This window comes from Macaca fascicularis, chromosome 7, assembly GCF_037993035.2.
Source record: "Macaca fascicularis isolate 582-1 chromosome 7, T2T-MFA8v1.1".
NCBI lineage: Eukaryota > Metazoa > Chordata > Mammalia > Primates > Cercopithecidae > Macaca > Macaca fascicularis.
The window spans coordinates 40,684,413-40,917,896 of record NC_088381.1 but is presented as its reverse complement, the minus strand read 5'-3'; the positions used below and the strand labels follow the sequence as shown (position 1 = coordinate 40,917,896).

Below are 233,484 nucleotides of genomic sequence, written 5' to 3'. Positions count from 1 at the left end.
TCTGTTTTGTTTTGTTTTGTTTTCCTTTTCCCGAGGCGCAGTCTCAAGAAGTCCTGAGAACATGTGCCCTACTCTCTGTTTTAAGGATTAAAGTAAGTGTCGAGTTACATTGAATCTTTTTTGCCTCTTCCATTTGGCTAGGTTAATTCCAGACCTTACACAAACACGTGCAGCTCTTACAAAATATAGGTGAAGACAAACATTTTTCTAACCATTCGTCTTCATGGGCTGTCACAGGAGAACTAAGTGCATGAAAAAGCTTTCACAACATTGAAGGAAATTAAAAAAATCTGGTTGAAACACAATTAAAAATCCACAAGAGGGAGATGCTTGCTAAACCGTTAGAAAACAATTCCCTTGAGGCACCTGAGAGAGGAGCCTTACGTACAGCCACTGGGTCAGCCACGGGATTGAGGGTGGGAGGGAGCAGGAGTATATAGAGATGGGGGGCTTGGTGGAGGAGTACAGTTGAAGGGAAAAGCGGGATGGGTTTCGTGCCTCTGGCAGCGAAGCGTGTACTCGGTCTAAGATCTTGGGCAGAAGGTAAGAGCGTGTTGCCAAAGGAGAGCTGAGTGCTCCCGATATATCTGGTAGTCCCAGAAGAAATGGGGGTGGGTTTCTTTGAAGGCACTTCCGCTTAGCAACCCCACGCGGTTGCTAAGGAGGGGGCAGCCGTGGGGATAACCCGGAAGTGATGGTGTCAGTTTATCGCTGCCTGCGCAAGGATTCTCCTATTAGGCGCGCCAGGGTACTCTGCGGCTCCGGGACGAGGGCGGGGCCACGCTAGTGGTTCCGGTTCGGCTCCAGCCGCCCCTCGGCTCCTAGCCTTCCCCCTCCCCTCCGCCTTCTCCCCTCCCTCCCGCTCCTGGGAAAGAGAGAAACCACCGCTGCGGGTGGGTAGAGAAGCCCTCCGCGCCTCGGGGAGGGGACCGGGCCCGCCTCATTTGCGCCTTGCAGCACTGCTGGATCAGGTACCTGCGCCGACTTCGACGGGGTTCTGTAGGCTGAAGTCTGAGCGTGTGTGTGTGTGTCTGAGGGGATTGGTGGGGGGCCCTTTCCTGGGTGTGGGTGGGGGACGCCGGGATCCCGGGTGGGGCGCAGTCTGGCGTTTGTGTCTGTGGAGGGTTGCGGGGGCGGAATGGAGGGGCTGAGGGACACGGCGGGTGGAGAGTTTCGGTTAGCGGGGTAGAGGTAGGCGGAGGAGGCGCCCCTTCCGAGAAAGCCGACTTCGGCCGTTGTGGACCGGGAGTTTGCCACCTGGAGGGCTTACTCTGAAAGGGGGAGCATCCTCCGGGAGCCAAAAGGAGGGCACAGATCTCGTCAGGGTGGCTGGGGCAATCCCGTGGTTCCATTGCCCTCTTTCCCTACCCACTCCGCTGGGACAGAGCTGGACTTCCAGGGTTGTGGGGGTTCTGAGTCGGCTGGGCACCGCGGGGAGCCGCCCTTGCGGAGCTAGGGCACAAGAGTGGGTAATGAGACCTCCCTCTACCCAACTTCCGTGCGCTTCCCCCACTTCTTCCTTTACTGTTCCCTCGCCCCCACGTCCTACAGGAGCAGTGTCCCCCAAGTGGGCAGGCATCACATTGTAAAAGAGAGTGAAACTGGGTTTGTTGCCCCTAAATTATACTTAAGATGTTTGGAAAGTGCCTGAATGACATATTCAACCAAGTCTCCCAGCTCGATATTAATTCCGGTGTAAATTACCTTAGAAAAGTTGAATTCTGAAAAGCATTTAACAATAGGCTAGTCCAGGTGTAACCTTGTGTAGTAGTTGTACGTGTTTATTTTTTAAAAAGGGACTGAGGAAACCATATAGATGTATTAGAGGTCTAGGCAAGACATGTTGAGGCAAGGCTTTTCCAACCTCTTTCTTACCTGCCAGTAAACCTGCCCTAATTTAAATGAAGTAGAAAGATCCTCTTCATTTTTGTTTCAATCAATGACTGAATGCTAGGTGCTGTGTAGTGATGTCTCAGAATAGATATGTGAATTTTCAGAGAGAAAATGAATATTCTGCTGTTGAGCCTGTGTCTTAATCTTTTAAGGAGATAATTGTGGTCAAGTGGAAGTATTGGCTTTCAGGCAGATAAATCTTGGGTTGAACCTAGACTATGCCAGTTGCTAGTTACTGATCTTGGGCAAGTCATGGAACGAACCTACCAGAGCTTCCGTTTCCTCATAAGTAATATGAGTTAAAATTCTTACCTGTGTTATAAGTAACCACCCATTTTAAACGGAACCACCTTTGAATTACAAGATAAATTATCATCATTAACCATACACAGTCAAGGCAGCCCAGTTTTGTCAAACGAGGTTTGAGATAGGAAGGCAACTGGATAATACTTCAAAAAAACGTATACAATAGGACTTTCAGTGTCTTCTCGAAATTGATCATAAGTAGCATGAAATTCAATTATCAGTAGTTTCTTAAAATTCAAAATAATAAAGTAGAATGTGACACATTTATTGAAACGAGCAAAATATATTTTATAGGTTTTTCTCAGCTACACCATATTGGTGTTTATAGTATAGATTAACACAGAATACATGAAAAAGTAATATATGCAAATCTTAACATCACATGTCTCTTTAAAGAGAATTAAGACTGGGGTGTAAAATAGAAAGTACTTTTTTTGTTTGTTTGTTTGAGAAGCAGTCTTGCTCTGTCACCCAGGCTGGAGTGCAGTGGCGCGATCTCGGCTCACTGCAACCTCAGCCTCCAGGATTCAAGCGATTCTCCTGCCTCAGCTTCCTGAGTAGCTGGGATTACAGGCGCCTGCCACTATGCCGAGCTAATTTTTTTGTATTTTTAGTAGAGACAGGGTTTCACCGTGTTGGTTGATCTTGAACTCCTGACCTTGTAATCCACCCGACTCAGCCTCCTGAAGTGCTGGGATTACAGGTGTGAGCCACTGTGCCCGGCCTACTTGTAATTTTAAGGTGAAAATCATCATCATCATCTTAGGCAGCAGCAGCAGCAGCATCTCTCATTTCAATTAGATTTACACTACTAGAAAAACTTATATAATATTCAGAAAATAAATGAAAATTGAATGAATTTCTGCCTTTAAATCGTTCCTTATTACAATATGGAAATAAATCCAAGAAACATGAAGTCTGTTTTTTATTTATTTTTAGTGACAAGGTCTTTCTCTGTCACTTAGGCCAGAATGAGTACACTGGGGCAATTATACTCACTGCAACCTCAAACCCCTGGGCTCAAGTAATCCTCCTGTGTCACCCTTCCAAAGTGTTAAGATTACAGGTGTGAACCACCTCACCCAGCCCATGAAGTCTTTTTCTTTTTTTTTTTGGAACGGAGTCTCACTCTCACCCAGGCTGGAGTGCAGGGGCATGATTTCGGCTCACTGAAACCTCTACCCCCCGGGTTTAAGCGATTCTTCTGCCTCAACCTCCGGAGTAGCTGGGATTACAGGCACATGCCACCACACCCGGCTAATTTTTTTGTATTTTTAGTAGAGATGGGGTGTTACCGTGTTAGCCAGGATGGTATCGATCTCCTGATCTCATGATCCACCTGCCTCGGCCTCCCAAAGTGCTGGGATTACAGGCATGAGCCACCGTGCCTGGCCGAAGTCTTTATACTCATTTGTTTTGTGGATTTAAAATAATATAGTTATGTGTCATCTATTATATGTCAGATTTTCAGCTAATGTAGTTTGCTTTTTGAGGTGACTTATAGTTAGTAATTTTCAAATGTAATTTATACTCAGAGGACAAAAATCAAATAACTTGCTGTAATAATAGATGTTTGTGAGAATACAAAGTTTGTAATTCAGTATGACCTTTTTTGAGAAGTTCATAGGTTTTGTGTACATTTGTGAGAAATTTTCTTTTCTTTTCTTTTAGGCAGAGTCTTACTCTGTTGCCCAGTCTGGAGTGCAGTGCCCAGGCTGGAGTGCAGTGGCGCAATCCTGCTCACTGCAGCCTCCGCCTGCTAGGTTCAAGCAGTTCTCCCACCTCAGCCTTCCAAGTAGCTGGGACTACAGGTGTGCGCCACCATGTCCAGCTAATTTTTGTGTTTTTAGTAGAGAAGGGGTTTCACCATGTTGGCCAGGCAGGTCTCGGACTCCTAACCTCAAGTGATCCGCCAGCTTTGGCTTCCCAAAGTGCTGGGATTACAGGCATGAACCAACACACACAGCCCTGAGGAATTTTCAAGTATATTTCTTCCCCGTATCTCTTTTATAAAGAGTTGAAATTAGGCCGGGCCCGGTGGCTCATGCCTGTAATCCCAGCACCTTGGGAGGCCGAGGCGGGCGGATCACCTGAGGTCAGGAGTTCGAGACCAGCCTGAGCAACATGGAGAAATCCCATCTCTACTAAAAATACAAAATTAGTCAGGCGTGATGGCGCATGCCTGTAATCCCAGCTACTCGGGAGGCTGAGGCAAGAGAATCACTTGAACCCGGGAGGCGGAGGTTGCGGTGAGCCGAGATTGCGCCGTTCACTCCATCCTAGGCAAGAGCAAAACTCCATCTCAAAAAAAAAGAAAAAAGAAGAGTTGAAATTATGTTTTGTGATAGTTACAGAGTTTTGGTAAGGTTATTCAGCTTTCTTTTTTTTTTTTTTTTTTTTTTTTTGAGACGGAGTCTCGCTCTGTAGCCCAGGCTGGAGTGCAGTGGCCGGATCTCAGCTCACTGCAAGCTCCGCCTCCCGGGTTCACGCCATTCTCCGGCCTCAGCCTCCCGAGTAGCTGGGACTACAGGCGCTGCCACCTCGCCCGGCTATTTTTTGTATTTCTTAGTAGAGACGGGGTTTCACCGTGTTAGCCAGGATGGTCTCGATCTCCTGACCTCGTGATCCGCCCATCTCGGCCTCCCAAACTGCTGGGATTACAGGCTTGAGCCACCACGCCCGGCCGGTTATTCAGCTTTCTAACTGGCTCTTCTGAGAGTGTAAGATCTGTATATATCTAAGTTTTTTGCTGTGTTTTATTTTTTATTTTTATTTTTTATTTTTTTTGAGATGGAGTCTTGCTCTGTCACCCATGCTGGAGTGCAGTGGCACTATCTTGGCTTACTGCAACCTCCACCTCCTGGGTTTAAGCAATTCTACTGCCTCAGCCTCCTGAGTAAGCTGGAACTACAGGCATGTGCCACCACGCTGGCTAATTTTTGTACTTTTAGTAGAGATGGTGTTCACCATGTTGGCCTTGCTGCTCTCGAACTCGTGACCTCAGGTGATCCACCCACCTCGGCCTCCCAAGGTGCTGGGATTACAGGTGTGAACTACTGTGCCCGGCCTGCTGTGTTTTCTTGTATCATTTTTTATCATCCTTTAAATCTTTTTTTTTTTTTTTTTTGAGGCGGAGTCTTCACTCTGTCGCCCAGGCTGGAGTGCAGTGGCACCATCTCGGCTCACTGCAAGCTCTGCCTCCCGGGTTCGCGCCATTCTCCTGCCTCAGCCTCCCGAGTAGCTGGGACTACAGGCGCCCGCCACCGCGCCCGGCTAATTTTTTGTATTTTAGTAGAGACGGGGTTTCACCGTGTTAGCCAGGATGGTCTCGATCTCCTGACCTCGTGATCCACCCACCTCGGCCTCCCAAAGTGCAGGGATTACAGGCGTGAGCCACCGCGCCCGGCCCATCCTTTAAATCTTGAAGTTGAGATCGTATGCTTTGGTAAAGCTCTCAGAAACTCTCACTTTTTCCCCTGTCGTCTTCTCAAACTTTAATACTGTATTAATATTTTTAAAAATCTTTTTTGTATTTGAGATGGAGTCTCTGTTGCCCAGGCTGGAGTGCAGTGGTGTGATCTTAGCTTAGTGCAGCCTCTGCCCCCCAGGTTCAAGCACCCCTCCTGCCTCAGTCTCCTGATTTACTGGGATTACAGGTGTGCGCCACCATACCCAGCTAATTTTTGTATTTTTAGTGGAGATGGGGTTTTGCCATTTTGACTACGCTGGTCTCGAACTCCTGGCCTCAAGTGATCGACCCGCCTCGGCCTCCCAAAGTGCTGGGACTACAGGCATGAGCCACTGTGCCTGGCCCAATAATCTATTAATTTTGATATAAGAGATAGGGTACTAGCTGCTAGAGTAAAAAATTCTATTTTAATTGTGTGCAATGAATAGAGACGGTTAGAGATTTCTCAATGACCACTTCCTCTCAAAGTCTGTGGCCATTCCAAGGATCTTTGCAGTTAGTTTTCAGTTAGGGAATTTGCTTGTCAGGAAATCTGAAAATGACTAAACCTTTGTTTATTATCTCTCTCTTGGATGACCTCAGAAAGTTTTAGGAAAGATTAGAAAGGTTTATATATGTACCATATACTAGAATTAGATAATGAACAAAATGCAGCTAAATTTATTGGTGCTATAAAATCAGGAGTGAATTACTGTGAAAATGTTATTAAAAAGTCCAGGCAGTGCTTTCTTTTTACTCAAACCAAATGAGTATTCTTCCAGAGCTTATTTTTATTTTAAAGCACATTTCTTTTATGGAGCTGTGATTTAGTCTCTAATAAGGATAAATAATCATTGTAAGGAAAAAAAGGCTGGTGTCATAGATTTTAATACTACATATTGATAGAAACTGCTTCAGTGGTTTTAGGTAAGTGTATTTTCCTGAAAGAACTTTTGAATTTGTGGAATGATAGTTTTTCTCTTTTTAACAGCTAACTCGTCTTTACTCATTTCTGCCCAATATAGAAGCTCTGAGAAGCTGGGAGGAAAAAAAAAAAAAAAAAAAAAGAATGAATTTACTTCAGAATTACCATTTTAAGTTTTGGAGATTACTTATTTGGAGAGCAAAATTGGATTTTGACATTATTGGGATTGTGTTCAAGATGGACTCAGGAAAAAAAACTTAGATGCCATCTGTTTCAGATTCCTTCTCTTCCAACCCCTTTTATGTTTTATGGCTTTGTGTTCATCAGATTATTTTGTAAAAATAAAAATCCTCAGTAGATTTAGGTTATATAATATCAGCTCTATCAGTGAACATGTAACCAAAGATCTTGCATTTTTATATTGAGTTATACAGGATGATGACAGATATTGTTTAAAGTTAATTGTTATTTCAAACTATATGAATGGTAGCTTCATGCATCTTTAATTCTCACTGTTCACTTGATAAACCATTTTTGTAAGTAGTGTTTAACATAGTCCACTTGTTGATGGAAATTGCTTAAAAAATTGATAAAAAGATATTTTAGATTAAAGCTTTATTCACTTGATGTCTTAAAACCAGAAGAGAAGCTTCTTCTGAGGATTTTTAACTTAAAATAAGCTTACTTAAATTTACTCTCTCAGTAGTGGATTTTATCTTACCTCTGTGCCAGTTGCTTAGTTTTCTTTTTTTTTTTTTTTTTGAGACGGAGTCTTGCTCTGTCACCCAGGCTGGAGTGCAGTGGCCGGATCTCAGCTCACTGCAAGCTCCGCCTCCCTGGTTCACGCCATTCTCCTGCCTCAGCCTCCCGAGTAGCTGGGACTACAGGCGCCTGCCACCTCGCCCGGCTAAGTTTTTTTTTTTGTATTTTTAGTAGAGGCGGGGTTTCACTGTGTTAGCCAGGATGGTCTTGATCTCCTGACCTCGTGATCCGCCCGTCTCGGCCTCCCAAAGTGCTGGGATTACAGGCTTGAGCCACCGTGCCCGGCCGCTTAGTTTTCATCTAAATGTGTGCACATAGTTGGCACTTTTCATTTGGGATTTTTTTAATTTTTAAATTTTTTTTTTTTTTTTTTTTTTTTTTTTTAATTTTTAGGGACGAGGGTCTCAGTGTGTTGCTCAGGCTGGCCTTGGAACTCCTGAGCTCAAGTGATCCTTCCACCTCAGTCACCTGAGTAGCTGGGATTACAGGTGCTAACCACCATGCTAGGTTCATTTTGGATCTTAATTCTGAGGACAGGCTTTTGGGTTACCAAGCTGTAAAAGACCAAACTTGCTGAAGTTATAACCTTAACTTAGCAGACCAGAAAGACTCAATCATCTCTGAGAAACTGTGAAATAGCACTAGTGTGGTATCCCAGAAATGGCCTAAAGAGAGAGCCATCTGGATAGAAGAGAAGCCATGCTTTGTCTGCAGCAGGAATGTTCTGATGAGGCAGAAAGACAGATGGACTGTCCCCACACTATAATGTAGTCTGTCCCTCACCTGGAAGCTCCAAGTGGGGAGTGTAGTTATAGTGGGGGTTGGGGTGCTAGGGGTGGCAATTATTCCTTAATAATCTCTCACCCATCACATTAGAAGTGTGGAAATACTGAGAAGAGGGATATTCTCTTAGTTTTTGCCTTTCCCAAAGATGTCAGATGAACAGGTAGCCATTGCCCTTGCCACCAAAGGGGAGAAGCCTGGGTACTGGGTAAGTCTGTCAGAGAGCTGCAGTTTGATGTCTCCATCAAAATGCTACATAAATTTGCCAGGGAACAGTAGCATTGGATCCCAGTGGATTTCTGCTGCTTATACATTCTAACTCCTTAGCCTAGAAAAAGGGGCATTTAGGACTTTCTGAATGAAAGTTATACATTTACTTCTCTCTTGATACTTTTTTTTTTTTTTGAGGTGGAGTTTCGCTCTTGTTGCCCAGGCAGGAGTGCAGTGGTGTGATCTCGGCTCACTGCAACCTCCACATCCCGAGTTCAGGCAATCCTCCCGCCTCAGCCTCCTGAGTAGCTGGGATTACAGGTGCCCACCACCACACCTATCTAATTTTTTGTATTTTTAGTAGAGACGGGGTTTCACCACGTTGGCCAGGCTGGTCTCGAACTCCTGACCTCAGGTGATCCACCCGCCTCGGCCTCCCAAAGTGCTGGGATTACAGGTGTGAGCCACTGTGCCTGGCCAATAAATTTTAAAATACACTTTAATTTCTCTGTTGGCCATAATGAATGATGTGAATTTTTTTCCTTTTTTTTTTTTTTTTTTTCTTTTTGGTGTTTGAGTGTCCATGATAATCACCGGATCTCATTTTAGCTTCAGGATAAATTGCTAACCACAACTGTGATCAAGCACTTCCCAGCTGGAGTTCTTTTCTATTTCCTAGAGGTCACTCTCTGATGTGGGTGCTGGTGAGCAGAGAGAAATGACCAATACCAGGAAAAGGCAAGGAGATTAAAATCTCTTAATTTCGTTTTCACTTTGCTAGAATTTTTGTAGTCTACAGTGGCAGTATTTACTATTTGAGATCGTGTCTGCCTTATTGTGTTTTTATCATTAATTTTTTTTAGAATACTTTTAGATTTCTGGAATAATAGAGCAGATAGTACATAGAGTTCACTGTGCTTCTCTCCTCCATCCCCCAGTTTCCCCTATTATTAACATCTTGCATTAGTGTGGTTCATTTGTTTCAATTAATGAAATAATGTTGATACGTTATTATTAACTATAGCATCTGGTTTACAGTAAGGTTCACTCTTTGCATTGTACATTTTGTGGGTTTTGACAAATGCATAATGACATGTATCCACCGTCACAGTTTCCTACACATAGTTTCATCACCCTAAAAATCCTCTGTGCTTTACATCCCTCCTCTCCTCCCTGAATTACTGGCAGACACTGACCATTTTACTGTCTCTGTAGTATTGCCTTTTCCAAAATGTCATACAGTTAGAATCATATAACATAGAGCTTTTTAAGACTTTTTTTTTCCCCCACTTAGCAATATGCATTGAATGTCCTTCATGTCTTTTTTTTTTTTTTTTTTTTTTTTCTGACATGGAGTCTTGCTCTGTCACCAGGCTGGAGTACAGTAGAACGATCTCAGCTCACTGCAACCTCTGCCTCCCAGGTTCAAGCGATTCCTCTGCCTCAGCTTCCCAAGTAGCTGGGATTACAGGCACTCGCCACCACTCCTGACTAATTTTTTGTATTTTAGTAGAGACGGGGTTTCACGACGTTGGCCAAGATGGTCTCGATCTCCTGACCTCGTGATCTGCCTGCCTCGGCCTCCTAAAGTGCTGCGATTACAGGCATGAGCCACTGTGCCCAGCCTCTTCTTGCTTTTTGTGGCTTCATAGCTCATTTCTTTTTTTTTTTTTTTTTTTTTTTGAGATGGAGTCTCACGCTGTTGCCCAGGCTGGAGTGCAGTGGCGCGATCTCGGCTCACTGCAAGCTCCGCCTCCTGGGTTCACGCCATTCTCCTGCCTCAGCCTCCTGAGTAGCTAGGACTACAGGCGCCCACCACTGCGCCCGGCTAATTTTTTGTATTTTTAGTAGAGACGGGGTTTCACTGTGGTCTCGATCTCCTGACCTTGTGATCCGCCCGCCTCGGCCTCCCAAAGTGCTGGGATTACAGGCTTGAGCCACCGCACCTGGCCTGCTCATTTCTTTTTATTGCAGGATAATTTTTCTTTTCTTTTCTTTCTCCTTTCTTCCTTCCTTCCTTCCTTCCTTCCTTCCTTCCTTCCTTCCTTCCTTCCTTCCTTCCTTCCCTCCTTCCTTCCTTCCTTCCTTTCTCTCTCTCTCTCTCTCTCTCTCTCTCTCTCTCTCTGTCTTCTCTTTCTCTCTCTCTTCTTTCTTTCTTTCTTTTTTTTTTTTTTGACGGGGTGTTGCTATTTTGACCAGGCTGGCCTTGAATTCTTAGGCTCGAGCGATCCTCCTGCTTCAGCCTCCCGAGTACCTTGGACTACAGGTGCACGCCACCATGCCTAGTTGGTATTGCTGAATAATTTTCTGTTATATAGATATACCACAATTTGTTGATCCCTTCACCGTTCGAAGGACATCTTGGTTACTTCTAGTTTTTGATAATGATGAATAAAGCTGGTATAAACATACATGTGTAGGTTTTTCTATCATTAAAAGTTTTCAGTTCTTTTGAGTAAATACCCAGGAGTGTGGTTGTTGGATCGTATAAGACTATTTAATTTGGTAAGAAATTGTCAAACTGTTTTCCAAAGTGGTATACCATTTTGCATTCCCACCAGTAATGAATCATGAGAGTTCCTGTTGTTTCACATCCTCACTAGCATTTGATATTGTCATTTTTTTCTTTTTTTGGATTTTACTCATTATCTCATATATATATAGTAGTATCTCGTTTTAATTTGCAGTTCTCTAAGATGTTGGGCATCTTTTCATATGTTTATTTGACATTTCTATATCTTTTTGGATGAGGTATCTGTTCAGGTCTTTTGCCCATTTTAAAATAAGGTTGTTTGCTTCTTGTTGAGTTTTTTTTTTTTTTTTGGAGACGGAGTCTCGCTCTGCCGCCCAGGCTGGAGTGCAGTGGCCGGATCTCAGCTCACTGCAAGCTCCGCTTCCCGGGTTTACGCCATTCTCCTGCCTCAGCCTCCCCAGTAGCTGGGACTACAGGCGCCCGCCACCTCGCCCGGCTAGTTTTTTGTATTTTTTAGTAGAGACGGGGTTTCACCATGTTAGCCAGGATGGTCTCGATCTCCCGACCTCGTGATCCGCCCGTCTCGGCCTCCCAAAGTGCTGGGATTACAGGCTTGAGCCACCGCGCCCGGCCTTCTTGTTGAGTTTTAAGTGGTCATTGTATATTGTGGATACAAATCCCTTATCAGATATATTTTTTGCAAATATTTTTTCCAGTCTATGGCTTGTCTTTTTATTCTCTTAATAGTACCTTTCATAGTGCAAAAGTTTTTAATTTTAATAAGGTCCAAGTTAACATCTTCTCTTTCATCGTTAGTGCTTTTAGTGTTATATCTAAAAACTCATTTGCAGCCAGGTGTGGTGGCTCACGCCTGTAATCTCAGCACTTTAGGGGGCCAGGGCAGGCCGATCACCTGAGGTCAGGGGTTCAAGACCAGCATGGCCAACATGGTGAATCCCCATCTCTACTAAAAATACAAAAATTTGCCGAGTGTGGTGGTGTGCGCCTGTACTCCCAGCTACTCAGGAGCCTGAGGCAGGAGAATCACTTGAACCTGGGAGGCAGAATTTGCAGTGAGCCGAGATCGCACCATTGTACTCCAGTTTGGGCAAAAAGAGCCAACCTATGTCCCAAAATAAACAAATAAATAAAATAAAAACTCATTTCCAAACCCAGGGTCACTTAGGTTTTCTCCTATTTATCTTCAAGAATTTTTTTTATAGTTTTGTATTTTACATTTAGTTTTAAGGTTTTTTTTTTTTTTTGAAAGGCGTAAGGAATATGTGTATATGCATGCACATGGGTGACCAATTATTTTTTTTTAATTTATTTTTTAGTTAGAAAAAAAAAAAAAAAACAACAGAGATGAGGTCTCACTATATTGCCCAGGCTGGTCTTGAATTCCTGGGCTCAAGTGATCTGCCCACCTTGGCCTCCAAAAGTGCTGGGATTGTAAGTGTGAGCCACTGCATCCAGTCATGACCAATTGGTTTATACAGATTTTTTTCTGCTGGGTGCTGTGGCTCACGCCTGTAATCCCAGCACTTTGGGAGGCCTAGGCGGGTGGATCACAAAGTCAGGAGATCAAGACCGTCCTGGCCAACAAGGTGAAACCCTGTCTCTACTAAAAATACAAAAATTAGCTGGGCGTCGTGGCGTGTGCCTGTAGTCCTAGCTACTCGGGAGGCTGAGGCAGGAGAATCGCTTAACCAGGGAGTAGGAGGTTGCTGTGAGCCGAGATCGCACCACTGCACTCCAACCTAGCAACAGAGCGAGACTCCATTTAAAAAAAAAAAAAAAGTTTTTTTTCTATTCTACAAGGGTTAATAAGGATGTTCTATTTATTTATTTATTTATTTATTTATTTGAGACGGAATCTTCCTCTGTCACCCAGGCTCGAGTGCAGTGGCGCGATCTCGGCTCACTGCAAGCTCCACCTCCCAGGTTCACTCCATTCTTCTGCCTCAGCCTCCCGGCTAGCTGGGACTACAGGCGCCCGCCACCGCGCCTGGCTAATTTTTTGTATTTTTGGTAGAGACGGGGTTTCATCGTGTTAGCCAGGATGGTCTTGATCTCCTGACCTCATGATCCGCCCACCTCGGCCTCCCAAAGTGCTAGGATTACAGGGGTGAGCCACCGTGCCCCACCAGGATGTTCTTAAATAAACTAAACCAAATGAAATAATTTGTGGGAGTTGTTTTTAAATGAGAGTTTCCTAACGTTCTCGAATGTAATTAGAAGCATCGTTCAGAGTGTGGTTTTCCCTTTCAAGAAGATTGATTTTAGGTCATTAGGTCTTAATTGACAAGTGCTTAATTATTTCATACATGTATTAGAGTATTAGGAAGTATGAGCTAAATGTGGCACAGTCATGTGACAGTTTCAGGTTGTAAAGGGGCTTGATAGGAGATTTAAATGCAGAAATTTTCTTTTTTTTTTTTTTGAGACAGAGTCTCTCTCTGTGGCCCAGGCTGGAGTGCAGTGGCACGATCTTGGCTCACTGCAGGCTCCGCCTCCCGGGATCACGCCGTTCTCCTGCCTCAGCCTCCCGAGTAGCTGGGACTACTGGCGCCTGCCACCACGCCCGGCTAATTTTTTGTACGTTTTTAGTAGAGACGGGGTTTCACCGTGTTAGCCAGGATGGTCTTGATCTCCTGACTTCGTGATCCGCCCGCCTCGGCCTCGCAAAGTGCTGGGATTACAGGCGTGAGCCACCGCACCCGGCCTAAATGCAGAATTTTCAGGCTCTCACTAAGGATAAGAGCCTTTGCCACTTGGGTTTTATTGTAGTGAAGGATTTCAACTATACAGATTTTTGATCACCCTCTCTAGTGTTTGCTGCTGCTTATTACACTTGTTGAAAACTATCCAGAAGCTTGAGCTGGCAAAAACTGAGTAGGAAGCGCTTCCATGGGTACTGCTGTACTTTCCTGAATATTTTCAATTCTGACTCAGGCTGAGAATCTTGATTCTAAAAGCAATAGAATGCTGTCCTGAGACATTTTATTCTGATGTAGCCTAAGTACGAATTGTTAGCTAGAATCTTCTTTCACTTGGTTTTATAACTGTCCTGTCCTGTATTTCTAGAACAGCTTCTATTTTCTAAAACATTTTAACCTTAATTGGTATCATGACATCTAAATATTCTGGTCATCTAGGGTATGATGCAAGAAATGTTTAATAACTCTTTGGTGAGTTTTGTTTGCTTTTTCACCTAGTTAAATAAGTCAACTCAAGGAACTGTCTGTGTGAAAGCACTTAGATTCTCCAGAGATACATTATCTCCAAATCAATCACTATGAAAGCTCACTTTGTCTTTAATGGGATCCATCTGGTTAATGCTGTGTTTCTTGAGTTTCATAGATTATGAAATCATAAAGCTAAAAGAAAATATGGAGATGGTCTAGTTAGACCCTTTCATTTTACAGCTGAGACTACTTAAGTGCAGAGAGGCTAAGTGACTTGCTCAAGATTGTACAGCTAATTAATGAGTCACACTGGAATTCAGGCCTCCTGACTCCCAGTGTAGTCTTATTTCTGATATAACTGTGCTAATTTTTTCATTGCAGTTAGTGAACAAATTATGGATTTGTAAGAAGTAAATTTTCCAGGAGGTTTAAGTGGACTTAAATTAAGTGTTTCTTACAATTTAAATGTGTGTGTTTCTTTCAGGTACCAGGTGTCACTGGATTTTTATGAGTAAATTTGTTATGTTTCACATTCCAGGTAGAAATCAGCCAATTTAAAAATAATGGTGAAGTTATTATAGCCTATATTTAATGAGCACACATTTGGCTGCATTAAAATGAATCTTAATGTATGCTTTGCACAGTGGAGATAATCTGTTAATATTTAATGCCGTAAAGTAACAATAGAATTCTACTTTCATGTGGTGTATTTATAAAACTAGAGTAGAGTGTTATGTAAAAACTAAAAGTACAGATTAATTTAATATGCATCTGGTGAATTCAGGGCTTGAAGGATGCACATCTGTTGAGAAAACAAATCATAGAACTATTCAGAGTTTCAGCATCTTTAAATATATGTACTTTGATTCTGTTTTAACTGTTTTGAAACAGTCTTTAATGGATTTAGAAAAGGCCATTTGCTCTAAGGAAGCAACTGTGAAGCCACTTACAATGCTATTATTAATTTTATTATTTTTTAAAGCATTTTTATACATTACTATTTTTCTTTCCAGTTTATTTATTGGGGAAGGAGGGGGCTAAATGACTCACCTAACAAAATGAGTTTGTTGCAGAACCATATTTAAAAAGAAAAATATAATTTGCTGAATTCAATAGATTAGAAATATTTTCAGGCTTTGTTAAAATAATACGCCAAAAAATATTTTAAGGCTCTGAATTCTAATTTAAACTCACAATCAGTGAAGAAATAATCAGTTTCTACTGTGTATTCATCACCATGCTAGAGCTGTAGTAATATAGAAATTGAAGATATAGACTAATGTATAGAAGATATATAGTCTATATCTTCAGTTTCAAGTTGAAAGAAACAAGACTTACAATGAAAGGTAGAGAATAACACAGATATGTAATGAAGCAAAAACTTGATCTAATCTGTCAACATTACAGTAATTTACAGGGGAGAAAATCCAGTGAGTATTCACAATTCTGAGAGGAAGGAGATTAAAGTTTAAGTAGTGGATCTCAACTCTGACTGCTCATTAGAATCACTTGGGAAAACTTAATCAAAAATCAGATGAATCAGAATCTTGGGTGAGGTGCACCTGCAGTTTTTAAAAGCTTTCCCAGATGTTTGTAATGTGCAGGCAGTGTTAAGAATTACAGGCTTAAAGGCTGGGTTTGATTTGGAAAAGCAAGAAAGTGTGCTAGGCCAGTGCAGGGTGGGAGAATTGGCCACGGTCTATGAAAAGATTGATCCGGTCAAAGCAGTGTGTGCTAGGTGGGGAGGAAGGAGAAATAAGCCTACAGAGGCAGAATGGGGTCTATTTTAGAAGAGTACTTTTCTTTCTGTCTTTTTTTTGTGTGTGTGAGACGAAGTTTCGCTCTTGTTGCCCAGGCTGGAGTGCAATGGCACAATCTCAGCTCACCACAACCTCCGCCTCCCAGGTTCAAGCGATTCTCCTGCCTTGGCCTCCCAAGTAGCTGGGATTACAGGCATGCGCCACTACGCCCGGCTAATTTTGTATTTTTAGTAGGAATGGGGTTTCTTCATGTTGGTCAGGCTGGTCACGATAGAAGAGTGCTTTTCAAAATGTGGTTTCTTGACTAGCAGCAGCAGCAACTGCGTCTCCTGGAAATTTATTATAAATGCAGATTTTAAGGCCCTGCTCCCATACCTACTGAACTGGGAACTCTGGACAGCAATCTGTATTTTAACAAGCATGCCAGATGATTCTGATGTACACTGAAAGTTTGGAAACTGCTGTTAAGAGAGGATAATGAAAGTTAGACAGAGTAAATTAGATTTGATGTGCTAGTAAGCAGGGATCCATAGAAGATTTTTAATTTTTATTTTTTAATCATTTACTTATTTTCCATGTATCCAAGGCACGAACCAGCCATGGGCACAGACCAAGAGCCAAGCTGGGATAAACAAGGGTTGCTTTGTCCCTGGATGACATGAGATGGTCATCACCACATTAAAGGTTCTTAAGCTAGAGAGTAACAGGAGGTATTTGTATGTATTCAAGGTATATCTGATGGTGATCTGCACAATACTTTGGATTACTAAAAGACATGAATGGAGTGGGCTGGTTGAGGAAATGCAGACATAATCTAGTGGACGTAATCTAGCAGCAGTAAAGGCCTGTTCTAGGAAAGTAGTAGTGAGAAAACATAATAATAGCGATAGCAATTTATTTCGAGTTTACATAACAAGTGGCATGTTAAATGCATTTTATTCTCACAGCGAGCCACTGAAGTGTGGCTATGAATACAGTTTTGCAGATCAGCAAATGATGCAGAGAAAGGAAGGTTACTTCTGAAGTTCACACTGCTGGTATATGGTGGAGCCAGGATGTGAAGCTTAAGAATCTCTGCCTCTAAAGCCTCTTGAAGAAACAGCTAATAATATCTGGAGAGCCATGAGAAAAAGGAAAAGACTTGAGTCTGAAAAGTTTTAATCCTACTTGACAGAGAGCAAGGGGATGTCACTGTCGGAAGGGAAATAGTGCATACAGTGGGTAACGAGGGAAGTCATTTAGCTGGTTGGGAACAAACCATCTTGTAAAAGTGACCATGAGGAATAACCAATGGAAATTTTTGTATAGTACTTTTTCAGTATAAAGTTCGAAGTAACTTTCAATAGTTGAGTTTATAGGTTTTGTTTGTTCTTGCTCATGCTGACTAAATTAGAAGAGTCACCTCATCCCGCTTTTAAAAAGTGTCTTTTAGATTTTGGAGTAAATAGTCTGTGAGTAAATCATGCCCAAGAAGCTTACTGTAATACCACTTTTTCCTCTCTAAGTCTTAAGACAGTTTAAGCCGAGTGTGGTGGCTTATGGAGGATCACTTGAGGCCAGGAGTTCAAGACCAGCTTGGGCAACATAGCAAGACTCTGTCTCTATAAAAAATTAAAAAAATTAGCTGGGTGTCATGGCACAAGCTGGTAGTCTCAGCTACTCAAGAGACTGAGGCAAGAGGATTGCTTGAGCCCAGGACTTTGAGGCTGCAGTGAGATCTGATCATGCCACTGCACTCCATCCTGAGTGACAGGGCAAAACCCTGTCTCTGAAACCAACCAACAAACCAACCAACAAAATAAATAAATGACAGTTTAATAAATATTTCAGGCCAAGCACTATAGCTCACGCCTGTAATCCCAGCACTTTGGGAGACCGAAGCTGGTGGATCACGAGATCAGGAGATCGAAAGCATCCTGGCCAACATGGTGAAACCCCGGCTCTACTAAAAATATAAAAATCAGCTGGACGTGGTGGTGTATGCCTGTAATCCCAGGTACTCAGGAGGCTGAGGCAGGAGAATCGCTTGAACTGGGGAGTCAGAGGTTGCAGTGAGCCGGGATTGCGCCACTGCACTCCAGCCTGGCGACAGAGACTCCGTCTCAAAAAGAAAAAAAAAAATTCAGTGTATTTTGTTTTAATTGGGAGGTGATAAGTGGTAAAATACTTCATGTTTGGGTAATTGCTTTTGTAAGATGCTATCAGAGCATCCTCTTATTTACTGAGGTAAAATTTATATAACAGAAAATTAACCATTGTAAAGTGCACGATTTAGTGGCATTTGGTACATTTTCAATGTTGTACAACCATAAACTCTCTCCAAAATACTTTCATCATCCCAAAGGAAACTTTATTTATTTATTTATTTATTTATTTATTTATTTTCAGTGGCACGATCTCAGCTCACTGCATCTTCTGCCTCCCAGGTTCAAACAATTTTCCTGCCTCAGCCTCCCAAGTTGCCGGGATTACAGGTGCCCGCCACCTAACCTGGCTAAGTTTTGTGTTTTTAGTAGAGGCGAGGTTTCACCATGTTGGCCAGGCTGGTCTTGAACTCCTGACCTCAGGTGATCTGCCCACCTTGGCCTCCCAAAGTGTTGGGATTACAAGTGTGAGTCACCGCACTTGGCCAAAACTTCATACCTATTAAGCAGTTACTCTCTGCTCCTCCCTCCCTGAAACTCCTGCAAAACACTAATCTGATTTCTTTCTGTGTGGGTTTACTCATTCTTTGTATTTCACAGAAGTGGAGTCATATAATATGTGACTTTTTGTGTATATTTCTTTAATTTAGCTTTATGTTTTCTGGGTTCATCCATGTTGTAGCATGTGTAAGTACTTCATTTTAAAAATATATCCTCTGGGATAAGTAATCTCAAAAGTACTTTTTTTTTTTTTTTTTTTGAGACGGAGTCTTGCATTGTTGCTCTGGCTGGAGGGCAATGGCTCCATCTCGGCTCATTGCAACCTCTGCCTCCCGGGTTCAAGCGATTCTCCTGCCTCAGCCTCCTGAATAGCTGGGATTACAGGTGCCTGCCACAACACCCGGCTAGTTTTTTGTATTTTTATTAGAGACGGGGTTTCACTATGCTGGCCAGGCTGGTCTCGAACTCCTAACCTTGTGGTCCACCCGCCTTGGCCTCCCAAAGTGCTGGGATTATAGGTGTGAGCCACTACGCCCAGCCAGTACTTCATTTTTTTAATGGCTGAATAATATTTCATTGTGTAGCTATACTATATTTACCTATTCTTAGACATTTTGGTTTTTCCATCTTTTGGCATTGTGAATAGTGCTGCTATGAACACTGATGTACAAGTTTTTGTTTGAATACCTTTTTTCAGTTGTTTTGGATATGTACCTGGGTTGTGCAGTATTTCTTTTACCTTTTATTTTTAAAGGAACTGCCAAATTGTTTTCAACCCTGGGTGTACCAAATTACACTCCCACCAGCAGTGTAGAGGGTTCTAATTTCATCCTTTTTTTTTTTTCTGAGACAGAGTCATGCTCTGTTGCCCTGGAGTGCAGTGGTGTGATCTCAGCTCACTACAACCTCCACCTTCCAGCTTCGAGTGATTCTTGTGCCTCAGCTTCCTGAGTAGCTGAGATAACAGGCGCATGCCACCATGCCTGGCCTTTTTTTTTTTTTTTTGAGACGGAGTCTCACTCTGTAGCCCAGACTGGAGTGCATGGCGTGGTCTTGGTTCCCTTCAATCTCCGCCTCCTGGGTTTAAGCAGCTCCCCTGCCTCAGCCTCCTGAGTAGCTAGGACTACAGGTACGTGCCACCATGCCTGGCTAATTTTTGTATTTTTAGTAGAGATGGGGTTTCAGTATGTTGGCCAGGCTAGTCTCGAACTCCTGACCTTGTGATCTGCCTGCCTTGGCCTCTCAAAGTGCTGGGATTACAGATGTGAGTGAGCACACCCAGCTGCCTGGCTAATTCTTTGTATTTTTAGTAGAGGTGGGGTTTCATCATGTTGATCAGGCTAGTCTCGAACTTCTGACCTCAAATTATCCACCTGCCTCAGCCTCTCGAAGTGCAGGCCACTGCGCCTGGCCTAATTTCTCCATGCCCTCAGCAACATTTGTTATTTATTTATTTATTTGTTTGTTTATTTATTGAGATGGAGTTTTGCTCTTATTGCCCAGGCTGGAGTGCAATGGCGTGATCTTGGCTCACTGCAACCTTTGCCTCCCGGGTTCAAGCAGTTCTCCTGCCTCAGCCTCTCAAGTAGCTGGGATTACAGGCGCATGCCACCACACCCGACCGATTTTTTGTATTTTTAATAGAGACGGGGTTTCACCATGTTGGCCAGGCTGGTCTTGAACTCTTGACCTCAGGTGATCCACTCACCTTGACCTCCTCCAGTGCTGGGATTACAGGCATGAGTCACTGCGCCCAACCTTATTTATTTATTTGAGACAAGGTCTCACTCTGTAGCCTAGGCTGGAGTTCAGTGGTGTGATCTCGGCTCACTGCAGCCTCTGCCTCCCAGGCTCAAGCTATTCTCCCACCTTAGCCTCCTGAGTAGCTGGGACTACAGACATATGCTACCACACCTGGCTGATTTTTTGTGTTTTTGGCGGTGATGGGGTTTCACCGTGTTGCCTAGGGTGGTCTCGAACTCCTTGGCTCAAGTGATCTGTCCTCAGCCTCCTAAAGTGCTGGGATCACAGGTGAGCCACTACACCCAGACTTATTTTTATTTTTAGTTATAGCCAACCTAATGGGTGTGAAGTGGTCTCTCATTGTAATTTTTTTTTTTTTTTTTTTTTTTTGAGACGAGTCTCGCTCTGCCGCCCAGGCTGGAGTGCAGTGGCCCGATCTCAGCTCACTGCAAGCTCCGCCTCCCGGGTTCACGCCATTCTCCTGCCTCAGCCTCCCGAGTAGCTGGGACTACAGGCGCCCACCACCTCGTCCAGCTAGTTTGTTTGTATTTTTTAGTAGAGACGGGGTTTCACCGTATTAGCCAGGATGGTCTCGATCTCCTGACCTCGTGATCCGCCCGTCTCGGCCTCCCAAAGTGCTGGGATTACAGGCTTGAGCCACCGCACCCGGCCTCTCATTGTAATTTTTTTTTTTTTTTTTTTTTTTTTTTTGAGACGGAGTCTCGCTGTGTCTCCCAGGCTGGAGTGCAGTGGCGTGATCTCGGCTCACTGCAAGCTCCGCCTCCCGGGTTCACGCCATTCTCCCGCCTCAGCCTCCCAAGTAGCTGAGACTACAGGCGCCCGCCACCACGCCCGGCTAGTTTTTTGTATTTTTAGTAGAGACGGGGTTTCACCATGTTAGCCAGGATAGTCTCGATCTCCTGACCTCGTGATCCACCCGCCTCGGCCTCCCAAAGTGCTGGGATTACAGGCTTGAGCCACCGCGCCCGGCCTCTCATTGTAATTTTGATTTACATTTCCCTAATTACTATATGGGCGCAGTGGCTCACGCTTGTAATCCCAGCACTTTGGGAGGCCAAGGTAGGCAGATCACGATGTCAGGAGTTTGAGACTAGCCTGGCCAATATGGTGAAACCTGGTCTGTACTAAAAATACAAAAAATTAGCTGGGCGTGGTGGCGCGTGCCTGTAGTCTCAGCTACTCAGGAGGCTGAGGCAGGAGAATTGCTTGAACCCGAGAGATGGAGATTGCAGTTAGCCGAGATTGTGCCACTGCACTCAGGCCTGGGTGATGAAAAACAAAAAAAAAAAAGTTAGTATCGTTTCTTGTGCTTATTAGCCACATACATATATACACATATATATTTGGTGAAAAATCTATTCAAGTTTTTTGCTCATTTTTTATAGCAAGTTTTTAGTTTGTTTATAACTTATCAGATTTCACATTTTAAGTAGATATTTATTTATTTATTTTGAGATGGAGTCTCGCCGTGTCTCCCAGGCTGGAGTGCAATGGCACCATCTTGGCTCACTGCAACCTCCACCTCCTGGGTTCAAGCGACTCTCCTACCTCAGCCTCCCAAGTAGCTGGGATTACAGGTGCACGCCACCACACCCAGCTAAATTTTTGTATCTTTAGTAGAGATTCGGTTTCACCATGTTGGCCAGGCTGGTCTTGCACTCCCGAGCTCATGATCTGCCCACCTCAGCCTCCCAAGGTGCTGGAATTACAGGCGTGAGCCACCGTGCCTGGCCGAAGTAGACATTTATTAAATGTAACTCTCTGCCTTTAATTTCCATATTTTCTAAATGATTACTGCATAGATTCACAGAACAATTCCTTTTCTTTCTGTGCTTGCTTTAAAAAAATTATGGTAACCTGGGCGGGTGCAGTGGCTCATGCCTGTAATCCCAGCACTTCGGGAGGCCGAGGTGGGAGGATCATGAGGTCAGGAGATTGAGACCACCCTGGTTAACAAGGTGAAACCCTGTCACTACTAAAAATACAAAAAATTAACCAGGCATGGTGGCATGCGCCTGTGTTCCCAGCTACTTGGGAGGCTGAGGCAGGAGAATCGCTTGAACCCGGGAGGCGGAGGTTGCAGTGAGCCGAGATTGCACCACTGCACTCCAGCCTGGGCGACAGAGCGAGACTGTCTCAAAAAAAACAAACCAAAAACCAAAAAACAACAAAAAAATTACGGTAAGCTATAAATAACATAAAATGTACCATTTTAACAGTTTTTAATACCACAGAACTGTACGATTAAGTACATTCACATTGTGCGGCTATCACTACCATTTATCTCCAGAACGTATTCGTCTCCCCCAACTGCAACTCTGTTGAACGTGAGTGTAGAAATAACTTTTTGAGCCCCTGCTTTCATTTCTTTTGAGTATATACCCAGAAGTGGAATTGATGGATCATATGGCAAATTTATGTTTAATTTTTTGAGTAATCATCATACCATTTCTTGTTTTATAAGCGTTTATTCCATTATGTTTACCTAATGTATTGTTCTTTTTCTTTTTCTTTTTTTTTTTTTGAGACAGAGTCTTCCTCTGTCGCCCAAGCTGGAGTGCAGTGGTACGATCTCCCTCCCAGTTCAAGTGATCCTCGCACCTCAACCCCCACAAGTAGTTGGGACTACAGGCATGCGCAACCACACCCAGCTAAATTTTTTTGTATTTTTAGTAAAGACAGGGTTTCACCATCTTGGTCAGGCTGGTCTTGCACTCCTGACCTCAAATGGTCTGTCCGTTTCGGCCTCACATATTGCCGTGATTACAGGTGTGAGCCACCGCACCCGGCTGTATTATTTTTCTGTAGTTTACTTATGTTATTTACATTATTTATACAAACTGTGATATTAGAGAACGCTAGATTTAAAGTTATTTCCCTGTTAACTGTTTTTATAGACTGTGAATACTAGGTGTTTACTTAGGTAAGAACTTTAAGATTAAATTTTTTTTTTTTTTTTTTTGGCTCACAACTCAGGATTTAGCTGTTTTCATTAAATCGAGAATATTACATGCCTTAGTTATCAAAAATTACACAAACAGCCAGGTGCAGTTGCTCACGTCTGTAATCCCAGCACTTTGGGAAATGAAAGCAGGAGATTGCTTGGGCCCAGTAGTTTGGGGCCAGTCTGGGTAACATAGTGAGACCCCACCTTTACAAAAAATTTTAAAAATTAGGCCGGGTGCAGTGGCTAACGCCTGTAATCCCAACCCTTTGGGAGTCTGAGGCAGGTGGGTCACATGAGACCAGCGTGAGTAATATGGCAAAACCTCATCTCTACCAAAAATACAAAAATTAGCCAGGCGTGGTGATGCACGTCTGTAATCCCAGCTACTTGGGAGATTGAGGCATGAGAATCGCTTCAACCTGGGAGATAGAGATCGCAGTGAGCTGAGATCACACACTACACTCCAGCCTGGGCAACAGATCAAGACTCTGTTTCAAAAAAAAGAAAAAATAAATAAAATATTAGCTTGGCATGGTGGCACATGCCTGTAGTCCCAGCTATTCAAGGAGGCTGAGGTGAGAGGATTGCTTGAGCCCAGGAGGTCAAGCCTGCAGTGAGCCGTGATCATGCCACTGCACTCCAGCTTGAGTGACAGAGTGAGATCCTGTCTCAAAAGCAAAATAACAATAATACTGGGACAGGCCTGTAATCCCAGTAGTTTGGGAGGCTGAGGTGGGCGGATCACGAGGTCAAGAGTTCAAGACCAGCCTGGCCAACATGGTGAAACCCCATCTCTACGAAGAATACAAAGATTAGCCAGGCGTGGTGACACGTGCCTGTAATCCTAGCTACTCAGGAAGCTGAGGCAGGAGAATCGCTCGAACCTGGGAGGTGGAGGCTGCAGTGAGCTGAGAGAGCGCCACTGTACTCCAGCCTGGGCAGCAGAACAAGACTCTGTCTCGAGAAAAAAAGAAATAATGATACTACACAAAGATTACTCAGTTTTGAGTTGGGTTTATGGTTTTATAATGTTCATGCCAAACCTCATCATCATAAAATACCTAGCAGAGATAAATATGAAACTGTTTGATCAGTAAATTTAGACAAAAGTGTTTGCTGACAATTCTGAAGACATTTGAAATTTTATTTAACCAATAATTTTAAAGCCAGTGTTTTTATTAAAAACTTATGTCTTGTGAACTTGAAAATCATTTGAGCTTATATACTTAATTTACAAGTACTCCTTTACTGGTAAGACAGTTTGGTACCTTGTGACCAAAACACATAACAACATACATGTATATATACGTACATACATACATATACACAAAGATACTATAGCTGTTGCTTCAGAACTCTATCCCTGAGATATAAATACAAACTTACGAGCTTACAAAAAAAAAAGTTGGATCCAAACAGTGGTTTTTATCTCAGCATCAGCAGAAAAATAACAGCAGATCTAAAGCAGGCAGTAAAGAAAATAGAAAAATATGCTGGGTGGCTCATGCCTGTAATCACAGCACTTTGGGAGGCTAAGGTGGGTGGATCCCTTGAGCCCAGGAGTTTGAGACCAGCCTTGGCAACATGGTGAAACCCCGTCACTACAAAAAAAACACAAAAATTAGCCATGTGTGGTGATGCATGCCTGTAGTCCCATCTACTCAGGAAGCTGAGTGAGAGGGTCCCCAGATCCTGGGTAGTGGAAGTTGTGGTGAGCCAAGATGGCACCACTGCACCCCAGCCTGGGTGACAGATTGATACCCTGTTTCAAAAAAAGAAAAAGACAACTTAGGAGCTCTGTAGTTGCAGGTTGACCTTTGGACTCTGAGTTTTCTTTTCTTTTTCTCTCTCTCTCTTTTTTTTTTTTTTTTGAGTTGGAGTCTCACTGTGACTTAACTTTTGTATGCAGTGAAGATAAAGGTCCAAGGCCGGTGTGGTGGCTCATGCCTGTAATCCTAGTACTTTGGTAGGCCAAGGCGGGCAGATCACTTGAGGTCAGGAGGTTGAGACCAGCATAACAATATGGCGAAACTCCGTCCCTACTAAAAACACAAAACTTAGTTGGGCATGGTTGCATTCACCTGTAATCCTAGCTACTCGGGAGGTTGAGGAACGAAAGTCACTTGAACCAGAGGTGGAGGTTGTAGTGAGCCAAGACTGCACCACTGCACTCCAGCCTAGGCAACAGAGTAAGACTGTCTCAAAAAAAAAGATAGAAGTCAATTTTTTTTTTCATGTGGGTTTCCATTTGTTGAAGAGACCATTCTTTCCCTGATGAATGCTCTTGACACCCTTGTTGAAAATCATTTGATCATAGATGTATGGGTTTCCTTCTGGACACTCAGTTCTGTTTCATTGATCTGTATGTCTGTCCTTTTGCCAGCACCAGACAATTGCAATTATTATAGCTTTGTAGTAATTTTGAAATCAGGAAGTGAATCTTCCAATTTTATTTTTCTTTTTGAAGATTGTTTTGGCTGATAAAATTTTATACTTATTGCCCTGTTGTTTGCAGTATTCATTGACAAGGAATTTATTTACATTTTCAAATGACATTGTACTTTATGGGTTTGTGTGGGTACCCTTTAACTGGATACCCAGTTTCTTCCTCCCGTCCGTTATGATGTTTTTGTGATTCATTTCGCTTACCTACAACCTGTAATCATCCAATACATTGCTATTATTTTGAAGAAATTGTTACCTAAACAATTTAGACTAAGAAAAGTAAGATTTGATTGTACCTTCATTTCTTCCTTCTCTTTTTTTTTTTTTTTTTTTTTTGAGACGGAGTTTTGCTCTGTCGCCCAGGCTGGAGTGCAGTGGCCGGATCTCAGCTCACTGCAAGCTCCGCCTCCTGGGTTTACGCCATTCTCCTGCCTCAGCCTCCTGAGTAGCTGGGACTACAGGCGCCCATCACCTTGCCCGGCTAGTTTTTTGTATTTTTTAGTAGAGACAGGGTTTCACCGTGTTAGCCAGGATGGTCTCGATCTCCTGACCTCGTGATCCGCCCGTCTCAGCCTCCCAAAGTGCTGGGATTACAGTTTGAGCCACCGTGCCCGGCCCAAATTTTTTATCTATACTTTCTTCCTCTCTGAAGAACTTCCTTTGACATTTCTTGTAAGGCAGGTCTACTGGCAACAAATTCTCACAGTTCTTGTTTATCTGAGAAGGTCTTTATTTCTTCTTCACTTTTGAAGGATAATGCTATCGGATACCAAATTCTAGTTTGGTGGGTTTTTTTCTTTCTTTCAACACTTTATTTGTTTTATTTTTTTTGAGACAGAGTCTCACTCTGTCCCCGGAGGCATGAGTGCAGTGGCGTGACCTTAGCACACTGCAACTTCTACCTCCCGAGTTCAAGCGATTTTCCTGCCTCAGCCTCTCGAGTAGCTGGGATTACAGCCACCCACCACCATGCCTGGCTAATTTTTGTATTTTTAGTGGAGATGGAGTTTCTCCATGTTGACCCGGCTGGTCTCGAACTCCTGGACTCAAGTGACCCACCTATCTAGGCCTCCCAAAGTGCTGGGATTACAAGCATGAGCCGCCGTGCCTGGCCATCTTTCATCAGTTTAAATAGTTAATTCCACTGTCTTCTTGCTTGTAGGTTTTGTGAAAAAAAATAAGGTCTCTAGCAGTAGGCTTTTACTCCTGGGCTTTTTTTTTTCCTGGAAAGCTTTGATTCTTTGTATCTGCTTCTCTCTCCAGCTTATAGGGCAGTGGCTTGCCCTGTGACCTAAGTTCTCTGATGGACCTGAGAGGGTTCTTGTTTTTCAGATTTTTCATTTTTGTTTGTTTATTTTCCTTGTGAGGATGGTATTGACAGCTTCTAAGCCCTTTACATCTTGGAGGAGAAGTCTCCATATGAATTTTAGGAACAGCTTTTCCATTTCTGCAACAAAGACCATTGAGATTTTGAAAGGGATTGCACTGAATCTGTGGACCAGTTTGTGTAATATTGCTGTCATAACAATACTGTTTCCCCGAATCCATGAACATAGGGCGTCTTTTTTTCTTTTTTTTTTTTTTGAGACGGAGTCTCGCTCTGTAGCCCAGGCTGGAGTGCAGTGGCCGGATCTCAGCTCACTGCAAGCTCCGCCTCTCGGGTTCACGCCATTCTCCGGCCTCAGCCTCCCGAGTAGCTGGAACTACAGGCACTGCCACCTCGCCCGGCTATTTTTTGTATTTCTTAGTAGAGACGGGGTTTCACCGTGTTAGCCAGGATGGTCTCGATCTCCTGACCTCGTGATCCGCCCATCTCGGCCTCCCAAAGTGCTGGGATTACAGGCTTGAGCCACCGCGCCCGGCCGGGCGTCTTTTTATCATGTAATTTCTTTCACCAATGTTTGCTAGTTTTCAGTGTACAACTCTTATCCCTCCTTGGATAAATTTATTTCTAAGTATGTGGGCAGGATGTGGTGCTTTATACGTGTAATGTTATTCTTTTTGATGCTATTGTAAATGGAATTGTTTTGGTTTCATTTTCAGATTGTACATTACTAGTATATATGAAGATACACACAGACATAAAATTGATTCTGTACTGAATTTATATATTAGCTCTAATAGCTCGTGTGTGCGTATTTAGGTTTTCCATATATAGGATGTAGTCATCTGCAAATAGAGAATTTTAGTGTTTCCTTTCCAATATGGATGGCTGTTAAATCTTTTTCTTCCCTAATTGCTCTGACTAGAACTTGCATTACAGTGTGGAATAGAAATGGCAAAAGAAGGCATCTTGTTTTGTTCCTGATCTTAAGAGGAAAGCTTTCAGTCTTTCAGGATTAAATATAATGTTAACAGTGTGTTTTTTATGAAATCTTTTTGTCATGTTGAAGAAGTTCCTTTCTATATATAGTTTGAGTGATTTTATCAGGAAAGGGTATTGGATTTCGTCAAATGCTTTTTTCTTTTTGCATCAATTGAGATGGCCATATGATTATGATTTTTCTCCTTCATTCAATTAGTGTAGTGGGCCAGGTGCAGTGGCTCACACTTGTAAGGCCAAGGCAGGAGGATCACTCGAGCCCAGGAGTTTGAGACCAGCTTGGGCAGCAAGGGGAGACCCCATCTCATTAAAAAACAAAAACAAAAAAACCCAGTATTACTTGATTTTCATAAAGTGAGCCACCCTGGCATCCCTGGGATAATTCCCAGTTTGTTGTAATATATAATCCTCTTAATATACGGCTGGATTAGATTTGCTAGTAGTTTGTTTAGGATCTTTTACATCTGTGTTTGTAAGGCATATTCTGTCTATAATTTTCTTGTGATATTTTTGCCTGATAGTAAGGTATCCTGCCTTCATAGAGTGAGTTAGTATTCTCGCCTCTCTTTTTTTTTTTTTTTTAAATACTTTAAGTTCTAGGGTACATGTGCACAATGTGCAGGTTTGATACATAGGTATACATGTGCCATGTTGGTTTGCTGCACCCATCAATTTGTCAGTTACATTAGATATTTCTCCTAATGCTATCCCTCCCCCGACAGGCCCTGGTGTATGATGTTCCCCACCCTGTGTCCAAGTGATCTCATTGTTCAATTCCCACCTATGAGTGAGAACATGTCTCGACTGAGGAGGATTGGTGTTAATTATTCTTTAAATGTTTAGTAAGGCCGAGTGTGGTGGCTCACTTCTGTAATCCCAACACATAGGCAGAGGCAGGAGGATCATTTGGGGCCATGAGTTTTGAGGCTAGCCAGTGCAACATAGAGAGACCTTATCTCTACTAAGAAAATTAAATATAAAAATAGTTAGCTGGGCCTGGCAGCAGCATCTGTAGTTCCAACTACTTGGGAGGCTGAGGTGGGAGGATTGCTTGAGCCAGGGGTTCAAGGTTGCGGTGATCTGTAATGGTGCCACTGAACCCTAGCCTGGGTTACAGAGTGAAACCTTGTCTTAAAATAAAAAGAAAAATGTTTGGTAGAACCTGTAAAGCCTTGTGCTCTTGGGCTTTTCTATTTTTTTTCTTTTAATTAAAAAAAATGTGGAACGCTTCACAAGTTTATGTGTCATCCTTGCACAGAGGCCATGCTAATCTCTGTTGCAGTTTTAATATATATGTTGCCGAAGTGAGCTTGGGCTTTTCTTTTTGAGGAGGTTTTTGACTATTTATTCAATCTAAGATTTGTTTAGATTTTCTGTCTTCTTGAATCAGTTTTGCTACTTTGTGTATTTCTAGGACTCTGTCTATATCACCTAGATTATCTAATCTGTTGGTGTACAAATTATTAATAGTATTCTGATTCTTTTCATTTTTAAGGTATGCAGAATTGTCTCTACTTTCTGAAGTTAGTAATTTGAGTGCTTTTTTAAAATCTTGGTCAGTCTAGCTAAATGTTTATCAATTTTGTTGATCTTTTCAAAAAAAACAGCCACTGCACGCCAGCCTGGGTGACAGAGTGAGACTCTGTCTCAAAAAAAAGGAAAGAAGGAAAGAAAAGTCTGTCCACATCTCTGCCACCCATGTGGACAATCTGTGGTTGCTTGTCATCACCATCATTCCTGACTCTGAATTTATATGCTACCAATAAGCATTCATTTTTGCCCAGGTAGTCCTGTAGCATTTCCCTAATGTTTTCATCTGTAGTTTCATAGTTTTGGGTCTTACACTTACATTTAAGCCTTTAATCCATTTTGAGTTGACTTTTGCCTGTGGCGAAAAACAGGAATATGGTTTCATTCTTCTGCATATGGATATCCAGTTTTCCCAGCACCATTTATTTTATATTGATTGATTGATTTGTTTTTTGAGATGGGGTCTCACTCTGTTGTCCAAGCTGGAGTGAGTGGCGTGATCATAGCTCGCGGCAGCCTCGACCTCCTAGGCTCAAGTGATCCTCCGGCCTTAGATAAAGTGCTGGGATTACAGATGTGAGCCACCACGCCTGGTCTGTGTTTATTTATTTATTGAGATGGAGTCTTGCTCTGTCACCATGCTGGAGTGCAGTGGTGTGATCTTGGCTCACTGCAGCCTCTGCCTCCCAGATTCAAGCAATTCTCCTGCCTCAGCCTCCCAAGTAGCTGGGACTACAAGTGCGTGCCACCACACCCAGCTAATTTTTGTATTTTTAGTAGAGACGGCATTTTACCATGTTAGCCAGGATGGTCTTGATCTCCTGACCTCGTGATCCGTCCGCCTCAGCCTCCCAAGGTACTGGGATTACAGGCGTGAGCTACCACACCTGTCTGTTTTTGTTACATTTACCCTTTTGAAGTCTGAGAGTTTTTCCCAATTTTTTATCTAGGGTTTTTCTAGTTTCATGTCTTAAATTTAGGTCTTTAAACCATCTTGAGTTTTGTATCTGGTGAGAGGTATGAGTCCAGTTTATTTTTACGCGTTTAGCTACCTGATTTTCCCAGTACTATTTATTGAATAGGGTGTTCTTTTCCCAGTGTGTATTTTTGTTGACTTTGTTGAAGATCAGTTGGATCTAGGTAGGTGGCTTTATTTCTAGATTCTCTATTCCATTTCTTTGAACTACATGCTTATTTTTATGCCAGTACCACGCTGTTTTGGTTACTATTGCCTTGAAGTATAATTTGAAGTCAGGTAGTGTGATGTGTCCCAGCTTTGTTCTTTTTGCTTAGGATTGCTTTAGTTATTTGGGCTCTGTTTTAGTTTCATATGAATTTTAGGATATTTTTTCTAATTCTGTAAAAAATGATGGTAATTTGATAGGGATTGTGTTGAATCTGGTTAATTGCTTTGGGAAGTATGGTCATTTTAATGATATGATTCTTCCGGTCTGTGAGCATGGGATGTATTTCCATTTGTTTGTGTCATCTGTGATTTCTTTCATCAGTGTTTTCTAGTTGTCCTTATAGACGTCTTTCACGTCCTTGGTTAAATGTATTCCTATGTATTTTATTGTTTTTTTAGCTATTATAAATGGGATTGCCTTCTCGATTTTTGTCCTCCACTAGATTGTTATTAGTGTATAGAAATGCTACTGATTTCTGCATGTTAAATTTGTATCCTGAAACTTTACCAAATTCATTTATCAATTATAAAAGTGTTTTTTCTGGAGTCTTTAGAGTTTTCTGGATATAAGATTATATCAGCGAACAGGGAGAGCTTAACTTCCTGTTTTCCAATTTCGATGCTTTTTTTTTTCTTGCCTGATTTCTTACTATGGTGAATAGAAGTGAAAATGGGCATCCTTGTCTTGTTTCAGTTCATAGAGGAATTGCTTTCAGCTTTTCCCCATTAAATATAATGTTGACTGTGGGTTTGTCATATATGGCCTTTATTATGTTGAGGTATTTTTTTTTTGTGCCAAGTTTGTTGACTTTTATCATGAAGTGATGCTTAATTTTATCAAATGATTTTCTGTATCCCTTGAGATGATCAGATAGGTTTTGTCTTTCATTCTGTTTATGTGATATATCACATTTTATTGATGCATCCTTCTAGCACCCTTTAAAAAAAAAAAAAAAAGATGGGTTGTCACTTTGTTGCCCAGGCTGAAATGCAGTGGCATGATCATAGCTCACTACAGCCTCTGAACGCCTAGGCTCAAGGGATCCTCTTTCTTCAAACTCCCAAGTAGCCAAGATTACAGGGAATAGTCATATTAACCATGCTAGCTAATTTTTTTTGTTTGTTTGTTTTGTTTTTTTTTTTTTTTGAGACGGAGTCTCGCTCTGTCGCCCAGGCTGGAGTGCAGTGGCCCAATCTCAGCTCACTGCAAGCTCCGCCTCCCGGGTTCCCGCCATTCTCCTGCCTCAGCCTCCCGAGTAGCTGGGACTACAGGCGCCCACCACCTCGCCCGGTTAGTTTTTTGTATTTTTTAGTAGAGACGGGGTTTCACCGTGTTAGCCAGGATGGTCTCGATCCCCTGACCTTGTGATCCGCCCGTCTCGGCCTCCCAAAGTGCTGAGATTACAGGCTTGAGCCACCGCGCCCGGCCCATGCTAGCTAATTTAAAAAACTTTTTATACAGATGAGGGTCTCACTGTGTTACTCAGGCTGTTCTCAAACTCTTTCGTTTTTTTTTTTTTTTGAGACAGTCTCACTCTTACCGAGGATGGAGCGCGGTGGTGCAATCTTGGCTCACTACAACCTCCACCTCCTGGGTTCAAGCAATTCTCCTGCCTCAGCCTCCTGAGTACCTGGGACTATAGGCACGTGCCACCATGCCTGGCTAATTTTTGTATTTTCAGTAGAGACAGAGTTTCACTATGCTGGCCAGGCTGGTCTTGAATTCCTTACCTCATGATCCACTCACCTCGCTTCCCAAAGTGCTACGATTACAGGCGTGAGCCACCATTCTGGCTCGAACTCTTGACCTCAAGCAGTCCTCCTTGGCCTTCCAAAGTGTTGATATTACAGGTGTGAGCCACTGCACCCGGACCTGGCCTTTTTTTTTTTTTTTTGAGATGGAGTTTCGCTCTGTCACCCAGGTTGGAGTATAGTGGTACAATCTCTGCTCACTGCAACTTCCACCCCCCAGGGAGAATTCAAGCCATCTCGTGCCTCAGCCTCCCAAGTAGCTGAGATTACAGGCGTGTGCCACCAGGTACGGCTAATTTTTTAATTTTTTGTAGAGACGGAGTTTCGCCATGCTGATCAGGCTGGTCTCAAACTCCTGGCCTCAAGTGATCTGCCCGCCTCTGCCTCCCAAAGTGCTAGGATTACAGGCATGAGCCACTGCACCCAACCCCTGGCATCATTTGTTAAAAATACTATCCTTTCCGGAACGTATGTTCTTCTTGGTGCCTTTGTCAAAAATGACTTGGCTGTAAATACGTGGATTTATTTCTGGATTCTCTGTTTTGTTCCATTAGTCTATGTGTCTGTTTTTGTTTTATAAAATTTTTACATATGGCTGGGCACCGTGACTCATGCCTGTAATCCCAGCACTTTGGGAGGCCAAGGTGGGTGGATCATGAGGTCAAAAGATCAAGACCATCCTGGCCAACATGGTGAAACCCCGTCTCTACTAAAAATATAAAATATAAAAATATAAAAATTAGCTGCGCGTCGTGGCACATTCCTGTAGTCCTAGCTACTCAGGAGGCTGAGGCAGGAGAATCGCGTGAACCCGGGAGGCGGAGAGATTGCGCCACTGCACTCCAGCCTGGTGACAGAGTGAGACGCCGTCTCAAAAAAAAAAAAAAAATTTTTTTGTTAACATATTTATTTATTTTGAGACTGGCCAAGTTTTGTATTTTTGGTAGACAAAGGATTTTGCCATGTTGCCCATTCTGGTTTCGAACTCCTGGACTCAAGTGATCCACCCACTTGGGCTTCTCAAAGTGCTGGGAATTCAGGCATGAGCCACTGTGCCCAGCCTATGTGTCGGTTTTTATGCCAGTACCATGCTGTTTTGATTGCTATAGCTTTGTAGTATAATTTGAAATCAGGTAGTGATAATGCCTCCAGCTTTGATCTTTTTTCTTTTTTTGTTCCTTTTTTTGTTGTTGTTGTTCCTTTTTTTGAGACAGAGTTTTACTCTTGTTGCCCAGGCTGGAGTGCAATGGTGTGATCTTGGCTGACCGCAACCTGCACCTCCCGGGTTCAAGCGATTCTCCTGCCTCAGCCTCCCAAATAGCTGGGATTACAGACATGCACCACCACACCCAGCTAATTTTGCATTTTTAGTAGCGATGGGGTTTCTCCATCTTGGTCAGGCTGATCTTGAACTTCCGACCTCGGGTGATCCACCCACCTTGGCCTCCCAAAGTGTTGGGATCACAGGCGTGAGCCACCATGACCGACTTTTTGTTCTTTTTTCTTATAATTGCTTTAGCTATCAGGTCTATTGTAGTTCCGTATGAATTTTGGATTGTTTTTCTATTTCTGTGAAGAATGTCATTGGTATTTTGATATGGATTGCATTGAATCTGTAGATTGCTTTGAGTAGTATAGATATTTAACAATATTAAGTCTTCTAATCCAGGATAATAATATCGTTCCATTTTTTGTGTCCTCTTCAGTTTCTTTTATCAGGGTTTTATAGTGTGTTTTTGTAGAGATCTTTCACTTCTTTGGTTAAATTTATTTCTAGGTATTTTATTTTTTGTTCTGTAGCTCTTTTAATTGAGATTGTTTTCTTGATTTCTTTTTCAGATCATTATGGTGTATAGAAATGCTACTTTTTTTTTTTTTTCCTGTTGTTGGGGAGACAGATTCTTGCCCTGTCACCCAGGCCGGAGTGCAGTGGCCTGATCTTGGCTCACTGCAACCTCTGCTTCCCAGGCTCAAGCAAACCTTGTGCCACAGCCTTCCCAGTAGCTGGGATTACAAGTGTGCGCCACCATAGCTGGCTAATTTTTGTATTTTTAGTAGAGACAGGGTTTCGCCATGTTGCCCAGGCTGATCTCGAACTCCTGGCCTCAAGTGATTCAGCCACCTCAGCCTCCTGAAGTATGGGGATTACAGGCGTGAGCCACTGTGTCCAGCCGCTACTGGTTTTGATATATTATTTTTATCGTGGTTTTAGTATGTTGACTTTACTCAATTTATTTATTAGGTTTATTTTTTGTTTTTATTTATTTATTTTTTTGAGACGAAGTCTCGTTCTGTTGCCCAGGCTGGAGTGCAGTGGCGTGATCTCGGCTCACTGCAACCTCCGCCTCCTGGGTTTACGCCATTCTCCTGCCTCAGCCTCCCGAGTAACTGGGACTACAGGCACCGGCTACCATGCCTGGCTAATTTTTTGTGTTTTTAGTAGAGACGGGATTTCACCATGTTAGCTAGGATGGTCTCAATCTCTTGACCTCATCTCCCAAGGTGATGGGATTACAGGCGTGAGCCACCGCACCCACCTTATTTATTAGTTATAATGGTTTTGTTTGTGTGGAGTCTTTAGGTTTTTCTAAATATAAGATCATGTTGTCTGCAAACAAGGATAATTTGGCTGCTTCTATTCCAGATTGGTTGTCCTTTATTTCTTTCTCTTATCTAATTCCTCTGGCTCAGAATTCTAGAGTGTTGAATAAAGGTGGCAAAACTGAGCATCTTTGTTGTTTTCTATATCTTGGATCTTTTATTTTTCCCTGTTTCATCTGATAATAGCTCTGAGTTTGTCTATATAGCCTTTATTGTGTTGAAGTATTTCATTTCTTTTATTTTTTTTTGAGACAGGGTCTCGCTCTGTCACCCAGGCTGGAGTGCAGTGGCATGATCTCTGCTCACGGCAACCTCCACCTCCTAGGTTGAAGCGGTTCTCCTGCCTTCGCCTCCCAAGTAGCTGGGATTACAGGCATGCACCACCATTCTCAGCTAATTCTTGTGTTTTTGGTAGAGATGGGGTTTCACCATGTTGGCCAGGCTGATCTTGAACTCCTGACCTCAAATGATCTGCCCTCCTTGTCTTCCCAAAGTGCCAGCATTACAGGCATGAGCCACTGTGCCCGGCCGAAGTATTTCGTTTCTATACCGAATTTGTTGAGAGTTTTTATCGTGAAGAAATGTTCTGAATTTTATTGAACACATTTTCAGCATCTGTTAAAATGATTATATGGTTTCTGTCCTTTATTCTGCTCATGTGATGTATCACATTTATTGATTTGCATATGTTGAATCCTCCTTGAATTTTTAATTTAGTTAATTAATTTATTTATTTTGAGACGGAGTCTCATTCTGTTGCCAGGCTGGAGTACAATGGCATGATCTCGGCTCACTACAACCTCCGCCTCCTGGGTTCAAGTGATTCCCCTGCTTCAGCCTCCTGAGTAGCTGGAACTATAAGCGTGCACCACCACAGCTGGCTAATTTTTTTTTTTTTTTAGTATTTTAGTAGAGATGGGTTTTCACCATGTTGGCTGGGATGGTCTCGATCTCCTGACTTTGTGATCCACCTGCCTCAGCCTCCCAAAGTCCTGGGATTACAGGCGTGAGCCACCCTACCTGGCCTATTTATTTATTTTTTGAAATAGGTTCTCACTCTGTTTCTCAGGCTGGAGTACAGTGGCATGATCTTGGCTCGCTATTGCCTCGACATCCAGGGCTCAAGCAGTCCTTCTACTTCAGCCTCTTGAGTAGCTGGCCAGGAGAGAGAGAGAGAGAGAGATATATATATATATATATATTTTTTGTAGACGTGGGATTTCATCATGTTGCTGAGGCTGGTCTCGAACTCCTGAGCTCAAGCAATCCACCCGCCTCAGCCTCCCAAAGTGTTGGGATTACAAGCATGAGCCACCATGCCCAGCTTATGATGATCTTTTTAATGTGTTGTTGAATTAAGTTTTCTGGTATCTTATTTTTTATTTATTTTTAGAGACAGGATCTCACTGTGTTGTGCAGGTTGGAGTGCAGTGGTGCCATAGCTGACTGCATTTTCGAAGTCCTATGCTCAGGCTATCCTCCCATGTAAGCCTCCTGAGTAGCTATGACTACAGGCACATGCTACCATGCTCAGTTAATTTTTTAAGTTTTTTGTGGATATGGGGTTGTGATGTGTTGCCCAGGCTGGTCTCAAACTTCTGGCCTCAAGAAGCCCTCCCACCTTGGCTTCTCAAATTGATAGGATTATAGGTTGAGCCACTGCTCCTGGCCTGCATCTTTTCAAAGCATTCAGCCTAATTTTTACAGTATTTTTCAAGAACTACAGCATACAGATAAAGAGTTCCATGTAGTCTTAAGATCAAAAGTGAACACTGTGTACCCGTCTTTCAGAGAAGTGGAACATGACCAGTGTCTGAGAAGGCTCTATGTCTGCCTACCTTTTTTCTGGCCTACTAACAGGCTCTACTCTACTTTATTTTGTGATAGCTAGATACGCATACAAGTAGGAAAATTTCACCCAGAAAAATCTGGTTCGTTAGAAGAAAATCAGTCAACAGAAACAGCTGTAAAAATGTTGAGATTAGGCCTGGTGCGGTAGTTCATGCCAGTAATCTCTGCACTTTGGGATGCCGAGGTAGGCGGATCACTTGAACTCATGAGTTTGAGACCAGCCTGGGCAACACGGTGAAACCCTGTCTCTAGAAAAAATACAAAAATTAGCCAGGCGTGGTAATGTGCACCTGTACTCCCAGCTACTCAGGAGGCTGAGGTGGGAGGATGGCTTGAGCCTGGGAGGTGGAGATGGCAGTGAGCCGAGATTGTACCACTGCATTCCAGCCTGGGTGATAGAGTCAGACATCTCAAAAAAAAAAAAAAAAAAAAAAGTTGAGATGATGGAATTAGTACACAAGGAGATGAAAACAAGAAAAGTAAGTTTAAGAATTTTTTTTTTTTGAGACGGAGTCTCACTCTATTGCAGAGGTTGGTTGCAGTGGCGCAATCTCGGCTCATTGCAACCTCTGCCTTCTGGGTTCAAGTAATTCTCTTGCCTCAGTCTCTCGGATAGCTGAGATTACAGGTGTGTGTCACCATGCCCAGCTAATTTTTCTGTTTTTTGTGGAGATGGAGTTTCACCATATTAGCCAGGCTGGTCTCAAACTCCTGACCTCAAGTGATCTGCCTGCTTTGGCCTCCCAGTGTGCTGGGATTACAGGCGTGAGCCACCGCACCAAGCAGTAAGTTTAAGAATTTAAAGCAAATATGAAAATACTGGAGAGAGAAATGGAAGATATAAGAACCAACTAAAACTTGTAGTGCTGAAGAATACCTGAATTGTTGCTTTTAATTAAGCAATTTTCAATTTTTGCTTTTTTGTTTGAGACGGACTCTTGCTCTGTTGCCCAGGCTGGAGTCCAGTGGCATGATCTCAGCTCACTGCAACCTCTGCCTCCAGGGTTCAAGTGATTCTCCTGCCTCAGCCTCCTGAGTAGCTGGGACTACAAGCGCATGCCACAATGCTCGGCTTAATTTTGTATTTTTAGTAGAGATGGGGTTTCACCGTGCTGGCCAGGCAGGTCTCAAACTCCTGACCTTGTGATCTGCCAGCCTCCCCCTCCCAAAGTGCTGGGATTATAGGTGTGAATCACCACGCCCAGCCGCAGATTTCAACTTTTAGTTGACAGTGTATTTTGGTAATTGGCCATATTTCCAGAAATGAAAGCATAGATGCATTTTTTTCCTCTAATTGTGTGGGGTTTTTTTGTTTTGTTTTGTTTTGTTTTTTGGTATAGTAAATCCCAAAGAGCCTTGCTCTTTTCCAGTTTCATTATTTTATTTTTCATGTTAGTAACTTTCACCCAATGTGGTAGTTTTTGAAAGTTGGAGATACAATTTCAATTTAGCTTTAAGTTGTCAAATGAAGAATGTCAGTAATATTGCTTTGGTCAGATAATAAAAGATAAAAATTCTATGATTCAAAAACAGGTAACCAAGGTGTGTAATGAGTGAATGAAATAAGGACTAATATCATTAAAGTAGGAGCTGAGTATTTACTATAGGAATGTTGGAGAATGATTAAACATAAATTGTGTTTCCTTGGCCTCCCAATGTGCTGGCATTACAGCACATTACAGCACATTGAGAGAGTCTGTCTCAAACAAACAAAAATTGAAAATTGCTTAATTAAAAACATTTTAATTCATCATGATGAACATCCACTTTTTAACTATATTTTTATATAATTAATCATTATCTTTTGATCTTGAAGTATATACCTAATCATTTCATAGGCAAGACTGTGCTACATCCTTAAAATTTACCATCCTGTTGTTAGGACAGTACTGAACCTCTTTATGCACTCAGCTGTGATTAAATTAAGGTTACATCCTTGGTATAAACATACCAACTCCCAGTTACTAAACATATTGAAAGCTTTTTAAGTTGCCACACTTATCAGTACTGAGTTCAGGACCATTGGGATTTATCTATGCATGGACCAGGTTAGGATGATGAATTTTTTTTAATTAAGATTTTTAAGTTTTAATTCATTTTTTTCAAATATTATAGCTTATATTTGAATATTCATACCAGTTTCTGGTTGAGAAAGTTAAGAGATACTGACTTGGGTTACTGTCTTATCTATGTTTAGAATTCAGAATTTTTTTAGGCTTTTGTTTAGTTTTTACATTCAGTTCCTCTATTTGGGGCATTTTTTTCTGTTCACCTTTCGGTTTCTTGTGTTGGTTTTCTTTTGATACCACGATATATTAAGATGTTTAGTTGTTTATTCAGAATCATCAAGTACTTCTTATTTGAAAGGAGCTAAACATTGACTCCACTTAATCATTAAGAGTAAAATTATTTTGATTCTCCAGGATGACCAATTACTAAGGAGAATTTAATTTTGTCTTTGACAAGAGTGACAAGAGGAGAGTTTAAACCTCTGACTTGAGAATAGTCTCTGGCATGCTCAGTTAAGAAGTAACATGTTATGTACAGAAGTTTTGGTTTTAAATTAATAAAGCACTTCTCCTAGAAGCATGCTACTATGAAACTTAATTTTTCTTTTCTTTTTTTTTTTTGAGACAGAGTCTCGCATTGTCGCCCAGGCTGGAGTGCAGTGGCGTGATCTCAGCTCACTACAAGCTCCGCCTCCCGGGTTCATGCCATTCTCCTGCCTCAGCCTCCCCAGTGGCTGGGACTACACTGTGCCCGCCTAATTTTGTTCCTGTATTTTTAGTAGAGACGGGGTTTCACGGTGTTAGCCAGGATGGTCTCGATCTCCTGATCTTGTGATCCGCCCGCCTTGACCTCCCAAAGTGCTGAGATTATAGGTGTGAGCCACAGCTCCTGGCCGAAACTTAATTTTTCAAGGAGTGTAGCATGTATAACCATAGCATACGTGATTGTTTTATAATATTCTGAATCTAGTGTGATTTAATTGCAATATCCTAATAAGGCATAAAAGATAAAGTAGTATTAACTTTGGCATAATGCATACTTCAGACCAGTAACTACTTGGTGTTTTGGTGGCAGTTTTTGTTAAACTTTGGGCTGATGTTTCCCTGCCAATGTCATTTTTAATTTAAACATTATTAGTGGGCCGGGCGAGGTGGCTCAAGCCTGTAATCCCAGCACTTTGGGAGGCCGAGACGGGCGGATCACGAGGTCAGGAGATCGAGACCATCCTGGCTAACACGGTGAAACCCCGTCTCTACTAAAAAATACAAAAAAACTAGCCGGGCGAGGTGGCGGGCGCCTGTAGTCCCAGCTACTCGGGAGGCCGAGGCAGGAGAATGGCGTAAACCCAGGAGGCAGAGCTTGCAGTGAGCTGAGATCCGGCCACTGCACTCCAGCCTGGGCGACAGAGCAAGACTCCGTCTCAAAAAAAAAAAAAAAAAAAACATTATTAGTAAGAGTTTTCACCATTGAGAGCTGCTTACAGAGGTAAAACATTCCTTATAAAAAGTTCAAATGTTTTATACATTTGTAACGAAGTATAAATGCTTGCAGTTTTACCTCCATTGAGAAATTCACCAGTTTGGTGTGTATTCCTTTAAATTCTGTTTCATTATATTTATTATTTTCTTGTTTAAAAAATCTTTTTCTTGGTTGGGCGCCATGGCTCACGCCTGTAATCCCAGGACTTCGGGAGGCCAAGGCAGGCGGATTATGAGGTCAGGAGTTGCCTGGCCAGGGTGGTGAAACCCCGTCTCTACTAAAAATACAAAAAATTAGCCAAGCATGGTGGTGCATGCTTGTAGTCCCAGCTACGCAGGAGGCTGAGGTAGGAGAATCTCTTGAACCCAGCAGGTGGAGGTTGCAGTGAGCCCAGATCTCACCACTGCACTCCAGCCTGGGTGACAAAGTGAGACTCCATCTCAAAAAAAAACAAAAAAACTTTTTCTTAGCAATGCCTCAGTTGTTTTGAGGATACAGACAAGACATTTGGTTTGATTTTTTAAAAAATAGTTTATGTAATTATTTAATATGTGATCGTTGTAAAAATTTGGACAAAATATAAAAGTGATAAAAAACAAAGAAAACCATGTGAAATGCCTCCAAAAGAGTAATTATTATTAGCAGTGAAATTTTCTTTCCAGTTTGTCTTATGATTATATGTATAAATATTTTCAATGAAATTTGGATTATAGAGTTTTCCATTACATCGAATAGTTATTTAATGATGTATTACACATAAATTATTTAGCTACAACTCAATTGTTGATTTTTAGGTTATTTTCAGATTTTTGCTCTTATAAGTTCCTGATACAAGCGTCATATTTTATGTTAATTTTTGATTATTTCCTTGGGAAACTCATTTCCTTAGACTTACTAGGTGAACATTATTATTTATTCCTTAGTGTTCAGTCAATGAGCATTTTGTCAGATAGTCTTCCAAAGAGGTATGGTCCCCTCAGCAAGGCATGAGAGTGAGTGTATTTCTCTGGATTCTGGCAACTTTCAGTGTCATGATTTTCTGTCACATTTGCAAATTTTATTTTGTTTTGTTTTCTTTTCTTTTCTCCCTCCCTGTCACATTTGCCAATTTTATAGATGAAAAACATTATCTTCTCTCTGTGTCACATCTTTTTTTTTTTTTTTTGGAGACGGAGTCTCTCTCGTGCCCCAGGCTGGAGTGCGATGGTGTGATCTCGGCTCACTGCAAACTCTGCCTCCTGGGTTCAAGCGAATCTCCTGCCTTGGCCCCCCCGAGTAGCTGGGATTATGGGCACCTGCCACCAGGCCTGGCTAATTTTTGTATTTTTAGTTGAGACAGGGTTTCACCATGTTGGCCAGACTGGTCTCGAACTCCTGAGCTCAGGTGATCCACCCGCCTTGGCCTCCCAAAGTACTGGGATTACAGGCGTGAGCCACTGCGCCCGGCCTTTTTGTGTTCCATCTTTGGTGTGTACTTCATATATTTTATTTTATTTTGTTTGATTGTTTGAGACAGAGTCTTGCTCTGTTGCCCAGGCTGGAGTGCAGTGGTCTGTTCTCAGCTCACTGCAACCTCCGCCTCCTGGGTTCAAGTGATTCTTGAGCCTCAGTCTCCCCAGTAGCTGGGACTACAGGCACCCACCACCAAGCTCAGCTAATTTTTTGTCTTTTTGGTAGAGACAGGGTTTCACACATTGCCCAGGCTGGTCTCGAACTCCTGACCTCAAATGATTCACCCACATCAGCCTCCCAAAGTGCTGGGATTACAGGCGTGAGCCACCGCACAGGCTACATGTCATATATATATATATATATATATATATATATATATATATATATATATATATATATATGTAAATGAGACAGAGTCTTGCTTTGTCGCCCAGGCTGGAGTGCGCTGGCATGGTCTCAGCTCACTGCAACCTCTGCCTCCCAGGTTCAAATGATTCTCCTGCCTCAGCCTCTTGAGTAGCTGGGATTACAGGCTGGTACCACCACACCTTGAACTCTTGGGCTCCAGTGATCCTCTTGCCTCAGCCTCCCAAGTAACTAGGACTACAGGTGTGCACCACCACACCTGACTAATTTTTTTTTTTTTTTTTTGAGACAGAGTCTCACTCTTGTCGCTCAGGCTGGTGTGCATGGCGCAATCTTGGCTCTCTTCAGCCTCTGCCTCCTGGGTTCTAGCGATTCTTCTGGCTCAGCCTCCCTAGTAACTGGGACTACAGGCACGTGCCACCACGCCTGGCTAATTTTTGTATTTTTAGTAGAGACAGGGTTTCGCCATGTTGGCCAGACTGGTTTCAAACTCCTTACCTCTGGTGATCTGCCCACCTCAGGCTCCCAAAGTGGTGGGATTATGGGCATGAGCCACTGCGCCTGGCCCACACCTGATTAATGTTTAAATTTGTTGTAGAGATGGGGTATCACTATGAAGACCAGGCTGGTCTCAAACTCTTGGCCACAAGCGATCCTCCTGCCTCAGTCTACCAAAGTGCCAAGATTGCAGGTGTAAGCCACTGTTCTTGGCCTCGAGGGTGTACTTCTGCAACTTCCAGGAGCATTGTCACTTGACCTTTACAAAACTTTACTGATAGATTTGGTTATAGCATATAGTAAGTTAAAGGAGAGAGAATCCAAAACAGGAAAGGAAGGTGTACTAGAACCAAACATATCAACAACAGCAAAAGGTGACTTTTGATACAAAGGAAAGGGAAAAAGTATCATTTTAAAATTCAGTAGCAGTCGGCACGCCTGTAATCCCAGCACTTTGGGAGGCTGATGCAGGCAGATTGCTTGAGGCTAGGAGGTCGAGACCAGCCTGGCCAATATGGTGAAACCCTGTCTCTACTAAAAATATAAAAATTAGCTGGACATGGTGGCACATGTCTGTAATGTCAGACACTCGGGAGGCTGAGGCACAAAAATCACTTGAACCTGGGAGGCGGAGGTTGCATTGAGCCAAGATCACACTCATGCACTCCAGCCTGGGCGACAGAGTGAGACGCTGTCTGAAAAAAAAGATAAAACAAAAAACTCAGTAGCAGAGGATTTTAGTATAGTAGCATTTGGCCTTACACACTTCATTAAGGCAAAAGGACATCATTGTTTTTTTCTTTTTAAACAGAAGAAGACAGTGGTTTTCATCCCTTATCTAAAAAAGTTAAGTTTACATATCATATGTTTGACTGCCTAGGAGTTCATGTGTGAAGAAAACGACCTAAAATTCTTTTTTGATGGAGTCTCGCTCTTGTCACCCAGGCTGGAGTGCAGTGGCACGGTCTTGGCTTACTGCAAACTCTGCCTCCTGGGTTCACGCCATTCTCCTGCTTCAGCCTCCCAAGTAGCTGGGACTACAGGCGCCCACCACCATGCCCGTATAATTTTTTTTTTTTTGTATTTTTTTGTAGAGACGGGGTTTCACTGTGTTAGCCAAGATGGTCTGAATCTCCTGACCTCGTTATCCACCTGCCTTGGCCTCCCAAAGTGCTGGGATTACAGGCGTGAGCCGCCACACCTGGCCAAAACGACCTAAAATTCTTATCTCTTCCTTTCCAGTATTTGTTTATCTCATTTCTTTTTCTTATTTGATCGAATTGGCTTGGACTGTTGGTTAAATTATTTTATGGTGGCTGTCATTAAGTATAAAGTGTACTATATCTTAAACTTAGTTTTAGGGTTTACAGACTTATGCGTTGTAGTCACAACACTTCGGGAGGCTGAGGTGGACAAATCACTTGAGCTCAGCCACACAGGCTGGCAACATGGCAAAACCCTGTCTCTACCCAAAATACAAAAATTAGCCAGGTGTGGTGGCACACACCTGTAGTCCCAGCTACTCGGGAGGCCGAGGTGGGTTGCTTGGGCTCAGGAAACGGAGGTTACAGTGAGCTGAGATCATGCCACTGTACTCCAGCCTGGGTGAAAGGTGAGACCCTGTCTCAAAAAACAAACAAACAAACAAAAAAGCCAAAAAAAAAAAAAAGACTTCAATCTTCTAGTACGTTCATTGATTTAAGACATAATTTTGTAATGATTAGACTAATGAGGGATTATTACACTTAAAGATATTTATGCACAAAGTTTGGCATGCATGTCTACGTATATATGTGTACATATATGTATGCTTACGTGTGTGTGTGTGTGTGTGTATATATATATATATATATATATTTTTTTTTTTTTTTTTTTTTTGAGGCAGAGTGTAACTCTGTCGCCCGGGCTGGAGTGCAATAGCATGATCCCAGCTTACTGCAACCTCTGCCTCCCAGGTTCAAGCGATTCTCCTGCCTCAGCTTCCTGAGTAGCTGGAATTACAGGCATCTGCCACCACTCCTGGCTACTTTTTGTATTTTTAGTAGAGACGGGGTTTCACCATGTTGACCAGGCTGATCTCAAACTCCTGACCTCGAGTGATCCTCCCACTTCAGCCTCCCAAAGTACTAGTGTTACAGATGTGAGCCACTGTGCGTAGCCTACATATATAGTTTTAAAAAGTATTTCGTTATATGAATTGTGATTGGTAAAGGCATGAGCAGTTTAGAAGGTGGGACAAGATAAAAGTGAATTATAGCCTGGTGCGTGTGTGTAATCCCAGCACTTTGGGAGGTTGAGGTGGGCAGATCAGTTGAGCCCAGGAGTTTGAGACCAGCGTGGGCAGCATGATGAAACCCTCTACAAAAAAATATAAAAATATAAAAATTAACGGGGCATTGTGGCATGCCACTGGAGTCCCAGCCAGTCGGGGCTGAGGTGGGAGGATCACTTGAGCCCAGGAGGCGGAGGTTGCAGTGAACTGGGTTCATGCCACTGCATTCCAGCCTGGGTGATGAGAATGAGACTCTGTCTCAAAAAGAAAGCTAATTATAGAAGAGTAGATGTTGGGGAAGAGAAAACAAGATTTGTCTGAAAATCAGTATGCTATCAATATGCTAATACTTTAAATTTTGGTAATAGTTGTTAAAAGGGAGCTTTGCATTTTCTATTTTGATTATGTCCCATGTATCCTAGCCATTTTATATATGAGACATTGTCCTTTCATCTTTAAAGTGGAGATTTTATGTAGTTGGTGATTAAAATTATTTATTTATTTTATTATATAATTTTTTGAGATAGAGTCTTACTTTGTCGCCCAGGCTAGAATGCGGTGGCACAATTTTGGCTCACTACAAACTGCAACCTCCATCTCCTGGTTTCAAATGCTTCTTGTGTCTCAGCCCCCTGAGTAGCTGAGATTACAGGTGCATACCACCATCCCTGGCTAATTTTTGTATTTTTAGTAGAAACAGAGTTTTGCCATGTTGGCCACGCTAGTCTTGAACGCCTGACCTCAGGTGATCCACCTGCCTCAGCCTTCTAGTGTGTTGGGATTACAGAAGTGAGCCACTGCGCCTGGCATAAAATTATTTATTATTATTATCAAGGGTATAAAAGGAAAAGGGGTAAGTGAAACCCAGTTATCTCTTGAGTAACAGCGTTTTTCCTATTCTAGAATTATAAAGCATTGATTCAGATGTGGACTTTTATGCAGCCAAATTACAAAATTATGTGAATTTCACTACATTGCCTTTATCATTGAAGTTGGCCCAGGCTCATGGGAATCCTGTGGGTGTGTTAGGTGTTTTTGTGTCCGTATTTTTGGCTTCTGAGCAGGCTACTAGAGGAGAGTTGGTTTTAATTAATGCTTCACAAAGCAATGCTGAAATATGAGTTTTGGGCTTTATTTTATTTTATTTTTTTACGGTGGGCTTTGTTGTGGTGGACCAACCAGTTATTTCCTTTTTCATTGTGCCTTTTTTGGCTTTAAAGAAGAAACACGTTTTTACTCATTGCTTTTAATATTTTAAAATGAAACTGATACTTAAGTCACATTTTTGTCAACTGGTATTGAATACAGAGTTAGTGGTACTTTTCCCACGTTGAAGCCGTGGGGGAGGCTATAGCTTCCTACTTCTCTCAAACATAATCTTTTTAGTTGTTCACTAGGTTTCAGTAGAGGGGCTATTTTCCAGTCAGAGTCTTTTCATCTAGTGATCCTGGCAGTCTGGTTCGGCAGCTAACAGCAGGTAATTTTTGTTTTTTGAACTTATTTGGAATGTTTGCCAGTTTACCTTTCTTTACTATCGTCGTACATAGACCCAGAAGACTTAATAAGTTCTTGTGAATTCAGTATGGAGTCACAGAAAGGAAAGGGGAAATTTCTGGGTCTGTTTGCAATGGTATACCTAAATAATGGTAAACTGGCAAACAAGCCAGAGAAATTCAAGTTCACATTCAAACAAATTCTTTTCAGGATTCTCTTGGTTTGTGGAGGCACAAAAACAACAGTAGAAACTTTTTGGCCCTCTGTGTGAATATGAGGAGAGGTCCTTTTACAAAGGTTGTGGGTGGCTTGTCTAACTAGTTCACTTACCTACTTACCTCTAACTTCCTATATGCTGCTTTGAAGCTGTTTATAGGAAGAAGAGGGATGAAAGGAAGAGGCACTCTTTATGGGTAGCTCCACATTTCTGATCAGATTTTTTCTTTATGTGTGGTGGTCATTCTTATTTTACCAATGAAGAAATTGAGACATAGTCAAAGATTACTATTTCCTTGCATTCTCTGCCCATTGCTTTATTTTTTCAACCTTTCTATTAAATTAGTATATTTTCCCCATCCTTAACCTTGTGAAACCATTCTAACTTCCTTCTGTACAGAGAAGGTGAATTGAAATAGTCATTCACCTGTTAGTGATTTCAGCCCAATTCCCTTCATTGGCAGATTGCAATATTGGGACTGCATTGGTTCTGATCATAAAATAAACTTCTGGTGGATTTCTGACACCCACAAAAAGTAGGGTGTCTTTCTATACCTTTGAAATAAAAAGGCAAGAGTAGATTAGAAGTCTGTAAACAGACTTTACAGTTACTGTTTCTTAAGTTTGGCTGCCCATAGAAATTTACCAACACCCTGAAACAGTTACTTGAGAGAATTGCTGATAGGGGGATAGAGTTAGGTAGCATATTTGTATGAATATTTTTTCAACCAAGGATAGAAAGGGAAAGGTAGTGTTTTCACAGTTTAAAACAGTAGTGACACTCATTTTATTGCTTAAGTAATATAATGAAAATAATTACAAATTAAAGGAAAAAATGAATTTCATCACCCTAACATGTACATTATTTTTATTTTCCATTCTTACTTCACTTTTGTTTGTCTATAAGTATACCTAATGTTTGTTATTTGGTAATCATAAATACATTTTTATAATCTAAAGCTGTATTTTAAGAATTAGGGATATTGAGAAAGTTTAGGGATTTTGGAAATCAATGGCAAAGACTAGAAAATAATCGTTCCTTAAAGTTTTTTTGTAGAGGAAACGCTTTTTTTCTTTTTTCTTTTTTTTTTGGAAATGGAGTTTCACTCTTGTTGCCCAAGCTGGAGTCTAATGGCGCAATCTTGGCTCACTGCAACCTCTGCCTCCCGGGTTCAAGCGATTCTCCAGCCTCAGCCACCCAAGTAGTTGGGATTACAGGCATGCACCACCAAACCCGGCTAAATTTTTGGTTTCGCCATGTTAGCCAGACTGGTCTTGAACTCCTGACTTCAGGTGATCTGCCCACTTTGGCCTCTCAAATTGCTGGGATTACAGGCATGAGCCGCGGTGCCCGGCCTGGTAGAGGAAACTCTTTAGGATATTTGAAGGTATGAAGGAAGAAAAGAGTAAGGAAATGAAATGTGCAGGTAAAGTATAATTCAGAACCACTGGCATAACATAATGTTACATTTATTATCAGTTAAGGATAGGTACAATTTATTTCCTATGTTATGGGAAGCTATTCTTAGAAGAATGTCTTCCTACTATTAAACACCTAAATTTTGTTGCAGCCACAAGAGAAGACTAATACAACATGTAATCAGAGTCCCACATACAAACTAATGAGAGAAGGATAAGAGACATTGACTAACTTTAAACTTTAAGTTAAATGTACATTTTAAAATTTCTAGAGTAGCCCCTGAAAGAATAATAGTTGGAGTAGAAAGCAAACGGAACGGGAGAGGGAGACCTCAAATATGGGGGAAAAAAAAAAAGGAGAGAGAAAAAAGGGTAGGACAAAGATATGGTAGAAATAATATGGTAGAAATAAGGGCAAATATATCATTGGTCATAATGAATATAAACGGATTAAATGCTGTAGTTAAAAGATAAAATTGGCAGGGCACAGTGGCTCACGCCTGTAATCCCAGTACTTTGGGAGGCTGAGGCAGGCAGATCACGAGGTCAAGAGATCGAGACCATGTGGCCAACATGGTGAAACCCCATCTCTACTAAAAATAAAAATATTAGCTGGGCGTGGTGGCGCGTGCCTGTAGTCCCAGCTACTCTAGAAGCTGAGGCAGGAGAATAGCTTGAACCCGCGAGGCGGAGGTTGCAGTGAGCCGAGATCACCCCATTGCACTCCATCCTGGTGACAGAGCAAGACTCTGTCTCAAAAAACAAAAACAAACAAAAGATAAAATTGTTGACTGGGCGCGGTGGCTCACACCTGTTATCCCAGCACTTTGGGAGGCTGAGGCAGGCAGATCACCTGAGGTCAGGAGTTCGAGACCAGCCTGACCAACATGGAGAAACCCTGTCTCTACTAAAGATACAAAATTAGCCGGGCGTGGTGGCACATGCCTGTAATCCCGGGTATTTGGGAGGCTGAGGCAGGAGAATCGTTTGAACCCAGGAGGTGGAGGTTGTGGTGAGCCAAGGTTATGCCACTGCACTCCAGCCTAGGCAACAAGAGCGAAACTCCGTCTCAAAAAAGAAAAGATAAAATTGTCAGACTGTATGTAAAAATACAAGACAACTATATGTGGTTTTTAGGAGATTAAAATATTAGCACAGAGACAAGTTGAAAGTAAAAGAATAGAAAATTATATATCTGGCAAAATGTCAACCAAAAGAAATTAGTATCATTATGTAATAAAAAATAAATAGACTGTAGGGTATGGAGCATTACTAGTAACAGTATCAGTGTTTCAGATGGGAATTGCTTTTTGTTGCTGGGTAGAGATGGAAGTAACAGTGGCTTAAAGACAGATATTTATTTTTATCCCACATAAGGGATTCTAAAGTTTGGCAGTTTAGTGCTGATAATGAATATTTCATTTTCTTATCAAGGTTCTAGTATACCTCTTTGTTTCTGTGCCACCATCTTTAACATGTGGTTAATGTTGTGGTCCAGGATGTTTGGAATACCAGCTCTCACAGATTGCTTGCTGGGCAGGTGGAGCACATACAGGCTATCAGTTCATTTCTTAAAGTTGTTTCTTTCTTTTTCTTTTTTTTTTTTTTGTTTGTGTGTGTGTGTGTGTATGTTTTTTTGTTTGTTTGTTTGTTTTGAGACAGTGCCTCACTCTGTTGCCCAGGCTGGAGTGCCGTGGTGTGATCATGGCTCACTGCAGCACCAACTACCCAGGCTTTAAGTGATCCTCCCACCTCAGCCTCCTGAGTAACTGGAACCACAGGCACACACCACCATGCCTGACTAATTTTTAAAAAACGATCTATAGAGACAGGATTTCGCCATATTACCCAGTCTGATCTTGAGCTCCTGGGCTCAAGTGATCCTCTGACCTCGGCCCGCCAAAGTGCTGGGATTACAGGCATGAACCAACATACATAGCCTTAAAGTGGTTTCACAGAAGTTCCACCTAGCAACTTCATTAGCCCTTTGCTGCAAGGTAGTTAGGCTGCCCAGAATAAAACTGGGCTTTACTGAGGGAGTGGTGATTCTGCGAAAGCCACCTGCAGTCTCTACCACATCATATAACAATAAAAGGTTTAGTTTACCAGGAAGATACTGGAATTCTGTTATTTATACCAGATAATACAGGTTCAACATACATAAACCTACATAACAACTACAAGGAGAAATTTATAAATTCACCATTATATTAGAATAGATGTTTTTAACATTAAAACAACACTTCCTGCCAGCAGAGATGTGCTAAAGGAAAAAAAAAATCATTAAAACAACACAACAAGACAGAGCTATTGGGTGAATATAGAACATTGTACTCAAGTTTTAAAGAATTAGTTTCATACAATTACTACTATTTGCAGATATAGTTACTTTGTGGAATCCAAAATTTCTGATAATGCAAGAGGTAACAACCTTAAAAGTAGACCTGAAAATCTCAACAAATTCAAAGAATATGTATTGTATGGACCAAACCTTCGATGACAGTGCAAGCTAAATTAGGACTCAGTTTTTTTTAAAAGGTGACCTTTAAAAATGTTTGGAAATTTAAAAGAACACATCTAAATAACTCTTGAGGTTACAAAAGAAATAATGATAGAGGTTTACCAACACGTAATATTGAATGTTAATTAAAAAAAACATCAAAATTTATGGATACAGCTTAGTGGTTCTTGGGCATAGCGTATAGTCAAGTTTCATAAATATTCTGTGAGAGTTTGAAAAGACCATTCTCTAGTTGAGGGCAGTGGTATTAATAATAGAGGAAAACAGCTTCAGAAATTGAGAACTGTCAGTCGCTCCTCCTGATTTAATATTAGCATTCAAGGCCTTGTGCAATTTGTCCTCTGACTGTTGTCAGTGGGCACTATTGCTCCTCCTATTTCTTTTGTTTTAACCTTAATTACATAATTACAGTTCCCTCATTAGAGACTAGTGGTTCTAAAATGTTAGCATGTATTGGAATTTTCTGGAGGGCTTGTTAAAACACAAATTGCTGGCTGGGCGCTGTGGCTCATGTCTGTAATCCCAGCACTTTGGGAGGCCAAGGTGGGTGGATCACCTGATGTCAGGAGTTTTGAGACCAGCCTGGCCAACATGGTGAATCCCTGTCTCTACTAAAAATACAGAAATTAGCTGGGCATGGTGGTGGGTGCCTATAATCCCAGCTACTTGGGAGGCTGAGGCAGGAGAATGGCTTGAAACTGGGAGGCGGAGGCTGCAGCGAGCTGAGATCGTGCCACTATACTCCAGCCCCGGTGAGAGAGTGAGACTCCACCTCAAAACAACAACAACAGTAAAAAACAAAAAAACACAGATTTCTGGGCCTCACCCCCTGAATTTCTGATTCAACTCATCTGGGGTAGGGCCCCCAAATTTCCATTTTCAGCAGATTTGCAGATGATGTTCATGCTGGTGACCTAGAGACAATGCTTTGAGAATCACTGTACTAGAGATTACATTCTCTTGACTGTACCCCTTGTAACAGCTAGTTCTTTTCCTACAGCCCCTTTTCTCTCCTCCTTAACTTTTTCCCCTCAGAATCCCACACTTTAACTCTCTCCTTTTCTTGGAAGTATTTTTTTTTGAGATGGAGTTTCTCCCTTGTTGCCCAGGCTGGAGTGCACTGGTGTGATCTTGGCTCACTGCTACCTCCACCTCCCGGGTTCAAGTCATTCTCCTGCCTCAGCCTCCCAAGTAGCTGTGATTACAGGTGTGCACCACCATGCCCGGCTAATTTTGTATTTTTAGTAGAAACGGGGGTTTTATCGGCTGGTCTCGAACTCCCGACCTCAGGTGATCCACCCGCCTCCACCTCCCAAAGTGCTGGGATTACAGGCGTGAGCCACCGCACCTGGCTGGAAGTGTTTTTAACCATCAAGTTGTTAGATGTCCCATGCCTGTGCTTACTTAGAAAATGGTTCTTGCACATCTGTAAAAGTCCTCATCTTACTATCATACTAAATATCACTTCACATCCATTAAGATAGCTATTAAAATACACACACACACACACACACAGAAAGTAAAAAAGTGGTGAGGATGTGGAGAAATTGGAACTCTATTTATTGCTGGTGGGAATATAAAATGCCACAGCCATTGTGGAAAACAGCTTGGCAGTTTGTCAAAAGGTTACACGTAGGACTACCATATAGACCCAGCAGTCCTCTCTTAGGCATATATCTAAAAGAATCAAAAACAGGATGTTAAACAGAAATTTGTACAATACCTTATAGCAGCATTCATGATAGCCAACCAAGTGCCTGTTGACATATGAGTGGATAAACAATATGTACATACAAAGGAAGGAAATTCTGACACATGCTATGACATGGCTGGACTTTGGAAACATGCTTAGTGTAATAAGTCAGACACAGGACAAATATTGCATGATTTCACTTATGAGCTACCTAGGATAGACAAATTCAAAGACAAAGTAGAACAGAGGTTATCAGGGGCTGATGGGGCAGAGAAAAGCGGAGCTTTTGTTTAATGGGTTCAGAATTAATGTTGAGGATAATGAAAATATTTTGGGTATAGATACTGGAGACTGTTACACAATATTGCGAATATGTTTAATGCCACGAATTGTACGTTTACAAAAGGTTAAATTATAAATATTATGTTATATATATTTTATCACAGTAAAAAACAAAACCGGGTGGGTTCACATCTGTAATCCCAGAGCTTTGGGAAACTGAGGTGGGAGGATCACTTGAGGTTAGGAGTTTGAGACCAGCCTAGGCAACATAATGAGACCCATTCTACAAAAAATAAAATAGGCATGGTGGTACCTGTAGTCCTAGCTGTTCGGGAGGCTGAAGTGGTAGAATAGCTTGAACCCAGGAGTTCAAGGCTGCAGTGAGCTCTCATGGTGTGACTGCATTTCAGCCTGGGTGACAGAGCAAGATTTTGTCTCTTAAAACAGACAAACAAAAATGTTAGTATATTACTGGAAAAACTTATTAGAAGTCTTTTTTGGTGATAAAGTTTCACTTTCTTTTTTTGTCATATGTTTCTATGAGTTCCGCTTGCTTTTTGTTTTGTTTTGTTTTGTATTGTTTTGTTTGAGATGGAGTCTTGCTCTGTCGCCCAGGCTGGTGTGTAGTGGTGAGATCTCGGCTCACTGCAACCTCCATCTCCCAGGTTCAAGCAATTCTCCTGCCTCAGCCTCACAAGTAGCTGGGATTACAGGTGCCCGCCACCACACCCAGCTAATTTTTGCATTTTTAGTAGAGATGGGGTTTCACCATGTTGGCCAGGCTGCTCTTGAACTCCTGACCTCAGGTGATCTGCCCATCTTGGCCTCCCAAAGTGCTGGAATTACAGGTGTGAGCCACTGTGCCCGACCAAGTTCTGCTTTTTTCAAAATAACAAGCATATGTTTCTGTAATCAGAAAAAAGCAAATATATGTTAAAAAGATATGTGAATATTTATTAAATATGTTTATGTGAAGGATTTTCTGTAATGTAAATCTCACTAGTTAAAGTTTTTATGTTACTTGAGTAGATGATTTTTCCATAGGATTATGACTAAAACTGAGTTTTCCATAGAACTGTTACTAACCTGTAAACTTCCTCTCTAATAAAAGTTATATTTTCCTTGGTTATAGATGCTTTCTTGTTTGTTATATCTATGTCAGTTATTTTGAACCTCTTACATTTCATATCAAAAATTATTATTATTGTTGTTGTTTTGTTTGAGATAGAGTCTTGCTAAGTTGCCCAGGCTGGTCATGAACTCTTGGACTCAGAGTGATCCTCCCACCTCAGTCTCTTGAGTAGCCGGGATTATAGGCACATATCACAGGACCTGCCAAAATTATTTTTTAAATTTATCAATTAAGCAATTAAGCAATTAATCATATTCAGTGACAAAGGTAAGTATTGAGTGTAGGTAGCATTTATGCTGACTTCAGTAGAATTCCTGGGCTTTGAAACAAATGAGAAAGAAAGGAAGAAAGGAAGTATGTTGAGTGTGGCTTATACACTTTGAGGATATTGTGGTTTTGTTTGGTAATTTTCTTGTGAATAGAATAAGGAGTGAAATGAGAGAGATTTAATCTAGTTAATCAAGATAATTTGTCAAGTAAATGTCAGTTACTTGAAAACAGCTCAATTCAATTTTATATTTGTTTACTCTGTTTTGGGCACAGTGCTTTGAACGGTTTAGGTACATAAGTCAGAGAGCAGTCCCTAGTCCCATAGAGTTCCACAGAATGGTTTGATAGGCAGACAGGTAAAAAAATAGCCACATAAATGGATAGATGGATATATGAATTAAGATTAATATTATTCATTCATGCTCCATAAATTTATTGAGCAACTGTTATGCTATGTGTTAGGACTAGTGTAGGTACTGGGGGTATAGTGACAAACAGGAAATATTTGTGCTTACATTGAAAAAGATTACTGGCATGTTGCAGGTAAATTTTATTTTCTCCTTATTCTTACAATTTTGAAATGAAATAACTAGGACAAGACAGGAACAACAGCAAGAATTTGTTGACTCAACCTTGGAGGAACTCAAGTGAAGATGTAGTTTGTATGACAGTCTAGTATTTTCTTTTTTTTTTTTTTTTATTATACTTTAAGTTCTAGGGTACATGTGCACAATGTGCAGGTTTGTTACATATGTATACGTGTGCCATGTTGGTGTGCTGCACCCATCAACTCGTTAGCACCCATCAACTCGTCATTTACATCAGGTATAACTCCCAGTGCCATCCCTCCCCCCTCCCTCCTCCCCACAATAGGCCCCGGTGTGTGATGTTCCCCTTCCCGTGTCCAAGTGATCTCATTGTTCAGTTCCCACCTATGAGTGAGAACATGTGGTGTTTGGTTTTCTGTTCTTGCGATAGTTTGCTGAGAATGATGGTTTCCAGCTGCATCCATGTCCCTACAAAGGACACGAACTCATCATTTTTTATGGCTGCATGGTATTCCATGGTGTATATATGCCACATTTTCTTAATCCAGTGACAGTCTAGTATTTTCTTGATCAATAGAAAAGGTTGAAATTCTAATTGTTTCCATCAACATTAGGATTCTTTACCACTAAGCTTTGTGATAGGGTTTTTAAAAAAATAATAATTGTTAAAGTTGGTTATTAAAGCTTAAAATTCAAATCGTCAGTCACAAAGTAAATATTCATGAAAGAAACATACTGGTATATTCTTTTTTTTTTTTTTTTTGAGACAGAGTTTCGCTCTTGTTGCCTAGGCAGGAGTGCAATGGCGTGATCTTGGCTCCTTGCAACCTCCACCTCTCGGGTTCAAGCGATTCTCCTGGCTCAGCCTCCCTAGTAGCTGGGATTGCAAGCACCCACCACCATGTCCAGCTAATTTTTTGTATTTTAGTAGAGACGGGGTTTCACTATGTTGGCCAGGCTGGTCTCAAACTCCTGACCTCAGGTGATCCACCTGCCTCAGCCTCCCAAAGTGCTGGAATTACAGGCATGAGTCACCACTCCCGACTCAGAAACATACTGATTCTTGAGGAGGTAGATTGTGATGAGGCAGTTAGTGGAAAAATCAAGTCAGTAATTTCTTCGGACAGTCATCAAGGCTGCCTTTTCGTGTTCTGTAGGCAGTCATGGTAACTGTCTTTGTTACCAAAGTGCAGTTATCAAAGCCCTTATTTTTTAAGGAAAAGTATAATAATTCAAAGAAACATGAGGATCAGGACCTTTGTGACACTTTATTTTTATGCCAGTAAGAAGTGTCTGGCTCCTCAATACTGGTTTCATCTTGATTGTTTTATTATTTATTTTCCTTGAGTAGGGAAGAAAAGCCATCTCTCAGATAAGGTTATTTTTTTTATTGTTTTAGCCTAGCTTTACTTAGAAAAATTTTTAGTGAGGTAGATAAAACTCTTTATCAGGTATTGAAATATGTTTTTCCTAAAAGCATGTATTAGGCTGCCCTTCTCACACGAGATGTGTTCTGAAATGACAGATTTGCAACAGATTCTCATTTTCTTTGTAGACTATGTTAACTGAGCAGTACTTGTAAAATAATTCAGTAATCTGAATCTTTGTAGTACCTCTTCTGGAGTTATTAGGGAAAGCAAAAATGGAAATAATATTGTGGTTTCTAGGCTTACCCTAAATTAGGTAGTTACAGAAGTACACTTTTTGGTGAAGGTAAGTTTAACTGCTGTCATCTGTTAGATAAAACAGGGGTCCTGAAGCTCTGGGCCACAGACCAGTAGTGGTTCATGGCCCATTAGGAACCGGGCTGCACAGCAGGAGGTGAATGGCAGGTGAGCAAGTAAAGCTTCATCTGTGTTTAAAGCCACTCCCCATCGCTTGCATTACTGCCTGAGCTCCACCTCCTGTCAGATCAGTGGCAACATTAGATTCTTGTAGGAGCGTGAATCCTATTGTGAACTGCACGTGAGAAGGATCTAGGTTGTGCGCTCCTTATGAGAATCTAATGCCTGATGATTGGCCAGAGTCTCCCATCACCTGCAGAAGGGACCATCCAGTTGTAGGAAAACAAGCTCAGGGCTCCCACTGATTCTACATTACGGTGAGTTGTATAATTATTTCATTGTATATTACAATGTAATAATAATGGAAATTCAGTGCATAATAAATGTAGTGTCTTGAATCATCCCTAAACCATTCCCCCCACCCCTCCATCCCCAGTTTGTGGAAAAATTGTCTTCTGTAAAACTGGTCCATGTGCCAAAAAGGTTGGGGACTACTGAGATAAAAGACTTTAGGCTGGGCACAGTGGCTCACTCCTGTAATCCCAGCACTTCAGCAGGCTGAGGCAGGCATAACACTTGAGGTCAGGAGTTCGAGGACCAGTCTGGCCAACATAGTGAAACACCATCTCTACTGAAATACAAAAAAATTCACTGGGCGTGGTGGTCAGTGCATGCCTGTAATCCTAGCTACTGGGGAGGCTGAGGTGGGAGGATCGCTTGAACCTGGGAGGCAGAGGTTGCAGTGAGCCGAAATTGCACCACTGCCCTCCAGCCTGGGTGACAGAGCGAGACTCCATCTCAAAAAAAAGAAAAGGTCTTAGTAGCTTTGCTGGCTTCATTGTGATAGTTTTCAATTAAAAGCACCTCTTTCAAGCTCTCTGGATGAAATGCTCTTAGAAAATAGTATTCTTTTGTTTTACTCCTGAGACGTACATGTTAGGATTTCTTTATTCCTTCCCTCCCTAGTAATTTTAGCTTATATTTAAAGCTGAGTACATAACTTATGAAAACAAAGATGAATTTGCTAGCCATATAATACTTGTTTTTTGTTTTTTGTGTTTTGTTTTTTTTGGGAGGGGGGACGGAGTCTTGCTCTGTCACCCAGACTGGAGTGCAGAGGCGCAATCTCGGCTCACTGCAAGCTCCACCTCCTGGGTTCACGCCATTCTCCTGCCACAGCCTCCCGAGTAGCTGGGACTACTGGCGCCCGCCAGCACACCCGGCTAATTTTTTGTATTTTTAGTAGAGACGGGGTTTCACCGTGTTAGCCAGGGTGGTCTCGATCTCCTGACCTCGTGATCCTCCCGCCTCGGCCTCCCAAAGTGCTGGGATTACAGGCGTGAGCCACTGCGCCCGGCCCATATAATACTTTTTATACTAAAATTTTCAATGCCTGTAAATTAGTATAAATTGTATTTATCAGAACAATTGGTATTAGTGTGTTTAAGTTGATGTGTTTATAAGTTGGTAATTTTTATATGTTTATTTTTTTAAATTTCAATAGCTTTTGGGGTAAAAGTGATTTTTGGTTACATGGATGCATTGTATACTGGTGAACTCTGAGATTTTAGTGCACCTGTCACCTGAGTAGTGTACATTGTACTCAGTATGTAGGGTTTTTTTTTTAACCCTCACCACCCCTCCTACCTTCCCTTCTTCTGAGTCTCAACTGTCTGTTATACCACTCTACATGCCTTTGCATACTCATAGCTTAGCTCCTTCTTATAAGTGAGAACATTACGGGTATTTGTTTTCCCACTCCTGAGTTACTTCATTTAGAATAGTGGGCTCCAGCTTCATCCGAGCTGCTGAAAAAGACATTATTTTAGTTTTAAAAAAAAAAGCTGAGTAGTAGTCTGTGGTGTATATATATCACATTTTCTTTATCCACTCATGGGTTGATGGGCACTTAGGTTGGTTCCATATTTTTGCAGTTGTGAGTTGTGCTGTGATAAACATATGTGTGCAGGTGTCTTTTTGATATAATGACTTCTTTTTTGGTGGGTAGATACCTACTAGTGAGACTGCTGAATCAAGTGGTAGATCTGTTTTAGTTTTTTGTTGTGTGTGAGTGTGTGTGTGTGTGTTTTTTTTTTTTTTTGAGACAGTGTCTGTCTCTGGCTCTGTCACCCAGGCTGGAGTGCAGTGGCATGACCTCGGCTCACTGCAACCTCCACCTCCTGGGCTCAAGCCAGCCTCCCACCTCAGCCTCTTGAGTGGGTGGGATTACAGGCACACACCACCACACCCAGCTAATTTTTGTATTTTTTTGTAGAGACGGAGTCTTACTATGTTGCCAAGGCTGGTTTCGAAATCCAGAGCTCAAGTGATCCACCTGCCTTGGCTTCCCAAAGTGTTAGGATTACAGCCATGAGCCACGGTGCCCCGCCTACTTTTTGTTCTTTGAGAAATCTTCATAGTATTTTCCATAGAAGTACTAATTTACATTCCCACAAGCAGTGTATAAGTTTTCCCTTTCACTGTATGTGTGCCAACGTCTTTTTTTTTTTTTTTAAATAGCCGTTCTGCCTGGGATAAGGTGGAATCTCATGGTTGTAATTTGCATTTTTCTGATGACTAGTGATGTTGAGCATTTTTTCATATTTTGGTGGCCGTTTGTGTATCTTCTTTTGAGAAGTATCTATTCATGTCATTTGCCCCCCCCCCCCCCTTTTTTTTTGATACAGAGTCTCACTCCATTGCCCAGGCTAGAGTGCAATGGCGTCATCTTGGCTCACTGCAAGCTCCGCCTCCCGGGTTCATGCCATTCTCCTGCCTCAGCCTCCCGAGTAGCTGGGACTACAGGCGCCCGCCACCATGCCCGGCTAAATTCTTTAGTAGAGACAGGGTTTCACCATGTTAGCCAGGATGGTCTCGATCACCTGACCTCATGATCTGCCCGCCTCGGCCTCCCAAAGTGCTGGGATTACAGGTTTGCCCACTCTTTGATGGGATTTTTTTCCCCTTGCTGATATGTTTGAGTTCCTTGTAGATTCTGGGTATTAGTCCTTCGTTGGATGCAGTTTGCAACTATTTTCTTCCATTCTGTGGATTGTCTGTTTACTCTGATGATTCTTTCTTTCGCTATGTAGAAGCTTTTTCGTTTAATTAGGTTTCATTTATTTTTGTTTTTGTTGCATTTGCTTTTGGGGTCTCAGTTATAAATTCCTTGTCTAGGCCAGTGTCCAAAAGGGTTTTTCCTAGGTTTAGGTTTTCTTCTAGAATTTTTTTTTTTTTTTGAAACGGAGTCTTGGTCTGTCACCAGGCTGTAGTGCAGTGGTGCGATCTCAGCTCACTGCAACCTCTGCCTTCCATGTTAAAGCGATTCTCCTCCCTCAGCCTCCTGAGTAGCTGGGACTATAAGCATGCATCACCACACCGGGGTAATTTTTGTATTTTTATAGAGACGGGGTTTCACCATGTTGGCCAGGATGGTCTCTATCTCTTGACCTCATGATCCACCCGCCTTGGCCTCCCAAAGTGCTCACAGGCGTGAGCCACTGCGCCTGACCTCTTCTAGAATTGTCATGGTTTCAGGTGTTAGACTGAAGTCTTTAATCCATCTTGAGTTGATTTTTATATGTGGTGAGAGACAGGGATCCAGTTTCATCTTTTACATGTGGCTCTCCAGTTTTCCCAGCACCGTATATTGAATAGCATGTCCTTTTCCCATTTTGTTTTTTGTATGCCTTGCTGAGGATTGGTTGGTCCATTGGTCTGTTTATCTATTTTCATACCAGCACCATACTATTTGGTTTACTATAGCCTTGTAATACAATTTGAAGTCAGGTAATGTGATTGCCTCCAGCTTTGTTCTTTTTACTTAGGATTGCTTTGGTTATTTAGGCTCTGTTTTTGGTTCCATATGAATTTTAGGATTGTGTTTTTGAATTCTGTGAAAAACAGTGTTGGTATTTTGATAGTAATTGCATTGAATCTGTAGATTGCTTTGACAGTATGGTCATTTTCACAATATTGATTCTTCCAATCCATGAATATGGGGTGTATTTCCATTTGTTTGTGTTGTCTGTGATTTGTTTCAGCAATGTTTGGTAGTTCTCCTTGTAGAGATCTTTCACCTCTTTGGTTATATATATGCCTAGGTATTTCATTTAAAAAAAATTTTTTTTGTACCTGTTGTAAAAGAGATTGAATTCTTGATTTGATTCTCAGCTTGGTCATTATTAGTTGTATAGCAGTGCCACTTATTCATGTACATTAATTTTGTAACCTGAGACTTTACTGAATTTATCAAATCTAAGAGTCTTTTGGAAGAGTCTTTAGAGTTTTCTAGGTATATAATATCATTGGCAAACAGTTTGATTTCCTCTTTTTCAATTTTGATGCCTTTTATTTCCTCTTGCCTGATTGCTCTGTCTAGGACTTCCAATACTGTGTTGAATAAAAGTAGTGAAGCTGGGCAGTTTTTCTTATTCCAGTTCTTAGGGGGAATGCTTTCACCTTTTCCCATTTAGTATGATGTTGGCTGTGGTTTGTCACATATGGCTTTTATTATTTTAAGGTATGTTCCTTTTGTGCCTAGTTTGTTGAGGTTTTTATCATAAAAGGATGCTGAATTTTATTGAATGCTTTTTCTGTGTCTATTGAGATGATCATATATATATATATATATTTATTTATTTAAGTTCTGTTTATGTGGTGGATCACATACTTACTGACTTGTGTAAGTAGAACCATTTCTTCATCCCTGGGATGAAACACACTTGATCATGGTGAATTATCTTTTTGATGTGCTGTTGGATTCAGTTTGCTGGTATTTTGTTGAGCATTTTTAATTTATGTTCATCAGAGATATTGGTCTCTAGTTTCTTTTTTGTTATACTTTTTCTGTTAGGGAAGCTTCCCTATTTCTCAATCTTTTGGAATACTTTCAGTAGGACTGGTACCTCAGTTCTTCTCAGAGTGTCTGGTACAATTTGGCTGTGAACCTGTCTGGCCCTGGGCTTTTATTTGTTGGCATTTAAAAAATGGCAGAGTCAATCTCATTGCTTATTATTGGTCTGCTCAGGACTTCTGTTTCTTCCTGATTCAAGTGAGGAGGGTTGTATGTTTCCAGGAATGTATCCATTTCATCTAGATTTTCTAGTTTGTGTGCATAGAGGTGTACATAGTAGTCTCACATGATCTGCCATTTCTTAGCTGTGTAGTATTAGGCCAATTACTTATCCTCTCTAATCTTTTCTTTCATGTAAAGTGATAATCATACCTCTTTCATAGGATAGTTGTTAAGATAGTCCAGGTGAAGTGTCTTGTATAGTGACTGGTATGCAGTAGGCACTTAAAAGATGCTTGTCTTATTACTGTAAAAATTTAGAGATGTGATTTAAGGCCTAAAGTTATAATAGTTAAAGGTAGTTATAATTATGGAGCTTTAAAACCTTTATTTAAAGTAGTTGTGAATCTACTTCTCTGCTGTTTTAGTAAATTTGTTGTAGAAATGATTATATAATCTTTTGTGATTCTGGGGCTGTAAGAGTTTCTCTTGGTATGGAGTAAGTAAGCCATTATAATATGAGAATAAGGCAGTACTAACTGTCAGGATATGTGCATTAGTTTTTAGGCAAGCTCACCACATATACCTTCTCCAATTAATAGAATTTGGAGTTATTTTTACTGAAAATAATGAAAGATGAATCTGAAAACTGAGCATATACATTTATAGAATTCAATTGGATGCCTGCTATGCTGCTTATGAGTGAGGTAATGTAACTGAAGCTATATCCCAGTGAAGGTAAAATATCACTAACAACCACTTGAAATTATGTTGCTCAATTCTCCTTAAAATATACTTTTATTACTGTGTAGCTATAGGGGATGATTACAGGAAAAAGTGTCCATTGCCCAGATATCACAAATACTGAAAACAACAAAAGAATTATTTATTAAATCCTGTATTAATCAAGTTCTCATGATTCAGATGCTTTTTACGTGTTCAGTAGTTACCCTGCTAACACATTACAGAGTACCGGACTGTATGGTAATAATTTCACTGTACAATACAAGCTAATTTAGTAGCATTCTATTGATGAAAACTTGAATGTATTTATACATGAAAATGTACTTACTCCCTAAAAGAATAAATTTTCTTGTGATAATATGTGCATTTGTTGCACAGTCAGCAGTGACTGTTTTTTTTTTTTAATTTTTTTTTATTTTTTATTTATTATTATTTTGTTGTTGTTGTTGAGACGGAGTCTCGCTCTGTCGCCCAGGCTGGAGTGCAGTGGCCGGATCTCAGCTCAATGCAAGCTCCGCCTCCCGGGTTTACGCCATTCTCCTGCCTCAGCCTCCCAAGTAGCTGGGACTACAGGCGCCCGCTACCTCGCCCGGCTAGTTCTTTGTATTTTTTTAGTAGAGACGAGGTTTCACTGTGTTAGCCAGGATGGTCTCGATCTCCTGACCTCGTGATCCGCCCGTCTCGGCCTCCCAAAGTGCTGGGATTACAGGCTTGAGCCACCGCGCCCGGCAGCAGTGACTCTTAAGAACCATAAAATAAATTTCATGAAGTTCCTTTATAATTAGGCAACAAGAATATGTGGTCCTAGGGTGTATTAGGTTCTCTAGAAGGACAGAACTAATAGAATATATGTATATATGAAGGGGAGTTCATTAAGCTGAATTGACTCACACAGTCACAAGGTGAAGACTCACCATAGGCCATCTGCAAGCTGAGGAGCAGGGAAGCCAGTCCGAGTCCCAAAACCTCGAAAGTAGGGAAGCGAACAGTGCAGCCTCTAGTCTGTGGCCGAAGGCCTGAGAGCCTCTGGCAAACCACTGGTGTAAGTCCAAGAGACCAAAAGCTGAAGAACTTGGAGTCCGATGTTCTTCGAGGGTAGGAAGCATCCACGGGAGATAGATGAAGACTGGAAGCTCAGCAAGTCTGCTCTTTCTGTCTTCTTCTGCTTGCTTTATTCTACACATTTTGGCAGCTGATTAGATGGTGCCACCCAGATTAAGGGTGGGTCTGCCTCTCCCAGGCCACTGACTCAAATGGTAATCTTCTTTGGCAGTAGCCTCACAGAAACACTCAGGAACATTACTTTGCATCCTTCAGTGCAATCAAGTTGACACTCAGTATTAACCATCACATAGGACAACCATGTGCTTCTGTATTTATAAGTTTGGGTAATCAGTGTAGTGTTTATAAATACATAGTAGAGTAAGTCAGGGGCTTTTGAGTCAGGCTGTCAAGTATTCACTTGACAAAAGTGTCAAAGCCTCTACTGCTTTCTAGTTTTGTTACGCACCTTACTTGGTTTCCTCATCTGTGAAGTGAGAATTACAGTAACAGTATTACTATCCATAAGGTAGCTTCTGGAAGGATTTAATGAATTAATATATTTAAATCATTTAAAGTATACCTGGTGCATAAAGGCCCAATAAGATTTAGATGGTAGAGTTGTTACTGTTCTACACTGTGACAGATGTCTTAAAGTGAACTATTTTTAGAGAACAGTAAAATCAGCTGGGAAAACAGAGGCTTCGTTTTAAGAACACTAGTATTCCTTTTGCATTTCCACATAGCTATAGAGTGAGAAGATAAGGGGATAGTGGCCTTTTGAAGGAAAGAGGGGAGTAAATATAACTTTAAAGATTTTAATTGGATGGGTGAAATTGTTTATATGTTTTAAGTATAGTCAGTAATTAAATATTTTTTTGAGACTGGACAAAAGTTAAATAAAAGAATAGTAATTATATTCAATGTCATAGCAGATCTTAAACCACAGCTTTTTTTTTTTTTTTTTTTTTTTTTTTTTGGAGACGGAGTCTCGCTCTGTCGCCCAGGCTGGAGTGCAGTGGCCGGATCTCGGCTCACTGTAAGCTCCGCCTCCCGGGTTTACGCCATTCTCCTGCCTCAGCCTCCCGAGTAGCTGGGACTACAGGCGCCCGCCACCTCGCCCGGCTAATTTTTTGTATTTTTAGTAGAGACGGGGTTTCACCGTGTTAGCCAGGATAGTCTCGATCTCCTGACCTCGTGATCTGCCCGTCTTGGCCTCCCAAAGTGCTGGGATTACAGGCTTGAGCCACCGCGCCCGGCCTAAACCACAGCTTTTCAAGTTGCCAGTAAATACCACGCAAACGCAAGAGGAGGCTGGTTGTAGTAGCTTACGCTTGTAATCCTAGCACTTTGCGAGGCCAAGGCAGAAGGATTGCTTGAGGCCAGGAGTTCAAGACCAGCCTGGGCAACATACTGAGACTCCATTTTTCAAAAAGGAAAAAGGAAAAATTAGCCCGGCATTGTGGTGTGAGCCTCTAGTCCTAGGTACTCAGGAAGCTGAGACATGAGGATTGCTTGAGTCCAGGAATTTGAGGCTACAGTGAGATGATTGTGCCACTGCACTCCAGCCTGGGCAACAGAGCGAGGGAAAAAAAAAAAAAGAAAAAAAAGAAAAAAAAAACAAAAAACAAGAGGAATGTAAAAGTGCAATGCATTTTACAACGCTATGATTAAAGTGAACTCTATCTTAAATTATATAAAAACTGACTTTGTGGCCGGGCGCGGTGGCTCAAGCCTGTAATCCCAGCACTTTGGGAGGCCGAGACGGGCGGATCACGAGGTCAGGAGATCGAGACCATCCTGGCTAACACCGTGAAACCCCATCTCTACTAAAAATACAAAAAAAAAAAACTAGCCGGGCGAGGTGGCGGGCGCCTGTAGTCCCAGCTACTCCGGAGGCTGAGGCAGGAGAATGGCGTAAACCCGGGAGGCGGAGCTTACAGTGAGCTGAGATCCGGCCACTGCACTCCAGCCCGGGCTACAGAGCAAGACTCCGTCTCAAAAAAAAAAAAAAAAAAAAAAAAAAAAACTGACTTTGTTTTACTTATTTATTTTTTGAGATAGGATCTCCTCTGTCACCCAGGCTGGAATGCAGTGGCACAGTCTCCTGCTCACTCCAGCCTCTGCCTCCTGGGCTTAAGTGATCCTCCCACTTCAGCCTCCTGAGTAGCTAGGACTATAGATGCGCACTACCATGTCTGGCTAATTTTTGTATTGTTTAATTAATTTATTTTTTTGCTAGAGACAGTGTTTTGCCATGTTGCCCAGGCTGGTCTTGAACTACTGGGCTCAAGGGTTCCACCCATCTTGGCCTCCCAAAGTGCCGGGATTACAGGAATGAGCCTCTGTGCCTGGCACGTACCAAATGAGATTAAAAACTTGCTTTGGCCGGGCGCGGTGGCTCAAGCCTGTAATCCCAGCACTTTGGGAGGCCGAGACGGGCGGATCACGAGGTCAGGAGATCGAGACCATCCTGGCTAACACGGTGAAACCCCGTCTCTACTAAAAAATACAAAAAACTAGCCGGGCGAGGTGGCTGGCGCCTGTAGTCCCAGCTACTTGGGAGGCTGAGGCAGGAGAATGGCGTGAACCCGGGAGGCGGAGCTTGCATTGAGCTGAGATCCGGCCACTGCACTCCAGCCTGGGCGACAGAGCGAGACTCCGTCTCAAAAAAAAAAAAAAAAAAAAACTTGCTTTGGGCCAGACATGGCAGCTCGCACTGGTAATACCAGCACTTTGGGAAGTCAAGGTAGGAGGATTGCTTGAGCCCAGGAGTTCGAGACCAGCCTGGGCAATGTAGTAAGACCTTGTCTGTATTAAAAAAGAGAGAGAGAGAGAGAGAGAAAACAAAACTTGTTTTGCATGTACCAATTGAGAGTATAGTATGTGCTTGAAGGGAAAAAGGTTTAGCTGTCGAACAGCTTTGGGAGAAATAACCAAATTGCTTTGTGGGTATTTCATGCACAAAACTAGGAAAGAGAAATGAATATGGGAAGATTCAAGCTATAATAAGACTTTATGTTCCATGAGAGGAGGATATTACATATTATAGAATACTGATTTCAGAAGGCAAAAGATATTTACTACTTAGAGTAATTTAGTTAAGAAAAAAGAAAAAAATACAGTAAAATGTTAGATAAGATCCAATTAGAGGCTACCAGGCACTCTTGTGAGGTTTGTTATTGCCTTCTGTGGTTTATCAGTAGCTTAGTGGGAACTATAGAAAAATAATTCAGGCTTTATGTCCAAAATCATAACTCTAACTCCCTCCATTCTTCTCTACTTTCATTAGGTGGAGGAAAGTCTTGCTCAAGGAAAATTTAACAATATGGCCATTTCATAATTAGAAAACTTTATTAATACTGGTGTTAGTTCTTTGACCAGACACTTTTAAACTTAGCGTGTTCATGGCCTTAATTTAGTACAATATCAGAAGCAGCTGTCTTCATATTAGCGAATAGCCCATAGATTTTTATTAATTTTGTGCATGGTATATTATGGCCATTTCTCTTTATATCATAAAACTATCTGTCATAGAAATGCTTTAATTATGCTGGGTGCAATGGCTTGTGCCTGTAATCCCAGCCCTTTGGGAGGCTGAGGCAGGAGGTTCGCTTGAGCCCAAGAGTTTGAAACCAGCCTGGGCAACATAGCACAACCTAGTCTCTTCCCCCACTAAAAAATAGAAAAATTAACTGGGCATGGTGGTGTGTGACTGTGGTTCCAGCTGCAGGGAAAACTGAGGCGGGAGGATTGCTTGAGCCCAGGAGGTTGAAGCTCTATTGAGCCATGATTGCACTGCTACATTCCAGCCTGGGCAACAGAGCAAGTCCCTGTCTCCAAAAAAAAAAAAAAAAAAAAAAAAGCTTTTATTATTTCAGTGGAGAATAAGCTGTTATTTTCTTATGTGATGTGATGCTCATTTCCTTAAATAATACATTAAATTGTTATTTTTTTGTATATGAAATTGAAAAATTGGAATTTTTCTCTTGAATAAGAAACAGAAATGAATTAAACTTATCTCATTACCAATACTAATCATACTATTCTGAATTTCTCTATAGAGAGCATTATAAATATCTCATACTCTTGCTTTTATATTACAAATTTGTATTGTAGGGTGAACAAGATACTTTTTATCTTTTTTTTTTTTTTTTTTTTTTTTTTTTTTGAGACGGAGTCTTGCTCTGTCGCCCAGGCTGGAGTGCAGTGGCGCGATCTCAGCTCACTGCAAGCTCCACCTCCTGGGTTTACGCCATTTTCCTGCCTCAGCCTCCCGAGTAGCTGGGACTACAGGCGCCTGCCACCTCGCCCGGCTAGTTTTTTATATTTTTTGGTAGAGACGGGGTTTCACTGTGTTAGCCAGGATGGTCTCGATCTCCTGACCTTGTGATCCGCCCATCTCGGCCTCCCAAAGTGCTGGGATTACAGGCTTGAGCCACCGCACCCGGCCCTGATACTTTTTATCTTAAACAGGGTATTTTCCTTTGTGTTTTGTGAATTCCCACCTTTGTTTTTGGCAATGTAGATCACTTACGCTAAAGATTTTAAAAGCCATATTTCACTTTAAGAACTTGAGACCAGAGGTTACAAACTGGTGGTGTGGACAGTGTTTAAAATTTTTAAAAAATTAATTGCCAATATATAAAAACTGGGAGATTTTATTAAAATTTCAGTGTTAAGCAACTTCTGAAAACTCAGAGCTGGCAACATTGCATGGGACCCATGCTCTTTTTGTTTTTTTGAGACAGCCTTGTTCTGTAGCCCAGGCTGGAGTGCACTGACGCAATCTCAGCTCACTGCAACCTCCGCCTCCCAGGCTCAAGCGTTTCTCTTGCCTCAGCCTCCCAAGTAGCTGGGATTACAGGCACTTGCCACCACACCTGGCTAAATTTTGTATTTTTAGTAGAGACAGGATTTCACCATGTTGGCCAGGCTGGTCTTGAACTCCTGACCTCAAGTGATCCGCCTGTCTCGGCCTCCCAAAGTGCTAGGATTACAGGCATGAGCCACCGTGCCTGGCCCCATATTTTTATATGGCAAAATACAATAGGAGCAGAAATAGCTGTGCCTGTTAGGTGGGACACCCACTATTCACTTTGCCACTCTCCACCTTCCCAGTAAAGAATCAATATCTGGTACTTCTGAGCATTGTAACCTCTTCATTAATGCATTTGTTTTTTTGATGTGTGCCTGTTTTGGTAGAATTATCTAGAGAATAAGAAAAAGGGCTGGGTGCAGTGGCTCACTCTGTAATCCCAGCACTTAGGGATGCCAAGCCTGTGGATCGCTTGAGCCCAACCTGAGAAACATAGTGAGACTCTGTCTCTCCAAAAACTAAACAAAAATTAGCCAGATGTCATGGTGCTCACTTGTTTTACCAGCTACTCAGGAGGCTGAGGTGGGAGGATTGCTTGAGCCCAGAAGGCTGAGGCATCACTGCACTCTAGCCTGTGTAGCAGAGTGAGACCCTGTCTCCAAAAAAAAAAAAAAAAAAAAAAAAAGCCCTGGTCTACTTAGACAGTCATTTGTTTTATACAAGCAGTATTTTTCTTTTATGCTTTATTCAAGATAAAGGTATTACATTTTATGTCTGTAACACGCATACAGGGGGTGAACCATGATAGCGGATTGCCTGAGCTCAGGAGTTTAAGACCAGCCTGGGCAACACGGTGAAACCTCATCTCTACTAAAATACAAAAAAAATTAGCCGGGTGTGGCGGCATGGGCCTGTAATCCCAACTACTCGGGAGGCTAAGGCAGGAGAATTGCTTGCACCTGGGAGGCGCAGGTTGCAGTGAACGAGATCGTGCCACTGCACTCCAGTCTGGGCAACAGAGGGAGACTCTGTCTCAAAACAAAACAAAACAAATTCAACTAACTGAAATAAGCTTATAGTAATTTAAAATTCAGGCAAGTATTGCTTCCATAAAGCAATCACCTCAAGAAACCACTTATTCTAAAAGTGCTACTCAAAGCATTTTTGGGAAAAAAAAAAGGTATATTTCCTTTGAATATTCTCAGAATGTCTGTCATCCTTTGAGAGTAGATGCATTTTAATAATAGTAATACATGTAATTTGACAAAAAAATCAAATGGGACAAATTTTATTAAGTAGTGAGAAACCAGCTCAAAGTCTAACATGTGAGACTCTGGATGATACCAGGTTTTATCCAGCATCACAGTAAATTTGAACCTCATTAGAAACATTTGTCCAAAGTAAATAGTTCTCTGGAAAAGATGATATTATAAATGTAAGTTTAGGTCAGGCGCTGTGGCTCACACCTGTAATTCCAACAGTGTGGGAGGCTGAGGCAGGTGGATCACTTTGAGCCCAGGAGTTGGAGACCAGCCTGGGCAACATGGCAAAACCTTGTCTCTTAAAAAAAAAAAGTACAAAATTTAGCCTAGTGTGGTGGTGTGTGCCTGTAGTTCCAGCTACTCAGGAGGCTGAGCCAGAGATCACTTGAGCCTGGGAAGTAGAGGTTGCAGTGAGCCAAGATCATGTTGGCCAGGCACGGTGGCTTATGCCTGTAATCCCAGCACTTTGGGAGGCCAAGATGGGCAGATCACCTGAGGTCAGGAGTTCAAGACCAGCCTGGCCAACATGGTGAAACCTCATCTCTACTAAAAATACAAAAAGTAGCCAGGCGTGGTAGCATGCGCCTGTAATCCCAGCTACTTGGGAGGCTGAGGCAGGAGAATTGCTTTGAACCTGGGAGGTGGAGGTTGCAGTGAGCTGAGATTGCACCACTGCACTCCAGCCTGGGCGACAGGGCGAAACTCTGTCTCAAATAAAAAAAAAAAAGAGCATGCCACTGCACTCCAGTCTGGGCAACAGAGTGAGAGCCTGTCAAGAATGAATGAATGAAAGAAAGAGAAAAAGAAAGAAGGAAAGAAGGAAGGAAAAAGGAAGGAAAGGGACTAGTTTACACCCAGCAGCCCTCCAAACCTACCTCCCTCCCAAAATAATGAGATACAATGAATTAACCAAAAAACAATAATACCAAAGGATCAGTAACAAAACTTCAGAGTGATGAAAACCAGGTGACTGCCCTAATCTCATGCCACAAATTTCTAGAAATGTCTTTCAGAAACAGTATTATTTATACCAGATGGAAAGAAAATCATTTGCAGCTTTTTTTTTTTTTTTTTTTTTTTTAACCATACACTGTTGTTAGAACCACATAAAGTTTAGAAACTCCTACTGATACGTCACGGGAAGAAGAAAGTTAGTTGGGTATGTAATTCAGTTGTGTCTTGAGGCCACAACAACAAAGCCATAAAAAAAATACATGATTAATTTATTTGTAAAAATATTTATATAAATATATATGTCCTTCCTCTTTAATAAAAGCTCTTAAAAGTAAGTCACAGTTGACTTAATTTTACCTGGAAGAACTCCCCACCTAAGTTGGATAAGGTTTAGAAGTGAGGTCATTAGGTGAGAAAATTGGCAGCAGTCTCGAAATCCTTTTCCCAGCTATATAGCAGTTGCTTAAGCCCCTGGCTTCCTGTCCATCTTTGTCAGGTGAAATGAATGAACTAACTAGAGAAACTGATATTATTTACCAGGTAAACTCAAGAAAAAACAATTGCAGTAATTGTAGGCTAAAGATAGACCACGTTTGAAATATCCCAGTTGAAAAATTATTTTGAAAACAGACATGAGGCTGGATGTGGTGGCTCATGCCTATAATCCCAGCACTTCGGGAGACTAAAGTGTGAGGATTGTTTGAAGCCAGGAGTTTGAAACCAGCCTGGGGGACATAGTGAGACCAAGTCTCTGCAAAAGAATTTAAAAATTAGGTGGGTGTGATGGTATGCCCCTGTAGTCCCAGCTATACTTGGGAGGCCAAAGTGGGAGGATCACTTGAGCCCAAGAGTTCAAAGCTGCAGTGAATTTTGATCACACCACTGAACTCCATCGTGGCCAACACAATGAATCCCTGTTGCAAAACAAATCAACAAGTAAAAACAGATGAAATGTAATTCACCACATTAACAAAAATAAAGAGAGAAACCTTATCACTTTGATGGATACAAAAAAAGTCTTTGATAATATTCACTAATAGTTCACAATAGGAAAAGCTTCACAATAGGATTTAAAAGGAACTTAATCTGATAGACTCTACAAAAACTCTGTGGAAAACTTTAGGTTGTACACAGTGGCTCATGCCTGTAATCCCAGCACTTTGGGAGGCTGAGGCTGGTGGATCACCTGAGGTCAGGAGTTTGAGACCAGCCTGGCCAACATGGTGAATGAAACACTGTCTCTACTAAAAATACAAAAATTAGCCGGGCGTAGTGGCGCACACCTGTAATCCCAGCTACATAGGAGGCTGAGGCAGGAGAATTGGTTGAACCTGGGACACGGAGGTTGCAGTGAGCCTAGATCCTGTCACTGCACTCCAGCATGGATGACAGAGTGAGACTCTGTCTCAAAAAAAAAGTTCCATGTCCCTAAAGGCTGTGACATAATAATAACAATAATACGAATTATGATGTAGCAGTACGAGCTGCAGACAAAACCCCTCAGACACCAAAGGGCTTTATTCGGCCAGGAGCATCAGCAGACTTAGGTCTCAAAAAACCGAGCTCTCCGAGTGAGCAATTCCTGTCCCTTTTAAGGGCTTACAACTCTTAAGGGGGTCCGCATGAGAGGGTCATGATCGATTGAGCAAGCAGGGGGTACGTGACTGGGGGCTGCATGCGTGGGTAATTGGAACAGAACAGGACAGGGATTTTCACGATGCTTTTCCTTACAATGTCTGGAATCTGTAGATAACACAAGCAGTTAAGTCAGGGGTTGATTTTTAACTATGAGGCCCAGGGCGCAGCTCTGGGCTGTCTGCCTGTGGATTTCATTTCTGCCTTTTAGTTTTTACTTCTTTTTTCTTTGGAGGCAGAAATTGGGCATAAGACAATATGAGGGATGGTCTCCTCCCTTTATGATAGACAAGCTATATTAACTTTTTTTCTTTTTCTTTTTTTTTTTTTTCAGACAGAGTCTGGCTGTCTCATCCAGGCTGGAGTACAGTGGCATGATCTCAGCTCACTGCACCCTCTGCCTCCTGGGTTCAAGTGATTCTCCTGCCTTAGCCTTCCAAGTAGCTGGGACTACAGGCGTGTGCCACCATGCCTGGCTAATTTTTGTAGTTTTTTTTTTTTTGTTGTTTGTTTTTTTGAGACGAGTCTCGCGCTGTGTCACCCAGGCTGGAGTGCAGTGGCGCGATCTCGGCTCACTGCAAGCTCCGCCTCCCAGGTTCACGCCATTCTCCTGCCTCAGCCTCCGAGTAGCTGGGACTACAGGCGCCCGCCACCACGCCCGGCTAGTTTTTTTTTTCTGTATTTTTAGTAGAGACGGGGTTTCACCATGTTAGCCAGGATGGTCTCGATCTCCTGACCTCGTGATCCACCCGCCTCGGCCTCCCAAAGTGCTGGGATTACAGGCTTGAGCCACCGCGCCCGGCCAATTTTTGTAGTTTTAATAGAGACAGGTTTTGCCCTGTTTTCCAGGCTTGTCCTGAACTCCTGGCCTCAAGTGATGAGCTCACCTTGGCCTCCCAAAGTGTTGGGATTACATGCATGAGCCACTGCGCCCAACCTGCCTTAACTTTTTCTGTTTTTTTTTTTTTGTTTATTTTAAAAAGCAAAGCTGAGTGCCAGTGGCTTATGTTTTTAATCCCAGTGCTTTGAGAGGCTGGGGTTGGAGGATTGCTAAAGGCCAGAAGTTCAAGGCTGCAGTGAGCTCTGATCATGCTCCTGCACTCGGGCGTAGCTAACAGAGCGAGACCCTGTATCTTAAAAAAACAAAAAAAACCCAAATGTGTGCTTTAAATAGATAAATTTTATGGTAGGTGAATTATATCTTAATAAAGCCATTTTTAAAAAATATAGATTTGACCCATGGAGAAATTTTGCCACAGAAAGGGGGCATAAATACAGTATTCAAGTGAGGAAGAGCGTTCAGTGTGTTAGAAGAAATTTTAAGTCACTCAAGGGAAGGAGAATTAGCTCCTTTGAAAATAATTTGTGGACATGTTAAAATCACTGCACAGATTTAAAAAAAGATTGTTTTAGGGAGACAGTTGTGAGGCCAGTGCACTTTTGGCTCAGTTGGAATGAATGGGTAAGTGAGTGGGCAAGCAGGATCATTTGGTTGGTGTGGCAGAAGGGAGGAGGGCTCAGGCTTTGGACTCCTCTGGCTATGTTTGACAGTGTGACCTAGTCAGTGAACATAATTCTCTGAGTCTCAGTGTCCTCTTTGAAAAGGAATAATTGCCTTTACTAAGGCAAGTAATTCCAGTTTGACTCCACTGAATAGGTCACACAGCACCTAGAGTCAATCGTTTAGAAAATGTAAATGCTTTTCGAAAGCTAAATCCCTTTAAGCATAAATGTCAGTTCCCTTCTTAAATGGGTTCTTATTGGAATATCAGCGACCTATAAAATCCTGAACAATGGACTCCTGCTACCTCTTCACTTTGCTCATTGTAATCCCTGCGTTGCTGGTCTTCTTTCACCAAAAGCCTTTCTTAATAGGCTACTGCTCTTCCCTGTCTGGAAACTGTGTTCCCTAGCTCTTGACAAGGTTGGCTCTATCTCTTCCTTGAGGACACTGTTTAAATGTAGCTTCTAATTTATATTTTCACAACAATGTACAAGGATTCCCTTTTCTTCTCATCCAAACCAATACTTGTTATCTTTAGTTTTTTTTTTATAATTGCCATCTGACAGAGTGAGAATGTAAGTTAGTATCTCCTATTATGCAAAACTGTATGGAGGTTTGTCAAAAAACTAAAAATAGAATTACTACATGATGCAGCAATCCTACTTCTGAGTATTTACCCAAAAGATTTGAAATCAATTTGTTGAAGAGATGTCTGCTTTCTTATGTTCATTGTAGCATTATTCACAATAGCCAAGTTACGGAATCAACCTAAGTGTTCAGCACATGAATCAATAAAGAAAATGTACACACACACGCATGCACACACACATATACATATTCAGCCTTAAAGAAGGAATTATGTCATTTGTGGCAACTTGGATGGAATTGGAGAATATTTTATTATGCTAAGTAAAATAAGCCAGGCACTGAAAGACAAACACCGTGTGTTCTCACTTATAGGTGGAATTTAAAACAGTTGAACTCATAGAAGCATACAGAGACTAGAGGGTTGAGGAAGTGGAGAGACCATGGTTAAAGGGTACAAAATCTCAGCTAAGGGATATATATAATATATATATTTTTTAATTCTGTTGTACAGTGTGGTGAAGATAGTTTTTGTACATTTTTAAATTGCTGAGATAATAAATTTCAAATATTCTTACCACAAAAATGTTAAGTATTTAAGGTAATGGATATGTTAACTAGCTTGATTTAATTATACATTATATTCATAAATTATAACATTACTTTGTACCCCTTACATTTATATAATTATAAATTGTCAACATACAATTAAAAACATTTTTTTAAATAAATGTGTCTTCTAATAAAAGGCTTCCCACCCCTCTGTCTAAAACTCTTCCATGCTGTGCATAGTGACACATGCCTGTAATCCCAGTTTCTCAGGAGGCTGAGGTGGGAGAATCTCTTGAACCCATGTGTTCAAGGCTGCATTGCACTGTGATCGCACCTGTGAAGAGCCACTGCACTCCAGCCTGGACTACATAGCAAGAACACATCTCTAAATATGAATAAAATAAAACTTTCCTCTTTGATTTCACCGTAATCCTTAGTTTAGCAGATCTTTGATATGTAGCATGGTCCTGATTTGTGGTTTTTTTATTCATGTGTTGGTGAGGCCCTCTCTACACTAGAAGTTCTGTGAGCAGAGGAGCTATATATGTCAAGTTCACTGTTATATCCTCAGTGGAATAACCCAGTTTTAGTCACAAAGGAGGCACTCACTGAATAGTTATTAAAAAAAAATTTTTTTTTTTGCCATATACCTACAGCCTTCTAACTTTTATTTTTAAGATTAAAACAAAAAATGTTCTTGGTTTTTGAGTTTTTTCTTTTTCTTTTTCTTCTTTTTTTTTTGGCTCCCAGCAGTAAACAACTACTTTGAGATTTTTTTCTTACGTTTTAAAAATTATTATTATTATTATTATTATTATACTTTAAGTTCTGGGGTACATGTGCAAAACATGCAGTTTTGTTACATAGGTATACACGTGCCATGGTAGTTTGCTGCACCCATCAACCCTTCACCTACATTAGGTATTTCTCCTAATGCTATCTCTCCCCTAGCCCCCCACCCCACAGCAGGCCCCAGTGTGTGATGTTCCCCTCCCTGTGTCTATGTGTTCTCGTTGTTCAACTCCCACTTATGAGTGAGAACATGCAGTGTTTGATTTTCTGTTCTTGTGTTAGTTTGCTGAGAATGATGGTTTCCAGCTTCATCCATGTCCCTGCAACGGTCATGAACACATCTTTTTTTTTATGGCCTCATAGTATTCCATGGTGTGTATGTGCCACATTTTCTTCATGCCGTCTATCATTGATGGACATTTGGGTTGGCTCCATGTCTTTGCTATTGTGAATAGTGCCGCAGTAAACATACGTGTGCATGTGTCTTTATAGTAGAATGATTCATAATCCTTTGGGTATATACCCAGTAATGGGATTGCTGGGTCAAATGGTATTTCTAGTTCTAGATCCTTGAGGAATTGCCACATTGTCTTCCACAATGGTTGAACTAATTTACACTCCCACCAACAGTGTAAAAGCATTCCTGTTTCACCACATCCTCTCCAGCATCTGTTTCCTGACTTTTTAATGATCCTCATTCTAACTGGCGTGAGATCGTGTCTCATTGTGATTTTGATTTGCATTTCTCTAATGACCGGTGATGATGAGCATTTTTTCCATATGTTTGTTGGCTGCATAAATGTCTTCTTTTGACAAGTGTCTGTTTATATCCTTTGCCCACTTTTTGATGGGGTTGTTTTTTTCCTTGTAAATTTGTTTAAGTTCTTTGTAGATTCTGGATATTAGCCCTTTGTCAGATGGATAGATTGCAAAATTTTTCTCCCGTTGTGTAGGTTGTCTGTTCACTCTGATGATAGTTTCTTTAGATGTGCAGAAAGAAGCTCTTTAGTTTAATTAGATCCCATTTGTCAATTTTGGCTTTTATTGCCATTGCTTTTGGTTTTTTGGACATGCAGTCTTTGCCCATACCTATGTCCTGAATGGTATTGACTAGGTTTTTATGTAGGATTTTTATGGTTTTAGGTCTTACGTTTAAGTCTTTAATCCATCTTGAGTTAATTCTTGTATAAGGTGTAAGGAAGGGGTCCTGTTTCAGGTTTCTGCATATGGCTAGCCAGTTTTCCCAACACCATTTATTAAATAGGGAATCCTTTCCCTATTGCTTGTTTGTGTCAGCTTTGTCAAAGATCATATGGTTATAGATGTGTGGTGTTACTTCTGAGGCCACGGTTCTGTTCCATTGGTCTATATATTTCTGTTTTGGTCCCAGTGCCATGCTGTTTTGGTAACTGTAGCCTTGTAGTATAGTTTGAAGTCAGGTACCCTGATGCCTCCAGCTTTTTTCTTTTTGCTTAGGATTGTCTTGGCTATGCGGACTCTTTTTTGGTTCTATATGAAGTTTAAAGTAGTTTTTTCCAATTCTGTGAAGAAAATCAGTGGTAGCTTGATGGGGATAGCATTGAATCTATAAATTACTTTGGGCAGTATGGTCATTTTCGCGATATTGATTCTTCCTATCCATGAACATGGAATGTTTTTCCATTTGTTTCTATGCTCTCTTATTTCGTCGAGCAGTGGTTTGTAGTTCTCCTTGAAGAGGTCCTTCACATCCCATATAAGTTGTATTCCTAGGTATTTTATTCTCTTAGTAGCGATTGTGAATGGGAGTTTACTCATGATTTGGCTCTCTTGTTTGTCTGTTACTGGTGTATAGGAATGCTTGTGATTTTTGCACATTGACTTTGTATCCTTAGACTTTGCTGAAGTTGCTTATCAACTTAAGGAGATTTTGAGGCATGGTCTCACTCTGTCGCCCAGACTGCAGTGCAGTGGTGCGATGTCAGCTCATTGCAACCACCACCTCCCAGGTTCAAGCAATTCTCGTGCCTCAGCCACCCGAGTAGCTGGGATTACATGCATGCACCACTGCACCTGACTAATTTTTATAGGCGTGAGTTACCACACCCAGCGACAATTTTTTTTTTTAACTATTTTTTAAGAAGACTGGTTCTCACTATGTTGTCCAGGCTGGAATGTAGTGGCTATTGACAGGCCTGATCATCGTGCTCGTAAACCTCGAATTCGTGGGCTCAAGTGAGCCTCTCACCACAGCCTCCCAAGTATCTGGGAATACATGTGTGTGACACCACACCTGGCTTCACAAAATATTTGTTGATTGAACTAGGAACACTTTGAATAAATGTAGTGGTTTGTATTTTTCCTTTTTGACACCTGGAAATTATCCAAACTCCTTCAGTAATTGCTGTTATTCTTGAAGGTTCATTTATGTAGAAATAGTATTTAAAAATGCGTATGTAAGCTGGGCACGATGGGTCACACCTGTAATCCCAGCACTTTGCAAGGCTGAGGCAGGTGGATCACCTGAGGTCAGGAGTTCGCAACTAACCTGACCAACAAAGTGAAACCCCATCTCTACTAAAAATACCAAAATTAGCTGGGCATGGTGGTGCATGCCTGTAATCCCAGCTACTTGGGAGACTGAGACAGGAGAATCCCGGGAGGTAGAGGTTGCAGTGAGCCGAGATCGTGCCACTGCACTCCAGCCTGGGTAACAGAGCGAGACTGTCTCAAAAAAAAAAAAAGTGAATAAAATAAAATGCATATGTATGTATGTTTTTCTTTTTTCCTTTTTTTTTTTTTTTTTTTGAGATGGAGTCTAGCTCTCTTGCCAGGCTGGAGTGCAGTGGCGCGATCTCGGCTCACTACAACTTCTGCCTCCCTGGCTCAAGTGGTTCTCCTGCCTCAGCCTCCCGAGTAGCTGGGATTACAGGCACGTGCCACCACACCCAGCTAATTTTTGTATTTTTAGTAGAGATGGGGTTTCACCATGTTGGCCAGGATGGTCTCAATCTTCTGACCTTGTGATCTGCCTGCCTCGGCCTCCCAAAGTGCTGGGGATTACAGACGTGAGCCACCGTGCCCAGCCTCTTTTCCTTTTTTTTAGATAGAGTCTTTCTCTGTCACCCAGGCAGTAGCATAGTCATAGCTCACTGCAACCTCGAACTCCTAGTTTGAAGGGATCCTTTCACCTCAGCCTCCCAAGCAGCTGGGGCTACAGGTACACACCACCGTGCCCAGCTAATTTTTTTTTTTTTTTTAGAGAGACACGGTCTCACCACATCACCCAGGTTGGTCTTGAACTGCTGGGCTCAAGCAGTCCTTCTGTCTTGACCTTCCAAAGTGCTGGGATTACAGGTATGAGCCACCACACCCAGTCTTTTTTTTTTTTTTTTTAAACAGTTATTTAAATCTTCTTTTCTTGTACAAGATACAGTACATTTCACATATGGCCCTTTTCCTGTTGGAGAAGGTGAATCAAGTGGAGAGAAGTAAATTGATATTGAGGCTGAGAATAAAATTGCAGATTTCTAGCCTGATTTTTCTACCTCTCACCTACTTTGTGCCTATGTAAATAGGCTGTTTCTTCATCGCCAGGGAAAAGTGAAATAGGAGCTGACTATTGACAATTCCAGAAAGCACCCAGATAAGAATACTTAGAATTGGATCTAAAACAAAACCTACCGACCTCTTTTTTGGGGAGAGACGGGGTCTGTCTGTCTCCCAGGCTGGAGGGTAGTGGTGTGATCACAGCTCACTACAGCCTTGACCTCCTGGGCTCAAGTGATCTTCCTGCTTCAGCTACCCAAGTAGTTGAGACTACAGGCATGTGCCACCTTCCTAATTTAAAAAAAGTGTCTGTTTGTAGAGATGGGGTCTCAGTATGTTGACCAAGCTGGTATTGAACTCTTGGGCTCAAGCGATTCTCTTGTCTTGACCTCCCAGAGTTCTGGGATTATAGGCATGAGCCACCACACCTGGCCAAAATCAGTTTCTTGGCTATAAGTTTTCATCTTTTGATGTTCTCTTATGCCATTTAAAATGGGTGAAAATTTGGGTTATAGTCTTCTAATGACTGTTGCCTTTTCACAGTGATCACAATGGTAACACATGGCACATAATTAGGGCAAGATATACCTTAAATGTCTGTTTCCCGAAACAAGCAATTACAGTGCCCTTCTTATGTACTCCTTTTAGCAACTCGCCATAGCACTAATCACAATGCATTGTAATTGCTTGTTTACTTGTGTAGTAGCTCTAGTAGCTTGGTGAAGGTTGTCACATTCACCATTTTATTTGCAGGGTACTTGTGACAGGTACTGTAGTCATGGTACTTGTGATTATCTTTTTCTTTCTACTGAGAATGATGGCAAGAATTATGATGTCTGGAGTTTGGATTTTTTTAGCCTTATGAGATCTGTTCATTGGTTGAAAACCAAGATTGAGAACTCATTTTCATGTGTAAGTGAGTGTGTGTGTGTGTGTGTGTGTGTGTGTGTGTGTGTGTGTGTGTGTTTTATTCACTAAGTCTTTGGGAACTTACCATGCTAGGCCCTGCAAATAAAATGGTGAATGTGACAACAGTTTTTACCTTCACAGAGCTAATACAAGAGTAAACAAGCAAGAGTAAACAAGCAAAACAAACAAACAGTGCAGTGTGATTACTGTTATGGTGAGTTAACTAAAAGGAGTACATAAGAGGGGCACTGTAATTGCTTGTTTTGGGAAACAGATATTTAAGGTGAAAACTAAATATGAGCATAAGTTAACATAATGAAGAGCAGAGATAAAGGGGGATCTAGGTCCAGGGCCCTTTGGAAGCCTTGAAGTAAGTTTGATGTTCATTAACATAAAATGTAAGGGAACAGTTTAACAGAAATTAAGCGGAAGAGGTAAGCAAGTGCCAGATCTGGAATGACCTTAAGCCATGTAAGGATTTTGTTTTATACTAAAGAAAGTCAGAAGACTGGAAGAGGCTGCTAGAGAGTTGAGGGTCCTCAGAGGTTGATGAAATCATAGAACAAATACAATGAGAGTAAATGAGTGAGAGAGCTGGAAGGCAAATAAAATCAAAGTGCCACTGTATTTTGCTTTGGCTCCCTTACTTTAATAATGAACAGTTCTTCTAAAAATGTGTATGTAACTAGTGGGCATTGTAGCTCATGCCTGTCATCCTAGCACTGTGGGAAGCCAAGGCTGCAGCATCTCTTGAACCCAGGAGTTTGAGACCAACCTGGGCAATATAGTGAGACCTCGTCTCTACCAAAAAAAAAAAAAAAAAAAAAAAGTACAACAGGTAGAACAGACAAATTTATGACATTGAGATTAGTTGTTTTCACTGATAAAAGTAAGGGATCTGAAGATGTAAGCCCAAAGACATAAATTTTATTTATAATTTACTTTTTAGTTATAGGATCCAGTTATTTCCAGAGATCAACATTATAAAGAAATAAGATAAAAATAAGTATTACAGATTAAGTGGGTAGTGTTTTCTGTGCCTTTTTGGCAAGTACAATACAAAGAACATTTTTTCCCCTGACCACGTAAGAGTATGTTGCTGACAGGCTGGGTGCGGTGGCTCACGCCTGTAATCCCAGCACTTTGGGAGGCTGAGGCGGGTGGATCACGAGGTCAGAAGATCAAAACCATCCTGGCTAACACGGTGAAAGCCTGTCTCTACTAAAAATACAAAAAATTAGCCGGGCGTGGTGGCGGACGTTTGTAGTCCCAGCTATTTGGGAGGCTGAGGCAGGAGAATGGTGTGAACCCAAGCGGTGGAGCTTGCAGTGAGCCGAGATCGCACCACTGCACTCCAGCTTGGACGACAGAGTGAGACTCCGTCTCAAAAAAAAAAAAAAAAAAAAGTAAGTCGCTTACAAGATGTTTCATAAATCCTAGTACTTTAGTATACTACTAAAATGTAGTCTGAAGATTAGATATACTGTGGTGTGTGTGTATATATGTATGTATATGAAATATAGTAGTATATACTAAATACAGACAGGGTTTCACCACATTGTCCAGGCTGGTCTTGAACTCCTGGCCTCAAGTGATCCACCTGCCTCAGCCTCCCAAAGTGCTGGGACTACAGGCGTGAGCCACCGCGCCTGGCCAGTATTTTGTAGTTTTGACCATAGATTTTTTTATACAGGTTTTGTAATATAGCTTCCTAAGTTTCTTGTTGCTTTTTTTAGATAGAATTATTATTTTAATTAACAGGCTTTATTTTTAAATTCTTTAGGTACAGTTTTAGGTTTACAGAGAAATGGAGTGGAAAGTACAGAGTTCCTATATATTCCCTAACACTCTTCCACTCCCGTTTTCCCCTATTATTAACGTCTTGCATTACTATGGTATGTTTGTAGTAGTTAATGAACCAATATTGACACATTATTAACTAAAGTCGGTAGTTTACATTAGATAGAATGTATTACACTATTTGTATTATACATTCTAGGGATTTGGACAAATGTATAATGGCATGCATCTACCATTACAGTATCATACAGAATAGTTTTCCTGCTCTAAAAATCCCCTGGGTTCCACCTGTTCACCCGCTCCCCTCCTCACTCAGAATATCTGGCAACTATTGATCTTTTTACCATCTCCATAGTTAGGACTTTTCTAGAATGTCATGAATTTGGAATGTAGTATTTAGCTTTTTCAAATGGATTTCTTTCACTTAGCAATATGCATTTTAGGTTGTTCTATGTCTTTTTGTAGCTTTGAATAATTCATTTCTTTTTATTACTGAACGGTATTCCATTGCATAGCTATACTGCAAATTTGTTTATTCATTCACCTATTGAAGGAAATCTTAGTGTTTTCATTTTTTGACAATTGCAAGTGAAGCTGCTGTAAACATTTAGGTGGTGGTTTTGTGTGGACTTAAGTTTTCATTTGATTTTGGTGGATACCAAGAAATACGATTGCTGGGTCATAGGTAAGAGTATGTTTAGTTACATAAGAAACTGCCAAACTTTCTTCCAAAATAGCCATACCATTTTGCATTCTCACCAGCAGTGAATGAGAGTTCCTGTTGCTCCATATCTTCCTTAGCATTTGATGATGTCAGTGTTTTGGATTTTCACTATTCTAGTAGGTGTATAGTGGTATCATTGTTTTAATTTGCAATTCTCTTGTGACCTATGGTATTGAGCATATTTTCATGTATTTATTTTCCATCTGTATATCTTCTTTGATGAGATGTCTGATTCAAATCTTTTGCTTATATTTTAACTGGGTTGTTTTCTGATTGTTGAGTTTTAAGAGTTTTGTATATTTTAAATAACAGGCCTCTATGAAGTAAGTGTTTTGTAAATATTTTCTCCTAATCAGTGGCTTGTCTTTTCATTCTCTTAGCAGTGTCTTCCCCAGAGCAGAAGTTTTTAATTTTAGTGAAGTTAAACTTAACAATTTCTTCTTTCATTGATCATGTTTTTGTTGGTATGTCTAAGAAGTCATTGTCAAACCCTAAGTCATTTAGATTTTTTCCTATGGTATATTGTAGGAGTTTTATTTTGTGTTTTATATTTAGGTTGTGATCCATTTTGATTTTATTTTTGTGAAAGATGTAAGGTCTATGTCTAGATTATTTTTGTTTGTTTGCAAGTATATATCTAACTGTTGCAGCACCATTTGTTAAAAAGACTATCCTTTCTCCATTGAATTGCCTTTGCTCCTTTGACAAAGATTGGTACGTTTGTGTGAATCTATTTTTGTATGAATAGACTATATTTGTTTGAATCTATTTCTGGACTTTCCATTCTGTTCCATTGATTTGTGTATTTATTTTTATTTTTTTGTCAATACCACACTGTCTTGAGTGCTGTAGCTTTATAGTAGTTGTTTATTTATTTATCTATTTATTTATTTATTTTGGTGACAGGGTCATACTGAAGTGGTGCAGTGGCACTATCATAGCTCACTGCAACCTTGAACTCCTGGGCTCAAACAGTCCTCCCAGTTCTGCCTCCTCAGTAGCTGGTTCCATAGGCATGCACCACCTTGCCTGGCCGATTTTTATTTTTATTTTGTAGAGACAGGATCTCGTTTTGTTGCCCAGGCTGGTCTTGAACTCCTGGGCTCAAGTGATTCTCCCACTGTGGCCTCCCAACGCACTGGGATTACAGATATGAGTTACTGCACCTGGCCTTTTGTTTTGTTTTGTTTTATTTTAGCTTAAATGTATTTCAAGCCTTGTATTGGTACTTAAATTGTCCTACAGTGTCTTTTAATTTGTCCTATAGTTTTTGATAGTTTTATAAACACATATTCATGTGTGCACATGAGCACACAGATACCATTTTTGCTTAATGTTTGCTAAATACTTACCCTGGGTGTGATACTGCTTTTGAAACTTACCCTGTTTTTTAAACATCAGGTTAGGCTTTGATCTCATTCTTTGAAAAGCTTACAATTGGAATAGCAGATATTGGTACAAAAACCATTGGCAACCCAACATAAGGGGAAATTTGTTGGGATGTTTCTTAGAATAATTTTTATCCTTGACCAAAAAAATTTAAAAGAAAAAAGACAAGGAGAAAGACTTTTGTTTTTGTCGTATTATTTCTGTTTTGGACAGTAGCATGGGAAGTGATGCCTGAAGCTGAAACTCATAACCAAGAAACAGCAAGCATGAGGACCAAAAGCAATATGTGGTGGATGAAGAAGTAGTAGATCAGAAAGAGCCTGGTTTGCTTTTGAGTTTCACATACACTTACCATATGATCCAGCAGTCCTATACCTATAAATAAGTTCATCATAATTTGTGTAAGAAGAGAGATTTAGAAGCCTGGCACTCTCTCTTTTGATTATTAACAAAAACCCAGGGTGTTTTGACTTTGAAATTTAAATATTTATGTGCCTCACTTTTGATAAAGCCAATATATGAGAATCTGAAATACACAAACAGTAAATTAGTGAAACTTTTTTTGATGCTTTTATAATACGACTTAATTTTCTTTTAGACTTCATGAAACCTCCCATATACTGTTTTACATGAATTTAAGTAGAGAGTTCAAATGATACGCCAAAGAGTTTGTAATTGAGCAGAGGGTAGTGATAAAGAAATAGGATTCTAAAAAACTTAGTAACTTTAATTTCTTAAATGAGAGATGCCACATAAAGTAGTATTGGATATTATTCATCTTTCTTTCTTTTTTTGAGGCGGAGTTTCGCTCTTTTTGCCCAGGCTGGAGTGCAATGGCGCGATCTCAGCCCACTGCCACCTCCGCCTCCCAGGTGAAGTGGTTCTCCTGCCTCAGCCACGCAAGTAGCTGGGATTATAGGTGCCCACTACGATGTCTGGCTAATATTTTTTTGTATTTTTAGTAGAGACAGGGCATCACCATGTTGGCCAGGCTGGTTTTGAACTCCTGACCTCAGGTGATCTGGCCACCTCGGCCTCCCAAAGTACTGGGATTTTAGGCATGAGCCACTGTGCCCGGCCTCATCTTTCATAATTATAGATTGAGCAATGCTTATGTCCCATGCATAGATTAGAAAATTGACACAGCACCTTTAGTGTCAGTTTTTGTCATGGTTGTGGGAAGTAAAGTGATTGTTCTGTTCTACAAGTAGGTGTTATGAACATTTTTCCCCAGCTGAGTGAGATTTTTGACTATTTTTTTTTTTTTTTGACAGGGTCTTGCTCTGTCATCCATACTGGAGTGCAGTGACACAATCATGGCTCACTGCATCCTTGAACCTCCCAGGCTCAAGCAGTCCTTCAACTTCAGCCTCCCCAAGTCACTGGGACCACAGGTGTGCACCACCATGCCCAGCTATTTTTTTTTTTTAATTCCTTAAGATGGGGTTTTGCTCTTGTCGCCCAGGCTGAAGTGCAATGGCGCGATCTTGGCTCACTGCAACCTCCATCTCCTGGGTCCAAGAAATTCTCCTGCCTCAGCCTCCCGAGTAGCTGGGATTACAGGCCGGCACAACCACGCCTGGCTAATTTTTTTGTTTTTAGTAGAGACGGAGTTTCGCCATGTTGGCCAGGCTGGTCTTGAACTCCTGACCTCCGGTGATCCACCCGCCTTGGCCTCCCAAAGTGCCAGGATTATAGGCATGAGCCACCGTGCCTGGCCCTAATTTTTAAATTTTTTGTAGACATGGGGTCTCCCTATGTTGCCCAGGCTCATTTCAGACTTCTAGGCTCAAGTAATCCTTCTACCTTGGCCTCCCAAAGTGCTGGGATTACATGGACGAGCCACCACGCCCAGACAGTTTTTGGCTTTCTATAGGGTTTTTTTTTTTTAATTTAATTTTTAATATATATTTTTTAAATTTAATTTTTAATTTTTTAATTTTTTATTTTTTAGAGACAGGGTCTTTCTGTGTTGCCCAGGCTGGAGTTCAGTAGCTATTTACTGGCATGATAATAGCACATTCCGGCCTTAAACTCCTGGGCTTGAGCAGTACTCCCATCTCAGCCTCCCAAGTAGCTGGGGACTGTAGGCATATACCATTGCACCTGGCTTCTACAGGTTTTTAGAATTCTAATTCTTCTAATACATACATGTAAGTAAACATGGATAATGAGGGCTATGTGTGATTAGTCCACCTAATGTTATACTAGTCTAAGTGCAATGGAAGAAATTAATGCAAAGTATTATAAAAATAACATCCATTTGTTGGAAGAAACAGAGTGAGCAAAAATGAAAAATGTGAAGAGAAATAGACAATGTAATACAGTTTCCAAATCTTATAAATGAGGCTATCGTAGTGATAATTTTTGAAAATTTGTGAGTTCTTGAATACTTATAAATTCACTGAATTGGACTAAGACACATTCTGCCTCTGTCCTCATATTAATTTATAATGGAAGGAAATATAGTTGGCAGTCTCACACATAGACATACTCCCAGTAATTATGATGTTTTTTTCCCTTTCTAATATCATTTGAGGGATTTGGATTAAAGACGAGGATAATCAGGGGATAGTGGATATAGTTGGAAATAGGAGAAACAATAAGGAAATATGAATTCTTAATGTTGTTCATGTAGGAAGTTCAGTAGTTGCTGACCTCCTTTCGTTGCTTTGATTTTTTTTCCTTTACAGAATATACATTATAAATGGAAATCTATTGTAAAGCAAAACAAACAAAAAATGAAAATAAGCAGTTTATTTAAACTATAATAGAGCAAACAGAAGCCAGGCACGGTGGCTGATGCCTGTAATCCCAGCACTTTGGGAGGCCAAATGGGTGGATCACCTGAGGTCAGGAGTTCGAGACCAGCCTGGCCAACATAGTGAAACCCCATCTTTACTAAAAATACAAAAAATTAGCTGGGTGTGGTGGCAGGCATCTGTAATTCTAGCTACTTCGGAGGCTGAGACAGGAGAATCGCGTGAACTTGGAAGGTGGAGGTTGCAGCGAGCCTAGATCTCGCCATTGCACTCAGCCTTGGCAACAAGAGTGAAACTCCATGTCAAAAGTAAATAAATAAAGCAAACAGATTGTATTATTGGATTATGTGCCCACTTGTACAGTCAGCTGACAGCTTTTGGCCTGTTACTTTAGTAGGGAATTACAGGTATCCTCAGGAAGTTTAGAGTGTAGGCATCTTTGCTCTGTTGTGTAACTAGTGATGATAACCAAACATTTGTTCTAATTCTCTTAAGTTTTCTGTCTTTCTTTTTCCTTCCTTGCTCCCTCCCTCCCTTCCTTCTTTCTTTCCTTTTCTCGGAATGTCACTCTGTCACTCGTGGGAGTAGCACGAGCTTGGCTCACTGCAACCTCCGCCTCCTGGGTTCTAGCTGTTCTCCTGCCTCAGCCTCCCGAGTAGCTGGGATCACAGGTGCCTGCCACCACGTCCAGCTAATTTTTATATTTTTAGTAGAGATAGGGTTTTGCCATGTTGGCCAGGTAGTCTCAAACTCCTGACCTCAGGTGATCTGCCTGCCTTGGCCTCCCAAAGTGCTGGGATTACAGGCGTGAACCACCACACCCAGCCTTCTCTTCCCTTAAGTTTTAAGGAAAACATTTATGAAAGTGAAATGTAAATGTGTGTTTAGTATGTGATTAGTGGTAACAGTATTTTTTTTTTTTGTTAAGAATACTCACATGGATAATCAAATATAGCATCAAAATTATCTCATTGCAAACATTTGTGCTGGGCTCAGTCCTGAATTTGGACACTGCAGAATTCTGGTAGAGATGAATGTTATGTTTAAGATTTTTTGTTTTTGTTTTTGTTTTTTTGCTTTATTTTCACTTTGGGGTTCTGCAAAGGATCTCTTTTTGGCGCTCTGTCATTGCATACTCAGTATACAGCAAAAACCACCAAAAGTTTAGCTTTTCAGAATTTTAGGACTACTTAATACCAATAGAGTTTTGGAAATTCCTTCATAGAGGTTGTCTGTGTTGATTGGTAAATGTAGAATACATAATTCTTGTCGGTACTTGGTAAATGGTGGGGATAGGGGAATGGGGCAGTGAATAGTCTTAATTTCTTATAAGTCTTGGTAAAATTAAAAGGAAGAGCTTAAAGTTAAATCGTCCTCAGTTTCTTTAACTTGGTTTCAGCACTGCTATGTATTTCTGTTAGCCAGTGATGAAAAAAACAACAATTGTCTTTCTTTTTGGTCATATGTACATTACTAGAAGAAAGCATTTTATATTTAAGGCTTGTGTGTTTCCTTAGCTTCTATGGTTTGCAGCCTCCTGAGCTTATGATACCATGTGAATAACTAATCTAGATGTTAAACTGTTGGAGGATAGAAAACCAAAACCCATTTCAGGAAGCTATGCATTTTGCTCACCTTTGGATAGGATTCATTCTAATTAGTAGAGACTTTCTGAATTTGTTTTAAAATTTAATTTTTAACTACGTGTTTTCTTGATTTTTACCTAGGTTACAAGATGTTCAACTAAGCCTGAGACCTAGTGACTACATTTCATACGGGAACAAATCAATGGTTTTTCATCTCCCGGAGATACATTAGAAACAAATATGGTGCTAAAAGAACTCCTTACCTTTCTCTGACTACAATTTATTTGGACATACTTTTGTATTGAAGAGAGGTATACACACTGAAGCTACTTGCTGTACGGAGACTTTGTCCTGTAGGATCATGGACCATCCTAGTAGGGAAAAGGATGAAAGACAACGGACAACTAAACCCATGGCACAAAGGAGTGCACACTGCTCTCGACCATCTGGCTCCTCGTCATCCTCTGGGGTTCTTATGGTGGGACCCAACTTCAGGGTTGGCAAGAAGATAGGGTGTGGGAACTTCGGAGAGCTCAGATTAGGTAAGAACTTGGTTATGTCAGTGACTTCTACTAACAACAATACCTATAATAAGCCTTGGTGTGTTTCAAGACAAGCCATTTGTAGTTTTGCAAGAAAAGTTTCTTAAGGAGAACCTATTGTTATAGGAAATAATTTATGAAGGGGCACTATGGTCATTATCAATTATTTGTTATCCAGGGCTCATCTGTCTTTATGTGTGTGCAATGGGCTTTTAAATTTTCTACCAGTTCTGAGATTTTCTGATGAACATAGAGTTGCATACAGGTATCAGTAAAGTGCAGACTCTGATTTAGGAGGTCTGAGGTGGAGCCCCAGATTCTGCATATTTTTGCAAACTCCAGGTGATGCAGATGCTGTTGGTCCTTTAAGAAGGGCATAAGGCTTCGTTTAATTCAGACTCTGCCTCCCGGGTTCACGCCATTCTCCTGCCTCAGCCTCCCAGGTAGCTGGGACTACAGGCCTCCGCCACCACGTCTGGCTAATTTTTTTTTGTATTTTATTAGAGATGGGGTTAGCCAGGATGGTCTTGATCTCCTGACCTCGTGATCTGCCCGCCTCGGCCTCCCAAAGTGCTGGGATTACAGGAGTGAGCCACTGCGCCCAGCCATTTATATACTTTTTAATGGCTCTCCCTTGATGAGTGAGATAGAGAAAACAGAAGGCCGTATAAATATATGAAGTTAGGCCGGGCGCGGTGGCTCAAGCCTGTAATCCCAGCACTTTGGAAGGCCGAGACAGGGCGGATCACGAGGTCAGGAGATCGAGACCATCCTGGCTAACATGGTGAAACCCCATCTCTACTAAAAGACACAAAAAACTAGCCGGGCGAGGTGGTGGGCACCTGTAGTCCCAGCTACTCCGGAGGCTGAGGCAGGAGAATGGCATAAACCCGGGAGGCGGAGCTTGCAGTGAGCTGAGATCCGGCCACTACACCCCAGCCTGGGCGACAGAGCAAGACTGTCTCAAAAACAAACAAACAAACAAAAAAATATATATGTATATGAAGTTGGAGATTAGCTTGGAGAATGTGGAAGGGTCATCTTTGAGGCTAAAGTATTTTCTTTTTCTTCATAGCTCTTGAGACTGTGGATTAATATGAAGACTCATTTTAAGAAACTTTGGCTCTTGTGGGGAATGGTGGGAGGGTGGGAACATAATGTAATTATGTTTTTACCTCTCTTCCTTTTTTTGTTTTTTGAGATGGAGTGTCGCTCTGTCACCCAGGCTGGAGTGCAGTGATGCCATCTCAGCTCACTGCAACCTCCACCTCCCAGGTTGAAGTGATTCTTTTGCCTTAACCTCCAGAGTAGCTGGGACTACAGGCATGTGCCACCATGCCCAGCTTATTATTATTATTTTTTTTTGTATTTTTATGGAGACGGGCTCTTGCCATGTTGGCCAGGCTGGTATCGAACTCCTGGCCTCAAGTGATCCACCTGCCTCGGCCTCCCAAAGTGCTGGGATTACAGGCATGAGCCACTGCGCCTGACCACTTCTGCTATTTGTGATGGTCCTTCATAGAGAACATGGACAAAATCTTACCTCTGATCCCTCATAGAGAACCTTGGAGAAACATCACCATACTAGTCAGAGACCATTTGAATTTAAGAATGATGAGAATGGATTTATTTTTACTGTTAGAAGGCTGGTAACCTGGAGATTCAGGATTTAATTAGGGTAATGAAAGGGTCTTTATATTCAGAATTGTGTTCAGGTTAGCAAAGCCAGCAGATGCTACTTATAATAGGAGTAAGATGTGTAATTTCATACTGCTTTACTTTCTAGCAATTACAGAGTTGCTTTAATGAATAGTTTTGTGAATATTTCTTCATGTCATAGATTGACTTTAACATCACAGTACTACTTGGATGGATTAAATAATTATGACATAAACATCCACAAAATGATTGCTAAGAGGCAGTTTCTAATGCATCTAAATCTTTGAAATCTCAAAACATCAGACAATTGTTTCATTTCTGTGAAAGTGAAGAAAAACCTTGGTGAATTAAAAGTGGAAATCTGTTTAATCACTTTAGTCTAGATTTGTATTATAAGTTTACATGGGAATGGAAAAATTCATTCAGTTAAAAGCATACATTTATAGCCCATATGTATTTTCAGAGTAGTATTGTGTTTTGTTTCCTCTTTGAATCTGAGATAATTTTGATGTTTCTCATTTGGACTTGCTTGTAGTCAGAAGAACTTGTCTTTCTTTTCAGGTGCTTTTACTCTTCTCTGCTTGTCAAGTTTTCATTAGCCCTGGGACCATACCGTTATGGCCTTGTATCTAGAAAAGATACTTTCAGAATTGTTTGGCCTCTTCCTAACAATAGAGCGGGCTGCATACTGCATTCTGTCATTTTATTGCTCTAATATTACCGAGGAGAAGATTGTAACCTACAAAATTCCAAAGTCAAGGCAGGTGCAGTCAGGCCTCCATCATGGCTACCACCTACAAGGCCCTGCTTCTCTAAACTAATTTCCTTTCTTAGACACACAGTCTCTCAAACAGCCAAGTGCATTTCTTCTTATTGTCTCTTTTTTTTTTTTTTTTGAGACAGGGTCTTGCTCTGTTGCCCGTACTAGAGTGCAGTGGCATGATCATAGCTCACGCAGCCTCCAGCCCCTGGACTCAAGCGATCCTCCTACTTCAGCCTACTTAATAGCTGGTGCATAAGAACACACCCAGCTTATTTTTTTATTTTTAAATGTTTTGTAGAGCTGATGTTTCACAGCCTGGTCTCGAACTCCTGGCCTCAAGCAATTTTCCTGCCTCAGCCTCCCAAAGTGTTGGGATTACAGATGTGAGCCGCCATGCCTGACCAACCATGTGCATTTCTGCTTCAGAGACTTTACACTTGCAATTCCTTCTGCTTGCAGAATTATTTCCCTAAAATTTTGCATAGTGGGTTGTTTCTCATCCTTTAGGCCTCAGCTTATGTCTTACCTTCTCAGAGAAACATTCTATCACTTCTTCCTCATTCCCATTTAAAATAGCACGTTTCTCTGTAGCACATTCTGTCTTGTCAAACTACTTTATTTTATTCATTGCATTCATCACTATCTGAAATGACCATATATATGTATGTTTCCCTATTAATTGCCTCTCCTTACTTGAATATAAGCCCTTTAGAGGGCAGGGGTTCTTTCTGTCTTGTTTACTGTTATTTATGAGATGGAAGGATAAAAAGCTGATGAATAGGAAGAGGGGGGAAATAAAGCATACTTTCCTTTGGGCTCCAGGTTTATGTGGGGGTGGTGGCACATAGTAGACCTATCGATTCCAAACAGCAAAAAAAAAAAAAAAGTAACGATAGTGCATTTTGGTTCTCTGCAAATGTTTCCACCCTATTATACAGCTTTTTTGTTTGTTTGTTTGTTTGTTTTGTTTAGGTGGAGTTTCACTCTTTTTTCCCAGGCTAGAGTGTGTTGGCACAATCTCAGCTTACTGCAACCTCTGCCTCCCAGGTTCAAGTGATAGTTTCCTGTCCCAGCTTCCCAAGTAGCTGGGATTACAGGTGTGTGCCACCATGCCCATCTAATTTTTTATTTTTAGTTGAGGCGGGGTTTCACCATGTTGGCCAGGCTGGTCTTGAACTCCTGACCTCAGGTGATCCACCCACCTCAGCATCCCAAAGTGCTGGGATTACAGATGTGAGCCACTGCACCCAGCCCCCATTATACATTTAACAACTATTTCTTGAATATTTACTGATACTAGACTCTGGGAAGGATAGAAATAACAAGATATAGTTATTGTCCCTACAAATACCACAGTCTAGTGGTAGATAGAAAAAAACAAGTTGCAATACAAAGTGATAATACAGCAGATTGTGGGCTGGGTGTAGTGGCTTATGCCTGTAATCCCAGCACTTTGTGAGACCAAGGCAGGCAGATCACTTGAGCTCAGGATTTCAATACCAGTGTGAGCAACGTGGCAAAACTTCATCTCTATAAAAAATACAAAAATTAGCTGGGTATGGTGATATGCATCTGTAGTCCTAGCTACTTGGGAAGCTGAGATGGGAGGATGGCTTGAGCCTGGGAGCCTGATGCTACCATGAGCCAAGATCACATCACTGCACTCCAGCCTGGGTGACAGAGTGAGACCCTGTCTCAAACAAACAAAAAACCAGATTGTATAGAAACTACGTTGGCAGAGAAGGTTAATAAAGGCTTCAAAGAGGAGGTTTGATTTGATGATAGGACAGGATTTCTGCTGGTAGACATAAGGAAGAAGAACTTGTGCAGGATACACAATCACTAGATATTATGCAAGTGCCCAGCATATCACAGCAGCATTTAGTTATACGTGACTGGGTCATAGGATGTGAAGTGAAAGAAAAGTAATAGAATGAAGGTTTTAGGTAAGTTGGGATGAAATTGTGAAGTGTTTGCATATATTAAAGCATTTGGACTTTATCCTGTAGGCAATGGGGTCGAATCATCAGAGGTCTTACAACACGGTGACATAATCTAGTTTATATTCCAGAAAGAGAATTCAGGTTGTATTGTAAGATTAGATCAAATAGGAAAGTTGACATCTTGTAGGTTTTGCTCTAATTGTAATATTTATCGTGTTGTACTTTATTCTTCCATTTCTCTCTCCCAAGATAGGTGTAATGGTATTACTTTGCTTTATTAGTCCTCATATTCTAATTCCTTTCACTGTGTGTGGTATGTAATGGGTACTCAAGAAAGGCTGAATTGTCTAGGTCAGAAGTAGCAGGGCCTTTGGTCTTATATCTGAAAATGGAAGTGAGATGGAGAGAGGAGAGGACAGGGTAAATTAGAAATTTTAGATGTAGACTATAGGCAGGATTTAGTCACTAATTATATGATGGGAAGGAGTCAAAGATGACTAAATGTGCCAGCTTGAAGAGACCTTATAAATGAGGAAGATGTAAACCCATTTATGCTGGAGGTTGCAAATTTTTTTGTGAAAAATCAGACCTTGATGATGACCTTGAGCAGTAGGATATAACTAACCCCCACCAGCCTAGTGTTCCAGTAGTGGAACACTAGGCATAAAAGAGTTAATTGAGATAGAAAATATAGGACTAGGGAGAGAGTGGTTGGGAAGGCAAGTAAGATAGTTTGTGAATATTTGAGGACTGTGTGACACATATGCAGAAATGTATATCTGAGACTTAGAAAGTTAGGCTTGAGATACGGATTAAGAAATCACCACCAGACCAGGTGCAGTGGCTCATGCCTGTAATCCCACCACTTTGGGAAGCCCAGGCGAGTGGATCACCTGAGGTAAGGAGTTCGAGACCAGCCTGGCCAACATGGCGAAACCCTGTCTCTACTAAATTCACCAGGCGTGGTGGCACACGTTTGTAGTCCCAGCTACTCCGGAGGCTGAGGCAGGAGAATTACTTGAACCCGGGAGGCAGAGGTTGCAGTGAACTGAGATTACACCATTGCACTCCAGCCTGGGCGACAGAGTGAGACTCCGTCTCAAAAATACAAAACAAGCAAAGAAATCATCACCCTATAGGTGTTAATGAACATAGAAAGTCTGAAGAGTGATGCTTTGTGGAGCTTGTATGACTGAGAGAAGGAAAAATGATGGAAAAGGAAGAGTAGAGGGGTTAAGCAGGAGAAGGCTAATTATTCCCTTTGGTCTTTCACTATTGTTTATGTTTTCTAAAATGCTTCCTTTCCCGTCTTCTCCGCCCCCCGCAGCAACCCCCGCTTTTTTTTTTTTCCGAGGCGGAGTCTTGCTCTGTCTCCCAGGCTGGAGGGCAGTGGCGTGATCTTGGCTCACTGCAACCTCCATCTCCCAGGTTCAAGCAATTCTCCTGCCTCAGCCTCCCAAATAGCTGGGATTACAGGCACATACCACCACACACGGCTAATTTTTGTATTCTTAGTAGACAGGGTTTCCCCATGTTGGCCAGGCTGGCCTCGAACTCTTAACCTTGTGATTCACCTGCCTCGGCCTCCCAAAGTGCTGGGATTACAGACGTGAACCATCACGCCTGGCCCCCTCCCCTTTAATTTTACTTTTAATTTTTATTTTTTTTGAGACGGAGTCTCGCTCTGTCACCCAGGCTGGAGTGCAGTGGCACGATCTTGGTTCACTGCAAGCTCCGCCTCCCGGGTTTATGCCATTTTCCTTGCCTCAGTCTCCTGAGTAGCTGGGACTACAGGCGCCTGCCACCACGCCCGGCTAATATTTTAGTAGAGATGGGGTTTCACCATGTTAGCCAGGATGGTCTCGATCTCCTGACCTCGTGATCCGCCTGCCTCGGCCTCTGGAAGTGCTGGGATTACAGGCGTGAGCCACTGCGCCTGGCCCTTCCCTATCTTTTTAAAATGAGCCTGTGTGTTTTGTAATCAGAAAAAGGTAGTAATCAAAGCAAAAAAAAAAAAATCATTATAGCAAATTTTTCTAAAAAGAAAATACGCCGATTGCTTACATTTTTTTAAAAAAATTCACTTAAATGGTCAGGCACGGTGGCTCACACCTGTAATCCCAGAACTTTGGGAGGCCGAGGTGGGCGGATCATGAGGTCAGGACCAGCCTGGCCAACATGGTGAAACCCCGTCTCTACTAAAAATACAAAAATTAGCTGGGCATGGTAGTGGGCGCCTGTAATCCCAGCTACTGGGGAGGCTGAGGCAGGAGGCGGAGGTTGCAGTGAGCTGAGATTGCACCACTGCACTCCAGCCTGGGAGACAGAGTGAGACTCCATCTTAAAAAAAAAAAAAAAAAAAACAAGCCTTTTTTTATTGCTCAATAGAGCATGAACATCTTGTTTCAACTTAAATATATTTTATCAATTTTAAATATTTCTATATTATTGAGTTTAGCCATTATCAATATACACACAAATTATTTTGTATTTTTAATATTATAATTAATACAGTACTCCTGCAGTCCCCAACTTTTTTGGCACCAGAGACCCATTTCATGGAAGACAGTTTTTCCATGTACCAGGGGTGGGGGATGGTTTCAGAATGAAACTTCTCCACCTCAGATCATCAAGTATTAGATGTAGCCTAGATCCCTCACATGCGCAGTAATAGGGTTTGCACGCCTGTGAGAATCCAGTGCTGCCACTGATCTTTCAGGTGACACTCAGGCGGTAATGCTTGCTTACCCAGTGCTCACCTCCTGCACGGGCTGGCACTGGTCTACTCGATATCCTTGTAGTTTAAAGTTGGTTTAATTTCTTAGACTACATCCTGGAAGCATACTTTTTGTGTCAAAGGATATGTACGTTTGCAATTTTTTTACACATTGTCAGTTTATCCTCCAAAAAGATGTTTCAGTTTGTGTGTGTGTGTGTCCTTTGGCTCATTTCCTCCAGTACTTCAGAAATCTTAAACAATATCAAGAATCTTTTCATCTCTGCCAGTCTGATAAGGGAAAATGGTATCCCTTAAATGTGTATGTGTTCATAGGTGAAGTTAAACATATTTACATATATTTGCTTATTTTTTTAAAGAGTTATTTCTATGTGGCCTTTGCCCATTTTCAATGGAAATATTATTTCTGTGGAGTCTTTTGTGTACTGCCTCAATGAAAGGAGAATTATGAAGATTTAAGAGAAGGGAAAATTGATGGATAGTGATTATGTAGGTAGGAGGACATCATGGGATGAAAACAGATTTTACAGATTGATACTAACTGAAAAACATGGCGAATCTTGTGAGAACTTTCTCATTTTTAAAGGTTCGAGCCTTCTGCTGAATCAGGCCTGGAAAGAATCTTGTAAACATCAAAATAAGATTATATTCCTCCAGAGTTAAGAAAATATACATCCTCAATGTACAAATAATTGCTAGTGTTTTTCTTCTTAGTTGCAAGAATAAGTAGATAGGTGATATTTACTTATTTATTTATGAGACAGAGTCTCGCTCTGTCACCAGGCTGGAGTGCAGTGGTGCGATCTTGGCTCACTGCAGCCTCTGGCTCCCGGGTTCAAGCAATTCTTCTGCCTCAGCCTCCCAAGTAGCTGGGATTACAGGCGCCTGCCACCATGCCCAGTTAATTATTATTTGTATTTTTTTTAATAGAGACGGGGTTTCACCATATTGGCCAGGATGGTCTTGATCTCTTAACCTAGTGATCCGCCCGCCTCAGCCTCCCAATATGCTGGGATTACAGACATGGGCCACTGCACCCAGCCGGTGATATTTCTTTCATATCCACATAGGGGTGCACGTATGTTTATGGAGACCTGTTAGACTAGAGAGGCAGGCATATAATTTTAATAATATTCATATTATCCTTTTGAAGTAGGATAGGGTGAGAGGATGTTATTACTTGCATACAGGAAAATGAAGGCACAACAAATTGACCTTTTTGATCTTTTCCATCTTTGGTGTCTGATGAAATATGCAAAAATGCATTAGCACAGGATACTTCTGACAAAGGTAAATAAATTGGCTAATGGTAGCAGCTTGTTTTGTGACACTCCTGCATGGCTTCTAAAGTAAGACACTTATTTCTGTGATTGACATAGGGTTTATATGACAGGCTATTCCTATTGTTCTTTCCTGTTCTGAATTACTGAACTGTCACTTGTGAACTTAAATTGGAACTTTTTTTTTTTTTTTGAGACAGAGTCTCACTTTGTCGCCCAGGCTGGAGTGCAGTGGCTCCAGCTCTGCTCACTGCAAGCTTCGCCTCCCGGGTTCACGCCATTCTCCTGCCTCAGCCTCCCGAGTAGCTGGGACTACAGGTGCCTGCTACCGTGCGAGACTAATTTTGTTGTTTAATATATTTTTAGTAGAGACGGGGTTTCACCGTGTTAGCCAGGATGATCTCCTGACCTTGTGATCTGCCCACTTCAGCCTCCCAAAGTTCTGGGATTACAGGCGTGAGCCACTGTGCCCCGCCTAAATTGGAACTTTTAATTTCTGCTGCTACCCATTGTTTTTTTGGCAGTTGTGAGTATTAACAATTTACAGATGAGTACTATCTAAAGCAGTTCATTTTGTATTATATCCCACAGTCTTAGATCCCCTATTTTCCACTCCAAGTCGATGGGAAAAGAAAAATGAACAGGCAGAACTCTCCATGTTATCTGTTTTATACATTGAGTTTTCAATAAGATTTTATTTGAAACGTATGATTCTGCTGCTTTAAACATTTTTGAAAATCATCTGAGAGAATGCAGGCTTAAGATGAAACATAATTTTATTTTATTTTTGAGTCGCTCTTGTTGCCCAGGCTGGAATGCGGTGGCGCGATCTTGGCTCACTGCAACCTCTGCCTCCCGGGTTCAGGTGATTCTCCTGCGTCAGCCTCCCGAGTAGCTGGGATTACAGGTGCCCGCCACCACAGCCAGCTAATTTTTTGTATTTTCAGTAGAGATGGAGTTTCACCATGTTGGCCAGGCTGGTCTCGAACTCCTGACTTCAAGTGATCTACCTGCTTTGGCCTCCCAAAGTGCTGGGATTACAGGCTGGAGGCACCGCACCCAGCCCAAGATGGAACATAATTTGAAGGTATTTCTTCTGTAGTTCAAAATGAAGGCATTTTAAAATCAAATTTTTGCTTTTAATAGTTTCTTAGAAAATCATGGTATTTTAAACAAATGAAACTGTATCAGCCAAACACCTAATTAACCAGAAACGTCGATATATGTTTGTAACCTTGTTAAAGTTTTCTTATAAATTTACAAATTTTTAGCTTCTGTGGATGGAACAAAAACAAGTTTTAGAAGTCATGTCATTATTCTTCTGCTTAAGTGATTAAAAATAGGACTCTTGGCCGAGCATGGTGGCTCATGCCTGTAATCTCAGCACTTTGGGAGGCCGAAGCGGGCAGATCATCTGAGGTCAGGAGTTCGAGACCAGCCTGGCCAACATGGTGAAACCCCATCTCTACGAAAAATTCAAAAATTAGCCAGACATGGTTGTAGGCGCCTGTAATCCCAGCTACTCGGGAGGCTGAGGTAGGAGAGTTGCTTGAACATAGGAGGCAGAGGTTGCAGTGAGCCAAGATCGTGCCATTGCACTCTAGCCTGGGTTACAAGAACGAGACTCCATCTCAAAAAATAAAATAAAATAAAATAAAATTATAACTTTAAACAAAATGCATTCTATTTTGTTATTGTTGTTGTTGTTATGTGGATATATTCCCTAATGGTGAAGTCTGGATTTTTTGTGTAACTATCTATCACCTGAATAATATGCATTGTATCCATTAAATAATTTCTCATTTCTCACCTCTCTTCCACCCGTTTAAGTCTTCGGTGTCTGTTATTCTACATTCTGTGTCCATGTGTACACATTATATAGCTCCCACTTACAAGTGAGAGCATGCGTTTTTTGATTTTCTGTTTCTGTGTTGTTTCACTTAAGTTAATGGCCTGCAGTTCCATCCATGTTGCTGCAAAAGACGTGAAATTTTATTTTTTTTTTAAGGGCTGAATAGTAGTTCATTGCCTGTCTCTGTGTGTGTGTGTGTTTGTGTGTGTAGAAAATGTGGTGTGTATGTGTATGACTATATATATATATATATATATAAAATCATCCATGAAGGACACTTAACTTGTTTGCATATCTTTAGCGATAAACATAACATGTGCATGTGTCTTTTTGATGTAATAATTTCTTTTCTTTTGGGTAGGTGCCCAGCAGTGAGATTGCAGGATCGAATGGTTGTTTCAGTTTTTTGAGAAACTTCCATACTGTTTTTCATAAAGGGTGCACTCATTTACTTTCCTGCCAACAGTGTATAAGTGTTCTCTCTTCTCCGCACCCTTGCCAACATCTTTTATTTTTTGACTTTTTAATAGCCATCCTTAGAGTGTAAAAGGCTTTTTGGAAAAACCAACCAAACAAAAAATAATAATAGCCATTGTGACTGGTATAAAATTATATCTTACTGTGGTTTTAATTTGCATCTCTCTGCTGATTAGTTCTTTTGAGCGTTTTTTCATATGCTTCTTGGTCATTTGTATGTCTTCATTTGAAAAATGTTCATGTCCTTTGCTCACTTTTAGATGGGGTTATACGGGTTTTTTTGTTGTTGTTTGTTTGAGTTTCTTGTAAATTCTTACAATTAGTATTGTAAATGCTATAATATCCTTGTAATTGGATATTAGTTTCCTGTTAGATGCAGAGTTTGCAAATATTTTCTCCCATTCAGCAGGTTGTCTTTTCACTCTGCTATTTCTTTTGCTGTGCAGATGCTCTTTAGTTTAATTGTCCCATTTGTCTATTTTTGTTTTTGTTGTACATTTTAATTTTCTTGGAACAATATCAGATGTATATGAGATTCTTGTTTGTAGTAGTATCGTAGTTTAAATTTCTTTTGGAATTACACCCTAGTTTAACGTAGGCACAATTTATTAAGGTTAAGCAGTTCTAACAGATCTTGGAGAATTACTATTTCTGTCAATAGCATAATCCATCAAAATAAAGTAGAAGCGAAGAGTTCTAACCACATTAGCTGACACACAATCTACATTGCATTAATATGGTAATTTTCAAAGTGTCACAGATATAATACTTGCAGGATTATGCATTGACATCTTGACTGGTTAACCAGGAGAATGTAATGGTAAAATTTCCAGGCTTGCCAAACAATTCCGGAATTTTTTTTTTTTTTTTTTTCTTTTTTGAGACAGAGTCTCACTCGGTCGCCCAGGCTGGAGTACAGTGTTGTGATCTCGGCTCACTGCAGCCTCCATCTCTTGGGTTCAAGTGATTCTCGTGCCTTGCCTCAGCCTCTGGAGTGGCTGGAGTTACAGGCGTGTGCCACGCCCGGCTAATTTTTGTATTTTTAGTGGAGACAGCGTTTCGCCATGTTGCCAGGCTGGTCTCAAACTCCTGACCTTAGGTGATATGCCCACCTTGGCTTTCCAATTGCTGGGATTACAGGCGTGAGGCACCGTGTCTGGCTAGAAGTTTTTAGGAGGACTATGAAAGTAGGATGGTTATGGGTAATAGAAGTTTTATAGAAAGATGTGTTTATGAGGGTGATTCAGAAGCAGTATTTACATGATGTCATCATGCGTCCTAAGGAAAAAACTGTCTGAACTTACGGCCTACTTTTCCAGAAGAAGGCAAAGCTCTTGTCAAAGAAAGTGGAGCTTACTGTCAGCTGTTGTGGGCTTTCAAAGAGCAGGTGATGCTGGCTTGATTCAAACTTTTTCTTTTTTCTATGTTGAGGTTACTAGGGCAAGAGGAAATGTATATATACACACACACATACACACACACACACACACACATATATATAACTTTATAAAGTATCATGTAATATTTTTTATAATTTATCTTTAATTCCAATAACTAGGTTACATAGATTCTAAAGTCCTGAACCCTATAGGCAAGTGGTTCAATTATTTTATCCGTGTCCTCTAGATACCTCCTTATTTCTAAATATTATTTCTTGATTTTTTTCAATATTAGATATCGTTACTGATTTTCTCACGCTTGCCATACCTAATGACATACATACCTTGCCCACATTCTCCCAATATATTTATGTCATATTTTTTGGTTCAATAATTTTTTTACATTTACAGCTTTCTGGCTGTTGAAGTATTGTTTGCAACCGAGCTATGAGAGCACTGTTATTGTATTTCCTTTTTAGTATGACTCCATCATTCCTTCCCTCAGAATTAAAAATTGCTGATACTTGATTTTTTAAAAAAATTCTTAGTTATCAGCTGGGCGCGGTGGCTCAAGCCTGTAATCCCAGCACTTTGGGAGGCCGAGACGGGCGGATCACGAGGTCAGGAGATCGAGACCATCCTGGCTAACCCGGTGAAACCCCGTCTCTACTAAAAATACAAAAAACTAGCTGGGCGAGATGGCGGGCGCCTGTAGTCCCAGCTACTCGGGAGGCTGAGGCAGGAGAATGGCGTGAACCTGGGAGGCGGAGCTTGCAGTGAGCTGAGATCCGGCCACTGCACTCCAGCCTGGGCGACAGAGTGAGACTCCGTCTCAAAAAAAAGGAAAAAAAAAAAAATTCTTAGTTATCTATATACCTTTCATTAATTTTTTTCCCTCAAGTCCAACAATTAAAAAATTTGTCAGTGATATTAGGTAATTCTGGGTTTAGATTCCTTTTCTGCTGGATGGCTTAGTTTTGCTAAGTCATTTACCATTTGTTTATTCAATTCTCATCTTCCAAAATGTTGACATCTCTAGTCTGCTGTTTCCTCACCTATTCTCTTTGTCCTTTCTTGTTTCCTTTGTCCTTTCAGTGGGGTTTTGGAAATAGATAGAGCTAAATGCCTCAATTTTTTTCTGCCATGTTAGACTAGATGTCTATGTTATACATTTTTATTTCAGCAAGGCATTTATTTGACAGACTTTGTGATATTCTGGTAACATATACAGAAATGTGAGGTGACTGATAAGATAATTAAGTAGATTTGTCATTCCTTTAACCATCTTCATCAAAGAGAATGAGTTAATGGATCATTGCCCTCACTGATGCTAAACAGTAGAGTTCTGTATTTTGGTCTTATCCACTTCAACAGTGAATTGGATTGAACCTTTGAAGGACATACTGATGAAAGCTGTACACAACACAATGCTTTGGGTGGGGCAGCTAATATGTATTGCTGGTTAACAGAATAAAGATTCAGCTTTATCTTAAATAAGCAAAGAGTTGAACAAAAGTCCTGACCATGGTTCATAAACCAGTTCTACTGTACAATTTTGGATTTGACAACTAGATTAGCAACAATTAATATGAAAAAGATGACTGTAAGTTTAGAATGAGACAAGAACGGTCCCAGGCTTCCCAAAAGTTTATGGTAACTTTGAGTAACTTAATATGTGAAGTCCAGATCAACTAAAGTTTTAGACCTATAAGGAACCTTAGCATTGTCTAGTTCAACTGTCATCATTTTAAAGATGAGAGGAATGAAAAATTAAGTGACTTGGTCTCAGGAGAACAACCAGCTTGTCACAGAATTGGAACTACAGCCCAGATCCAAGACATCACAGATAGCTATTTCTATTATATGCCATGTAGTCTTACCAGTTACTGGTTAAGTGTATAGTTGAAATACCACATACTAGAAAAAAATAGTTAAAAAAAGACATCAGAGTAAATGTCTAATTATAATACAAAGATGATAGTCATTTGCATTTAATATAATTACATGTTACCAGAAAAAGAAATATAAATAAAGTATAAAATGATAACTAATGATCTTTTAAGTGACACCATCTAGTTTTTATGATGGATCATCCCCAACATTAATCATTGCGAAGTTTAATACTGTACTATTGCAAAGTAAATTTAGAGCAGAATCGAAGTGGAGGATGTTATAAACACTATGTCTCTTTCAAATAAAAGGCTAGGGGTAGATTTCCATAATTACCTAGCCATTTATTCATTTAACGAATTGTATTGAGCATCTGGTTTTTTGGCAGGCATTTAGCTAGGCCCTGGGGGTACAAACATCATAAATAAGACGTGGACCCTGCTTTTGCCAAGATCGTTATTTGGGGAATCACACTTAGAAATTAGTAGCTATAATGCTATGCAGTAAGTAAAATAATAGAAAATATATACAAGATGTAATGTAGCTTAGAAAGAGTGATATCTCTGCTAGAATTGGCAAATGGCAGAAAACCTGCACAAATAAGACACTCTGAGTTGAACCTTTAAGGCTTGAGTTGGACAGTAAGGTGAAAGGGCTGGGATCACGGGTTGAGAATGTGAAAGAACATTCTCAAAAGAGGAAGCCGCACCATACAAAAGGCATGGAAGTGTGAAACAAGAAAATGTAAAGAACCTCAGCACTACTGGAAAGCATGTGTGGCTAAGATCCACAGGGGTTGTTCAGTGGAATTTGTATTAGGAAGTGAGGCCAGAGATGTGAGCAAAGCCTGTTCTTGACCGTGATAGAGATTTTGTACTTTATTGTATAGGCCATGAAAAAACTCAGGAGGAATTACAAGTCATCGTTTGGTTTTTTCCCCTTCTTGAAGAAGATAAATTAGAGTGATTTCACTCCCTTTTCCTCCAAAATGTAGTTTTTCTGTACTTTTAGAAAACATGGAGCAATCTGTCTTTATCCAGAGGTGTTCGTATCTAAAGAATAGTAAGATTTTTTTCCAGTTTATCAGGGCAAAGAGCTGAAACAGTAAATGTTTTGTGATTTAAGTAATTTTAAATGTTTTTTGATTAAAGGACTATTCCAGGTAGTTTGGGTTAATGTTTGTACTGTGAAACTAGAAGTTAACATGCTAACAATATCTCAGCAGAGTGGGATCCTTTTTGAGGGTTGTAATGCTACTTTTTATACTTGTCAGTCTTCTTTATTTTATAAAGTACTTCAGGGAATAGATTAACCTAAATGATAAACAATTTTTTTGGATTTGAACATGTAGACTACAGACAGGTTTAGGATAATTCTAATTTATGAAGCTTTTTTGTTTTGTTGGTTTGGGCAGTTTTTTTTGGTAGGCAATATTGCAATGTCATCACAAAAATTAGAACAAAGACTTTGTTTAAGTATGTGTGTACTTTGATATAAATGAAGTTGGATATACTTTGGGATTTGGCTTTTTTATTAACTAAATTGCTATGTGGTTTTCATGATTGTAATTTTAATGCCTACATTCTATTTCTTCAAGTGGAACAGTGGAACTGTTAACCATAAAATTGGGCTTCCAGTTAAATCTGGATTTTATTATAAATAACACAAACATTTTCATAAAAATAGAGGTTATTATCAGAAACATATCTTCCTCTGTATCTGCTGGATAAATTTTATTTTGTATAAATTGCACAGAAAATTTATAATTGGTGATACAACTATATTTTTCAATAGTTTTATTCTACTCTAAAATATTTGTATTGAGGAGTCAAGGCTCAATGTAGAATTTTTCACAAAATTTGTATACAGTATAAGTTAACAGTAATATGAATTAGAATTATAAATTATATTTGCTGAAATTTTTAGCTGTGTCTTAGTACAACTTTCATATGGTATCACTTGTGTTAATAAGCTCCAGCTGTCTGGAACAAGGCTGAGGGCTAGGAAACAAACCAAAATAATAATAAAAATTAAAAATATCTTAGCAGCCAAAATAGTTCCCTAGTAGATATTTAAGAGATAATAGTATTATTCTGATTAAAAGACAATATGTTTCTGGGGATGGATCATGAGAGAAGAGGTCTGAATCTAAATCAGTATTACACAAAAGTACATATAAATCAAAATTTTTTAAAAAAATTAAAAATTTCACTTACATTAGCATCAAGAATAAAATACTTAGGAATAAATTTAACAAAATGAGTAGAAAATTTATATTCTGAAAACTATAAAATATTGTCATAGGGAATTTAAGATCTAACTACATGGTAAGACATTCCACATTCATGGATCTCAATAGTTAATATTGTTAAGATGGCAGCACTCCCCAAGTTGATGTACAGATTCAGCACAGTCCTTATCAGAATCTCAGCTGGCTTCTTTATGGAAACTGACAGGCTGATTCTAAAATTCATATGGAATTTCAAGAAACCCAGAAGAGCCAAAACAATCTTGAAAAAAGAAGAACAAAGTTGGATGACTCATACTTTTGATTTCAAAATTTACTACAAAGCAGACAGTGTGGTGTTCCCGTCAGGGTAGACATATAGATCAGTGAAATAGATTTGACATCTACCCATGAATCTCTGGTCAATTACTTTTGACAGGTATGCCAAGAGCATTCAATGGGGAAATAATAATTATTTCGACAAGTGGCATTGGGACAACCGGATAGCCACATTCAAAAGATTCAAGTTGAACCCTTACCTCATACCATAAATAAAAAATTAACTCAAAGTAGATCAAAGGACTAAATGTAAGAGTCAAAACTATAAAACTCTTTAAAAAAAAAAAAACAACAAATATAAGGGTGAATCTTACTGCCCTCATATTTGCCAGTGGATTCTTAGTTATGACACTAAAAGCATAAACAGAAGAAAAAAACAGATAAATTGAATTTCATCAAAATTTAAAACTTGTGTGTTACGAAGAACACCATCAAGTAAGTTAAAAGTTGGCCAGGTGCAGTGGCTCATGACTGTAATCCCAGCACTTTGGGAAGCAGAGGTGGGTGGATCACTTGAGGTCAGGAGTTTGAGACCAGCCTGGCCAACATGGTGAAATTCCATCTCCACTAAAATACAAAAATTAGTTGGGTGTGGTGGTGTGCTCCTGTAATCCCAGCTACACAGGAGGCTGAGGCGAGAGAATTGCATGAACCCAAGAGGCAGAGGTTGCAGTAAGCCAAGATCATACCACCGTAATCCAGCCTGGGTGACAGAGTGAGGCTCCATCTCAAAAAATAAAATAAAAAAAAAGTTAAAAGTCACCCCACATAATGGGAGAAAAATATTTGGAAATTATGTATCTAATAGTGGACTAGTATTCAGAATATATAGAAGACTGTTACAACTCATTCATAAAAAGACAACCCAGTTTAAGAATAGGCAAAGGATTTTTTTAATGGTCACTTTAGATACACTTTTTGTTTGTTTTTGCATAGGTTATTGGGGTACAGATGGTGTTTGGTTACATGAGTAAGTTCTTCAGTGGTGATTTGTGAGATTTTGGTGCACCCATCACCTAAGCAGTGTACACTGCACCCTATCTGTAGTTTTTTATCCCTTGTCCCCCTCCCACCTTTCTGCCCAAGTGCCCAAAGTCCATTGTATCATTCTTACGAGAATAGGCCAAAGATTTGAATAGACTTTTCTCCAGAAACAATGTAAGGATGACCAGTAAGCACGTGATTTGATGCTCAACATTATTAGTCATTGGGGAAATGCATATCAAAACCACAGTTACCATTTCATACCCTCTAGGGTGACTAGAATCAGATAATAACAACTGTTGGCTACAGAGGAAGTGTAGAAATCTGAGTCTTTCTATACTGCTGCTAGGAATGTAAAATGCTATAACCACTTTGGAAAACAGTCTGACAATTTCTTAAAAAGTGGAAACACCCCAAATGTTTATCACCTGATGAAATAAACAAAATGTGATATTATCAGCCCATAAAAATGAATAAAGGTACATGCTACAACATAGATGAATCTTGACATGTTAAATGAACAGATCCAGTAACAAAAAGACCATTTATTTTATGATTCCATTTCATATGAAAAATTCATGGGAGACTGAGGCGGGCGGATCGCTTGAGGTCAGGAGTTTGAGATCAGCCTGGTCAACATGGTGAAACCCTGTCTCTACAAAAATATGCAAAAATTAGCCAGGTATGATGGCACATGCCTGTAATCCCAGCTACTTGGGTGGCTGAGGCACGAATTGCTTGAACCCGGGTGGCTGAGGTTGCAGTGAGCTGAGATCATACCACTATACTCCAGCCTGGGCAACCAACTAAGACCCTGTCTCAAAAAGAAAAAAAAAAAATTAGGCAAATTCTGTAGAGACAAAAAGTAGAGGCCGGGCATGGTGGTTCATGCCTGTAATCCCAGCACTTTGGGAGGCCAAGGCAGGAGGATCACTTGAAGCCAGGCATTTGAGACCAGCCTGGACAACATAGCAAGACCGCATCTCCACAAAAAATGTTAAAAAAAAAAAAAATTAGCCAGGCTTGATGATGTATGCCTGCAATCCCAGTTACTTGAGAGGCTAAAGTGAGAGGATTACTTGAGCTCAGGAGATTGAGTCTGCGCTGAGCCTGGATTGTGCCACTACACTCCAGGCTGGGCAACAGAATAGATACTGTGTTTAAAAAAACAAAAAACAAAAACTCCATGAAATTATAAAATTTGCCATCTCAATCATTTTTAAGTGTACAATTCAGTAGTGGTTAGTATATTCACATTATTGTGAAATAGGTCTCTAGAACTTTTTCTTTTCTTTTCTTTTTTTTTTTTTTTTCTTGGCATAGTCTTGGCTTACTGCAACTTCTGCCTCCCAGGTTCAAGCAATTCTCCTGCCTCCGCCTCCTGAGTAGCTGGGATTACAGGCGCGTGCCACCACACCCAGCTACTTTTTGTATTTTTTAATAGAGATGGGGTTTTGCCATGTAGGCCAGACTGGCCTTGAACTCCTGACCTCAGGTGGTCCACCCGCCTTAACTTCCCAAAGTCCTGGGATTGCAGGCGTGAGCCCCTGTCCCCAGCCTAGAACTTTTTCATCTTGAGAATTGGAAACTCTATGCTCATTAAACAACTCCTTCTTCCCCCTCTTCCCAGGTGACTATGACTCTACTTTCTCTTTTTATTTTTTTTATTTTTGTAGAGGTGGAGTCTCACTGTGTTGCTCAGACTGGTCTGGAACTCCTGGCCTTAAGTGATCTTCCTGCCTTGCCCTTCCAAAGTTTTGGAATTACAGGTGTGAGCTGCTACATCCAGCCCCTACTTTCTGTCTATATGAATTTGACTACTTCAGATATTTAATAAAAGTGGAATCATACAGTAGTTGTCTTTTTGTGGCAAGTTTATTTCACTTAGTATAACATCCTCAAGGTTCATCCCTGTTAATAGTGTGTATCAGAATTTCCTTCCTTTTGTCCGGCATGGTGGCTCATGCCTGTAATCCCAGCACTTTGGGAAGCTGAGGTGGGCAGATCACGAGGTCAGGAGATCAAGACCATCCTGGCTAACATGGTAAAACCACGTCTCTACTAAAAATACAAAAAATTAGCCAGATGTGGTGGCGGGTGCCTGTAGTCCCAGCTACTTGGGAGGCTGAGGCAGGATAATGGTGTGAACCCAGGAGGTAGAACTTGCAGTGAGCCGAGATTGTGCCACTGCACTCCAGCCTGGGCGACAGAGCAAGACTCCGTCTCAAAGAGAAAAAAAAAAAAATTTCCTTCCTTTTTCAAGGTGAATAATCCATTGTATGTATATGTCATATTTTGTTTAGCCATTCATTCATCAGTGGACATTTGGGTTGCCTCTATCTTTGGGCTATTGTAAATGGAACTAAGTTGGCTATTTCTGAATGCTTAGCATAAGACACCAACAGAGTAGTTTTGATCTGGAGGTTGAAGCAGCAGTTCTGAAGATAAAATATGAGAAAAGAGGCCGAGTGCGGTAGCTCACACCTGTAATCCTTAGCACTTTGGGAGGCTGAGCCAGGCAGATCATGAGGTCAGGAGATTGAGACCATCCTGGCTAACACAGTGAAATCCTGTCTCTACTAAAAATACAAAATATAAATTAGCCAGGCGTGGTGGCACATGCCTGTAGTCGCAGCTACTCGGGCGGCTGAGGCAGGAGAATCGCTTGAACCCGGGAAGCAAAGGTTGCAATGAGCTGAGATTGTGCCACTGCACTCCAGCCTGGGCAACAGAGTGAGACTCTGTCTCAAAAAAAAAAAAGAAAAGGTAGGTCTGAGTTGAATGACTACCTATTTTGCCCTGGTTGTCCTGGATGGTTAATGACGACTGTTATATCAGCTCAACTCACAGTTTCCAAAGACTTCTTGAGAAGGCCTGTCTTTTTTCAACATGCTGCTTGGTGGAATGCGAAGTGAATTTGATAAGCTTATTATCCTTATTCAGAAAGAAAGGGCTTGAACAAGCTGAAACCTTTATGTGTGTGTGTGTGCATGCGTATATATGTGTACTTCTTTTTAATTAACAGTATGGCCCTCTAATGTAGGAGGACTTATGCTTTCTTATTTATCATTTTAGTAAAACTAGGTCATGTCCTCATCCATTGTATGGATATACCACATTTTGTTTATGCATTTATCAGTTGATGGGTATTTTATTTGTTTTTTTTGTTTGTTTGTTTGTTTTGTTTTTTTTTTTTGAGATGGAGTCTCGCTCTGTTGCCCAGGCTGGAGTGCAGTGGCACGATCTCGGTGCATCACAACCTCATCCTCCTGGGTTCAAGGAATTCTCCTGCCTCAGCCTCCTGAGTAGCTGGGATTACAGGTACATGCCACCATGCCTGCCTAATTTTTGTATTTTCAGTAGAGACGGGGTTTCACTATGTTAGCCAGGCTTGTCTCAAACTCCTGACCTCATGATCCACCCGCCTCGGCCTCCCAAAGTCCTGGGATTAAAGGCATGCCACCATGCCTGCCTAATTTTTGTATTTTCAGTAGAGACGGGGTTTCACTATGTTAGCCAGGCTTGTCTCAAACTCCTGACCTCATGATCCACCTGCCTCGGCCTCCCAAAGTCCTGGGATTAGAGGCATGAGCCACTATGCCTGGCCTATTTGTTTCTGTGTATGAATATTCTATGTTCCAGAAATTCCACTCTGGATATTCACTTAAGAAAATACATATTTTCTTACAGGCTCGAGCCTGTAATACAGGCTCGAGCCTGTAATCCCAGCACTTTGGGAGGCCGAGATGGGTGGATCACGAGGTCAGCAGATCGAGACCATCCTGGCTAACCCGGTGAAACCCCGTCTCTACTAAAAAATAAAAAAAAAAAAACTAGCCGGGCAAGGTGGCGGGCGCCTGTAGTCCCAGCTACTCGGGAGGCTGAGTCAGGAGAATGGCATAAACCCGGGAGGCGGAGCTTGCAGTGAGCTGAGATCCGGCCACTGCATTCCAGCCTGGGCGACAGAGCGAGACTCCGTCTCAAAAAAACAAAACAAAAAAAAAAAACAAACAAAAAAAGAAAATACATATATATGTGCACCAAGAAATATATTTAATAATATTCATAGCAACATTATTCCTAATGGCCCAAACTGAAAACAGCCCAAATGTCCATCAACAGTAGGACAGATAAATAAATTGTGGTATATTCATACAATGGCATACCATATAGTAATGAAAAAGTATGAACTACTAATGCATGCAACAAAGTACATGAATCTCACCGACATAATCAAGGAAAAGAATGCAGATACACAAGAATGCTTATTAGATAATTCCGTCCATGTGATGTCAAAAATAAGCAAATGTGATTTCCTACAATAGCAGTCAAAATAGATTACCTGGCCGGGCACTGTGGCTCACGCCTGTAATCCCAGCACTTTGGGAGGCTGAGGCGGGCGGATCATGAGGTCAGGAGATCGAGACCATCCTGGCTAACACGGTGAAACCCCGTCTCTACTAAAAATGCAAAAAATTAGCCGGGCGTGGTGGTGGGAGCCTGTAGTCCTAGCTACTTGGGAGGCTGAGGCAGGAGAATGGTGTGAACCCGGGAGGCGGAGCTTGCAGCGAGCTGAGATCGTGCCACCTGCACTCCAGCCTGGGTGACTGAACGAGACTCCATCTCAAAAAAAACCACAAAAAACAGATTACCTTTGGTTGTGATAAGTAGGAGTTAGTCATTGAGAGGAGGTACCAAAAAAGCCTACTGTTATGCTGAAAATGTTCTCTTTCCAAATGGTAGTTACATGGTTGTATGTATGGATATATAAAAATTCACTGAGCTCTACAGTTAATGTTTGTGTGCTTTACTGCATGTAAGTTATACCTCAGTAAAAAAGAAAAAGTAGGTGTAAACAAAATTACAAAAAAAGGTACATCATTTGTGCAAGAAGATTGAAATTTGTTTTTTGATGTTAACAGTGTATGTCAGTGATCTTCACACCACTTAGGTGGAGCTGCTTCACAATCACTGGCTCTAAACAAAGCTGAAAATTATGTGCCAGACTCTTTAGGAAATTGTCCAAATAATTAACAGTAAAGCAAGACTTATAAGAAAGTGAAACACGTAGGTTAACGTTGCTCCTTTTTACATAAATACTTTCATTAGGATTAAAAATTTTTAGATACAGGGTATAGTTGCATCAGTGGGATCTATGAAGTTCTCATTATACTCTGGCTTCTCCTATATTACATTAGTTGAGTGCCTAATTTTACATAAAAATCTACTTTTATGTCTGGGCACAGTAATCCCAGCACTTGGGAGGCCAAGATGGGCAGATCATGAGGTCAGGAGTTCGAGACCAACTTGGCCAACATGGTGAAACCCCGTCTCTAGTAAAAATACAAAAATTAGCTGGGCGTGGTGGTGTGTGCCTGTAGTACCAACTACTTGGAAGGCTAAGGCAGGAGAATCACTTGAACCCAGGAGGCAGAGGTTGCAGTGAGCTGAAATTGTGCCACTGCACTCCAGCCTGGGTGGTAGAGTGAGACTCTGTGTCAAAAAAAAAAAAAAAATATATATATATATATATATGTATATGTATACACACACACACACACACACACACACACACACACACGCATATATACTTTTACCCCTGGACTGGGTATGGTGGCTCACGCCTGCAATCCCAGCACTTTGGGAGGCCAAGGTGGGTGGATTACCTGAGTTCAGGAGTTCGAGACCAGCCTGGCCAACATGGCAAAACCCCCGTCTCTACTAAAAATACAAAAATTAGCCAAGAGTGGTGGTGGTGGGCACCTGTAATCCCAGCTATTCGGGAGGCCGAGGTGGAAGAATTGCTTGAAACCGGGGGGCAGAGGTTGCAGTGAGCTGAGATAGTGCCACTGCACTCCAGTCTGGGCAACAGAGTGAGACTCCATCTCAAAAAAATATATATATATATATTTTTTAGTATATAATAAAATAATATAGTATTATCAAGATATATTAAATATTAATATTAAATATTTCATTATATTAAAATTTTATTTTAATATTAATAATAAACTATTAAAATATTTGTAGTGGGGTAAAAGTGTGTGTATATATATTATTTTATGTATGTACTTATGAATGAATGAATGACAGGGTCTTACTCTGTTGCCCAGGCTGGAGTGCAGTGGTGCAATCACAGCTCACTATAACCTTGAACTCCAGGACTCAAAGAATCCTCCTATTTCAGCCTCCCAAGTAGCTCGGGATGAAGGGTGCACCACCATGCCTGGCTAATTATTTAATTTTTTTGTGGAGGCAGAGTCTCATTTTGTTGCCTAGGCTGATCTCAAACTCCTGGCCTCAAGTGATTCTCTCACCATGACCTCCCAAAGTTTTGGGATTACAGGCTTGTGCCACAGCACCCAGCCTCCAACTTTATTAATAACATCTATATTTCCTCTCGAAACCTGCATCACTGTCTAGAATAGAGGTCTATATTCTTATTGGCAGGAACATATATTTGACTATTTTGTCTAATGATCAAGTTCACGTCACTGACATTGCATGGTTTTAAGTTCTTCTGGAATTGATTGCTTTACCTTGAACTCTGTTCATGATTGTTTTTTCACTTTCAACTCTTTTATTTTTCAAAGGACTGTTGGACCTTTTTTTTTCTACCTGGGTGGCTGAAATGTCTCATTGGTACTTCACTCTTTTTCGTTTTCATGGGTTCCCATTTGATCTTTTAATTTTCCACATTGATATTGTAGAGGTCTTCAAATAATCAATGATCTATCTGTTCTGAAAAAGTACTTCAACTCTATTTCAGACCCATAATGAAATATTTACTGATAGAATGATATAACATCTGATGTTTGTTTCAAAATAATAAAGTTACTGAAATTGGGTAGGTTACATGGGGGAAAATCATATGCCTTTGAAATTATGCATAAAAATTTTAAAAATGCAAAAATACTTCAGTATTTTTCTGCTGCAGAAAATCATACTTTCTAGAATGATTCATTCCAGTTTTTCTGCCTACCACTATAATGTAGAACATTTTACAAATTTGCTTTGTAAAGCATGGGCCCTTGAAAGTACATAGACACGTTCTCAAAAATGGAGTGTGAGTCCTGCTTTGATGCTGTTTATAAATGACTTTCAACCTGTCCCTTTCTTTTGGCCCTTGCTGCCTTTTACCTCGCTCCACGTAGCCTCACTTTAGACTTTTAGTTGTTAGAAGCACTCTCATTTTTCTTACTAACAGATTAATCAGAATATCATGTGTAATACTTTAAGAAAGTTATATAAAAGCTAGTCCAGCCACTGACCTAAGCTTTTCATTGCAAAATGAAATAATTGAAACTACTTTTTAGAGGATTTTTAATGATGGCTTTTACTATTTTTTTTTATCATAACTCACACTAAAAAAATAAATATTGTGATTTAGTTTACACATAGTTAATATCTGTATATGAAAAGTTTCATGAAATATTTATCCTTACTAAGTATAATGTACTCTGATACTTTTTATTTTATATATTTTTTCTTTAAAAAATTTGGTCAAGACATTATTTAATATAAATATTTGAATGTATTTATTTACTTTATATCCCACTAATGGATCATGTTCTACAGTTTAGAAACCTTTGAGCATTGTCTGTCTTGTTAATAATAAACATGCTGTATATACCATCCCAGTGATATTAAACTTTAATAATATTTTCTTTTATTATAATGTACTTACTGTTATTGATAGGTAAGCCCTTTAAAAAACTTGACACAAGAAAAAATTATTCTTGCTATTAACTGCTAATCATTTGGGAAATGTTTCTTCATAGTATACAAATATTTTAATACTATTAAGTTAGTAAAAGTGAAAAAATTATCTGCTTTTTTTCTTTAGAGTTGTATGAGTTGTATTACTATCGTTATCTTCTTACGCCTAATCACACTGCTCACTTAAAGAGATGCTCTTTCGGCCGGGCACAGTGGCTCATGCCTCCCAGCACTTTGGGAGACCCAGGCGGGAGGATCACCTGAGGTCAAGAGTTCGAGACCTGCCTAGCAACAAGGTGAAACCCGTTTCTACTAAAATACAAAAGTTAGCTGGGTGTGGTGGTGTGCACCTGTAATCCCAGTTACTCAGGAGGCAGAGGCAGGAGAATTGCTTGAACCTGGGAGGCAGAGTTTCAGTGAGCCGAGATCGTGCCACTGCACTCCAGCCTGGGCAACATAGCAAGACTCTGTCTCCATAAAAAAAAAAAGAGAGAGATGCTTTTTGGGTGGAGGAGGCAATAGGCCAGCCTGTCCTCTTTGCCTAAATAGACATGGTAATCATCTGAGTTATGTAAAAGTACTTACTTGTTTTAACTACTAATTGCCTCAGTTCATTTGGCTGGATTTTTTACAAGTACTATTTTCACTGAAGGGCAAGAAAATGTGACAGCTGGAGCTCTAATTAAACAGACTGTATGTTCCTTTATCAGTATGGCTCTGAGAACTCCTGGTTCTTTGAAATAATGCAGTGTCTGATGAAGCTTACAGTAAATGTTGTCTCTGTAGGTGACTTACAGAAACAGGAAGTCTTCATGCAGAGGGTTTTATGGACAACATCACATCCAGGACTGCTGCTTTGAAAGGGCTGAGTTTAAATATGAAGCTCCAAAAACTACTGTGTAATGCAGTTTCTTTCCATTAACAATAAAAGAACCCTTAGCCAGGAAGTGAGCTTGGGAAGCATTGTGGATTTTGTGCAACAGATACTAAAAGCTTTCAGTGCTTGGAATTGTGCCAGTTCATCAATGGTACTTTTCTGTCCATTAAACGGCCTGCCTTTCTCGTAGTTATTGGTGTGCTTTTATTTTTATTTTTTTTAGCTGAAGCAGTTATTTATTTTAAGTGAGCAGGGTCTTAACACAATCTTTGCAATTAAATTCATCCGGAGCAAAATTTCTGAGTACTGTATATTATTTAGGATACTGGCTGAGTGATTGTCTAAATTTCTGAAACATGGCTGCATTTTGTGTTGACCTATAAAATTTTAATGATGCATTTGTGCCCTTGCAAAGAAATTCATTTGAGGCAATGCTTAGCTCAGGAGAATTATCAAGTCACTTCCAGTGCCTCTTAAGAAAAAGGATAATAAGAGGGTAACATGTATTTGATTCTTTGGGTGCCTTTAGAGAAATTAAGTAAACGCAAGCTAGCATTTTGTGATATATCAGCCACTATGTTGGGTGTTGTATACGCTTGTCTCATTTATCATTCTTCCGTGATTATACTCTTTTATATACATGTGAAAATAGAAGCTAAGAAGCATTTTATAATTTGTCTATCACTTTTAGGGTTAGTGAGAATTTGGTGGAGTATGTCGTGGTAGCATGGAATGATATTGTTTACTCTCCTAACTCTGTTCTCCACTAATTAAGAACATCATTTAGACCAAGCATGTCCAACCTGTGGCCTGTGGGCCACGTGTGGCCTAGGACAGCTTTGAATGCAGCCCAGCACAAAATTGCAAACTTTCTTGAAACATTATGTGATTTTTTTTTTTTTTTTTTAGCTCATCAGCTTTTGTTGGTGTTCATGTATTTTATGTGTGGCCCAAGACAATTCTCCCAGTGTGGCCCAGAGAAGCCAAAAGATTGGACACCTGTCATTTAGACCCTTCCATTTTCCTTATCCCTCACATTACATGTAATCCAAACTTTGTTAGGTTTTCCTTCAAAATACCTTGCGTGAAGATCCTATTTTAGTCCTCTCAGGAATTGTTACCTCTTCTGTGCTATAATAATAGAAGTAATAAAAATTAGACTTGTCTAGCACCTTGCAGTTTACAAAATATTTGCACATTTTCTATCATCTTCATAACAGCTCTGTGAAGTAGTTATTCTTTAAATGTTCTGTTATAAAAACATCTTACTCATCTTCTTTCTAATTACTCATTCACTTCTGTTTTATACATTGGGGCCAGATTAATAATTTTTATTTTGTTTTTAATTGACACATAATAATTGTACATGCTTATGGGGTACAGTGTGATGTTTCAATACATGTGTATATTATATAATAAAATAAGAATAGTTAGCATATTCATAGCCTCCAATCTTTGTTATTCCTTTGTGATAATAACTTTGAAGATTCTCTTGTCTAACTATCTTGATATATACAGTACAGTAAGTCCTCACTTAACTTCATCAATAGGTTCTTGGACACTGATTTTAAGTGAAACCATGTATGAAGAAACTAGTTTTACAATAGGGTAATTGATAAAAACAAGAGTTAAGGCCAGACACAGTGGCTCATGCCTGTAATTTCAACACTTTGGGAAGCCGAGGTGGGTGGATCTCTTGAGCCCACGAGTTTGAGACCAGCCTGGGCAACATGGCGACACCCTGTCTCTACAAAAATTAGCTGGGTGTGGTGGTGCATTCCAAGATTTCTTGAGCCTAGGAGATTGAGACTACAGTGAGCTGTGATTGCGCCGCTGCACTCCAGCCTGGGTGACAGAGCAAGGCCCCATCCCAAAACAACACCAGACCTACCTTACAAGAGATCTTGAAAGGAGCAATAAATAAAGAAAGGAGAGACCACTGCCAGCTAATACAAAACACACTTAAATATACAGACTCGTGACACTATAAAGCAACCACACAAACAAGCCAGCATAATAACCAGCTAACACACAATGTCAGGGCCAAGCCATACCTATCAATACTAGCCTTGAATGTAAACGGGCTAAATACCCCCATTTAAAAGGCACCGAGTGGCAAGCTGGATAAAAAGCAAGACCCAATAGTATGTTGTCTTCAAGAGATCCGTCTCACATGTAATGATACCCGTAGGCTCAAAATAAAAGGATGGAGGAAAATCTACCAAGCAAATGGAAAACAGAAAAAAGCAGGGATTACAGTTCCAATTTCAGACAAAACAGACTTTAAGCCAACAAAGATCAAAAAAGACAGAAGGACATTACATAGTGGTAAAAGGTTCAATTCAACAAGAAGACCTAACTGTCCTAAGTATATATGCACCCAACACAGGAGCACCCAGATTCATAAAGCAAGTTTTTAGAGACCTACAGAGAGACGTAGACTCCCACACAATAATAGCAGCACTCCACTGACAGTATCGAACAGATCATTGAGGCAGAAAATTAACAAAGATACTCAGGACCTGAACTCAACATTGCACCAAATGGATCTTACAGACCTCTACAGAGCTCTGCACTCCAAAACAACAGAATATACATTCTTCTCATCACCACATGGCACATACTCTAAAATCAACCACATATTTGGACATAAAACAATTCTCAGCAAATTCAGAAGAACCAAAATCGTATCAAACACATTCTTTCTCCACAGTACAATTAAAATGGAAGTCAAGGCTGGGCACCACGGTTAACACCTGTAATCCCAGCACTTTGGGAGGCCAAGGTGGGCTGATTGCCTGAGCTCGGGAATTTAAGACCAGCTAGGGCAACATGGCGAGACCCTGTCTCTACTAAAAATACCAGAAAAAAATGGGTGTGATGATATGCACCTGTGGTCTCAGCTACTTGGAAGACTGAGATGGAGGATTGCTTGAGCCTTGTGGAGGCAGAGGTTGCAATGTGCCGAGATGGGGCCATTGGACTCCAGCCTGGACAGAGTTAGACTCTGTCTCAAAATAAATAAATAAATTGGCCAAGTTCATTGGCTCACACCTGTAATCACAGCAGTTTGGCAGACCGAGACAGATGGATCACTTGAGTTCAGGAGTTCAAGACCAGCCTGGCCAGCATGGTGAAACCCTGTCTCTACTAAAAATACAAAAATTAGCTGGATGTGGTGGTGCATGTCTGTAGTCCCAGCTACTCTACTCAGGAGAGTGAGGCAGGAGAATCGCTTGAACCCAGGAGGCAGGGGTTCCTGTGAGCTGAGATCATGCTGCTACGCTCCAGCCTGGGAGACAAAGCAAGACTCCGTCTCAAAAATAATTAAATTAAAAAAGTACATACATACATACATACTAAAATAAAATATAGATCAAAACTAAGAAAATCACTCAAAACTATGCAATTACATGGAAATTAACCTGCTCCTGAATGACTTTTGGGTAAATAATAAATAAAGACAGAAATCAAGAAGTTCTTTGAAGTTAATGAGAACAAAGATACAACATACCAGAATCTCTGGGACACAGCTCAGGTAGTGTTAACAGGGAAATTCATAGCACTAAATGTCCACATCAAAAAGTTAGAAAGATCTCAAATTAACAACCTAGTATCACAATGAAAAGAATTAGAGAAACAAGAACATCCCCAAAGCTAGCAGAGAAAAAAAAAATGACCAAAATCAGAGATGAACCGAAGGAAATTAAGACACGAAAAGCCATTCAAAAGATCAACAAATCTAGAAGTTGGTTTCTTGAAAAAAAATTAATAGGCCACTAACTAGACTAATAAAGAATAAAAGAGAGAAGATCCAAATAAACACAATTTAAAATGATGAAGGGGATGTTACCACTGACCCCACAGAAATAAAAACAGCCATCAGAAGCCAGGTGTGGTGGCTCATGCCTATAATCCCAGCACTTAGGGAGGCCAAGGTGGGTGGATCACTTGAGGTCAGGAGTTCAAGACCAGCCTAGCCAATATGGCGAAACCCTGTCTCTACTAAAAATACAAAAAAATTAGCCAGGTCTGGTGGTGTGCACCTATAATTTCAGCTGCTGGGGAGGCTGAGGTGGGAGAATCACTTGAGCCTGGGAGGTGGAGTTTGCAGCGAGCTGAGATTGCACCCCTGCACTCCAACGTGGGTGGCAGAGTGAGACTCCATCTCAAAAATAAAAATAGCCATCAGAGGCCAGGCACGGTGGCTCACGCCTGTAATCCCAGCATTTTGGGAGGCTGAGGGGGGAGATCACCTGACGTCAGGAGTTCGAGACCAGTCTGGCCAACATGGCGAAACTCTGTCTCTACTAAAAATACAGAAATTAGCTGGATGTGGTGATGTTCACCTGTAATCCCACCTACTTGGGAGGCTGAGGCAGGAGAATCACTTGAACCCGGGAGGCAGAGGTTGCTGTGAGCTGAGATTGCACCACTGCACTCCAGCCTGGGCCACAGAGCAAGACTCCGTCTCAAAAAAAAAAAAAAAAAATCAGAAACTACTACAAACACCTCTGTGCACACAAGCTAGAACACCTAGAAGAGATGCATAAATTTCTGGACACATACACTTGCGCAAGACTGAAGGAAGAAATTGATTTCTTGAACACACCAAGAATGAGCTCCAAAATCAAATCAGTAATAAATAGGCTACCAACCAAAAAACCAGTACCAGACGGATTCACAGCCTAATTCTACCAGGTGTATAAAGAAGAACTGGTGCCATTTCTGCTGAAACTGTTTCAAAAAGTGGAGGAGTGCTACCTATGGCATACTTCTGGTCACAAAAACATCACCAAGCTTCTAGATAAAGGCCCAAGACACTTGTAATATAAACATTGAAATAAATGTGGGCTATACATACATTTAAGGCAGATAATATAAAAACAAGATAATTACCCATTTTTTTTTTTGGTGAATCAGTGAGTGATGGCAGCACAATGGCGGTGGGTAAAATCAGGGAATAAATGTTTGCAAAGCAAAAATGGTAAGGAGAATATCTTACTACCATGCAGTGCAAAAACAAAGCAGGCTCCTTGAGCACTTTTGTACTGCATTGTTGATTGTCTTGCATATATATGATTACCATAGACTAGAATTTTAATTTTACAATAATTTGTATTTATGCATTTTTCCAACCCACTTCTGCCAGTTCAGGGTCTCAGGTGGCCAGACCCTATCCCAGCAGTTTAGGGCACAAGGTGGGAATCAACCCTGGAGGAATGTCATTCCGTGGCAGGATGCTCACACACATACCCACATTGACTCATCCTGGGATGATTTAAACACCCCAGTTACCTCAAAAACAATTGAAATAAAAAGAATAAAAAATGAAATCCTGTATTTTCCCTAAACAAAAACAAAAACAAAACAAAACACCCCAGTTAACCTCAGGTACACATCTTTGGGATGTGGGAAGAAACTGGAGTACCCAGAGAAAGCCCACACAGACAGGAGGAGAACATGCAAACTCTACACAGATGGTAGTTCTGGCTGGGAATTGATTTTTTTCTCATCCATGTTACAACATGAAATGATGTTATTTGAGGTCCTGTTGTTAGCTATAGTCATTCTACTACTTAATAGAACACTAGAACTTATTCTTAAAATCTCACTGTAACTTTGTACCCAATGACAAACCTTTCCTTATTCCTCTCCCTTCTCCCTCCCCAGCCTCTGATAACCACCATTCTGTTCTCTCCTGTGAGATCAGCTTTCCTAGATTCTACATATAAGTGAGATCATGCAGTATTTGTGTTTCTGTGCCTGGCTTATTTCACTTAACATGTTCTCCATGTTTATTCCTTTGCCACAAATGACAACATTTCCTTTTTATAACTGAATAGTATTCTATTGTATATGTGTACATTTTCTTTTCATCTATTGATATACACTTAGGTTGATGCCATATCTTGGCTATTGTGAATGTTGCTGCAATAAATATGGGAATGCAGATATCTTTTCGGCATACTGGTTTCCTCCCCTCCCCTCCCCAATTTTATTTAAAAAATAAAATTTATTTTATTTAAAAAATAAAATTTATTTTATTTATTTATTTTTTTAGAGATGGGTTTTGCCATGTTGCTCAGGTTGGTCTTAAACTCCTGGGCTCAAGTGATCTTCTCACCTTGGCCTCCCAAAGTGTTGGACCTATAGGCATGAGCCACCATGTCTGGCCGACATACTGGTTTCCATTCCTTTGAATATATACCCAGTAGTGGAATTGTTGGGTCATATGGTAGTTTTGTTTTTAATTTTTTGAGAACTCTTCATATTGTTTTCCATAATGGCTGTACTAATCTACATTCCTACCAACAGAGTGTAAAAAATTTCCCTCTCTTCATTTGTTTTTTTGATAATTGCCATTTTAACTGGAGTGTGGTGGTTTCTCTTTGTGGTTTTGACTTGCATTTCCCTGATGATTTATAATGTTGAGCATTGTCATGTATCTGCTGGCCATTTGAATGTCTTCGTTTGAGAAATGTCCATTTCGGTTTTTTTGCCCATTTTTAAATTGGATTATTTGGGGTTTTTTGTTAGTGAGTTGTTCAAGTTCCTTATATGGTCTGGATGTTAACCCTTTGTCAGATGAATAATTTGCAAATATTTTTTCCCTCTAGGTTGTCTCTTCACTTTGTTGAGAAACTTTTTAATTTGATATAATCCCATTTGCCTGTTTTCACTTTCGTTGCCTGTGCTTTTTTTCTTTTTTTTCTTTTTTCCTTTCTTTTCTTTTTCTGTTTCTTTTCTTTCTTTCTTTTTTTTTTTTTTTTTTTGAGACAAGGTCTTGCTTTGTCGTCCAGGTTGGAGGGCAGTGTCACAGTCTTGGCTCACTGTAACCTCCTCCTCCTCCTGGGTTCAAGTGATTCTTCTGCCTCAGCCTCCCAAGTAACTGGGATTACAGGCATGCACCACCACACCCAGCTAAATTTTTGTATTTTTAGTAGAGATGGGATTTCACCATGTTGGCCAGGCTGTTCTTGAACTCCTGTCCTCAAGTGATCCACCCGTCTTGACCTCCCACAGTGCTAGGATTAGAGGCGTGAGCCTGCCTTGCTTTTGAGATCCCATCCAAAACATCCTTGCCTAGAGAATGTCATGAAGCATTTCCCTTGTGTTTTATTCTAGTAGTTTTATAGTTTTGGGTCTTACTTTTAAGTCTTTAATTCATTTTGAGTTGATTTTTGCATAACGTGAGCGATAAGGGTCTACTTTCCTTCTGTGTGTGAATATCCAGTTTTCCTAGCACCATTTATTGAAAAGACTGTTTTCCTCAGTGTATATTCTTGGCACCTCTGTCGAAAATCAGTTACCTGTAAATGTGTAGATTTATTTTTGAGTTCTCTATTCTGTTTCACTTGTCTGTTTTTATGCCAGTGCCATGCTGCTTTGGTTACTATAGTTTTCTAGGAGATTTTTGCATTGGGTAGAGTGATTCTTTTGCTTTGTTCTTTTTGCTCAAGATTATTTTGGCTATTTGGAATCTTTTGTGGTTCCATATGAATTTTAGGATTTTTTTTTTTCTATTTCTGTATTGAATGTCATTGGTATTTTGATAGAGATTGCATTGAATCTTGTAGATCACTTTGGGTAGAATGGACATTGTAGCAATATTCTTTCAATTTTTTATTTTTATTTTTTTTAAGAGACAAAGTCAGGCGCTGGGTGTGGTGGCTCACGCCTGTAATCCCAGCACTTTGGGAGGCTGAGGCAGGTGTATCATGAGGTCAGGAGATCTAGATCATCCTGGCCAACATAGTGAGACTCTGTCTCTACTAAAAATATAAAAATTAGCTGAGTGTGGTGGCGCATGCATGTAGTCCCAGCTACTTGGGAGGCTGAGACAGGAGAATCACTTGAACCCAGGAGGCAGAAGTTGCATTGAGCCGAGATCGTGCCACTGCACTCCAGCCTGGTGATAGAGTGAGACTCTGTCTCAGAAAAAAGAGACAAGGTCTTGTTTGTCACCTAGGCTGGAGTATAGTGACATGATCATAGCTCACTGTAACTGTGAACTCCTGGACTCAAACATTCTTCCCATCTCAGTCTACCTACTAGCTAGGATTATAGGCACTTGCCCCTACACCTGACTAATTAAAAATTTTTTTTTTGCAGATACAGTGTCTCACTATGTTGCCTAGCTGCTCTCAAACTCCTGGCCTGAAATGATCTTCCTGCCTTGGCCTCCTAAAGTGCTGGCAGTAATAGGCATAAGCCACTGTGACTGGCCAATTTTCTTCCAATGGATATATTTCATTTTTGTGTGTGTGTCTTCTTCAGTTTCTTTTGTTAGTAATTTATAGTTTCCCTTGTAGAGATCATTCACCTCTTTGGTTGAATTTATTCCTAGTTTGTTTGTTTGTTTGTTTGTTTTTTAAGCTATTGTAAATGGGATTGCTTTCTGTATTAGTCTGTTCTCACACTGCTAATAAAGACATACCCAAGACTGGCTAATTTATGAAGGAAAGAGGTTTAACTGATTCACAGTTCCACATAGCTGGGAGGCCTCACAATCATGGCAGAAAGCAAAGGAGCAGCAGAGTCACATCTTACATGGCGGCAGGCAAAGAAAGCATGTGCAAGGGAACTCCCCTTTATAAAACCATCAGATCTCGTGAGACTTATTCACTATCATGAGAACAACATGTGAAAAACCTACCCCATGATTCATTTACCTCCCTTTGGGTCTCTTCCGCTATACATGGGACTTATGGGAGCTATGATTCAAGATGATATTTGGGTGGGGACACAGCCAAACCATATTTCCTCCCTCAAACTGTGTGCTCCGATTATATTCTCAATTTCTTTTTCCACTGGTTTGTTTTTGGCATTAGAAATGCTACTAATTTTTGTATGTTAATTTTCTATCCTGTAACTTTACTGAATTCTAATAGTTCTAATAGTTCTAATAGTTTTTTGGAGGAGTCTTTGGGATTTTCTATATATATGATTATGTCATCTGCAAACAGGAGCAGTTTGATTTCCTCCTTTCCTATTTGGACGCCCTGTCTTTTGCCTCATTGCTTTGGATAGTACTTTGAATACTATGTTGTATAAAATTGGTAAAAGTGAGCATCCTTGTCTTGTTCTAGTCTTTTGAGGAAAAGCTTTTAATTTTTCCCCATTCAGTCTGATATTAGCTGTGAGTTTGTCATATATGGCCTTTATTATGTTGAAATGTGTTCCTTTTATGCCTAAATTTATTGAGAGTTTTTATCATGAAGGGATGTTGAATTTTATCAAATGTGTTCTGTGTCTGTTGAGATGATCATATAGTTTTTGTCTTTCATTCTGTTCATGTGACATATCATGTGTATTGATATGCATATGTTCAAGCATCCTTACGTCCCTGGGATATATCCCACTTGATCATGGTGAATCATCTTTTAGTATGTTGTTGGATTTAGTTTGTTAGTATTTTGTTGAGGATTTGTACCTCTATTTTCATCAGGGATATTGGCCTGTAGTTTTATTTTGTTGTATCCTGGCCTGGTTTTGGTATCAGCATAATGCTGGACTCAGAATAAGTTTAGAAGTATTCATCTCCTCTTCGGTTTTTTGGAATAGTTTGAAAAGAATTTATATTTGTTCTTTCAATGTTGGATAGAATTCAGCAATGAAGCCATCAGGTCCTGGGCTTTTTCTTTGTTGGGGGAGTCTTTATCATTACTTCAATCTTATTACTTGGCTATTGTTCTGTTCAGGTTTTATATTTCTTCTGACTCGATCTTGGTAGGTTGTATGTATGTTTCCAGGAACTTGTCCATTTCTTCAGATTTTTAAACACTTGTTCTCATATAGTTGTCAGATTAATATTCTAGAAATACAACTTTCACCGTTTGCTTTTTCCCTTCATTCACAGCAAGCTGAAGAATGGAGTTAAAACTCCCATATTTGCATTTAGGATTATCCATAATCTTATTCTAAACCTTTCTTTTTTATCACCCAAGAACTTTCTCACAAGAACTTTCTTTCTTTTTTTTTTGAGACGGAGTCTCGCTCTGTCACCCAGGCTGGAGTGCAGTGGCCGGATCTCAGCTCACTGCAAGCTCCGCCTCCCGGGTTTACACCATTCTCCTGCCTCAGCCTCCTGAGTAGCTGGGACTACAGGCGCCCGCCACCTCGCCCGGCTAGTTTTTTGTATTTTTTAGTAGAGACAGGGTTTCACCGTGTTAGTCAGGATGGTCTTGATCTCCTGACCTCGTGATCTGCCCGTCTCGGCCTCCCAAAGTGCTGGGATTACAGGCTTGAGCCACCGCGCCCGGAACTTTCTACGTATATCAAGTCAATTTGTTCACTTTAGCATGTCTTACCTACTGAATGTCAGATACTATGTTTGTTTCTAGGGATAAAAAGATGAATTAAACATTCTTGTCCTCTGGAAATTTACGGCCGAGTGGAAGTAAAAAGATACATGCATAACTAATTATAGGTAGAAGTTTATGAAATTGGGTGTTGGCTTAGTCTTAAGACTAGAAAGTGTATTTAGAAAAAGGCTTTTTTTTTTTTAAACAAAAAGGCATAAAACCACAAGGAACCAAAAAAATGGAAGAGAAGGTGAAAACATATTGAGAAATGTTAACAAATTTTGGAAGCTGAAACACAGATGGTTAGGTGGTAACTCACTTAGCACTCCAGAGAAGGCTTGCCTGAAGGGGCAGGCCAGGTAATACTATAAAATATACCAGATAGACTTAGGAATTGGAGACACTAGGAACTTCACAAAGGTGGGAAGCAGAAGGGGCTAAAAATGGAAAACTTAGTTGAAAGTCAGCTCTACTGTGAAAAGCGGCTACCCAGCTAAATACAGGTAAAATAAGAAAAGGTTGCACACTGAGGCCGGGCGCAGTGGCTCATGCCTGTAATCCCAACACTTTGGGAGGCCGAGGCGGGCGGGTCACAAAGTCAAGAGATCGAGCCCATCCTGGCCAATATGGTGAAACCCTGTCTCTACTAAAGATACAAAAATTAGCTGGGCATGGTGACACATGCCTGTAATCCCAGCCACTCTGGAGGCTGAGGCAGGAGAATCGCTTGAACCATGGAGGCAGAAGTTGCTGAGATCGCACCACTGCACTCCAGCCTGGGCAGGAAAGTGAGACTGTCTCAAAAAAAAAAAGAAAAAGGTTGCACACTGAATGAGACTCATCAAGACTTCTTGTGGAAGAAACAAATATGTAAGTGCCCAGGATTTCTTTGAAACATTTTTTTTTTTTTTTTTTTGAGATGGAGTTTTGCTCTTGTTGCCCAGGCTGGAGTGCAGTGGTACGATCTCGGCTGATTGCAACCTCCGCCTCCCAAGTTCAAGCAATTCTCCTGTCTCAGCCTCCCGATTAGATGGGATTACAGGCATGCATCACCATGCCTGGCTAATTTTGTATTTTTAGTAGAGATGAGGGTTTCTCCATGTTGGTCAGGGTGGTCTCAAACTCCTGACCTCAGGTGATCCGCCCACCTTGGTCTCCCAAAGTGCTGGGATTACAGGTGTGAGCCACCACACCCAGCTGCATTTTTTTCTTCAAAAGAAATCTATGCACAATTTCTATAATATAGTAGGTTTGTTTTTATATAAAAAAAGACTTTCTCCAAATCTTCAAATGAAAATGAGGATCCAAGAAAAGTGTGTATTACTTGTCCTGTAGCTTAGTACACAAGTGCCTTGGCACACTTCTAGGCACCCGCGGGCATACGTACCTCAGAGTGGGGACCTGGCATTCAATATTATTCATAACCTGTGCTTAGCTTAGTGGATCTTTATGGCTTTTCTTCTATTTCTTCCCACACACTATGTGCTCCGATTATATGGGTCTACCCACAGCATATCAAATCCTGTGCATTTTCTATCATTTCTCCATATCATTGTTCAAATTAGTATTTTTTAAAAATAGGAAATCCTTCTGGGCTCACTTCAAGTGCTGCTTCTGCCCAAATTCATTAACCTCCGTATCCAGGCTCTTCTACTGACTTGTTTGTATTTTATTTTTAACACACACCATATCATTTGATTTATTTGACACACTTTTGAGCCACCACATACAAGACCTTGTGTGAGGAGGTAGAATACAGTCTATGAAGGGTGAGAACTGAGGTTGCTCATCTTAGATGTCTGTTATTTGTGTAGATGGACATTAAATAGTCGCGTTTTTCCCTACCTCTGTTCTCTTTTTTTTCTAGTTAATCTTGTACTACCTTACAATGCTCATGCAAAATCCCAGATCTTATCAGGTCACAAAACCTTTCATTTTAAACTTCAAGATAGCATTGATGTTCTGCAATTATACAGGCAGTAGGAACAGGGAAAAATGGTATTAATGGCTTGCTTTTTTAATGGCTTGCTTTTTTTTTTTTTTTTTTGAGAAGCAGTCTTGCTCTGTTGCCCAGGCTGGAGTACAATGGTGCGATTTCGGCTCACTGCAACCTCTGCCTCCCGGGTCAAGCGATTCTCCTGTCTCAGCCTCCCGAGTAGCTGGGATTACAGGCGCATGCCACCACGCCTGCCTAATTTTTGTATTTTTAGTAGAGATGGGATTTCACCCTGTTGGTCAGGCTGGTCTCGAACTCCTGACCTCGTGATCCACCTGCCTCGCCCTCCCCAAGTGCTGGGATTACAGGCGTGAGCTGTAATTAGGTTCTTATGGTTAAGCTTGTGCTAAAATTAGTTTTTTGGGTTTTTTTTTTTTTTTTTTTGGAGACAGAGTTTTGCTCCTGTCTCCCATGCTGGAGTGCAATGGCGTGATCTCAGCTCACTGCAACCTCTGTGTCCCAGGTTCAAGTGATTCTCCTGCATCAGTCTGCCGAGTAGCTGGGATTACAGGTGCCCACCACCCCCCCCAACTAATTATTGTATTTTTAGTAGAGACAGGGTTTCACCATGTTGACCAGGCTGTTCTCGAACTCCTGACCTCAGGTGATCCACCCACCTTGGCCTCCCAAAGTGCTGGGATTACAGGCATGAGCCACTGCACCTGACCCTAAAATTAGTTTTAAGTCACAGTAACAATACTCATTTCATTTCAGGAAGAGCTATCCTGAAAAATCTTTGCGCAGCATCACATCTGGTGTGCAAGAAGTCGTGGGCCAAATTAAAGTTTTAATCTGCCTGGGAGTTGGCTATTTGTTACTGCCTCATCTGTTCCTCTCTTACTTATTACTATCCTTTTTATAATTTCATGAAATATATTTTAAAATGGTTTTGGTGGGAACAGTAATCAGAAACATAAAGTAACCTTTAGAAAGTTAATGCAAACACTATATATATGAGAGAAATGCCTATTTTCTACTTGTGCTCCGCTAAAAAGGAAGTTATTCATCTTATGGTTTCTTAGGTGTTTCTTATGGTTTCTTAGGGCAAACACCTAAGAAACCAACCTGTTAGTCTTCTTTTTATCTTACTTGCAGACAAAAATTATTCCTAAATTAGTGTACTCTTTGACACATAAAAGTACTCACAATCTGATGGCAGTATGAAAAGTTTAATGATGTAGTTATATTGCAGAGGGCCTTAGTTGTCTAGAGGTGTGTAAGTGAAAACTTGTAAGCAGCTTTTTATGTTTCTTTGTTTATTTATTTATTTATGAGACGGCATCTCACTCTGTTGCCCAGGCTGGAGTACAGTGGTGTAATCTTGGCTCACTGTAGCCTACACCTCCCAGGTTCAAGTGATTTTCCCGCCTCAGCTTCACAAGTATCTGAGATTACAAGCGTTCACCACCACGCCCAGCTAATTTTTGTATTTTTAGTAGAGACAGGGTTTCACCATGTTGGCCAGGCTGGTCTTGAACTCCTGACCTCAAGTGATCCACCTGCCTCAGCCTCCCAAAGTGTTGGGATTACACCACACCCAGCTTGTTTTTTTATTTATAAAAACAATGTACATTATATAAAAATCAGAAAATACTAAAAACTTTTATATTACTTTTGTATTATTTTTCACACACATATATTCAGCTGTGTATTATAGGAATATAACATTTACTCGTATATTATTTTAAAAATAGCCGTACTATAGATACAGTACCAATAACTTTTAATCAGTCGAGATTTTGAGTGTCTTATATGTGCTGAACACGGTCTTAAGCACCATAGGGTATTGAGAAAACTTAAAATCCCTGTCCTCAAGATATTTACACTCTAGCTGGATAAGAAGGCAAATGTGTAAGAAGAGATATGAAGTTCAGTGCAGTGGCTAAACTACTAAACTACATGATATGTACTAAGCACTCAGGAGGAATTAAAGTTAAGGTTTCCAAGGATTAGTGACGGTGGGGAGGTGAGAGGAGCTGAGTACCCAGCATATATTACAGGTTCACTAATTGAAAGTTGTTGCTCTGGTCCTCATCATCATTCCAAGTTCTTAGTCTAAACGTCTGGGAATATTGATTACATTTGTAGAAACAGGAAAGTTTAAAGAAAAAAGCGTTATTGCAGGAAGAACTTTGAGATGTGTAAGTGTTGTCTAACTGAAGATCTGTTTCCTGTAAATAGTTAAAAGATATAAAGTTATTGTTCTGGTGAACAGTCAAAACAACTTTGAGAATCATCTGCTTACAAGCAGTAGATGAATTCTCCAAAAGTAGGTTTGGGCAATAATTGGTTTTATTCACACTATCCTTTATGCCATCTAAAGTTGACACGACATACCGTGACAAAATATATAGAATTCTATTTGCCAGTTAGTTCGAAGAATGAAGGTTTGTGTTTATTGTGCCAAGAGCTAAAATCTCTTTGAAATTCTGGAATTTCTTCTTGAAGTGCCTTGTGACTTAATAGATGAGAAATATTAACACACGCGCGCATGCGTGTGTGTGTGTGTGTATGTGTGTGTGTAAGAGAGATATGTTTTCTCTTTTAGGAAGATTCTCAGGTGTAGCTTAAATTTCTAAATTTTCAAGCTGTTCTAGCCTTGCTGGATCTCATTATCTCTGTAGCTTTTCACTTATGAATCAAGTTTCATTTATGTGAGCTGCATTGGGAATATAACCTTTCTCATGACCCTGTAAGCTAATATTTTGCTTTGCCTTTCCCGGAATAAATGTCACTAAAACGTATACATTCTGCTTTCCCCTTAGGTAAAAATCTCTACACCAATGAATATGTAGCAATCAAACTGGTGAGTAGAATCTGTTTGTGGTAATTAATGTTTTGGTGCTCCCATTGCTTATATCTTCTTATAGGAAATAGTTTTAAGCATTCATTCACGAAAATGCTAATGGTTTTTTTTAATATATGATCCCACATTTTTCTTCAATGATAGTGTTACAGTGATGAATCACTGTATACTATATAACACTATATAATTAAATGATACTAACTTTAGTGTTAGCAATGATGACTCAAAAATTAGTTGATTAAAAAAAGCTGGAAGAACTAGTAATTCTGTGAACTTAATCTTTCACAGAGGTATCTTAATTAAAAAGATAAAATCATTTAAAAATTTTACTGTTTTTTTCTCTAAACTGATTTATTTTTTGTACTTAGAAGAAAATCATAACTGATCATCTAATCATGGCCTTAAAAATCTGTCAAGCATGAAAAATATACCATATGGTCAAATTAGAAGCAAAGGAGTCAATTGGTATATTAATACTAACCTTGTGAATAATTAAACTAGTCATTGAAAATGATATCCTATTGAAAAAGAGAAGTAATAATTTTATTATTTGTGAGGAATAATAATTTTAAAAGACAGAATTCTTTGTCTTATATTTAAGGTGGATAACAAAACCATTTTTTCATGTGAAATGTTTCATATGACTAGTTTCACTGAAACTCTGTGTTTGTCCTCATAGTAGGTATCCCAGGATTTACAGGTAGCTTTGTTTTATTAGTTGGAAGCTAGAGGAGTTAATGGTTGAAGGAAATCTATGCAATTCTTTTCTTTTCTTTCTTTTTATTTACTTTTTAGAGACAGGGTCTCACGCTGTTGCCCAGGCTGGAGTGCAGTGATGTGATCTTGGCTCACTGCAACCTCTGCCTCCTGGGCTCAAGCGATCCTTCCACCTCAGTCTGCCTCCTAAGAGGCTGGGACTGCAGGTGTGCACCACCACACCTGGCTAAGTTTTGTATTTTTTGTAGAGACAGTGTTTCATCATGTTGCCCAGTTGGTCTCGAACTCCTGAGCTCAGGTGATCCATCCAGCTTGGCCTCCCAAAGTACTGGGATTACAGGTGTGAGCCACCACGCCTGGCATTGTTATTCTTTTCTAATTAATTGCACTTACCACATCCACACTTGTTCTGTGATTGGTCATTCTTCTCATCCAGCTTGCTTGTGGAGGAGGTAGGGTTGTCTTGTGAGGAACTGACAGTTATCAGATTTGTTTCTCTACAAAGGGGTGGGTGGACAGGGAGCAGGGCTTAGAGCAGCAGGTAACTTCTAGGAAACCAAGTGTTTTCTTTTTGTATTTTGACTTGGAACTCTTGTTGGATAGATGGGAGCAGGAAGAGAGGTAATACATGTTAACAATGCAGGTCAAATATCCTCATAGATTGAATATTAGAGGATTAACCGGCCAGACGCAGTGGCTCATGCCTGTAATCCACTTTAGGAAGCCAAGACAGGCAGATCGCTTGAGCCCAGAAGTTCAGACCAGCCTGGGCAACAAGGCGAAACACTGTCTCTACAAAAAATACAAAAAATTCGTCAGGTATGCTGGCACACACGTGTAGTCCCTGCTACTTTGGAGGCTAATGTGGGAGAACAACCTGAGCCCAGGAAGTTGAGACTGCAGTGAGCCGAGATTGCTTGCACCTGTGCACTCAGCCTGGGTGACAGATACCCTGTCTCAAAAAAATAGGATTAACCACATTTTTTTAATTTATAGGAATTTGGTTATTCTATTAAAGTGTTCTCTAGTACACTGGCTTTTTTTACTTTTTCTGTTCTATTATTCTGATAAGTTGGAATAATCTCTGATTTTTTGGGACTACTAAGAGAACGAAGCACTTCCTAAAACACTTAAAAAATTTGCCGTGTTACTACGTATTTGTTAGGCTTTCTGTTAGGGACACTTCTTTCATCTTGATTTCTTCTGCCAGGTTGTACCAATCAACCTTTATAGATAAGCTTACATAACATATTGTTGACATGATTGATCGTTACATTTCACTTTCCTTTTTAAAAACTTTTATTTTGCTTTGTATGGCCACTATTTAAAGCTAAAAATGGAACTCTTGCAATCTAGTATGGTGTGACTCAGTACTGCATTTCTCTTTCAGATCAGTCTGAAAGGCATTTTAGAGGATAACAATTTTGTCTACAGGCTTTCTCTCTTCCTTTTGGGCTTCTGTTCTTCAAAGGGAAATATGAAGGCAGTAATTGAGCTCTTTGGATTGTAATGGTAAATTTGCCTTAAGCACTATACTCCTATAAGGTAGCTGTCTGCTGTTTGTTTAGGATTTTAGGCAGGCATGTGTTTTCCAGAATAACTGTGGCAAATATTCTGCCAAATGCACAGCCTCTATGGAAATGTAATCAGCATCTGGCACGGAAATGTAATCAGCATCTGGCACAGAAATGCAGGGAAGCTCTGCTGCTGCTGTTTCAGTTGTACTTTGTTTGGATCTTCATTGTGGACTCTTTTTTCTTAGATTTCTAAAAACCTTTAAAAAAAATCATACACAAAGTAAACAAAATAGTGTAATGAGCCCCTCCTTTATCCATCACCCACATTTCTAAGGGTTCTTTTTAACAGAGGTTTTCTAACAATTGGGTTTTTAAAAAATCTCTCTGTGCTGCTAATATTGCTGCCTTCTGCAATCTGTAGACTGAGTTTTGCAGTGCCTTCTACTTATAGTGCTTCCAGAAAAGCACCTTGAAGCCCAATTGGCTGAGCAGGCTATGGCCATGTGCTAAGGAGTTGGCTGAAGTGTGTAATTCTCTCAGTCTTCATAATAAGACCCTCATGTCTGAATATATGATGTGTATGCCTTTCAACCCTTGAACTCTATGGAATTTTGCATTTTTAATTTACTAGCTTAGCTGCTCTATTATGCTTTCCAGCATGAAGATTGAGAGTATAATATTTGAGGAAGGATCTGTGGTTTTTAAAATTCATTGCCTCTGTGGTTTGTCAGAATCCAAAAGTGATTTCTCTGGAAAGAATAGTCGCTTTTCTAGTGTTTTGATCAACTTCTAGTTCCATGTTGATTTGTCATCCCTGTTTCTGTTTGGTTCCTTGTGAATTCTTAGTTACTTTGCTAATGGAAAAATTCTATACCTGGCTGCTTTGATAGTGATTCAGTGGAAGATCTGCAACCAAATTGAGACATAAGAGTGATATGATACCTCTCTATCTGAAGAGAGAAATAGGAGAGGGACTCTACAATATAATTAGTCTTATGTACTTTTCTTTTTCTTTTTTTTTTTCTTTTTTTTGAGATGGAATCTTGCTGAGTCACCAGGCTGGAGTGCAGTGGCACGATCTCGGCTCACTGCAACCTCCAACTCCCCTGGTTCAAGCGATTCTCTTGCCTCAGCCTCCTGAGTAGCTGGGATTACAGGCATGCACCACCATGCCCAGCTAATTTTTGTATTTTTAGTAGAGATGGGGTTTCACCATGTTGGCCAGGATGGTCTCGATCTCCTGACCTCGTGATTCGCCCACCCCAGCATCCCAAAGTGCTGGGATTACAGGCGTGAGCCACCGTGCCCGGCCATGTACTTTTCTTTTGACTAAAAGTCTTGAGACACTTGAAGTCCAACTCTAACGATTGCTGATTTTATACTCAAAGAAGGGTATGAGTTCTTTCTTCAAAGCGCTTCCTACAGATACGAACATTCCAGTCTGGCCTGAATTGATTTAGATAAAATCTTCCTAGAAGCAGAGGGATAGACTAGACAACTTCAGAGAAACTTCTGAATTCTTTGGTTAATGGATTCTATATCTTAAGAAAAATGCAGAAAACTTCAAATGGATTCAGGAAAGAGCCTTCAAAGATGATCAAAGAATTAAAAGCTAGGACCTATGAGGAAAGGTGAAAGGAATTTGAAATTACTTTGCCTGAGGAAAGAAAGTCTAGGAAATCATTGGATTGTTTTGTTATTTGAAGAGAGCTACTTAATAGTATTTGAGGTTATTGAGGAGTTTTTTTTATTTTTTTGCTGAGGACTTAAGAAAAATAGGCTTAAGTTTCAGTAGTGAGATTTGAGTATAATATAAAAGTGTTCCAAACCATGAAACTTGTTCAACATCAGCATGAATTATTGAGAGAAGTTATGGAATCTCCTTCCTTGGAGTCTGTCTTAAACATAAGACAAATAGGCTGGGCACAGGGGCTCACACCTATAATCTCAGCACTTTGGGAGGCTGCAGTGGGTGGATCACGAGGTCGGGAGTTTGAGACCAGCCTGGCCACTATGGTAAAATCTCGTCTCTACTAAAAATACAAAATTAGCCGAGTGTGGTGGCATGCGTCTGTAGTCCCAGCTACTTGGGAGGCTGAGGCAGAAGAATTGCTTGAACCCGGGAGGTGGAGGTTGCAGTGAGCTGAGATTGTGCCATTGCACTCCAGCCTGGGTGACAGAGTAAGACTCCATCTCAAAAGAAAAAAAAAAAAAAAAAGGACAAATAACCACTCAGTGGAGGAAAGGACAGTCTTTTCAACAAATGAGGCTAGAAAAACTGGATACCCACGTAACAGTGAAGTTGGATTCTTACTTTACATTGTATTCAACAATTCAGAGTGGATCAAAGACCTAAATATAAGATTGAAACTATAATATTTTTACCAGAATACATATGAGAAAAGCTTCATGACATTGAATTTGGCAGTGATTTCTTGGATATGACACCAAAATCACAGACAACAAAAAAAGAAGCTAGCTAAGTTGGACTTCAGCAAAATTTAAAACTTTTGCATACTGTCAACAGAATTTTAAAAAGGGCAACCCATGGAAAGGAATAGGAGAAAATAATATTATCTAATAACAGGTAATAACCAGAATTTACCATTATAACAATTTTTTAAAGTTCAGTGGCATTGGCCAGGTGCAGTGGCTTATGCCTGTAATCCCAGCACTTTGGGAGGCTGAGGCGGGTGGATCACCTGAGGTCAGGGGTTTGATACCAGCCTGACCAACATGGAGAAACCCCATCTCCACTAAAAATACAAAAATTAGCCAGGCGTGGTGGCACATGCCTGTAATCCCAGCTACTTGGGAGGCTGAGGCAGGAAAATTGCTGAACCCAGGAGGCGGAGGTTGTGATGAGCCAATATCATGCCATTACAGTCTAGCCTGGGCAACAAGAGTGAAACTCCATCTCAAAAAAAAAAAAAAAAAAAGTTCAGTGGCATTAAGTACATTTATATTGGTGTACAACCATCATCACCATCCATCTCCAGAACTTTTTCATCTTCCCTAACTGAAATTTCCTATCTGTTAAACACTCCCCTCCCCCCAACCCCTTGGCAACCACCATTCTGTCTGTCTCTATGAATTTGACTACACTAGATACTTAATTTTTTTTGTGTTGTTTGCTTTTTTGGAGATGGAGTCTTGCTCTGTCGCCCAGGCTGGAGTGCAGTGGTACGATCTAGGCTAACTGCAACCTCCACCCCCCGGGTTCAAGCAATTCTCCTGCCTCAGCCTGCTGAGTAGCTGGGACTACAGGTGCATGCTGACACTCCTGGCTAATTTTTTGTATTTTAGTAGAGGCGGAGTTTCACTGCGTTGCCTAGGCTGGTCTCAAACTCCTGAGCTCAGGCAGTCCATCCGTCTCAGCCTCCCAAAGTGCTAGGATTACAGGCGTGAGCCACTGCACCTGGCTACTAGGTACTTAATATTAAGTGGACTCATGCAATATTTGTCCTTTATAACTGGCTTATTTCACTGAGCATAATGTCCTCAAGGTTTGCCCATGTTGTAGCATGTGTTGGAATTTCCTTTTTAAGGTTGAATAATACTTCACCATATGTATATACCCAATTTTGTTTATCCGTTCGTCCAATCATACACACTTAGGTTGCTTCCACCTGTTAGTTATTGTGAATAATAATGCTGTGAACATGCATGTAAAAATAAATCTGAATTCCTGCTTCCACTTCTTTGGAGCATCTATCCAGAAAGAGAATTGTGAATCATAATGATTCTGTGTTTAATTTTTTGAAAAATTGCCATACCATTTTCCCGAGCAGTCACTACACCATTTTGCATTCCCATCAGCAGTGCACAAGGATTCCAGTTTCTCCACATCCTCGTCAACACTTGTTATTTTCTGTTTTTGATGATAGCCATCCTAATGGGTGTGCAGATGTTGAACTTTATTTTATTTATCGATTGACTGAGACAAGGTCTCACTCTGTCGCCCAGGCTGGAGTACAGTGGCACAATCACAGCTCCCTGCAGTCTTGATCTGTGGGACTCAAGCAGTCCTCCCACTTCATCTTCCTGAGTAGCTGGGACTACAGGAGTGTACCATCCTACCAGGCTAATTTTTAAATTTTTGGTAGAGACAGGGTCTCCCTATGTTGCCCAGGCTGGTCTCGAACTCCTGGACTCAAGCAGTTCTCCTGCCTCAGCCTCCCAAAGTGCTGGGATCACAGGCATGAGCCACCATGCCTGTCCTATTTTATTTGTTTATTTGTAAAGATGAGGTTTTGCTGTGTTGCCCAGGCTGGTCTCAAACTCCTGGTATTGAGTGATCCTCCTGTCTCAGCCTCTGAAAGTACTGGGATTGCAGACATGAGCCACCATGTCAGCTACTGTTGAGCTTTTAAAGAGAGATTATAATGTGTTTAGGGTAATGTTTGGTTTTCTTGTTAGCCAGTTGCCCAGTACACTCTCAGTTTAGAATAATCAACCAGCCAGTTGCTCAATTGGTATAGAGCAAAGTGTGGTTGTTTGGCTGCTTTATCTCTGAGGTTTTTAGAAAACTCAATTTTTGGAAACTTGAACACCACATTGATTGAAGTTACATATTTTAATTCTATTTACAATCTTTAATTCTCAACAGTTTAAAAAGAAATATATATAAGCATGTTCCTAAAAGCATTGTTCATAATATTGGAAAGTGAAAAGAGTTCACATGTCCAAAAATTATGGGGTGTGTATACATACATACGTAAATACAAAATACATGTGCACATACAGGGCAATACTTAAACCATTAAAAATAATATAAGCCAGGTGCAGTGGCTTATGCCTATAATCCCACAGCACTTTGGGTGGCGGAAGTGGGAGGATTGCTTGAGCCCAGGAATTTGGGACCAGCCTGGGCAACATAGTAAGATCCTATCTCTACAAAAAAATAAAAATTAGCTGTGAGTGATGGCACACACTTGTGGTCCCAGCCGCTCGGGAGGCTGAGATAGGAGGATGACTTGAACCTGGGAGGTTTCGACTGCAGTGCGTGAGACCCTGTCTTTAAAAAAAAAACAAGACATTATGCACGTTTATTTACTGCCATGGGAAAATGTTACTACATTGTTGAATTCAACAGCACATTAATGAACAGCAAATATATTATAATCTCACTTATATAAAATTAAGTTCATCAGTCTATATTATATATAAATACATATATAGATAAATACTTAGAAAGGCATTCACTAAAATGTTAATAGTGCCTCTCTTTAAAGTGGCAGGATCACAGATGATTTTTGCTTTCTAATTTTTGTATATTGGAATTTTCTTCTGAGCATGCATTATTTTTCTAAAAATAATAAAACTGTGAACCTCCCAAAAATTCAGAACAAAACAAGCAGGAAATACATTCTGGTATTTTTTTTGTTTAAAGGTTTGGCATCAAGTTTCCTGGGAAAATACATATCAGGAGAATATTTCATTGCAAGAAAGGTATCCTTGAATGATAGCTCATGCAAAGTCTATTTTTATTTAACTATCCATGGAAGGAGTTGTATGTAATTCACCTTCATCTTCTCTTAACTGTACTGTCTAAGACAAATTGTGGTTAGAAAAGGCTCTCATATATGGATATCATCTCTAAAACATTAGGTGATCTTAACCGTTGTTTACTCCAAAACTTTAAGAATGGAAAAATCCCATTTGTTGAAATCTGATCAGTTTTTCTTTTTGGATTTCAGGAACCAATAAAATCACGTGCTCCACAGCTTCATTTAGAGTACAGATTTTATAAACAGCTTGGCAGTGCAGGTAAGTCAAGTCTTTCTTCTCCACTTACTTAGCATGTAGCTTAGCTGGAAGCCCTAAAATATACAAATTTTTTTGTCTGGTTTACCCTTTTTACCAAACCATCTGTCTCCCCTGCTTGCCAGATAGGTAAATAAACATAGTCAGACACAAAGCTACTTGCTCTCTGGTTCCTGGAGTTGAGTTGACAGGGGAACTGTGTTGCTATGACTGTGCCCACAGACCAACCTGCAGATGCTTTCCACTTGTCAAATACACATAGTGTGAAGGATTTGCTTTTCAGTAGTTCATTCTCTTTTCATTTCTTTACTTATACCAAAAGAAAGGAGGAAATGTTGGTAATTTGCAAAATATACTTTACCGCATTGAGGTGGTTTATCTGTTTTAAAGACATACTAAAATATACATTCTGAAATACTACAGCACTGTCATTTTATCCATTGTTCTCATTAATTTGCAAGAGCTATCCATATGATTGCAATAACCTATGACCTTTGGTAATTTTTAAAAATTAAGTTAATCACTTTAAAAAATGTTTGTTTTTTACCTAAAAGCTCTGATTTCTCAAGTATCTTACTGGCTTCCAGAAAAATATTTTGCTAACGTTTACCGGTAGAGACAAATCTCTCAGAAGATGAAATCTTTCAGAGCTATTTTCACTATTTGACATTAGTAGAATTTCCTCTGCTTTATGCTCCCTTCACTGTGACAGGTTTTCTGTGAATGACTAAAGCTTGGTTTCCTTCCTTCCTTCCTTCCTTCCTTCCTTCCTTCCTTCCTTCCTTCCTTCCTCCCTCCCTCCCTCCCTTCCTCCCTCCCTCCCTCCCTCCCTCCCTCCCTCCCTCCCTCTCTGTTCTCTTCTCTCTTCTCTTCTCGTCTCCTCTCTCCTCCCCTCCCCTCTTCTTTCTTTCTTTCTTTCTTTCTTTCTTTCTTTCTTTCTTTCTTTCTTTCTTTCTTTCTTTCTTTCTTTCTTTCTTTCTTTCTTTCTTTCTTTCTTTCTTTCTTTCATGACAGGGTCTCCTCTTCTCCTTTCCTTTCCTTTTTCCTTTTTCCTTTTTTCATTTTTCCCCTTTCCTTTCCTTTTCCTTTTTCCTTTCCTTTTCTTTTCTTTCTACAGGGTCTCACTCCCATCGCCCAGGCTGGAGTGCAGTGGCAGGATCACAGCTCACTGCAGCCTTGACCTCCTAGGCTCAAGCAGTTCTCCTGCCTCAGCCTCCTGAGTAGGTGGGACTGTAGGCATGCACCACCACACCAGGCTAATTTTCTGTACTTTTAGTAGAGATGGGGTTTTGCCGTGTTGCCCAGGTTGGTCTTGAACTCTTGGACTCAAGTGATCCTCCTGCCTTTAGCCTCCCAAAATGCTGGGATTACAGGCATGAGCCATCATACCGTTGGTTTCTATTTCAAGTAACCCTATTGAAGGTACTACTGAAGGAATTTGAGTTCTACTTCCTAAAATATTTAGAATTATATGAGTCATTGTGTGTTATTCAAGTTTTATTATACCCTGACTATAGCAATAATCAGCTATAGTCATAACCCAGAGAGCCCACAATGGACTTGTCTTCCACTGAACTTAGTATGAGTTCTTGCTCACAGTAGCCTCTCAGTATATATTTGTTAATTGATTGGAGTGTTTTTGGCATAAGATTTAAGACTGGCAACTGAGACCACAGGATGTATACATAACTTGAGGCTTATCTTCCCAGATGCCCCAGAACTACATTTTAATTGTTGTTCCTCTTATATTCCTGGTTTCATAATGTTGTTAAGTTATTCCAGGTTTCATAAATTTTAGGGAAAAGACTGTCACAGCCCACTTATGATAAGCATGTTTGTGTATGTCTCATAAATCTAAGGGTCGGGTAAAAACATGCGGAATCCAGTCCAACTTTGAAGTTTAAGTGGGGAAGTGAACAGGCCAGTTTTCAGGATTTCCTCTGTAAGCCCTTTCAAATAGATCCACCAAATCAGACCAATCTTCCCTTTTCAATATAGAGCCAAAAAATCTAATGAATTTGTTGGGTAGGAATAACATCTGTGCTGCTGGGTTGGTACTCCCCCCAAATACAGAAAATTGCAAGCCCTTGAAGTTTTAGCATTCTCTGTGCACTTAAAACAAGGAATAAATAGGGAGAGCATTAGGGAAAGGTGACTATACAAATTGCCTTTCACTTAAGCAGCAAGGAAAAACTGGAATCTCTGAGACGGATACATCCATCATTGTCATGAGTGGGAATAGGAGGGCTCTGTTGTACTGGTTAGGCCAGCTGTTGACTCATAGTCAGGTAGGCTGGCCGTTGTTAGTCTGTCTCCCTGTACCTTTTCTAACAAACATGTAAAGATCACAAAGCCTTCTAGGTCTTATATGCAGTTCAGTGGTGATTACTGGCCTCTATTCTGCTTCTTGAGATCACCCACTACTCTTAAAAGAGCTGTGGTGGACATCATCTTAATATCCTTGCCTGCAACTAACAAGGTAGCTACAGACTTTTCCAAGATAGGAAGAGCTTTAGTTATCTGTTTCAAATCCCCTTGATACCCCTACCTCCTAGTGTAAGAATTGCTTTCAGGATTGTCTTAATAGTCATCTAAATCTGCTTGACTACTTTCTTCTAGTCATAGAGTTTACCACTCTTCAGGCTAATTTAATGTGGGAAAGTCCAATGTATTTGAAGTCCTTCATATTAGGCCCAAATTTGCCATTTATTTGTTTATTTTATTATTATTATTATTTTTTTTAAATTTAGATGGAGTCTTGCTCTGTCACCAGGCTGGAGTGCAGTGGCACGATCTTGGCTCATTACAACTTCCGCCTTCCAGGTTCAAGTGATTCCCCTGCTTCAGTCTCCCGAGTAGGTGGGGCTATAGGCATGTGCCACCATGCCCGGGTAATTTTTTTTTTTTTTTTTGAGACAGAGTCTCACTCTGTCGATCAGGCTGGAGTGCAGTGGCATGATCTTGGCTCACTGCAAGCCCCGCCTCCCAGGTTCGTGCCATTCTCCTGCCTCAGCCTTCCGAGTAGCTGGGATTACAGGCGCCCGCCACCATGCCCAGCTAGTTTTTTTTTTTTTTTTTGTATTTTTAGTAGAGACAGGTTTTCACTGTGTTAGCCAGGATGGTCTCGATCTCCTGACCTCGTGATCCTCCTGCCTTGGTTGGCCTCCCAAAGTGCTCGGATTACAGGCGTGAGCCACCACTCCTGGCCAATTTTTTGTATTATTTTAATAGAGACGGGTTTTTACCATGTTAGTCAGGATGGTCTTGATCTCCTCACCTCGTGATCCACCCATCTTGGCCTCTCAAATTGCTGGGATTATAGGTATGAGCCACCGCGCCTGGCCAAATTTGCCTTTTTTTTATTTCTATGAAACACCGTTGGGGCTTTTTTTTTTTTTTTTTTTTTCTACCAGCTGAGAGACATTTGTCACAGTTGTTATACATTGTCCTCTCTACCATCCACCTCTAAGTCTTCTTTTAAGCCAGGTATCCACCTTTTTACATAACATGGTTTACACAGATACTTCAGTATCGGTGCTCCACTAGCAAGCATGGGCACATACATATTCAATATGGCTAGTTTTTTGATGCTCCTCTTGAGTGAGCCTCTTAAAATAGCACAAGTAACTGTAGACATGGAGACAGTGGGATTACTATCCTCCTTGATCTGGACACATTTCTTTTAATTACACTTTCTTTTTCTTCCCTCAGCTTTATTCAGGTAGAATTGATAAAAATTGTATATTTTAAGATGTACAGCATGATTTTTGATATACATTATGAAGTGATAACCACATACAGTAGTTTTTTAGCAGCCATTTCACATAGTTGACTTTTGTGCTTTTATGGAATTGTACTCAGCTAAAACCTATAAATCTTTTTTTAAAAACATAACTGCCATCAATCAAGGCTTTCTGAACTTTATAGTTATAGAATTGATTTTGAGCTCCTAAACCTCTGAAATGTCATTTTATTTTATCCCATTATTACCTCACTGGGATGGAGATAGATAGATGTCTATATCTATATACAGGTGTGTGTGTGTGTATGTGTGTGTGTGTGTGTATATATATATATATATTTTTTGAAATAGAATCTCGCTCTGTCGCCAGGCTGGAGTGCAGTGGCGCGATCTCGGCTCACTACAATCTTTGCCTCCCGGGTTCAAGCAATTCTTCTGTCTCAGCCTCCCAAGTAGCTGGGATTATAGGCACACACCACCACACCCAGCTAGTTTTTTTTGTATTTTTAGTAGAGACGGGGTTTCACCATGTTGGCCAGGATGGTCTTGATCTCCTGACCTTGTGATCCACCTGCCTTGGCCTCTCTAAGTGCTGGGATTACAGACGTGAGCCACCGTGCCTGGCCATATTTTTAATTTTATTTTTTCCAGAGTCCAGATGAGGAAGAACATTGGGATATTTTTTAAATCATGATTATATTATCCTATTGATGATTATGCATTGACTTTTTTTTTATTGTAATTGCATATTGGTTCCACTCTCTCCCACTCCCCGCCATAAGATTATAAGCTCCTTGAAAACAAGGCTTGGCCGGGCGTGGTGGCTCAAGCCTGTAATTCCAGCACTTTGGGAGGCCAAGACGGGCGGATCACGAGGTCAGGAGACCGAGACCATCCTGGCTAACATGGTGAAACCCCGTCTCTACTAAAAAATACAAAAAACTAGCCGGGGGAGGTGGTGGGCGCCTGTAGTCCCTGCTACTCCGGAGGCTGAGGCAGGAGAATGGCCTAAACCTGGGAGGCGGAGCTTTCATTGAGCTGAGATCCAGCCACTGCACTCCAGCCTGGGCGACAGAGCGAGACTCTGTCTCAAAAAAAAAAAAAAGAAAAAGAAAAAAAGAAAACAAGGCTTGTGTCTTCTTTACCCTTGTATCTCAAGTGTATCTTAAGGCCCAGTGTGATGTCATTCTGTCACATAGTAAGCAGTCAGTAAGTAGTTCAGTGGCAGAAAGAAGTTAGGAAGATTTAATAAGCTTGCCTTTTTAGATTTTTACCAATGTTATTAATGAAAATATTCATTGTGATGGTCAAAAAAGGAAATTTATTTTGAAAGAAGATCAATTGACAAGAAAATAGACAAGATTTCACCATGTCTCATTGTAAATGTGAGCATGAACACCAGAGGTTGTTTCTCACTTACAGGCACAGCATTCTTCCCCCTATTTTTTTCAGAGTAAGTTCTCAGCTGCAAGTATGACTCATTGGTAGTTAATATTTGAGCAGCCAGCATACATATGCCACTCTTTTCATTACCAAGGTGATGTTGTAGCATTGTAAATAAACAACCTTTTGTGCCAAAGCCACACAAAGACCACAGTAACATAATTAGTATTTTTACTCACTAGTATTTTGTCTGTAATTGTTCATTACTGTCCTATAAATTATAAAATACTTGGATTTCCTGACAAGGAAGACTTAAACAGAAAGCCCTTTGTGACTTAGGTTTGTTCGGTGAATTAATCATTGCTTATAAAATAAATGTATGAAATTATTTGGGAGAAATGATTGATTATGAATTTAAAGAATACCTGTTGCTGTGATATCCAGAGCTTGAGACATTAATTTCCAAAAATAGGCACTTTTTTGTTGTCCTGGGACTATGACCATTTTCTTCAGTGCCCAACTCTTAATCATTATCTTGGCCTTTTGGACCCCAGTTTCACCTTGACCACCTGATCTAGAAATTCATACCAGTTCTCTAATTATGTAGAGGTAGAACAAAAATGACAGCACGGGATAATTGTGAATGTGGTTCTGGTTGGAGGTCTTCCACATTGTCTCTGCTTTTCCTTGTGTGACCGCTAACTCTTTCCCTTCCATTCCACTTTGTTTTCTACTGACTGGTTGCACTTTTCAAGCTTCATTTGTTGATTATCGTTTTACCACCAGTATTTTCAAGACTTAATGCTTAAAAATTGATATCTCCAAGATAATCAAGAAAGTAAAGGGGACCGTGAAAACCTTGAAACTGAGAATAAGCATTTTATCTTCCTGTTAGCTATCATTTTTTCATTTCTTATAGAAACCAAATTGTAAAATCTTATAACTATTTTTCTTATTTTCTTCAATCATTGTTATGTTAATTATATTATAGTCACCGTAGGCAAGTTTTAATTTCATTTTCTTATTATGGGAATTATTTTAGGTTTCAGTATTCCCTTAGGGTCTTTTACTTAGGAAGGTACATACATTGTCAAGTAAAAAATTTCCCAGTCCACAAATCTGTTGTCCAGCATAGCTCTCACTTTTGCTTGTATTCTAGCACACAGGAACAAGATTTGGTGGATGAGAGGTTTGGGGCAGAGATATGAAAGAGCCTGTGGCCGAAACAGATCTGTATTAGGAAGAGTGACAGTATGAGAATGACTCCATAGCTAGGTATGGGCTGACCACATGACAACAGCCTGGTGTATGTTCGGTAGTTGAATAGAAGATGAATAAGCCAGAAGCAAGCATGCAGTTGAAGTGGGAGGAAAAAGAGAGGGAGGGGAATGAGTCAGCAAAGACAGGAGCAAATGAAAGAGGATTGAGGGTTTAGAGGGTAGGTAAATGTCAGGAAAATAGGATTCTTTGCAGTAAATGACAGGAAAATGGGGGTCTCTGACATAGCCTGAAATTTTTAAGTCTGGGCTGCCATATCTGGGCTTTCCAGCAGCTATTGTGATCTAGTGACTCTTCTGCTTTCACTCTCTTATAAAGGAGAAGCTAATCCTCAAATTAAAAAATGACAAGATTCCCTAACCCCCCGCTTTTTTTTTTTTAAGGAAACAGATTTCTTGCTCTGATTCTGAGGCTAGAGTGTGGTGGTGCAATTTTAGCTCGCTGCAGCCTCAAATTCTTGGGCTCTAGTGATCCTCCTACCTCAGCCTCCCAAGTAGCTGGGACTATAGGCGCATGACACCATAACTGGCTGATAGTTTTAGTTTTTTGTAGGGACGGAGTCTCATTATTTTGACCAGGCTGGTCTTGAACTCTTGGCCCCAGGTGATCCTCTCGCCTTGGCTGCCCAAAGTGCTGGGCATGAACCACTCTGTCTAGCCTTAACAAGACCATAATTGAAACTTCACCAATGCAGTAGTCAAAACAAAATTTTATGGGCAGAGAAAGCCGATGAACTTGTTAAATACCTAGAAAGCAGTTCAATTTTTTTTTTTTTTTTTTTTTTTTTTTTTTGAGACAGAGTCTCGCTCTGTCGCTCAGGCTGGAGTGCAGTGTCCGGATCTCAGCTCACTGCAAGCTCCGCCTCCCGGGTTCACGCCATTCTCCTGCCTCAGCCTCCCGTGTAGCTGGGACTACAGGCGCCCGCCACTTCGGCCGGCTAGGTTATTTTTTTGTATTTTTTAGTAGAGACGGGGTTTCACCAGGTTAGCCAGGATGGTCTCGATCTCCTGGCCTCGTGATCCGCCCGTCTCGGCCTCCCAAAGTGCTGTGATTACAGGCTTGAGCCACCGCGCCTGGCCGGCAGTTCATTTTTAAAATTGGTACATAATAACACCTATTTATGGGATGTATGTGATATTTTGATACATGTATACCTATGTGTAATTATCAAGTCAGGGTGGTTAAGATATGCATTACCTCAAACATTTACCATTTCTTTGTGTTGAGAACATTTCAAATTTGCTCTTCTGGCTATTTTGAAATATACAATAAATTATTGTTAACTATAGTCACTCTGCTGTGCTGTCAACACTAGAATTTATTGCTTCTAATTGTATGTTTGTACCCCTTAACCAAACTCTCTTCATCTTCCACACACCCAAACGTTCTCAGCCTCTGGTAACCATCATTCTATATATCAACTTTTTAAGTTTTCACATGAGCAAGAACATGTGATATTTATCTTTCCCTGCCTAGCTTATTTCACTTATCATAAAGGCCACCAGTTCCATCTGTGTTGCTGCAAATGACAGAATTTCATTCTTTTTTTTTTTTTCCTTGTTGTGGAGCACAGGGTCTCGCTATACTGCCCAGTCAGGTCCCAAACTCCTGGGCTCAAACTATCCTCCCGCCTCTGCCTCCCTGAGAGCTGGGATTACAGGCATGAATTTCATTCTTTTTTATGGGTGAACAGTATTTCCTTATGTATATGTACCACATTTTCTTTATCCTTTCATCTGTTAATGGACACTTAGGTTAATTGCATATCTTTGCTATTATGAATAGTGCTGTAATAAACATGGATGTACACATATGTTTTTGATAAACTGATTTGATAATGACTATGAAGATCATTTGCCCATTTTTTTTTTTTTTTTTTTTTTTTTTTGAGACAGAGTCTCGCTCTGTCGCCCAGGCTGGAGTGCAGTGGCGCGATCTCGGCTCACTGCAAGCTCCGCCTCCTGGGTTTACGCCATTCTCCTGCCTCAGCCTCCTGAGTAGCTGGGACTACAGGCGCCCGCCACCGCGCCCGGCTAATTTTTTGTATTTTTAGTAGAGACGGGGTTTCACCGTGGTCTCGATCTCCTGACCTTGTGATCCGCCCGCCTCGGCCTCCCAAAGTGCTGGGATTACAGGCGTGAGCCACCGCGCCCGGCTCATTTGCCCATTTTTAAATCAGATTATTATTGGTACTGTTTTTTGCTATTGAGTTGTTTGAATTGCATATCTATCCTGGCTGTTAATTAATCCCTTATTAGATACATGGTTTGCATATATTATATTTTCTTTTGTTCTACTGGTTGTCTCTTCACTCAGTTGTTTCCTTTGCTGTGCAGAAGCTTCTTAGCTTGATGAAATTCCATTTGTCTATTTTTACTTCTGTTGCCTGTGTTTTTGAGGTCTTACCTGAAAGATTTTTGCCCAGACCAATGTCATGAAGCATTTCCCCAGTGTTTTCTTCTAGTAGTTTCATAGTTTCAGGTCTTACATCTAAGTCTTTAATCCACTTCAATTTGATTTTTTTTTTTTTTTGTATAGTTAGAGATAGGGGTCTAGTTTCATTTTTCTAAACAGACCATCCTTTCCCTACTGAATATTCTTGGCACTTTTGTTGAAAATTAGCTGGTTCTAAATACATGGGTTTATTTCTGAGTTCTCTCCTCTCTTCCCTTGGTCTGTTTGTCTATTTATGCCAGTGACATGCTGTTTGGTTACTGTAGCTTTGTGTAGTATATTTTGACATCAAGTAGTGCGTGATTAGTGGGTGATGCCTCCAGCTGTGTTCTTTCTTTTTTTTTCCTCCCTTGAGACAGAGTCTTACTGTGTTACCCAAGTTGTAGTGCAGTGGTGTGATCACAGCTCACTACAACTTCAGTCTCCCAGGCTGAGGTGATCCTCCCACCTCAGCCTCCCTCACCATGCCCGGCTAATTTTTTTGTAGAGGCAGGGTTTCACCATGTTACACAGGCAGGCATCAAACTCCTGGACTCCAGTGATCCACCTGCCTCAGCCTCCCAAAGTGCTGGGATTACAGGTGTGAGCCATTATGCCTGGCCTTGCTTTGTTCTTTTTGCTTAGGATTGCTTTGGCTATTCAGAGTCTTCTGTGATTTCATAAGAGTTTTAGGATTGTTTTTTCTATTTCTGTGAAGAATGTTATTGGTATTCTGATACGGATTGTGTTGAAGCTATATATTGCTTTTGGTATTATGAATATTTTTACAGTATTCTTCCAATCTATGAATGAGGGATGTCTCCCCCCAGCCCACACTCTTTTTTTTTTTTTTTTAATTTTTCAGTTTCCTTCACCAGTGTTTTATAGTTTTCCCTCGTAGAGATCTTTCATATCATTGGTTGAATTTATTCCTAGGTATTTTTTTTTTTTGTAGCTATTGTAAATGGAATTTTTTCTTGATTTTTTTCCACTAGTTTGTTATTGGTATGTGGAGATGCTACTAATTTATTTATTTTTTATTTTATTTTTATTTTTTGAGACAGAGTCTCACTCTGTCGCCCAGGCTGGAGTGCAGTGGCGCGATTTTGGCTCACTGCAACCTCTGCCTCCCAGGTTCAAGCAATTCTCCTGCCTCAGCCTCCCAAGTAGCTGGCATTACAGGTGCCCACCACCATGCCTGTCTAATTTTTGTATTTTTAGTAGAGACAGGGTTTCACCATGTTGGCCAGGCTGTTTTCAAATTCCTGACCTCAGGTGATCCACCCGCCTAGGCCTCCCAAAGTGCTAGGATTGCAGGCATGAGCCAGTATGCCCGGCCTATTTATTTATTTTTTTGAAACAGGATTTCACTCAGTCACCCAGGCTGGAGTGCAGTGGTGTATGATCTCGGCTTACTGCAACCTCCACTTCTCAGGCTCAAGTGATCCTTCTGCCTCAGCCTTCTGAGTAGCTGGGACTACAGGCACATGGCTAATAATTTTTGTATGTTGCTTTTGTATCTTGCAACTTTACTAAATTTTTTAATTCATTTAAGGAATTTTTTGGTGGCGGTTTTAGGATTTTCCACATATACAATCATGTCATTTTCATATAGGGACAATTTGACTTCCTCCTTTTCAGTTTGGATACCCTTTATGTCTTTTTCTTGCCTGTTTGCTCTGGATAGTACTTCTAGTACTACGTTGAATTAGAGTGGTAAGAGTGGGCATTGTCTTGTTCCAATTTTTTTAGGAGAAATTCAGCTTTTCCGTGTTTGGAATGATGTTAGCTGTATTTGTCCTATATGACCTTTGTGGTATTGAGTTATGTTCCTTCTGTACCTAGTTTGTTGAGGGTTTTTGTTTTGTTTTGTTTTGTTTTGTTTGAGATGGAGTCTTGCTCTGTCTCGCAGGCTAGAGTGCAGTGGCGCAATCTCGGCTCACTGCAACCTCTGCCTCCCTGGTTCAAGCGATTCTCCTGGCTCAGCCTTCCAGGTATCTGGGATTACAGGCACATGCTGCCACACCTAGCTAATTTTTGTATTTTTAGTTGAGATGAGGTTTCACCATGTTGGCCAGGATGGTCTCAATTTCTTGACCTCGTGATCCTCCCTCCTTAGCTTCCCAAAGTGCTGGGATTACAGGCGAGAGCCACCGCGCCCAGCCGAGGATTTTTTTTTTAATCATGAAAGGATGTTGAATTGTATCAAATGCCTTTTCTGTGTCTATTGAGATGATCATATGGTTTTGTCCATTATTCTATTCATGAGATATATCACATGTATTAATTTATGTATGTTGAATCTTTCTCGCATCCCTGGAATAAATCCCACTTGATCATGGTGAATTATCTTTTTTATACATCGTTGGATTTGATTTGCTAGTATTTTGTTAAGGATTTTTGCATCTGTGTTCATGAGGAATATTGCTGTGTAGTTTTATTGTTGTGTCCCGGTCTGGTTTTGGCATCAGGGTAATCCTGGACTCAGAATGAGTTTGGAAGAATTTTCTCCTTTTCACTTCTCTGGAAGTGTTTTAGAAGAATTTATATTAGTTCTTTATATAAATCTGGTAGAATTCAGTAGTGAAGCTGTATTAGGCCATTCTTGCATTGCTATGAGGAAATACCTGAGACTGTATAAATTATAAAGAAAAGAGGTTTAATTGGCTCATGGTTCTGCAGGCTGTACAGGAATGTGGAATCAGGCATCTGCTTGGCTTCTGATGAGGCTTCAGAGAGCTTACAGTCATGGCAGAAGGCAGAGTGGGGACTGGTACATCACAATACAAAAGCAGGAACAAGAGCAACTGGGGTAGGGGGGGAAGTGCCACACCCTTTTAAACGACCAGATCTCATGAGAAGTCACTTATCATGAAGACAGCACTAGCATGATTCAAACACTTCCCACCAGGCCCCACCTTCAGCATTGGAGTTTACAATTCCACATGAAATTTGAGCAGGGGCAAATATTTGAACTATATCAGAAGCCATCAGGTTCTGGCCTTTCCTTTGATGGAAGAAGTTTTATTACTGCTTCAGTCTTATTACTTATAATTAGTTCAGGTTTTCTGTTTCTTCATGGTTCAATTTTGGTTGGTGGTGTATATCCAGGAGTTTATCCATTTCCATTAGATTTTCCAGTTTGTTAGCCTATAGTTGTTCATAATAGTCTCTAATGATTCTTTGTATTTCTGTGGTATCAGTTGTAATGTCTCCTTTTTCGTTTCTGATTTCATTTATTTGGATCTTCTCATTTTTTTCTTGGTTAGTCTAGCTAATGGTTTGTTGGTTTTGTCTGTCTGTTTTTTTAAAAAACCAACTTTTTGTTTCATTGATCTGTTGCAACTTTTGGTCTTAATTTTGTTGATTTCTGCTCATTATTATTTCTTTCCTTCTACTGAATTTGGACTTGTTTTTTTTTTCTTTTCTGGTTTCTTGATATGCATCATTAGGTTGTTTATTTGAAATCTCTACTTTTTTGATGTGTTTATGGCTATACCCCATAGGCTGTAGTATGGTGTTTCTATTTTCAGTTGTTTTAAGAAATTTTAAATTTTTCTTCTTGATTTCTTCATTGACACCATATTTAGGAGCATGTTGTTGAATTTCCATGTGTTTATACAGTTTCTAAAGTTCCTCTTGTTATTGATCTCTAGTTTTATTCCCTTATGGTCAGAAAAGATATTTGATATACCATTTATATTAAACTTGTTGAAACTTGTTTTGAGGCCTAACATGTTGCCTGTCCTGGAGAATATTCCATGTGCTGATGAAAAGAATGTACTCTGAAGCTGTTGGATGAAACGTTTTGTAAATGTCTGTTAGGTCTATTTGGTCTAAAGTCATGTTTAAATCCAGTGCTGCTTTGTTGATTTTCTGTCTAGGTGATCTATCCAGTGCTGAGAATGGGATGTTGAAGCCCCCAACAATTATCGTATTGGAATCTAGCTTTCCCATTAGATCCAATAATATTTTATCTTTCTGAGTGTTCTGATGTTGAGCACACATATATTTACAATTGGTTATATCCTATTGCTGAATTGTTCTCTTTATCATTATATAATTACCTTCTTTGTCCCTTTTTACAGCTTTGACTTAAGATCTTTTGATATATCTACTCCTCCTTGCTTTTGGTTTCCATTTGTGTAGAATATCTTTTTCCATCCCTTCATTTTTAGCCTGTATATAACTTTATAGGTGAAGTGAGTTTCTTGTAAGCAGCATATAGTTGGGTCAAGGTTTTTTATCTGTTCATCCAGTCTGCATCTTGTAAATGGGGGAATATAATCGGTTTATATTCAAGGCTGTTTTTCATAAGTGAGGAATTACTCCTGTCATTTTGTTAATCTTTTTCTGGTTGCTTTATATGTTCTTTGTTCCTCTCTTCTCTTACTGTTAACCATCACAACTTGGTGGTTTTCTGTAGTGATATGATTTGATTCTTTTTCTCCTTTGTGTATCTGCTTTATCAGTGAGTTTTATAGATTTACCTGTTTTTATGATGGTAATTATCATCTTTTGACCTCCAGATGCAGGTTTCTCTTGAGCATTTCTTGTAAGGCCAGTCTAGTGGTGAAAAATTTCCTCAGTTTTTGCTTGTCTGGGAAAGACTTTATTGCTCTCTCATTTCTGAAGGATAGCTTTGCTATATATAGTATTTTTGGCTGACGGTTTTTTTTTTTCCTTTCCATTACTTTGCACATATCATTTCATTCTCTCCTGGCCTGTAAGGTTTCCACTGAGAAATATGCTGTTATTCCCTTATAATTTTCTTGACTCTTTTTTCTTGCTATTTTTAGAGTACTCTCTTTTTTTTTTTTTTGAGACGGAGTCTCGCTGTGTCTCCCAGGCTGGAGTGCAGTGGCGTGATCTCGGCTCACTGCAAGCTCCGCCTCCCAGGTTCACGCCATTCTCCCGCCTCAGCCTCCCAAGTAGCTGAGACTACAGGCGCCCGCCACCACACCCGGCTAGTTTTTTGTATTTTTAGTAGAGACGGGGTTTCACCATGTTAGCCAGGATAGTCTCGATCTCCTGACCTCGTGATCCACCCGCCTCGGCCTCCCAAAGTGCTGGGATTACAGGCTTGAGCCACCGCGCCCGGCCTAGAGTACTCTCTTTGTGTTTGACTTTTCATAATTTAGGACTATAATATAAAGTGGACCTTTCTGGGTTAAATATATTTGGGAACCTTTGAGCTCCCTGGACCTGGATGTTCCTCTCTCTCCTCATATATGAAAAGTTTTCAGTTGTTGTTTCATTAAATAGGTTTTCTATGCCTTTTTTCATCTCTTCTTCTGGAAATCATATAATATGCATATTTGTTCACTTAATGGTGTCCCCATAAGTCTTGCAAGCTTTCTTCACTCTTTTTCATTATTTTTGTGTTGTTTTATTTTGTTTTTGGAGACAAGAGTCTTGCTCTGTCGCCCAGATTGGGGTGCAGTGGCACAATCTCAGCTCACTGCAGTCTCCACCTCCTTCCAGCTATTCTCCTGCCTCAACCTCCCGGGTGGCTGGGATTACAGGCATGCGCCACCATGCCTGGCTAATTTTTGTATTTTTAGTAGAGACAAGGTTTTACCATGTTAACCAGGCTGACCTCTTGAACTCCTGACCTCAAGTGATCCACCTGCCTCAGCCTCCCAGAGTGCTAGGATTACAGGAATGAACCACTGTGCCCAGCCTTATTTTGTTTTGTTCTGTTAACTGAGTAGTTTTAAATGGCCTGTCATCAAGTTCAGAGACTTCCTTCTGCTTAAGTCTGCTGTTGAAACTTTCTGTTGTACTTTTTATTTAATTCATCGAATTCTTCAGCTGTGGGATATCTGTTTGGTTCTTTTTTATATCTGTCTCGTTGTTGAATTTCTTGTTTATATCATGAATTATTTGTCTGGTTTTGTTGACTCACCTGTCTGTATTTTCTGGTATCTTATTAAGCTTCCTTAAGATTATTATTTTAGGCCAGGCATGGGTGACTTACACCTGTTATCCCATCACTTTGGGAGGCCAAGGCAGGTGGATCGCTTGAGCTCAGGAGTTTGAGATCAGCCTAGGGAACATAGCTAGACCCCATCTCTACGAAAAAGACAAAAAAATTAGCCAGGTGTGGTGATATGCACCCTATAGTCCCAGCTACTTGTGGGGCTGAGGCAAGAGGATTGCTTGAGTCCAGGAAGTTGAGGTTGCAGTGAGCCATGTTTGCGCCACTACACTCCAGCCTGAACAATGGAGTGAGATCCTGTCTCAAAGAAAAGCCATACAACAACAACAAAAAAGATCATTGAGTTCCTTTTCCAGCAGTTTTAAAATTTCTTTTTATTAGGGTCTATTACTAAAGAGCTGTTATGTTTCTTTGGTGGTGTCATATTTCTTGCTTTTTCATGTTTCTATACCACTGTGTTGATGTTTGTGCATCTAACGGAACAGTCTAAGTCAGTTAAACTTTCTAGACTGACTTTGATAGACAAAGACTTTCTTAAACTTTCTAGACTGACTTTGATAGACAAAGACTTTCACCTGCAGTTGGGTCTTAGTGTGCCAGTTGGGAAGAGTGTGACGAATCTGTGTGCAGGTAGGTTTAGTGATACAGTCTCTGTGCAACTTCTTTGGCATTAAACATCAGGAATAAGTGTGTATGCCTTAGTGGGCTAGGGTATATAATTTTTTGGTAGTGATGGCAGTAGGTTGTTAATATCCTTGTTGAAAAAGACTTTTGGGTCCTCCTGTTCTCATTTTCCCAACAATGGGGAGACTGTTGGAATCTGACATAGCCTACAAGCAGCTGTGAGACTAGGATCCTAGGCTCAGGGTCTTGAGGTACCTTTAGCAGCCCAGATCCAGGGGGTTGGGTTCCAGCTGTGAATCTCTATCCCTGGGGCACAGAGCACAGCCCTGGCCCAACTCCAGGGAAAAAAAGGGTGCTCCTGGAGGTTTGAATTCAGAATACAGGCCATAGCTGTAATTCAGAAGCCCAAGTCGGTAGGTCTCAGTCTAGTAGGCTCTTTATGTGGTTATTTCTTTTTTTCCCATTTTTGAGCACAGGAACTTTAGTGACTTACTTAGTGTCACACAGTAAGCAAACCTGCACTAGGAATGTGGTTTGTGTGTTTTTTTTTTTTTTTCATACATACATACATAGTTTTTTTTTTTTTTTTTTTTTTTTAAGGGACAGGGTCTTGCTCTGTCACCCAGGCTGGAGTGTAGTAGCACAATCATAGCTTACTGCAGCCTCAAACTCCTGGGCTCAAGGGATCCTCTCACTTCAGCCTCCCAAGTAGAGTAGCTGGGAATACAGGTGCACACTACCATGCCTTCCTAACTTTTTATTTTTTGTAGGGATAGGGTCTTGCTTTGTTGCCCAGTCTCTGTTTTTGTACAGATTTTTTTATGTGCATATATACCGATATACCCAGCCGATTCCTAGAGCCATCCATGCATTATCCCTTACCTAATTTTAAAACAGTGGCAGAAGACAGTCATAAAAGCTTTTAACTGGGGCAAAGATTGGAAATTTCCCCCAGTGAAAGAGCAGGACTTCCTGTTTCACGTTACGCCCCCTAATTTTGTGACTCAGAAGGCTACCTTTGTTACTTCCAAAACCTTTTATGGCCTTGAGCTTTTTAGGTTTTGAAATTTTTTTCCCACAGTAAATCAATCATGTTGAATGCATGTGCCATGTATACAACTGAGAAGCTTAGAGCTCCTGTATTCAAAGTGTTTCACCCACCGAAACCTTTGTGCTGTGAATAAAGTAAGTGTTAATAGAGCTTATCAGAGTTTACAATTTTGAAGTTGCTTGGAGGGAATGGTTTTGTATGCCCTCATAAAAGACAAGCAGTGCTGGTTGGTACCACAAAAGACCTTTGAATCTAGGCAACTGTAAATTAACAGGAGCGTGGTTCCATTTCAACAGAGCAATTAACTATAAATCTGAAGAAGTCATAAGAAAGTGTAATATTGATAAGACCCTTTTATAATGTTGTGAACATCCTTAGAAGTACATTATAAATAAGCTGAGCAACACAGGAAACAGAACACAAGAATTCAAGAGTACAAACTTCTGAAGATATACTGGAAAAAATGGGAATTTTACTTAAAGAGGACTCCTTTAACATAGGTAGTTGTGAACAAGGAACATGCCTCAACTTAGTTGTCCCCTAGAAGTGCTTAAGGAACTTAGAAGAAACCTTTTGATCTTCATTTGGGTAGAAAGTTTACATAACCTGGGAAGAAAGGATGAAATAGTGAACTTGGCAAAAGAGAGTAAAATTTGGATCTTTTCTTGCCATGTATAAATTTTTCAGAGATCTCTTTGCCAGAGGTATTACATATATTCCTAAATTCAGGGAAAAGTTATTTTGTCTTCCTGTTTTATTTGTACAAATTTTGAGGATACATGTGCAATTTTGTTACATGCATATATTGCACAGTGGTCAAGTCAGGGTTTTTAGGGTATTCATCACCCAAATAACATACATTGTGTACCCACCAACCAATTTCTCATCTTCCTTCCGCCTCCCACCCCCTCACCATTCCAAGTTTCCATTCTCTATAATTCCACTCTGAACATCCATGTAAACATATTTACATGGATTTTTTAGCACTCACTTATGAGTGAGATCATACGGTATTTGTCTTTTTGTGCCTGGTTTGTTTTAACTTAGGTTCCATCCTTGTTGCTACAGATGACAGGATCTCACACTTTTTGTGGCTGGATAGTACTCTATTGTATATGTATACCACATTTTCTTTATCCATTCATCCATTGATGGACACTTAGGTTAATTCCGTATCTTTGCTGTTGTGCATAGTGCTGTGAAAAATACATGAGTACAGATATCTTTTTGATATATTGATTTATTTTCCTTTGAGTAGATACCCAGTACTGGGATTGCTAGATCCAATAGTAGTTCTATTTTTAGTTCTTTGGAAAATCTCCATATTGTCTTCCATAGAGACTGTACTAATTTACATTCCCACCAACAGTGTAAAAGAGTTCCCGGCCGGGCACGGTGGCTCAAGCCTGTAATCCCAGCACTTTGGGAGGCCGAGACGGGCAGATCATGAGGTCAGGAGATCGAGACCATCCTGGTGAACACGGTGAAACCCCGTCTTTACTAAAAAATACAAAAAACTAGCCGGGCGAGGTGGCAGGCGCCTGTAGTCCCAGCTACTCGAGAGGCTGAGGCCGGAGAATGGCGTGAACCCGGGAGGCGGAGCTTGCAGTGAGCCGAGATCTGGCCACTGCACTCCAGCCTGGGCGACAGAGCGAGACTCTGTCTCAAAAAAAAAAAAAAAAAGAGTTCGCTTTCTCTGCATCCTTGCTAACATCTGTTATTTTCTTAATTTAATAGTAGCTGTTCTGACTGCAGTAAGATGATATGTCATTGTGGTTTTGATTTGCATTTCTTTAATGAGTACTAATGTTGAACATTTTTAAATAACCTCTTGACCATGTGTGTCTTCTTTTGAAAAATGTCTATTAATGTTCTTTCCCCACTTTTAAATGGGATTATTTGTGGCAGCTTTTGTTGTTTTAGTTCCTTGTATATTCTGGTTATTAGTCCCCTGTCAGATGGATAGTTGCAGTTATTTTCTCCCATTCAACAGGTTATCTCCTCTACCTGTTGATTATTTCTTTTGCTGTGGAAAAGTATGAATGGATAGCCTTGCAATTACATTTTGAGGACTGAAGATTTAGACATTGTCATCTCCAATTCTAGATAGTGTGAATAAGTGGAGATAACCATGAATTGAAGTGAGAAAAAGTTTAGCTCAAGTTTTCCTCACTGTTTTGTTTTCTTTTCTTTTTCTTTTTTTTTTTTTTTTTTTTTTTGAGATGGAGTCTTGCTCCATTGCCCAGGCTGGAGTGTGGTGGCGCGATCTCAGCTCACTGCCATCTCTGCCTCCCAGGTTCAAGCGATTCTCCTGCCTCAGCCTCCCGAGTAGTTGGCATTACAGGCGTGTGCCACCACACCCAGCTAATTTTGTTGACATAACGTATTTCCAGGACCATGTTAGCTGTTTACCTGTTTTCTACCTGTTACTTTCCCTGTGGATAGAGTCTGTACCTTATTTATCTTTTTTCTCTTTCTTCCCTTAACTGTCTAGTGTACATGGTATTTAAGAAATGTTTGATATTTATTAAATACATGGTATTATTAAGAAATGTTTGATATACCATCTTGTACATGGTATTTAAGAAATGTTTGATATACAGAAAATAAATATTATACAATACAAATGAGTTCAATGTTTGAATCTTTCTCAGTCACCTCTCTTGGAGTTGCACAATCATTACCAAATATGTTCTCATTAACACAGTCCTTAAGTTACCGTCTACTCAGGAGTTTAACTTCTACCTTGCAGGGAAGATAATCCAGAACCCCCTTTCCTTTACCCAAAAACTTTTTGTGGCTTTTTAAAATTTTAGACTCTTTCTGCTTCTGCTATATTTCTACAGAAGAGATTTAATCTACATATATTTTGTTGATTTATAAAGCCCAATGAGGCTTTTTTCCTTTTCAGTGTCCTTGGAAATACTGAGGCATCACTCTGGTTTGCCATGATTTCTCAGACACCCACTTTGGGGATGAAATTTCATTTTACTGATACATGTGTTAAATTGCCAAAAACATTTTATCTCACGTTTGGATGCTTTTCAAGTTATCTATTGTGTGAAGCAAGCCAATAAAAAATGTTGGTTTAAGAGGAGGTAGAGCAGTTATATATGTTCTTAGTCAACACTGTTTTGATTGCAAATAACAGCATCTATTTAAATTAGCTTAAACTCAAAAAGAGGATTTACTGGAAGACCAGCAGGATATGTCATGAAACCAAGAAAGGAAATATACAGGCCTATCTAGGGATTAGAACAAAGCACTTGGAGAATCTCTAGGAACCAGGACAACTACTCTTGGTCCCTGGCTTTCTTTTCAACTCTTCCTGTCTCTGACACTTTTTTTGACCCTCCTTCTGCTTAGGGCTGTAAAATCTCTTGCCTCAGCTTGCGTCTACCAGCATCATTTTCTCTACATTACCAGCCTTCTCTGCTTCTTATATTTTGTGGGAAAAGGCCTCCTGCACAGCCCTTCTCCTCAATTTAAGCCCTAGCAGAGATTGAGTAGAGCCCATATGTCACAACTGCAAATTCCTGAGAAAAAGACTGGCTGACCCATCTTGGGTCAGCTTTTCAATCCTGGTCCAGGTAGCTTACTTGTGGGTACAGAACCACTTGGGCCCCACCACTCAAGAGAGAGCAGATTCTCTAAGAATGGGGTTTAAGAGCTGGGAGAAAAATAATTGACAATACAACAAGGAAATGGAGAGCTTATAGACCATGCTTTTCTTTCTCTTCTTGTAACACTTGCTAAATAGCAAGCCATTTTGCCTTGAGATATTTTAACATCTTGAGATTGTCATAGTAGGGAGTAGAAACTGAGAGCTAGTGTGTGGTCCTGGCATAGGGCAATGAGTACTCCCGGAAAGAGAACTACACCTTTCGCAATGTATTGTACTCACCACCTTTTGTGGGAAAATAATCATTTTGGGAGAAAAACCTGCTTTAAGCCTCTGTTAAGAGAGACAGCCCCTCTCATACTTTGAGGGGGTCTGGAATGATGAGTTGAGGTTTAAAGCAATATCTGCCTAACTTTTATGCCCTGAGGACCTGCTCCTCTCTGTGTGAGTGGCCTATTTGAAATAAGTAAATATTAGGGCAACAGCAGCCTAATTTTATTTTATTTTATATTTTATTTTTTATAATATTTTATATTTATTTTAATAGCCTCATGTTAAAAACAAAAAGTTAACAATCCTATTCACTGGGTAAAGGGTGAGGTGGGTGTTTGAAAATATCTGAGCAGCACTAATGTCACAGTTGTTCCTCTTAGGGAGCAGAACTTAAATATAAAAGTGTGCCTGATTTGGTGGGTTAGTAGCAAGAACCTGATCAGTATATGAAAAGCAGCTCTATCTTATGGAACAAATGTCAGATGAGGAAAAGTGTGGTGTGGTTGTCTTTTCCTTTGAGAGAGGAAGCGGGAGGGAGAAAGAGATTTCAAATCTACCTACATTGTCAGGAAATATTTTGAAAGGATATTTAAACGCTTCCATTGATGTTGCATCTTAAGTCTAGTCTGTGGCAAATGCTTAATTTTGTGAAGAAAAAATAGGAAGAGTTGTTTCATTTACTGGGCTTGGAAAGGTATAATTCACATACTCAGTACTAATAATTTCTAGTCTTAAATGGAGCTTAAATAGTGATACTATGAATTTCCATCTCTTCTTCCAAGGGTGAAATATCAGGACCTTAGCCTTTAGCTACACTAGTTTGCAAAAAACAAGAACAAAACCCTGATATTTCTGATGCCCGACTTCTGGACCAGGACAAATTCTCCAGTTGTGTGTCCTTTTTAATTTCCGTAAAGTTTTAGGACATTTCTGATACTATGGCTAACAGTGTACCCTACTGTGTGATGAAATATAAGCAAGAGATATTCATATACAATGCTGTAAGAGACTTGCTTATCTGTTAGAGCCAGACTTCCTGTGGTCCTTCCCTGCCCCTTGAAATTCTCAAATAGCTCTAAATCACCTGAGCTACACAGAGTAATTGCCTTTAATTACATTTACAAAATTTTAGAGAATTTTGCACTGGGGAAGGGAAAATGTAAAAAAAAAAAGGGTGGGGGGGAGAGATTCTGTCCTTTTCCCTCCTGCAAAAGAAAAACACTTCTATTTTACACATTCTGGACCAATAATTTCCTTAATTGCAAATAGACTGTTGTGAGTTTATTATAGAAATTGTTTGACTTCATACATCCCACAGTAACACAAAGTACTGACACCTTTTCAGTGCATCGTTTTGCAAAGTGCAGAACTGCTTGAGGTTATTTGCTTGGTGTGAAGGTAGAATTACCTTCACATTACCTTCACTTTAGCTACTTAGATTTTGTTTTATTTTAAAGGGTTTCATGAAAAATAGAAGGTAAGGTTCTAGAAATACACCCATGTAACTTACATATAAGTGAACTGGACTGAAGAGTTGTGATTAGTTACAGGGAATCGATATAGTGCTTATGCAGGCAGAGGTTTGAAAAAGGTGGATCACTAAAAGCTGTCAGTGGGAGCTTGCTTGGAAATAGACACAGACCCTGAAGGTTCTGGTGCTATTTTCTCCCTTTAATTCTAGGTCGTATTTTGACATTTTTTGGGTCTTTACTCATATCTCTCTTACTGTATACCTGTATGTTTCTCTTCCATCTGTATTCTCACAGCCATTTTTCTGGCATTGAGTAGGGCTTTTAGTGGCTGCCCTTAGAGAATGCTTATTAAGGAGGTCAAAGAAAAGGAAGTCTAAGTCTAAAATAAGGACTAGAAGTAAGCTCGGTGACCCCCAAAGGACTGACCAGAGCCGTTAGTCACTCTTCCTCCTAGCTCATAGTATGTCAAGGTTAATCATTTAGAAGGGAGTTAACATTTAGCATTCCCAAAGCTGTGGAGTACTGTGGAAAGAAGAAGGTGAGTCATTGAAGACAATTATTCCTATGATTATGAGAAGGCAGAAGTATGTATCTACTGTCTTATATTAAAACTTAACTAGTTCCTTTCCAGTATCTGTCAGTGTCATTGGTAAGAAAATCAGATTTCCTTAAGTTCTATTAACAAACTATTTAAAGATAGATAACTCCGTGTGCCTACTATCATAATAGTAATCTAGTTGCTAGCTAAGCCCTTTTATATTTGTAGAATATAAGTAATTTTAAGTGTGCTTGGAACAAAAGCCAATAAAAAGATCAATTTTTAACATTTGTGACCAATTATATTGTCATTTTCTTTCTACAAAAATAATTTATATTCCACCCACTAAAAGAAGAGTTTGTCAGCTCTGCACGATTCTGCATTCTTGTGCTTTCAGCAGTCTAACACACTTTTAACATTTTTCTGCATTGTCCTTTCTTTATACTTCATACTGCCTTAAGGCCAGCCTGTAGGTAATCTCTTCTACATTAGTGATAATGCAAGGAGATGACATTTTCACTAACAAAACACTACACATCACTGTGTTTATAGCTAGCACTATGCTGGGTAATTTGAGGGCCAAAGAATTACGAATAAGATGATCTCTGTCCTTCAGGACAGTAGAGTGTCATTGGATGGAAAATGTAATATTTACTGAGCTTACAGTATGTTCATGGTGGGACAGTAAGGTTAATGGTATTACAATAATGGTAAGTAACTGTAACACAAGCTAAAACAGTAGAACGTTATACATATATTTTAAGATACATATAAAATGAGGAAGTTCTGAAAGAAAAAAATGGTTTCTAATTTTGGGAAAGAGAAAAGGTTTTATAGCGAGAGTGGCATGTATGGGGCTGAGCTTTAAAAAGGGACTATGATTTATTTGGACATATAAAAATGGAAGAGTAAGGAAAGCTTTCCAAGTACAAAAAATAAACCAAGGCCCAGAGGCTGCTATGTCTCTGTTCATGCATTTATTAAAGAGATATTCTTTAGCATCCCACTTGGGTTAAGTACTATTCTAAGCTAAGTCTTAGGGATACAATAGTGAACAAGACAGGCACAGCTCCTTATATGTATTTTATATATATACACACACACACATATACGTGTATATATATATAAAAGAGCAAGACCTCATCTCCAAATACACACACACACACACACACACATATATATCTATTTGGAGATGAGGTCTTGCTCTATCACCTAGGCTGAAGTGCAGTGGTGTCGTCACAGCTCACTGCAGCCTCAACCTCCTGGGCTCAAGAGATTCTCCCACCCCAGCTTCCTGAGTAGCTGGGACTATAGGCATGCATCACATGCCCAACTGATTTTTTATTTTTTGTAAACATGGGGTCTCCCCATGTTGCCCAGGCTAGTCTCAAACTTTTCCCTCAAGCAGTCCTCCTGCCTCAGCCTCCCAAAGTGCTGAGATTACAGGTGTGAGCCACCGTGCCCAGGCTTAATTAATATTCTAAAAGGAGTATTATTTATTTTTTTGAGACGGATTCTCGCTCTGTCACCCAGGCTGGAGTGCAGTGGCGCGATCTCGGCTCTTTGCAAGCTCTACCTCCTAGGTTCACGCCATTCTCCTGCCTCAGCCTCCCAAGTAGTTGGGACTACAGGCACCCACCACCACGCCCTGCTAATTTTTTTGTATGAGACTGGGTTTCACCGTGTTAGCCAGGATGGTCTTGATCTTCTGACCTTGTGATCCACCTGCCTCGGCCTCCCAAAGTGCTGGGATTGCAGGTGTAAGCCACTGTGCCCAGCTGCCATTTTATTTTTAAATACCCCCACAGACCTGAGTACTCAAGTAATGGGGACTGTAGTGCTAAATTTTGAAAATAGGCCCAGGCCTAGAGTCAGAATAGGGACCAAAGAAGATTTAGAACTCTGGCAGTTTGGGGAGGGTGAGGTGGGGAGAACTGCTCGAGCCCAGGAGTTCTAGACCTACCTGGGCAACCTAGTGGGACTCTGTCTCAACAAAAAATTAAAAATTAGCTAGGGTTGGTGTCACACATCTGTAAGTCCCAGCCACTTGGGAGGCTGAGGTGGGAATATTGCTTGAGCCTGGAAAGTCAAGGCTGCTGAGAGCCATGATCTGTGCCACTGCACTCTAGCCTGGGTAATAGAGTGAGACCCTGATTTAAAAAAACAAAAACCCAAACTGGCAATTTGGCACATTATGCTAAAATGTTAACTATGCAAGCATTTGACTCAGCATTTCCTCTTTAAGAAATTAACATTCAAGATATGTTTATGGGGCCAGGCATGGTGGCTCACACCTATAATCCCAGCACTTTGGGAGGCCGAGGAGGGCAGATCACCTGAGGTGAAACATGGTGAAACCCTGTCTCTACTAAAAATACAAAAATTAGCCAGGCATGGTGGCACATGCCTGTAATCCCAGCTACTCCAGAGGCTGAGACGTGAGAATCGCTTGAACCCGGAAGGCGGAAGTTGCAGTGAGCCGAGATCACACCACTGCACTCCAGCCTGGGCCAGAGAGTGAGACTCTGTCTAAAAAAAAAAAAAAAGATACATTTACAAACATGCCCAAAAGTGCAGGCATAAGGATTTTTTTTTTTTTTTTTTTTTGTAGTATTGCATGCCTATTTGTCTAGATGCTTTTATTTGCAAAGAGTAGAATCCCAGTTCAAGCTCACTTGAGAGAGGGAGAGGAGAATTTCTTGGCTCACAGAACTGAGAAGTCAAAAGCATTCTCACTTTAAGCCATCTGGATACAGGACTAATAATGTCCTTGGTCCATAGGTATGTGATACATTTACCTCTCTTTTTTTCTCACCTCTTCTTTCTCTGCATTAGCTTCATTCTCAAATAGGCTTTCTCCATGTGCTGGTCCCTGGCAACTCCAGGCTGAACTGCTTTCAGTTTAGCAATCAGGGAGAGAGACAGAAGGAGAAAGAGTACTCCTCCTTCTCTCTAGTTCCACAGAAGTCCTAGAGTTGACTCTTGTTACATGAGAGACATGGCACTCATTCCTGAGCCAGTTTTCCTAGGCAGGCAGATAGAGTATTCTGATTAACTGAGCTTGTTGCATCCTCGGGATGGCGATGGGAAATGGGTTGGGCCCACTTTAACCACATGAAGTAACACTGGGGAAATGGTGCTTCCCTATTGTAAGAGTAAGGTGGTGTTATCAGAAGGAACAAAAGGATGCAGACCAGGCAAAAGCAATAGCTGTTCACTATAATATATATTTCTAATTAACACATGGAAATAGCATAAATGCCCATCAGTAGGGGGAAAGTTAAAGATATGATACATGGTGGAATACTATTATACTATTATACTGCTATTAATATGTAGCTATTAAAATGAATAAGGTAGGTCCATATGTTGATAAGAAAAAGTATCCACTCTGTAGTATTTTTCTTTTTCTTCTTTTTTTTTGAGACAGAGTCACTCTGTCACCCAGGCTGGCATACAGTGGTGTCATAGCTCACTGCAACCACTGCCTCTGAAGCTCAAGTGATCCTCTCGTCTTAGCCTCCCAAGTAGCTGGGACCACAGACATGCACCACCACACCTGACTAATTTTTTATAGTTGTGGTAGAGACAGGGGTTTCACCATGTTGCCTAGGCTGATGTTGAACTTCTGAGCACAAGCAATCCACCTGCCTTGGCCTCCCAGAGTGTTGGGATTATGGGCATGAGCCACCATGTCTGGCCCACACTATAGTATTAAATTAAAAATGAAGTTTCAGTACACTATTCTTAATCATGTGCCTTTGTGGTTATGAATACTTTTTCTTTTTCTTTTCTTTTTGAGATGGAGTCTTGCTCTGTTGCCAGGCTGGAGTGCAGTGGCACGATCTCAGCTCACTGTAACCTCCGCCTCCTGGGTTAAAGTTATTCCCCTGCCTCAGCCTCCCAAGTAATTGGGAATACAGGCGTGCGCCACCATGCCCAGCTGATTTTTTGTATTTTAGTAAAGACGGGGTTTCACCAGGATGGTGTCGATCTCCTGACCTTGTGATCCACCTTCCTTGGCCTCCCAAAGTGCTGGGATTACAGACGTGAGCCACTGTGCCTGGCTGTGAATACCTTTTCTTTATATGCTTTTTACTGCTTTTGGTTTGCTGTTATGTTTGATTGTCTAAAAATGGGTAATATAGATATCCATGCTATATCTGTCTATTTATCACTTTTATAATTTAAAAAAGTAATGCCCCAGGTGACTCCTGTTCCACACCAGGGATTGGAATTGACAAGGCTTGAGAACCGCAGACAGGTGGACAGGAAAGGTGAAAAGATAGTGTTTGTGGAGCTGATTTTAAAATAATGGGAGAGAGGGCAAGAACATTTCTTAAAAATAAGGGAAGCCAAAGGGATGGGTAGGACAAATCAAGCTGCCTGTGGAGCATAGTGGGGGATTTATATACTGGAAAGGTGATAAAGAACTGCTGGAAAAAAATAAAATGTTAACCAAAAGGGCAGAACATGCGGTTTGGAAGAGTTGGGTTGGGGAGCATGGAGAATAATTTTGGCAACAACATAGATGAAAAAGAACATTAGAGTAAGAGAATGCAGATATCTTAGTGTAGAGAAGAGAATAGTGAATCTGGAATTGAGAGATTTGGTTGTATTATTTGGGAACCTAGGAAAGTTCACACAATATTTCTTGGGGGTTTTATTTCATCTGTAAAATGGGGTCTTTAGTACTTGCCCTGTTTTTCCTCACAGGATGACCGTGAGATTCAAGTGTGGTAGGAAAAGGCTACTTAGGTGAAGAAAAGACTGTGTATTTCCAAGTTAAACAGGACCAAAATAAAGAATTTGTCTACAAATTGAGAGGGAGAAAATAAGGATAGGAAGAAGTTACTGGACTTCCTTTCATATTAGATGATTTAGATGACTAATTTTTTTGGTCATTTAATCTGTTTGGATGGGCAGGTGCTGTTTTGAGAGAGGAGAAGACATTTGTTTGTGTGTAGTTTTCAGTGCTGTTAACTGAAATAAGTAATTCTGCATAGTTGCTTACCTGCATATGGGAACAGCAAGATAAACTGTAGATAACCATTTATAGTCATCATGGAAGATTTAAAATACACGGAAGTCAATGTAGAAATGTTGCAACTCTGAATTTACTTGGAGTATTCATACTTGTGGCTTGTGCAACAGAACTGTCTTTTAAAAGTATTCCCATGAAAGGTAAGCAAGAACTCAGAAAAATCAATTGTGTTAGTATTCCCTGCACATTTTAAATCCAATGAATTTGCTTTGCTCTGTATGTATTGTGTGTATTTCAGCATTTTGAGGAAAGCATTAGGCATTCCAAATGGAAAACTCAAGTGCCATCGCATTGAGTTGTAGTTATTAATTTACTTAGTACTTATTTTAACCATATCTACCATATGCTTGGACCAGTGCTAGGTGCTGACATACAAAAAAATTAACACACAGTAGTTGCTGCTTTCAAATAGCCTACCGTTAGTAGGGAACACAGACACATGGATAAAGAAAGTGTAATGGGAGCGGGACAGGATTGTCAGGAAAGGGATAACTGTACTTTGCGTAACCTTGTTTTTTCCTTTTCATTCCTTTTAGATGCTTGCTGGAACCTTCTTGACTTTTTAGTTGTTAATTGTTCAGGTGTGTTTTAAGAAGAATCAGGTGTCTTTTCTTAAGTTTTGAGGCAGAGTTTGAAATTCAATAGATATTCCATCTTTGTGTTTTAAATGGCAGAACTACAGTACTAAGGAAGGTGAAAAAATGGCAAATACTGGGTTTTTTAATCTCATGAATTTACCGAGTAAAGTTAGTGTGTTAGTAACTCAGCAGAGCTGAGTTCGTTCGTTTGTTCTTTTCTTTTCTTTTCTTTTTTCTTTTCTTTTCTTTTCTTTTCTTCTCTTTTCTTTCCTTCTCTTTTCTTTCTTTCTTTCTTTTTTTTTTTTTTTTTGACAGTCTTGTTCTGTTGCCAGGCTGGAGTGCAATGGTGCGATCTTGGCTCACTGCAGCCTCCACCTCCTGGGTTCAAGCGATTCCCCTGCCTCAGCCTCCCTAGTCTGGGACTACAGGCGTGCACCACCACACCCAGCTAATTTTTTGTATTTTAGTAGAGACGGGGTTTCTCCATGTTGGCCAAGATGGTCTTGATCTCCTGACCTCATGATCCACCCACCTTGGCCTCCCAAAGTGCTGGGATTACAGGCATGAGCCACTGCACCCAGCCGAGTTAGTCTTTTTGGAAAGAGAAAGGACTTTACTCCTTTGCTCCCACCCCACCTCCAATACACAACACACTTTTACCTGTTTTTATCTTGGGCCAGGCACAGTGACTTACGTGCCCAGCACTTTGGGTGGCCAAGGTGTTACCAGATGGAAAGTCTTGACTGTGAGTTGTCAAAGTTCTTGGTGCCTTCAGCAAAGAATTGAACAATGGAAGGCGAAGGCATAGATTTATTGAAGTGAAAGTACACTCCACAGAGTGGGAGTAGGCTTGAGCTTGTGGCTCAAGAGCCCTGGTAGTAATGTTCCTTAAGGTTTTTATTGATTTAAAAGAGTATGGTAGGTCAGGCGCGGTGACTCACGCCTGTAATCCCAGCACTTCAGGAGGCCGAGGCAGGTGGATCACCTGAGGTCAGGAGTTTGAGATCAGCCTGGGCAACATGGTGAAACCCCAACTCTACTAACAATACAAAAATTACCTGGGTGTGGTGTTAGGCACCTGTAATCCCAGCTACTTGGGAGACTGAGGCAGGAGAATCACTTGAACCCAGGAGGCAGAGGTTGCAGTGAGCCAAGATCACACCATTGCACTCCATCCTGGGCAACAAGAGTGAAACTCTGACTCAGCAACAACAAAAGAGCATGGTAACACGCCTAAGTACCTTTAGAGGCTTCTCATAGGTTATGCCCTATGGAAATGAAGGATTTTGCCCCAGACCAGTCAGAAGCAAGATTCTTCCCAGGACCAATCAGAGGCATCTCACCTATGGCATATATGCAGATGAAGGTCCCAGAATGGACCCAAACCAGACATTCCCATTCCTGGCACAGGGGAGGGGAAGTTTGGAGAGGGATGAGCCTTTGGCCCCTTATGACTTGGTTGTGGACAGGTGGGGTTTTTGTCTTAGTCCATTCCAAGAAAGCAGCCATAGGTAGGCCTTAGGTTTACTGTTTTCAGACCCTATTCTCCTGCCTCAGAGGCATGCGGACCACTTGAGGCCAGGAGTTTGAGACCAGACTGGCTAACGTGGTGAAACCCCAGGTCTACTAAAAATGCAAAAATTAGCCAGGCATGGTGGCGCATGCCTGTAATCCCAGCTACTCGGGTGGCTGAGGCAAGAGAATCACTTGAACCCAGGAGGTAGAGGTTGCAGTGACCCAAAATTGCACCACTGTACTCTGGCCTGGGCTACAGAGCAAGATTCTGTCTCCAAAAAATAAAATAAAATAAAAATGTGTGTAGAGGAAATCTGTCCTGTCTTGGGCTTTCTTTTCTGACTCCTTTTGAGTAAATAAAATGTTAAGCCTGCTTTAAGGCTCAAGGCCTTCATAATTATGTGTATGTAATAGAGACACTGTTAAAGCTCAATGTCTGTGGCTCAGACATGTGAAATTATTCCTCTTCTTTTGCCTTTCCTCACTGCCCCTTCCCCTGCCATACAAATTTGAGTTCGTGCTAGCAGCAGCCTATGTTTGGCAGTATTCCAGTTCCCAGGAGGCGTTTAAACAAGATGATTGTAAAACATTTTTCATTATAGGACAAAGTAATCCTGTTTTCTTAATTCTGGGCCTAGCTGTTTTTGTTATTAAACCAGCATTTTGAGTAAATTCATATGTTTAACTGGTTCATGTTGCAAAGAGACATTTTTCAGAGCCAGGGACATGAGAGGGATTGTTCTTTTTTAAAAAAGAAATACTACGTGTTGTCTCCTATCTTTGTAATAATGCATTGTTTTTATGGATTTATTCTCTGAGTTTTAAAGGCTATGCTTCCATTTTTCCCTTTCACTGCTTACAATGGAATATCATCTCGTTTATCTGCCTATTTCTGATTTCTTGCTAAGGGTACATGTTTAAGATTATTTTCTTTAATGATAATTGCCCATGTATTATTATAATAATTGCCTGATCCCTCAGAAACATTACAGAGCATTTAGTAGTTGTGCTAGAAACTATTACCATTGATGGGGCCGAGAAGATAATTAATTTAATTTGGGAAAAAAATTATTCTATTTTCTTTAAACATTAAATAATAAACTATATAAACAAAGCAAAAGAATGGACTTGCCAAGGTCATTGTCCTTCAAAGTTAGGTAATTTAGTTTTTAAAAAAGAATGAAAGACTAATTATTAGGGTAGACTAATAATAGGATCAAATTACCAAAACCTTTGAGGTGGTTCTATTTCAGTTCTCAACCTGATGTGCCTTTTATAATATCTCTACTTAGAGTAGTTACTGTTCATAATGTGTTACGGATTGTTTTCAGATAACAGCTTGGATTATAAAAGAAGCCATTATCCTTGATTTGGTATATTTAACTCAAGTTAAACTTAGTACAGACTGAAAATTAGCTCTGGTGTTCTACATTCATTCCCTATTCTGTGCAGCTTGGTATATGTGTGAGCCATATGTCCGGCAGGGTTTATAACATCATGTTATTGATGATGGAAAGGCTGTTTCATAGTACTGAGGAAAATATACAAGATAACATATGTACTATATATATATAACCTTGCAGTTTTGGTTTATAAGAGATTTAACCTGTAGTTAAAGGAAATATAATGAAATCTATTGGAAATCCTTCAGAAAAGGAAAATTCAGTAGTCACTTCTTTAGTTTCCAGGTTTCTGTGCAGTTTACCAATTTAGGAGGGGGAGACCTCATTAGCGCATTATTCCCAGAGCAGATGAGAGATTATAAAACTATTAATACTTTAGTTTCCAATATACCATTGATCAAAGAATCCAGCACATATCTTGCCCGAGTCTCCCATTTCCTTTCCATTCCCTCATAATTATTTATAGAAAGTATCTTTTTACTGCATGTGTACCTTATGTTGCACTTAAGGATCTGCCCTTCTCCCCAGTCTCATTAAAGGATTTCATAGCATAATGTTGATTAATTAAAAATGTCTTAAGCAGTGGATTAGAGATAGCTCTGCGAAAGAAGAATGAAATATACAGGATTTTTTTTTTTTTTTCATTTAAATGCAGCCCAGCTGATAAACCATTACTGTGTGGTAATCTCTGATCAAAGAGACAGACTTTCCTAGTGTGCCTGTGTTTGTCTTTTACCACCAGCACAGACCACTTTATGGGCAGTCATGCGAAGAAACAGGCTCAGAGTAGAACTTGCATGGGGAGCTTTCTGTACAGATAGTTCTAATAAATTACGGCTACATCTCCCAAAGAAACTTTTATGCTCAAAGGTATATTTTCTGTAAGAAAATAACTAAGAAACTTTAAACAGAGAAATCTTTTTAACTTGCCTTAAAATTCTTTCCTTCGAAAGGATTGAGTCCAGTTGTTTTGATCTGAAATAACTTCTGAAAGAGGCCTGTCACTGTATTCTGAATCCTTATGATATCTTAATCATAAAACAAAGCATACCCTTTATTTCTACTCTCTAGATATAGTGTTTTTCAGCTGAGGTTACACATCAGAATCACTTGTGGAGCAATGTTTGCTTCCACTCCTAGAAATTCTGACTCAGTAGGTAGGAGGTGAAGTCACTGCATCTCATTTTGGGTATTTTTTTTTTTTAAGTTTTAAAGATATTTCTGATGGATACACTTCCATTTGAGTTTCACTACCAGCTTATGTTTGAATTGGTGCCACACGTTATTTCATAAAATATGGAGGTGAGTTTCATTCATAGTAGTTCTGTGGCTTTACAGAGAGGAACCCAGAAGGTAGCTAGAAGGAAATCCTGGCCATAATAAGAATTTGGGTTTTGAAAGGAACCAGTCTAAACCCCCTCTTCTTCTTCTTCTTCTTCTTCTTTTTTTTTTTTGTTGTTGTTTTTCTTTATTTATTCTAAAGAAAAAAAAAAAAACGGGATACATGTGCAGAACGTGCAGGTTTGTTACATAGGTACACGTGTGCCATGGTGGTTTGCTGCACCTATTGACCCATCCTCTAAGTTCCCTCCCCCTTCCCCGCATCCATCAACAGGCCCTGGTATGTGTTGTTCCCCTCTCTGTGTCCACGTGTTCTCAGTGTTCAACTCCCACTTATGAGTGAGAACATGTGGTGTTTGGTTTTCTGTTCCTGTGTTAGTTTGCTGAGGATGATGGCTTCCAGCTTCATCCATGTCCCTGTAAAGGACATGATCTCATTCCTTTTTATGGCTGCATAGTATTCCATGGTATATATGTACCACATTTTCTTTATCCAATCTATCATTGATGCACATTTGGGTTGGTTCCACGTCTTTGATATTGTAAATAGTGCTGCAATAAACATACATGTGCATATCTCTTTATAGTAGAATAATTTATATTCCTTTGGGTATATACTCAGTAATGGGATTGCTGGGTCAAATGGTATTTCTGGTTCTAGATCTTTAAGGAATCACCATACTGTCTTCCACAATGGTTGAACTAATTTACATGCCTACCAACAATGTAAAAGCATTCCTATTTCTCCACAGCCTTGCCAGCATCTGTTGTTTCCTGACTTTTTAATAATCACCATTCTGACTGGCGTTGAGATGGTATCTCATTGTGTAAACCCCTTCTTCTTTACAGATGAATTAGCTAACCTAGAGAGGCTACGGAATGTGCCAGAGTTGAAAGCAGAAGCAAATACTAGATCTAAGACTCTTGAGCTCTTTCTATACTAGTATCTCGGACCTTGATCCTAGACTTGAGCTCTTTCTACACTAGGATTTTGGACCTTGATCCTCCCCTAGAAATGCTTCAAAGCCACTCAGTGGTCTAGAAGTTGCTTTGAGCATCCCAAAGCCTGCCAGTGTGTTGTGAGGTCTCAGGGTACTTAATAAAAGCAATAATGCAGCAAGCAGGAACTCTTAATTCTTCAAAGTTCCTAGGTGGGAGTAATGGGTGACATCATAGTTAGAAATTACAGATATTACTCAGAATCCGTTTGTGACTTTTTTTTTTAGTTTTTGGTAGAGATGAGATTTCACCATGTTGGCCAGGCTGGTCTCCAACTCCTGGCCTCAAGTGATCTGCCCACCTTGGCCTCCCAAAGTGCTGGGATTATAGGCATGAGCCACTGCGCCTGGCCACTGAGTGTATAATTCTAAAAATTCTTTCAAGAGAGATGGCAACTTCTGGCATGGAAACTTCTGGCAAAAGATAATCTAGATTTGATACTAAAGATTATTGAGAACAAGATCAGTTGTCTCATTTAAACTGAACCTTAAGTATTGGCAACAAGTGTAGGAAATTATGCCAATATTATATTTCTAAGCAAGCCTGACTTTTAGCTTTTACTTTAAAAAGAGGATATTATGCCCAGATTTGCAAGTTAGCCAACAAATGGAGTAATGTGTTTATTAATTAGGATTAGAGTTGACTGCTTTTTAAAAATCCAAATACAAGTAGCTCAGTCAAGGTAGAGATTGATTTTTCTTTTTGATAAAAAACATCCAGAGGGAAGAAAAGTCCAACATTGGCATGGTTACTCCACAGCCATCAGGGACTTAGATTCTTCTCTTTTTTGCTCATCTATTCTTGGCACTACTTTACATCCTCAAGATGTCTAGTGAGTCTAGATGGCTTCTGGACCTTTAGAAGGTCACATCTTTCACCTTTCATTCTAGCCATCTCTCTTGAAAGAATTTTTAGAATTATACACTCAGTGGCCAGGCGCAGTGGCTCATGCCTATAATCCCAGCACTTTGGGAGGCCAAGGTGGGTAGATCACTTGAGGCCAGGAGTTGGAGACCAGCCTGGCCAACATGGTGAAATCTCATCTCTACCAAAAACTAAAAAAAAAAAAAAAAGTAGCCCTAGTCCGTAGTCCCAGCTACTCAGAAGACTGAGGCAAGACTAAAACTAAAAAAAAAAAAAAAAAAATTAGCCAAGTCTGTAGTCCCAGCTACTCAGGAGGCTGAGGCAAGAGAATGGCTTGAACCCAGGAGGCGGAGGTTGCAGTAAGCTGAGATCACGCCGCTGCATTCCGGCCTCAGCAAAAGAGCAAGACTCTGTCTCAAAAAAAAAAAAAAGAAGTTACGTTATTTTAAAAGAAGGGGAGGCTGGGCGTGGTGGCTCACACCTGTAATCCCAGCACTTTGGGAGGCCAAGGCAGGCGGATCACGAAGTCAGGAGATGGAGACTATGCTGGCCAACATGGTGAAATCCCATCTCTACTAAAAATACAAAAATTAGCTGGATGTGGTGGCATGTGCCTGTCAATCCCAGCTACTTGGGAGACTGAAGCATGAGAATCACTTGAACTCAGGAGGTGAAGGTTGCATTGAGCCGAGATCGTGCCACTGCAGTCCAGCCTGGCAACCGAGCAAGACTCTTGTCTCAAAAAAAAAAAAAAAAGAAAGAAAAGAAAAAAAGAAGGGGAGAGGCATCCTTGTAATCTCACTTTGGGAGGTCAAAGCAGGAGGATCAGTTGAGCCCAGAGATTCAAGACCAGCCTGAACAACATAGTGGGAGCTCATCTCTGGAAAAAATTTAAAAAAACTAGTCCAATGTGGCAGCATGTGCCTGTACTCCAAGCTGTTTGGGAGTCTGAGGCAGGAGGATTTCTTGTCCCAGGAGGTCGAGGCTGCAGTGAGCCATGGTCACACCACTGCCCTCCAGCCTGGGTGACCCAGTGAGACCCTGTCTCAAAAGAAAAAGGAGAGGGAGAGTGTATATGTGGATACTGGGCATGCAAACAGGCACTGCCACAACCTGCTTTGAAGAATATAATATTTATATTAGGAAAATAACATTTTAGTGCCATCGAATCCTTATATAGGACATAAATTTAAAAGATCCCCAAACTGCATTTACCATGTGTCTGATTAATAAAAGCAGTAAATCTCTAGGACAGAGTGTTCTGCTTTGGATGTCTCAGCAGGAGTCATTGGAAACAACTATTGAGTTTTGTGTATTTTTAAAAAACTGAAAAATGACTTTTTCAGAACAACAGGGAAAAAAAGACTCTTTGGGGCCTGGCGTGGTGACTCACGCCTGTAATACCAGTACTTTGGGAGGCCGAGGTGGGTAGATCACCTGAGGTCAGGAGTTTGAGACCAGCCTGGCCAACATGGGGAAACGCTGTCTCTACTAAAAATACAAAAATTAGCTGGGCGTGGCAGTGTGCGCCTGTAATCCCAGCTACTCAGGAGGCTGAGGCAGGAGAATGGCTTGAACTCGGGAGGCGGAGGTTGCAATGAGTCGAGATGGTACAAGTGCATTCCAGCCTGGGCTACAGAGTGAAACTCCATCTCAAAAGAAAAAAAAAAAAAGACACTTCAAATTAAATCGTTTTCTCTTTTGGAGATAGGAAGAATCAAGACAACCACAAAAACAATTGAACAGGTATTTGTTGAACTAGCAGGAGTAATGTATATTAGAGGATACAAGCTAGGAATAAACATATTTAAAGAAAATGTTCAAGTTGTTTAGGGCTTAGGCCATGCATGGTAGCTCGCGCCTGTAATCCCAGCACTTTGGGAGGCTGAGGCGGACAGATCACTTGAGGTCGGGAATTCAAGACCAGCCTGGCCAACATGGCGAAACCCTGTCTCTCCAAAAGATACAAAAAAAATTGCTGGACACCATGCCTGTAATCTCAGCTACTTGAGAGACTGAGGCGCGAGAATTGCTTGAACCCAGGAGGCGGAGGTTGCAGTGGGCCAAGATTGCGCCACTGCACTCCAGCCTGGGTGACAGAATGAGACTCTGTTTCAAAAAAAAAAAAAGTTGTTTAGGATTTGATGAATCAAGATAGACTAATACAATATATGAAATAGTTATTAATTCCAAATACGTGAGACCTATCCTTGAGAGAAGTATGTGTTAGATGTACATCTGCCTATATCCCACCCATAGAAATAAAAAGGGAATGGGGCCAGGCACAGTAGCTCATGCCTATAATTCCAGCACTTTGGGAGGCAAAGGAGGGAGGATTGCTTGAGCTTGGGAGTTGTTCAGGACCAACCTGGGTAACATAGTGAGACCCCATCTCTATAAAAAATCAAAAACTTAGTCTGGTGTGGTAGAGCAAGCCTACAGTCCCAGCTGCTACTTGGGAGTCTGAGCTGGGAAGATCGCGTTAGTCTGGGAGGCAGAGTTTGCAGTGAGCTGAGATCTCACCACTGCACTCCAGCCTGGGTGACATTGAGACCTTGTCTCAAGTTAAAACACTTAGAGGAAGAAGCAAACAATAATCTACAACATATACAACTGTAGACCACTATATACATAAATGTGTGAGATGGGAATGTTTCTGCTCTATGAAACCAGATAATTTTTTAAGTGTTCTGTAATCTTTTTTTTTTTTTTTTTTTTTTGAGATGGAGTCTCACTCTGTCACCCAGGCTGGAGTGCAGTGGCGCCATCTCAGCTCACTGCAACCTCTGCCTCCCAAGTTCAAACGATTCTCCTTCCTCAGCCTCCTGAGTAGCTGGGATTATAGGTGTGTGCCACCACGCCCAGCTAATTTTTGTATTTTCGGTAGAGACAGGGTTTCACCATGTTGGCCAGGCTGGTCTCAAAACTCCTGACCACCTTGGCCTCCCAAGCCACCGCGCCTGGCCTCTGTAATCTTATTTAATATCTACTATTCTCATGGTACCAGTTATATATTTAGTGAATGCCTCATATTTACGATGTACTTTATAAAGGAAATTTATTCACAATTTGCCACTTAGGTGAAAAAGTCTGGATTTTGGCTTCTTAATAGCTATGAATATCAGATCTGGGGAAAACCCAGCCTTGTGTTTTTTCCCCCTTTTCCTTTCATCAGTACTTATCAGCAACCAAACACTAAGTTTTGGTTAGTTGACTTTTCTCCAGCTGATAGAAAACAAAAAACTATAGAGACTCCCTGTGAAAAGAGGGCCAGTTGTGCTGGCCTGGGGCCAGGCTGCATTCTCTGTGACCTTGCCTTTTCAATCTGAGTTCTCCATAGGGCAACAGTTCCAAATAACCCATGTGGCTATGGCAGTAAGCATAGGGAGTGCTCATGAACCAGCTAATGTAACAAGTTCTGTTAGCTGGCCTTTGAGCTCAGTGAGCCATCCTTTGAGCCTTTTACGATACTGCACTTTCAGGCATCCTTTTGGGAAGATCTAATGGATCAGGGACCATTCTCTATCTTATAGCAGTGGAAATGTTTTTGGCACTGTGGTATTAAATAACTACTCATTTGAACATATTATGCAATGACTTAGCCTTTCCCATCATTATTAGTTCCCATTGAAGCTGTTGTGCTCAATTTAAGTTTCCAATAGGGACTATGAAAGAAAATGGAAATCTCACAAATTGTACCTTTAAAAATATTTTGTTCAGTGCTAATACCGTTATCTCATATTTTGGCTTTTGTGTCTCCCACTATATACCCCCATTTCCCCTCTGCTTTCAGGTGAAGGTCTCCCACAGGTGTATTACTTTGGACCATGTGGGAAATATAATGCCATGGTGCTGGAGCTCCTTGGCCCTAGCTTGGAGGACTTGTTTGATCTCTGTGACCGAACATTTACTTTGAAGACGGTGTTAATGATAGCCATTCAGTTGGTAAGTTGGAATTGCTATTCTGGAAGAGAATAGGCTGGTTCCTCAGCCACATCCTTGTGGGCCTTTGGTGATTTACTAACCATAGCGACACATCAAGAATTAGTACTCACAGGCTTGATGGCATTCTGGGAAGCTGGCTGGGGCAAAAAGGGTAAATTCAGAGAAGTCATATTACATCTGCAATTTGCTCTATTTTAAGACTTTGCACCTTGGAGCAATGCTCTGCCCTTAACTGAAGAGGAAGTATATAATTTAGATTAGGGGAAAAGAGGATGATTAGATAGAGTTGTAAAAATGTGAATAATTTTTTTGATTTTGTTTTGTTTTGTTTTTGGTTTTTGAGACAGGGTCTCTGTCACCCAGGCTAGAGTGCAGTAGCATGATCATAGCTCACTGAAACCTCAAACTCCTAGGCTCAAACGATTCTCCTACCTCAGCCTCTGCAGCAGCTAGAACTGCAGGTGCCATGCCAGCTCATTTTTTAAAAAAATGTTGTGGAGACAGGCTCCCACTATGTTGCCCAGGCTGGTCTAAACTCCTGGTCTCAACTGGTCCTCCCACCTCGGCCTCTCAATGTGCTAGGATTACAGGCATGAACCACTGCACCCAGCCTATTTGTGTGTTTTAAATATAACTGTAAGGTTTTGTCATGTCCTATCTCTCCCTTCAGTGTTGCAACCAAGAAAATATTGACGATATAACCCATTGCACTAACACTCAGATTCACAATTGCGTGACCAGGAATTTGCGGTAGTTCTCTGGCCTCCAGTTCTCTCAGAGACAAATTTCAGCTGAAGAGGCAGCTCTTGTAGCGCCTACCAAACTACACCCCAATACCAGTTTAATAAGCAGTTCCTACAGTTCCTTTGAGAAGTTTGACATAAGCCCTTTGGGGAATGATGCAAATATATCTTCATTTATTTGAAATGGTAATGGTCTCTCCCACTGTCCTATAAAAATTTGGAAATGTGAGATAATTGACTTTGACTTTTGAGCTCCAAATTCAAATATCTGAGCTTCTCTTTCTCTACTAAAAGTTAGTAGAAAAGGGCTGGGCATGGTGGCTCACGCCTGTAATCCCAGCACTTTGGGAGGCCGAGGCGGGCAGATCACGAGGTCAGGAGATTGAGACCATCCTGGCTAACACGATGAAACCCCATCTCTACTAAAATATAAAAAATTAGTCAGGCATGGTGGCGGGCGCCTGTAGTCCCAGCAACTCGGCGGGCTGAGGCAGAAGAATGGTGTGAACCTGAGAGGCGGAGCTTGCAGTGAGCCGAGATCGCGCCACTGCACTCCAGCCTGGGAGACAGAGTGAGACTCCATCTCCAAAAAAAAAAAGTTACTAGAAAAGCTTAGTAGATAGAAATACTTAATAAAATTTGAAATACTCTTATGATTATTATTTTTTATTATATTTAACTTAACATAAAAACTGTAGCCCTGGCCGGCATGGTGGCTCATGTCTATAATCCCAGGACTTTGGGAGGCTGAGGTGGGAGGATCACTTGAGGCCAGGAGTTTGAGACCAGCCTAGGCAACATAGACCCCATCTCTACAAAAATAATCTTCAAATAAATTTAAAACAACAAGAATGAACTGTTTTGGGGAGGCATGGTGGCTCATGCCTGTAATCCTAGCACTTTGGGAGGCTGAGGAGGATGGATCACCCAAGGTCAGGAGTTTGAGACCAGTGTGGCCAACATGGTGAAACCCTGTCTCTACTAAAAATACAAAAATTAGCCAGGCATGGTGGCACGTGCCTGTAATCCCAGCTACCCGGGAGGCTGAGGCACAAGAATTGCTGGAACCCAGGAGGCTGAGGCTGCACTACACCCTGGGTGACAGAGCAAGACTCCATCTCAAAGAATAATAATAATTATAACAACAACAATAATAATAATGAACTGTTTCCCTGTCTCTGCTGTTAATTAGCTATGTGATGTCAGTCCAGTATTAACTTCTCTGGGCCTCACAACATTGAAAGTTGGGTTGGGTAGTCTTGTCCAACTAAGGATAGGAAGATGTGGGCAGAAGGTGAATGTGGCAGTGGCATTTGTCTCAAAGGTCACCAACAGTTTGATATCGTACCTGGGAATACTTCTTTTCTCTCAAGTGCTTAATTTTCTGAAGTAGCATATAAACAACTAATTTCATTCGTCATTTGCAAATTGTGACATTATGAGGTAAAATTGAGCTATCATTTTAGTTGACCTGTACTCTCTCACTTTCTTTTCCTAGTCTTGATATTTGTTATGTACATATTTATAACAAAATATTTTTTTGTTTACAAGTCAGTGAAGTGACTCTGGGTGATGAAAGGAGATAAATTTTATGTTATTTCAGTAATTAAAACCTTGGTCTCATTAAAGAAAATGTTTTGATGTATTTTCCTGATATACTTCTTTAGAGTATTTCCATCATTTATTTCTCTTTTAGCTTTCTCGAATGGAATATGTACACTCAAAGAACCTCATTTACCGAGATGTCAAGCCAGAGAACTTCCTGATTGGTCGACAAGGCAATAAGAAAGAACATGTTATACACATTATAGACTTTGGACTGGCCAAGGAATACATTGACCCCGAAACCAAAAAACACATACCTTATAGGGAACACAAAAGTTTAACTGGAACTGCAAGATATATGTCTATCAACACGCATCTTGGCAAAGGTGTGTTTTTTTCTGTTCCATGAAAGGGGCAAGTCATTAGAACAGTTTATTATTCCTGTAACACTTATATCGTCATTGTGCATTACAACTTGTGGTTTTTATTGCTTCACAAGGTTAAGTGATTTTTATATATGGGAAGTTGAGATGGTAAGTTAATGACTTTTCAAAGAATCCTATAAACTATGCATAGGTTCTTAATTCTTTACACTGTACTTCCAAATGTTTAGTTTCTGAGCAGTGTGAGTACTTGAATTATTGTAAAAAGAGGATAGCATTTTAGTGAGTTTAGTAATGAATTTGGTATTTACTTATGTATGACTCCATTTATGACAGTCCTGAAAAGGACATCAGGCTGGGTCAGCTGTGGGGAAGAGTGCCTCACTAAAAATGGAGTAGACTTCTGTTCACTGCATGTAGTTCTGCACAGAAGTCTTCAAGGAAGAGCTTCTGTCTTATTCAGTGAAAATATGCTTGGTTTCCCATTAGTTTTGCATTTTACTCAGGATAAACAACTTGCACAAATGTTGTTAAATGCTCTAATCAAGGCAGAAGACCTTACCTGTAAGGAACTATTCCAAGGGGGAGAGTATTTGTCAGAGAAGCCTAAGGAACAGTGGGGGAGACCAAGCAGGCAGAGCCCTGAGCTTTTCTGCTTCAAAAAAAGCCTCCCTTTTTTATGTTTCGTATATTGGGCTTCGATGGAAGACTCTATTTGGAGAAAAGACTCCTAGGTGATTGAAAAAAAACGTGTTTGAAAATCAATATTCTAGAGCGTACACAAGCAGAATATTCTCAGATTCCATACTCCTAGACAGAAATAATTATAAAATATTCTTAAATATTAATGAACTACTGCACACTAAGATGTATTTATTTCATTTATTTATTTATTTTTTTTGAGATGGAGTCTCACTCTATCACCCAGGCTGGAGTGCAGTCATGCAATCTCAGCCCACTGCAACCTCTGCCTCCCGGGTTCAAGCAGTTCTCCTCCCTTAGCCTCCCCAGTAGCTGGGATTACAGGCATGCACCACCACGCCTGGCTAATTTTTGTATTTTTAGTAGAGACGGGATTTCACAATGTTAACCAGGATGGTCTTGAACTCCTGACCTCAAGTGATCCATCTGCCTTGACCTCCCAAAGTGCTGGGATTACAGGTGTGAGCCACTGTGCCCAGCATATTTATTTTATTTTTAGAGACAGAATCTCACTCTCACTCAGGCTGCAGTGCAGCAGTGTGATCATAGCTCACTATAACCTCAATCACCTGAGCTGGAGAGATCTTTCTCAGCCTCCTCAGTAGCTAGGGCTATTGGCGCATGCCATCATGTCCAGCTAACTTTTAAATTTTTTTGTAGAGACAGAGTCTCACTGTGTTCCCCAGGCTGGTCTCAAACTTCTGGTTTCAAGAGATCCTGTTGCCTCAGCCTCCCAGCGCACTGGGATTATAGATGTGAGCCACCGTGCCTGGCCTGCACTTTAATAAGTATTTTAAAGACTAATGTAATATCTACTAAGTAGCCTCATTGAGTAAACTACAGAAGTTATTCACCTGAGAAATTCAAGTGATAGTGAAGAGTAAAAAATGGCATTACAAAGTAGTATGATACAATTTGATTTGAAATTATGATGTTATCAGGATTTTTTCAGTAACCACATGGAAATCCTCACTTAAATAAATGTAATACTTTAAAATTAGACTAGAAGTCCTCTGGCTCTTATTATCAGCGTTACTGTGGACAAGTTACTTAATCTCACTGAAACTCCTCTGTAAAATGAGGGTAAAGCTTCACAGGGATATTTTAAAGGTTGAATGGATAATATATGTGAAAGCACCATGTCTGACTTAGGTCTCTTGCATAGTGCTTAGCATTCCCTTCTTCCTTCATAATGACAAGTACTTTTCCATTTTACAAGGAAACAAAAACTGTATCTTAAATAATAAACTTATGATTGTGTGGTTTAACTGACAAACTCTAGAAGTTGTTTTAATGCCCACTTCCTGGGCTCAGCCGTTCGTGTACTAATTTTATTGTTTTTAAGAGGAAAGACAAGAACAGACAAGGGATGGGTGTTCATGTTATGTTTGTATAAGATAAAGAGTAGTGGTTAAGAAAAAGTATGCAAATCCTGGCGCTCTTACTTAATAGCTATGTAATTTTGATCCAATAACCTTCTTCCCTTAGCCTTGGTTATCTCATGTATGAAATGGATATGATATTTATGCCTGTAATATATGGTTCTATGAGATAATGTATGTAAAATGTTTAGCATAATGCCTTATAATAGTAAGATCAGTCCATATTGTAATTATCCTGATTATTATTTATTCAACAAAATCTGTTTTAAGCATCTACTGTGCATCAGACTGTTACGTCTCTTGGTGTACTGCCATTCCTGCCGGAACTTTTGAGTTTACCCCCAGACTTGGCTTACTGAGTACCAGAGTTTTCCAGGTCAAATATAACCTGTCATCATATTTTGTATTCTCCACATTACAGAGAATACATACAGAAAGTTGTCACTGCTTTTTAAACCCTTTCCCATGCCTCAAACAATAGAGGTCTTTGTAGGAACTCTAATGCTGTTGGTTTTTAAATGTGTTGCATTTTTTGTGTTGCAATGAAGAAGGGACTGGGATATGTGTTTTCAAATGGCTTTGGGAAAATCACTTCTTCGTTTTATGGAGGAGGAGAACAAGAGAAGAATCCTCCTAAACCTTACATTAGTTGCCACATCAGAGTAGCCACACTTAGTCCATTTTGTGTTGTTATAAAGGAATACCTCAGGCTGGGTCATTTTATAAAGAAAAGACATTTAAATTTGACTTAGAGTTCTGCAGGCTGTACAAGAAGCATGGCACTGGCATCTGCATCTGGTGAGGGCCTCAGGGGCCTCATGCTGCTTCCACTCATGGTATAAGGGGAAGGGGAGCAGCCAGCATGTGCAGATCACATGGGGAAGGGGGTGCTAGGCTCTTCTCACCAACCTGCTTTCTTGGGAACTCATCCCTAAGGGAGGTCATTAATCAATTAATGAGGGATCTACCCCCATGACCCAGACACATTCCATTTGGCCCAACTTTGAATATTGGGATCAAATTTCAATGTGAGGTTTGTGTGTTGGGGGATCCGGGGGAAGACAGAAATCTATTACCATAGCAGCCACCTTTCCACTGATTAAGCTGTGACTGAGACAGCCCAATTTATATTATTTAATGGTTGAAATTAGGGTGAGAACACTGGGTTGCCTTGCCCCCTGCCTTCAACAAATATATTTAACCTAAAATCAGGGATGTTATGCATGTAAACCAAGCACATCTTTCTGATTGGATGAAAGCACACCGTTCAACCAGTCAGAAGAACTGAAGAATTTTGTGTCCTGCTGGTCTCACTGGTATTGGAAACCTTTCTTCTTTGAAAATGAAAATATTCTGCATGAAGAAATGAGGGCATGTAGAAATAATGAATTGGACAAGTGTGGAGTGTTCAAAGTCGTATGAAAATAAAGCATGGCTGGTGATTTAGGTACCCTTATTTTAGGTACCTTATTTAGATACCCTTACTTAAGTACCCTTCCTGATTTAGGAACCCTTCTTTTTCCTATTGTCTCATATTCTACAGTTCTTTTTCATAGTTCTCAGGATTTGAAAAGTTACTTTATTACTTATTCCAGTGAGTTTAAACAATTTTTTTTTTTTTTTTTTTTTTTAAGACGGAGTCTCGCTCTGTCACCCAGGCTGGAGTGCAGTGGCCGTATCTCAGCTCACTGCAAGCTCCGCCTCCCGGGTTCACGCCATTCTCCTGCCTCAGCCTCCCAAGTAGCTGGGACTATAGGCGCCCGCCACCTCGCCCGGCTAGTTTTTTGTATTTTTTAGTAGAGACGGGGTTTCACCGTGTTAGCCAGGATGGTCTCGATCTCCTGACCTCGTGATCCGCCCGTCTCAGCCTCCCAAAGTGCTGGGATTACAGGCGTGAGCCACCGCGCCCGGCCTAAACAATTTTTTAATCTCATAATTTATTTTGCTGTGAAATCTTTTTTCTGTAGGCCTGATCAATATTGAAAATATGGAGTGTTTTGCCCTCTAGTGCTCAACTATCTAAAATTCAAACATTTGTCCAGTGAATTTTTAATAACCAAGGGGCCTCTTGTTACAGGGAGTGGATATAAAAATGGAGAGGCGATGAGTGGGTGTCATACAGTATGAGAAACTGCAGAGTCGTTTTTCTATCTGCCCTGCTTTGTGGGAGGCCTCCACTCACTCTCCTTGTTCTTTTCTCTTTTTCATTTGTGCATCTTTAGATTCTGTCAACACACTGTTTTTGTATAACTACTTTTTTGTTTTCAATTGTGAATATTTTATTACAAACCAGACAAGTCATGTAGACAAAGGATTCTGATGGTTGTGCTGTTTTATTTCATTCTTTTTAAGATTGTTTCAATTGATGTATACCAACTCGGTTTTATGTTATTTATCTCTGTCAGGGTACCCCTCCTTTCCATTAGTAACCATCTTTTTACAACCTCCATCAAATCACTATTTTAAAAGTTGCCTTTTCTTTCTTCATCTACCCTGTAGACTACTATTCTTTTTCATGCAAATTTCCTATAATTTAAGGCAGTAGTTAAACATATTGTACTTCTGTATTTTGAGTTAGCTGAGTGGCTTTCTCTGGCTCTCTTGGGTTTTACTTTCTATACAAAGAAAGCACAATCAAGTTGAAGGTAGCCTCTTAGTCTTGCTTCTGTCGTTTATTCTGATAAAGCCCTAAACTTGATTCTGAAAAATAAACACATAAAATGTCTGAGATGGGCCAAGTGTGGTGGCTCACACTGTAGTCGCAGCACTTTGGGAGGCCAAGGCTGGATGATTGCTTGATTGGCCCAGGAGTTCCAGACCAGCCTGGGCAACATGGCAAAACCCAGTCTCTATAAAAAATACAAAAAGTAGCCGGGGTGATAGTAGTGGTGGTACATGCCTGTAGTCCCAGCTAGTCAGGAAGCTGAGGTGGGAGGATCACTTGAGCCCAGGAGGGCGAGGCTGCAGTGTCCAAGATCATGCTACTGCACTCTAGCCTAGGCAACAGAGTGAGACCTTGTCTCAAAAAAAAAAAAAAAAAAAAAGTCTGAGACTAAATCATAATTGGCAAATTCAAAATGAATGCATGGGCTGGGTACAGTGGTTCACATGAGTAATCCCACAGTGTGGGAGGCTGATATATTAGGTTTGCTTGAGGCCAGTAGTTTGAGACCAGCCATAACAAGACCCCATCTTCACAAAAAATAAAAATAAATAAATTAGCCGAGTGTCATTCCACACACTTAGATTCCTAGCTACTCAGCTGAGGCAGAAGGGTCCCTTGTGCTCAGGAATTTGAGGCTGCAGTGAGCCATGATCACAACACTGCACTCCAGCCTAGGCAACAGAGCAAGGATTCTGTCTTTAAGAAAGAAGAAAAAAGAAACGAAGATGTGTACTACTTAGATTCTGTCCAACAAAGAATGTGTAGGATGTTTTCTGAGATGAAGCTGCAGTTTTGTGTTAACTATTTTGCAGTTCTTTGTCATCTTCACCTTCCCAATTAAAAGGAGAGAAAAACCCAGCAACTTGTTTTAGATACGCTTCCAGAATGCAGGGACTTTGATTTTTTGTTCTATTTTGTTTTGGGATGAGGTCTTACTATGTTGCCCAGGCTTATCTTGAACTCCTGGGCCGTAGCGATCCTCTCACTTGAGCCTCTTAAGTAGCTGGGACTACAGATGTGTGCAGCCTTACCCATCTAATTTTGAGGGGACCTTAGTAATAAATTTTAAAATGTTTTTGAGGTTATAGGACATGGTACAAATTGAATGGGAGCCAAGAGAGTATGTACTGATGTTCATTGATATGAAACTGAATTTTAAGTGTTAATTTTTATGATGAATTAAAAGCACTTGGCATGTTTGCTAGGCATTTTGCAGCTTGTATCTTTGCAGGCCTAGCCAGAATGGACTGTTTTAACAGTTTGGGTTGCTTAATCTGCTACTCACTCCATGGTGGTAACTAAAGGGTAACTGTAGCCTATATACTGGAAATAACATTTCATTAAAATTTTATCACTTTCAGGAAGGTGACAGCATTGAGTGAGGGGTGGTAATTCACTGTTTAGTGATTTGGGCTTGGTTTTAATTCAGGATTTGCTCTTTTCTCTTGATATTTACTTACTATCAACAGATCTAGACAAAGGAAGTACACATTGGTTTGAGGTTTTGATCTAAAATACTATCCTTGGTTTAAATATACAAGTAATGAGTAAGCAGAGCCTTTCCAGAGCTGAAGGGTTTCTGAAGGGATTACTTGGTTTTGAACCTTTTTCTGCTGTAATAACTGCAAACATAATGTGTGATCTGTCTTCCCTTTTAGAGCAAAGCCGGAGAGATGATTTGGAAGCCCTAGGCCATATGTTCATGTATTTCCTTCGAGGCAGCCTTCCCTGGCAAGGACTCAAGGTATCCTTGAAAGTGTTCAGTGGAGGGCTTTGTTGCTATGCTCAGTTGTTAATGAAGAGGCCTCTGGCTTCATGTTTTTAAGAAATGTGTAGAGGGCTGGCCAGATGTGGTGGCTGATGCCTGTAATCCCAGCACTTTGGGAGGCTGGGGTGGGAGGATTGCTTGAGTCCAGGAGTTTGAGATCAGCAACATAGTGAGACGCCATCTCTATTTAAAGATAAATAAAAATTTTTTAAAACAACACAAAAAGGATTATTGATTATAGAGATAAGAAACAAGGACTAGTTACATTAGTCTACACTATAAATGCTCTCCTGGGCTTTGGAAACTGTTTTGTTCACTGTTTGTCTTCCCTTTCTTAATTTTTCCTTGTTTTTGGATTTTCCATGATCTTCTCTCTCATTTCCTCCCAGCCTTGACAGTGCTGCTTTTCTCTCTGTGTTGGTATTCCTCCTCCACTACCATTATGTAGCAGGAGGAGTGTTCCCAGTATGTAAGGGAATTTCTGGAACAAATTGTTGACAACAGCTGCTACACATTTTACCAGAAAGGCCAGCAGGGTGTGCTCCTCAGGAAAACTTAGAAAATATGTAGGCTAAGAACTCACCTGAACTAAAATGAAAATCCAGGTTTAACATTGCTGTTCAAGTGTATTATTGAGTAAATGCCTATTCAGACAATAGCTATTCACTGTAAAATGTGTAAAGTTTAAATAGCCTTCCTTAGGTAGGTGTCAGTACAGTGGTTACATGTCAGTTTACTATGATGATTATGAGCATTATCATTACTCTGTGCATTTGGCTGTTTGACTAGGAAATGGTAAGCTTCTAAACCCTTGTAAGTCCCATTAGTATTTTGTGAGACTTTTTTTTTTTTGAGACAGAGTTTTGCTCTGTTTCCCAGGCTGGAGTGCAGTGGTGCAATCTTGGCTCACTGCAACCTCCGCCTCCCAAGTTCCAGCAGTTCTCCCACCTTAGCCTCCTGAGTAATTGGGATTACAGGTGCACGCCACCATGCCCAGCTAATTTTTTGGGGTTTTTTTGAGACGGACTCTGGCTTTGTTGCCCAGGCTGGAGTGCAGTGGTGTGATCTCAGCTCACTGCAACCTCCGCCTCCTGGGTTCAAGCAATTCTCCTGCCTCAGCCTCCTGAGTACCTGGGACTACAGGCACATGCCACCACGCCTGGCTAATTTTTATATTTTTATTAGAGACAGGATTTCACCATATTGGCCAGGCTGGTCTCAAGCTCCTGACCTCGTGATCCGCCTGCCTCGGCCTCCCAAAGTGCTGGGATTACAGGCATGAGCCACTGCACCCAGCCAATTTTTTGTATTTTTAGTAGAGACGGGGTTTCACCATGTTGGTCAGGCTGGTCTCAAGCTCCTGACCTCAAGTGATCCGCCCATCTCAGCCTCTCAAAGTGCTGGGATTACAGGCGTGAGCCATCGCGCCTGGCCCAAGACATATTTTTTGGTTGTAATTTATTTCAACATACTAACATGGAAAGAAACTTAATCAGTAGTTTGGGGTACTCCTACATCCCGTCTTCCAGAAAGGCAGGATGGTTCATTTTGCTGTAGGCTTTCTAGAATACTGTCCTAAAACGTAAGACTTCTACCCATTGCCTTTTAGATGTTATTTCTTCACTCTTAAATTCCTCTCCTGTTATATACATCTTCTCATTGATGTTTATAGCTTTCAAATATAGTTTCATGTCAAACTTGGTCATCATACAGCCAAACAATGCATTAGTGTATTATTAATTGCTTGAAACTCTCTCGTCCATAAATCATTTTAGTGATAGTTGTAGACCTAAAATTTCTCCTACTCACTTCAGAACGCTATTGCTTAAGTCTGAGTGCAGCAAGCTAGGTAAAGCCTGACAACAATTCCCTAGGAGCCCACTGTTGGTCCAGGATTCAAAAGCCCTCTGGCTATAGCTCTGACCATGCCAGACTTGGGCTGCTTTTGAGATACTGACATACACCAACTCTGTTAGCCATGGCTGTACCATAGACAACTTTTTTCCCTCTGGAAGCACGTTGTTGAAATACATTTTTCAGTTATTTATTTATTTTTTTTTCTGTTCAAAGTCTCTAGATATATGTAGTAGAATTACTTATCTGTTTCCCCCACCTGGATTAGCAATACTTTTAGAGCTGATCTAAGAGAGAATGCTGAATCACATTGAATTATGGTAGCCATGGGAGATTACTAAGCTTCTGCAATTTTGAAAATATTGCCACATAATATTGTTATTTTCTTATCCTAGCCACTCATCCATTGTATCTGATGGTGTTTATCTGAGACAACTAAATATTTTCGCAAGTAAAATTTTCCAGAACACAGCAGATGTTTGTATATATCTAAATATATAATTTCTACTACATTTCTTATTTGTGTTAGAAAAAAAATCAAGACCAACAAATACTGTGAATTTGAGTGAAACAACCATTGTGTCCAAAAACATATTGAATCTCCCATGCTTAGGACATCTTTTCAAATAACTTTCTCTTTACTCTCTACAGGCTGACACGTTAAAAGAGAGATATCAAAAAATTGGTGACACCAAAAGGAATACTCCCATTGAAGCTCTCTGTGAAAACTTTCCAGGTGGGATGCTAAAAAGACATTCCAGTCAGTGTGACTGAGCTTTGAAATAGGTAGAGTCCATGACTGGGTATCTCTAGATAAGGGTGCTGTTTAGGTAATTAACATTTCCTTTTGTGATACAGACCAAAGTAGGTTTTATCGCTTTTATTTTGTCTGTAAAGAAAGCATCAGTGTTAAATTGTCTGTATAAATAACCCGTTTGTGGCCCAGTGCTTCCCCACAACCACTATGGAAAGCATTCAGCTAATGAGCAGGGCCTTTCATCTCTTTCCTGACAGAGGAGATGGCAACCTACCTTCGATATGTCAGACGATTGGACTTCTTTGAAAAACCTGATTATGAGTATTTACGGACCCTCTTCACAGACCTCTTTGAAAAGAAAGGCTACACCTTTGACTATGCCTATGATTGGGTTGGGAGACCTATTGTAAGTATCTTTTTTTTTTTTTTTACCTCATTACCTCCTTTCTCCAACCAGCACTGCCTCATGCCTTTACTTGTCAGTCTTCCTGCTTGAATCTTTAGTAAAAATATTCCTTTGATCGTAGACTGTATATTTACCAGCCTTGTCTGGGTGTTGCCATAGGTTGCTCTTACTAGTTCAGAAGTAGGAAGGAGTTATGTATTTTTTCCTAGTGATATAGGAAGATAATAACTTGCATGTCCTAAGATAACAGAATTTAAGCCCGGTTTTTAGGAGAAATTTCATTTGAATGATTCAGACATTGTTTTGGTTTTGTTTTGTTTTGTTTTGTTTTTCAGAGAGTCTCTCTGTCGCCCAGGCTGGAGTGCAATGGTGCCAATCTTGGCTCAGTGCAACCTCTGCCTCCTGGGTTCAAGAGATTCTCCTGCCTCAGCCTCTCAAGTAGCTGGGATTGTAGGCATGTACCACCACACCTGGGTAATTTTTATATTTTTAGCAGAGACGGGGTTTTGCCATGTTGGCCAGGTTGATCTCAAACTCCTGACCTGAGGTGATCTGCCCGCCTCGGCCTCCGGAAGTGCTGGGATTACAGGCATGAGCCACCATGCCCGACGCCATGATTCAGAAGTTGATGCCACATACGCTGTTAATGTACTTGACCTTTGTAGGAGTGGAACCCAGCACCATAGGAAGCTTTTGAATTTGTTGTTCTGGTCAGGGGTTCACAGGGCCAAACAGATACCACTGGAGGATTTTTTTTTTTTTTCCCGGAGTTTCACTCTTGTTGCCCAAGCTGGAGTGCAATGGCGTGAACTCGGCTCACCACAACCTCCGCCTCCCGGGTTCAAGTGATTCTCCTGCCTCAGCGTCCCAAGTAGCTGGGATTACAGGCATGTGCTGCCACACCTGACTAATTTTGTATTTTTAGTAGAGATGGGGTGTCTCCACGTTGGTCAGGCTGGTCTCGAACTTCTGACCTCTCAGGTGATTCACTCACCTTGGCCTCCCAAAGTGCTGGGATTACAGGCATGAGCCACCGCACCCAACCCTGGTTTTTTATTTTCGAAGGTAAGCTACTCTCCAATGAACTATTGAGGACCAGGCTGCCTCCCTTTTGCAGATGAGCAAACTGAGAAGACAAGACAACTTGAAAGTGCTCTTGGTAGCTGAAAATAATTACTACTACTCTATTAGAATTAGAATTATTCTGTCGTTTGCATATGCATCAAGTTGGACCTCTTTCCCCCATTTGACTTTTTGTTTCATTTTTCCAGCCTACTCCAGTAGGGTCAGTTCACGTAGATTCTGGTGCATCTGCAATAACTCGAGAAAGCCACACACACAGGGATCGGCCATCACAACAGCAGCCTCTTCGAAATCAGGTATGTGTTAATCCTTCATTATTTCAGACACTCCACTTCTTCATGGCGAATATTAAAACCCAAATTCTTCAGCTTCTCTGCTTTAGTGTATATACTGAAAATAAAGATCAAATGCTTACCGTTTCTTACAGGTGTGGTATAACTCTCAAGCAACCCTCAGAGCATGTATAGTTGCACTGAAATGTGGCCAGGTGCCTTATATGAAGTATCCAGTCTAAAGAGTAGGCCTGGCCAAGTGCGGTGGCTCATGCCTGTAATCCCAGCACTTTGAGAGGCCAAGGCAGGTAGATCACTTGAGCCGGGAGTTCAAGACCAGCCTGGGCAACATGGCAAAACCCTGTCTCTACATAAAATACAAAAAATTAGTTGGGCATGGTGGCACATGCCTATAGTCCCAGCTACTTTGGAGGCTGAGGTGGAAGAATCACCTGAGCCCGGGAAGTCGAGGCAGCAGTGAACCAAGATTGCTTGCGCCTTTGCATTCCAGCCTGGGTGGACCCTGTCTCAGAAAAAAAAAAGAGTGTTGGCCTGTCAGAGTCTGTTGGCTGTAGGGGGAACTAGCTATATGTTAGGATCTGAGGCATCTACCATAGGACCAAAAGACCTGTTGGAGGCTACTCTGGGCACACAGTGCCTGTGGAGTAGCCCTGCTCACCAAGGAACAGTTTAAAAAAAAAAAAAAAAAAGACCTGTTGGACAGACAAGATGTACCAGGTAGCCCACTTTCGGTCTCATCTGTAGTCTAGTCTAGAGCTCTTGCCAGTTCTGGTTTTTCCTTGCTGATTAAGAGAGGTAGATAAGGCCTGGTGCGGTGGCTCACGCCTGTAATCCCAGCACTTTGGGAGGCCAAGGCAGGCGGATCACAAAGTCAGGAGATCGAGACCATCTTGCGTAACACGGTGAAACCCCGTCTCTACTAAAAAATACAAAAAAAAATTATCTGGGCGTGGTGGTGGCCGCCTGTAGTCCCAGCTACTCGGGAGGCTGAGGCAGGAGAACCTGTAGTCCCAGCTATTCAGGAAGCTGAGGCAGGAGAATGGTATGAACCCAGGAGGCGGAGCTTGCAGTGAGCCGAGATCGCGCCACTGCACTCCAGCCTGGGCAACAGAGTGAGACTGTCTCAAAAAAAAAAAAAAAAAAAAAAAGAGTGGTAGGTAATTTGGACTTCCAGCTGACTTGGGCATGAAATGGAACCTCCACACCACCCCTTGTTCTTCTACCCGGGAAAATTATAGAGCTGGTCAAGATTTAAAATGGACCTGCAGTGAAGATTCAGATTAGGTCATATCATCTGTCCTTCAGTGTTCATTGTTTGGAAAACTAGTGGTCTAAATGAGGGACATCTCTCAGCCTAAAGACAGATGAGGCAAACACACCAAAAAATCAACAAATTTAACATTTTAAAAAAGGGCTTATGTATTTGGGAAGTAAATATGACATAGGATTTTATCTTTATATTAAATATATTGCTAAGAGAAAAACAGAGACCACAGTAGGTAAATAAGCAAAGCATAATAAACAGATTATGTATTTTTAAAATAATTATCACACATCAAATTAGCTTATTTCCTCTCCTTATGACCTCACTTTTTTGTATTAACAACATTTTTACGAGAAAATACAAAAACATTTGTTTCATAGATGCACATATGCAAGTATATATATGTTAAGAATAGTATATACAAACACGCACACACACATGTCCAGTGGAGTACACCCACAAATATATTTTCTCACCAGTAAGTATATACTCTTGGCAAAATGTGTGGTTTGGTGGGTAAGAAAAAAGTATGTGAAAGAAGGAAAGCCGTGTACTAGAGAGTAAATATAAAGGAGAAGATAGATAGGTAGGCAAAAAAGAAAAGATTTAGCAAACTCTGGGCACTAATTGGGTCCATAGTCACATCCTTTAATTAAAGTTGTTGTTTAAGACTTATAATTTGACTGACTTCTGGTTTGACAACAAAAGACAATGTTGACTTCTGCAGTTCTCTCCCATCCCTCCCTTTTTAAAAGCTAATAGCTAGTGTGGGTGAGGGCACAGTTAAACTGACATATTGCTGTTGATTTTACAAATTGATACAAATTCTCTAGAAAGCAATTTCTTCTTTTTTTCTTTTTATTTTTACTTCTTTCTTCTTCTTCTTCTTTTTTTTTTTTTTTTTGAGACAGCGTCTTACTCTGTCACCCAGGCTGGAGTGCAGTGGTGCGATCTCAGCTCACTTCCACCTCTGTTTCCCAGATTCAAGTGATTCTCCTGCCTCAGCCTCTTGAGTAGCTGGGATTACAGGCACATACCACCATACCAGGCTAATTTTTGTATTTTTATTAGAGATGGTGTTTCGCCATGTTGGCCAGGCTGGTCTCGAACTCCTGACTTCAGGTGATCCACCTGCCTCGGCCTCCCAAAGTACTGGGATTACAGGTGTGAGCCACTTCACCTGGCCAGAAAGCAATTTGATCAAGTTATTTTCTTCTCTGATGAAATACCTTCTTGAAATCAATCAGTAAAACAACCCAAAGTATAGGTTATGTGCATAAAACTGTTGCATTGTCATTGGTAGCAAAGATACAGAAATGATCTGCCTATCCACTTATAAAGGCGTGGTTATAAATCTACTTCACATCCTTTATTGAATGAACTGGGTTATAGTATACAGTGAGCTGGAGGGGTGGGGAAATAAGCAGGATCAATGGGAGGAGATCAAAATTATTAACAGAAATAGTGTTGGAAGTGTAGTAATATATTCTAAAATATTTTAAATGAAGTTTTATTACTCTATAATGAAAAATGCGGCCAGGCGCAGTGGCTCACGCCTGTAATCCCAGCACTTTGGGAGGCCGAAGCAGGTGGATCACCTGAGGTCAGGAGTTCGAGACCAGCCTGGCCAACATGGTGAAACCCGGTCTCTACTAAAAATATAAAAATTAGCTGGGCGTGGTGGCACATGCCTCAAATCCCAGCTACTGGGAGGCGGAGGTTGCAGTGAGCTGAGATGGTGCCATTACACTCTAGCCTGGGCACCATTGCACTCCAGCCTGGGCAACAAGAGAGAAACTCCATCTTAAAAAAAAAAAAATTGCATTTAAGTAGAAAATGTATGTAAAGAAAAAATAGATAAGTAGTGTAATATCACAGTCAACATATATCCTTGTGTCTTTTTTTTTTTTTTTTTTTTTTGAGACAGTTTCACTCTTATCACCTAGGCTGGAGTATGATCTTGGCTCACTGCAACCTCCACCTCCTGAGTTCAAGTGATTCTTCTGCTCCAGCTTCCTGAGTAGCTGGGATTACAGGTGCTCGCCATCACACCTGGCTAATTTTTGTATTTTTAGTGGAGATGGCGTTTCACCATGTTGGCCAGGCTAGTCTGGAACTCCTGTCCTCAGATGATCCACCTGCCTCAGCCTCACAAAGTGTTGCGATTACAAGCATGAACCACCATGCCCGGCCCCTTGTGCCTATTTTTTAGAATATTTTTTATTTTTTAAAATTCTTTTTCACCTCTATTCTCTCAGAATGTGATAAAATTTTTTAAAAATTTTTATTTATTTATTTATTTTGAGATGGAGTCTTGCTCTGTCGCCCAGAGTGGCATGCAGTGGCGCGATCTTGGCTCACTGTAACCTCCACCTCCCAGGTTCAAGCAATTCTTCCACCTCAGCCTCCCGAGTAGCTGGGACTATAAGCCCATGCCACCACACCCGGCTAATGTTTTGTATTTTAGTAGAGATGGGGTTTCATGATGTTGCCCAGGCTGGTCACGAACTCCAGAGCTCAGGTAATCCGCCCTCCTCGGCCTCCGAAAATGCTGGGATTACAGGCATGAGCCACCGCGCCCATCCTAGAATATCTTTTTTTTTTTTTTTTTTTAAGATGGAGTCTGGCTGTCTCCCAGGCTGGAGTGCAGTGGCTCAATCTCGGCTCACTGCAAGCTCAGCCTCCTCAGCATTCTCCAGCCTCAGTCTCCCGAGTAGCTGGGATTACAGGCACCTGCCACCATGCCCGGCTAATCTTTTGTATTTTTAGTAGAGACGGGGTTTCACCGTATTAGCCAGTAGTGTCTCGATCTCCTGACCTCGTGATCCGCCCGCCTCGGCCTCCTAAAGTGCTGGGATTACAAGCGTGAGCCACTGCGCCTGGCCCAGAATATCTTAAAATATGTGTTTCCTTTACTTTCCTGCTTCAGTGAATTTATAACCAGTGCTGTGGTTTTGCATGGATTTTTAAAGTATGAGGAAAAGAGATGATTGAAAACTTCGGTTGTCAGGGTAAAAACTGACTAGTGAATTTCAGTGTACTTTTAAATGAAAAGTCTCTGGCCACGGTATAGAATTATTTAGGAACATCTCATCTTTATTTAACTAATATGCTTATTTTTGAAAAGTTGAATCTTGAATATCTCTCTTTGATATATATGTTTTTTCTCTTTTTCTTTTTCTTTTTTTTTTGAGAAAGGATTTCACTCTGTTGCCCAGGCTGGAGTACAGTAGCGCAATCATAGCTCACTGCAGCCTCACCTTCCTGGGCTAAAGGGATCCTTCCACCTTAGCCTTGTGAGTAGCTGGGACTACAGGCACACGCCACCACGCCCAGCTAATTTTTTTTTGTTTGTTTGTTTTCTGTAGAGACAGTTTCACTGTGTTTCCCAGGCTGTTCTCAAATTCCTGGGTTCAAGCAATCTGCCCACCTCTGCCTCCCAAAATGCTGGGAGCCACCATGCCTGGCCCAATTTTTTTAATTTTAGAGTTTTTAATATCCTATGACCGCTAAAAGATTGGAATTCCTCCACGTTCATGTAAATGTTATACCTCCTTCCCACCAGGATTCTGAATCCTTGTTGGGTAAAATTCTTTCTGCACTGTGGCTAATGGATTTCTAGTGTCGCTTCAACCTTTACAGCATCTAGGTCTGTGTTAATATTACATTTCTTCCATCTTTAGGGTTGTTTTCTTATGCTCTTTTTTGTTTGTTTGTTTCTAAGAATGTTTGCAGCCAAATCTTTCTTTCTTTTTTTTTTTTTTAAAGACAGAGTCTCGTTCTGTAGCCCAGGCTGGAGTGCAGTGCGTGATCTCGGCTCACTGCAAGCTCTGCCTCCCGTGTTCACGCCATTCTCCTGCCTCAACCTCCGGAGCAGCTGGGACTACAGGTGCCTGCCACCACACCTGGCTTAATTTTTTGTATTTTTAGTAGAGACGGGATTTCACTGTGTTAGCCAGGATGGTCTCAATCTCCTGACCTCGTGATCCACCCACCTCAGCCTCCCAAAGTGCTGGGATTATAGGCGTGAGCCACTGCACCCAGCCTTCAAATCTGTCTCTTTTATTACTCTAAGAATTGAAAACAAGATAATTTTCTAGAATAATTCCTTTCAAGTTTTGAAATTAGCAAAAGAAAAATACAGTTTCTCCTTGAGCAAGATTGACAGGTATTGACTTTAGGAACAGCTAACCTTATATCAGCTACTTTGACTCAGTAAATCTGAGCTGAGGACCTGCTATGTGAAACTGTATCCTGTGGGCCCGGGGCACGTGTGGCATGGTAGCTCACACCTATAATCCCAGCACTTTAGAAGGCTGAGGGGGGTGGATAACTTGAGGTCAGGAAGTCCAGACCAGCCTGGCTACTAAAAATACAAAAATTAGCTGGGTGTGGTGGCGGGTGCCTGTAATCTCAGCTACTTGGGAGGCTGAGGCAGGAGAATCCTTGAACCTGGGAGGGAGAGGTTGCAGTGAGCTGAGATTGTGCCACTGCACTCCAGCCAGGGGGACAGAGACTTTGTTTGGGGAAAAAAAAAAGTATATCCTGTGGATACCAAGGTAAGTAGGGCGTCCTTGTCCTCAAAGAGCTGACAAGTAGATAAGCCAAATGGACAGATAACTATAACACAAGGCAGAACAGATGTGCATCCCAAGTTGCAAATTATTGTCATCTGGGTTTGGAAGAAGAAAAAATTTCATCTAGTCTGAGCAAGACAAATAATTTGATGAGAGAAGCTGCATTTGACATGCTCTTAGCACAATTAAATGAGATGGAAGAGGCATTCCAAGCAGAAGAATATATGATCGGCCGGGCGCAGTGGCTCACGCCTGTAATCCCAGCACTTTAGGAGGCCGAGGCGGGGCGGATCACGAGGTCAGGAGATCGAGACCATCCTGGCTAACACGGTGAAACCCCATCTCTACTAAAAAAAAATACAAAAAATTAGCCAGGCATGGTGGTGGGCGCCTGTAGTCCCAGCTACTCGGGAGGCTGAAGCAGGAGAATGGCATGAATCCGGGAGGTGGAGTTTGCAGTGAGCCGAGATTGCGCCGCTGCACTCCAGCTTGGGCGACAGAGCGAGACTCTCAAAAAAAAAAAAAAAGAATATATGATCAACAACAAATGTTGTATCTAGTTCAGTTTTCTAAAATATATGATGTGAATAAAGGAGTCCTAGGAGACAAGGCTAGGAAAGTAGGTTGAAACCATTTGGTAAAGCTCCTGGAATGCTGGGCTGGCGAGTTGGTGCTTATTTTAAGTAGGAATAGGGACTAAAGATTTTTAAACAAAGGAGTGATATGATTGAAACTCTGCTTTTGAAATATCTTGGCACAAAATGTGGTATTAGCCTGGCAGCAAACGTGGACATCAATAAGCAGGCAGTGAATTCCCTTGAGACGTAGAAGGAGCCTAGATGGGTTATAGTAGGGCAAATGAAACCGAATTGAACAATGCTACAGTGATATAATCTACCAGAGCTGGCAGCCCACATGAATGTCAGGATTAAGGGAGAAGGAAGAGTCAAAGCTGTTGCAGAGATCTTGAGCCTGGACAATTAGGAGGCATGTGGTACTATTACTAGAGATAGGAAAGTTGGGGGAGGAACTTGTTTGGAATTTGAATTTAGACATCTTGAGTTTGAAATACTAGCAATGTATTCCACCTGAAGAGGTCTAGCAGGCAGAGGATGGTTCTCCAGAGACAACTAGAGAGATACTTGGGAGTCAAGGCATAGAGATGATATTGATGATAATGCTAAAGAGTCTCCTTATTCTGGGAAATCTGAGCCTAGAGCTCAACAAATTTGTTTAGTCTCATACTTACAGTAGAAGGAGGAAGAAGAGCTCAGACGTTGGTTTTATCTTATCCCAAAACTTTGGCCATAGGACATTTAACCTATTTAGGGTGTCAGCATTCTCAAATTGGAACGTTGTAAGAGCAGAAGTTTTTGTTGTTTTGTTCACTGCTGTAACCCTAACACCCAAACCAATGTTTAGAATAGTGGGCACTTGATGCATACTTGTTTGAATGAATGAGTGAATGAATGAATCTACCAAATGAAGTAAATGGGTATTTGTTTATAGCATAGATTTTTATTTAACCTTTATTGAAAAACAAATTTTAAGCTTTTCTTCCTACTTGTTTTTGTTTCCACAAAGAGCCATTTTGCTTCTGTTTGGCAGCTAGAGTAGGGCTGGATTGTCTGCTCAAGGGGAGGAGTGTTTTAAAAAAAAAAAAACCACACAGCAGTCTTTTTGCTGCAAAGAAAGTTCAGTTGATTGCTGGGCTCGGTGGCTCCCGCCTGTAATCTCAGCACTTTGGGAGGCCGAGGCGGGCAGATCACCTGAGGTAAAGAGTTCGAGACCAGCCTGACCAACATGGAGAAACCCCATCTCTACTAAAAAATACAAAATTAGCTGAGCATAGTGGTGCCTGTCTGTAATCCCAGCTACTTGGGAGGCTGAGGCAGGAGAATCACTTGAACTCGGGAGGCAGAGTTTGTGGTGAGCCAAGATCATGCCATTGCACTCCAGCCTGGGCAACAAGAGTGAAACTCCGTCTCAAAGAAAAAAAAAAAGTTCAGGTGATCTTATTAGTTGTTTTCTATCACAACAAGAATCCTATTTTCCTTGTATTCTGGGAAAATTTTGCTTTGCTCGTTTAGATTTTAGGCATATTGAATTGAGTACTGTTTGGGTTATCTATATACAATAATAGATCCCAAATATGGTTCCTAAAGGACTACATTTGAACTCACATATATTGGATCTACCTTTTAAAACTATCTTAATACCAGATACTTAAGCACTTTTTTCTTTTTAATAGAAATGGGATCCCAATCCATCTCTCAGGATAGAGTGCAGTGGCATGACGATAGCTCACAGCAACCTTGACCTCCTGGGCCCAAGCAGTCTTCCCACCCCAGCCTCCCAAATAGCTGGGACTACAGGTGTGAGCCACCACACTTGACTAATGTTTATTTGCTTTTTGTAGAGACAGGGCCTCACTGGCCTCAAACTCCTGGGTTCAAGTGATCCTTCTGCCTCAGCCTTCCAAATAACTGGGATTACAAGTGTGAGCTACCACACCTGGCCAAGCACAATTTTTTTTTTAACACAAATTTTACTTAACCAGAGAACTATAATTAAACTATGAATTTAGATAGAATAAATGTTCCTAAAAGCTAGATCCATTCAGAAAGATCCCAGTTGAGTTAGTCTTTCCATCATTTTATACTTCGTGTTTGTCCTTTCCCAGTACCAAAAGTTGTAAATCTTGCCATGGCTCTGATTCCTCTCTAAAGAACTCTGCATTACCATCCAGCAGAAAGGGGATGAAAACCTTAATAGTTCTGCCTGCTTCTACCTGGCAAAACTTCCTTTGCATTATCTGATCAATCAGGAAGCAAGTCCTGCTGGTATCCACAGATCTGATATTAGAGTACAACATATTGCACTGTCATAGGTTTTATTCAGTGTGCTTGTTCAACACACTAAATGTAGACTGTTGCATTGACTACTATGTGCATGCAGCAGCACTCTTCCTGCCCTTTCAGTACTTTAAACCCAAGCTTGTGACAATCTTTACTCATGTAAATGCTACATAAACATTACACCGCAATGGTTCAGGAGTTATGACAGTGTTTCCCTTTTCTCTGGCTGACCTCTTTTATTATGGTGGGTTTTGTTGTGGGCACGTGAAAAAGAAGGGCTACTTAGCCTAGCAGGTTAGAGAGAACAGATCCTATTTTGACATTGGAGAGAGTCATATTGACTATTAAAAGCTTTTAAATGGTAAGAGACATGGTATCCTACCCCAAAATGTCACTTACTCTTTTTTGTGTTTTTGTACGTGTAGCATAGGTGTTTTGTTTTGTTTTCATTCGCCGTGTGAAGAGAGATGCGTAGCATGTGTTTAAGGGAAAGAATTTATTCTTTGTAATCTTGTACCGGGTGAACTGTTCCCTTGCAAATTCTCCAATTTGACTAGGAAAATATGAATCAAAGATCAGTAAAGTAATCTCTCATCCTTCCAAAAGAACTATATTTAAACTAACTCAATACCTTATAATACACAGAAAAATAAACACAGAATTTAAAAGAGTCAAATCATATGGGGTCTGAAGAAGATATGCCTCCTGTAAAAGAGTGGTTTGGATTTGTTTGTATCTAGACTGTAAGGGAATACATTTAAAGGACATAGAGCCTTAGAAAAATATATTGTGGCTGGCCGGGGTCTCACGTCTGCACTTTGGGAAGCTGAGGCAGTGGATCACCTGAGGCCAGCTTGACCAACATGGTGAAACCCTGTCTCTACTAAAAATACAAAATTAGCTGGGCATGGTGGCACACGCCTGTAATCCCAGCTACTTGGGAGGCTGAGGTAGGAGAATCGCTTGAACCCAGGAGTCGGAGGTTGCAGTGAGCCGAGATTGCACCATTGCACTCCAGCCTGGGCAACAAGAGGGAAACTCTGTCTCAAAAAAAGAAAAAAAAGAAAAGAAAAGAAAAAGAGAAATATATTGTGGTTTAGTGCTGTCATGCTTACTGAATAAAGCTTGTTATGAGCATAATTTTTCTAAAGGAAACATTAGGCCAGATTGCTAAATAGCCAAGGTAGTCAGAGATTTTCATAAAATGAATACCTGAAAAAATTTTTAAAAAACTGATTAGTTATCTGTTGCTGTCTTTTTACAGAGCACTATTTAGTTCTGACTAAGGCTCAGGGTTTGCTAGTTGAAGGGGCTGATGTGTTTGCCCAGAGATAATCTGCCTCCTTCTGACATGTGTGCAATTTCCTAACATGCTGCCTGCCATCTAGTAGGAGCACAGACAGAGATTGCATACTCCTCCTGGCCACAGGATGGCCACAGCTCCACAGAGAGCTCAGTGTAGAATAGGACTGCCCCTCCTAATTTCTGGGACTTTTACTCTGAGAGGAGCTTTGAAACAAGCAAGTGCAAAACTGAATTAGCGTCTTCTGTTCTATCACCTAGTCACTGCTGCTCACCTTTTCTCTTAATTCTGTATTCCATAGTGAAAGTTTTTTCTTTCTGTATGCATTCTTTTTTTTTTTTTTTTTTGAGACAGAGTCTCGCTTAGTCGCCCAGGCTGGAGTGCAGTGGCGCGATCTCGGCTCACTGCAAGCTCCGCCTCCCGGGTTCACGCCATTCTCCTGCCTCAGCCTCCCGAGTAGCTGGGACTACAGGCGCCCGCCGCCTCGCCGGGCTAATTTTTTGCATTTTTAGTAGAGACGGGGTTTCACAGTGTTAGCCAGGATGGTCTCGATCTCCTGACCTTGTGATCCGCCCGCCTCGGCCTCCCAAAGTGCTGGGATTACAGGCGTGAGCCACCGCGCCCGGCTCTGTATGCATTCTTAAGTGTTTTGTATTTCAGCAGACACCCTGTGTTCTAACCCAGCTCCTTGTAGGAGGAAACTTGGTGATTCTGAAGTAATCCTACCTAGATAAACCAACATTTCCTAGGCAGGTATCTTACACCATTGTAAGGATAGGGCAGAGTTTGAATAGAGAGTTGCAGACTTCTAGGGTGGTTTCCATGATTTTTCTAAAAGCGTCACAGAATTGATAATCTCGTCTCTAGATAGTATTGAGCCTGGGAATAATCCCCTTTTCAGGTTGTTGTCAGTGATTTTTAAACTTCCCTCATATTTGATAAAGTTTATAGAATACAGGATATCTCTGCACACATGACAGATTACATGCCATAACCCCTGTCTGGCATGGGAAAACTGGTTCTGTTTCATGATCTTAATAGAAGGAAGTTTTTAGTTTTGTTCAAGTATATACTTTTTTTTTTTTTTTTTTTTTAAAGACAGAGTCTCACTCTGTTGCCCAGGCTGGAGTGCAGTGGCGCGATCTCGGCTCACTGCAACCCCTGCCTCCTGGGTTCAGGTGGTTCTCCTGCCTCAGCCTCCTGAGTAGCTGGGACTACAGGTGTGCATCACCACGCCCGGCTACTTTTTTTGTATTTTTAGTAGAGACGGGGTTTCATCATGTTGGCCAGGATGGTCTCAGTCTCCTGACCTCATGATCCATCCACCTCAGCCTCCCAAAATGCTGGGATTACAGGCGTGAGCCACCGCGCCTAGCTCCTGTTCCATTCTTTTCTTCTTCCATCTTACCCCCACCATATCATAAAAGAAAAGAAAGAGAAATTTTAATATTGGAAATGTGATAAAACCAGAATGTAACCCAGTATATTCTCTTTGCTAACCTTTTGGTACTATTCAGTCTCTATTCTTGTTAATTTGTAGTTGAAGACAGTTAATGAGGCTGAGAAGACTTACATGAGAGGCCAAAACGTTTTTTTTATAAATGGCAGCTTTTAAGGTATTTTTTGAGCCATAAAGTGAAATAGATAAAGTTGTTTGTATATATAATCAAAAATAATTTTTTAAAATGAGCTTTTTATGAAGAATAGAATTTGGTGATTTTTTTTTTTTTTTTTTTGAGGCAGATCTCACTCTGTCGTCCAGGGTAGACTGCAGTGGCACAATCTCAGCTCACTGCAACCTCTGCCTCCTAGCCTACTGTGCCTGGCCTGGTGATTTTTTTGCTACAAGAGAAAGGATGTTTGCCTTCCTTTGCTTCAGAATAGTAGCTTTATCCCCACTAAGAATTTGAAATAATTTTTTTTTTCCCCCCAGAGATGGAGTCTTGCTCTGTTGCCAGGCAGGAGTGCAGTGACACAATCTTGGTTCACTGCAACCTCCACCTCCCAGGTTCAAGCTATTCCCCTACCTCAGCCTCCCAAGTAGCCAGGACTATAGGCACGCACCACCGCGCTCAGCTAATTTTTTGTATTTTAGTAGAGACAGAGTTTTACCATATTGGCCAGAATGGTCTCGATCTCCTGACCTCGTGATCCGCCCACCTCGGCCTCCCAAAGTGCTAGGATTACAGGTGTGAGCCACTATGCCCACAGAATTTGAAATAATTTTCAAGCCATAGATGGGGATGATACTTGAGATGTCTTCAGATTGTGTTTTCCTCCCTCCTTGTTAGTGTCACTCTTACTGGCTGCCATCCATTAATTCCTGCCAAATGACTGCTGGGAGAGATTTGTTTCCCCTGCCGTAGGGCATAGCTGGGGGTTTTCACTTTTTCAACAGTCTTCTCTGTTTTCTCAAGTATTTTTGTTACCTTTACCTTTCATGTATGCTATGCTGGATTGCTACTTTGTCGTTTCAAGATTTACCTATTGCGTAGTAAACCAGTCATTTCCACAAAGGTGATGTAATCACAACTGAAAATTTTAAAGCATTCCCCCATGGAGTTACCACTACTTGAGATTTCTGCTCCTGCTTTGGGGGACTTACACACTCCATGTGGAGCTCTGCTTTTCAAGTAATGCAGAGAAATTGACTTTGCTGAATGACTTTTCTACTCATGCACCTCCTGAGTGACATTTAATTAGATGTATATGTATGAGTGGTCTTTAAGAATGAGGGATTTACATGCTGATCTCCTCTGCTGCTTTGCTTAATCTAACTAGCTACTGTGCTGGTGAGGCCTAATCATAACTCCTGTGTACACAGTATTGCCTAGAATACCTTTCTTGGAGAGTTACACTAGCAGACTGCTATAGTTGTCACCTTTCTTTGGTTTCATCTATATCCTAGGCACTCTGTTGCTTTCTAAAACTGCAAATGGCCCTTTCTTTCATCATAGTTTTCCTTCATCATAGTGGAAGCATTTATGAAGCAATCTAGAGTGTTAACATTAGTTTTCTATTTATCTTTAAAAGATAAATAGCATATTGCTTTGAGAATAGAGATGGAATGTGATTTTTAGGCCTTTGAAAAATGTTATTTTCATTTAAACAAAAATCTTAAATCTTTTAACAAATTATTTATTGAACTAGAATGAATATAAAGAACCACATAGCTCTGTGAATCAGACAATAGCCTTAAAACCAGAGTTCTTATGTGTAGTCAGTAAAATTGGAAATAATTGTTGATCAGCTGTCCAGGGTTTTCTTAACTTTAAAAGCCCATGAGCATACATGAGCACACATTTCCAGCCATTTTCTATTTTATCTGCCTTAAAAACAAATGCAGGCCAGGCGCAGGGGCTCACACCTGTAATCTTAGCACTTCGGGAGGCCGAGGCGGGCGGATCACAAGGTCAGGAGATCAAGACCATCCTGGCTAACACGGTGAAACCCTGTCTCTACTAAAAAATACAAAAAAATTAAGGCCGGGCGCGGTGGCTCACGCCTGTAATCCCAGCACTTTGGGAGGCCGAGGCGGGCGGATCACAAGGTCAGGAGATCGAGACCACGGTGAAACCCCATCTCTACTAAAAATACAAAAAATTAGCCGGGCGCGGTGGCGGGCGCCTGTAGTCCCAGCTACTCAGGAGGCTGAGGCAGGAGAATGGCGTAAACCCAGGAGGCGGAGCTTGCAGTGAGCCGAGATCGCGCCACTGCACTCCAGCCTGGGCGACAGAGCGAGACTCCGTCTCAAAAAAAAAAAAAAAAAAAAAATACAAAAAAATTAGCAACCTGGTGGCACGCGCCTGTAGTCCCAGCTACTGGGGAGGCTGAGGCAGGAGAATGGCATGAATCCGGGAGGCTGAGCTTACAGTGAGCTGAGATCGCACCACTGCACTTCAGCCTGGGTGACAGAGCAAGACTCTGTCTCAAAAAAAAAAAACAACAAATGCAAAAACAGAGCATTCATGAGATGTAATTGCATTTAGTATGTATTATAGAACTCAACACTAAATGGCTTATCAATGCCTGAATTTTTTTAAGTACTTAAGTTTCTAGAAACCTGACAGTACAGCTGGGCGCAGTGACTCACGCCTGCTAATCCCAGCACTTTGGGAGGCCGAGGCAGGTGGATCACGAGGTCAGGAGATCAAGACCATCTTGGCTAACACGGTGAAACCCCGTCTCTACTAAAAATACAAAAAATTAGCCGGGCACGGTGGCAGCACCTGTAGTCCCAGCTACTTGGGAGGCTGAGGCAAGAGAATGGCGTGAACCCAGGAAGCAGAGCTTGCAGTGAGCCGAGACCACGCTGCTGCACTCCAGCCTGGGCGCAGAGCCAGACTCCGTCTCAAGAAAAAAAAAAAGAAAGAAACCTGACAGTACTATATAATAGTTTAAGAGTTTAAATGTTATATTTAAATATTACAAAAAAATAAAAAGTTCTAGAGAACTGAAAAAGTCTATCACTAATAGGTTTATAGATATTACTTCTAATATTATAAGAATAGGTTTATTCTTAGATCTCCAGCAGTCAGAATAAATGAGACTAAGTGCTCTGAGGATATAGACAACGTCAATAAGTTTATAAAGTATGGCCGGCATGGTGGCTCACGCCTATAATTCCAGCACTTTGGGAGGCCGAGGCAGTTGGTGGATCACTTGAGGTCGGGAGTTCGAGATCAGTCTGACTAACATGGAGAACCCCGTCTCTACTAAAAATACAAAATTAGCCGGGCATGGTGGCACATGCCTATAATCCCAGCTACTTGGGAGGCTGAGGCAGGAGAATTGCTTGAACCTGGGAGGTGGAGGTTGTGGCAAGCCGAGATTGTGCCGCTGCACTTCAGCCTGGGCATCAAGAGCAAAACTCCATCTCAACCAAAAAATAAAAAATAAAAATAAGCTTATGATTATGTTGTACACCAGTCTTATTTTGGAAAATGAAACCTTTGAACCTCTTTTGGCAGAAATAATTTATTTTGGGTAGCTTTGATTCTCTCTAATATAACTAGCAGCATAAAATAAAACCCTCATTTATAAGATTATAATGCAAGTTCATACAGCTGCCTTATCATAGAATATGTTTATTCTCTGAGGAATAGCAGAGAAAATATGAACAGGATCCTCTTTAGTACTCTTGTCCATATGACTTCGTATTCCATTAATAAAAAGGAGTAAATTGGCCGGGCGTGGTGGCTCACACCTGTAATCCCAGCACTTTGGGAGGCCTAGGCGGGTGGATTATGAGGTCAGGAGATCAAGACCATCCTCACCAACATGGTGAAACCCCGTCTCTACTAAAATACAAAAAGTAGCTGGACGTGGCGGCTCATGCCTGTAATCCCAGCACTTTGGGAGGCCGTGGCGGGTGAATCATGAGGTCAGGAGATTGAGACCATCCTGGCTAACGCGGTGAAACCCCGTCTCTACTAAACATACCAAAAAAATTAGCCGGGCATGGTGGCGCGCGCCTGTAGTCCCAGCTACTCGGCAGGCTGAGGCAGGAGAATGGCGTAAACCTGGGAGGCAGAGCTTGCAGTGAGCTGAGATCACGCACTGCACTCCAGCCTGGGCTACAGAGGGAGACTCTGTCTCAAAAAAAAAAAAAAAAAAAAGAGTAAATCGTAGCTGGTGTACAAAGCTCTGATTTTTATGAGAAATGCCTTTTTGGTGACTTACGGATGAGCCTTAAGCAACTCTTGTCAATGAGATATTGATGGGGAGTGAATATAGACCCTCAAACCATTACTTTCTTGCCCTTCCTTTTTTATAGAATACAACTTTTATAGCCGTGAACATTTGGAAGCTTTATCGTCCTTTCTGGTTTTCATGCAGAGCAGCAATATCACATCCTAACCCCTGTAGCTGTTTATATCAGCAGCAATTAAAATTTGATATACTAATCCCTCATTGCTGACTCTCCCACTACTCATTTTTCATTTTTGTAGAGCCTTAGGACTGTTACAGCTGAGCATTATGATGTTAACAACTCAGCCATCTGGCACAGGGGAAGAGGCACCTAAACAGATTCTTCTGAACAAAAGTCACATATGAGCAAGATCAGAATAGTAGGAGATCTAAAAAGCAGGTAAAGAAGGAAGAGACCTGAATGATACTAACATGAAAGCAGAATCCAAAGAAGTTTTTAGTTGAAGGTTGACCCTCCTTTTGCTTTCCAGAAGAAAATAATTCATAGTATCATATTAATAAGTAAACTTTTTCTGATTCCAGTTTAGAAACTGTTGGAAGAACCATGCAAACAATGTAGCTATTTTTTTTTTGTTATTATTATTATTATTTTTTCGAGATGGAGTCTTGCTCTGTCGAGCAGGCTGGAGTGCAGTGGCATGATCTCAGCTCACTGCAACCTCCGCCTCCCGGGTTTAAGCAATTCTCCTGCCTCAGTCTCCCGAGTAGCTGGGATTACAGGCATGCGCCACCATGCCCAGCTCATTTTTGTATTTTCAATAGAGACAGGGTCTCACCATGTTGGTCAGGCTGGTCTCGAACTCCAGACCTCGTGATCCACCCGCCTTGGCCTCCTAAAGTGCTGAGATTGTAGGCGTGTGCCACCGCCCCCGCCTGTCCAAGTATCTTAACATTCTGAGTTTGATCTGCAGTGGCTACTGAAATTTTACCTCTGTGGAAACTGAAAGATGATCCCAGCTTTGAGTGTGTGTGTTTTTCCCCCCCCCTCCTCTTTTGGTCGTTATTGGTTTTCTGGGTGTGGATAAGAAGGGTGTGCTATAGATTGATGCATTGACTCATTAGGCTAAAATGAATGTAGACAAGCTTCCTTTTCCTCAGTGCTTTCCAGTGGTTGTTAGTTTAAAATTCAAAACCAAAAGAAAAACCTACAGGGACACAAATGTACTTGATTTTGTTATGGCTTGCTGTTGCTTCACCTTTCCTTCCATATCTTGCTCTCATGCTTTCTAATGCCTAAGCAGAATACATCATCAGAGCGCCGAGGAGAATGGGAAATTCAGCCCAGCCGGCAGACCAATACCTCATACCTGACGTCTCACTTGGCTGCAGACCGCCATGGGGGATCAGTGCAGGTATTTACTGCCTTTATTGCCTTTTCCTGGCCTTTCCATCTTGGCTGGTAGAGTGTTGGCTTGCTTCAGAAACTTTGGCGGCTTTAGAAAGGAAGCTTATAGGAAGGGCTAGTTGAGTATCTCTGCAGATTTTTTGTCTAGGTGGACTTGGGTAAGAGTCGCTTGTTACGATGATTACTTCCTGTTGTCATTGACTGAGAAACACCTGAATGATTTCTGATACTGATTTCTGGTTAACCTAGTCCTACCACCTTGATGCATTCATGATAAACCATAAAAATAACATCAAGGTGGAATTGTGTTAGTGTTAAGTCTGTGAATTGTAAAGACCTGAAACTTACAAATATTTTTTGAATACAGGACTAAAGGACTGCATATGTTGCTCATTCCATGATATGTGCCTTAATGCATAAGCTGAGAATGTTAATTTGTATAAGTCATCTTTTTCTGAGTGGTTACCCAAGAAGTTGGGCTGTTTCCATTTTTCTCCCTGGAATCAATGTGATCTTAAGAAAATTATTTCTGATTTTATTTGGGCTATTCTGAAACTCTTGTTTTCTGTTTAGTACTAGAACATCTTGTATCTCTTAACTTGTCTTATATGTGAATTTTTTAATAATCTTAGCCTCAATATTGTTCTCATACTGGTGACACCATCAGTTGGGACACACAGTGACCTCAGAGCTGTCAAACATAAATTCTTATAAAGGTGTAGACAGGTTTGTGCGTATAGAAATGCATCTTGGTAGCCTTGATCATCTAGGATATGCTGTTAAAAGGAGTGATTAATGGAAAGATCTTAATCACAGCTTGAAAGACAGTTTTGGCCCTGTAAAAAACCACATAGGATCATATAGGTTAAAATTATGGATTGAGGCTGGGCATGGTAGCTCCTGTAATCCCAGCACTTTGGGAGGCCGAGGCAGGCAGATCTCTTGAGGTCAGGAGTTCAAGACCAGCCTGGCCAACATGGTGAAACCCCATCTCTACTATAAATACCAAAAAAAAAATTAGCCAGGCCTGGTGGCGCATGGCTGTAATCCTGGCTACTCAGGAGGCTGAGGTGGGAGGATTGCCTGAATCTGGGAGGCAGAAGTTGCAGTGAGCCGAGATCGTGCCACTGCACACTCCAGCCTGGGTGACAGAATGAGACTCCATGTCAAAAAAAAAAAAAAAAAAAAAATGATGGATTGGACAAGACTGAGCAACAAAGGGAGAGCTCGTCTCTATAGAAAGTTAAAAAATTAGCCAGGATGGCCGGGCGTGGTGGCTCATGCCTGTAATCCCAGCACTTTGGGAGGCCAAGGCGGGCGGATCACAAGGTCAAGTGATTAAGACCATCTTGGCCAACATGGTAAACCCTGTCTCTACTAAAAATACAAAAATTAGCTGGGCATGGTGGCGCATACCTATAGTTTCAGCTACTCAGGAGGCTGAGGCAGGAGAATCGCTTGAACCCGGGAGGCAGAGGTTGTAGTGACCCAAGATCCCGCCACTGCACTCCAGCCTGGGTGATGGAGTGAGACTCTGTCTCCAAAAAAAAAAAAACAACAACAAAAAAAACCGTTGCTCTTAGGAGCCAGGCACAGTGGCTTACACTTATAATTCCAGCATTTTGAGAGGCCTAGTCAGGAGGATCACTTGAGCCCAGGAGTTCTTGACCATCCTGGCAATATAGCAAGATCTTGTCTTTACACAAAACAGAAAAATTGGCTAGGTGTGGTGGTGTGTGTCTATAGTTCTAGCGGCTAGGAAGGCTTAGGCGAGAGGATTGCTTGAGTAGTTTGAGGCTGCAGTGAGCCATGATCATACCACAGCATTTCAGCCTGAGTGACAGAGCAAGACCCTGTCTCTTAAAAAACAAAACAAAACAAAAAAACCCTTTCAATTTTATTTCTCAGGCACCCTTTCTTATGAAGCCACAAGAGGATGTGTGTTATCAAAATTAATAGAACAAGAGAGTAGCAGCCGTGTGCAGTGGCTCATGCCTGTAATCCCAGCACTTTGGGAGGCGGAGGCGGGCAGATCACAAGGTCAGGAGTTTAAGACCAGCCTGGCCAACACAGTGAAACCCCGTCTCTACTAAAAAATTTAAAAAAAAAAAAAAATTAGCTGGGCATGGTGGCGGGTACCTGTAGTCCCAGCTACTTAGGAGGCTGAGGCAGGAGAATCACTTGAACTTGGGAGGCAGAGGTTGCAGTGAGCTGAGATTGCGCCCCTGCATTCCAGCCTGGGCGACACATCGAGAGTCTGTCTCAAAAAAATAAAAAGAAAGGAATATCTGGGATCCAGGAAACCAGAGATCCAGCACAGGAAAGAAACAAAGGGAATCCCTAGTATAATAATAAAGTTAGGAGATCCTGGGATCTGTACACCAATAGAAGAGAGCAGCTTGTTCAAAACAGAGCTGCAAGAGCAGCTCTTTGGTGTTTTCCTGTTTAACATTGTGGTTTATCCTTGATTTTTTATAATTACAAAATAAGCATATTTCTTATTTTCATTTTTCTTTTTGTCTTTTCTTTTTCTTTTTTTTTTTTTTTTTGAGATGGAGTCTTGCTCTGTCATCCAGGCTAGAGTGCAGTGGTGCAATCTTGGCTCACTGCAACTGCTGTTTCCCAGGTTCAAGCGATTCTCCTGTCTCAGCCCCCAGAGCAGCTGGGATTACAGGCACCTGCCACTACACCCAGCTAATTTTTGGATATTTAGTAGAGATGGGTTTTTGCCACGTTGCCCAGGCTGGTCTCAAACTCCTGACCTCAAGTGATCCACCCGCCTAGGCCTCACAAATTCTGGGGATTACAGGCGTGAGCCATCGGCTCTTTTGAAATATGCAACTTCCTCTACTCCCTATAAACTAAGCTTTACCAGCTTCCTTGGCACTTAGATAGGGGACAGGCAGTTACACCATTTACCTAATATTATGTTCAGCTCTGCTGCTCCTCATTACATTGGCCTCTTTGGGCTTACACTGTTTTTAGCATACCTTTTGCAAACCAAATTAACAATACTTTCCTAACACAACAGATGTCCACATATTTATGAGTTGTCTCACTTGCTAGAGGTAATGTAGTAAAAACATGTTTGGCCTAACCTGGGTGACTTGCAGACACCATGACCCGGGGAGGAGTGCAGAATGCTAAGATAAGAAAAGTTTGCTCTGATAAGGCACATGGAGACTCCTGTTCCAAGATATTTAATGGGCAGACCCCCATGGTTCTCATTCTTCCAGTATTTCCACAGATCTTATATGTGTAGAAGGCCTAAATGCCAGAAGATAATATATTTTCTCTTTCAAAAAATTCTTCTAAAGTTGTCTAAATTAAAATGTTTAGGGAGTTTTTAGAAATGTTCAGGACCAAGTAAGGACTTAAGACTTAGAATGACACATGAGTTAAAGTACTGTTTCCTTTGGTACACAGCTCTAATTTCTCCTCACAGTGACATTTTGAGAAATGAAACTAATAACCCAAATTATTGAGACTGCTAAAAGGGATATTACCAGGTCTGAATGTCAAAACAGTCCTTCACCTTAGTCTTTCTTGTGAGTAATGCTATAAGATATTAATTGGTCTTGTTTGGTATAGCCAGAGTAATGAGCGATTAAGTGATTAAAGCAAAATAAATGTCTGTTTGAAGTATGCAAATAAAGCTTTTTTTTTTTTTTTTTTTGGAGACAGAGTTTCGCATTGTTGTCTAGGCTGGGGTTCAGTGGCATGATCTTGGCTCACTATAACCTCCGCCTCCCAGGTTCAAGCAATTCTCGTGCCTCAGCCTCCTGAGTAGCTGGGATTACGGGTGCCCGCCATCATGCCCAGTTGGTTTTTTGTATTTTAGTAGAGATGGGGTTTCACCATCTTGTCCAGGCTGGTCTCGAACTCCTGAGCTCAGGCAATCCACCTGTCTTGACCTCCCAAAGTGCTAGGATTACAGGCACAAGCCACCATGCCCAGCCACAAATAAAGCTTTTTATAATGAAGCTTATTTTTTATTATCTTTTATAATGAAGTTATCCTAAAAATTTATTTATTTACTTATTTGTTTATTTATTTATTTTTTGAGACGAAGTCTTGCTGTGTCACCTAGGCTGGAGTGTGGTGGCGTGATCTCTGCTCACTGCAAGCTCTGCCTCCCGGGTTCACACCATTCTCCTGCCTCAGCCTCCTGAGTGGCTGGGACTACAGGCGTGCGCCACCACGCTCAGCTAATTTTTTGTATTTGTAGTAGAGATGGGGTTTCACCATGTTAGTCAGGATGATCTTGATCTCCGGACCTCGTGACCCGCCTGCCTCAGCCTCCCAAAGTGCTGGGATTACAGGCGTGAGCCACCACACCCAGCCATGAAGTTATACTAAAAATTTAATAGAAAAAACATAAGAGGCAGATCACTTGGGGTCAGGAGTTCAAGACCAGCCTGGCCAATATGGTGAAACCCCGTCTCTAGTAAAAAATACAAAAATTAGCCAGACGTGGTGGTGCATGCCTGTAGTCCCAGCTACTCAGGAGCCTGAGGCAGGAGAATCGCTTGAGCTCAGGAGGCAGAGGTTGCAGTGAGCCAAGATCACACCACTGCACTGCAGCCTGGATGACAGAGTGAGATTCCATCTCAAAAAAAGAAAAAAAACCCATAAAGTTAATATTGTTTAAAAGGTCAGTAATTTTTTACATTCATAAGTTTCTTTATAATTATTTAAATTTGTTTTCTAAACATCATTGTATTTAATTCCCTTCATATTTATGAAGTTGATAGGATCATGGTCATTTGCCTTGTCTTATAAAATTAGAAAACAGGGCTCACAGAGGATGTTAATGGTAGAACAAGGCCTAGAATCCAACTCTTCTGTCACTTACATGGTATTTGTTCCACTGCCTGCAGTTCAGTAGTTCGACAAACCAGACCTCCAACCTGAAATAATTAATCGGATGCTGTGAAGGCTCAGATGTGTAGCCTTTAAGTCTTAGGTATGTTTTTGGTACAATTAAGTTTAAAAGTAGAGAATGGAAGCTCTGTTTATGTCTCATTCATTTGAGACCAGATGCTCATTGATACAGACAGGATGTCTAGTCTGTAAAATGAGGATAACCTCTTATTCCTTAGATTGCCCACGGACAGTGCTTATGGCCTAAATGGCAATTTGTAGCGAGGAGAAATTAGGAAGTATAAGCCATGAGAGACGCTGTGAGCAGGCCCCATGACCAAGAGTCACCAGGTAATTCTCAGTGGTGATGCTTACTAATGTTTCCTTCGTGTGAGTAGAAGCCAAGACATTTTATTTAACATCTTGTCTAGTTCCTGAACTGTCCACTAGAAACTTACTGTTTTCTCCTGTAACTCTTGTGCTCACAGAATGAGCTTACCAGCATTATCACTGGTGTGCAACCAGAATATGTCCACAAGAAGCAAATGAAGCACTGAGGAAATTAACAGGATAGCATTAGAGTGAGGAGCTGTGGTTTTCCAATCCATATACCATCTTTCCTCAACTTTTTGGTTTTGCTGGTTTTCTCCCAACTTTTTGTATTGAAAATATCAACTCTACAGAGAAATCGGGAAGGAAATGCAATCAACTCTTGTGTATCTTTAACCTCGCTGAACGAATTATTAAGATTTTGCCATATTTGCTTTAAATCTGTGAGTTAGCCGGGCGTGGTGGCTCATGCCTGTAATCCCAGCACTTTGGGAGGCCGAGGCGGGCGGATCACGAGGTCAGGAGATCGAGACCATCCTGGCTAACACGGTGAAACCCCGTCTCTACTAAAAATACAAAAATTTAGCCGGGCGTGGTGGTGCGTGCCTGTAGTCCCAGCTACTCGGAGGCTGAGGCAGGAGAATGGCGTGAACCCAGGAGGCGGAGCTTGCAGTGAGCCGAGATGGTGCCACTGCACTCCAGCCTGGGTGACAAAGTGAGACTCCATCTCAAAAAAAAAAAAAAAAAAAAAAAAAAAATATATATATATATATATATATATATATATATATAAAAATCTGTGAGTGAAAGTGTGTGTTTTGTGTTGGCTTGCTAAACCATATGAAAGTAAGTTGCAGACATCATTACATCTTATCCCAGAATACTATAGCCTGTGTCTTCTAAGAACAAAGACATTCTAAGAAAGTTTATTTCATAATATCTAAGATACAGTTCATATCACATTCCACCTAATTCCAGTTGTCCCCAGAATTAATATTGTAGTGTCCAGGATTTAATCAAGGTTCATGCCTCGCATTAAGTAATACAATTTGCCTCATCAGTCTTTTACAATGTCTTAGTCTTTTTCAATACACTTTAATCTTTAAGTCTCCCTGTGTTTAAATAAATAAAAGTCTTTTATAAAGATTCAGCTGGAGGCTGGGCACAGTGGCTCATGCCTGTAATCCCAGCACTTCGGGAGGCCGAGGTGGGTGGATAACCTGAGGTCAGGAGTTCGAGACTAGCCTGGCCAACGTCATGAAACCCCATCTCTACTAAAAAAAAATACAAACAATTAGCCAGGCATGGTGGCACATGCCTGTAATCTCAGCTACTTGGGAGACTGAGGCAGGAGAACTGCTTGAATCTGGGAGGCAGAGGTTGCAGTGAGCCAAGATCGTGCCACTGCACTCCAGCCTGGGTGGCACAGCAAGACTCTCTCTCAAAAAAAAAAAAAAAAAAAAAAGTGTTATTAATGAGAACAATAATTATTTCTTGTTTAGAAATAATGGTGGATATAGATTGCTAGTAAGTAATTTTCACCCTATCTGTCCCAAAGGCTACATGTACTAAATATTTCCTCCCACCCTCCTCTTTATGACTATTCAGGAAATTTTTGTGGATTAACTGCTGGTGAGGACCCCTGAGCTAGAGGCAGATAAGAATAAACAGTTACGGAGAGAGAGGAACAGTAAGATGACCACTTATTGAGCTGTTACTATGTGTCATGGCACTGGGCTAAGCACTTGCTGTGGGTTGTCTGCACAGTAAACACCATTAGGTAAGCAGCATTATTCTCCCATTTTACAGATTAGGAATCTTAGGCATAGACTGAGGATCTTGCCCAAGGACCCACAGCAAATAAGTGGTGGAGCTGGGGTTCTAACTTAGGGCTCATGAAGGCAATTTCTACACTATGCTGCTTCCCTTATTTCTACTAGGTATTATACTAGACAGTCTCATACATTTTCTTGTATAATTCTCTCATCAACCTATAAGAAACAATCTCAAATAGATGGAAGTACTTATCCAAGGGCGTATGATATCCAAATTGTTTATCCTATTTTGTGTTCTCTCCCATGTTTCAGCCAAGGTCTTTAACAAGCAGAGTGTTTTGTCCAGCAGTGAGGCCCCTTTTCCCACTTCCCAGCACCCACATAAACAGGAATCATGTGCTGGAAATGCAACCAGGTGGCAGAAGCAGCTACACATGCAAGAGAAGCCTGATCGGGTCCACATTAACCAGATGACAGGAGTGAGAGCCTTCACTTACATTTCGGGGACCATCAGTGAGAAGTGGGATGACAGTGAACCTGAAATAAAGATCGTTGAAATAAGACTGGCTTTCCAAGGGAGAATGTTCTTTTACCATCTTCCCTCTTGCCGGAGAGGATGTGACAGTCTTGTTATTTGTGTAACTTCGAACCAATGCTCAAAGCCATGAGGAAATTTCTGAAGGAAAGTGTGATTGTTTATAGTTTCTGGTACCCACTGTTGACTTCCTTTTTTGAACTTTTTCTTTCAACATCATCACTAAGTCTATATAATTATAGCATCATAAACTGAGAGAAGTAGACTTCACCCATCACATTCAAGGGAGCCAAGTGATTTTACCTTTAGAAGTCAGCCATGCAGTTATTTTTAACTTAGTAAAGTAATGTGTGTGTTTTTGCAATATGAAAGAATCTGTGTGTTTAGAACAAATTTTCCTCACGGAAATTCACCGATATTAACTCTAAACCTTGGTTAAGTCATTTGTTAGTGTTTCCATCTGTCAAAAGACCTATTTCATAAGATTTTTTTAGGATTTAAATTTACACACACACTGTAGCAGAGTGCCAGACACAGAGTAGAGGCACTCAGTATGGAAGTTATTATCATCATTATATGATTACATCATTGATTTTAGTGTTCTCACATGATATGGGCCTGGGAACCTTCCCTAAACTGATCCCTTAACCCAGGAAAACAAACATTCCAGACACTGCCTGTTTAGTGACCCTGTCTGGCGCTGGCAAGAGATTTCTGGTGCCATGTTGCCTGTCACACACTATGTCTTTCTGTTTCAGGTGGTTAGCTCAACCAATGGAGAGCTGAATGTCGATGATCCCACAGGAGCCCACTCCAATGCACCAATCACAGCTCATGCCGAGGTGGAGGTAGTGGAGGAAGCTAAGTACGTACATCTTCCAAGGGGGCTCTTAAGTTATGGGTTGAAAAACCTTTTCTGTCTCTTCCTCTCTGTGTGCTGCTCATCTCAGACTGGATTTCTCATGCTTGTAACCACAGCTTTCTTCCTTAACTGTTTTAATTTTTGCATGGTACTTTAAGGCTGCTACTGCCCTTCTTTAGCTGTGATTTCGGGGAAGACAGTCACATTTTTCTAGTTCACATGAAAAAGACATAGTGAACCGAAAGAATCATGTTATCAGGGCTACAATAGATAGTAGCCATGAGCTTCTTGGGGCTGTGGAGCTTCTTGCTCTGTATGGGATATAGAGAAAAATCTGCTGTTAAACCATGGGCCATGCTGAATAGCATTTGATTTCTGATTGTGGGCTAACAACTGGATGTATAATCATGGAACAAGGAGTTCAGGGCCATTTTGTTCACTTTCAAATGATTCTGGCTTCAGGGAGACTAAGTCAGGCAAGAAAAATATTATAGTCTGCATCTGTGAATGAGAGTGTGGGAAAAGAATGAAGTCATACTCATCTCAGGAGGGTAAGGAGGTTGCCCCACGCCCTTTTCTGCTTCTCTTGCATGTGTGTGTCTTGCCCCACCCATACCACCAGCCCCTTGGTGCGCTGCATGGTCTGTGTTTAAACTCTTAAAATCTGAGGTGGAAGGTGAGATAACTGTCAATTCTGCTGCAAAAGCAGCATTTCTACCACTTTTTCCCCTTTTTTCCCCATCCCAAATTTAGATCCAGATTTAGACTTCAAGAAGATACCAGGTAGGGAGAGATAGAGACACCATGAGTCAGTAACTGCTGCTGTCCCTGATATGGAGGACCTTTCTTGTGAGCCCTCTGAGAACCTGCAGGATATCCCAGTGTCTTGTTTTCTGAAGCAGACAATGTATTTATAGTGATATTGTACCTAAGAAGTCTCATGAGCCCCCAAGTAGCTTAATACAAGCCAGAACACTCTTATACCTCTAAATGTAAGTTAGTGAGATGCCACTAAGACCTAAATTCTTCCACCTTCCAGATGCACTGTGTATTGTTGTCTTTCCTGCCTATTCCCCTGGTCCCCTGCCCATCTTTTTTATTTATTTGTTTTTTGAGACAGGGTCTCTCTCTATTGCCAAAGCTGGAGTGTACTGGCATGATCATGGCTCACTGCAGCCTCTATTCCCCAAGCTCAAATGATCCTCCTGCCTCAGTCTCCCAAAGTCCTGAAATTACAGGTATGAACCACCGTGCCCAGCCCTGACAATCTATTTGATAAACTCACTTTACTTTCAAGAAGTCCTTTCCAACCAGGTGTGGTGATTCATGCCTGTAATCTTAGCACTTTGGGAGGCTGAGGCAGGAGGATCACTTGAGTCTAGGGGTTTGAGACCAGCCTGGGCAACATAATGAGACCCCATTTCTATAAAAAAATTGGAAATTAGCTGGGCATAGTGGCATGCACCTGTAGTTCCAGGTACTTGGAAGGTTGAGGCTGCAGTGAGCTATGGTCATGTTATTGTACTCCAACCTGGGTGACAGGTGAGACCCTGTCACACACACACACACACACACACACACGTTTTTGGCCAGGTGCGGTGGCTCACGTGTGTAATCCCAGCACTTTGGGAGGCTGAGGCAGGAGGATCATGAGGTCAAGAGATTGAGACCATGCTGGCCAACATGGTGAAACCCCATCTCTACTAAAAATACAAAAATTACCTGGGTGTGGTGGCACGCACCTGTAGTCCCAGCTACTCGGGAGGCTGAGGCAGGAGAATCACTTGAACCTGGGAGGCAGAGGTTGTGGTGAGCTGAGATTGCGCCACTGCACTCCAGCCTGGCAACAGAGCGAGACACCGTCTCAAAAAAAAAAAAAAAGTTTTTGCTTGGAAAACCAGGACTTAAGGATTCCTACCCAATATATCAAAAGTAAATGAGGATGATTTGACTGTCTCTTGTTGAACCCCTGCTAACTATAGGCAGCTTCAGAGCTCTTCTCCCAGCTTGCGTAAGGCACTGATACGTAAGGGGGTGAGGGTTATGCTGGTTATGCCAGGAAAAGACCATTTTAGTAAGGAAACATGCTCTCTATTCTCAGAGACTTTGGAGATATTAATGGTACTTACATTTTTTCGATTTCCATACAAAGCTACATTCTCTTAAATAAACAATATGTTACTCCCAACCTCTTGGCTCTCAACTGGCTGCACTTTGGAGTCATCTGGGGCGTGTTAGAAAATACAAATGTCTGAGTCTGGCCTCAGGCATTCTGATTTAATTGATTGAAATGTGGCCTGAGCATCAATAATTTTAAAAGTTCAGGTCATTCTAACTTGTAGCCAATGTTCAGAACCACTGTACTAAGCATGGTCTGATCCAAACATTGTCAGAGCTTGAAGGATGGCCGTACCTTTTCTCAGCTCCCACCCCATTCTCAATTCACCTTTGTGGCTGTTACTTTGAAGGCTAGAAGTTTAACTTTGGATTTAATAGTATACTTTGAATGCAGTAATCAAATGGGCTTTAGTTTTATGTTATGCCCTATATAGGTTTATCTTTTGAACCCATTCATCTCATCTCATTTTGGTAAATGTGTATACTAATTGTGTATGTGAGTGTGGTATTTGTGTTCTGTGTGTAAGATATGGGCTCATTCACACAGAGATTTCAATCTGGTGTATTCCGTATTGGTATAATTTAACATCTAGAATGTAAGGAGAATTTAAAGTCTTGTCATTTAGCGAAAAGGACAAGTGTGCCTCTTTGCCACCAGCTTCAGGTTTGGATCTTCTAAAAGATGTAGAAAGCATAGAGGAGCAATTATATTTGACCAGATGTCATCCCAAAGCTCCTGGCTTAGGGCATTTAGTGATTTCATGGGCTACCAATCCATCTTGCCCAGAGAACTGTCAGGGCCCAGCCATGTGTTGTTTTTCTTGGCCTTTGTGTGTGGAGGCAAGGAAATAGCCCTATGTCCACCTGGTTGATCATTTTCATGGGAAGAAGTCACAGCTAGAGAAGCACGAGGTGTTCCAAACAGCCCCGCATTGCACGCAGCTGTGATGCCATTTGTTCATGCAGCCTGCTTGTGGGGTAGAGGGGGCTGATGCTTATATTGAGACGCACCTCAGTACTGGGGAGACTGTGTGAAACCTTCACTTTCAGGCTTTTGATTTTGGGTTCCTCACCCAGCTTGTTTAGTGTAAAGGTCGAAAGAAATAACGGTCTTAGGTTTTGTTCTATGTACAAAATGAACATGTGAATTCCCTTTTTCTCTAGCTCCAGGACTTATGTCCTTGTTTATGGTTTAAAGGGTGGATGAGGACAGGCAGCTTTTTGGTTGATTTTTGTTACAGTAAGAATACAGGAATTTTTGGTTTTCCAGACTTTAGCTATAATTTAACAAATGTGAACCTCATTTCTCCGGAGCATTAACAAGAGTAGAATTTAGGTCCTTCTCTGGTAGTTATACCTTAATACAGAGCAGTGACCCTCCTCCCTCTGATTCATCTTCTAATAAGATAAAGTAAGTGTCACTTAAACCTTTTCTCCCTCTCTAGAGGAAGAGCTAACTGCTAGCTGCTTTGATCAGGCATGTTGGACTTGTACAAAGGCTAGGGACTTTATTTTTCCCTCAGAATATTTGGGAGGCTAGCTTAATATTGCACAGTGAGACTTCATGTGGGAACCAAAATGGTCCACCCCTGGTGCTTGATTGAGTTCTTACCGGCAGGGTCATTTGCTCTTTCCCCTGCTGCCTTCCTGGAAGTTACCCAGGAAAGCCCACCCTGGAGCTCCCACCAACTCTTTCTGTTTTGCCTTACCCCTGAGATCCAAATCCCACCTTGATGCTTCTGTCAGGCTCCTGTCCGAACCTCCACTTTAACGTGGGGACCAAGTGGCCTGGGCCTACTCACCCTACCTTGACAGAAGAAGAAACTAAACACAGACACATACTGCATGTTTGCATGGCTCACAGGGAGTCGCTTCCATTTCACCTCTGTGGACTAATATCTCTCTCTTTCTCTCTCTTCCTTTCTGTGTTTTTCTCTTTATATACTCTGTAGCTGCCTGAAAATGCTCAACCTGTGGTGAGTCCCTCTCTCCAGTCCATTGCAAGGGGAGTGGACCAGACTAGGCTGGGATTGGCAAAGCCAAACAAAATGTCTTAGGAACATTAAATAACTTCCATAGGACTCCTTGTGCCATAACCACCCTGACTGGGGATCTAGATCCATAAGGTGGGGATGGGGCAGGCCTGTACCCAGGAATTAATCTATTCCTTCTTTCAAACCCACCTGATCGCTGTCTCCTCCTGCCATAACAGTATCCCACATATCCAAAATTATCTGTTTTTAGCTGAGTGAATTTTCTCCCAAATTAATACAACCAGATATGGAGAGGGACAGAGGTAAAAGGGCAAGATTACTGTATCAGTTTTTACTTAGCAGTTGTGTTTGCTCCCAGCCACAAGGATAGTGAGCTGTTGCTGGATAATCTCACATTCTGCAGTGTGGTCTCTAACCTGGAAATTGGCTGCTTTGGGAAAATCTGACTTTTTTTGATTCAGCTGGCTCTTCCATCTGTAGAGTAGGAACCTCAAAAAAGGGGGAGCTCCTTCAGGGAGAGGTGGATTTTTTTTGTTGTTTTGAGAGTTGTTTTGTTTTCGTTTATTGTCTTTTTCTTTATTCCTATGTGAGAGTTTAGTAGGCCAAGGGCTGACTCAGCTAATTGATATATTGGAGCCTGTCTGTTCCATTCCTGGAAAAGGTTCCTGGAATGTATTTTTAGGAATAACATGGAGTTTATGGAAGGAGAAGCCCTCAAGAATCCATGTGTGGTGAGGAACATTCTTGCTACAAGACATAGCCCCTTCCCCTGCTCTCTAGCCTATGACCTTCCAGGTACTCCTGAACTTGTTGGTCTGTTGCAGTCTGGAATTGTAACTCTCCCGCATTGTCCGCATGCATAAAGTCATGTTCTACATGGAGGTAACAGCCTGCTAGTTTCATGACTGCCATGTTTGTGTGTCTTCAGTGACTGGGTTGGGCACTGGTTTCTGAACCCTAACTGTCTAAGCCAGATTGCCTACAGGGGCTTCCTTAGAGACAGGAATATATTAAAGAAAACAACTGGGTTTTGTGGAGGTCAGATTTATAGTCTTAGGGGATCAAAGAATACCTTTGGCTATTTGTTTTGCAAGTATGTGTCTGTGTAATCTGACATTGTGGTGGTCTATTTTTTCCTGTGAGGTGTCAGTCACATGATCCTTACTGCAGATACTTGAGGGCCTCCTATATGCTTATCTAACCCTGTGCTTGGAACTCTAGCGGGGTGGCGGGGCGGGTTGCAAAATTTGCCCCAAAGAGCTTGGGTACCATCTAGCTGAAGAGATCAGAATTACACATGAAAGGACAAGGAGTTTTCCAGGACATTTAGATTATTGCCCTTGAGAGACTGAGGGGCCAGGAAGTCACCATGGACAGGATAGTCAAATAAGTCCTTGTAAACACTGTAGGACTTGAGTCAAGTATTAGAAGAAAGGAAGAATATACACGTATGGCAGAGAAAAGGAACATAGCAAGGGAATAGCTGAAGAGAGAGGGCCATGACATAGTAAGAATGCTGTATGGAAAAGGTAGTGGGTCACAGGCCTGGGGTAAGAGCACTACATGGCTTGAGAGTAGGGAGATTTGGATCGATTTTGACTCCAGCATGTTGAGAACTTCTAGTCATCTAAACAGTCAATCAACTGGAAGAAAACCTAAGCCATGAGGGGTCCATCACCTGCCTTCATTCTCTTCTGAGAGGAACACATCTGAAAGTCAGTCAGTGGACTTGGTCTAGAGTCAGACCCAGTTTAATAGATCCTGTTGCCAGTAGTCACCACAGACACCAAAGAGCTGAAGAGCAGATTGTGAGGCTTGCTTTTTTGTAGGTAGAATCATTAAAAGCCTTTGCCACTGCTGAAGCTTTAACTACAATAACTAGCAAAGATAAATCCAGGGTTCTAAATTTGAAATATTCCAACTCCTTTGAACCATAGCTCACACTCCCTTTTAGTCAGGTGGGTTCAGCATTCCACATCCAGTTATGATACGCTTGTAAGCAGACATCAATTCTTATGGCTTGCCTTGGAGGAGGTAAAAGAGAAGTCATTGTACAGTTTGAAATGGACCTAAACAGTATTTTGAACTTTTTTTATTGCTTTCTTAAAAACACAAAATCATCATCTTTGCATCCTCCAAAAAGATTAAGAATAGAGGTTGACTTAAAAGTTAGTAATGCCTCTGAAAATCATGGTTCAGAAGAAAAGAGGTAAGTCTATTGAAATAGAGATTTAATTTGCCTCTTTTATTATTAATTTCAGGACATTCAACTTGGAAAATGTCCATTTCTAAAGCATACATATAGAAAAATGCCATTTGGGCCAGGCATAGTGGCTTACACCTGTAATCCCAGCACTTTGGGAGGCCGAGGCAGGTGGATCATTTGAGGTCAGGAGTTCGAGACCAGCCCGGCCAACATGGTGAAACCCTGTCTCCATTAAAAATACAAAAATTAGCCGGGCGTGCTGTGGGCACCTGTAATCCCAGCAATTCGGGAGGCTGAGGCAGGAGAATCACTTGAGCCCGGTAGGTGGAGGTTGCAGTGAGCACCACTGTATTCCAGCCTGGGCAACAGAGTGAAACTCAGTCTCAAAAAAAAAAAAAAAAAAAAAAAAAAAAAAGGCCAGGCGCGGTGACTCAAGCCTGTAATCCCAGCACTTTGGGAGGCCGAGACGGGCGGATCACGAGGTCAGGAGATGGAGACCATCCTGGCTAACACGGTGAAACCCCGTCTCTACTAAAAATACAAAAAATTAGCTGGGCATAGTGGCAACACCTGTAGTCCCAGCTGCTCGGGAGGCTGAGGCGGTAGAATGGCGTAAACCTGGGAGGCGGAACTTGCAGTGAGCTGAGATCCAGCCACTGCACTCCAGCCTGGGCGACAGAGCGAGACTCCGTCTCAAAAAAAAAAAAAAAAAGAAAAGAAAAAAAAAAACCATTTGTTCTTGAATTCTTATCCAGGGTTTCCATTGAGGATTTTTTTTTTTTTTTTTTTTTTGAGACGGAGTCTCGCTCTGTCGCCCAGGCTGGAGTGCAGTGGCCGGATCTCAGCTCACTGCAAGCTCCGCCTCCCGGGTTCACGCCATTCTCCTGCCTCAGCCTCCCGAGTAGCTGGGACTACAGGCGCCCGCCACCTCGCCCGGCTAGTTTTTTGTATTTCTTAATAGAGACGGGGTTTCACCGTGTTAGCCAGGATGGTCTCGATCTCCTGACCTCGTGATCCGCCCGTCTCGGCCTCCCAAAGTGCTGGGATTACAGGCTTGAGCCACCGCGCCCGGCCGAGGATTATTTTTAACAATCAAAAATGTTGGTCACTTTTATTTAAAAGAATTTAGTTTCCAAATACATATTACACTTTGCTTAGTGATTATATTTGCACCCATTAATAGTACCTCACAAATGTCATTGATACTTTCAGAGAAAATCTTTCCAAAGACCCTCTTAAGAATCTCCTATTTCAGGCCGGGCGTGATGGCTCATGCCTGTAATCCCAGCACTTTGGGAGGCCGAGGTGGGCGGATCACGAGGTCAGGAGATCAAGACCATCCTGGCTAACACGGTGAAACCCCGTCTCTACTAAAAGTACAAAAACTTAGCCCGGCGTGGTGGCGGGCGCCTGTAGTCCCAGCTACTCGGGAGGCTGAGGCAGAAGAATGGTGTGAACCCAGGAGGTGGAGCTTGCAGTGAGCCGAGATCGTGCCACTGCACTCTAGCCTGGGCAACAGTGCAAGACTCTGTCTCAAAAAAAAAAAAAAAAAAAAAATCTCCTATTTCTAAAATGTTCATGTTTGATTCATTCAGATATGATTACAGCCCATCATGGTCTGTGTAAATGTTTGTTTCTGCATTCTTAGAAACTTTCTCCAGTTTTTAATAACATTGGATGTAGGAATACCAAGGAGTCTAACTAAAAAGAGGGGATCTTGGCTACAGTGAAATGCCTAGGGGTATGGGAAGTAAGTAACAGCCTTTATTTCCATATGAAAAATGCTGGCATTACACCTGCAATGATTAGGCAAGAGACTCAAAGATAGTTTTCTCAGAAAAGCTTTTCTTTCAAGGGTCTAGCAAGTCTGAGCTATGCTTCCAACTTTACTGCCCTCCATCATCCTGCATCTTTGACTCATCCACCACCTTCTGTCCCTTTCATTCTCATTCCCCATGTGTCAGCTCCCTGGAAAGGACATATCTTGTGCACCTTGCCACAGTACTCATTACCCGCTTCTGGACTGCCTGAGCAAGAGTGATACTTCCTGTTCTAAAGACAGGAGTGAGGAGGGGGGATACTCAGACTTAGGGATGTGCCAGAACTGTGGCTAGTCCCCAGGGAGCAGAACTTGGAGGACTCATAAAGGAGCCAACCCCACCTCCATCTCAGACAGGGCCAGTTCATAAACCCCATCTGGCACAGCAGCAATCTCAGGAAGCTAAACTGGGGAGTGCCCTGTATCTCACTCCCTAAATTGGGGAGTGAGAGCATCCCGATGGTCAGCTCCTGGGCTGTGCCAGTGGTCCCCTCCAGATGAAAAGGGGGAGCTGTACTGATGTCAGTCAGGAGATGTGGCTCACAGTCATTATTAGAGTCAGGGCCTCTCCTGCCTACTTCAGGTACTTGGGTGAGGGCAGAGAGAGGGATAGAGAGAATCCTTAATCCTTCATTGGTAACATCCTGAGATCCTCCTAGAGTTCCAGACATCATACTTATCACGGGATTTGTTTGCCTTAATTTAGCCTCCCTGCCCTCTGGCCAGTGAGTTGCATTAAATAATTGTGCCCTCAGTATCAAGGAGTAGACAATGTAGACTATTTTTATGCAGCCCTGAGGATCCCCAGTCTTGGCTCTTGATAAGGTGAGGCATCTGGGTTGGGTGCTAAAGTATGAACCTTCTTCATCCTCCTTCCAGTAATGCCTATTTCAGCCCTGCCTAGCCTGCACCATCTTATAATTAGGTAGGATGACTGCAGATTGAAATCAAGCAGCTATTTCCTTTGGCTTTTCTGGCAGACACTGCCCACTGCCTCCAGTGCGTGCACTGTAGATGGTGGGCGGTCCCTATGGGTGGGTGCCAGGGGGAAAATTCCACCCCCTTCAGTAAGCAGAAGCAGGCAGAAGTCTGCTGGAAGCTGCAGGCCTCCCGCACTGACTTGCAATGTTCCTTGTGCTCCAGGTGCTGCTGTTTCTTTAAGAGGAAAAGGAAGAAGACTGCTCAGCGCCACAAGTGACCAGTGCCTCCCAGGAGTCCTCAGGCCCTGGGGACTCTGACTCAATTGTACCTGCAGCTCCTGCCATTTCTCATTGGAAGGGACTCCTCTTTGGGGGAGGGTGGATATCCAAACCAAAAAGAAGAAAACAGATGCCCCCAGAAGGAGCCAGTGTGGGCAGCCAGGGCCTAGTGGGTCATTGGCCATCCCCGCCTGCCTAAGGCTCTGAGCAGGTCCCAGAGCTGCTGTTCCTCCACTGCTTGCCCATAGGGCTGCCTGGTTGACTCTCCTTCCCATTGTTTACAGTGAAGGTGTCATTCACAAAAACTCAAGGACTACTATTCTCCTTCCTCCCCTTAGTTTACTCCTGGTTTTTACCCCACCCTCAACCCTCTCCAGCATAAAACCTAGTGAGCTAAAGACTTTATTTGCAGAAGGAGATCAAGAGGCTGGGGGTAAGGCCAAGAAGGTAGGAGGAAAATGGAGACCTGGGCTGGAGAAGAACCTTCTCCGTGTCCCAGGTGTGCCTGGCAGTATGGTTTCCTCTTCCTCTGTGCCTGTGCAGCATTCATCCCAGCTGGCCATGGGGTTCAGGTTCCTTCTTCCCTCCCTCCTGTGAAGTTACACTGTAGGACACAAGCTGTGAGCAATCTGCAGTCTACTGTCCCTGTGTGTTGGCGTTCTTAGCTTTTTTGACAAACTCTTTTTTCCAGGCGGTAGTAGGACAATGAAAATTGTTCTGAGCAAAGGAAAGAAAACTGACTTTGTTGCACTTTTAGTTTTTTTTTAAAAAAACAAAAACAAAAACATGGCAGATGCATATTGTGTCTGGTTATATTGGGGGTTTCACTTTTACCTGTTTTGAGGGGGATGGGGCCAGCCAAGCCATTCAGAGAGAACATGGGTCCAGAGGACATTCTCAGTGGAAAGAGTTTGATCTGCACCACCCAGAAGAGAAGCCAAACTCGGTGTCATTCTGAGTGAACACTCAGGTTGGCAAGAAAACATACTTGAATTTTCATTTATCTTCTCAGCAGCTGAAGAATGTCCCTACCAGAGCATCTTGACCTAATCAGCTTACAGTTTGAAAACCTAGCTCTCCAGCACATGAGATGAGCCAGCCGAACCAGACTGTGACCAAGAAACAGCTCATTCCAGAGAAGGAGATGCTTAACAAAAAAAATAATAATAATAATGAAATTGTTTCTTCTGCTGCCAGGGACTTCCAACTAGATAGCCATGTGATTTCCTGGTGACTTGGGGGACAAATTAGTGATGAAACAGCCACCACCATATTGCCATTAGTGGAAAAAAAGAGGAGGACAGTGAACCTACCTTCCACCTGCCAGAGGGACCTCGGGGTGTGGCATTATAGGGCCAGGAAAAGAAAATCAGTGTATCCTATCTCCCCCAATAGCTGAGCTGTAGCATTTGGGCTGGCCTGCCTTATCAGAAACCAAGCTTATGAATATCTCCCAGCAGGTCCATAGCAGTAAGCTTAGGATGCAGTATATGGGGCTGCATTTAAAAGGAGGGAAAGATTGATTGGTGCTGGAATATTCCAGGGAAAAGGAAACTGGAGTGAAAGGTCTGAAATTATCTTCTCAACTGGACATAGACTCCTTCCAGAAAGGTGGCCATGCCTCTAAGCATGTTTTCCCCAGTATGCCCTCGGCCTCCCCCCGTGGGGTTTTCATAGGAGGTACTACTGTGAAGGATCTTGGTTCCTCATTCACTGTTTGACAAGTCTTTCATGTGGGAAGTTACTCTTCTCATACCCAATTTTCATTTGAGTTTAGTAGCTTAACCAAACAATGACTGCCCATTCCAGAGGTGACAGAAGAGAAAGGGTCATTTACATCAGGAAAGAGGTCTTGTATCTGGGAGTAGAGAGCCAACCATGGAGCACAGTGGCTGGTGGGTGACTTAGTCTGATGGTTTGTGGAGCATAGAAGTCTTCGCCTCTAGCTTGAGGTGTAGGGCTATCTTTTGGACTGGAGGGTGTGGGGATATTTTCTGGTAGTTGCCATTTCTTGAAAAATTCCCTTGATGTACCTTGCACAGAGCAGAAATAGCATTAACAGTATCAGAGGTACTGGGCTTCATCTGTTCCGTTGGATCTTGGCTAGGGAATATTATTTCACTTGCATCAAACCTGCTTAGCTTATGGAAAGATGGTAATATGTCATTTCTATAAATGTTTCTATATATGGAACATAGAGTGGCAGGGAGATGCAATATCACACCCCTTCCCCACAAGGACTGTGAATATTGGGATTTATGTCCTTGCCATTACCTAGTGGTTACAGCCATGTCACTAAGATTTACATCATTTCTCAGTTGGGATTTCGGCAATGCTAACTTACTGTATAGAAAGTTTAACTTTTCCTCACCCCTGTATAGAAAATGCCTTGCCTCTCAAGAGAGGGCAGAAGGGGGCCAGGCGCAGTGGCTCATGCCTGTAATCCCAGCGCTTTGGGAGGCCGAGGTGAGTGGATCACATAAGGTCAGGAGTTCGAGACCAGCCTGGCCAACGTGGTGAAACCCCATCTCTACAAAAAATACAAAAATTAGTCGGGCGTGGTGGCATGCACCCGTAGTCCCAGCTACTCGGGAGGCTGAGGGAGGAGAATCACTTGAGCCTGGGAGGCAGAAGTTGCAGTGAGCCAAGATTGCGCCACTGCACTCCAGCCTGGGCAACAGAGTGAGACTCTGTCTTAAAAAAAAAAAGAAAAAAGAAAAGGGCAGAGGGAAATGTTGGCAATGCCTGGAGCATCCTGGCACTCTATACCCTACTGAGTGCCTCCCTTCAGCCCCTCACCCTGCTTCCACACACACAAAAGCAAAGGCAGTGACCAGCTTGGCTTAAGGCAAGCTTCCTTGCAGCTGGATTTGCGACTTTTTTTTTTTTTGTCTTAAAATTTTTACTGGATCAGTTGTAGGGGAGTGTCTTTCCTAATATACTGTTCTCACCTTCCAACCTCCACAAATCTCTTACTAGATACTTGGTTTTCATAGCAAAGGTAAAGAATCCCAGGTCCCTTTAGCATGCAGGGTAATGGTGATCCCTCTAGGGCCATTGGCACTTCAAAGTGGTCCCAGACCTGGGAGATTCTGATGTGATCTTCCTTAAAATTAAGCAAAAAACCTGAGTACCCTAGACGCAATTGGCCATCGCTTCAGCCCTCAACACATCAGGGCTCCCTCCTCGGCCCTATTGCTACAGTTGCTTAGCTGTATGCCTCAGCGAGATCCTTGGGGTTAGGGCATGCACTCGCTGACTGTCCCCACCCATCCACTTGCTCTGTAGTTTCTGAGCTTTTTCCATTTCACAACTATGGTGCCTCAGGATCTTTTTATTTGGGATTGATGCAATTGTTTTTCCTGAAAACTAACTCAGCATCTGTTCATAAAAACCCTTAATATTATACATTAGGAGTTTTCCCAAGCTCTACAGTCCCTCAGACATTGCATCCTAAACAGATTGAGGCACACAGGCCAAGACTCCACCAAGGCATAAATGGTCTCCCCTACTCCCTTTTGACCAGGGTATCACTTGTGTCTTTGCAGTAAGAGTTGGTCAAGTTGCTCTATGCACCTTGGCGCTTTCCCCAGATCTCACTCCAGACTGCCCCCAAGGGTGGAGAGAGCATCCTGACAGCCAGTTTGCACTCATGACTGCCTTAACATTCTTCTGCTATTATGGGGCCTGTCTGGCAATAAACAGGGTCTAGGAAGGTACAAGGTTAGCTTCCAGTTAAAATCCCATTTTACATTGGAATGCATGAGCTACAGATGACAGCAGAAATCCTGAGGTTTCTAGAAGTGTTGATTGTTTCTTTTTTCTAAATGAACTCCAAGTACTTAGAAAACAATCCCTGCCTATTAGCCAGTAAAGGTGACCATCACCCCTAAAGTAATTTCCAAACTTAGTGCAGTGGAAAGATATGCTGGTAGTGCATATTCAGTGTTGATTTTCAGTGCTAGTAACCACTTTCAGTGCCAGAAATATGTAACAATGATAATGTAATGTCAAAGTGGTTACTAAAGATTATAGCCTTGGCCGGGCGCGGTGGCTCATGCCTGTAATCCCAGCACTTTGGGAGGCTGAGGCGGACAGATCACGAGGTCAGGAGATCGAGATCATCTTGGCTAACACATTGAAACCCCAAAACCCTGCCTCTACTAAAAATACAAAAAAAAAAAATAGCTGGGCGTGGTGGCAGGCGCCTGTAGTCCCAGCTACTCAGGAGGCTGAGGCAGGAGAATGGTGTGAACCCGGGAGGCGGAGCTTGCAGTGAGCTGAGATCTCGCCACTGCACTCTAGCCTGGGTGACAGAGCAAGACTCCGTCTCAAAAAAAAAAAAAAAAAAAAAAAAAAAAAAAAAAAAAAGATTATAGCCTTAACTTTTTTATGTAAAAGATAAAATCCATTCCTCCTCCCAGTGAGCAAGCATGGCTTGCATTTCTCAAAAATGAGAACTTCCATGGCAGCCAAGAAAACGTCTTCTCAGAGGAGCTTTTGTTTGATGCATCTCCCAAGCCCACATGCCTCCTGTGTCCCAGCCACCTCTTCCATTTTCACATTTAAACCAGCTCTCCATTCCCATTGAGTTGCCCTAACAACATTGTCTCCAGTGTCAGAACCGCATTAGGGTTCGTTTCTCAGATTGGGAGCCTGCAACACCATACAGCCAACATTGCCTTTGCCACGCCACTGCCACCATCCCCAGTATTGCCCTATCGTGGGCAGATGAATTCTAGAAACCCTCAGGGAGCCAGGGCAATTAGGCACCCCATCTGAATTGACCACGTGAGTGACAGGCACTTCTCTCTCGGGTTCTTGCTTTTGCAGACTGCAGGGAAGTCCTATCTAGAGGTCGATGGCAGAGACTCCTAGTCTTTCCCATGAGGGGTTGACAGGAATCAAATAGGGATTCCTTTGGCTTGGGGTTTTGGTGTTTTTTGTTTTTTTCAATTTGTTTTTTGGTGTATGGGGAGTGATTTTGTTTCTGAATAAGAAAAAGAAGAGGCAACCATGGCCCTTAACGTGGGTTTATAAAGTTTTGAGCAGTGTTTTAGCCACAAGTAAGGAATCTTGAAAGTCTTTTATACAGCAAGCAGTCTTAAAAATGTTTTTCCTAACTGCTTTTGCAGGTGACTAAGTACAAAAAAAAAAAAATAGGTTTCTCATTGTATTCGAAATAGTGAGTAGGTTCCCTGGATAATACACAATGGTAGTTGACATGTTCTCAAAACACAACCAGAAAACCCACTTCCAGTATTTGTAAATCACCTTTCAAAGGAAGAAGTGAACATGTATTCCATGTATTTCTAGTTTGATTACCAAACTTGATGTTACAAAGAAACCTCAGTTCTGTAGACAGAATTTCTTTTATTTTTCTTCTTTTACTCCTCACAATCACTTTCCCGGTGCCATCACCACCTTTAAGGTCTCACAGCAGAGCATTATTCACGATAATAAGTGGGGGTGCGGTGCAGCCATTCCAGTAACACCCACAAGAGGACAGCTGTTCTGAATGTCCCCACCCACCCTCCTTTCAGTACAGGTGAAACATTTTCAGTTCATGAGCTCCAGACCAAATCCCAGGCCGGCCCTTGCACCAAAAGCCTTTTTTAGAAGGCTTATCAGTCTATTAGGAATGTCTCAGGAAAGATGAGCCATTTCTTTGGGGAGAAATATATTTACAGATGGAAGTGTGTGATTGCGTGTCTGTGTGTGTGTGGTGTGTGTGCGCACGTTGAGTGCGTGCGTTCATCTATGTGCATTTCACTTCCATAAAGATCCAGCCCAAGCTGCTCGGAACCATGTGTTCCTGAGTATTCTCAGAGGTAAACAAGTGACAAGTGAGCTTCTGAAATTAGTGTCTCAGCAAGCTGGCTTTAGGAATGAGCCCTATTTATCAAGCAGAGAAAAATAACAGCAGAAAAGATAAAGATAAACCAAAAATATATACCCCCAATGGAAAATAATGTTGATTCAGCAATTCCCATCGGATGTATTACATGCTCTAATTTATTATATTATTATTTGTCTGTCTTTGATCTTTGCCCATTGTACTCTTAAAAAGATGTTGGGATGTTGATTGCGATTTTTAAACAACTTGATAATGTATAAATCAGCTGTGGAAATCAGTTTTAATGTGTGGATGTGTCTGATTATTGTTAAATGCCTCTTTTTTTACTTTTTTTTTTTTTAGATGTATAATGTTTCATAAACCCTGGCACTGGTCACAAAGCTCAGCTGTGAAAATGAAATTTGTAGTATTTTTAAACATGAATGTCAATTTCAAGTGTATTTGAAATGGTTCCTGCAGGAGAGATACTTGTGCACCATTAGGAAAATCTTCTCTGCAGAGGAAGTAGCCTTTGGAGAAAATGGAAAATGGGTTCTGATATGTTATCTCAGAGTAGCCCATTTCCTAGGGCACCATGGAAAACACAAATGTGATATTTAAGTATACCTCTTCCCCAACTTGGGGAGGAAAGGACTCAGTTTGCACCCTTTTTGTATGTAAAATAAAATGTCTTACCTTTCTTGGCTACTTCTGCTTGTTTGGTTGGTTGATTGGTTTGTCTGGTTTGTTTTGTTTTGTTTTTTGAGACAGAGTCTCGCTCGGCTCACTGCAAGCTCCATCTCCTGGGTTCATGCCATTCTCCTGCCTCAGCCTCCCAAGTAGCTGGGACTACAGGCGCCCGCTGCCACGCCCGGCTAATTTTTTGCATTTTTAGTAGAGAAGGGGTTTCACCGTGTTAGCCAGGATGGTCTTGATCTCCTGATCTCATGATCCGCCCATCTCAGCCTCCCAAAGTGCTGGGATTACAGGCGTGAGCCACCGCGCCCGGCCTGGTTTGTCTGTTTTTAATCTCCCTCGGCTCATTTGTAATTAACAATCTAGCTAGGACTCACTTTGATGCGATTCAAGTCTCCTGTGAACAAAAATAAATGCCTGATAATTTGGCTTCTTGTTTCATTCCTTGGACTAAACATTGTCTTCTCCCTTGAGTCACTTCAAAAATAAATATTGCTGTATCCTGAAGAAGAAAATTATTTTTTAATTAAAAAAAATATATTGGCCGGGCACGGTGGCTCACGCCTGTAATCCCAGCACTCTGGGAGGCCAAGGCGGGTGGATCACTTGAGGTCAAGAGTTCGAGACCAGCCTGGCCAACATGGTGAAACCCTGTCTCTACTAAAAACGCAAAAATTAGTTGGGCATGGTGGTGCACACCTATAATCCCAGCTACTCAGGAGGCTGAGGCGGGCCAATTGCTTGAACCAGGGAGGTGCAGTTTGTGGTGAGTCAAGATCGCACCACTGCACTCCAGCATGGGCATCAGAGCAAGACTCCGTCTCAAATAAATATTCCTGGAAGAATTTGGACATTATCACTCACATGTTAGTTCATGTGTCCCTGTTCTTCTCAGGTGGTAGAACACAGGAAATCAGGATCTGTTCTGTGGCACAACTTTTAGTAGCTTTGTAATTCTGCTCTACAAATGCGGAATATGTGTCCAGACAGAAGATAGAACTGTGATGAGCAATGTAAAACCATACTGCATGTGTAGCCAACAGAACAACTGTCAATCTGGCCATGATTGACTCCTTCCAGTTTGTTACTGCTCTTTAATTACTTTTTCACAGGCAAGTAGCCGAAGAATCATGAGAGAAAAGTTTCAAGTTTGAGAGCATTTTATCCATCAACCTGATTTCTTGTGAAAGTGGGAATGGGAGAAAGGCTGCTGTAATGCCATTTTAGCCTTAGCTCCTCGTGTGCAGGAGGCTACTTGGGTTTTTTGGGTGTTTCCTTGTTTTTGAGACAGGCTTGAGTGCAGTGGCACGATCATGGTACACTTGCAGCCTTGACCTCCTGGGCTCAGGTGATCCCCCAACCTCAGCCTCTGGGGTAGCTGCAACTACAGATGCGCACCACCATGCCCTGCTAATTTTTGTATTTTTTTGTAGAGACAGGTTTCACCATGTTGCCCAGGCTCAAACTCCTGGACTCAAGCCATCTGCCTGCCACAGCCTCTCAAAGTGCTGGGATTACAGATATGAGCTACTGTGCCCAGCCGGAGGCTACTTTGAAAACAGGATTTAGTAAACATTTTTCTCTGGCTATGGCAGCCTGAGACCAGCGAGTGAGGAAAGAGGCTTAACAAAATAGGACAAAAAAAAAGAGGGGATGAGAGATGGATCTGGAAGATCATCTGTGTCAATATAACAACGTTTAATACTTCCACCTGGGCCGGGCGCGGTGGCTCAAGCCTGTAATCCCAGCACTTTGGGAGGCCAAGACGGGCGGATCACGAGGTCAGGAGATAGAGACCATCCTGGCTAACACGGTGAAACCCCGTCTCTACTAAAAAATACAAGAAAACTAGCCGGGCGAGGTGGCGGGCGCCTGTAGTCCCAGCTACTCGGGAGGCTGAGGCAGGAGAATGGCGTGAACCCGGGGGGCGGAGCTTGCAGTGAGCCGAGATCGCGCCACTGCACTCCAGCCTGGGCGACAGAGCGAGACTCCGTCTCAAAAACAAAAACAAAAAACAAAAAAAACCTTCCACCTGATTGGTGTCTGAATTGAGGTTTGAGGACGGGAAATAAAGAGAATTTTCTTGAAGCTCTACTTGAAGCTCCACAACCTGTGCATGGCCGCTGTAATGAAGGACAAAGTTAATGCCAGTGGCCTTGCATAACGTCAGTCTCAGGTCAGCGCCTCATGAAGACTACATTGCATAGTTTATGGAAATGGAGCCCTGCCTATAATCTGTGCTGTGCCGACCTGAAATTTCTACGAAGTTAATCTTTGAAAATTAGTTTTAAAGACGTTTTAACGCCATAGGTCCAAATTTTGGAAGTGGGTGTTTTGGTTTGTTTTGGTGTGTAAGACTCCCAGTACCAAAGTATCTATGTTGTAGAGTGGGACAACACTAAGTGTGTGAAGGCCGAAAATAGCCCTGTGGGGACATCTAGTAATATCCCTGACCTTTGGAAAAAAGGCATTGTAGGCCGGGCGCGGTGACTCAAGCCTGTAATCCCAGCACTTTGGGAGGCCGAGACGGGCGGATCACGAGGTCAGGAGATCAAGACCATCCTGGCTAACACGGTGAAACCCCGTCTCTACTAAAAAATACAAAAAACTAGCCGGGCGAGGTGGCGGGCGCCTGTAGTCCCAGCTACTCGGGAGGCTGAGGCAGGAGAATGGCGTGAACCCGGGAGGCGGAGGTTGCAGTGAACTGAGATCCGGCCACTGCCCTCCAGCCTGGGCGACAGAGCGAGACTCCATCTCAAAAAAAAAAAAAAAAAAAAAAAAAAAAGGGCATTGTATCCTCAGGCCGTGACATAAATTATTTCTCATGTCAGTGCGGATGTGAAGCTGTCCCAACCAGGACTTGGTGGACACTCCGTATTGCAGCGCTGTGAGGGAGCTGTGGACAGAGTAAATGCAACACAGTCCCTCGCGCGCAGAAAAAAAATGTAGTCTATTGGGGA

The 233,484-nt window shown here is 41.2% G+C and overlaps 1 protein-coding gene, 1 non-coding gene and 1 pseudogene across 26 annotated transcripts; 1 reads left to right on the top strand and 2 right to left on the bottom strand.

Annotated features, from left to right (window-relative positions):
* Positions 1 to 785: 785 nt before the first annotated feature.
* On the top strand, positions 786 to 230,536 carry CSNK1G1 (casein kinase 1 gamma 1). Of its 25 annotated transcripts, none has more exons than XR_012415035.1 (14): positions 786 to 971; positions 87,970 to 88,370; positions 129,565 to 129,605; positions 137,539 to 137,608; positions 175,500 to 175,651; positions 178,091 to 178,325; positions 184,730 to 184,815; positions 187,345 to 187,429; positions 187,708 to 187,856; positions 189,128 to 189,235; positions 206,188 to 206,298; positions 213,572 to 213,738; positions 214,553 to 214,659; positions 223,937 to 224,790. XR_012415035.1 is itself a non-coding variant. In XM_065548041.1 (14 exons), exons 3-14 carry the CDS (start codon positions 88,190 to 88,192, stop codon positions 230,292 to 230,294), a joined length of 1,428 nt encoding a protein of 475 aa, XP_065404113.1. In that variant the 5' UTR covers positions 786 to 971; positions 84,755 to 84,874; positions 87,970 to 88,189; the 3' UTR covers positions 230,295 to 230,536. The 25 variants fall into 25 exon arrangements, 21 of the variants coding, with proteins under 21 accessions (XP_065404113.1, XP_005559829.1, XP_073852114.1 ...); XR_012415038.1 differs by lacking the exon at positions 206,188 to 206,298 and adding an exon at positions 84,755 to 84,874; XR_012415036.1 differs by lacking the exon at positions 223,937 to 224,790 and adding an exon at positions 218,727 to 218,742.
* On the bottom strand, positions 16,322 to 16,454 carry LOC123574995 (small nucleolar RNA SNORA48). Its single transcript, XR_006700166.1, has one exon. It is a non-coding gene; the product is annotated as a small nucleolar RNA SNORA48 (small nucleolar RNA).
* LOC123574779 (U6 spliceosomal RNA) lies at positions 29,086 to 29,184 on the bottom strand (annotated as a pseudogene).
* Positions 230,537 to 233,484: the final 2,948 nt, after the last annotated feature.

Coding starts and splice junctions, on each gene's coding strand:
- CSNK1G1 (XM_005559768.4), top strand. CDS start 88,190: ATGGACCATCCTAGTAGGGAAAAGGATGAAAGACAACGGACAACTAAA. Junction 178,326..184,729: donor CAACACGCATCTTGGCAAAG/GTGTGTTTTTTT, acceptor CTTCCCTTTTAG/AGCAAAGCCGGAGAGATGAT. Junction 214,660..230,191: donor GAGGTAGTGGAGGAAGCTAA/GTACGTACATCT, acceptor TTTTTTTTTTAG/ATGTATAATGTTTCATAAAC.